Source organism: Athalia rosae, chromosome 1, assembly GCF_917208135.1.
Source record: "Athalia rosae chromosome 1, iyAthRosa1.1, whole genome shotgun sequence".
Classification (NCBI taxonomy): Eukaryota; Metazoa; Arthropoda; class Insecta; order Hymenoptera; family Athaliidae; genus Athalia; species Athalia rosae.
In genome coordinates, this window is record NC_064026.1 from 5343498 (window position 1) to 5622977 (window position 279480).

General features: G+C 41.2%; 19 protein-coding genes and 1 long non-coding RNA gene across 41 annotated transcripts; 13 read left to right on the forward strand and 7 right to left on the reverse strand.

The window, feature by feature from the left end:
• Window positions 1-956: 956 nt before the first annotated feature.
• LOC105684160 (proclotting enzyme) lies at window positions 957-4008 on the forward strand. Of its 2 annotated transcripts, none has more exons than XM_048660017.1 (8): window positions 957-1401; window positions 1921-2054; window positions 2128-2264; window positions 2347-2444; window positions 2518-2764; window positions 2828-3099; window positions 3310-3470; window positions 3620-4008. In XM_048660017.1, exons 1-8 carry the CDS (start codon window positions 1281-1283, stop codon window positions 3779-3781), a joined length of 1332 nt encoding a protein of 443 aa, XP_048515974.1. In that variant the 5' UTR covers window positions 957-1280; the 3' UTR covers window positions 3782-4008. The 2 variants fall into 2 exon arrangements, with proteins under 2 accessions (XP_048515974.1, XP_012252741.2); XM_012397318.3 differs by having other exon boundaries at window positions 972-1401; window positions 2855-3099.
• Window positions 4001-110256, reverse strand: LOC105684161 (atrial natriuretic peptide receptor 2). 9 transcript variants are annotated; one of them, XM_048660008.1, is made up of 25 exons: window positions 108872-110256; window positions 107991-108161; window positions 104420-104594; window positions 102275-102483; window positions 69233-69628; window positions 68830-68865; window positions 60935-61049; window positions 58323-58657; window positions 56001-56092; window positions 55049-55187; window positions 54866-54947; window positions 48875-49007; window positions 48069-48146; window positions 47155-47232; window positions 46535-46633; window positions 44873-45119; window positions 44162-44320; window positions 32515-32591; window positions 32180-32271; window positions 17859-18008; window positions 13410-13602; window positions 10016-10190; window positions 8570-8668; window positions 7713-7804; window positions 4001-6786 (listed from the first exon to the last, which is right to left on the reverse strand). In XM_048660008.1, the coding sequence occupies exons 1-25, from the start codon at window positions 109092-109094 to the stop codon at window positions 6424-6426; spliced, it is 4008 nt and encodes a 1335-aa protein (XP_048515965.1). In that variant the 5' UTR covers window positions 109095-110256; the 3' UTR covers window positions 4001-6423. The 9 variants fall into 9 exon arrangements, with proteins under 9 accessions (XP_048515965.1, XP_048515964.1, XP_048515966.1 ...); XM_048660007.1 differs by having other exon boundaries at window positions 46535-46639; XM_048660009.1 differs by lacking the exon at window positions 68830-68865 and having other exon boundaries at window positions 46535-46639.
• LOC125502196 lies at window positions 99200-103452 on the forward strand. The gene is made up of 2 exons (XR_007280040.1): window positions 99200-100780; window positions 100857-103452. It is a non-coding gene; the product is annotated as an uncharacterized LOC125502196 (long non-coding RNA).
• A 609-nt stretch (window positions 110257-110865) lies between the features above and the next one.
• Window positions 110866-113754, forward strand: LOC105684109 (DNA-directed primase/polymerase protein-like). Of its 2 annotated transcripts, XM_012397232.3 has the most exons (4): window positions 110866-111819; window positions 111898-112305; window positions 112390-113198; window positions 113285-113754. In XM_012397232.3, the coding sequence occupies exons 2-4, from the start codon at window positions 111940-111942 to the stop codon at window positions 113583-113585; spliced, it is 1476 nt and encodes a 491-aa protein (XP_012252655.2). In that variant the 5' UTR covers window positions 110866-111819; window positions 111898-111939; the 3' UTR covers window positions 113586-113754. The 2 variants fall into 2 exon arrangements, with proteins under 2 accessions (XP_012252655.2, XP_048515973.1); XM_048660016.1 differs by having other exon boundaries at window positions 110866-112305.
• Window positions 113651-117192, reverse strand: LOC105684108 (stAR-related lipid transfer protein 7, mitochondrial). Its single transcript, XM_012397231.3, has 6 exons — window positions 116443-117192; window positions 116225-116379; window positions 115669-115943; window positions 115470-115597; window positions 115242-115381; window positions 113651-115149 (listed from the first exon to the last, which is right to left on the reverse strand). The coding sequence occupies exons 1-6, from the start codon at window positions 116826-116828 to the stop codon at window positions 114761-114763; spliced, it is 1473 nt and encodes a 490-aa protein (XP_012252654.2). The 5' UTR covers window positions 116829-117192; the 3' UTR covers window positions 113651-114760.
• A 280-nt stretch (window positions 117193-117472) lies between these two features.
• Window positions 117473-118535, reverse strand: LOC105684094 (hypertrehalosaemic prohormone-like). Its single transcript, XM_012397208.2, has 3 exons — window positions 118386-118535; window positions 117688-117892; window positions 117473-117614 (listed from the first exon to the last, which is right to left on the reverse strand). Coding segments are annotated over exons 1-3 (252 nt in total). The 5' UTR covers window positions 118388-118535; the 3' UTR covers window positions 117473-117569.
• A 4387-nt stretch (window positions 118536-122922) lies between these two features.
• On the reverse strand, window positions 122923-165368 carry LOC105684107 (DE-cadherin). Of its 2 annotated transcripts, none has more exons than XM_012397230.3 (11): window positions 164719-165368; window positions 130831-130904; window positions 129648-129786; window positions 129265-129503; window positions 128319-128507; window positions 127937-128223; window positions 127573-127843; window positions 124941-127484; window positions 124513-124852; window positions 124261-124422; window positions 122923-124168 (listed from the first exon to the last, which is right to left on the reverse strand). In XM_012397230.3, exons 1-11 carry the CDS (start codon window positions 164957-164959, stop codon window positions 124026-124028), a joined length of 4629 nt encoding a protein of 1542 aa, XP_012252653.2. In that variant the 5' UTR covers window positions 164960-165368; the 3' UTR covers window positions 122923-124025. The 2 variants fall into 2 exon arrangements, with proteins under 2 accessions (XP_012252653.2, XP_048515963.1); XM_048660006.1 differs by lacking the exon at window positions 164719-165368 and adding an exon at window positions 131028-131074.
• Window positions 165369-174364: 8996 nt separating this feature from the next.
• On the forward strand, window positions 174365-179165 carry LOC105684106 (zinc finger protein 761-like). Its single transcript, XM_025746550.2, has 3 exons — window positions 174365-174656; window positions 174748-174873; window positions 174968-179165. Exons 1-3 carry the CDS (start codon window positions 174504-174506, stop codon window positions 176561-176563), a joined length of 1875 nt encoding a protein of 624 aa, XP_025602335.2. The 5' UTR covers window positions 174365-174503; the 3' UTR covers window positions 176564-179165.
• A 1450-nt stretch (window positions 179166-180615) lies between these two features.
• On the reverse strand, window positions 180616-183877 carry LOC105684101 (rab GTPase-binding effector protein 1). 2 transcript variants are annotated; one of them, XM_012397220.3, is made up of 8 exons: window positions 183736-183877; window positions 183443-183559; window positions 182927-183357; window positions 182158-182657; window positions 181780-182061; window positions 181432-181651; window positions 181260-181370; window positions 180616-181176 (listed from the first exon to the last, which is right to left on the reverse strand). In XM_012397220.3, exons 1-8 carry the CDS (start codon window positions 183779-183781, stop codon window positions 181009-181011), a joined length of 1875 nt encoding a protein of 624 aa, XP_012252643.2. In that variant the 5' UTR covers window positions 183782-183877; the 3' UTR covers window positions 180616-181008. The 2 variants fall into 2 exon arrangements, with proteins under 2 accessions (XP_012252643.2, XP_012252641.2); XM_012397218.3 differs by having other exon boundaries at window positions 182915-183357.
• A 370-nt stretch (window positions 183878-184247) lies between these two features.
• LOC105684105 (ubiquitin-conjugating enzyme E2 W) lies at window positions 184248-186844 on the forward strand. 3 transcript variants are annotated; one of them, XM_012397226.3, is made up of 5 exons: window positions 184248-184389; window positions 184755-184868; window positions 185129-185479; window positions 185983-186058; window positions 186271-186844. In XM_012397226.3, the coding sequence occupies exons 2-5, from the start codon at window positions 184842-184844 to the stop codon at window positions 186282-186284; spliced, it is 468 nt and encodes a 155-aa protein (XP_012252649.1). In that variant the 5' UTR covers window positions 184248-184389; window positions 184755-184841; the 3' UTR covers window positions 186285-186844. The 3 variants fall into 3 exon arrangements, with proteins under 3 accessions (XP_012252649.1, XP_012252650.1, XP_020706895.1); XM_012397227.3 differs by lacking the exon at window positions 184755-184868 and having other exon boundaries at window positions 184250-184389; XM_020851236.2 differs by lacking the exon at window positions 184755-184868 and having other exon boundaries at window positions 184286-184423.
• A 360-nt stretch (window positions 186845-187204) lies between these two features.
• Window positions 187205-189605, forward strand: LOC105684103 (actin-related protein 2/3 complex subunit 1A-A). Its single transcript, XM_012397223.3, has 7 exons — window positions 187205-187392; window positions 187531-187654; window positions 187981-188241; window positions 188376-188666; window positions 188737-188915; window positions 189001-189270; window positions 189396-189605. Exons 2-7 carry the CDS (start codon window positions 187588-187590, stop codon window positions 189432-189434), a joined length of 1107 nt encoding a protein of 368 aa, XP_012252646.2. The 5' UTR covers window positions 187205-187392; window positions 187531-187587; the 3' UTR covers window positions 189435-189605.
• LOC105684104 (cyclin-dependent kinase 7) lies at window positions 188547-191693 on the reverse strand. Of its 2 annotated transcripts, XM_020851234.2 has the most exons (6): window positions 191447-191693; window positions 191304-191363; window positions 191123-191231; window positions 190609-191054; window positions 190104-190463; window positions 188547-188692 (listed from the first exon to the last, which is right to left on the reverse strand). In XM_020851234.2, the coding sequence occupies exons 1-5, from the start codon at window positions 191507-191509 to the stop codon at window positions 190116-190118; spliced, it is 1026 nt and encodes a 341-aa protein (XP_020706893.2). In that variant the 5' UTR covers window positions 191510-191693; the 3' UTR covers window positions 188547-188692; window positions 190104-190115. The 2 variants fall into 2 exon arrangements, with proteins under 2 accessions (XP_020706893.2, XP_012252647.2); XM_012397224.3 differs by lacking the exon at window positions 188547-188692 and having other exon boundaries at window positions 189596-190463.
• Window positions 191694-191830: 137 nt separating this feature from the next.
• LOC105684102 (T-complex protein 1 subunit gamma) lies at window positions 191831-194346 on the forward strand. The gene is made up of 4 exons (XM_012397222.3): window positions 191831-191990; window positions 192085-192146; window positions 192513-193650; window positions 193742-194346. The coding sequence occupies exons 1-4, from the start codon at window positions 191954-191956 to the stop codon at window positions 194155-194157; spliced, it is 1653 nt and encodes a 550-aa protein (XP_012252645.1). The 5' UTR covers window positions 191831-191953; the 3' UTR covers window positions 194158-194346.
• A 157-nt stretch (window positions 194347-194503) lies between these two features.
• Window positions 194504-205195, forward strand: LOC105684110 (death-associated protein kinase 1-like). 3 transcript variants are annotated; one of them, XM_012397233.3, is made up of 21 exons: window positions 194504-194662; window positions 194790-194987; window positions 195386-195464; window positions 196213-196325; window positions 196478-196638; window positions 196775-196895; window positions 197143-197443; window positions 197682-197730; window positions 198173-198289; window positions 198357-198629; window positions 198714-198896; window positions 199009-199123; window positions 199255-199446; window positions 199530-199771; window positions 200650-200739; window positions 200957-201121; window positions 201283-201501; window positions 201601-201780; window positions 201886-202179; window positions 202328-202650; window positions 202846-205195. In XM_012397233.3, the coding sequence occupies exons 2-21, from the start codon at window positions 194945-194947 to the stop codon at window positions 203006-203008; spliced, it is 3423 nt and encodes a 1140-aa protein (XP_012252656.2). In that variant the 5' UTR covers window positions 194504-194662; window positions 194790-194944; the 3' UTR covers window positions 203009-205195. The 3 variants fall into 3 exon arrangements, with proteins under 3 accessions (XP_012252656.2, XP_012252657.2, XP_048513410.1); XM_048657453.1 differs by lacking the exon at window positions 194504-194662 and adding an exon at window positions 194729-194745 and having other exon boundaries at window positions 194807-194987; XM_012397234.3 differs by lacking the exon at window positions 200650-200739.
• A 763-nt stretch (window positions 205196-205958) lies between these two features.
• Window positions 205959-208472, forward strand: LOC105684097 (tropomyosin-2-like). Of its 2 annotated transcripts, none has more exons than XM_012397213.3 (7): window positions 205959-206102; window positions 206479-206783; window positions 206885-207018; window positions 207112-207300; window positions 207369-207444; window positions 207566-207698; window positions 207826-208471. In XM_012397213.3, the coding sequence occupies exons 2-7, from the start codon at window positions 206544-206546 to the stop codon at window positions 207906-207908; spliced, it is 855 nt and encodes a 284-aa protein (XP_012252636.1). In that variant the 5' UTR covers window positions 205959-206102; window positions 206479-206543; the 3' UTR covers window positions 207909-208471. The 2 variants fall into 2 exon arrangements, with proteins under 2 accessions (XP_012252636.1, XP_012252637.1); XM_012397214.3 differs by lacking the exon at window positions 205959-206102 and adding an exon at window positions 206142-206294 and having other exon boundaries at window positions 207826-208472.
• A 230-nt stretch (window positions 208473-208702) lies between these two features.
• LOC105684098 (tropomyosin-2-like) lies at window positions 208703-211098 on the forward strand. Its single transcript, XM_012397215.3, has 7 exons — window positions 208703-209172; window positions 209406-209663; window positions 209756-209889; window positions 210005-210193; window positions 210276-210351; window positions 210466-210598; window positions 210701-211098. The coding sequence occupies exons 2-7, from the start codon at window positions 209424-209426 to the stop codon at window positions 210781-210783; spliced, it is 855 nt and encodes a 284-aa protein (XP_012252638.2). The 5' UTR covers window positions 208703-209172; window positions 209406-209423; the 3' UTR covers window positions 210784-211098.
• A 3919-nt stretch (window positions 211099-215017) lies between these two features.
• Window positions 215018-269422, reverse strand: LOC105684095 (furin-like protease 2). 3 transcript variants are annotated; one of them, XM_012397210.3, is made up of 17 exons: window positions 268702-269421; window positions 267316-267853; window positions 222407-222511; window positions 221839-222039; window positions 221202-221496; window positions 220955-221127; window positions 220217-220882; window positions 219906-220122; window positions 219400-219479; window positions 219080-219306; window positions 218571-218758; window positions 218221-218469; window positions 217635-218106; window positions 217337-217536; window positions 216933-217214; window positions 216615-216823; window positions 215018-216477 (listed from the first exon to the last, which is right to left on the reverse strand). In XM_012397210.3, the coding sequence occupies exons 2-17, from the start codon at window positions 267502-267504 to the stop codon at window positions 216370-216372; spliced, it is 3861 nt and encodes a 1286-aa protein (XP_012252633.2). In that variant the 5' UTR covers window positions 267505-267853; window positions 268702-269421; the 3' UTR covers window positions 215018-216369. The 3 variants fall into 3 exon arrangements, with proteins under 3 accessions (XP_012252633.2, XP_012252632.2, XP_048513394.1); XM_012397209.3 differs by having other exon boundaries at window positions 219080-219479; window positions 268702-269422; XM_048657437.1 differs by lacking the exons at window positions 267316-267853; window positions 268702-269421 and adding an exon at window positions 265876-265917 and having other exon boundaries at window positions 219080-219479.
• On the forward strand, window positions 231140-233369 carry LOC105684100 (cytochrome b5-like). The gene is made up of 4 exons (XM_012397217.3): window positions 231140-231801; window positions 232057-232185; window positions 232307-232344; window positions 232595-233369. Exons 1-4 carry the CDS (start codon window positions 231688-231690, stop codon window positions 232674-232676), a joined length of 363 nt encoding a protein of 120 aa, XP_012252640.2. The 5' UTR covers window positions 231140-231687; the 3' UTR covers window positions 232677-233369.
• Window positions 269423-269660: 238 nt separating the features above from the next.
• Window positions 269661-270941, forward strand: LOC105684099 (40S ribosomal protein S17). Its single transcript, XM_012397216.3, has 3 exons — window positions 269661-269818; window positions 270057-270208; window positions 270632-270941. Exons 1-3 carry the CDS (start codon window positions 269816-269818, stop codon window positions 270870-270872), a joined length of 396 nt encoding a protein of 131 aa, XP_012252639.1. The 5' UTR covers window positions 269661-269815; the 3' UTR covers window positions 270873-270941.
• Window positions 270942-271084: 143 nt separating this feature from the next.
• On the forward strand, window positions 271085-278234 carry LOC105684096 (ubiquitin carboxyl-terminal hydrolase 3-like). 2 transcript variants are annotated; one of them, XM_048657484.1, is made up of 7 exons: window positions 271085-271833; window positions 272454-273173; window positions 274532-274679; window positions 274899-275652; window positions 275873-276115; window positions 276212-276405; window positions 276840-278234. In XM_048657484.1, the coding sequence occupies exons 2-7, from the start codon at window positions 273086-273088 to the stop codon at window positions 277000-277002; spliced, it is 1590 nt and encodes a 529-aa protein (XP_048513441.1). In that variant the 5' UTR covers window positions 271085-271833; window positions 272454-273085; the 3' UTR covers window positions 277003-278234. The 2 variants fall into 2 exon arrangements, with proteins under 2 accessions (XP_048513441.1, XP_012252635.1); XM_012397212.3 differs by having other exon boundaries at window positions 272543-273173.
• The last annotated feature ends 1246 nt before the right edge of the window (window positions 278235-279480 follow it).

The following is a 279480-nucleotide window of genomic DNA, read 5'->3' on the forward strand; positions in this document are numbered from 1 at the left end:
CGGTCGCCAACACCTCGACCGCGTATATAAATACATCAAGAGTCGGTTGGTTGAATATTTTAGCAATTTACCTCCGGGCGTACAGGAGGTCGTGACACAACCTGTAATCAGGGAACTCAATTCTAATTGGTTTCGCGGCCGAAGTATGCCGCGGTGCCGAATCCGACGTTGATTTTCACCGGGCAAGGGGATAAAGAAAGATGGAGCGGTACCCAGGGGATGACACACTTCGAAAACTGCATTCGCGAATGCCTCGTGACGAGCGTCGGAGCCCCGGACTCGACGCCGCATGAAAACCCATCGACGATGAGAAGTTGTTGCACCGACGCTCGTAACCTGCGGAGAAAATCGGAGAGAACGGCGAGATAAGAAAAGAGAAGAGAAGAGAAGAGAAGAGAAGGCTTCCTTCGGGGTCCCTTAAATGGAAGTGCCCCCGGGCTGCCCCCAATCCGATCTCTCCTTGCATGAGTACCTCATACACGCCTTGCCGCGATGCGATGCCGACTATTTCCATTCCAGACGACTTGTAAATAAGCTTGAATATCTCGCGGACGTACCTCGCGATCATCCCGCCAACTGCGAAATACATCCTGCGAACACCTTGCAACGATAATTTCTTTTTTTTCTCTCCATTCCCTCAGAAGAGATACACCGCACACGCCACACCCACCTTTGACGATGAGTAGCTACAGATTCGAGTTTCCACGAGGCTCGACTCCTACGATTACCGGGGTGTTCGGGAACTGACGTCCTCTCGGAGTCGTCGTGGAACGTTACTCATAACCGTTCGAGAGCGAGATCGCCTAATGTTAGTTAATTTTTAATAAAATATGAAGGGGGGTCAATCGGGTCGGGGAGAGGTACTGACCACCACCGTTACTCGACGCCTCGTATTGCTCGTGCTTTACGATCTTCAATTACCTCGAGTATTTACGGCGTGCGGGTAATCCTCTCTCAAATCGAGAACGAAGGTGTTGAAGATCCGAGTCGAGGAGACGTAACTAACTCTCTTTACTCTACCGGGCGAAGGAGGTCTGATCTTTGAACGCCTGGAGTTCCGCTGTCGGAGTTTCGTTCCTGTGCGAAGTAGTAGGTAGATCACAGGCGCTACTATATAAGCTGTGCTCTTGGGAATTCGGTAGTGTTGTCTGGAGGCTACAACCGTGGCTGGTGTTTCAAATAGATTCACTCTCGGGATTTCAAGTGAATTCAATCAGAGGTCGAGATATTCGGTGGTATATTAATGAGGAACCGACTCGTTTTCCCGATACCGCGCAATAATGTTCCACGCCGATAAATACCGACCCTTGAAAATCGAGCTCGTCACCCTCCCGTTTGTGGTACTGACAGTTCTGGCGAACTCTCATCCTCTCGAGGCGGAATACCGGGACCAGATAATCAGTGAGTAAAATTATCAGTCTCGTTATAAATGGGAGAATTCCGAAATCCGGTCGCAATTAGGGTGCGGTGAGAAACTGGCGAATTCACAAAGCGCTGCGGAGAATATTTTTCCGCGCCCCGTTGGCTCGAAATTAACGATGTCAAGTACGCAGAGAAATACCGTACTTTACGCGGCTTTGAATTCGGCCAATACCTGAATATACATGCCGCGTGGAAAGCGGGATCGAGGATTGCGTAGGCGACGTGGATCTGCAGCCAGTAGTGAAAGTACCATCTCTCTCGATCGGGTCGTCACCGGAGAAACCAGAAGTCAAAGTCTGCCTACGATTATGTTAAGTGATTCTTTACTCTTGACTCCGATTCTTCGTCCATTCACTTCAGGTCGCGGTCTCTACGGGAATTTGTTTGTCTTAGAACAACATTTCCAACTCATCGAAGAAATATCGAAAAAGGATCCATCGTTTTTCTCTCTAATCAAAAGTTTTTTACGTACAAAATGCAAAAATCATTTCACCGTAGATCCGAAGGGCTTGGCCAGTCTGGAATGGGGAACGAGACTTCAGGGATTGGAGAACCTCCAGCGACTTCCGGAAGACCTGGAAATTCCACAATTGAGAGGAAAGCGATTAACGCCCGCAGCCGACGAACAAAAAGTAAAATATTTCTAATCCTTCTAATTTTTCTTCACTTGAATCGTCGCTATTTGTTTGTTTTTTTTCTATGAAGTTTAGCAAGAGCTACCAAGCATGTGCAGCACCCGGTGACAAAAACGGGCACTGCCGACACCTGAGAGCCTGCGTTTTGGAAGAATTCAGAACGGACATCGTGAGATTCATGGATTACTTTTGCGTAATCGAACAAACGTTGGTTAATTATCTCATTGTCAATCGAATTAGAAAAATGTAATACTTTTCTTTATGACAACGAGTGAAACTTTTAATGCAGATACGTTGGCGTTTGCTGTCCCGACCGCGCTGAAATTTTAAGGACTAATTTCTCGAATCGCGAAGATACCGTCGCCGGACCCCTACCGGCTATCGCAAGTCAGTAAAAATCTCTTCTGTTTCAATCGGTAAAATCATATTTAAAACACTCGCCTGTTGCGATTCTCCAAAGCTGACGAATCGGAAAAAGAGTCCAAAAATTCGACTTCGGAAGCGACCAGATCGGCCGGAGAACCGCGGGGTCCTCGGGGTTGCGGTGTGAGTACCAAATCGAGAATGCGAATAGTCGGCGGTCGGCCGGCTGATCCTCAGGAATGGCCCTGGATAGCGGCGCTTCTTCGAGAACATTCGACTCACTACTGCGGGGGTGTTCTGGTGACGGATCGTCACGTTCTAACCGCAGCGCACTGCGTCTATCAGTGAGTTTATCATGCAAATCAAAATCCTATGTAATACCCGAATCGATCGACGACTCATCCAAGATTCTCCCGCACCGCCCCACCGCGCAGGTACAAAACCAGAGAGATCAAGGTCAGACTCGGCGAATACGATTTCCGGCAGTCGGACGAAACGAGAGCGCTCGATTTCCGGGTCTCTGAAATCCGCCAACACCTTGGCTTCGACCCTGCTACCTACGAGCACGACATCGCGGTGATCAAAATCCACCGACCGACTCCCTTCAACAATTACGTATGGCCGATCTGCCTCCCTCCGGTGGGATTGACCTTCGAAAATAAAAGCGCCATCGTTACCGGTCAGTAGAACTGGAAATTTTCATCCCTCTAATTTTCTTCCCCTCCGTACGTCGTTTTATTATTCGAATTTGCATATCTCGCGCGGTCTAATTACCCCGGCGGATTCCGCGTCCCCGATGTGGAATGATTTCCCACAAATTAAATGAAATTTATTTAAATTGGATTCACATAATTTCACCTTATTAATGAGCCCATGACGCACGTTCCAGGTTGGGGTACTCAATATTTTGGCGGACCGGCTAGCGCCGTGCTGATGGAAGTCGCGGTGCCGATTTGGCCGCAAAAAAAATGCGTCCGCAGCTTCAATCAGAGGATACCCGAAACCTCGATGTGCGCTGCCGCCTACGACGGCGGTCGTGATTCCTGTCAGGTGATTTTTAAATTGAGGATTTATAAACGCAACTGGGTTACTCTCGTTGAATGCAGAGCGAGAGACCAGGGGAGCATTATTAATTTAATGGCGGTTCGGGTCGTCGGAAGGGCGAATTTAACGATAACACTTTGACATTTATATTTCAGGGTGACTCCGGCGGCCCTTTGCTCCATCAGTTGGGAAACGGGAGGTGGGTAAACGTCGGTATCGTGTCCTGGGGCATCCGATGCGGAGAACCTGGTCACCCCGGTATTTATACGCGTGTCAACAGCTACCTGGACTGGATATTTGCAAACGCTATATTTTAACAACGATTTACAAAGAGGGAATAATTTTCCCTCCTTTCGAGTTACACCATACGTACGTTGATGTATACTATACATATGCCAAAGTTTTCGGAGTATAAAGTTTTTTTCCAGCAGGATGCATGACGGGTCGCTAACATGAATCGAATTTATGTTTCACCGCCGTTTCTTTTTTTTATCTGGTAAACTGCGCATGAGGTACGAGCGATATCTGCAAAGGCGTCTGAAAACAATTTCAACTTTATTACGAGGTGCAATATCGTTGGTATACACAATTTTAAAATAATCAAATGACACAAATATAATTTCGTTCGGCGTTACGCGTTATAATGTGTATTTTGACGTCAATATTTCTTTTCAAAGTTCATTCATCGGTCGTCAGTCATTCACCCGCTGGATCGATTCGCGCGTCAATTTTCACCCCAATTTTCCATTCCCTCTCTCGTCCTGCTATTCATCTTTCACTCTTTCTTCTACTTTTTCTCCGCTGTATACCCGTTGGAAAGAAAAAAATTCGAACAAGTGAAAAAAATAAAATAAAATATTCCTCAAAGTCTCGCACTCGCCGAAGGCCCAGCCTCGACTCTCTAGACTCTACACATCGATCTGTGATAGGTTTAATAGCTCCATTTTATACACACATACATACATGTTCGTATATATATATGTGTATAATTTTTTTCTTATCATTACAACTACTCATAAATCTTCTATAACATACCATATGTCGTCATATCTTCGAATACGTAATACTATAATATTACAATCCAAAATTTACCTCTGACAGTCTGTGACCTTGAAACGATTGGGTGGAATACAAAGAACATCATCTGAACTGACAAAAATAACAGTTTTCGATGTAACATTCAGTTACGAAGAAATTAAAAGAAAATTCATCATGTCCTATAATTTCTGATATAGACGTACACATCTCTGATCCCAGGCTATCAAAGGTCCTTCGATAATATATATATATATATATAGATATATATATATATATAATTTTTCATTAATTTTTGTTAACGTTAAATTGTGAATTGTGCTTAAAACTAGTAATGTCATACGTAACTGCTTTCCGCTGGCCGCTCAAAGGCCCCGAAATAGGCCGGACCGTTTATCTTACTCGTAGCAATATAATGAACGACTGACTACATCCAATGGGGGGTGCATTCGTGTAATAACAATAATGGTAATAATAATAATAATAATAATAATAATGATAACAGTAACAATAATTATTTTAGTGGTGAAAAATGAATCTGGATATGAAATATTAAGGCTAGATAAGAATCCCCGGGTGCGAAGACCTTGTTACGGGACTTATACCGGGTTTAAAAAAATAAATTATAAAAATACGATTGGTATAATACTGAGTGACGGGATTGAAATCCCGCCATATTTATATAATTATATACATATATGTATATATACGTTATATTCAAATATATAAGTACATATATATACATATATACATATACTTCGCTGCGAAGTACTCGTTAATCGTCCGCAGTATCTATAGGTACACGTATTACATCCCTATATAATTTCAAGGATAAAAAATTAGCCTCCCGAGATTAGATTATAGATTAAATAAAATTCTTTGATTTTCGTTCCATCACCTAGTTCTCGTAACGACGATCAATACATGAAAGAAAACTTTGCTTTATACACTGGGTTTTTATTTTGTCTTTTTACTTTTAGCTTCCGTAGCGTATTATTAATTCTTCTCTATAGTCTCACTGGCTTTTTTCCTCTTTTATATTTTCCACCTCTCCGGACGGGGGTGTAGGCTGTACGGTAGTGCTTTGAAATTTAGTATTCTAAAAAGACCAACTCCGCGCAGACTCGGAGGGATGCTTTATTAAAAGAGTACGTCATTCTCTTTAAGTGTACTTCCGGCGCGAGTCAAGGTCTGAATTATTTTTCTCGAAATACACGAGAATCGCGAAAAAAATTGATATTCATAACCGCGTTCGACCTCCACCCCGCCATCATTGCGCTTGAAATTCTGTAATATTGACGCGAGTTTATTTATCATACAACTAGGATACAATGTCTGGTTATCGTATCCGCGATTATATTTTCTTTATTAGTCCCTAATCGTTATAGCTATGCTATTAAATGGTAACATTGATTCCGCGATACCTTGTACAAAGAGATCACTTCCTAGCGATTTACGAAGAGGATCTCACCGCAAGTCATTCCTCATTTCATCCCCTATTGGAACATCTTCACCACAGGGTAGTATACTTTGTTCTTTCGTCAATTTATCCCTTGTAACAAAATTATTCATTTCCTTCCTCGAGTTCTGAACCTTCTCTCCATTTCTCTCTCTCTCTCTCTGGCCTCCCCTCTTCTCGTCCTAATCAAAATCTCGCAGCCTTCCATCCGGTCGTAAAATAGCTTCTGGCTGGATTATATCGGTAAACGACGTAGGTACGAACTAACGTATCAGGGGAATTGTTCCCCAGGTCTGATCCCCTTCTTCCTAATCGCTAATTTCGGCAACATTGGTTCCATGTAATACCTGGTCGCCCGTGCAACAGAGCGCGTTTTAATCTCTAGTTTTGGGTGCGTTATGGTTCAAGGAATTTGGGAAAGGAAGGATCGGGCGAGGGTTGAGTCAAGGATCGAACTAAAAAGAGCTAAACGCGTGGGTGAGCTCCACCGGCTGCTGGAAGTAGAAGCGGAGCCCCAGGGCCGGAATCAGCGTGATTCGGAACGCTGTCGAGGTTGATACGCGTCGAAAGCGGAGAATGTGTCGAGGCTCCGTTCAAGGCACCCTCGTTCGCTCGGTGTAGGGGTGACGGAGAAACGAGGCTCAGAGGTGCCCCGTTTCCCGTTAGTCCAACCGCTGTGCGGTTTTGATTCTGCATTTGATGTTGATGCTGATGAGCGATCGCCGGCACTTGATTCGCCGTTGCGTTGGGCCTCGTCTGCACGTTATTGTTGTTCGTAGACTTGGATTTTTCACCCTGAAGCCAGTAGGTCACCATGGTTCCCTTACCCTGCGCCGAAAAAAGTTCATAGGATTCACTGAATTTGATGCGTTACGAGTGCCAATATCATTGTTATTAATAAAGTTATATTGCCGTCATTACGAGAGAACACAGAGCGGGATTTTAGCGGGGTGGGGGAAATTTTCGGAAATTTCATTACAGATCTTTCGCCGAAGGGGATAAATCGAGGAGAAATATTCGATAACCTTCGCTTACAGGTAGGAATGGTTAGGTTATCAGAGTTTTGATTTCCTTACTCTTTGCCAAGTTCCCTACGTGAACACGTAATCGAGAGAGTTCGAGGATCGTTTGTATAGAAATTTAAGACGATTATTTCTTACCGAAGCGGTGATACGATAACGGAAAATTTCTGCGTGGCCAAGATGAAAAGTTTTCAAACTTCCCGATAATTCCGTTGAACGGAATATAATAAACAAGTTTTACTTTATTCAATGATCGCGTATATATTCACGGAAAACCGTTAATAACTCGAAATTCGGTCCCACGGGATCGATGGAAAAAGTTTTCGTGTATACAAATTTTTTAGTCAACAAAATCTAACTCGCCGGGTGGATTTCGCCGTTTTCCGAGCTTTCAACTCGCATTTTAATCTAAATAATGATCTCCCATTTGGGGATTCTCGTTTCGAGTATAATAACTGTGAAAAATTTTCGGAGTCGACGCCAGGGAAGAAGAAAGGAATAAAACAAAAAGAGGAAAAATACGGGGTGAAAGAAATGCAAGGGGAAAAAACTTCATCTGGAGACTACTTCTACGGCGCACTCGTTAAAATAAGTGTAACTCCCGTCAGGTGAGAATAATTAAGGCGATAAATATGCGGGAGAAGGATTAAAAGCGGGAAGAGGGTAATTAAAATTTTCTAATTGCGAGTGAAAATGGGAGACAATTAGAAGAGGATTAATCGAAACACCGACCTTCATCGTGACCTCTCCTCTGCACTCCAAATCAAACGTTCCGAAGGTATCCAAGATCTCCTTGGTCTGGGGGCTAACGTGAATCTTGAGAGCTGTAATGAAAAATTTTCGTTACAGCAACGTGTAAATACTGAAAATTCATCCACGCCCGTTAGAACGAAATTGTTACGCGATTTTAGTTTCACTCGAACAGGGTGAACGTACTGTTGACTTAGGATACCCGGTAAATTTGTTAAAAGCGGGAATTCGCGCTGGAATTTCGCCTCGGCAAACATGCCGATGAGGTAAAGCTAACGAAAGTTGTTACACGCACGCGATTCGTAACAAGCAAATAGCGATTCTAGCTTGCAATTAGCCACACAAAGGTTGTGCGAGGTGTAGGTATCACGTTCCCGTAGACTAAACTGCTCCCTTAAACGATTATTTGAACAACGTGTCCGTTTCATTTTCGAAATCACTTACCACCGGTCGACCGAAAAGGCGATAATTAAGATCAAACGTGATATCTTTTTTGCCGTTGTAACGAGGCGATGAATTTTCAGAAAAATTGCAGCGACGGAACGCGCGCCAGAATATTTATTGAAAATGTCGTACGTCACGCGAGTATAGTAGAGCGCGTCGTGGGTACAATGGGGGAATATTCATTTTGTCGAATAAAAAAATAAGCATCTGGTCATTCGGTCAAGTGGTTGCAACCCTATTGTGCCGGAGAACGAGACTGCGGAGGTTGAAAAGAGTGACGTTGAAACTAGGGGCGTGGGAGTTTCGAGTCAAACCGGGGGCGTCTCCTGAGTGGGCCGAAAAAAGCGATGTCTCATCCTTTCTGTTTTTTCCAAAGGATAAATAGAATTTATTACCTTGGCCATTGCTTTCCATTCTAGAAGCTGTATTCACCGTGTCTCCGAAGAGGCAGTACCTCGGCATTTTCAGTCCGACAACCCCAGCCACGCAGGGTCCTGAAAATGAGTACATTTTTTCAAATTTGTTCGGCGTAAAAGAAAAAAGTTGTGGGCAAATAACGAAGAAAGAAAATGTCGAAAAAAATATGCAAGAAATAAAATTTTCGGTATCCTCAGCATCGACGAGTTTTCTCCAGATTTTCTTCCAAATTTTAACGTGCTTCCCGAAATCGATGGGGAAACAGGGTCTTTAATTTCGGCGCAGAAACTGATTCAAAAATCATCCGAAACGTGAGGAAACTTCGACAGCCCTTCGCCCGAGAGGGATCATGTCACAAGGACGGCTGAGGAATATTAAAAATCAAAAGATCGTGACAAAAAAAGTATCCGTAAAAGAAGAAGAAGAAGAAGAAGAAGAAGGAGGAGGAATAAAAACGGACCATCCTTGCCCTTTGTCACGGATGACTTTGAGCCAACGTCAAGACCTAACCTTGCGAAATATCTTGGTGAAAAAAGATAAGCCTTCGAGGCTTTCCGAGTTCATGAAGCTGCTAAACTATTTCCCCTGCACGACTTTTACCGACAAACTTTCCGACGACGTCGTACCAGCCGTCCCCAAACGCGGCCCTGATACGTCGCTATCTTGAAAAATTCGCGGCAATTTGGCAAAAAGTAGAAAAAGATTGATGAAACCAGAGTCACCGCGAGAAAGACCATTAGCTAGGTGATATTAATTGGCGATACCGAGCCGCGTCTGGCTTTAACCCAGCTAAACTTGAAGCCCGCACTTTTTGCGGAGAAGCAAATTGCTGCGAATTTTTCCGATATTTCTACCTCGGCTGCAAGGTGCAGTTGATAAAAACTTCTCGTTTGAGGTATGCGGAGTGGTCGAAAACAAAAACTTTCAACCCTGTCCGTCCATCGTGTAATTTTCAATCAATTTTAATCCGCTCGAGGACCCAAAAATTTCGCGAAGATTCTCGCGCAATTAATTATCAATTGTAGCTTCATTTCGCGAAATGATTTTCCGCGAAAGTTATGGCGGCTCTAATTTAGTTCGGCATGTCTCCTCATCCGAGGCTGTATTTCGAGTCAATGGATGCGACTCATTTTATCTACCGGTCTGAGATTCACGGAGATTAACCATGAAACTGTCGGAGGCAACAATCCGGGCGATCCTTTACCTACGTCGAACAAAACCCACATTAGTATCGCCTTCTAGGTCGTCGCACGTGACGAGGTAACCAAGCACATAAGTCGATCGTGACGGAGCTTTCCTTTCCGATCTTATCCACCGTTCCATATATAGGATTCAAATTGAGGGAGTCATTTGTCTTTTTTTTTTTTTTCTTTGCGTTCTATCTGTCCGTTTTTTTTGTTTTTTTTCGGGAAGTTTCTTCTTACCGGAGTGCATTCCGATGCGTAGTTTCAGTTGTTCGTTCGGCCTGTGGCGGATGCTGAACGTCATCACGGTGTCCCTGAGCGCGAGACTCATTCTTGCTATTTCTCTCGCGTGATTGGTACCATTCCTCACCGGGAGTCCCGAAACTACCATGTACGCATCGCCGATGGTTTCAACCTGCGGACACACCCAATCGATCGAGTTAATTAACGCTCCTTTTAACCGGGACAGAAAATTCGGCAAATTATATCGGCGCCAAACCGGGGAGGGCGTAAGACCGCCCTTCGCGGCTACCTTGACCGAAATGAAGGAAGGGAGGATAAAAGAATGAAAAAATATTATCATAAAGGGGCGACGATCGTGGCGACGATAAGAATTTACAGCGAAATATTCCGTCACGCGATGCACGCGACCACTGTCACACCAAATGCATGCATGCATGTATAATTTATGCATCGAAGCTGCGGAGAGTGGGAAAAAAGTGAGGATGGACGTACACGAGTCGTGGATAAGGAAATTAATTTTTGGTTAATCAGAGATGTGCGAGGGTCGCATCTGAGAGAGAGTTCTGACGTTGCCTCCTGTGACTCGTAATTTTTTTCAGTTGAGCCAATACCATTTCGTCGGATTAGAAATCGAGATTTTCACGTTTCCCTTACGACGCGCGTAGCGCCTTTTCGGTCGCGTGGAATTTCGTAGCAGCTGCGCAGCTCTATAGTAGTTTCGAAATCCCGAAAGGGCTGAATAAAATATAAGGAAATAATAGGAGCGACGAGTAGTAAGGTGTACGTGCTAAATTTCGGAGTGTTTTATAGCATCGGGTAATTTCATCTGTTAAAAGTACCGCCGCGCGTCGTAACAAGCGCTCAAGTCCACGAATATGGCGTATGCATAATGTATCCTGCACGTACCGACCGTGGCTAGGTACACACGTGAAATGGATACGTGTGTGCGCGCGGAGGTCCAACGTATACGTTGGTACACATAACTTGAATTTATGAAATATCGCGAGGATAACGCTAGTGCCGCATAACTCGGGGTTTTCAATTTTTAAAACCACTTCATTTTATCCAGGAATTGAATTTTCGAAACGTGAAAAGACCCCGGCTCCCGCAGGCCGAGTAATTCACGTCACTTGATTTCGATGGATAAGTGAGCGAGTCACTGATAATAAAATATTAATTTCACTCCAAGCGGCTGTGAGGCGACAAGGGAACAAGTGTTCGTACCAGCGAAGGATCAATGCGAGATTCATGAACTATGAATTTCAGCAGCGGAGGCATTCGCTCGGTGTCATCGCGCCCGGAAATTCCGGAAAACCCGAAGCCGAGATTGATTTCGTTAAAAGACGCGTTCAATTTAATCGCCCCCCGCGTTGTCGGCTCGGTCTGACGAGTATTTTTTCTTCAATTTAGCCATGACACCGCAGCGGGTGGGTTACTTAAAATTCAATTCTCTGAAGTGGGCGGCGGAGGGGAAAAAAGGCCTTTTCCAAGGCTTCACGCGGTCTTTCCCGACGTTTCGAATCTTTTTCTCCGCTGTAGAACTTCCGCGTTTTCATCCCACGGGATGGTGACGTGCAGAGATTGCTTCGTAGCTCCGCGTCGCATCGACACCCAATCAACCCCTCCTACATTAGCGTACTCTCTATATCTCTCTCTCTCTCTCTATACTCAGTTTTCTCAATATAAGTGGTGGAATATTTTATCGTATAAAGCAAAAGCGAAGAAACAAGGATAAGATACACTCGAGACGATCGCAAGCTCGACGGACTGTATAACTTAGAGCTGCCGTGGAAGAGAGCGCGTTACAATAAGAATAAGGGATCAAAGAGATCCACTCGGTATCGCAATCCAATTTCGCGACCTCGGAATCCAGGGTACTTTTATCTTTTTCCTCGCGGAGAAATTGTTGAAAAATAAAAACTAAAGAACAAAACAAACATCTCAAGTGGTGCACATTTCATCTTAAATTGCTAACAACGATGCAACGGTGTTAAAATAAAGTGAGTTTATAACACACATTACATACGATAAAACGTTACACCTCGTTTCTTGCCCCCTCCCGCCGCCATTCGGAGCTTTCAAGCTACGCAAAGATTTGTTGTACACAAACTCGTTTTAACTCTCGTTAGAATCCCAGGGGTTGCTAACCGGGGTCTATGAAAAATAAAAATTTCCGTCCTCCTCGATCGTTTGACGGCGGCAGCGTAGGAGAAAAACTGCGGTGGCAACGTTAGCACGGTGCAGCTCCACGTGACGGGGTAAAGCAGGCAATTCCCGATGCGGTATTCGCCAACGCGGCAAACGCTGCGCTCCCAGAGCTTCGGGACGAGCAATTTGGGTTTTGTTTTTTGGAATAAAATAACATCAAACGTGAGAAATTTGTCGAAGCAACGGCGGAAAGGGGCGGTTCAACGCTTTCAATCGATATCCTTGAATAACGCGTATTAAAAGCTCTACGTGTGGGCATGAAGGAAAAGAAGAAAAAATCGAGAATTGTTTAGAGAAAGTTTATTTCGCGATATACCGAATCGGGGTTCACTCCGAAAGCTCTCTCTTATTTTTTCCTTAGCTCTTCAACGTGGATGAATTTGTTTGAAATTACCTCGAACCACGACGCAGGATCTTGTACGTAAGTCGATAATTACTGTTAAGAATTTTCTTCACCCTTCGTGTTCCACTTACGTATGAACGGTCCCGGGTATATCGTTTCTGGAAGACTCGATCCTTCCGCTTGTTTGTAAACATTTTAGTAACGCATGAACAAATGCCTAGTGAATACGTCCATGCGAATACCAGCCTAACGGAGTTGCCCCGTTATTAAGATTCGCCCAATTCACGTGGGCGACTCATTCGCGGCGCTTATGAACTTACAATTAATTCACCTCGTTGTGGTTGCCGTTGCATAACATCATATGACGGAGCGAATATCGAAAAGTATATCGAAAGTTGCCAACTCCGAGTTTGCCGACGAGTGTATTTTTTATCCCTTTTCAAGAAGGGAAAAAAATGAGGAAAATGTCTACTACTCGCGGGGGTGAGCGGAGTGTCCGGAATTATCTAGGGTGGAAAAAGTACAGTTCGAGTGAAGCGGAAAACCAGCGAACTCGAAGAAATGGACGTGAGCCAAAGAGGTGTTGCGGAAATAGGAGCGAATGTAGTCTTGGGAGAGAAACATCTGTACCGAGCGGCGCGAAACAAGGTTTGGTTGGCTCCAACTTTAAACAAGAACTGGCATTTCGAAACCTAATATATCCACCGAGGTAAACTTTTCCGGCGTATACATATTCACACGGGTTTTGTATACGTACAGGTGCAGGTACGAGATGTAGCGACAAACGAGGACGGGATCTTCGAATGAGAAAATAAAAAATTGAAAGAAATTTTCATCCACCTTATAGACATCAAAATTTTCGATGATGGAGTCGAAGCACGTGTAAAGGTCGTTGAGTAGGTCGACCACCTGGAGCGGCGTGCTCTCCGCGGAGAGACTCGTAAACCCGACGATATCACTGAAGTATATGGTGACTTGGTCGTAGGTTTCAGCGATGACGCTCTGGCCTAGTATCAACTGCGAAGCGACTGACCTGAAATAGTGAAGAAAAAAAAACAAGTGTATAAAATAATAACATCGCAGACGAGAAGAGGTAGGGGAGAGGGTGAAGCCTACCGGAGGAAATTGGCGTATATTCCACGCAATCGAAGAGAATCGTAGAAAACCCGGAGAACGACCCCATTTACCGCACCGAGCCCTCCCTCCTCCTGCCCCTGAATCACCCTTAACTCAAATAACGAATAACGGTCCCATATTCACCATCTCGGATCACGTATGGGATAAAGTATCTCCGCTCGAATCCTGGATAGTAGGTGGAAAAGCGCGCGGAACGGTGAACTATCTTTTCTCGCGGGTATAAAATTGTAAAGTACGAGGTCCTTGTCCTCCGCCTCTCTCGCGCGCTATCATTTTTACTTTTATTTCGAAAAGTTTTCTCGCGCCAAGAGTATACGTATGTATTTCACCGGAAATATCCGCCTACCGGGGTTTAAGTCCGTTCCAATTTATTCCCGGTCGATAGATCCGAGTTTGATTCCGCCCCCTCCTTATAAACCAGCTGCCTTGTTAGATCGTGGAACTCTCGCTCGCTATTCCTCAAATAGGCCATCCGTCCGATTCGGAGGAGCAATTCCCACCGACTGTCAATCTTTCCTCTCATTTTCGACTCGGCTATCCCTCCCACCACCCCTCACCCTATACATGTATACCCGGTGGAGGAAGAGGAGGTGCCACACGTCGAGTTCACTACGAGAAGAATATTTCAAAGACTCGGGTTACTTCGTTTCCGAAACGGAGATCAACCTCCACGGACGTCACACTGACCCGCAGGACTATCCCTTTCATCTTTGCTCGCTAGCTCTTGTTAAATTCAACGATCGATCTCGAAAGTCGGGCTTTTTTCTACCTTATCTTCTCCTCCTTTCTTATCCCTCCTCATACCGTTCATTGATGAGCTTTTCGGTTCTGAGAATTTCCCTGCAGCTAATTCTGGCTCCAAAGCGTATTCGAGGTAGCTTAATCCCAAACAGTAAAATGAAAGTTGGTCTTAAGGATTAAGAAGCAAACTTCGTGCCGCGGGGGAACTCCTGTCCTCCTTTGATTACACCGTTTTCCGGTAAAGAGGAATTGATTTGAAAACCGTCCGTTTCGAAAATCGGCAACAAAAAACGAAAGCGCCGGACGTACGATGAGGAGTAATATCAACGTTATTACAGAGTTGAGTAAACCGATTTGCAGCGGGGTACGGAAAGAAAGAGGAATTTCGTACGAAGTTCGAAAATATTTTCCCGCTGGGGGATTTAAGTCCGGCGAAATCTACGCGTCACTTCAAATTCCCGGCGAGGACATTTCCTCCCGCAAAGAGAAATTAATCCCGAAAGTACCGGACCGCGTCCTTTCGCGGCGTTTCACATCCGTCTCTTCCCAAGCTTGACGAAATACGAAATCCCATTAAATTCAAAAGCGTAACGACGTCCTGCAGGACTCGCTCCTATTTCGTCGATCTACCGTGAACGAGACAAAGGTATAGGTATTGTATTTTCAGCGCTGCTCGTATCGCGTTTCGTTTTTCTTTTACCCGGCCCTTGCGTCCGTACGCAGTTCCGAAATCACCCAGTATTTTGATATCTGCTTCCGAATCGTATTTTTTTTTTTTTTTTTTCTTTTATATATAAAATAAACATTCGGACGAATAAATACGGTTAGATAAACGACCGTGTACATGCGATGTAGATTCAGCAGCGACGGAATATAATTGGCGAAGTAGAGTTAGAAATGAAATATCACGTCGTTTTTTGATATCCAGTTATTCCTTTTCTTTTTCTCCTTCAGTTCCATGATACTTTTTTCGCTCGTGAATAATTTTCAAAATTCCACCGATCGCTCGCACGAGTATTAATCCATGGCGACGATAATTATGTAGAGTAATGGATAGAAAGTCGGGTAATCGCTCGATTACCGAACCATTCACGTCGTGGATTTAAATTTCGCAATTAAATTCAGTTCGAGGAAGCGCACGTCGGATAATGAATAACATTCGAGTGATTTTAAGTGAAGTGAATCGTACGAAATGACGAGAAGGCGGACGATTCGCCTCTAAAACAAGCCGAGAGCGGAGCGGAACGAATCACTTTCAAAAGCTATTCGCTGCATATCGTCCCCGCGGATCCGACCTAATTTTATGTATCATTCGCGTCCCTCCGACGTACGTTTCGTTTTCTTCGATTCATGTTTTATTCAACGTCCGACGATCGGTGTTTACGCTGCTCGATGCACATTCGCGTTGTATTCGGTCCGCGCGAGTCGCGCGCGTCATCCCGAGTCTTCCTTTTTCTCCGCTTTTACTTATCTTATCTCTCCTTTATTCTATCGTCTCTTATTTCCACCGTATACAACGTCAGTACTCCGGACGACCACTTTCCGCGAACTTTGAATAAATCCATATCGCTGTTCGCCACCCGTTGCTTAATATTCTATAGAGATTTCCAATTTATCCGCCCGAAAACTTCCATCCTTCAAACCTTCATTTTCGAGCTCCTCTTCGTTCCCGTCGAACGCCGACGGCATCGCAAAAATCATTTGGTATTACGTCTACGCGTCGAATAAGTATACCTATACGAATATACCGGCGATAATACACGCAACGGGTGTCCCATTCGATCGATACATTCCCGACAACTATCCGCGGAATTAGTGCTGAGCCAGCGGAAACATCTTCGCGTGAAACTTGCGATTTCCATTACGTAAAAGAATGGTACATGCGACTCGCGATATCGCGCTGAGTTATTCCGCAGGTTATACAATCTCGTTATTCAGCGTTCGCTGGCGGAATCCTTCCTTCGCCATCGTTTGATATCTCTCGAACGAATTTATCTCGGATAATAATTTTTCCGCCCCCTCGGTCCGCTTATTCAAAGTTCGATATACGGCAGCCGTGACGGGAAGCTGTCCAAATCGCAATTAGCGAAAGGATTTTCGAGCTTTATTGTTATATTGGAAGAAAAGCTGAGCTTCGCATCGTTATTGACATACCGTCGTTCTTTTTCTCAGCTCGAAAATATCCGCGAGGAACAAGGCGTCCGTTGTAAAAAAAATGGTCATTTCGCGAGGGTTGGCACACAGGCGGTTCGCATCGAACGCTGGAAAAGACGCGCCTCTCTTCCCTTTGTGTTCGGGCTCTCTGGTACCGGAAAGCCCCTAAAATTTTCCTCGAGCTGCGAAACGCGCGGACGCGTGAGTCTCGATTTTATCGACGCCGTTCAACTTCTCGCTGGTGCGTGAACGCGAATTTTCCTTCAAATTTTTCGGATGAATTATTACCCGACTTCTCGGAACCAATGCCATTGAAAATAATTTTTTGTGCCCCCTGTAGCGCGTACGTACGCACGGTACGTACACCGCGCCCATATTGTGTACCTTTGTATTCGAATCGACCGAATTCCAGCGAGACCTCTGTATACGGATTTTCGGTTGATGTTATACATTTTTTTCGTTCCAGGAATTCGCAACATCTTTTGAATTTCGCCAACTCCAATTCCATACCCGGCAACTCACGGACGGTCCGAGAATTCGGTCTCGAAAGAAAATTACACCGGGGGGCTTTTGCCTCGACGGAAAATAAGCGAAAAATTCTGAAAATTCTTCGCGATGCTTTCAAAGCTCGTTCGTTCCTGAGTGAAAATCCAACAGGTCTGAAAAGAAGCCCGTCCGATCGGATCGTTCGCGACGATTAACTGGCCAGTTTCGACGAACGGGGGTTGGAGGGGGGGGGACGGCAAATAAGGCTGAATAAATTTTTAGCGACACTTTTCACGCCCGCGCAATTTCTGAAATTGGAAATGTCGAGTAATTCGCTGGATTAACAAGCTGCTGTGGGGTCGTTCGATCCGATACACATATATCCGGAGTAACTCAATACTCGCAGGGATTCGAAAAGGTCGTATCTGATATGCGCGGCAATCGTAGGAACAGAAGCACGGAAGAAAATGTACGCGCCGACTGATCAGCTTCGAATTTCAAAGGTAAAGTTAGCCTTGTTCCCAGTGAGATGAAGTAGTTGTAAGTGGAGACAGTTGCTCCGTCTCGGCGATGGGGGGGAGCGGAGAAGTCGACGATATTCAAACCGGCGTTCGTTTCATATCTCAATAGCCGCGAGCTTTACGAATCATTTTCTCCGACTCACAGTAGAGGGTATCGCGCGATCTGCGATGCGTCAGTGAGATATAATCTTGAGTGAAAGACAATAGAGGACTTGGCACTCCCAAAGGTCGTGCGCTTTCGCTTACTTACTTTGGTAGAAGTTGGTAGAGTAGTTCCTCGCATTTACGCTTCTCCTCGAAGTAGTCGGCTGTGCGCTCTTCGACCAAAGTTTCCAAATTATTGGCATACTGTTCCATTCTCGAGAGAAGATTGTCTAAGATGTTGCTGCTCTCGTAATCTCTGAAACAAAATTATCGTGCCAATCAACCGGTGTATCGTCGGTAAGAAAAAAAAAAAAAAAAAAAACCAAAAATATGAAGGAAAAAAAAAGGAACAAATTACAAATGAAACGAGTGAAAGAGAAAACGTGGGTAAATAACAAGCCGACCGAAATAGTTACGACTAAGATAAAATTAAGCTCGTTTCACATTTCAACGAGCAGCTCCTACGCAGATAAGACGAGTTTGTCTCGATAACGGTACGGACCACGCAAAAAGGGAGAGGATGAAAAAAAAACGAAGGAGAAAAGCACAAGGAAATGTCAAATGTCAAGCAGGGTTTGTTGCCCTCGACCGAAAGGCGTAAGAGGTGTCATTACGCCGAATATGCGATGCGTATAATATTTATGATGTCCGCGGAAACATGTGATGTGCGTAAGAGAATACTTTACGACACGGCCTATGATGTCATTTTTATTCTCCTTTTTTTTTTTTTTTTTGGTCGAACACTCCAGAGGTGGGAAAGTAAGGAGAACTGCTTTTCAGTCTTTCCACAGTTCGGCTTCAGCCGCAACTTTATCGGTTTACGAGGTGTGTTCGGAAAACCGTGAAACTTTTTCCAACAAAACCAATCAACGATCGCGCCGTGGGACGGGGCGAAGGACGAAAAATTTGAGACAGCTGTATCGCGGAGGCAGCTTTTTCACTCCGCTCCTGTATCTTCGGAGTTGGTTTCCAACTATTTTTGCCAGTCTAGCAACTACTCGCCGCTCTATATCTCTTCTCGTCTATTTCTCGACCATCCTCCGCACCTGTGTCTCCGGGGAATCAACGGAGGTAACGGGGGTCAAGATCGTTCCGTACAGCATCCGTGGAAGGAGTAGGTAGCCGTGACTTTTCTTATAAAATATTTTCCGAGCAATCCAAACGAGACAGGGTAAGTGGCTGAAGTACAAATTTCGAATATATCGCGCAAGCTACGGAAAGTTGGAGAGAATTTTTCAACGCGACCCGAGCGTCGCGACGCTACGAATGATCCGGTGAGCCGGAACTCGGGGATGCTCGTAAAAAGGGCTTTACGGGCTTTTCCGCGAGTCCGAGGCTTTGGACGCTCTTAATGGCGCGTTAATATTGCTTTACCTTCGAAATAAAATGCTGCGAGAAAAATAGCGTTCGAAGGTTTTGATTTCTGGACGGAGAAAGAATAAACTGGCGGCCTCACGTACGTGTTGGAAAAATGAAAGAGGTGAAATAGAGAGAAAATAATAGAGAATAGAAAATTCCGAAAAAGCGGAATGATGTAGTCAAAGACGGAAATCTAGTGCCTCGGGGTTTCGCTAGCTCACTTCACAACTGTAGTTCGCGCATATTCTCCGTTCCGTTGATGCATGTAGGAAGCATTCTAGTTTCGAAATTAGAGCACATACGTATGATGCACATACGTGCATATATACTTACGACGATGTACGGTCCACGATGAGTTTGTTCTACGTGGCATGTAAAGCTGAATAATAAAAGTGAGAAATGTTGTGACAAAGAATAAATAAAATAGAATTAGGAACTTAACGAACAACACAGCAACGTACGAGTGATAAGTGAGGGAAAAATATTTCTCCATCTATATTTTCCTTTGTCAGTCTCTCTGTTCTGCTTTTCTGATATCGGGATCACGATTTTATTCGCTCTGTTTTATCACGCCAAAGATCTCGTCATACTGCTGCACGCAATTGATGTGGTTACGAATCAACGCGAATTCTGCACAATCAGCTATTTGGATTTCTGAACTCAGAATACGTGCGAATAGCATAGAAAAAAATTCTTGATCCAAGGAATATACCTTTGCTATTTTCAATTTTTACACCAATAGTGAAGTATTTTAAAAATCGACTGTTATGAGACTTTTATTGCGTATTTTGACCCCTGAAGCACGAATTCGTCGGTCAAATTGAGCTACGAATTTTTCTCATCGAGATATCTCAATTTTTCTGGTCCAAAAGGTGAAAAATTGGCGATAACTTGGATAATTTCATAGATAGATGAATTTGGCTTCCGGATTTGGATTCCTGAGATCAAAATACTTGAGAGAAGTGTCATACGATCAATTTTTAAAATACTTCATTTTCGGCCCAAAAATCGAAAAAATCCAAAGGGGTACCCCTTGGAATTTTGTCGATTTTGGGTCAAAAAAAAATATTTTTTTTTATATGCTATTCTGATGTATTTTGACCCCAGGAACCCGAATCTGAAAGCCAAATTGATCTATCTACAAAATTGATCGAGTTATCGCCAATTTTTCACTTTTTGGACCAGAAGAATCGGGATATCTCTATGGGAAAAATTCGTAGCTCAATTTACTTAACGGAATCGTGTTCCTGAGGTCAAAATACACAAGAAAAGTGCCATACGATCAATTTTTAAAAATAAAAATTTTTGGCCAAATTTTGAGATTTTTCCAAGGGGTACCCCTTACGATTTTTTCAAATTTTGGCCAAAAATTTTTATTTTTTAAAATTGATCGTATGGCACTTTTCTTATGTAATTTGACCTCAGGAACACGAATCCGTTGTCCAAATTGAGCTACGATTTTTTCCCTTCGAGATATCCTCAAATTTATGCCAAAAATCGCGAAAAATCGCGAAAATATTGGGATAACTCGGTCATTTTCGCAGATAGATCAATTTTTCTTTCGGATTCGGATTCCTGAGCTCAAATTACATAAAGATAGACCAAAAAATCAATTTTTTATTTTTGACCCCAAAAAGCTGAAAATTGGCGATAACTCAATTAATTTCATAGATAGATCAATTTTTCTTTCAGATTTGGATTTCTAAGGTCAAAATACGTTAGAAAAGTGTCCTATGATCGATTTTAAAGAATAAAAATTTTTGGCCAAAATTTGAGATTTTTCCAAGGGGTACGATTTTTTTCAAATTTTAACCAACAATTTTTATTTTTAAAAATCGATCGTATGACACTTTTCTCATGTATTTTGACCCCAGAAACACGAATCCGTTGAGTAAATTGAACTAGGAATTTTTCCTATCGAGACTTTTTCCGCTCTGAAAAGCGAATAATTGGCGATAACTCGATCAATTTTATAGTTAGACCAATTCGGTAGCCAGATTCGGATTGCTGAGGTCAAAATACATAAGAATACACACTACGAATCTGAATAAAAGAACTTGTTGATTTTCAACCCGAAAATCCACATTTTTGTTTCGTAATTTGTCGATGCATTTTAATCTTCCAATTTCTAAAGACGGGGCGCGTGCGTATATGAAATACGTCAGTGCAATCCACATCTATCAACTCCGTTCGTATGCCAAATTACCTTTGTTTCCACGTTGGCGAGAGACGCCAGAACAGTGGGCGCGTATCGCCTGACTGAAACACGTCTGACCAAACTTTGCATTACTACTTGCGATCCGCGGATGACGTCTCGCTTGACTCCAACCAGGCGCTAACGTACTCTCGGGTTTCTTTAACCGTAAAAAGTGGTTACAGTATTTTTCCGTGCCAGTAGGATAGTATTTTTTTGTTCTCTTCTTGCCGCAGCTAATTACATCGAATATCAAGGGTATCTTGTTAAGTAGTAAGAGCGGGCCTCGGAGTATTTGATGAAGCGTCCGGAGTCAGAGTTGTGAACTTTTCCCTGCTCCTTGAGGATAAAATAACAACATCGAGCCACCGTGTAATTTCAACTTTTGAAAATGAAAAAGACAAGAATTTCTGCCAGCGCACCCTCCGGTGACCAACAACCGACGTAATTATGTTGCAACTGCAGATCTCGTCGAGTTGTACGATATACCTAGGAGGAATGAGTGTACGTACGTGAGGAACTGTTATACAATCTTATTCATAAGTCCCCGCGGGGAGATTGAGAAAACTTTGCGGAATTTCAGATGCGAACAAATGGAGAAAAGAAGAAAAAAAAGAAAATGAAAATTTCATACATTACGTCGTAAGTGGATCGAGGGATCGACGGAAATTCGCTTCGTCGTTGGACCCATTTTCTGACCGTACGTCGGACGACCGAATACATCGGCGGAGCGTTGTAAAATGGATTCGCGCGATTGAACGGAATGCGATTTGCGGTATGTTTAATATTCCGCGTATGACGTAGTCCCGGGACTCGATAATCTATGACCGCATATCCGATACCGGCATCACCGCTGCTCGATCAAAGCGATGCCAAATATCATTTCAATGTGCCCGCATGTTCGCCAGAATTCGATCAACGGGAATCCGCTCAAACCGAAACATCAGCTACGACATAAGAGAACTTCGCGAACATCGCGGTACTGCGATAATGTTCGTTCAGTCTACGATAATATACGCTGGAAAAAATCACTTTTTGTAAAACAGCCTGCGGGCTCAGGTAGCAAAAATTAAAACGCCTCACCCCAACGCAGAGTAAAGTTTTACTGCGCACACACGTACGGAGTATATCTCGTCGATTTCGAGGAAACCGAAAGCTTGATGCGTTTCATTTTCCAAGCTCACTCAGATGTATCAGCGCAGGTGGTCATAGGTACGAAATCGCGACGTTTTAGCGTCTTGTAGGGCCAACCAGGACCCTCAAAAGAGAGAGGAGAGAATGCAAGAGAGGAGAAGTTTCTACGCTCTCAGCTACCTTCCAAGGTGGGAAATAGATGCGCGACTATATCCTCGCCGCTGAATGCCCCCTTGAGATTCGCACTCGGAAGAAAGGAAGCGTGGAAAACGTTGAAATATATAAGACACGGTCCTTTATTTCAACGTTATTGCGACGCAGCTGCTATATCGCGTCGTTGATTCTTTTATTATCACACATCGCCCTTCGTTCGATACCATCGATGATTATAATAGGGGACATTTTGTAAATTGCATTATTCTGCCTTTTTTCACCTCGCGCTTCGGTGGAGATAGTCACAGGCGGGTATTTTAGCAAATCACGTAACAATTCGCAGTAAGTTAATTAATCGTTAGCAACGGCAGTTCGTGGGTTTTAGTTAATTGGTCGTAAAATTAATGAACATTAATTTCTGCCGGTAAATTTGAGGGCGGCGCGCATCGTCGTTGTTTCGTAATTACCTGCGTATTTCTGTAGGATAATAATTATCAGGTAATTCGAAACGAGTTAATTGACAACGCGAATGACAACGAGTACAATAATTTAAGCGGCCCTGTCATTAACTCCGAAATATGAGGCACCGACGTTTCGCTCTATTTTATTTTCCATTTCATCCACCTCACTTTTCACGTCTATCGTACCGCCGGAATCCGCTGGACCGGTAAAACATCGCGAAGCTACGGGAAGTGTTTCCCTCGGGATCACGTTAGGTGAGAGACCAGTGGCGGAGCGCGGTGGAAGTCCGAGTCCGCCTTGTCCATCCCCTGGGAAATATTACGGGAAATGTTCTGTATCCGCGAGAAACGAGAAGAATAGAAAAGGGGGGCAGACGATAACATGCGAGATAATAATTGGCCTGGAAAAGCGGTTCCGCGAGGTGCTTTACGTCTCCGCGAAGGGTTCCCGCGAAACGGTACAGAGTACGCGTTTCGATAACTTTACAATTTCCGATCTTACTTCGTAACTTGACGAAAAGAAAAAAAAAAAAAAAAAAAGAACAGAAAACTGGGTAAATAAAGTATCCGGAATGTTTCAGGTGCGCGACGGTAGCTTGAAAACGCGCTCGATCTGAAAATTGAATGGAAAACTTCACTCCGTTCCAACTTCTCTGATAACAGTGACGAGGGAAAGCTATCGAGCTTCGGAGGGGCTCGATACTATTTCCAATATAAACATCGGAGCGCGGAACCTCGAGTGTCCTGGAATAATACGAGCTCCGCGAGCTTGCGTTCTAAATATCACATACGAACGCGACACGTTTTCCGCGACGTAGTCACGCCGATAAATGGATGTTTGTTCGTCTGTTATGATAGTTTTTTTTCTTCCTTTCTTCCTTTTTGTTTTTGAATGAACCCAGTTTATCTTTTTTCAAAATCAACCTACGAGTTTTAATCGAGTGAATGTACGAACGTACGAGAGTCGTTTATTTCGTTATTTTCTTTGACTTTTCGAGTAGCCAGACGGTCGTACGAAAACGTTCACCCGGTCGGCTTTTGGCGAGCCAACCTTACACCGATTTACGGTCTCCGTTCCATCATTATTTACGGGAGGCCTCGACTTAAATGGAAATCCAATACGGACAGGTTTGAGTGCCTCTTGCATCGGGGTCCTTTTAGCCTACGTGGTACGCACGTTGGACTACACCGTCTTCCACTCCAGGGCCCGAAGCTCAGCCCGAAGCTCAGCCCGATCGCGAACCCCCAAACCCCCGAAATCTGCCTACTCTCATTTCGCAAACTCGCCCCGAGCTATTTTCGGTCAAAGTCTACGCCGGTACACCCCGTGTACAGGGTGCAGACCTTTGCCGAGATGAAAGTGACCCCTCAGATCATATCCCCGCGTGCGTCGAGAGTCGGAAAATACTATAACAAGATTTCACAAACATTGCAATTTGGTAACACCCAGTTTTGAAACCGGCAGCCGGGAAAAAACCTACAACTTTTTCTCGTGAATTACTCGCGCGAAGAATTATGTTCAGTTTTTTTCTGCTCTCCGGAAGACTAACGTTCTTCCTCCTCTCCTTCCCATCATTTATTCATCCGGGATGCGGTCGGCTATCTCCGATCCCTACGTATTCTCCTTGTTACGTACCGCTGAAATTTCGACAAACTGGAACTGGCGTACGCGCGAACAACGCTACGATAATCCAACGACAAAGTCGAACGGCGGCGCGAGCGTTAATCCTCGCAAAAGCTAGCGGCTAGGATCCGTCGGTAGGTGACCTTTCCCTAATATCCTTCCAGGATTTTGGATCCCAAGAGGACCGACCCTCGACCTCCGTCCTATGATTAGCGGGATACCCCGAACAGCGGGGGTTAGAACGCCGCGTGGTTTATGTCCGTAGCGCGGGCATACGTGGACACTAATTATCGTGCGACGCATAACATGAACCAGAGTATGTCGAGAGTAGCTGTACAGCATGATTAAGAGCGGGGATAAAATTCGATCGATTAACCGGACTGAAATTGCGCCAATTAATTAGGACCGCCCGGCGCGTAACGAGTTCGAGATTCGTTTCGTTCGTTGATTTCTCCCGGGCCTCGGTGCTCGGCCGTAAAACTCGCTGAGCTCCTTTGGAAGAAAGTAGAAATAAAAGGGGGACGGGGGAAAGAAACCGATAATAAGAGTTCGGGCTGAGGGATCGTTAATAAAGGATCAATTTCGCGATACGATTTCCACAAATCCCACGATAAAAAGACGTCGCGATACCGAGTCGCGGTTGTTGCTTACCGTAGTCTGGTGGAGAATGTTTTTTTGTGAGAAAAAAAAATGTCCATGAATATATAAATTACAACGAGTCGGAAAATTAGTGAAATTTTATCTACCGCGAAGATACCTCTGTCGAGAAATGCCCTTTTATAATTTTCTCGAAACTTTCACGGATGAGAAAATATTCCGATTTCATGTGCCAGCGAAACGTGGAGTCGCAGCTGGATTGTGACATTTAAAAACATTTTCACATTTTTCGTCGCGATAAGTCGAGTGGTAACAAGTATTACTCAACGAACGAAAATCGGTATTCGAGTCTCGCGTTTCTCTCTGCGAGAATTTCAGAAGTTTCTAAAACTCCCGACTCGTTCGTTAGCCAAATTTCGCAGTACTCGAATACCCGTTTAGTCGAAGCCCCGCTATATCAATTCGCGAATACACCTCAAAATAAACTATACGGAGAAATGAACGTGATTCGGAAGTCTCGCGTGTTCCGAATGCCATCGGGTATAAGGTACGTACGCACGTACAATACGTACACCGAATACACCTACCACCTAAGAAAAGGACGAAGATGAATAAGGGCGGAAGAGAGGAGCGTAACGCTCGATTGCCCGTGTGCGTACGACGATCGATGTCGGCGAGACTACCGTCGACTCGACTCCGGATAAATTCGGTATTTTTATCACAATTCGTACAGCAGCCCCCCCCCCCCCCCCCCGCCGCTGAGTGTCACTCGTCATTTTTCTGCATGACGTGTACAAATTTTTCTGAGAAAATTTTCAAGTGTGCGGAGAGAAATTTAGGGGCGCGATGAGTGCAACTCGGTTGTAAGTCGTGGAAGGGTAGGGGGAGGGGTGGGTCGGGTCTGTGTTGTTGTATAACCAGCGAGGCAGCTGCTACCATAAAAGAAGAGACGGTCGTAACGTCAGGTACCATAGAGCTTTCAGGTCACCGTTGAATGCTTTTCCCTCAGGCTAGACGACGTCTCGACTCGGTCGCGTCGTAGAGTGAAATTCGCAAAAGCCGGTTTGACAGTTACGTGCAAATGAAATAGAAGCGACCAGCCAGCCAGCCAGCTCGCTATACCTAGGCGAACCTTTCACGAATCATGGCAGCATTAAATGCCATATTGATTGCCGCGATTCCAACGACTCTGGAACAATGGACCGAGGGAGTCTGAAGTGTACGCGCGTATCTAGCTGCTACCCTGTAGGTACACGTATCTCCGGTTATACCGCCCGCGCCTCTGTTATATCGCAGGGATGGATACCTCGGCCCACGGTATCCAAACAGCGAGAAAAGAGACGTTCGATTCAAAGCTGTCAATCGCAGATTCGTGTGCGAGATAAATAAAAAATTTTTCACTTTCGTACGAACGATCTGTCAACAGAGTCGATAAATAAATTTTGAGACTTGTACGAATAACCGAAACACTCGAGCCCGAACTTTGAGAAAAAAAAAAAAAATGTTCATCCCTTCTAATTCTCATCCGATCGATTCGGTTATTTTTTCGAGACGATTAAACGAGGAACAAAGTAGGTGGTGGACCGCTCTAACGGCCGGGGTGATCGTCCGATAGAACGAGAAAGTGCATTTCGGACCGCAACTTCTGAAGCAATCGGGATATTGCACCGGGACCAGAATACCGCGGCAAGTATCTAGCGGAATACGAGAATAAAGAGAAGTGTACGACACGCTTGGGATTATCTTATCGCTGACCTGAGCCACCGCGTGCCCGGTGGGCTACCGCGTACCGGGAAACTGAGGAAACTCTAATTGGTAGACATCAAAGAACTTGTATGGATGTGCCCCACGCCAGGTGCCCACGCCGCACTTTTGCCGCTCGATATATCCTCGGATAACGCTCTCACTTTTTAGTTACACGGGATACAGTGAAATAACACGGTAACACGGAGTACGGCACGTTGTCCGTGCACGGAATGCAAATCGGTGCAAGAATTTCGGTGTTTGCATTGTCTAATTCGCTTACGCGGTAGACAAACGATAATTTCACTGCAGTATCGCGCCCGACTATACACGGAACACGGTAGAGTTGTTTCACAGCAAATATAACGGTTATGCCGTTACAACGAGCGACTCGATGTGAACTTATACAACTGCACGTTCCCGGTGCGGCGATGGTTCGCCCTTGCGATATCCGTAGTTTCGTTGTACATCCACTCGCGTAAGTGTCCGTATATCCGAGTAAATCCGGCCCTATGTTGCAAACTGGATCGGCGCGAGAGCGCGCCTGAGGATTGGCTTTGCGTGAAAGTTGAGCCGCAGTAAAGCAATTAGTTTGCGAATTGATCGGATCACTTTACACCTAACTCCGAGGCCTCCGAGGTGGTGTTTTAAGAGAAATGTGACCGCGTAACGGAGACTCGGGAGGAAACGTGAACTTCCTTTTGAAATTAAAAAAAATAAAAATAAAATGAAAAAAAATGAAAAAAAAAAACAACACGAGGAGGAAGAAAAAGAACATCCGCGACGAACAAACGCCGCGCAATTAACAATTTCAATTGTAAATCTGTCTCATTGTTTCGTAGCGGGGCGAGCTGTACGGCTGTATTGAATTATGAAACGCGAAGTGAGAACGACTAATTACCGAGCGAAGGTGTGGAGCGGACGAGTAGGTGGTTCCTGAACGTTTGTAGCCGCGTGTCTAGCTGTCGGACGAAGGAAAAGAAAAGAAAGATAATTGGAAAGACGAAAGAAAGAGAGAAAGAAGAATCGCAAGCGTGTATTCCAGACCACCCCCTCCCGGTCGTGGGATGAAAAGGGAAAGCGGAATATAGGGAGTAGGTAACGCTCAGGTATACGGTCGTGTACCGTACACGCCTCGCGGAAAACATTGATTTTTCACCGTTGGAAATATTACTCGTCCCATTACCGGGGGAATTCACGCGCGCAAGATCGTTGTCTCTAACAACGTTTCGAACGCACTGCATATCTCTTTACCGTAAAATGAAGAGCTAACAGGGTTGACGACGGGGCGTCTGAACACCCTTGGAAATTCGTCACCGACGAACATCGTCGGGTTCTCCCGTCAAAGTCACGGGGGAAATATTCCACCCCCCGTATATCGCTCGAAAACGAACGAGTAAACGGGCGTGAAAAATTTTGTCGAACGCGTTTCGATTAGCGATCGTAACGGCGACGTCCGGGGCGTATATTTCGTTGGATTTCCCGAATCTCGCGATATCGTCGCATCAGCGGGGGTTCCACGCCTGATCCCGACAGACACGGGGGGGGGGGCTGTCTGGCCAAGTAACGCGGCACGTGCTCATCGGACACGAGGAGAGAAGGAATCGGAACGATTTCAGTCTCCGTCGCGTACGAGCGGATTTTGACGCGAGAAATGCAATAGACGAGCCGGACAACGAGCGGATCAGGTAAACAAGCCCGCCGGCGTACACGGTATCTGTTCATTTCCTGCGGGGATTCGGAATCTGCACATCGCGTATGTATATAGGAATCCATACGCGACTCGGTAAAATGTGCAACGCAGTTAGGTTCGATCATCGCCGATGGATTGCAGGCGACCCAATTTCAATTGAATACCGTACGGCAAAACCAGCAATCAAAGTTGTACGAGGGAAAATATAGGTACGAACACCCGGTCGCCACACATACATATATGTGTATAACTGCGCTGGAGATATAAAATTTTATTCGAAAATCGAACATCGCGGTTAACCCGATGGACCTTGGCGCCCTAGTTTTCGCCGCTGATTAGGTGAGCGGCAGCATTAAGCAAAGCGATTAAATTAGCTTGACAAATTTCAGAAGAGCCCTGCAAGGGACGTAAACTGGAATCTGGGCGGGGCTGCAGCAGACGCCGTGAGATAGCGAAGTGAATTATGAGAAATATGAAAAAATATTAGCAGGGGAAACGCGGTTGTCCAAAAATGTGGAAAAAACTTTAGAAGGGGTGAAAAATATGTTTAAAAATTCGTACCGTATACATTCTTCATTTTTCGTGCCGCTCGAGGGATTCGAGCGAACGCGTGAGAAACTCGCATCAAAGGTCATAATCGCGATGAGAGGCGCGATCTCATTAAAATATTATTTTTAGGGACGACCGACGACGAGTTTAGCGAGTGTCGAAAGGTGCGTGTTACACGCCTGTCATAAAAACGCATTCAACTTTCCATCAGATCAGATTTGAATAGCTCGCCGTTTAAAGCGCGATAAATGAAATGGTATCGTGCACTCGAGGTGCGTACGAGACAATCGCTTATTAACGACTCGCAATTTTTCTCTCCTTCTTTCGCGCGAGTCCAATTTTCTTCGTGGATATAAATCGGAAGAGAGAGAGAGAGAGAGACGACTCGTCGAACAAGCGGTGATGATGATAATTGAGCATTGTGCGCAGGTTGACATGGGTGAGAAGCACCCTTAAGGTTTTACCGAGCGACGATGTCTAGTTTTATTTCATTCGACGCCAAGAGCTCCGGCGTTTACGTAAAATCGGTAAAATGATTAAACAATTAGCGTGATTTTGCCCTCTCGGGAAAAGTCGAATCTCGCGGTTGCGACAACTAATTCAACCGCTTATTGTTAATTTCGACAAGTCTCGTTGTCAGACGTGACGAGGACAATAATTTGACTCCAAAGTCACCCTGAAGGACCCGTATATACGCGAGTATACGCCTACATACCTACAGGCGCCCGAACTGTATTGTCGAGAAAAAAAATTCAAGTTTCATCCCTCTTTTTGCCTCTTTCCTCGCGCGAATTGAAAGGAAGGCGAGAATCAAGGACGCAATGAAAATGAAAATTTCGCGCCCCTAAAATTAATTTCTTTTTCTTCCAATAGTTGTTCTCTCCGTGCAACTGGAGTTGGTACAGATGATTGATAATTGATTTCCGACACCTCTGGGCATTGTGCCTACCGAATGTAATTGTTGGGGGACACGTTCGTTAGGAAAACAGTTACACGTAGCTGCGGGGTCCGTACACAACCTCCGCTACGCCGCGCCGCGAAGAGCCAATCAAGTTAATGTAATCGCCCCAGATACTCTACCTCGTATATGTACCCAACTCGCGGTGCTCTTCCCTTCTATGAGGTCCTATTATTTCCGTCGCCATGACGTAATTAGTCCTACTAGATACCCCTACACTGCGATTCCAAAATTGCCTTTTATTCGCTACACACCCCGCGCGTCTATAGTATATCTACGCTAATAAATACATCTATAGGTACGTGCCTAAATTCGTGCACGCAGCAGAACAGAGCTGGCACAAAATCAATCGAGAAATAAATCCATAGCCAATAACGGTGAAAATTGCAGGTAAATCGGAGGAGCAATTTTTAGCTTTCTCTATTTTCTGATAAAGAGAAAAAGAAATAAAACAAATAAAAGAAATAAAAGAGAGGAAAAAATGATCGTTTTGTCAGCGATGTTCGAGAGTGAACGATTCCGGCTATATTCATTTCCTATAAAAAGCTGGCGATCCGACTCCCATCGGGTATCGTGCCCCGACGTTATTTCGGCGTCATTTATTTACTTTTTATTAGTTCTTTGTTACGGTTATTTGGGTGGCCATCTATTAACACTTGCCCTCCACGTCCATATAAAGACGTATATTTATCGGGCGCGATTTCTGGGTACCTCGATTCCGGCGGAGCTCATATTTATGGATATGCTTGTAACAATATATTTATGAGGACGATTTCTCTTCGAGCGTACACACACACATAATATGTCCATAAAAGTGAGAGAGGAAAGAAAGCGACGGGGTCGAAGATCGACCACCCAACCACCCCACCCCGGCGTTGTATTTCTGTATCCAACTGAAACTAAACCGCCATTTTACTCGTCCGCGCGGAACACACGGTGTAGGTACCATGTAATCCGAGCGAAAGGATTCGAGATTCGGAAATTCCGTATTGCCGGTTAACCAAAAACCAACCAGATGGATATTGTACGATAACAATAACGGCCTCCGCAAAGGAGTTATCGTTCGCCTAACCACCAACGGCAAGAAAATGCTGCGCGATAACAACGGCAAACTCCAAACTTTGCTTCAGCAGCTAGAAGCCGTGTAAAGAAAGTTACGCGGATGGCAAACAACTTAAACTCGACTGTATTATTGCCTATTGTTAAGGGGGGGAAAACTGGAATGAAAGGAAGCTCGTATTAAGTTTCAACCACAAGAGAATAATAACGTTCTAATTATACTTCAATTAAGCGGATATAGTTTCTATTTTTGTTATACGTATACCTATTTCAAACGTGTACTCCAGTCTCGTTTTACCGAATAAACAATTCGAACGCGGAGTTACGTTAAATTGTACTCCACGTTACCGTGTCGAAAAAAAATCCACCCTCGCTTCGCTTCGCTGTATTGAAGAGAGAATAAAAAAATAAAAAAATAAAAAAATAAAAAAATAAAAAAACTGGTGGAAGAAGGAAAGAAAGAATTTTTTTTCGAACGCTCGCTGCCTCGATTGGAACCCCGGCAGCACTCGGCGAACAAATGCGCAAAGTATTTTAATCAACGTGTGCGGTTACACCGCACACGTTGAATTCTTTGTTTTTTTTTTCAACGGCAAAGTACATATCATACCTACTAACTTTATACACACGTATACGTAGTAATGGATACGCCGCGAACACACTCGCGAGGATGTAATATATCGATTTGGAAAATAAATACCTCGTTGTTGATGAAAGGGTGAAGTTTAATTGGGAGAGTCGTGGGAAATAGAAAAAATAGAAACGAGAGAGACTGAAAAACCTCAACATTTGGCCGGTGGTCCCGTCAGCCGTGGACCGCGCGGACGACGAGCTTCGTAAGCTCCGTTTCAGATTTATTCTGTACAAGGAGAAGTGGTTGTAATAAAAAAAAAATCTACTCACTTGTTGATCTTACGAATCGTCTGCTTTAACGCCGGAAAGTCTGGCCTGTCCGCTGCATCTTGCGCCCAGCAACGTCGCATCAACGTGGCCACCTGAAACGGACGTTGACGAATTATAAGACCGGCTCCTTCGGGCGCGCACACGCGCGCTCGACGTACAACGTTGCGGAAGGGAACTTAATCGACGGTTCGTAATTATCCGGATGTATACCGCAAGAAATTTTTAATTACTTAGCGCGTGTAATTATTTATAGACGGTAAATTAATATCCGCAGAAATATTCGCGACGCGAATATACAGCGATACAATATAATAGGTTTGCGTGTAAGGGTTCACCTCTTCCTCGACAGCTGCTTCGTCGATAAGAGGTCGCAGTGGAGATCCGCCGCCCCTTCGGACGCCTTCGACGATCTCTGTAACAGATAAAAATAAGGAAATGTAACGACGAGATAATATCGCTCGAGCGACGGACGGCCCAAAGGAGACGAAGAGACAAATTATACAGTCGTGGCTATTACGCTAGCTTTTCCTACGCCGGGGATATATCTCCGAGCTTTTATAGGCTGTCGCTATAATGACGAGGGTCAGCCGGATTATCCCAGTTATATATATATATATGTGTACACGTACATTCGGAAAGGAATACCTATATATATTTGTATCTGGCAAAGGTTTCCTAGATTTTAAAGTAAAATATTTGCATCGAATCGATCGATTTTTCTTCTTTAAATAATTGGTTACGACGGAGGTAAGGTACGACGGAGGGAGAACGAGAGAAAAAAAAAGACGAACGAAAGGAGAAAAGAATTTCCATCGAAATCTGGGTTCATTATTCGAAAAAAAAAAACCGTGTGTGCACTGCACCGCTCGCGTGGCTATATATTTATAATTTATATACACGCGTGTACGTGATAAACGGGAGGCGGCCACAGCCTCGAGTGAGCGTTGTATACAAGGGTATTGTTATTTAAATAATTCGCGCGCCGGAAGCGTTCCGGGCGTCTTTACAAAATTACATCCAACAGCCGGTCGGTGTCGCGGAGTTTATTAAAGGGAAAATGTGTCGGGGAAAAGGTGGAAAGCACGGTGACGTATAAGCGACCGAAATAACCCTTCGGGGCTTTCGGTCGACGGGAAAACTCACGGCCCTATCTGCTATAGGCATAACGATACTTTCTCATTTCACCTGCGCGTACATTATATATGTATATAACTAGATGTATTCGTATTCGTTTTCCGCGGTTCTCCTCGGGTCACGTACGGATACCAGCAACACGTCGCGACTAGCTATACGTGTGCCACATATGTGGCCGGTTGTTTCACTGGTACCGAAATTCGCGAGTCATAAATATTTAAACGGAGGCCAGAACTCGCCCCGGGCAAAGGGCGACCAAATCCTATACGTCGGTGACCAACATTTATGTGAAAATACGTGAAATTACATAATGCGGAGCCGCTGGGTACTGCAGTGTGTTGATTTTACACGATCTCATTGTACCGTTCCGAAAAATATTCCTCTTCACAATGTCGGTGATGATTAAGAAAACGAACGAAGAGTAAATCGGGTGAAAAAAAATTATTTAATTTTTAGGAGAATGAGAATTATGATTTATTTTTTCAGTCTTATTTCCTTTTTTTTTTTTTAAGTAAATTATATTACAAGCCTCTTGTAATAAAATTGGCAGGATAAAATGGGTACGGAGCAACGAAGAGAAGAAAAAAAAAATCTCTCGTTTAGCATGAACCTTAATCAGGGTACGGTAGAAAAAAAGAAAAACTGAAAAGAGGAGAGAAAAAAAGAAACTTTTTCGTACGGTTTTTAATAAGGCTTAGGAATACAAATTTAGGCGGCACAGCGGGTAAACGATGTACAAAAGATATACATATATGATGTATGAAAGAAACAGAGTCGGTAGAATGTTATTCATGTATTTTTCAATGAGTTGAAATTTGACGTTCTGGCTCGACCCGTGTTCTAACTACGCGAGAAATTTACTTCTCGGTAATTCCTCTTCTACATGACTACATTAGCAGCCCTTCTTAGGGTCGAACGAGGGTGAGGTTAGTCGTAAAGGTTTACGCTTTGAAAATTTAACCTTCGTTGACCACGTTCTCACAACAGGGTTGGATAGTAGCTCTTCTGGGAAGACCGCAGGTGTTGTATTACGTGTACGACGATACACGTATAGTATACAACGTAATACGCCTTACGCCGTAATTCGATAGTCGAAACATTGGGAAAAGGAGATAAAAGTTGTACGATAAAAGAAGGACGAGTTTTACGACACGTAAATACTAATCGTAAGAGGTTCCCGGCTCCGCCCTTCGAATTCCCCCGAAGTTCGCGAAAATCGAGTGATTCCTTATTTACGTTTACCGCGCTCATCCCTCTTCTACCTCGTGGGAAAACAGTGGTCCTTCCGCGTGACGTAATACATCCTTCGCCCGTTTCTCGCTCGGCGATTTATTTCAGTGAAATAAGTCCGCGCTGTCGGACCCGCCACGCCGCGCAACGCCGCGCAACGCCGGACGACGAACGACCCGTACTACTGTATTCCGAGGGGCCGACCAGCGCGCGACTTGCACCACTTGCCTCCCATAACGAGAAGAAGAAGAAGAAGAAAAAGTCTATTCCATTTTCCTCGAGGAAATTATTAATAAAAAATTCATATTCGTTACTCGGTAATAGCCATAATGTCCGGGGAAGTAATTCAAGGTTAATTGATTGCGATTAATTAGGTATCATTAAATTTATAGATTTTTTTCTTAATTTTTTTTTTTTTTCTTTTTTTTTGTTTTCTTTTTTGCATAACCGCGGGGGAGGCTCGTTTGTCCCGTCGTATCGACGACGTTGTCACGGGCGTCTCGGTGAGATCTTAACTTTTAACGAGGTGCCGCAATTGGGAGGAGTAATGACTCAATTAAGGCGAAATAGGTAAAGTCTAACGAGTTGTACCGACATCGAGGAACGGTCGTGATTTCAGCGAAGAGAAAACAGAATATAAATAAAGAAATAAATTATTACGCCCGATTGAAATCCGAGAGGCGACAAAGACGGGACATTCGTGGTTTTTTCATGCGACTGAAAACGAACGTCGGGCGCAGGTGATGTTTCAAGGTTTTATTATACATTCGTTTTCCTACCGACACTCGGGGGGTGGAAGACTGAAAGACAATGATGTAAATGAGATAACTGTCAACGAACAACGGGCTTCAAAGTTTCCACAATATCTTTAGAGACGACGTGGACGTCGCGCGAACGTCACGAATAACTTTTCCTTCAAAAACCTCCCTCGCATCGAGCTCTGGTCACGTGCTGCCCAGCTTAAAAGGAAATAAGGAGAGATATTTTTTTCCACATTATTTCGAGGCACGACGTGCCGCACGACGTCGCGTCAGTTGAGGTTGGATCCGATGTTCGTGTTGTTCGGGTCAAAGATGAATTTTTTCCTTCACTTTTCCTTCATCCACTTTTTCCGTACATCCGAACCGCTTTCGCCGATTCTTCAAGGACGTCGTACACCGGGTGGCTCACGGACTAGTGCCAAGATACGGATCGGCCTGTTCTCCACGAAGGTCACGGGTAGAAAAAAAAAAAAGGAGAAAGGGAGGTGAAAATATTACAGAGAGAAAATGAGATAAAGGGGAACCATCTCTCGGGGGTGGAAGGACGGCGGACGAGGGAAAAGAGCGGAGAAGACGATCCTGCCGGACGACAAAAGGCGGGAGAACAAAGAGTGGAAATAAAAGGCGAGCTTTCAAAGTTCGGAATATTCTGGACGATCATCTTCTGCTACCGAAATTTTCACTCCAGATTCCCAGTAGCGTCCGGATCAATTAATTGGTTATCGTATACGATATATTCGTTCATGAATTCGGATGTAAAATGTCGCGAGGTTTTCCAACCTCGTTTCCTATTCCTTTGCAAGTTTTTCGATCATCGGAATGCCGAAGGGATGTTAATAATACGTCTATATTATATTATTCGGTTATCCCGGAAATTCTTGGGACAGAATTCGCCTCGAGCGGTCACACCATTCTCGCAGAAAATTATTTGGGATGGCGAAAAATTATTTTCTTAATTAAGAATTGAATCCGGGATATCTTTGGGGACCTTACTGTGTCTGTAGACGTCCTCGAGGTAGGCGCTGCAAGATTCGCAATTCAGCGTGCAGTGAGGTCTTCGGACCTCGAGGAGCGGACTGACCGCTCTTCGGGGACTCGCTCCTCTCTCAGGACTCGCGCCTGGACCAGAAAGGGTAGGAAGAGCCAGACTGCTGGAGCTACTCGAAGAAGCGCTTCTCTCCGCCATCCCGTTTCGCAGAATCCCACGTCGCGTTTGCTCACTACAGTTTATACTTAGAAATACATCACACGTGATACCCGATTTTTTATTTTCACTTCACGCCGAACGATATACTAGTTGGATATTTCGATTGCTGGAATTTGTTTTTTTTTTTCTCTTCATAAAAGCAAGCAATTGGCTGAAGAATCAATACCAATCGCGCACCTTGCAGAAAATTATATCGCGCGAGGATGAGATGAGAAAACGTGAATAAAGATATCAAGTGTGTATAATTAGAAAATGAATTGGGGATCAGAGTATCGCCAAGAAGCGAGTCGTTAGTCGAAAAATAAAAAGATAAAGAAGAGCGGAGGGAATCGAGGAACTCCCTTCGGATGACCCAACCCCTAACTCGAATATTCGAATATTCCTTCTCGGTAATGAAAAGTAGTAAGGGTTTTGCGAGCACCGGTCACATTTTAGAGCTGAAAATGGAATTAATGCGAGGTAATAATTTGCAAAGAAGTAACAAATGACACCCGGGGGGTCACGAGGGTACACAATATCTTAGGCGGGTCCAGCTTCCGCGTTCGCATGCGGGGCGGAAATTACAATTGCGTAGAGAATCGGTGGGAGCAAAAGTAACGTAGGTGGTGGTACCTGATCATTATTCACCGTACGACCCAGAGCCGAAGGAATTTCGAAATCCTAAAATTCAGGAATTCGATTAACATATTCCAGTTTCCATCGTTAATGGATGTACGAATGGAACGCATGTCGCGAATTCAAGTTCGCCCGCGCGACAAAGAGATAAAAAATCGAAAAAAAAAAAAAAGGAAGAAAAACAAATGTACAATTCCATTGGCCAGGATAATGCTGCGATGAATGACGGGATAACACATAGGTGGATAATATTCGAAAGAATATTGCGCGCAGAAGGCAGAAGGTAGCTGCGGGCTTTTTCCGAGCTTTAAATAATGATGAAAAAATAAGTTTTACAGTAGCCCGAGGAGCGAAGAGATCGTAAGTCTTATTTTACCCGGTCGACGTCTTCGCTAAGATTTTATGCATGGACGTCTTTCTCGTGGGGATTCTGTTTCCCCCGGAGCTCACGCGATACGTCTTGATATACGTATGTATGTATGTATAATCCGCGCACACGCACGCACACATATCCGAGAGAAGAGCCTCGGCACGTTGCTCGTGTACGTAAGCGGCATACGAATCTATTCTGCGATGTGTGCCGAGGTGATACGGACGCTAAGTCTTCAGGTGAAACTCGAGGCGCCGTGTCAACAGCGGGCGTGTGTTATTATACTTTGTGCCCACGCCGAAATCATTTTAGACGAAACGAATCTGACACTTTTCTCTTGTTCCTTTTTTCTTTTTTCTCTCCCCGGCTCACGCATGTACATGGGTATATCTGATTCGTTAGAGTTCGTTTTACTCCGATCGGCATGCAAAAGGGATGCGGCTAGTTGAATAAATCGCCAGCGAAAATAACGGGCGGAGCAGAAGGTGATTTTATTCGCGAATCCCTGGAATTTGTGTGCACGCAATATGTACAGGTATATTTCGTCCGTTTAGGGTCGAACGATTCCTCACCGCCTAACTGGAAGATCAATATTCACATGGGAATCGAAGCTGGAGGCGGTTAGGAGGTATCTCGAATGGTTTTCAGATCGTGCGGTGGACGTTCAGGTGTAGCAGGGTAAACATTTCTTGTTCCATTTGCTCGTACGGTTGTATATCGTGACCCCTCCGAAAAGAAAAATCGTTTCACGTTACGCAAAAAAACCAGAAAAAAAAAACAAAAGGGAAACAAGAAAAATGATCATTGATTTCGAGTGACAAAAAAGTCCAAGCGACCCTCGTGCGACTGAAAAATATAAAATACTCGAATCGATTCAAATTTTCTGAATAGTTCGAGTCGCGAGGTAACAGATTTGTGAAAAATGACGCGTGTTCCTGGTTTTTCTCGCCCGTCATTTGGCCCCGCAAAAATTTGCAACAGCAGCAAAATTCCATCAGGGATTGATCGACACATCCGTCACGTATGAAAGTTAATTACCCTCGACGGCAGAATATAAACGAGGTAAATATCCGCTGAATTATTCGTTCCGCAGATTATCTAAATTCCAAAACACCGGCAGTTTGCACGTACATATAACGATACCCCGTTCCTCCAAACGACGATAAATAATTCATCGTGGTTGTCTTGAGAGAGAGAGAGAGAGAGAGAAAAAATAAAATACATTTTCCACGGATTCAATGAATGAAGGTACATGTCGGTCGATGGAACTAATAATAATAATTATTATGGTAAACGGTAACCGCGCATTTCATCAGCTGTATGCATTCGCGAAGTAACAATTCCGTAATAAAAAAAAAAAAATTAAATTAAAAACAAAACTAACTGCAAGCGTTTTGTTATTCTCTCCGTTACTTCGTGACGTCATTCGTTCCCTTAACGACCATGGGGTCTACCGACGGACTGCACCCGTTACACTTCCGGCGGTTATACGACGAATCGGTGACGTCACGACGCAAAATCGTATAGGTGGTACTCGCAACATCACCTCCACTTTCCAATTTTATCCTCGCGGAACGACATTAGAAAGTTTGACGAGCCGTTAACCGGAAAAATCAATTTGACGTGAAAAGAAAATTGCCGTCATTCCCCGTACGGATGTTGTTATGAAAAAATTTCCGTGAACATCATCGGACTCGATCCACACGAGGTAATGTGAAAATAAGAAAAACGGAAAAAAAAAATAGAACAAGGAGGTAGAAAATGAAGATGACGGCGTGTTGAAATACGTGGGAAACTGACGATCGTTTACGGGGGAATTTTCCGCGTCGCAAGACGTCGGGTAGTGCGGTTTTCAATTTCTTCTAGCGCAGACAATTCGGAGGTCGTAACCCGGGATTGACAGTTCGATCAACCTTACCGAAAATCGGAGGGGTGCTTTCTTCCCGTCGATGTGGTATACGAACGATATAACTTTTTTGCGAACCTATTCTCAGACGAACTTGGAAAAAGGTATTACCTACACAGGCTCGCCTGTTCCAAAGGCAGCCTTTGCACCCTAAATAACCACCCCGTTGGCCCACACCTACCGTTCCATCCACTTCAATCTTTCTCAGACGTCAGCTAGTAGGACACGAGACGACGGAAGGCGGCTAGATTACTTGTAGAAGAATGCCACGGTCTACATCGGGTCTTACCCATTTAAGATGTGGGTATGAGGCGAGCACCGGCAAACTTGGCGACTACTACCGCATTCTTACAGGGTTATAATTCACCCGACTTCCGCACGTCCTACAGGAAGACGTTATACGATGCGGGGTGAACGGGTCACGGGTCAGCGAACCTTACTCAGAACCTTATCCATCCCCGTAGATGAAGGATCGGGATCATTTATTTACTCGAAAATTATCCACGCCGCAAGTTTCATTAGAAGGATAATTAAACCTGTTTTCCGCGGCTTCGTAGTGTTTGCCCAACGATTTTGTACGATCAAATAGTAAAACGGAAATGGTGAAGGGGAAATTCAATCGGGCCGTGAATAAATGACCGCGAGTGATCGGGGGTGAATTTTAGCGTGTCACCTAATTCATGCGTTCATGAATCCAACGAAAACATCACACACTGCACACGATCGGATCTCAGGGATATGATGCATACGAAGATAAGCTTGTTTTCTGCACGATTGGTGTTTTTTTTTTTTTTTTCTATTTATCTATCGGAGGGAACGAAAGGGGAGACAAAGAAAAAAAAATTACAGTAGCTTGATGAAAGTTGAATTTGAGTAACGAATGAACGGCGTGATAATAATACGGTTCTAACATCGATGGTTAAAAATCACGAGTTCACGTGTTGGTGTATATATCAACGCGGCAAGGACCCCGTGCGTCTCTGGTCGTGTGAGAGCCTCGACTGAGCTTTCATCCCTCAATTTTATCCACAACTCCGATGCGAATGCCGCCCCGCGACCTGCGACCGCGTGAAATGTCGTCGATACCCACAGTGTTGGTCGGTAAAAGCTCAACCGGAAGTTGAAACACCCCGGAGTAACCCGCTGCGGGGGTTGAAAGCCTCCCGGGGGTTGAAAAGCTCGCAAGTTCTCAAACGGTGGCGCACGCTCTACCTTACCAACGCAAAGCGGAAAAGCTCCGGACATACTCGACGCGAGCTTCACGGAGCTTTTCTGACCGATGAAACTCAATTTATCGACTGTGAATAACGATGGCGCGTAAATTCTACCTTAGGCTAATTCGTGAATCGATTCGAAAATCATCTATGAACTTGATCTGAATGTTTTCTATTCTAGCAGTAACGATAAATGTAGTTCAAATGAATTTGACTCTAATTTTAGTTATTTTTAGACCGTAAATGTGTTTCGGCAGAACTTTCCGCTCGTGATCATTACGAACAATGAATACAATTATTGTTACGGCTGGGGAAATGGGCGCTGAACTTTTTCCGGGATTTTGATCCACGTACGAATCGAACGATAATGAAATTCACGGTTAATTGGTCGTCGGTTGATACAATGGGGAATCCTAATGGCGAGGGTCAAATGTACAGTTGTCATAACATAACTACGTTGATCGTAGACCCGTTAATTAGGGAGACATGATTCGCGGATTGATAATTACGGTTGACTAAGTTACGGAACATTCTGACCTCGTGAATCGGACAGAGTTACCATGACAACGAGCGTCATAATATCGCGGCCGTTGCAAATCCGGAACCAACCGAGCACGGTGTGAATCCGATGGGTTTAGAGTAAGTTGAAAGAAAAAAAAAAAAAAAAAAAACGGAAAGAAATGGAAAAAATAATAGCATGGGGTGAGCTGACATCGCGAGAAGAAGGAGGAAGTCGTATTGAAATAAGTCGTTTAAAATTCTCCGAGGCCGCGAGACTCACCTCGAATTTGAAATTTTGATGGCCCCATAATTCCGGCATAGGAATATGCTAATGAAAATTAAAGAGTAGGTAAACGCGGACGAAGTGAATGAGCAAACTGAGAATATACCTGTTATTTTAAAGGGCGCGGAAAAATTCAATTATCTTTTATTACTCCTCTTCGGTATTTCCGTTTGCTTTTTTCCCCTCCTATGTTCCTTTCTTACGAAAACGTATACGAGCCAGTGCGTGGAAATAAATCAAGCGGCCACGATTTCTCTCGCAAAGTGTGACTAACTTTTCATTTTTACAGCCGCACAATAAAATATTGCGCGAAACAAAGAAACTTCGGAGAGAGGGGTAAATATATATAAGTGGACGGGGATATGAATCTTGGGAGAAGCTGGAAATTTCGAAATAACGAACTCGATGCGATGCAGATCGGAGCACGCGCATTCCCGGGTGGAGCGTTATACGTTAATTAGATACGCCGAGTATTTTCATTCCCGATCCCGTCGACGGTCTCCGTCATTTTCCACTTGCGTAACCACTCGCTGCAGTCATTCGAGAAGAAAGCAAAAAAGACAGCGGCTGATAGAGAGACAGGTGGCCGTAAAACATCCTTGATCGTAGCTCCCTATCGCTAAATCGGGAACAAGAAACTTATATACTTTTGCCCAAGAAACGAGTAGCTGTCGCGTAAAGTTTCGCATAAAAATACACAGTAAAAGAAACCGTCGAGTACTTTTATTATTTCGTTTTATTTTTATGCATTGTTTCTTTATTTCTTTTTCTTTTTTAATCAGCTAATTATAATCGAGGGTTGTGTAACGATAACTTTTAATTACGCCACCGTGAAATCGGAGAAATATAGATACATACCTAATACTTTTCCCGAGAGAAATTAGAATAGGTTACATAAATGAAAATGATTCATCTAATTTTTTTATCTCAACCCGACGATTAATTATCATCATACACGTAGAAAAGTTTACGCGACGACACGCAAAAGCGTTAGTAAAAAAAGGTAGGTTGGTAGGTAGGTATGGAGCTACAGAATAATCCACGCGCTTTGCGTTTCCATGGATAATTCCGCAAACATTCGTCGTTGAGCTTATGGCCCGAGGGATGTGGAGAAAAAAAAAAAAACGGTGTAACAGCCCCGAATATAGGAGGGATCAGATGCAAAAAAATTCCCACTAGGTAGTTCCTGTTATTCGCAGTTACAGTTAACCCTAACGACCTAATTTCGCTGAAATTTGTTCACGGGCGATTTCACCACCGCGACAAAATACAAAACGAGTGACTTGGTCCGATCGTAAATTACGCGAATAGTTTAACAGGGTTTTTATTCGCGTTGGGTATTTCTCATCGCACCGAATTTTTCTACACCACCTCGCACTGTCGTCCGTTATTCTCGGTGGTGAAAATTTCGTTCGGGTTCGACACAACGCGAGTCTCCGGACGTGTGTATCGCAGCCAATCTTGCCAACGTCATCCATAGCGACTACGTTGTTAATCCGCTTTCCCTTTGAACCGGTGTAATTACCATTCACAATGTAAATTACATTACGCGCCTACGCCGATGAAAAAATATCTAAATCAATTGAAAAATAAAGTACGCGATGTGTGCTACACATGTGTCAATGTCAAATGCGTAGCGTACGTCTAAGTAAACCTGGTAAACGCGCGAATATCCGACCTTTATTTTTCATGAATATTTTCTCGACAGCCAACGATGAATTTCCAAGAAATTACCGAACTCCGCTTCGGCCCTTTGACCCAACGGAATGACCGCGCGAAATACCGTCGATTTTACGCTCGCATAGATGGCACCGTCTGGCTAATATCAGTGCGGCAAGAAAGTGTTCCTTCTTAAATCCCGAGGGAGAAATGTTTCCCGGTTTATGCAAGGCAAACACCCTTCTCTTCCTCTACCTTTCGCTCCGACCCCGCCGGGTCAAAACTTGCTACCGCAAGGGAAGAGCGCGGCCGGAATTCCGTATATAGTAGTAAACCAACCGAACTGGGGATACCGCAACCATATTTCTTAACCGCGTACGACCACGTTCGCTAAAATTTATGCGAACCACCCTCTGCAACGGGAAATTATAAAACCCCCCGACGTTTCAACCACTTTCGAATTAGAACGTCACAATCGCTGGATACGTTCGAACTGCCGTACGATCTCTCGAAACGATCGTGAAAAATAAGGGGACATTGATCGTTTTTCGAAAAAAAAAAAAAAAACAAGAAGCGTGAATAGCAAATGAATAGATCATTCGCTCGAAGCGAAATAGAAATCATCCCGAGGGACGACGAAGGAGAGGAAATCGGTACACGGAGAGTGGGTTGGGAAGAGATGATCTCTGTGGGAGCAAAGCAACCCCGCCTACTACAAATGGTCTGCAATTTAAAGCACAAAACGGCTGCTCAGCGACATAAAAAATATGGCGTTGTAAGCCCCGCGTAACCCTCCTCGCCCTCGCAACCCGGTCGAGCTTCTTCGGTCATACTATTACGAGGTCGTCGCGCGGTCGTTGAATAAGACGAGTGCACGGGGGTGAAATTCACACGGTTATCTCTCGCCCGGATTTGAAAATAAATGGAGTCAAGGTATCGCCGAGGGGGATCAAAGTCGAGTCGAAATCGAGAAGTTCGTACGCCGACCTAGCGAGCGATCCGTCGCGAAAGTTTTTCGAATTTTCGGCTACTTTGAACGATCAATTGGCGCGTCTTCGAAATCCGATTGGTTTGAAAATTTTCCATCTAATAATCCACTCACCTTTGGGCGGGGTGTCGTTGTCGTCTCCCAGGTAGAAAGGCCCTTGACGTACGACGATCTCGTGAACGATAATGGCGAAGCTGTAGACGTCACCTTTTTGCGTTCCCTCCGGGGGACGTCGATCCAGCCGCAGAAGTTCCGGCGCCGTCCAAAGCTGCTCTGTATCGAGGTGGTAAAAAATTAATCAGCATTTCTCGACTCTCGTCACCGCAGTGAATAATATCGCCATCGAGCGAGGCCGACGGTTTCGCCAAATCCCGACAAGAGCAGCTCGCACGCGCCTAATTTCTGGCGCGAATAATTACGAGAAATTAAAAGCGCTAATCTACTATGCAAACTCTTCCCGGGTTTCGTAAATCCGCGGACGAGGAAAAGCCTCGTACAAAAAAGTCCTGTGCGGACCGAAAATAAAAAAGAGCACTCAATTACCGCTCACACTCCACTTAATCGAACGCTCCGGGGAAAATTTTTAAACTCCCATACCTGATACTAATAAGCGCGATGTCAACGCTTCGAGAAACGAAAAAAAGAGTACACGGTGTATACGTAACGATCGATTTTTTCGATTCCTTCGCGTCGGAAAAAATAATTATCCTTTGTCAACATGAACGCGGATGTAAAAACGGTACGACATTTCTGTGTACGTATAATTTAATGAAAAATTTATTCTATTTTATATTTGAAATAATTTTTAGATGATTGATTAATTACTTCTCCACGATGCGTAGCTGTCCCTATCTTCGTCTAGGTCCGTTGGTGTCGGTCTCCGTAGTTCGTGGAGTCCGAAATCTGCGATTTTTAGTACAAATCTCGAGTCAACGACGCAGTTGGTGGACTTCAGATTTCCGTGGCTCCTCAATTCGGAAGCGTGTAGATACGCCATGCCCCGAACAATGTCGTGGATGAGCGAACCCCGGAAAACTCGGTCCAGTTTTATTTGATCATTTTCTAAAATATCCTGAAATAAAGATCCGCAGGATATGAATATTCGATATGGACTTATGCATTGAAATCCCCGGGCTGCCGATGCACATGCGGAGAATCAGACACAACAAGCAGATGAGAAGAGGAAATGGTACAGATCAAGCGGAAAGTTATCTTACAAGTCGGATGCTTGAAAATCATATTCGCTCGGTTCGTCATTCATTTTATTCTCCCGAGTTGCCGTGGCGATTCGCTAACAAGTCCCTCGAGCAATCAGCAAGAGAAACATTTGTCCATTTATACATTTACATAAACACAACGAAACGTGATTCAAAATAAGAATACCTAGTATTCCGATCTCATTTATCACCCGCATTTCAGTTGCACTTCCAAATTGGTTAACTAAAGCAGGTTAGCAACTAGACGAAACTCGATAATCGTGTCGCGCTGCAGAGATACGAGGATGAGAGAGAAATAAGGCGAAGAAAACGGGGTTCTTAACTCGTCATAAAATTCCCGATAAACTCAATTTTACGAGCTCCGCGAGCTCTGTCTTCTTTGAGCAATAATAAGAGCGTGACCTGTAGCGGCAAGGAGCCAGGCGCGGCGAGATCGAATAAAAGAGACGAATTTCGTGAATTTTTTCTTTTTTTCCCCCCCATTTTTTTCGTCAATCTACGGTACAAGACTTTCCATTCCGCTGTTCGAGTCAACCGTGATGACGAAAATGCTTCTACAGCGATCATGGTTGACCGAAGATTTATCTGGCGGTGATTGCCGAAAAGAGAATCGTCGATCGTTGTTCCACGGAAACAAAATTTACTCGCCCGACCTCGTGTCTTTGTAAATTTGTTTCGCTCCCCTCCTTTTTTTCACGTGTAGAAAAAACAACTACAGCATATATCTCGGTCCACTAAACCAGAAAATTTGTAAAGAAAAGACGGAGGCGAAGAGCGAAACCCCCCGAAGGGTATAAGACGCTCGGTAAAATGGTGCTAGACGAGAAAACAACAAAGGATCGGGGGATGAAGGAAAAAAAATTGAGAAAACTGTTGCGCACCCTCTGATCTTTCATTTCTTACGTCTCCGCTACATCCTCGTCGTCTCTCCAGTTTGTTAAACTTTATTTAATATTCTTCTGATTTAATTGTGTCTCGAGAAATTTGTTGATTTTCAATTTTCTTACACGACTTTTTTTCAAACGTTACGAGGGGACGTTATTATCGCAGATATGACGTTATGCAGATATACGTCGGAGCAATTAAGCCAATTACGATATCGAGTGCAATCCGCATCGCGGTGCCGCTGAAAAGCTTCGAAGCTACGGCATTTATTACCAGCATTCCTCAAACTTCACGGTTATCACAGAGCGCAGATATCGTGGAAATTATTATCGGTGAAAGAGAGAACAAGTGAATGGCGTTAATTTTTCTCGATGAATTTTCTGACCTGAAGTGACCCCTTCGGACAGTATTCGGTGAGCAGACAACAGTGCGGCGGGTCAACGCAAGCTCCGTAGAACCTCACCAGGTGATCGTGTTGCAGGTCCTTCATCTGCAACAGTCAGATACCACCACTCATATGAATAGAAACCATTGATCGCATGCAAATGATGCAGATGTGGGTGCAACGCAACTATTTCACTACACGCGCGTTACGCCCCGGAGAGAAAAGTTTCAGATTTCTATTCTCCTCCGTATCTCCGTATCCGATATTATTCTTCCCTCATATGCGCACGGACGATATTCCGTTTGGTTTTTATTTTTCTCTGATTATTTCTTACGGTGGAGTTTCGATCAGATTTGTATTTCCGAAGCGATTTTTACGACATTTGTCGCTGACAACCAACTACCGTTAGGTTGGATTGATTTCGAATATTTTTATATTACCGTTCGAGTGTATCCGGTTACATGATATGTGAGAAAGAATTGTTAAATGTCTCGTTAGTTTTATCCCAGGGAAAAAGGTAATGAGTGAATACAATTTTTAGTAAATGTTTTCGAATTGAATTTTTTTTTTTTTTGTTTGGTGAGAAAAAAATTCAATCGCTTATTAGATTCGGCACTCACCCTTTTCAACTCCAACAGGAGCGGTCTCGAGATTTCTACCTTGCTTCTGGGGATCAGCTTTATAGCGACTTTGGAATTCTGTAACAAATTATGGAATTTTATTACAAATTTGGATACTCAAAAAATTGTTCGATCTATCGATATGAAATAAAGTCATCGAAATTATATCTCCTCGTTCGCTCCTGCACTACCATTATTTTAAAATGATCGATTTGGTCGGAATACCATTCGAAGGTGCATAGGAGCAGAGCTGCCGCCTACGCTAGAGCAATTTTAATATCGCAAATTAATTTTGCCCAGAAGATGAGCAAAAAAAAAAAAAAAAAAGAAACCCCGCAAATGCGAAGTGCATTGCTGCTGCTACGGCAACGCTAATTTTAAGAAGCGGAAAATCAGAAGAAATTAAAACTCCGGTAGTGCAGGAGCAGCCTGGAAGATGCGAGCGAGAAAACTATAAGTTGAGACAACTTGGCGTTTGCGGTGAATCCTTGGAAACTAATTTTCCCGGCGTTCATTCGGAACCTCTTCCAGCTCGTAATTCACAGCACTTTCAAAGACTACCCGCGATATTACGTCTGGTAGCGACCGGAAAAAATGGCGAGTATAATTAATATCCTCAAATTCCACCCGGATTGAAAAATCGTTTCAAAACCATGCCGATGCCTGGGAACGTACGGAGAGGATTGTTCGAACCATCGAAATTTAATTGCAACACAGATCACATTTTTCTATATCTTTTGCCGTTTCCTCGTCATCCGATAATGAGCTGGATATTCTTTTCCCGAAAAAAATTGGGAAAAAGAAGAGTATCCAAAAAGGGATATTTCGTATGCAGCGAGCGCAAACGGTAACCTACACGGAGAATGAACGTCGAGTGGTTTATTTTAATGAAAGGTAAATGGTGAAGTGGAAACCTTGTATATTCCAGTGGGTACGTAGATTTGTCTGTCTACTCCACCGGCCATACTTATGTTGTCCTCCGAGTACATAGTCTGAAAAATAGAATTGAAAAATCTACGTTAGTAGAGTCTCAGCTAGAAATGCAACGAGGTAAGAACGCTAGCCGGCCTTATCGGAATTTCGCTCCGCCGTGCACTCGGTGGAGAAATCAAATTATCACCGCTTCCAGCGTTTGCATGAGGCCACTTCAAATCCCGGGAATTTCACGACGAACAAAGACAGAAACGCGGCATAAAAATCCCAGCTGAATTCCGCACCGGCGATGTGTAAATATTTCTTATCCCTTACAACAAACCGTAAGGTGAGAACGGATCGAATCGGGAAGGAAATATTCGCCAGTCGGATCGGGCTTCGCGCGGAAATCGATAGCGGGTGAATTTTAAAAATTATTTCCGAAGGACTAACGCAGTCACGTGATCTTCCTTCCGAGGTATTATATTTCGCCGAAACAACCTGGATAAGCTCCTGAATTTTATCTTCCGTCTGGTCATTTCGCGGAGCAATTTTAACCCGAAAATAATAAAAGAAAACACGCGATAAAGGCAATATTTCAAAGCGCAAAAAGCGCGGTAAAAGCTGAGAACCTTGACTCGTCTCGAGGTTCATTTATCCCCGGTAATTCCCTCGTAAAGCTCCGCCAACTTCGGGCTTACAGGTAAAATCCTACAATGGAAAACCTCGAAAGGGATCCGACAATATTTTTTCGACCTCCGTGTTCGAAATCGTTTCGATTTTTTGACGACCCTTAATATAAACTCACGAGCTGGCTTCCTCGGTGTTTATTGGGCAGGGAGTAAGTCGATCCTCTGGTCTTGGCATGCGGCATCACCAGGATATCGTGCCAGTGTACTTTCCACGTCATAGATGCTATTTCTGCTTCGAGTTTGAAGTGCCTGTAGCAAAAAAAAAAAACAAATAAACGCTCCATTAGTACGATTATCTTGACCACGTAATTCGTCGGTCTGGCTCCCGTACTTTGCGGTCCGCACGTGACCGTTCGGGGATGTGGGATGCGAATGGAAAGGTCGATCGGAGATCGATCGGGTCCGTGGAATTAATTGTGACCCCCGAAATTAATATTTGCATTACTTCGCAAAATTAACAGTGCTCGTCTCTCGACGTCCGGAATTTCCCTCATAAATTTCTCGTCCGTCCGATCGCCAAATTTCCCTCTAGTTTATTTTTTTCCGTCTTCTTCTCCTTGGCGTTTTGTTCGGGCGGGGGCGCGTAAATATCGATTCGAGTCGATCGAGGGTGGAAGGCCGCCGAATTTGCCGGTGGCTCGACGCAATTTTCGAGATCAGAGCCTCCTAACCTAGTAGGTAAGTGAATTTGAATAGAGAAAAGGTCGTCGTATTACGCGGCTGGTTGAGTCTCGGACTCGACGGTATGGATTTCCGCGAACATGATACCGTTGCGTGCATATTTTTCGTCACGAAGGGCGGCGATGCTATTCGTGAATAATTGGAACGCGATGCCTCGCCTCGAGTTCGGGTTTCTCTCCTTGTTCGTCATCCCGTTTCCCTAAAATACAATTTTTATTCATTCCTCTTCCGAACCACCAGCCCGGTAATAATATCTCCGCGTTATTATTCCCTACCTACGTCTGATAAATTTTTTTGACATACAGAATTGAAAGTCGCCGCCTAAAGAGACAACACAATGAGATATTCAACTTCACTCGAGCCGTGATTTCTTTCACGATACAATTCGGTCGTGCTCATGAGAAAAATATCAGTTGTATGAAAATTAGATACTCGAACGAATTCAATGTGACTGATAATTATAATTTAACGAAATTACAAGTATCGCGATTCCTGTCTTACCTCAAAGAAAAAATAAAAAAAGAGAAAGAATTCGTTCGCGATTGCCCCGCGGCTTCGCTCGAGTTGGCCGATTAAACTTTTCAAAGTCTCGTCAATTTTGCTCTTGATACAGGATCGAGTTTTCGGGGCGGAAAAGATAAATGATTCGATGTGACCGAAAATTTTCACGGGCACGGGATCCGTTATCTGCTTATAATCTCTACCGGAAGACCATAAGTCCAACACTGAGAACGCACAAAGTTGGACGTTGTTAGCAGTTTTCCAAGTTTCTTCCAGTCGAGTCCCGAGTCGAAATGGGACTTTGTCGGCGGTGTTGCGAGAGTATGGAAAAGAATACATTAAGTCGTCGAGTGGTATCTCGTATCTAACATACCTATGTATAGCTTTCAAGTTAAACGAATGAAGTCTGTAGCTGCCAGGCACCGACTCGCAAGCTTTTAGCTCGCGGTGGTAGCTTTACCGGGTGCTTTATCTATTCGCAGCGAGGACGAAGGGAATTCGATGAAATAAAAGGTGTGTTTTTCTCCCTACAGTTTCACGAGCGTGTTGCAGCCTTTTCGTCCTTTTTCGTTTTTCTTCTACGATCCCTTTTCCCCCTCCCCCCTCGTAGATAACTTTCTCGCTGTGTCGGCTACTCCGTGCAACAACCTTCACGCGAGACGTCTTACCGAGTACGTCGCTACGACAAAGGAATGCTTGTAGTCTAATCTCGAGCGGGTACGTGTGACGGATACAGTAACTGATCCAGGACGAGGACTGTGAGGTTCGGGGGTGAGGTTTCCAGGAGCCCGAGGGATCTGCGAAATTCCCTCCGTGGGCTGCCGTTACAACATCTATCTCCGGCGGGATAATTCACCTCACAATGGACTCACAACCCGGGCTGTACACGTTAACTACGCATAGTTCGGCGTGAAATTGAGCTGCCTGTTTTCTACAATAAACCATATCTATGGGCACGCCTTTACTCACGGCTCGAGTACGAACCCTACAGCTTTGTCCTCGCTTCCTCCCCCCTCCTTGTTCGTACAATTGCTCGAATCTAGAAGCACTTGCCTCGCTGAAACGCGGCTGAGAAAATTGACGGTGAGCCCAAGCCCGGCCGTGACTCGCGACGAAGAGGGATCGTTTGATACCTCGTTGAAACGAGGCACCGGAGCCGGCTGATTTTTTTTTCAAACACGTCAAACGTGCGAAACCGCGATGTGCCGAACAACGGTCAGCGAGGACTGTGAGGAGCTTTGCGGTTTCACCGGATCAAGTCAACCGCTGAACGAGAGTGCTCGGCGGTGGTCAGCGAGATCATGTAACAATGATGGAACACGTCCGGCTGATGTTTCGGACGTTCAAGATGATCCGAAACTCTGATTTTCTGAGCCTGGGGTCGTAGATTTTTTCTCTTTTGTCATTCTTGCCACGATTCGCGGCACGGTTATTGGCTCTTTCGATGGGGTGATTTGCGACCGATTTGCCGAGAGCGATTAACGGTGATTCCCAATCGCGAATTTCGTTCGGGTTAGAAGGAAATTGAATCTGGTGTTCTCTGAAAATTGGGAAACAATAATCACCCTGTTTCCATTAATGAGATCACACGCTCGTCGGTCATGAATTTTAATTAATGGCTCGCGAATGACGCGGCAAACAACGATCGGGGATGAAAAGCTTTTTTGCAGCGATTGATCGATCGATCGATTTCTAAAATCAATTTTCGCACCATCGCCGTAATTCTAACTAGAGAATTCAAAGGGTTCGTGAAAAGCGAGAGGACCGAGGGTACGAAATTCCACGGATGAAAACGAAAAAGAAAAAAACCAAGAGATATATAAATTTAAAAAAAAGTCCAAGGGATTTGATCGGGTTTCGGTAATTTCACGAGAGATTTGAGCGATATCATAAACCAGAATTGAAAGGCAGATGTAAGCCTTCGCCGGAGAAATACGAATGGAAAAAAAAAAAAGAGAAGAGAAAATGAGTATTACACACTCAAGGTATAAAAGCACCTCCAGTTACAGTCAGATCTATTCCTGAACTCATTGCCACATCTTGAAGATTCTCTACCATCAGCATTTCTAAGGTATTATTATACCTTAAGTACCGGAAACTGTCTGAAGGTTGCATCTCCGCTGCACTTTGCTGCCAGTGCCGCTTACTGCACACCGACTGGCAGGCTATAAAATCGATCAAGTTTATCCGGATTACTTTCCTTTTCTTTTCTTTTCTTCTTTTTTTTTTTTTATTTCACCGTGCAAATCAGCTTCTATCCTTCGCGTCCACTTCGGATTGTCGAGGATCTAAATTGATTTCCGAATCGTCATTGACTTCGAAAGTGAGAAATGAGGGCTACTCAAACTCCGTCACCGTATATCTTTTTCAGACTTAAGACGTCGCCGCCGCGCCGCGGTGACAATAAGAGCGTAGGTCGATTCACCCTTACATTTTTTTCGAGCGAAACTAGCGAGAGAGTCTTCCTCGGGCCCGGTGTGAGTTCGGATTATTCATCACCGCAGGTGAAGTGTGAGGTTCTGAATTTTCATCGCCTTTCAAAGGTGTGACGGCTTCAATGTGCTTCTTTGAACTTGGCGCGGTAAAGATGTACGACGAAAGAAGATGAGATAAGGAAAGGAAGGTAAAAGCCTACTAAGGTTATCCGTTCCCGCTCCGCGAGAAAAGCACGTAGTATCAAACGTGTGCTGCGAAAACGAACTTACACCGTGAAAAATTCAATTCCAGGGATGCGCGACCTGCGAGCAAAGTCACAATCGTTCAATTCGTATTACGAATAAGTCTGACGTCGAACGGCAGGTGAGACGAGCCTCATAATGGAACCGTTCGCCAATTTTAGCAGCGCGACCGATGGCCATCTCAGTGTAACGTACGAGTGATCAGAAGTCCACGGATCAAATAACCAGGGGCTTTAGCCTCCGAAACATCTCGACTATGGACCAAAAATTAAAAATTTCTCTTGCTCGGTATTCCGATGTATTTTGATATCACACGAGTAGGAATTCGTCGATCAAATTTTCCCCTTTTATAACTCGAAAAATCGCCATAGGATATTAACGACCAGCTCGATTCCATTTGAACGTAAATTTTTATTTTATTTTTTTTCTTTATTTGCTTGTCTTTCTTTCCGACGATAAATTGATTTACGAGAAATTTTTCTTTCGTTCTTTTCATATCAACGGTGACTCGCGTGAAAAGAAAATATGTGAAAACGAATTCCTATACATCTTCCATTCACTGCAAACGTATTATAACCGCTGGACAAAAGTCTTGACCAACCCTAGTCACGTACATTATATTATATTTGCTATAGAAACACAACAGGCGTAAAACCCGTTCTTGGCGCAAATACCCTTATCTATACAGCAATAAAGTGCTGAACCTGCTGAAACTGCTAGAACTGCACGGGGCAATGTAATCGAACAATTTGAGAATAAAAAAAAAAAAGAAAGATATATAATCACCCATTCGTTGTAGAAAAATTATTCGAAATTCTGATAAAGCCTTCGAGAATAATTTGCTCGTATACTTTTCATCCTGAGAGTGGTCGGGGGATGGGAGGAGCGTAGAGTAGGGTAGAGAAAGTAACGTGAAGTGGATTCCTTTTAAGTGGAAAATTCATTTTCACCTTGTTTGAGAAAAAGCAAAAAGAAACTGAACTAAAAAAAAAAAAATTGGGAAGTTTAAAAAAAGGTAGTAGAATAGAAAAAAAAGGATTGAGTAAAAAAGTAGCTTTTATCTCCACCCCCGACCGTTCCCTGAAACAAGACGTCGTTGTTTCCCCAGAGTACGATGTGTATAGGTATACATACATATATGTACGGATGGTACAGTGCGGCCCACCTATACAGAGATAACCCATTAAATTGTCACCTGCAGAAATGGCCCTAAAATTCGGAATCATGATAAAAGCTCACTAAAAGAAAACGGAGAGAAATGATTCCAGCTGGTCGTTATCAACGTTATTCATGATTGATATTCAGGATGAGATCACATCCCTGACTGCTGTGAGCATTAAAAAATTATTTGATTACCTTTTACCACATCGAACGACAATTATTTCATCATTTTCGTCGTCAAATCAATTCTTTCCATTGTGATACGACGTAAAGGGATCCGGTGATGCGATTCGTGTACTACGGGAATACAATTCAGACACATGCAAACAAGTTTCAACTCAATTAAATATGGGGATGTAATTGGGCATGTTTGGTTAACCAATTTGATTTTCCAACCCCCTCCCACACACATACACACCCCATTGCACTTCATCCCATCGCATCACATACCTGTACCACCCTTACCCCGTTTTTCCCTACAGCTGCTACTGATATTCCTGCCGCGGTCAGGATCCCTAACGGACCCGATGATTTCCCACGAGTATTTCTATCGCTACATGAAAAGACAGATGCAGACGCCAGGCGCCGAGGATCCTCAACGCTTTGGGCCGCACGAGTCCTCGGAGCATTGGCAAAGGTTAAAAACCCCGGCATCACAATGTCGTTATACTGCAAAGCTATACACCTCAGCGTATACGTGCGACGTACAATACATATATAGGTGAGTGGCACGTGTGCGAAGTGGAGATCCGAGATTGAGGGTGAATTTCGTAGCCGCTCCGGAGGACAACGGAGTGACGTGCTACTGGACCTCCGATTTTTTTTCCCCCCTTCTGTTTGAATTCATTTATTTATTTATTTATTTTTACCTTTTTTTACGCCTGTACTCGCAAACGAACGGAAGGAAGGAAATGGTGTTGAAAATTTTATTCAGTATACACACAATTCTTCAAGTTCAGGACAGGCGACATGGTTTTTCATCGATCCTAAAAAGCCAGAGTTCCCAGGGAACCGAGTGGAGAAAAAGCAAGGAAAAAAAAAAGTACTAAATCTGAAAAAAGAGAGGAGAAAAAAAAAATAACTCACCGGTATATGAAAACCGAGGCGACCACCAGACCCACGACGATCGAACTCAGGACTATCGATAGAATCGCGTATCCCGGTAGAGCTTTTTTTGGAAAAAAACATAGAAATATTTTTAATTTTTCACTAAGGTTGAATCAAGATCGTTAATAATCTGTACGATTAAGAGCGACGCGAGGTACTCACAGTTATCGGGGCAAAGCGTCCCGTCAAAACCACAGGTGGGTGTGTCGGGCGGAGGTTCTTGACGTCCACCTGACCAGTGAATTGGTCTGCCAGCAACGTATTCCAGGGTTTGGTTCGCTCCGTAGTAATTAGCCACGATCTAGAACGAACGGGTTTAAAAAGAATTTTTTTTAGTTTCTTCGAGTTTTTTCATTTCATTTTTTTCCTCTCTGCCGTCCTCCTCGTACAAGTTCCAAGGTGCGCGACGCTGCAGTTATAAATAGCTTTCCGTCTGAAAATTGCCCGGTCGCACGTGAGAAACGTGATGAACGTTCCTAAAGTCGATCTAGCAATTTTCTGAAAATCTTCTACTTTACCGCGGTTTAATTCCTGCCCGACCCACGCGAACGTGCCCACATATATTCCTTCGACTATTACTCTCACGTTTTGATTTTCGTTCTGGTTTTTTTTTCCCCCTCTTATCCTTCTATTTTCAAAAACGAATCCATCGTCCAACTGCCTCTACGGCTGTACTCACAATGCGACTCGAAAACGCGACGAAAATTTCATCCTTAATATCAATTTCGATTTCGATAGCGACAATCGACTCGGAAACTTTGGAGGTACAGCGCGGAGAACTTAAAAAATTGGTGGCGTGAGGAGTTTAATTAAAGTTGAAAAGTATGCCGCGAAGAACGCGACAAATTAGTCTCTAACGGTGGTGGCAGTAACGGTGCCGTTGCCGCCGCTACTTTCGAACGTCACACGGAATAAGGGCGATCGTGTCAACCCTCGAAAACGAAGAGGGCAAACGACACTCGTGGGAAACAATCGCGCGAACACTCCCTTAATTACAACGGTGAATTGATCGCCGGCAAAAATCTCATCGGCCTAATTGACGGAGTAAGGAAAAAAGGAAAATTTTTAATATACGTACACGTTAATTAGACAAATATAATGTTTAAACACGTACCTCGAATTTCAATGTCGCAGGATTCATATCCAGGAGCGAATAGTCCGCTATTCTATCACCGTTTTCGTCGATGTTAACGTCACCTGTAATTCCTGCAATGATTATGGGACGACGCCGTTAATCGTTATCGTACAAGGCAGAGTGGTTCGTTTATACGGGGAGTCATTATAATCACCCGAAATTGATTAGAAAATGATTATCATCGCTCGACGCAATATGCGGTCGTTCTCTCATTAGATCACAAGAGGCCCGTTTATACGCGCGCTATTCGAAACTTGAATAAAAAGAAATTAACGTAAAACGGAAGTGAGAATTTCGAGAGTATAACGCACACGACGTCGTCACACCGATGACGGAATTTCCGTAATCAAATTTACCAACGAAAATGTTTTATTTATATTCGTATAAAGGAAACAATCTCACGCGGTATCCAAATCCGAATCTCTCCCGTTCACCGTACCACGCGGTTGTATGGAAATGAAATATATGTGAAAAATTTAAATTGCGAAAATTTTCTTGCTCTGAAAAAAGGCGGGAATAAGGAAAAAGTTTTCCATTTGCTCAAGAGAGCTGCCATAAACTCGAAAAAGTTTGATTCAGTTCTTCTTCGGTGTATCGCGGAGTTGCGACGGAACAGCTCGTGCGCGACCGAGACTCGGTAGAAACAATTTTTGTTCTTTTTTTTTTCCCTTATCGAAGCACATCTCTTCATCTCCAACGTCGTTTCGATGTATAACGAAATATTTTAAACTTCGAAAAATTTGACATAAAATGTCGCGCATCTCGCGATAAATGCGCTTCCTAAAATGAAGAACATAAAATACCCGAGCACCTTGTATCATAATTTTTTTAACCGGGCTGATATAAAGCGCGATATCCATTTTCACATCGCGAGTGATCGGCACCCGTGTAGCCGCTCATAATTTTGATCCCAAAAAAAAAAAATAAAAAACCTAATGTACTTTTCCCCAAAACTTTACGAATTAGAGACCCATTGTAAAACATCAGCGTAATCCTTTCGCTTCGAAATTATGATCGTTAAAAAAAAAAGAGAAAAAAAATTACAACAAATCCATATTAACGTGAGGTCTAGACTGTGCTTTTTTTAGTTTTATAATGTAATCCGTGAATTAATGCAGATCGATACAACACCTCGCTATGCCTACCGTGAAATAATTAACAGCGATAACGATGGCTTATGTCAAGAAAAACCAAAATCTAAAACCGAAACACGGGAGGCGAAAAGCTCGCGAGACGAGCATCTCGCATGCGATGCGATAGAGAAAAACTAATTTTTTGAAACGATACGACAGAATATTACGCCTCTTTTATTTTCATACCGCGAAGAGAAAAATGAGCTGTGACTATGAAATATTCATCAAGATTAATTTGAGGAAAACGGTAATCGGCAGAATTAAGTCTCGACCGAGTCGAATGATATTCAAGAGGAGAATATCCTGACTGATATTCACTTGAACCGATAAATTAGACCGAGTCTTCGTCGCGCCACTGGATAGGCCGATAATTTCGTCATCGTGAAGAGGAGCCGGAGAAGAATAATAATTAAGACGCAGTACAGCGGAGCAAGGGGGGCCCCCGGAGAGACGATATTAATAATTGAATATTTTAATGAAGTATAATATTGCGGACAATATTCTTTCGGCTTTGACTACTGTTAGATGAATACGAGGGTGAAAACAAAAAATAAAATGAAATAAGATATTTCGTCGCTAGAAGTGAGATTTAATTAATTTTGGAACCCCGCACTTTATATTTTTCAAAAGATACTTCAAGTCCCTTCGCCATCGAATTACGCTCGATGTTTCAACTAATTTGTAACGGCTTAGAATCCACAAATTAAAGAACTTTTGGAATACGACGACATTAATTCCCGAGGCATAAATTAGCCCCGAAGAATAAAGGAGAAAAAGGAAAAAAAAAGTAAGAAAAAAAAAAAAGAAATGCAAAAAAAAGTTAACTTTTAAAAAGCTTCTCTCGATCCTTTATTCCCTCCACGGTAATAAAATTTACACGTATTGGGTGGATGGAGTGAAAAAAGAAGGAAGAAAGAAAAAACTTCCAATAAACTAAAAGCCGAACTCGAAAGAAAGACAAGTTGGGAAAAAAAAGTCCTCGCGTCGTCTGTGTACAATCGAAAAGAGCAAACAATCTCACTAACAAAAAAGTACACGTTTATCCACAGTGATAGAGGCGTGTGTCAAAAAGGGAAAAAAAAAAAAAAAGAAAAACTCCCGAGAGCCGTCAACGCGCAGAAAAACTAAGAAAAAAAAAAAAGAATGTATAATGATATGAAAAACTTACCCCTGAAACTTTTCCCCCACATCCTCCGCGTTAAATTACCACCGTCCAGGTTAACCTCGCCCGGTTTGTCTGGCAAACTTTCGTTCAATGCTAAAGCGTAGAGAAGAACCGCATCGTAGAATGCCGTGACGAATGTCGATACCGAACTGTTGCCGAATGTAAAATTGTACCTGCTCTGCGCAAGAGATTTTACTTCCCTCGAGAAATTTAGGTACTCCAGATTATCTGGTGTTCGAGCGGTCACCGTTAATAGTGCTTGGTAGGCCTTTTTCGCCTTCTCGTTCCTCACCTCCGTGTCACCTTCGACCCTCCACGGCTCCTCGCTGTTATTGTCGCTGAGAAAACAAAGATAACACGAATGAATAATATTTTGCCGTTGATTCGCTCGAATTGTTCGATAATTATTGGACGATGGAAAAATTATGATTCGAGTGTATTTGAGGAATTTGAGGAATTTTTTTTGTTCCAGATGCTCGGCAACGTAAATGACATAGTTCATTTTGTACAATAAGTTTACTTTGCGGAATTTATATTCGCACAGACGACCCTTTGTACGTTTCATTTGTCAAACTAGGAGCGAAGAATGCAGCGAGAAATATTTTAAAAATTTGCGACAAATTGCACGTATCGAGGAACAACGCAATAGATGCACCCGTGTGAGAGCACGAAGGGAAATATTAAAGCTGGAAATTGCGCGAACTAGATTTACATGGAACGGACTGACCCCTGGAAAAGGTCCGCGCACTCGTAACGTAGACAGATGACATTCCTACGTTATAAATTTGAAGCGGAATGCGAACTTTCACTTATGACACAGACGCGACGATGGACGGAGTCCACCGAGTTACGACGTGCGAAGGGGGAAAGAAAATTTCAAAGAGTTCGGGTGAAGAAACTTCGGTTTTTTGTCATCGGAGTCAAGGAGGCGCCCCAGATGACGTAAAATTTCGAACGTCGAGAGGAACCAGAAAAAAAATTCACACATCATTTATTGGAGAGTTTCAGATTGAATCTGGGGGTGACATTCACAACATCGATAATTCAGGGGGTGGGCAGAGGCGGTAGCCATCGAATTGGAATCGCGATTGCTCCACTCGCCTGTAGTACACGCGAGGCAGACGTGCATGTTGTTCACGTCATTTGCGGAGAAGCGTCAATGTCCCATCGATTCCAGACCTCGATGGAACCGAATGCCCTCGGTTGAAATTTTCTACTGCACCGCGTTTGACCGAGCGACATGTGTTTCCGAGAGATATCGATTTTGTCGTTCCGAGGTAACTACCCTAATTAGACGAACTTGAGAGCACCTCCGTGAGAATTTTGGCTTCTCTGTGAGCTTTGAAACAGGTTTTAAAAACCTGAATAAAAAAATTTGAAAATTAAATACTTCCTCGAGGTTTCGTACGAGGCTAAATCGACTGTAATCGCATCACTCGGGCGTAGGTTTTTTGACCCGCTCTGTACCTCGTCTGTAAAAAAAGAGGCGCGTTTTGCATCCCCCGACGATATTACAGAATGATCGATAGGCCGGCGCTACGGTTGGGCAGCTTGGTTTTTCCTCGTAATTTTGCCCAGCTATTCTGTCTCGAGTGATCTCCTATTTTTGCGTCACCTTTGTACTTCCTTATTCCGTCACGGGATTAATTTCCCCCGAGTTGAATGTATAAGTTCACAAAGCGGTGGATATACGGTGTGGGTTATATCCGGTTGTTCCGGATTCGGCTTTAAAATTGATTTACCAAATCCGCGTCCTCGCGTATCGCGTATCGCTTGGGGGAAGCGCCGCCTAATCGGCTTCGTATACCTGGTGGAATTGACGGGGCCAGGGAAGAACGAGAGCTCCGTGTGTCACTCGCACAATTCGACGCTCGAGGGTAAAGGACCGGTGGATCAAGGGCAGCGAAGAGCGACGAGAACATCCGCGACGAAATCAACGCCGATCGCCTGCCGCTGCAGGCCCTTTCTCGATTCGTTGTAGTAGCCGATCGAATTTTCACGCACTCACCGCGATCCTCCCAATTTTTATGAACAATTCGATTGAAAAGCGTTTTTTTTTTCCTTCGGCATTCGAGCACCGCACGCTGTTCATCAACCGCTCCAAGTGTGTCGCGGAACGTCAACGACAACCCAACTGCAGAACGCAAGCTAATGCTTTGTTGGTACAGACTGTAACTAGTCAGCGTGTAGAATGTAGAGCAGTTTGTTGTTGGCTTTAGGAGGTATTCTCCAGGCAAATATCGAGAGCTACTTCGACACGAGGACAAATATCGGCGACGCTCGCAGAATTCCAATTCAAACGGGGATGCAGAAAATTGATCGAGGTATAGGAGAGCTCACTTTTTTTTCACCCCGTACAGAGACAGTGAGTAACGCCTGAATCTCACTTGGGTATGTTAGCGCGTAACGTCGGCATCGAGCGTTTTATCAATTTTTGAAACATTTTTCAGAAGGTATCGATATTCTAATTCAAGAAATATTCGAACGTACGTGGCATCTGTTCGCGAACGAGGAACGTAGATCGATTAAATTCGATTTAATAAATTGGATTGTGAGAATGAGACGGTTAGGATTCCGTTCCCTTGATCGATTCGAACGGGAGAACGAACGCTTACCTTGAGGATAGCTCGATGGAGAAAAACACGTATTCTCCCGAGTCCACCATTCCCAGCTCCTCGGCGGCGAGTAGAATCTCTCGAATCGTCGTGGCATTCGCGCACATAACGACAACTGAAAAATAGAAAAATGGAAAAAAAAGGGTTATTAGTGTCAAGCGGTCGGCCATTTTTCATTCCTTCGCAAATAGGATGACGCTGACGATTTTCGGTCTATCGATTGCGTTACGTTTCGGCGATAAAATTGAAACCGAGTAAAATTCTCTTTTCATTTCATATCGCTTGCATTCTTCTCATTTTCATTTCCGAAACTCTGACAACCGCATCCCTGCAACAGCAGTTCGACTTTGAAGTCTAATAATCACAGTTTCCGCAACGTTGAAACTTTCAAAGTTATGCCAAAATGACGCGATAAAATTAATTAGCCAAGAACGCCCGCTCCACATCTGCCGGGATGATTTCCGTCACATAATTTCGCTCGCGCCAGCACATCGCTCGTGTCTACTGCGGAGCTTTATCTATTCTTTTCTTCCTTCTACATAAATGTACACCTAATTATTTACCGACGTGAACATACACGCATATACCGGGGGACCTTTTTCGAAGGAAGATTCGCTCGCGTTTAAAAAAAATATCCATTCCATAAATCCAAAAAATTTCTTTCGAACTCCACGATGCCCGAAGGCCAACACGCGAGACACAAAAATGGTTTCGAAAGCCCTCGGTCAATAAGCACTTACCGGATTACCACCCCTATTGACCTAATGCACGTACCCTTCACCCTTGAGGTACACAACTACCTGAATTTATCCTGAATCTAGGCTCGACCTACATCAGATATAACCGACGCCTGTACAACACCGTCTCGCTGCACGTCACGCGCAGCTGAATCTGTAGATATTCCAGCCATAGCTGAGCTTTCGTATACGTGCGCAAGAGAAACCTAACGTTGAAAGAACCGCATGACGTAAAGCTCCCAAGAGAAGCTGCAGAAAAGCTTGCAAACAGTGAATGTGTACATGAAAAATGCCAACATCAACAGCGAGGAAAGCTCAACTGCGCAGGAGGGACGTTGAATGACTAGCTTTTATGTACACGTACATATGTGCAGATAAACGTGAATAAGGTTGGCGACGGAGTTCACAATTCGACCTTCAGAGGTTAGGAGCTTCGCGGACGATATCCGGGGAAATACGAACCGAAAACGACGCGTACGGATATAAGAAATGAGAAGTGAAATTGAAGCCCACCGAGCGGGACGCGAGTGCCTTATACCTATACGGGGCGAAACGGGGCTATCGGGCCCTCGGGGAGAAGGGTCAGAGTCCGAGGAATTCCTCGGGTGCAGTTTACCCTCTCGCGAGGGCGAAGAGAGAGACGAAAAATAAATTAAGGTAAAACAATGCCTGGTATGGACGGAAGATCCGGCTTTGAATTTGAATCGAGCTTCGTACCGCGGCCTCGTTTCGCCTCCTAATTTTCCTTCGTTCGCAGATTTTTCCGCGACGCAGCTTTTCCGGGACTTTCATGCCGATCGACTCCGCGCAAAATTCCCCCGCAGCGGTTGATAAGCCGCGGCGAAATAATGTCCGTCGTTTTCACGCTGTTCAAAGAGTCGAAAGAATACAAAGCGTATACTTAAAAATTTTCAAGTTTACTCGGAAAACGCAACAGTTGTGTACATTACCGACCCATTATCATCCCCCTTTCCGAAACGGGGTCGGTCGTCGAAATGGAAGAGACGAATTCGTTCGAAGTATCGAATCGAGGGAACAATTACCGCTGGCGAAATTATGGAAGGAAATATCCCGGGGGTGATTGTCTCCGTAACAAAGCGAGAAAATATTATATACTTGGGACGAAAATCTGTCCGAAACAAAAAGGGGACTTGACGGAAAATTTTACCCCATTTTACAGGTGCGATATTTCCACGACGTAACTGCGGAGCACCGCCTTCGGGGGTAACTCGGTAACGTCATGAGTTACGAGGATATCTTTACCCGTCCGTTTCGTTTGCAGAACGAACCCGTCCCGACTCGAGTTTGCGGTTTTCATCCCCTTTTCATTCGATGCTAAGTACATCACTTCCATTTTCGTGTACCTCTACACGTATCTTCGTTAATGCCGGAGTCATAGAACGCGAGTAGACCCTCCCTCGGAGCGAGTTCGATTCATCGGTGTTACGGTATAAGCACACTTGTACATAGAACGAATCGTTCGAAGATGCGAAATGTGACATCGTTCCCGGGGGCAGCTTTCCGAAAGAGGAGAGGAAATTCGGCGGAGTTCGACGAGCGGAAAACGCATCCGTCGGCGGACAATGTGTGTTTTGACTTTCGAAGAAACGGTGAAAAAAAATTGGCAAGAAAAATACACGAAGCGTATTTTCACCGGGAAAATTCGCAGCCTCGTACGACTAACTTAGCAATTTACACCCCCGACTGTTACTTATTTACTCTCTCGCCGCAGACGCCAGTCTGCGGGGTAAAAAGAAAGAAACAAAAAAAAAAAACAAACAAAGTAAAGAAAAAAAAGAAAACAGGAGATGTATAAAAATCGTCGGTATGTGCAGCTGCTGGCGAGAGCGAGTTACGAGGATTCGCACATGACACCGGCGACGGGTAGTGCTTTAAAATCCGCAAAAAAAGGAAAATAACTGACTCGTTTCGGTGCGGTGGAGATTTTATAGAAGGCCGTAACCGCACCGGCTAGGATACACCGCATTGAATGGAAGGGTTTTCGTCGTTGCCGCGGAGGCATAACCATGTTGTCTTGTTCCCGAGGGCGGGGAATGTGTAGTAACTTCATAACACCTCGCTGTATACAGATATGGGTGACGGCATATCGTACGAAAAAATCATCACCCCTTAGGGCCCCCGAATTGCGGATGAAGAATAAAAAAAAAAAAAAAAAAGAGTGAAAAAAACTAGAGGAAAAGGTAGAGCGACGGGCGAGAGGGAAATGATTTTGTCGAAAATTTTCTTTCGGCGTCTGATCGTCTGTGGGTAATATTATTTTATAACGCTGAAATTCTTGTCTCCGGATCAGGTGATTCCAAAGAGCTTCTATGCAAAGACGTAATAAAAGTTGTTCGACAATTTTAAAGACCCGGCGGTACCTACACGGGATTGATTCCATCGACGATGTCGAAGAAAAAAAAAAAAAAAAAAAAATGAAAAAAAAAAAACATTACAGAGTAAAACGTAGTAATAAAAGAATTTGTAAGCAACGGAGTTTACGTCCCGTTACTGAAATTTATTTCCCCCGTTTTTTTTTTTACAATCCCACAAATTTTCATTTCACGAGCATTGGATGTCATCTCGGGCTAGAATAAAATAACCGACGATTATTGCTCCTCGAAAAAGAGAATAGAAAAAAATCGAAGGAACGGTACATTAGTAACGAGAACATACGAATGAATGAAATTCTACATCCCACGCTTCGGTACAATCCTTTTCCGGTTATTTATTATTTATTACTTTGTTCTTTTTTCTGTCTGTTTTCTTTATCATTCGATACGCAATATCGACGACAAACAGGTCCTCGGAGACCCTTTTCAACCCTACTTATATACCTACCTACCGTAGGTGAGTTGGACCGTTATGTTCGGAACTGCCCTTGGAAATTTCATTCCCGGTTTCCGTAATATAGTTATGTACGTATCCGTTCGTCCGTGACAGATTTCCGAGTCCTATACCCACCGTGGGCTGAGCCATTTATTTCCTGGACCTCAGAGAAATTGGAACGACAAGATATCGAGAAGTACCTTTTACCTACACCGAAATTCGCGAGATATTCGAAAGATTGTTTTTCCGACGGACCTTTACTTATGTACGTTCCACAAGAACTTACCGATTGAAATTATATCAAACCCTATTCCCGTTTTCCCCGTCCAAGGGCTGAAACTCTACTTCAAACTGTCCATTCGATCTCTCGACTCGCCCTTCCTTTAAACTTGACTCCTCGGTGCGGAAGGACGGCGAGGAAATATCCGTAGAAGCAGCCCACGGATACCGGGGATGAATTATCCAACTGAAGTAGCAACTCTACCGAAAAATCGTACGCCAATTATAATGGCGCACTTACGTTCGTAGCTACGTACAACGATAGTCTCGTTTGTTAATGACACGAACGTCTGGTCGTGAGTTGCAGTGCAAAAAATTGCGACGTTCAGCGGCGCAATTTTATCGCATTCGTTGCGAGCAATCGAGAAGAATTTTTCTCGAGCATTGAAGAGAGCAGCTCCCGCTCGTTTGACAAGCGACGTTGCAGTTCTGCTATCCATCTTCCGAAGGAGATTTATATACGACGTGCGAAATAGTTGTTCCAAATTCCAGAAATACGCTCGCAAGTTTGGCGCAACGGTAGTCCGCAGTTCGCGATCTGCGGGTCCAGGTTCGACCGTTTACTTGATCTAATTGTGAGTTAAAAAAAACGAAACGACGAAATTTATGACGTCTAAAAACGCGATTTCCGTTTCTGGCTTCATCGCGATCGTATCGGACGCAGGATGACCACCGAAATGAAATTCGGCGTATAATCGTGATGCGTGAGGTGCACGTTGAGAACCATATGAAGCGGCTTCGTTGAAAATTCGCCGATTCTAACTGCGTAGAAACGTTGTAAACGTAATCCTTACGATTTAATTACACCTTGTACCTTATTATTCCGTTTTAATTGGCGGAGGAACGTAAAGTGACGTTGTCGGTCGGCGGACTGACGGAGCGAGGTAGGGTGGAAAACGAGGATGAAGGTGAAATAAGCGATGAAATCAACATCGGCAACGGGTAGGGTGATAATAGATTTAACGATCATGCGTCACGTTTCATTTGGCTAAACACGCTGAATACTCGATCAGAAATTATTATCCGTTTTACGATGAACACACACACAGCGTGCAACGGACGCGAATTTCCCATTATAATTCCTATAGCTTCGGTGCAGACATCGGACAAATTTTAGCTACCTAAAAACAGGCGATCGGACCCAAGGTACGGAAGCTGCCGCGCGATGAAATGTTATTATTGTCGTTATATTTCCAACCGTTATTTCTTTCGAAAGATCGGAGTAAATTTTTTTCTGCAGAATTTTCGCACCTTGCCCCGAGCCTCGACGTTTTTTATCAATCCCAACCGACGCACCGCGGTATCTGATTCGCTCGTGAAGATTAGCTGATCATCGCGCCGTTAAAAAATTGTCTCTCACGGGGGGAAAAAAATTGATATAGAATCTTCGGTATGGGTAAGAGGCGCGGAGGATTCATTTCGCCGTCGGGATGATAAGAAAAATATAAAAAGAGAATTTATCAGGACCGAAAGGAGAAGAGAGAAAAAAAAACGAAAAAAAAGGAAGTGTGGCAGATGAAGTATAATAATACCGTCGAACTTCACAGGTTAGATTATACCGGAAAGTAACGGGCAGCAGGTACGGGTATCATTATATCGTATCTATGGGTAAGTCATGGGGATTGCCGACTGCTAAATATAAATTCAATGGCATGGGCGAGTATATTCCATATTGGAAAAAGAAGAAAACTGTTGCGGAGCTCGATGGACCCCTAGGCGGTTCGGGATGGCTGATTATCACATAGATGGAATCCCGTAATCTATCTCGCTCCGATCTCGCGATCTTCCTATCTTTATATCCACCCCCTTTCCATAGCTTCCCTTTCACTTTCTCAAGTAGGTACTCCAGTTCTTTTCATTTTTTCATACCTTCTCTTTTTTAGTTTTGTATTCTTTGCCTCTCTTTTCCTCTCGGCCGTTAATAGTAGTTTTCCCTGCACCGCGAACAATGCCGCGAAAAAATATTGCGTCTGGTAAAAGCATTTTTTCTTGCCTCACCTCGACTATTTTACTCTCCAGACGTCGTTGGTAAGCCAAATTTCTTCACGCTCACGAGGCAAAGACGGGAACATCGGCTTTACGGAGGAGCGAGAAACCGTATGTGATTAGAGAAAAGGGAATGGGAGGAAAAAAATGCGATCGACGACCCCCGCAAGAATACGAGGGAAGGTACGAAGTGAGAAAGAGGTGTGTCTTTTTCACCCCCGTTAAACATTGAAGAAGTATTCGGGTGCTCGAGCCCCCAAAACTTTCAACGACTCGCTGAATTATTCAATAAACTCTTACCGCAACAAACTATTTATAAAAGCATCGAGTGCGAAGCCACCGACCCCTTAATGTCTCGGGGATATATTCACCCCTTCTTTATGGGACGTTCAAAGTGATTCAAAAATTCGAACCAACCATGTGTTACGTTATTTTATAACGATAATAACTAAAAAAAAAAACTACCCCCCCAAAAATGCCGCAAGTTTGTTCATTTTTTTCCCCTTCTTTTTAGAATCCCTCTTTTTGTATTCGTATATTTACCAATTATTGTAAGTCGGGCGCGCGTTCGTAACCACCACTGTCAATCCCTCCGGCTTATTTACACGTTGATGGGTATTTCACAATTCTAACCAACGCGAATAACAAAAACTGGAAAATTGAAGGTAATGGAAAAAGAGAATAAAACAACGCGGAGTGTTCGAAATTGAAACGTAAAATTGTGACTGAAATTGCGAAGCCCTGTCGGCGTATAATTTTACAACGGCTGTAGTGAGTGAAAAACGAATTGAAAAAAAAAAAAAAATTTAATTCAGTTTTTACAAACCGGGTTACACCTGCGGATATTTGATCCGGAATTGTTTTTTTTTTTTTTTTGCCCTTACTCCCGGTTTCATATTCGGATCTCTGTCGAGTTGCGAATTTTTTCCGTGTGATACCTACGTTACAAATTTGTAAAGAAGTCGGTCCAACTAGTTGAAACATAAGTTGAGATGATTGATTTATAAAACGGACGTATAGTTCGAACTTCAAGAATCGTATGATGGATAGAGTTTCACCCTAACTGTCTTTAATTATTTAAGACACCCGACTTCGACCCGATGAAATTTGATTATCAAGAGATATAACAAATTGGTTTCGGTTCAGCGATGCAGAAATTGAAATTTATTCGAACACGACGACGAGATCTCTGGAGAGTCGTTAATTCGTATACGCGCGTAACAAGTAGTTCTCTCAAAAATTGCAACTAACACCGAAATCCACTTTTCGGTAATTCTCTGAAAATTCGACGACCGAAAAGCTCCTCCCCGTCTCGGGTGTGAGCTAGCTTTTCGAAACTCGCGATCGTTCCATCGAATATTTCGTCGCAACTTTGCGAAAAAGTTGGGCAAAAAAAACCCCATCAATTTCGCCTAACAAAATATCCAAAAGTTTACACAGATAGCGAGATATGCAGACGCTCCCGCCCCGCATGCAATTTCAGAGTTCGCGACGGAGAGAAGATTAAAAAGAAATGCAGGAAGAATAAACATTGCGGAATCGCTGCTCTATTTATATTCCGCAGTGCCTGGAGGGACATTATCGTATTGTATCAGATCTCCAAATAAATTAGGACCTCGTGACGATAATTGCTGATAAAACGGAGTGCAATCTAAAGTGGGGGTTGGGCGAGGGTGGAACGAAATTGTCCGTGCGCTTACCGCGGCTCTATTCTTTGGAATATGGGACAGGGACGCGTGGATCCGAACCGACACCCGGCGGGGCCGCGGCCGGTGTAATTGCATACCGATGGAGAACGAGTGAATAACGCCGCGCATTGTCTGCAGATCCGCATCGGTTGACCTCAAGCGATTCATGCATCGGTTTGCGATACCTATACATATATATTATTTATATACGTATATATATATATATATATACATGGCTCGGATATGTGCACGATTATAACACAGGGTTGAGGTTACAAGTGTGGTAATATCATCCAACAGTTAGGGTATAATAATATAATGGGGTGTAGACAATTAAAGAGCACTATAATAACGACAAGCAGAAATCAAAACTTACCCCAGACCCGGCCGGGGGTTTCTCTAACGTCCGCATCTACGGAAAATAGAATGAAGAGAATTTGAGTTTGAAATTGAATGATTTTAAAAGGAAAATAGATATCACGCGCGGACAACGAAATTCAACATTTCCAAAATTTTCTATTCATTTTTTCGAGATGTATGAGGTTTGGCGAAATTTCAGATGGAATAAGCTTCGACTGGTTTATCGTAACGACGTACGCGCGTCTTATACAGAAGTCCTTCCGCGCGAATGACTCCGGGTTTAATTTAACAAGTGAGTCCGCCCGCGGGTTATAAGGTCCTCATCCGTGATTCAACCCTTGTACATTATATTGTTATACGAAAATGAAGGGATCACAAGGATATTTGGACGGCCATAAGGTAAAGGTGAGAAAACTTACTCCTTGCGTTATCCGAAAGGGAGGCGAGAAGTTGCCTGTATTCCTTAGGGGTTGCCGTTTCCTGGTCGAAACTCTTGTAAACCGAGGTCTGGTTGAGAGCTCTGAAGACTGCGCTAAGGGTGAAGTGACAATCCGATATTCCACGACCGCTGGCCGCGGCGTGATTGTGATACATAAGGCCCGCTACTTTCCATCCGAAGCCCCTTAGAATGTGTCGCAACGCCTCGCCGACCAGTCGATGGGAGCCCATCATCCTGGTAAGGGTTGGATAGTTTTCGTCCTTGTGGCGGAATGCGTCCGCTTGGGCTCCAGCCGTGAGAACGGGGATGCCCCAGGCTCCGGCGTACCTCGCTACCGGCGCGATCACGTAGTCGCAAGAAGGACCCAAAAACGCATCTACGGCCAGACCATTTTTCCTTTTCCTTTTATTTTTCAGTTACCGATTACATGTTTGTTTGTTTGTTTGATTTTTTCTTTTTTGTACCCACTCCGTCGACGCCATTGATTACACTCGATGAAAACGAATGAAAGTAATAGAAAAAGGAAGCGGTAAGAGGATTTTGGGAGCAAAAAAAATTTCGAACTGGATTAAACTCAATCGCAATGAAACAGCCCTACGCGCCACCGATTGACTATTCGACCTAGGAGTTTGGTCAGATCGTTCAGAGGAGGTGATAAAATACTCCATCACATTACATGGGCGACGAACGACTTAACATTTTACTAAAACTCTTCCTTACGCAGCTAAATGTCCCGCTGGATCGGCTGATCGTAAGGTGTAGAGAAAATGGCGGTATTAAACCCCGGAGTGTTGATAAAACTTGGGAATTTAGAACTCTGGGATCGGATAGATAGGGAGAATGTCACGTACGCAACTATAAATTGCTGCTGTCGTTGCTGCATTTACGAAACCGGCATTGGACGCGCGTGCCGCGTTTGATTTCATTCTTCGTTTAAGTTTTTACTCCGTCAAATTGTGACATCATTATCTTTAATACGAATGTTGAGAGTTCTTTTTTTTGTCAATGTACGAATTTTTCTCAAAATTTCAGTTCCATCGTGAAATTCCGATTATTCGTTCCCGAGATATCATGGAAAACGTGTTTGCAGGTTGAACAGCAGGCCGCGCTCGAGCGCTCCTCGATCTTGTTCGTCTGCCTACCGCTTCGTGGCGTACCGCCTCGCATTCTACGCTCCCACCACGCTGAGCTTTCTCGCACCAAAATCCACATTTAAAAAACATTAGGCGAATGCAGTCCGCGCGGAGTTCGGTGGCAAGCTTGGGCTCACCCAATCAAATTCTGTCGCATATTGCAACGCCCATTTTTAACACGTGCTTCGGACATTGAGACCGCCAGCACGTGCCTCTAAATATAAACATAATTTATGGCTTTTTAATAGGTGATGAGGTGTGAAATCACAGTCCTTATTTTTTTTCTTGCTCCCATTGTGAGCAGGTGTCGGACGAGCTGTCAACACCTGATAAAGATCTTGTTCACACCTCGTGATTGATTTATCCCCTACATCCACCTGATCGGCGGTATCCCTTTGCGGTAATTCTGCGAATTCTATGTAACCGCAAACCGTTTAAGAAAGTATACCTATATGTGAAAATGCAGCATATAAATGGAACAGGGTACACCCAGTGAGTTCATTTCTGTCCATGAGGCCATACTGAAGCTTAAGACCTTTAGTACAGAAACAGAGGCACCAAGTGTACATCGAAAAAAAAAAAAAAAAAATTCCAAATAAATTATTTTTCTTTCCTTGCATCGCGTTGTAATGCATTATGGAAGGTGGACTGACAGATTTGTAATAAAAACGGTCGGTCTTTGTAATTTCACACGCATATTCAGAGTTCTTTTTCTGTTAATCTACCAATTTTTCCCATCGAGATATCTCAATTTTTTTACGGCAAAAAGCAAGAAATTGGCGATAACTCGATTAATTTTATAGATGGATTACTCAGATCAAAATACATGAAAATAACATATGAATCCTAGTAAAAAAATGTTGATTTTTTGGCCAAAACTGAAGTATTTCTAAAATCGATCGAAAGACACTTTTCTTACATATTTTGACCCCAGGAATCTAAATCTGAAAGTTAAATTGATCTATCTTTGAAATTGACCGAGTTATCGCAAATTTTCAGCTTTTTGGGGTCAAAAATAAAAAATTGATTTCCAAGTCTATCGTAGAGTAATTTGAGCTCAGGAATCCGAATCCGGAAGAAAAATTGATCTATCTTCGAAAATGACCGAGTTATCCCCATTTTTTCGTGATTTTTGACATAAATTTGAGGATATCTCGAAGGGAAAAAATCGTAGCTCATTTTGGATAACGGATTCGTGTTCCTGAGGTCAAAATACATAAGAAAAGTGCCATACGATCAATTTCAAAAAATAAAAATTTTTGGTCAAAATTTGAAAAAATCGTAAGGGGTACCCCTTGGAAAAATCTCAAAATTTGGCCAAAAATTTTTATTTTTTAAAATTGATCGTATGGCACTTTTCTTATGTATTTTGACCTCAGGAACACGAATCCGTTATCCAAAATGAGCTACGATTTTTTCCCTTCGAGATATCCTCAAATTTATGTCAAAAATCACGAAAAAATGGGGATAACTCGGTCATTTTCGAAGATAGATTAATTTTTCTTCCGGATTCGGATTCCTGAGGTCAGAATACGTAAGAATAGCATATAAAATAAAAAAAAAATTTTTGACCCAAAATCGAGAATTTTCCAAGGGGTACCCCTTTGGATTTCTTCGATTTTTGGGCTAAAAATAAAGTATTTTTATAATTGATTGCAGGACAATTTTCCAACCTAATGTGACCCCAGGAATATGAATCTGTTGAGTAAATTGAGCTATGAATTTTTCCCATTATAGTCAATGCGTTGGTTCAAAATTAATTTTTTTATACATGCAATGTTAAAGTGAAATTCAATTTCTTGATTTAGTGAAGGTTACATGACCGAACAAATAAACTATTCAACGAATTATGGAAATTATATACGCGTTATGTACACGTCAGTATTGAATATTCGCGGTTATTCATCCCACATAAAAATATTCGTACGATTATTCGATTTAGCCATTTTCTAATCACCCCGAACTCCCCATATTATCAAAACTTGACGAATACGGTCGCTCGGCGGTAATTCGAGCTAAATTTTCACACGCCATCCTGCATTATTATACGCTCTAGACGACGCCCGGTCTCATAAATTTTTAATTTACTTATACGCGTCAAATCGATCCGACACCCCGGGATAAACTGACTGGCTGACGTTCCGTTGATTTGCAAAAGGACCAAACGCTCCCGTTTCCGCGTTAGATTTTCACAAACCGTTGAGTAAATTTCGATAGAGTTGATGAGTTGAGTAAATACCTTCGGAATATTCATCAATACTCCCCCATAGGGCAAACAGATCCGCTGTACGGACATCGTATTTCACCTTAGAAATCTGCATAATGACGGTTTGTTTTTCGCGTTAGTCGAAGTAACTCGTGAAACCGCGAGCGTCGACATTTTTTGTAGAAATTTAAAACGAACGGCTGAAATTGAGTCGTAACATAAACGGCGACCTTGGTCTATCTTTGACGTTGGGTTTGACCGACGTGAGTGAGAGAGGGAGAGGAATATCGTGAATTATTATAAAACTCTTCTAATGTAAGTTGTCCGTGGCGAGAATGGTAAAACTGTACGACGTTATGCCATGTGTTACGAAATTCGAGGTTCGTGCTCCAGCGATATTATACGGACGATCGCTGAAGGGGACTACCGTCGAAGTAACTCGAAGCGTCAACGAACTCGGTGTTACGAAGTTTTTTTTTCCAGGGTCACGTACGCGAGATTAACAGCCGAACAGCCGAACAAACGAAGGAACGACAACTTAATTATAATTCATTTATCAAAGTCCGATTTTCAACGAAACGAACAAACGTCGCCCGCAGCGTCTCCGACAACGCAACGCCTACGGAGAAATCTTCGCTACTCTAACATCATAAATCTCCGCAAAACAATCGAAAGGATTTTCACACGCTTCGATAAACGCGCTCCGAACTTCCATCCTCCTCCAAAAATACCATCATCGTTTTCAAATGTAACGTAAAACTTTCCGTTAGTTTTATACATGCATACGTAATGTCGAAAATTCGAAGGAGAACTGAGAAAACATTCACGTAACCACGTCTAGAGACGGGAATCATCCCTCATTTCGGAGGAAAGAGGATCACGGAGGAATTTCAAACGCGAACTTTCTTCGAGCGCTTTTTTTTTTTCTTATCCGTCCGCTAATGCCGTGACCCGAAGCTTTACAAATGACACTCTGCAAGTACGCGATGTATAGGTGGGCGAATTGTTCGTCCATTTTATTTATTTCCCCCGTCTCTCGAGTTGTTCTCCACTTATTTCGTAGGGCTTTTTTTTTCTTCCTCTCCCCTTAGCAAAGCAACAAGTGTTGTTGTACAAACAACACCCACTCGCGTATACTCGTGCAGTGAAGAAAAAAATAAATAAATAAATTTCTAGACAATCGTTAAGGTCGTGCCAACCGACTTCGCGAAGTTAAACACAGGGGGTATTATATGACGTCGTATCGACGGGATGTGGAAAGCGATTTAGTGCGGCACCGGCAGCTGGGGACTTACTCTCGACTACCGCGGCGGAGAGATCGTAAGTCCTAACTAAATCGCGGACCTTTGGCTCGTTCGTCCTTTGGCCTCGCCCACCTTTTATGGTATACATATATTTAACCCTAGGTGCCTAAGGGCGCGGGATTCCGAACACGCGCCAACCACTCAAAGTTATATAGAAGTCTTCGAAAGTCGGGTCTGCTTTATTATTTACACCGTGGAAACGTGTTTCGCTTTTCGTTCAGACGCCGAAAATGCGACGCCGTTCTTCCCATTCCCTACCGCAACATTTCCTAATAGCTTCTTCTCCTCTCCTTTTTTTTTTTTCTATTCTTCTCTCTCTCTCTCTCTTTTTTTCTTCACGTACGATAATGAGAGACGACAAGCTGCTCGGTGGATTTAGCCGGCAACATTGTCGATTCTTCTTTCGAAGACGGTGATAAAATATTTATGGACGTATGACGAGACGAGCAGAACACGCTGAGCGACGTTTAACCCGAAGTTCCTCGTTCCGCTGACGGTTTACTGTGGGAGCCGCCGATGCCGCGAACACCTTTTGCTCATAATTTAAGCCAAAGATTACCGTTAACCGTCTTTTTATTAACCGGTACCGGGTTATTCGCACGGTAAGTTTGAAAATTTCCTTACCCCCGGGGCTCCGGCGAATCGTAACTCGGCGGGAAACGAAGCAAATGAAGAAACGTCGTACGACGATTACCGCGGCTCCTTCCTGCCCGGACTTATCTCATCCTACCGATAAAATTAGATTGAGACACTAAAAAAAGAAAATTAAATATTTTCTACTCCTGATATAACTTCCTCTGGGGAGGAGGGGGGATTTTTTTCCCCAAGAGACTTTTGCCTGCTAAATTCAAAATACCCGCTGCAACGCGTTTCGGTCGTTAAAACCCGCACGTTTCCAGCTGGAAATAAATTGCCGGTAAACTATTTCCGGTCAACTATATACGGTACGGATGAAATTCTATTTTTGGCCCGGGATTAGAGAGAAAAAAAAAAAAAAAAAAAGAAGAGAAAATGAATATTCGCAGGGTGATTGAATTTTTCTGCAGACTTGCGCTATAGTAAGAGTGAAACGTGATATGGCTAAAAATGAAGCAGGTGCGATCGCACCTCTTGAACAAAAAAAAAAAAAAAAAAACTAATGTTCGCGGGAATCGAGAAGAAAAAAAAGATGTAGAGATGGAAACGGCACCTAGCTGCAAGTGGCGCCGATTGATAAAAGTACACGTGCGAAAATAACGGGAGAGAATCTCTGACGAATAGGTCAATAAAAACTGGGGAAGAGAAACCAAAAAAAGACGGAAAACTTTCTCGGCGAGAACAAAAGTCGGCGGCGTGTAACTGCGGACAATTTATCGGTGATGAATAATTTCCCCCGTAATAATTTCGGTGAACCGCGAGAGGTTGTAATAAAAAAAGAAACAAAGTCCTTTCGGCGGGTCAAGCACCGTTGAATTTTAACGATACGAGGACATGAAAAAAGTTCCTCCTCGAACAGAGGGTTCGCAAATTTAATGACCCCCTGGACTAGAACGTCGATAAAATTACCGCGATTCCGAAGGGTTGACAAATTTTTTTTTGTCGCACGCGTGGACGTCAAATTTCGATGCGTAAATTTGACGGAAACTTTATTTCCTTCGACTCTTCAACTCCCGCTATATTCCTTTCTTTTTTCTCATGTCCCGTGAAGTTCAACGTGCTCAAAAATGAGGCTGTCGGTTGAGATCGTGAATTCTTGTTTCTAAACTTATCGAGATAATCACCACGTGAGGCGGCACAAGTTCAAGTTGCTTACGCAGAATCGTTTGGTGAAAGTCGCACTTCAACCTCGGTCTATAATGATGTTTAATGTATTCATCTTCGTACAAAAGCTGTGGTCGGTTCGGAGCTACTTTCGGCTATCGAATTTTCTGGTGTAAAGTATTTATCGCATAAATTAATTACCTACGTTCGTATATATAGGTACATTGTACGATTAATGTATGCATTTCTGCAACCGCGATATGAGATGCAAATTTCAAATTCATACAACATATAAAGCAGCGATGCGAGATATTATCATCGGGAATAATATCGGATAAAGAGATTATGTCACGCCTGTACGCGTGGTATGACTAATTGCCCTTTTGACTTCCAAAATTCAAATTGACTAGGGCTTATATGCTTGTTGACACAGCTGCGAATAAATCAACAACTTGAGAATCAGAAACTAACGTCATATATACCTCCGCGCAGACGTCAGACCGCGGTCTAATCAAATTTCTACAATCGTACCGACACCCGCGTTGCCTGCCCGACGAGAAAAACTCACTCGGTAAAAGTATTCGCTTCAGAATTTATTAATCCTGTCAACAAGATTTCAGAAATGTTTTTTGTTTCATTCCCTTCCACGTTATTCGTAAGGTGGTGGGCCACTAACCCCAACTTCGATCCCCCGTAAAATCCACAAGCGCGATTTTAATTTCGTGCTCCATTTCCCCAAAATGTATAGGTACGGGGATTCATCCTGGGGGTATAAGCGCTCGGTTTTTGGAAGAGGGGCGAGGACGCCTTCGGAACTTGGTAGCATACTGCGCGCGCGCGGTGATTGACGCCCGGAAATGATAGAAGAACTTGCTTCCCTCTCAGTTTGTCGCCCCGCGAACAATAACGCCCAAGTTTAAAGTCCCTGTAAAGTCTGTTAAACTTTGAAGCTTTCAACCTGTACCTCAAAAGTCGATGGATTCGAAGTGCGCGAAAAATCCTCGTTGTTACGTACGAAAATTTTCGGTTTAAATAATTGCGGACCCACCTCCGCGAATCGTCCCCTTCTGCAATTGCAGATCCGGAAAGGACCTCGGCGAAAAAAAAATTCAATCAGAAAGACGCCGTAATTCCGAATGGCCTCGAATAAACGTAATACTATACATCCTCGAATGTTCAATTGAAATAGCGAAATCAAGATTTTCGCCCGATTGCAGCACGTAGCAGAGTAATTCAGCCCCGGCGTTATTTCTTACGTACAAGCGAATCGAAGTTGCAGAAAGATAATGTATCCCTTATACTTTTTCATAAAATTTGAAAACTGAAATCTCATCTTTCACGTCATAATTTCTTTCACACGTATCACGAGAAGATCTGAAAAAAAAAGAAAAAATAGTAGGAAAAACCACGCGAAGGGTAGTCGGTTAGTTCTCTCTGCGTTAAGTTCAGTTTAGTTCGTATGTATAGTTTGTTTAAAGTTCTGCCGTTGCAGGGCGTTTTATCTTTTCCGGCAAGCCATTTTTCTTCGTTGGCTAAAAGGAACGTGAGATACGCTGTGCTACACGATTTCACGGGAGAATATCAAGCCCGTAAGGGAATTTTCTTGGGTATCTCAGTACCTCGTCCCGCACTCGAAAGCTCCCAGTTGGTCATTTGGGATTCCCCTGACTCGGATACACGTACGTATATGTATACGTTATACTTGTTCGAGGATCTCGGCTCTGCAGGACCGAAGCTAAAAACGTCGCGGACGCACGAATGGTGCTACTTTATTATACTATCTGAAAATCCTATACCTAACTTCATTTTGGGGAACAACCTCATCCGGGGATCGCTGTGGACGTAGTCCTCGCCGCGGTACCGGAAAACCCTCGGAATGATAAACAATAATAACAATGACGATGGTAATAATAATAATAAAACGGTAGTTATATTCCACCCCGCTCCGTTCGAATTTCACAGCCACGCGTTCCGGCGTACGTGTTATACATTATTCGCGCACATGGTATGTTTCATTCGCTGACGTGACTGTTAACGTATAACTTCACCGAGTTTCCGTATTGCGACCATCGTCACTCGCGGCGAAATTAGTTATTTAACATAGCCAACGACGACGTTACTTCCTTTGAAAAGTTTCTCATCTCTGTATACCCAGCCGGATTATACTCGCAGCTTCACCCTTCACCCACCGTGTTGCCGTATTCACTTACTTACATTAGTTACCCACTACGTACGGATTCGGAATTAGGTCGGTGTTTGTTGAAGCGATGGGATCGGTTCACCTGCGTGATCATTTTAACGGAATTGGTTTCAGCCACTCAAAATTTCGGCTCTCGTAACATAATTATTGTAACGAAACACCTTCTTCTGTGCGAAAACGAAGAATTCGGCGTCTCGTAAAAATGGCGACCTTGTTGAAAAAAAGAAACAAGAATAAAAAAGAAAAACTCCATTTTCCGAGACGACTGGCTCTTGATTTATCGTGCAGCTACACTCGAGTCGCGACCCTTGGAAAAACGAGAATACGACGTATTGTACCTTCCTCGGGGTGGTCTAGCACAAGAGGAGAACCTCGACATTAAATATCTACTCCGGGCGACAAGGCGAAATTATTCCCCTATTTTTTATTTATTTTCTCTCTCTTTTGTTGCCGTTGTTGGAAAGCTTGAGGTCAGGGGCGACCCCGAAAAGCCCTCGAATGGGATTTCTTCAACTATTTGTTATGTACTTAACCAGGATTTCCAAAGCATCGTATAAGTACTCGGCTCGGACCCGGGGAAGGCCGTTCCGAAGCGGGGGAAATAAGATCAAATCCTACGTGGACGGAATGCAGATTTTTTTTGGAAATACAAAAATTCAGATTCACCCGGCTCGCCGCGCCGTCCCCCCGACCTTTTTTAAAAATGATATTCATAACATCGCGCGGGCGCATCGATCGCCGGGCACGTGGAAACGATCGCATCCGGTATGTGTCGTTATCTATATTTTACGAGTCTAGGCATCGCACGCGTGGAATAATGAAAATAACTGAGATTGTGCGTCGAGAGACGCGAGTTTCCATGTTTCGAAATGCAGCTCCGAAGCGGCAACAACTACGAAGAATACAAGCGCAGATGTAGAGAAATACCTTATCCAGAAAAGAAAATCAGATTTACAAGACAGCGAGAGAGCTTTCTCGTCCAATCCGTAACAATACGGTTACCCAGAGGCGTGATTTCGATTCCCATAGCTTGACTTCCGGTTACTTTTTCTCCTCTTATTTTTTGTTGCATTTCGATTCCCTCCCTCCCCCCCCCCCCCCCCCCGGCCGCCCTCCTTTTTTCACCCCTCATATCGCTTGTTACACGATATAATGTATTCGGAATAAGGTGATTCGGAGAAGCGATTCGATTCTTTGCTCTACGAAGGGCTCTGTTCCGGGAGCCCGTCGGAAAGAAAACGAACTGAAACGAATCAACAATCTCTTCCGTCTCCGTATTCAAAGAAGTGGGTAGTCCACCGTCTACTCGTATACATATACCCGCTGCAAGCTATTCCATTCGACTTATTTTTTCACTCGAATTCTCTTTCGACTTTATTCACAGAAAATGGGCACCGACTAATCAAAGCCCGCAGACAACGCGGGGAGGAGAAGGAAAAAGAGAGAGAGAAAAAAAAAAAAGACTAAGGAAATCGGTAGCTATAAGTGGATACGTGACTAGAAGCCACGAGAATTTATGGGGTTCGTTTATTCCTTCGATTTTATCTGAAATCGAAAGATTCGAAATTGCGGATAAAAAGTGAAATTCCACAGGTACCCGTCGCAATACCACCTGTCCGTTCGAGTATCGACTGAGACATCAAAGTTTCGAGTGCTCCATAAATTATTCCGCAAATATATTTTATCCGTAAGAAATAAAGTCCAATTCACCTGATCCGATCTTCCTGCTAATTTTGCTAATTAGTGCAAGTTACTCGATTGAAATGAAAAACAAATATCACCGTGACAATTTTGCTTAATAATGTTTGTTCGCAAATATTGTCTACGTTCCCGAGTCCCCCAGCGCTGATTAGGGGGGAGGGGAATAATTGTAATTTGTTGAAACAGGAAGTAATTAGAGTCGGTACATCTAGTTGGAGTGTATACGAGTAGGCGGAGGCTGCAGTGATTGGGAATTAGGTACCTGGCTCCTCAGATATCCTCTGCTCGCAATAAGGATCCGCGTCATCAAACGTTACCGCAGAGGGGCTCGCCGTACAGCAATTAGTGTGAAAGCAAAGTATACAACCAAACTGAGCACCGACCGTCGTCAAAGTCAGTGGGTCAACAATAAACGCGCAACAAGTTGAGCCACCGTCACCGTGGCTAGATTTTCACCAAAGCTCGAACTTCGCCTTTTCTCTCCGCGCGGCACACGCTACACGCCGCGCTAACTAAAACCACATCTTAATAACCTTCCAGATTTACCCTTGCAAAAATGTGAAACACGAAAAGACAAAGAACTTTTTTTTCGAATGAATCGTCTTTTATCACTGTGCATACGATACCACATTCGTTACCTGGATAGTAAACGATTTACCTCCGCTAATTTACGTTGTCAGTAGCGACGCGAGTGCAGGTAATTCGCGAGCTCGCGATCGAGTTATCTGCGATAAATTTTCACTCTACTTCAATTTTCGGTGGCTTTTTTTTTTTTTTTCTTCGGTTTCCGCATTCTTTTTGTTTTCCGCCTGGCAAAAGTCCACCGAACTACACTGCACGCGGTGGACTACTCCGAGCGTTGAAATTAGTTTTTCTTTTAACGTATGGCTGAATTACACGGAGAGTCGAATCGGATTACTATTTAGAAGAGGAATGCGTGCTCCGCTTAATAAATTTCTTCTCTCGCACTCTCGCGTTGATATAAAATCGCTTATTCACCCGTCGCTGTAATTCGGGTTGTTATCTTTAACGCGTACACACGTATGGCGTCTCGAAAACTTTTCACTCCCTCCACTTTTTATCTATTTATTTTATTCGCTCAGTTTCGTCTTTTTTTCTTTCGTGTATTTCCCGGCTCAAGGATCAGATGAGAAAAGTCATAACGATTTCATTTATTTCTTTCTCGGATATCAAAAAGACAGAATCACGTGTCTGCTCGCGGCGTCATATTCGACTTTTCCGATTCTATAAATTCCCAATTTAAAAACCCATATTTGGACATCGCGTCGGGTCAACATCTAACCTCTAGTATATATGAAAAAGATTGGCGTCAAGAAAATTTTACGCTTGTTTTACAAGAAAATCGAAACTTCGGAAAGTGTTACACGCCGTCTGAAAAGCGACGTAAACGTAGGTTCGACGCCGACGTTGCGTTCTCTGTATTAAATTTTCTTTTCCCTTCCTTTTTTATCGCGATTTATTTATTCATTTTTTTTTTTTTCCCTCTCCTCTCAATTTATACGGCCCACGCGGCGGAGCACATCTCGACAGCTTCACATGTGACGCTTGACGAGTGACCGAACTCACATCTGGCAATAATTAACGTATTTTCCCTCTCCCCTCGTCTTCACGGAGCAATCTCAACGCAGCGATTAACTCGCGTCTATTTTCATCGCGTACAGTTGAAATCTATAAAACCTGTCGAACGAGTAAAACGGTTTTCGATTGATTCGTTTTTATGTAACGTTAAACGGAAAGCCAACGAACGAAAAAATATTAAACAATGCCCGCGTGCAATTTTGTTCGTACGCGCGTGGTACGGAAACATTCCGGATGCGCAGAAACGTGGAACGGCAGCTGTACGATGTTTGGAAATTCTGTAGAACGCGAGGAAAGCTCGACGGTAATCAAAGGATGCATCGATGCGTCGAGAAGGTCGACGCGGTCGTTGCGGCGACAAGAAACTCCCCTAGGATCGCAATACATTATTCACCACTTCATCGGCTTCTCAACTATAACTAGAATTCCAGCATCCCCCTAGTTCCGAGGACCGCGGCGTGCGGCCGCCCGACACATCTCAAATTAATCCTAATAGATATAAACGTCGCTACGAACGCGACGGAATTTCTCCGACAAAAAGATCGATCATATCGCGTAAAGTTTTCAACCCGAGATACGACACGGTGAGAAATTACAACCCCGTAGCTATTCGCGTTGTACGCGAGCTTTGCGCCGCATCAGGGAGAAAACTGTGATACGTGTGCACGCGTACACCCATGCATCTGTAGCGTATGTCTGACGACAAGGAACGTACGTACCTTAAACATTCAAGGTTGGGTAATTGAAAGCACCTTGGAGTGATGCATTGCAGCGGGAAGAGCAGTGGGAAGCGACGTCAACGCGGGGAACGAAATGGCTGCGAAATTGAGACGGAAACCTGAAGTTGCTTTTAGCAGCAATTTTGGGGGTAGCGAATAACCGCCCACTAGATATTCCGCGCGGCGCCGTGCGATTCTACGCTCTCGTCGTATACAATATGCCGCGGGGACAAATTTAGCGTAACCAGATTTCACCAAAATCTACCGAATCACAATGACGGGTATAATCGACTGCGATACGCGCGCACCACCCCGGTGCGTTGAAACGTCATATTTTCGATAAGATCGTGACCACACGCGAGAAGAAAAGGGTTAACTGCGTCCACGGAAAGTGAGGATATAAAAAAAAGAAAAAAAAATGCGATAAAATGAAACCGAGCGAACGGTGACGGTAAATTAACCCCGCCTTGCGACGGAGTAACAATTATTTACCGCGAAGGGGGTAATTAAACGGAATTAAGGGACACTCGATGTCACGACTCTGGTTGAGTGACCGCGTCCACTCGTACTGCAGCTGCAAACGTATGACGTCATTTTTTGATAAAAATAGTCACATTTTTACATCTGTGTATATCTCTATACCGCGTACGTACGTACGTGTGGATGGGTAACCCCGTATAAGCCCCGAAGCTGCGAAGGAACGACGAGGCGAGTCGCGGACCGTTCGAAGTTGTATAATTCCGTAACGTCGAACCGCATAGACACGGGACGGGGATGAGGAGGGCTCGGCATTGCGCGATCCACGAACAGCCAGCAGCCTCTGGATAAAGTGAAATGCGTGCCTGGCGCAAATGAGTTGTAATTAAAATGGTTAACAAACCGCGTGCGGCGTGGCACATCGCGTTATCCCGTACACATGATATACGTAAGCCCCTCTCTTGCTCTTCCAGTGCACGCTCTGACTCTTCGTACCATCTAATTGTACCGCGTTGCGTTCGCAGCTTGTTTTTTTTTTTTTTTTCAATTAATTCGTACGCGGACCGACTTACTACGCGCGAAACGTACACCCTATTTTACTCTCACCTACAAGATTACCTCCCAGTAGCGTGAAAAAAAAAAAAAAAACATACCAGACCTAAAACTTTTCGCACAGATATTCTAGGATCGAATAACGCAACAGGTAATTTTACAAATGGGAAACGGAATGGAGAAAGAGACGAAAAAGGTACGACGGTGTGGATTTTTTTTACACTGCACCGCTACACGTGTGCAGACGTAATGCCCGACCCAAATTCTTGTGTGCTAAAAATTCCCGAATTATCCTTTTTCATTTTCATCTCACAAGTGTGATTCGATCAACGACCCTGGATATAATGCGACGTAACGCTACCGCCGAATTTTTATCTTCGAGTTACAAACGAGAAATATAAAGACGGAAGAAAAAATATATAAAAATTGTCCACTTCCAACGATCTGTTTTCGGCTAACTAGTTGAGTTATTTCGGTCATACGAAGCGGCGGTGAATACGACGCGTCAGCGTTTCCAGCGACGTGTATTTCGCCGCCCCCCTTTACCCACCCCCTGGAAGAATCTCGTTGCAATAAAAAATACCGTAAGAAAAGAGAAGAAGAATAAAGGTCGTAGATACTAGGGTTATGAAAGAAACGGGCGCCCATATAAACCCTCGCGAACGGTGGAAAGTAAGTTGAGCCCGATTCTCGTTTGTAAGATAAGTACGCACGATACAGGGGTAGGGGTGACGGCGTAAGTCGATTTCTTCAGTTGAGTCGAGCCGATTTTCAGTCATCGGAAAGAAAAAAGCACAAGTACAAGTATATAGTAAGCAAAAAAATATCCCAATAATTTGCACCTGTAAGGAATTATTTTGTAATTCCGATAAATGCAGACGGTTGAAAATTTACGTGAATATCGGCTGGAGCGCCACATCGATCATTGGGATCGTCCGGAAGTCTGTGTGTAAAAATAAATAGGTGCCCAATCCAGTTTTCGAAAAACATAAAATTCATGGATCACACAGTTTTCAGCTCAACGTTGACTTTACAGGCCTTCTGAGTCGGAGTAACTGATAAAAAGTGGGAATCAGTTGAGATGGTACAATTTTTCAAATTTTTTATCAATCCATTTCGTTTTATCGCAGAGCTTTTTTCCCCTCAAGGCGAATCTCGAGCGGGTTTTTCGCAGACGGAGTGGGTAGCAGAAATTATATTGATACGGAAGTTCGTCGGACGTGAAATATTATTTTCAATGCTTGACCATCGGGCTGAAATTATTTTTTTCTTTCTCCTCACGTTTCCAACGAAAAAACAAAAAACTCAAAACTCGTTTGCTCAAGTTTTATAACGGCTGCGAGAAATATGAGAAATCATAAGTTTTTGATGCAGCAGCAGGTGGTACATGAGGACGGAATCTAATTTGCCAAATGCACGTCTGAGAACCATCGGTGGTTTCTTCTTTCCTTTTTGCTTTTCTTTTTCGCTTCAACGCACGGCGAATGAATCGAGATTTTAAATTCGTTTTAAATTTAAACATCGTCGCGCAACGATCGCGTATCGTTATACGGGAGTAAAAACAGTTGTATCCACAACTAAAAATACACACATCGTACACACGCCTAATCCTTATACAGACGATACGTATCAGAGTGAAAAACACGACCAAGGCAATTGAAATAATTGTGGTTGTTTCTCCAGCTAGACAATTTCTTTCAATTAATTTTAATCTTCGTTTGAAATTATATCGGAATTGGTCAAATTTCGTGAGAGGCGAACGACAAACCGGGTGACTCTGAGTTTTCAACTCACACCACCATGAATTGTTACATACACGTCGGCTGGTGTAATATTCGGTGAATTAAGTATATGTATACCGTAATAATAACGAAACAACTGGATAATAGGAACGCTTACTCGTTTACTCTCACTTAAAACCTAATTTCGAATAATTAAATTCTGTCCCCCCAAAAACCCAAGTGCTGCTGCGGCTCTTCAGATCAAATTGCATATTTATGAAGAATAAGAAAAAAAAAAAAAAAAGCGAGAAAATTTTTTTCAATTAACAAAAAAAAAAAACGACAGAAAAAAAAAGAAGCTTAATCAAGAAAGTGAAACTCTCCGAAGAATTACAACCACGGGTATAACGCTTGTAACGGAAAAATACTCTTTCCATTTTGGAGGGGGCCACAAAAAAAAAACAAGTAAATAAATAAATAAATAAAAACCAACTGATCGATGAGATGTTAGCGATCTAAAAAAAATGAAATTAGCATGCGGTTAAAGTCTTATAATTATTCATCCATATCCAAAGCGGTTATTCGTAGACTCGTTATGTAATCCCTGAGCAAATGTATAACGAGATCGGAATTATCGGCTGGATCGTTGATTGACGGTCAATCCCTATTTTTAGAAGCACCAATCCCGCTCCTCCTTTCTCTAATTTGAAATCACCCATGAGGTCCCAAGATCGACCGAATCACGGCGACTCGAGTCCGCGTAACACAATCAAGATCGGTGTGAGATCCCCGTGTGTTTTTACCGTTGGAAACGATAATACTCGGCGTGAGATTTAAATAATTCCGTCCTTCGTTACGTATTCGCTCGTCCGACTGTATGAATGATAAATAATAATCGCAGTGAAATATGATCGACCTGCCGTCCTGTTGATGTAGAATTCGAATGCGGCGAGTGGACCAAAGGTACTGGAGCACTGCGAGTCTCTGTGGTCGACCTTGATCGTCCATCCGGGCAAAGGGCCTTTCGACGAGACAACGGCCCTCACGGCCAAACTGACCGCGGGCAGGACTCGCGGCAGGGCCTGTTCGTACCGTGGATCCGACGGGGCGATAACTGCCAACTTGACTACTCCTCCGCCTCGGTTTCCACCGCTATGTATCAGCACGGATTCGATCACAGTCACGTTGCTTGATAAAAATATTAGAAAAAATAGACGATGATAACAACATCGAGTTCGTACTGAATATTTCTTAGACGAACGAGGACAATTTGCCGAACTTGACTCGCCCACGTCCTCCTCTTCGCCTGAAGCACGGACAAATCGGATTGTCATCGCGTTCGAGTAACGGTACACGATATATCTGGTTCTTTTTTTGTATCTATCTATGTTTATATATATATATCGACGAGGAGAGAATACGATAGTAGATTATCTGTACCGATGAAAGTGAAATTTTATTTTTTAGTTTTCAATGAACGATAGACGATGTTTAGTTGATTATTCGTGAAACGTACGATTGCTTTGAGGTTTTTTTATTATTTTTTTTTATGTGAAAAAACGTGCCGATATTTATTACGCTCTTGTAACATAAGTACTATTCCTTCAGCTTCAGTTTTTTCATTTTTGGTTTTACAGACACTTGGTATGGTTCATTTGATGTACATTATTAGAAAGATGTGTTAGGTGATTGATCGAATTTATAAAAATGTTGATTTTCAAGCGCACATATTCCCCGAAATTTTTTTTCTCAATTTCATTAATATCAATTTTTTTGGTTTCTTATTTTATATTTAGTTGTATTACTATTTCATAGAGGTGTATAGGTTCGAATTTACAGTTACACACTTTTTATACGTTGTCTTTTTTTGTTTTACCGATATGAACTTTTAGAAAAACATAAATCACAGATCACCGGCAGTCCATTTGCGTTAAATACACGTACGTACGTACGAACTTATAATTTTTCAATTTTGTTCAATTTTTTTTATTCTTTTCCAAAAAAACAAAAACACGTTACCCCTCGCAGCAGCTACATATCATATGCGTCTGCACAAAGAGAAATCGAATTGGAAACGCATTTATTTTATATTCTCTGAGAAAAATTGTGTACAGGTATTATGTACGGATGTATGTACACGATACCCTATTTATTGAAATGTGTAAATAAGGTATGTTTCGGGTAAACATTTGTTCATACGCATGTGTACAGACCCTTGCTGAGAACATAATATGTTTGCCGTATCGATTCTCCTATGCATACGTATTTTTGATGTTGTACAGGTACGATAAATAATATCCTTGGAAAGAAGAATTGTTTCGAGTTTGTCGAGTCAATTCACGTCCGACCGTGCAACAGAAACCACGCGAAACAATTCATCAACCATTAGCCGTTACATCCCCGCGCGGCTCAAACATCGGAATTCATTCATTTTTCACGACTCGAGGCATCCATCTCTGAGGCTTATAGCTGTCGGAGACTGAATATTTCATTTTTTATAATAAAAAACTAAAAATTTTATTTAAACAATTAATAAAAACGATGTGTTCTTTCTAAAACGACACCTGGACATCGAACAAGGAGTAGAATAACAGGGGTGTAATCGCCGCGCTTACGATTCTTGGATCGCCGCGTAATCGTTTAGTCCTCCTATTTTTATCTATTTATTTTTTTTTTCTTCTTTTTTTTATTATCGCCCAAATTTTCGCGGTGAGTCTACAGTGAACCGCGTGCGAAAATTATCGCAATTTGAATTCCGATGAAATCAACTCGAATTCGTGAAAATATCACCTCCGACTTCAAGCGCGTCGAATATTTACCCAGGAAATTTGCGGCGAATATTTTTACACCTTTATATAGGTCGAGGAATTACAGCGGGAGAAATAAAACGACACCAAAAAATATTAGCTCGGGATAAGGGGGCGAGTTATTTTCTCTCTCTCTCTCTTCAATACACTTTCGACTCTTTTTTTTTTCACTACCCCGCGGACGACGTTTCTTTCAATCCATCTCGCGAATAAACACAACGCATCTCGATATAAATCGGCGATGTGGCCAGGTATGAGATTTTCTTTAGTACCATCGATTTCCGGCCTCCGCAGTCCTCGAAAAAGCTGCGGAGGAATAAAAGCTCGAATGGAGCGCGACGTAGGTACTACTACCCACCGCCCGCTCCTTGCTTGTTTAAGATTTCCCGAACATTGGGGGTGAAAAAATTCCACCTGAATTTTCGAGCGTGACTAAAACAATCTCGGTATATACATCCAACGTTTTCGCAGGAACCAGATATTACACGAAACGGATCTATAGATATCGCTCAAATCACCCGTTACACCCGTAATAACAGTGGGGTTGGAAAAATAGTTAGTTAGCGAGAAAATTAGAATTTTTTTTCAATTCGCACGCGATCCGAGAACAAAAAAATCAGTATCTGCGTGTGCACCTATTTTTGGATCTTGCGTAGATAATCGTGATCACGTATTTTCTTAACGTATATACATACATTATACGTATCTACACATCTGTTCGATATCTGCAACTGTAAACGTGGTGAGAAAAAAAAAAAAAAAAAAAATTCCATCTGTGGTCAATCATGAGACTTCTTTATGGGTAATATACGTTGGGCGTAGTTAAATGCGTCTTGCGAAACTTGGTGTGACTAAAGCTGAGCTTTTGTAAGTCGAAGGTATCGAAGTAAGTACAGTGAGTAAAGAGGTCGGAGGTAGAGTGAGGATAAAAGCACATCCCGAGAAATGACCTCCCCGGGAGTTATGTGCCGCGTGTAATGGTCCGGTCAAAATTCGCGGCGGGACCAAAACTCCAACGCCCCGCACAACAACCCACCCGCCTGGACAACAAAACCTCAATCTTAACCCCGGAATATCCTGCAGTAAATGTTACCATTAGCGTTTCTCGGATTACAGGTGTATTAAAACAGCTGTCCCTAAGCTATAATACGCTTTAACGAATTAATCTCGTCACTCCGTACATCAACCTCGAGGATTAAATTAGTATAATAAGTTCAGAGGGATGATTCTCTTTTCTTTTAGCTTTTTTTTTTTTCTCCCCCGTTGTTTCGACAAAACTCGAGAGAATTATTTTTCAAAATTATCCACGGTACACGTACGTGATTCTCGTTAACGATCCTCAGTTATCTACCGCACAGTGATTTTTTGTGATTCCTCCGGACGATGATTTTTGTTTTCTTGTATTATATTCTTGTATTCCGATAAATTTTTTCAGTTTCAATAAAATTTCGCACCACTTGTATCTGGAGCAGTAAAATTTCATCGTGCAGTTTCGGAATATTAAAAATTCTATCACATTCGCCCAGACGTCCTGATTTACCAAAAAAATTCCAAAAAAATTCGCGCGATGCACTTTTCCTCGTTGGAAAATACTCGGTACGAAAACTATCGAGACAATTACGTTTGTTCACAAAATCACTGTTTCGAGGCTGAAAATTCACGCCGATAAAACCGCAACGGTCACTTCGAGTTCTCGCCATCAGCTGCGTTTAACCCGTTCATTTCAATCGCGCCCGTTAATTCGTCCAAGTTTTATCTTTGGTGATATCCCATTTGCACGTAGCGTGATGAGCAACTTTACTAAGTTTGTCATATATAAAAGGAAGTCACATCATTCTGGGCTTACGGACGCGGCGCGGTTGAGTTGAAACTGAGACGCGGGAATCTGAGCGCGAAGTTTCAGTCGTATTCCTCCGTACGCGGCGCCTCTCACTTCTCGCTCTCCCCTGTCTCTCTCTCTCCTCTCCCGCAATTCGCCTCTTCCTCTCTCTCTCCCTTTTTCTCTTCTTCCCTCTCTTGATCTCTTCGCCCGTACGCACACGCTGGACGCATGCGCTCGAATTAGCGCGGTCATTCACTTGCACTCCAAATGATACTTGCGATCCTTCCATTATTTACCTAGACGCGAGGATCGGGTCCGAAAGCTCGACATTTTCCCCAAAAGTCAACCCTTATTAGAAAGGGAACCCGAAAAAAGATGCAAAGAAAGTAAGGCGGGTCCGAGAAAGCGAAAGAGGCAAACAACTCCCATGGTGGGCGATGTTTGTCGGATTAATCGAGCTTTCACGGGGGTTGAGATCGGGAGATTGTCCGAGTAAAAAAGGAGGAGAAAAAGAAGGAAACTTAGATGACCGAAAAGTTACTTAAGGAAGTCAAACCCTTATATCATCTCCATAGGGACCACGCGAGCATCGCGAAGTGGACCCTGAAAAAGCACAAACTTTTTCGACTAATTGGTATTCAGATGTACTTACGTCCCGCAACCCTTGGGAATTCGTTGCTTGTTCTTTTTTTTTTTTTTCTTCAGACTTGTGTAATGGATTCGAGAAAAGATGGGGCCCCATTCACCGTTGACAGATTCAGAGTGTAAAACTTGAATCCGACGCGAGTAACGCGGGTCGGTTAATCCTCGCGGAATCAATAGGAAAAAACGGCGTGAGAAATCCCGCGGATAGACTCCAAACTATAAACTTTGAGCTTTTCTTTCTGAAGGGAGAACGGACTTCTCCGCATCCATCAGATTCAAATCTTGATTTACGGGGTTGTCGGACAGTGAAAGCTCGAGCTTTCGGCATCAATTTTCTGTTGAGCTTTCGGAATTTTCAGGTTCGAATTTCACGGAAGCTTGCAGCGCGTAAATCGCAACGCTTTTATCTATGGTTGGTCTCCGTGCTTTCGCGCTGCTCGGGGGCTGCGAAAGTTCGAGCTTGCACGCTCTGACCTACCGTCGATAAAACGTAGCCTTCGGTCGTACGCTATGGAACAGGACTCTGTAAATAAAAGCTCGAATGCTTAGCTACAGCCGATTCAAACGCAAGCTCTATTGATCCGAAAAAGTTTATCGACCAACGGAAGCTGTGAAGCTGAACCGACTCGACCGAACTTTTTCTCTCCTACGGATAAAATAAATCCTTCAACGGAGCTCCGTTGATCCGTAAGAATTTGCGAGAAAGGTAGCAAGGACTCGAATATTAGATAATGACTCCAGCAGTCTATAAAGTATTTGATAACGAGTCGAGATATACGAGATAAGACGCGAAAATATATCAGATACGTGAACTATATATAGACATGTAAGATACGAGGGAATAACAAATTATTCTCTAATTACGTGTCACCTTTAAGACGCGTCAGCCTCATTGTTACAACAGTTTTGCAATAAATTACCATTCTTGAGTTCCTGAATTAAATAAAGTGGACTCAAGTCAGAGAAATTATTATCGAAAGTCTGCAGTCAGCCTGGAATCGTTTTTTTTCTTTACCTGGTTGCTTTTTAGAAAATTTTCAAGTATCCGAGAAAACAAAGCGGTAGGTCGATTCCGTCGGTCTCTTCAGCAACGAGAATAAAATGACCGGAAAAAAATGTTAAGTTCCGCCTTGACGATGATTCGATTTATAAGATGCTTTCCCATTCCTTCCGCTCAGTGAACGGAGATGTGGAAAATATTTGCGATGCTTTCAACGGCCATGAAAATAATTAATCGACCAGCCAACCTAATCGCCTCGAACAAGGGCAAAATAATTTAGTATTATAATTGGCGATAAACTGCAATACGCTACGGGCAATGAAAAAACTACGATGATATCGTTGCATAACTAAATAACTGCCAGTCTGTCGTACCCTGCACGTTACTGATAACGTCTGTCTAACTCTAACGCATAACCGAAGTCAGTCCGACCAAACTTTTTACCTCCAGGTTCTTCTTCTTCTAACGAACCTCCGTAATTGCAACTGCTGCGAAAATTATCTTCGTATTTTTGTCATCCTTATACGTTTTCGGATTTCAGTTCCCGGTTCCGACACACCTGGAGTGATCGAACAGTCGTGAGAAAATAATTCGGGATAAATTTGGGGTGAGTAATGACCCGTCAATTGTATCGCCAAAACGCTTGACCGATGCGCGTAATGATGATGCAGTCCTCCATGCGTGTGTATATTAATTACACGTACATACGAATATCAATCACGATGGCGGACGAACGTGAGTTCGACGATGTGTTATAGATAGAAACCCAGAGGGTGTAAATCAGCGCTGGAAATACGTCTGTTTGGACATGTGTGAAATAAAGGACGAGAGGCGTTTACTAAATTCACGAAGCAATTATACATCGCTCGATCTTGATCCGCTTCTCGGAGCCTAATTAAATGTCCATTTCTGCCCCGAAGTATAAGTTATCATTGCGCGTGACGTGACCGCGATTCGTAAAAACGGGAAAACAGATAAATGCGAAAGACTAAATTCTCGAGATATCTGATTCATATGTTACGTAGAGCCACGTCGATTGGATCGATTTTTTGGGATGAGGGTGAAAACTATTCTCCGAATACCGATTCGAATTGAGATTGGTGATATTTGTTGGAACGTTCGAATCAAACACCCGTGGCGTGTCGCTACACACGAATAGGTATAACGAGTAAGCGGAGATTATCACCGTTCAAAGATCATACTATTTAACTGAGGTTAAATTACACAACCTCGCGTCCTAATGCCCTCCCACATCGGCTCTGAGTATTGAGTTCTAACTCTGGAGCTACACCATCGCAAATTGCGTTAGTCGAACACGCCCACGTATCCCGGAACTTTCCAGGTATCGGCGCCGCTTGATACGGAGCACCTGATTTTCTCGAAATTTCCCACGAAATTATCTTACCGCCCCGTTTATCTCCGCTTTAAAATATTACCCTCTACGTGTACGCTGCCTGTCACGTCTCGTTGATCCCGTGGGCAAATAGTTGATGAAGAACGAAACGATTAGCCACCACTTTCATCGTTATCAACTTGTCCCCTTTTTTTCTTACTCCCTCGGTTCTCCGGAAACGAATGTTACACACGGACGACCGGACGGAGATTAGGGCGTATCTTGCAACCTTCGGCTGAAAGGAAAGTCGAACTTTCAAACGCCGAACAAGTAAGTTGAAGGTCCAGCTACCCCAAATTTTCGTAATTCGCGGGTAGGAAACGGAAGTTACCGTTCGAAATACCCGATCAGCTACTAAACTTTGATACAAAGAAGAATGTGAAGAAAAAAATAAATAAATGATCATCCCCTCGGTCTCTCCCGTTCATCGCTATTCCCCTCAGCTCCCGATAGGTGGAGATGGAATGCGCGGAATTCGAATCTCTGATCAATTTCTTCCTCCCTCTAATCCCTCCCGTTGTCATTCCTCGATCATGACGAGGTACGCGGTATTAGCTGACGATGAGAAGAAATCTTTGCGTTATAGACAAAAAAAAAGAAATTATGAGTAAGAACGAGGATCGATGGCGGGAGTACACTCCCTGACACCTCTAACCACCCCTCGGGTCTATTGTTTCTGAGAAGAGTGAGGAAAAAAAAAAAAGGAAGAGAGGAGTTTCTGCGGGATATGATGGAAAATAGAGGAGAGCGGTTGTACGTCGTGGTCTGACAGAATGTAACAGCCTGGCTGCAGTAATGAAATTGTAATAAGATCGTCGTCTGCAGGTTTCTACTCCGAGAGGCGTTCGTTCCTGTCCCAAGCATTCTTTGCGTCACATCAAAAACAGTGAAACTCGTAAGGGAACATGGAGGAAGGTCTGTTTGAACCCTTCCGTTCTGACGGGATTTGAATAATGGGTATTTTTTTTGTGATTCCATTTCGTCCAACGAATTCAAATTTAATAATGTAACGAGTGTTTTTCACGTCAGCTGAGAAGGGCAGCCGCGGTTCCTTGGAGCGGCAAAAACACTTTGAAGGAAGTAACGACGGTTCGCTCAACCCGTCGAGAGCTTCTTCGACGAATAACAACGATAATTGTAACTCCGACCGAAAATTTATTTCCAACTTAATTGCCAACGAAAATAACAACAATCGGGGTAGGGACACACGCTGCCTCGCGGCACCGAAAATTCAAGCGCTCGAATTAAAATTCAACAATTTGAACAAACCGAATTATGCGCACCAGATGCCGGAGCGTCATTAGCTCCGAAAACAAACGATCCCTAATGCACTAGTTGCCCAAATAATCGGATTCGATCGAATTCCGAATCGAGATAGTTGGAGATCGAGGAGGACTCGTATCTACAACGAAAAACTACCTCGAGTTCTGAATCGAAGAATAAAAAATTCATATCAGTGGAAATAATTTTACCGCACGTTTGAAAACGTTTCGAACACGGAAGTCAAACTCTCTTCTCCATTATGGTATTTTCAAATTATCGGTATCACTCTAAATTATCTTCCAAAGTAAACAATCCTAGGTAAAAAATGAGCTCTATATATGTATATATATATATATGTATATACCGGAGATCCGCGATACGGAAGACCCAGTGACACGTACATAAGCCCCGGTGGGTACAAAGAATGGTCGACTGTTTATGAAGTCAATTCACGATGTAAATCTGTCGTACGTTTGATACGCCTGCAGCGATACGAGTCCCATATTGGAACCTTGATATGTGTTGTCTGCCGTACTAGAACCATCCGTACATACATTACATAGTATATAGGTATATAAAATATACGTATTTACGATACGCGACCAAGTTTTTCATCTGCCTCCGCGAGTACCGCGGAAATCGACTTCCGTGACTTCGGAAAATCACGACTGCGGGTGAAGCTGATGTACTTCAGATATATGGGTAATAATCATGATGGTAATAATGGAAATAATGATGATAATAATAAAAATAGCAATAATACCCGTGAGCGAATACACCACCTCTGTGCTTCTATTTCTATTTTATTAGACTTATAGCATTGCATTGGATTTTATTTGCAGTTTGAATTTGTATCCCGTAATTTGTTTTCAGTTTCGCATCATTACATTTCATACGAATGTTGAGAGTTTTTTTTTTTGTCAATCTACAAATTTTTCTCATCAAGATATCTCAATTTTTCTGCTCCAAAAAGCAAAAAAATTCGTAGTAACTCAATCAATTGTATGGATGGATCAATTCAGCTTGTAAATTCGGATGCCTGAGATTGAGGGTACGTGAGAATTGCATAAAAAACTCAATTTTGAGCTTGAAGAAACTATTTTGACGTTTTGAGGGGTCTCAGAAACCATCTTCAGACCACTTATATCAACGCCAAACGTCTAAATTTTCAAAAGCTACGGCACTTAAACAAAACCCATGATTGACCACGAAAATAAGTCACGAAGATTTCGATTCCATCGTGAAATTCCGGACATTCTTTTCGGAGATATGATAGAAAACGCGATTGCAGGTTAAATAGCCCGAGATTTCATATTTTAGCGGGCTGGACTCGAGCGCTCTCTATCTCGTTCGTCTTTCTATCGCTTCGCGGCGTACCACCTCGCGTCCTACGCTCCCACCACGCTGAGCTTTCTCGCACCAAAATCCATATGTAAAAATCATTGGGCAAATGCAGTCCGCGCGGAGTTCGGTGGCAAGCTTCGGCTCACCCAATCAAATTCCGTCGCATATTGCGACGCCCTTTTTTAACACGTGCGTCGGACACTTTGACCGCCGGCACGTGCCTCTGAATATAAACATAATTTATGGCTTTTTAATAGGTGATGAGGTGTGAAATCACAGTCCTTATTTTTTTCTTGCTCCCATTGTGAGCAGGTGTCGGACGAGCTGTCAACACCAGATAAAGATCTTGTTCACACCTCGTAATTGATTTATCCCCTACATCCACCTGATCGGCGGCATCCCTTTGCGGTAATTCTGCGAATTCTATGTAACCGCAAACCGTTTAAGAAAGTATATATGTGAAAATGCAGCATTTAAATGGATCAGGGTACACCCAGCGAGTTCATTTCTGTCCATGAGGCCATACCGAAGCTTAAGACCTTTAGTACAGAAACAGAGGCACCGATTGTACATAAAAAAAAAAAAAAAAAATTCCAAATAAATTTTTCTTCCCTTGCATCGCATTGTAATGCATTATAGAAAATGGACTGACAGATTTGTGATAAAAACGGTCGATTTTGTAATTTCACACGCATATTCAGAGTCCTTTTTTTGTTAATCTACCAATTTTTCCCATCGAGATATCTCAATTTTTCTTCGCCAAAAAGCAAAAAATTGGCGATAACTCAATTAATTTTATAGATACATTACTCCGATCAAAATACATGTAAATAACATATGAACCCTAGTAAAAAAATGTTGATTTTTTAGCCAAAACTAAAGTATTTCTAAAATCGATCGAAAGACACTTTTCTTACGTATTTTGACCCCAGGAATCCAAATCTGAAAGAAAAATTGATCCATCTCTAAAATTGACCGAGTTATCGCTAATTTTCAGCTTTTTGGGGTCAAAAATAAAAAATTGATTTTTTAGTCTATATTGATGTAATTTGAGCTCAGGAATCCGAATCCGGAAGAAAAGTTGATCTATCTGAAAAAATGACCGAGTTATCCCCATTTTTTCGCGATTTTTGGCATAAATTTGAGGATATCTCGAAGGGAAAAAATCGTAGCTCAATTTGGACAACGGATTCGTGTTCCTGGGATCAAAATACATAAGAAAAGTGCCATACGATCAATTTTAAAAAATAAAAATTTTTGGCCAAATTTTGAGATTTTTCCAAGGGGTACCCCTTACGATTTTTTCAAATTTTGGCAAAAAATTTTTATTTTTTAAAATTGATCGTATGGCACTTTTCTAATGTATTTTGACCTCAGGAACACGAATCCGTTGAGTAAATTGAGCTACGAATTTTTCTAATCGAGATATCTCAATTTTTATGCTTCAAAAAGTACAAAATTGGCGAAAACTCGATCAATTTCATAGATACACCGATTTGGCTCTCGATTTCGGATTCCTGAGATCAAAATATTCAAGAATATCTTAGAAAACCCCAAAAAAATTTCAAATCACAGTCTCAAGTTTGAGAAAAATCTAAGGCTATAAGCTTGGCGTTCTTTCGAGTTGGCAATTTTCGATTTCATTTAAAAACCATAAATCGGAGCATTTGGCTGATATATTTGGAAACTTGAATATTGAACCCGCCGTAGTCAGCAATCGAAACGCTTGTCTCGTTTCATCTCGCGTTTCGAGTTTTGATTAGTCATCAATACTCTTTAGAATGAGGATTTTTCATACGATTCGTCTAGCGCCTTTTATCTTCCAATTTTCCACGCACATTATTCTCTTTCTCGTATTTTTATCATATAACGCTTTTCTTCACCCATATCTGTCGGATTCCAAAAAAAAATCCTGCTGTGCAAACAAATTTCCCTGTAACTAATATCAAACAACATCCCAAAACTTTATAAATACGGTTAACGTGGTTCTATGGAAGAGTTAATTACTCTGGTTAACATCTAATTAAGTAAAAACATTTTCCATTATGAGCGAATCCGTACTCGGAAGAGTTCCTCCGTGTTGTTGATATTATAATAAAGCTAAAATATTACGTGAAAAATATTATCAATTTTCGAAGCCGTCGAAAGACTCTCAGTTTCTATCGCCCATTTAAGATACGTATCTAAAGCAATCTTCAATCATCCGTTTGTAACCTATTGTTGAATAATCTCTTTTGCGAAACTCGACACCGGATTCGCGGTACCAAGAAAAAAAACCTATCCCAATCTGCGAGAACTTTACTACTTCACAGCTTTTTTATCTCACCCCCTCATTCGGTTTTTTTTTTTTTTTTTTTTTTCTTTCAACGCTATCAGCCATGTATCTCACGACTCGAGGAGCTGTAGTCAGCAGTCAGCTCCGCTTTTTGGTAACGTTTGAAGTTCTACAGTCGAGATTACGAGACCAGTGTAAACCGCGTTGTACGACCAAAAATGAGAAGAATTTATTATTTTTATTTTATTTAATTTTTTTCTGCTTCCAAAACGAGAGGGAGAAACGTTAGGAGAAAAGAAAGGAACAAGAAAAAAAAGAGACAACTTTATCTCTGGTGATTTAACCTAACAGATTACCCTCGCGTGAGGGGTGCAAAGCGCGGAGCGTCAAATCTTTTTTACTCATTCTATTTTATTTTACTTTAATTTTTTTTTACAACTTTGCTTTTTCTGTAGTCAGTTCTGACTCTAATCCCTCGGGTTTCGGATGTTCTTTCTCGCGGGCGAAAAGCTTCGCACAGCTCATGACGTGTATATATTGAGTTTGAACACATTTTTCACGCGTGTTTCTACGCTTCTTACAGAACGTTGTTTAATCCAATCGCGGCTCTCTGGTTTCCAAATATTCGAAAATGATGAAAAACAAAAATATACACACGGGTGTACATGGAAAGAAAACGAAGAATATTTCAGACGGTCAAGGATTCTGTAACAAACCATCGGCCGAAAATCGTTGATTACTCTATCTCCGCACGATCTGGTACATCGATTTCGTTGCCCAATCGATCGAAAAATCTTCGATTGTAACGATAACGATAAAAAAAAAAAAAAAAAAAAATGATATCGATGTAGTAATATCGGCGTGTTCGGCGCGAACATTTTTTATCAATATATATCTGTGTACTGTGACCCTGAAATGAGACTCCAGGTAAGAAACTGGCACGCTGCACATCGCGTCTATATTTGAAAGTATATATCTGGCAATAAGTTATCATCCAGTCGTTTAGATACATAGCAGAGGTGGGCCGATAAGTTTACAACATAGCAACTGACCCGCAACGTTTTCACGTTCGACCGATTAAATCTGTGAATCGGTATTTTTAGAAATCCTCATAACTGTGGACACTAAATGACGTGAGTTATTTCTATCAAACTGCTCTCCGAACTGTTCTGAGCTTTCGCGTAGAAGCGACGAAAAGAACGATATAAAACTATGACGTTAGAAACTCCGTAATCACAAAATTCATTTTAATGGCGTTAATAAAATTTTAAAACGCTGATAATTTTCAAGGTAATGGTGTGAGGCGCGCGGGTTTTAAGGTCAGAAACCCGTTAACCGAGGGTGAAACGTAATTCCCAGTTCTACAGTGGTGAGAAACTGGTATCGCTAAAGGTCTCGCCGGGCTCCGGCTGTACGAAGGTTGCGGTATTCAACGCCCCGATTCATCTGGATCACGTATTAGGACGGCAGATGGCGAAGATCCTGCGCGGGAATGAAGGTCGACGGTCACCGGGAGCTTTCATCTATTTTTTCCCTCCATCGCCCTCTTCTTTCTCTCTTTTTTGCATTGAAAAAGCTACAGGGGAGCGTTGAGTTACTTGGGCGCAACGATAGAGATGGGATGAAACAAATGAAATTGAGACAGTGGCGCAAATCGGCCGATCGAAGCTCAAATGACTTTGCGCGGAACGGGGGATGAGATGAGAGAAACGGATCGTTGCAACGAACCCGCGACAATGTCTCTGACCATGAACAAAGCGAAACGGACGACTCGTATGCGCTTATTGCGAGTTCAAAGTTAATCGATACACGGCGAACAAGCAGCTCGACGAATACATCTGATATTCGTTATAACTCGTCAGACCCCCCGGGCGAATAGGTGAGGTGTGCAAAATTTTCGCGTTAAATTGGCCGTTCAGGAAGTAATTTGTAGCTCCGGTTGTTGGAAACTATTCGCAGAAATAATCCGACCAGCCCGACAATTGTGAAAATTAGAGGCGATACGTAGATCAGAAGCCAAGTATCGAGATTGAGTAGGTTCGTTTTCGTCAGGAGGATTTTCTCTTTCCGCAATTTTTCGTGCACGAAAAAGCGAAAAGTTCGTGTTTCTCGATGACGGACAACATCCGTTTAATTTCACCGAACCTCCGGAAAACCCAGAGCCCACGGAACGAGGGGTATCATTTTGAGGGGTTATTTGAATAAAGTTATCGGCAGCCGGGTTGCGTCTTTTCCTGATCTCATCGTTGGATCGGAGCTGGGGCGCGGGTCGGTTCGAGATAGAGACTTGGATCGGATTTGAGTGAAGGGTTCTGTAAATTTGAATTAACCTCGAGTTTCGTTGTAAATCAACAGCCCACCATATCGAGATTCATGCAACTCATCCCCGCGGTGCCAAATATTTGCTCTCTGCTTATCGGGACATATCGTTGCTTCGCCGTTCTACGTTTCACGTCCTTCGTCAGGGGCGAATCGCACGCAGTTAATTTGCAAAAAAAAAAAAGTAGCGATTTCAATTTACGGTGACTCGTGAATTCGAGTGAATCCCGGAAATTCTGCGATACATCAAACGGGACATCCGCAATTTTTGGAGATCGCCGTGACACGCATTTCATTTGGTACCGTGAAGAACATTCCGCGAGCCACGTGCAGCTATGAGGATACGACTATATTGGCATTCGGTGATTAAACAAAGCTCTATTATACTTCGAATCCAAGACGAATGGCGGATACGGGGGACTGACCAGGCAATACATAACGTATCGAGAATGGCGGGAATTGGTCCAATTTCAATGCCCAATTTGGAAAAGCCACGTCAACCTGGTACAGGATTACACGCGGAGTGGGTAGCTTGTATACGTGAGAATGTTGTGACGAGGATGTATGAAGCAGTAATTATTTCCACGATATTGTCTGGGCTGGTTGCGTAATAATGGGAAATCCAGGCGATCGCCTACGCGGAATCTCCGTTCGGTGTACAATGGGATTACCATGAAATCGTTACGGAGGTAGATCAATGACGGCAAAGGGGATTTAAAAATTCAGGGAAACCTTTTCCAAACTAAAAAAAGGTCTTGCGAAATTTAATCACACATCGGGTCGGGCGATCACTTTTGTTGCTCGAAAAGTGTGTTGCGCACCTTTTAACCGAAATGAGAAATCGGCTGGGTGTTATTCCATCCGAGTCTGGGGTAAGAGTCAGCCCGCGGAAATAACCCTTGGGACGAGCAGCTGGCAGAATGGTAAACGAGATCAATTCGCGTGTTACCGAAAGAGAAATTACTAGGCGTCAATAAAGTCGATGGGGCTGAGGGAAAAAATGCGAATACCGTCATCGTTTAGCGAAATTAATAGCTCGGCATATACCTGGAATAATAATTTCCACGCATTTGAAATGAGAAAAAAATTCGTCGACAATACCACGATGTTCGGCGGGTGAAATTTCGTGAAAAAAAAAACACCCACCCCTCCGAATTCACGCAGTTATATTCCAGATCCGAAATGATGACACGGTGTTTCTGAGGGATCTGAAACGTATATACCAGCTCTATTATTTGATGAGAGTGGCGAAAATGTGTCGCGGGAATCGCGGGTTGTTTCTGCATCCACGCCCGACATTTCCACAAGGTAATCTTTTCGGGCGACGGCTGTGATCCGTGAGATAACACTTTGAAGTCAAATACATACCAACAAATATTTTCAGCCTTGAGCCTCTCCCGAAGAGCGAAGAGCAGTGGGAGGAATGACGGAAAAGGGAATATAAGAGAGGGTGTAGACGTAGCTGCGAAACGGCGAGAAATATACCCACCGGGGGATGAAAATCAAGCCGAGCTGTCGCGGATCTTCCGACCGACGTATCGCGATCCCGGCGAAAACCCGACTTCGCTTCGCCCTGCACTTCCATCCGGTGCGATACGAATGTCCGACGTAGAAAAGACCCAATAAGAATCGGACGAAATTTTCGCGACGAAATGGACACCGAAAATCCATTCTCCCGCGAGAAGAACGCGACACGGTGTAGTCGTTGACATACACAGTTTTCAAAACATTCCGAGATTCGTTCACCGGCGGCGAATTTATGATCCGAATTATAATCCCGGCAAATCCGACGGCTTATCGCGCTGCTAATTGTAACTCGCAGGTTCCGTAAGATCCTTCCTTATACCACGGTCCTAGGATTATGCGGGTTAATCCATTAAAGTTTGGACACGACTCGCCCGGAGAAATTTCAGCCTCTCGTTTACAGAAGCGTGACCATGGGTACGTGGGAATTGGTTTGCGCGGTGATATCACATCGAAAATAACGTGTCTTCCTTCGGCGAAAATTTATTACCCTTTACGGTAGATCTTTCGCATCTCCTGAATAGAACAGCCGACCGCGTGATACGATATAAGCTGCTCAACTGAATATTTATAAAGGATCGCTCTGAATCCTTACCACTTTCTTACAAGAAAGAACCGAGTTCTCTTTGCTAGCCATTCTCCAAGTGTATTGATTGAATGTAATCTATGGAAGCGAAAAAAGAAGTGCCATTAGAAAATGCCTCGCTTCTTGTACGGCTACCGCCGTTCGTATAATAGCTCCTGCGTCCTGATTGGATTTTTCATATTTTTTACCTTTGCTGAACAATTTTTACTCTCCCGCGTTTTGCTTTTATATATTTTTTTTTTTCTTCGCCACGATCTTGTCGAAGGGCCGGTTTACATCTCGGTTAAAAAACGCGGGTAAGCCGGTAGAGAAAAAAGCCTCGCCGTACACCGAGGAGAGACAATGGATTCATTTGGGGGACCAGCGGAGACCGCTATTTGTCTCGATCCACTTGACGGGCGTGGTCTCTCCTCGTCCCTTGTACGTACAAGGACGGGTGTGGAATGAAAGAACTCCGATAAAATTTTTTTTTCTCCTCTTTCCCTTCCTACATTCTTCTCCTCTCACCCTCTCTTTCTCGCAAACTTAAACCGCGTGAAATCGCGTTTCCACGAGATATCTATGGAAACTCTGCAGCGGTGTAATCGATGTACACGCTCGAAGGGTTGAAAGGAGTAACGCCAGATAAAAACGCCAGCTTCATCACTCGGGAAATGTTTCAAGTAGGAATACGATGAAGAAATTGGACTCACCGCTGTAGATGTTCCCGACGTGATCGCGTAGCGTTTCGGCGTAATCTTTGGGGGAGGTCGTTTCAGCGTCAAAGGTTCCAAAAGTAAAATCCTGTCGTCGTTTGACGAATTCCACCATGGACTTCATCATCAACTGGCAAGTGTGCCTTCCGGCGACTTGAGTCTGCCCGTTCGTTGCGTAGAGAAGATGCACCTTCTGCCATTTGTTTCTGAAATAATGAAATGAGAAAAATAAAGAATGATATGAATTTTTTTGATTTTTCATTTATGCCAGCATTTCGTTTCTTTTAATTGGTCGTATATGTAACCGAATAACGAGGGACGAAATTTTTCCTTTTTTTGTTGCCTTTGCCAAAATTTCATCCCCCGATACTCCGACGTCGCGACGCTCTCGATTGTTCTCAAACGTAGCCAACGGCTCGCGAAACAATCAGCTCAACAAGATTATCATCAGCGCTGTTTGCAATAAGTAAAAGCAAATAAAAGAATCAAGTGTTATATACGTACGCTCTAGATTCCCCCGGCTGATTATTTTCTTTCTTTTTGCGGAAAACGAGAAAAAAAAAGCACAAGCAAAACTTGAAAAAAATAAATAAATAAATATGACACGTAATATATATTATTCGGTGAAATTGTTTTTAATCTAATCTTGCATTCTTATCAGCTGCGTGTCTACACGTACGTGCTAATCTTTATTTTTAACGTATATTTATAGACAATAGACATACGGAGCATTCCACGTGAAACGGCCCCTTTTTCTCAAAATACTTTTTTCAACTTGACGAAACTTTTTCGACGTCATGAGGGGTCTCAAAAATCATACTCGGATCACCTGTTACCACATTTACCGAAAGTTTAGTTTTTTTTTTCTACTAATATTTAACAGTGTAATAGACGAGAACGTCGTAGATCGGAATTGTTACCACGAATGGTAACCGTTTGACGTGGAATGCCCCATACATATAAAACTCGTATGTATTTAGATCAGAACCACATTCACCGAATCCATTATTTCCGTACTTGAAGTGAACGACGTTTACGATATACGTCATCGGGATTGGTTCATTGAAATAACACTTTATCAGATAACGGGATTCATAAGTCAGTCAGCCGGCAAATAGCTTCTGAAAAATGGGAAGGCCTCGACACGAACGAAATACAAACCTACAATGACAAAATGATACGGAGTGATTCCGCATGTGCAATTGCATAATGTTCCAAAAATAACAATATCCTTGATTCACTACCAAATACCGGAAAACAACACCCGCTTTTTCCGAGGTATTATACTACAGCAGAGTAAAGGGATTCAACCCTCTTTATATATTCATCGGCTTCTCCTGGATCAAAGGGATATTTTATTTTTGAACAAAAAAATGAATAAGAATAAAAAACTTTTAAATATACACAAATAATATATTTGTTCCTCCTTTGGAGTCTTCTTGGATTTTTCTACTTCGAGTCTACCGGATTCCGGAAATTAATCGAATATTTTTAGGCTCACAGGTGACCAAAGGGAAAAGGGAGACGGTGGTACAAGAACGACGCGATGGAGCGTCGTAACAAATTAATCATTATAACGTCGCGGGTGATACGAGGCGCGGCAGTTTCGCGTAGTTCAAACGAATATCGTATGACCTTTTAATCCGAACTGCTTCACATTTTCGTTATTATTTCAGAAGACTCCTTTGAACCGACGCGAATTGTCGATCGCATGGAAAAGTAAGGTACGCATGAACGACGAGGTTCGAAGAACTTATATTCGTTGTATTTTTTAGAAAATATGGAAATAACAGAACAGGTAGTGGGAAATGACTCAGCACAACTACTTGTGGTGCAATCTTAGAAAAAGTCTTGTATCTTAAAACAGACGATCGATAGTGTGCGAGTTGTTCATTCTGAAGTGACTGGTAATTCATGATAAACCTACTCACACTCTGTAGTTACAATCTGCACCTTTAGTATGTGCTGCTCAGGGAGATTTATTTCATTCAAAACATCGACGCAATCAGTTTTGATATATTTTGTCACCGTCATGACTCCTCATTACCCACGGAATGGCGGATATTCAATTGATAGCGAAGTAAAAATGAAAAATAACTCAATTTCTACCCGCGATCGGATATCTCCGCACGAATTACTCACTTGTCCATGATGGCGATGAAGAAATAGGCGAGATCTCTGAATGCTAAATTTCCTATTCTCAAAGTCATGTAATACTCGTCGATGCATTCCTTCTTTTTTTGAGTGAAATCGAAGGTGAAACCCCCGGTGGTAATTACCGGGGCACCCAGGAACTTTGCCACCCTTCCAACCACCGCTGGAAACAAAGAGAAATTATGTTATTTTTTTCCATTTTATATGCAAAGTAGCTTATATACTTTTTTTTCACTCTAATTCTGATTGTGTAAATTGCGACACGACCCTAAGGTACTCAAAAAAAAAAAAAAAAAAATGCGCACGTGAAACGCGTGGAAACGTCATGGCTCTTCTGTTTGCCAAAAAAAGGGTTCGCAATTCGCTTCACTCACCTTGGGCACCAGGGCCATATGGGTTTCGCGTGTATTTTGATCGTTGAATGAGTATTGATCTTTTACCGTGGAATTTACGTCCACTCGAATTCTGGAGGGTGAGACGAAATCTCGGAAAACGAGAGCGACGGCGGACTTGATGCAAATCGACAGCGAACCGTATGAAAATCTTTGTTATCTTCCGACATTCTGAATTCAGTAGTAATCCATTTACTCGGAAATCTGTTAATTCGTCATTTTCACAAACCAGCGCGCCCCTGTCTGCTCCCTCTAATTTCTCTTGAAGTGCGGAACTAGAGTATTGTCGATTTGGAATAGCTATAGAAAGGCAAATGGAAAGTTGCACGGGGGAGAGATGCGTCGGCGCGTATGACTTACTCAAAATTTCATTAACTAATTTCAATGCTCCCACTATATCTGTAGGTATTTAACAAAATCCCGTGTTTGTAAGCCTCTAAAACTGATTCAGCTTTCTCATCTTCTTCGTACAGATTTAATTATTTTAACGACAGTCGTACACCTGTAGAATTTCCAACTGAGGAGATGATGAAAATTTGAAAAAAAAAATTGAAAACAAATTAAAAATTAGCCAATTATAATTCTCTCGATTCGTGACCGAACAATAAAATTACTGTCTTCTCCCTCCGTCTCTCCTCTCATTGAGCTTCGCCCCACGAATCGAAATGCGGGGTGATATATTTACGACAGGATCAGTTTTACTCGGTTAGACATTTGTAGAGCAGCCTGAGCATATGATTTCGAAAGCGGCGTCTCTCTCTCTCTCTCTCTCTCTCTCTGAACAATATATTATTTGCTCAACACCCTGCCTACATATGTTATCACATTCGTCATAACGGATCTCGCGATTTATCGGACGAAAAATTTCCGCGGCAATTAGTTTCGAGTGTTATTTTTATTTTCTTATTTTTATTTTTATTTTTTTTTTTACAGGCGGCGCGAGCTGATTTTACGACAAAGCTTTCAACGGAATATCGACTCGTGTTGCCGCTCGATTTCCACCCTTTCGAGAGCAAGAATAACATTAACATGTATTCGATATCCGGACACACATAGCGCAAGCTCCTCGAGGGTCCAAAAGTTAGCCGGACTCGATGATTGCTTTCATAGGGGCTGCTGAGTCCGTGCATAATCACATTTACATCAATACTCGGTGAGTGATACGGTTTCGAAAAATTTTGGTATACGTTTTCCATTGACGTATTGAAATTTTTACGAAGTTCATGCATACATATTCCACGCTGGATGAAATTTGTTTGAATAAAAGAAAAATATAAAGCCGACCGATTCGGTGAACACTTTTCAAAGGTATTGGATTTGCACGGTGAACGTAAGTGAATTTGACCTTAGGGTTGGAGGTGTATTTTTTTCATCGGAAAACTTTGACCATTTCGATAAAATTTCCCCGGAGAACTTGTTGAATACCTGAATTCTTTCTATCTGCAGTAAAAATCGTCCACCCCGCTCGCGGGTAACTTCGATTTCATTTGCGGTTTCACTTTCGTCGAGGTGACGGGAGGAATGGAAAGGCAGGGATTCGAGGGAAAGTGTGATTGCCACTCAACATGCCTCTGTTGATGCGGAAGAGGGAGTAGGGGGAGGAGAAAATTGAGATAGGAGAGTTGAGAAGTTGGAAGCGCAGAGAGAGATGTGCGAATATTGCTGATGAGCAAACGCTGAATCTAAAATATCGCGGCTAAGGCGCCGCGACGGAAACACCTCAGTCCCGACGCAATTAGGCCTATTTTTTGCATTCTCCCCAGAGGACGTCAACGTGCAATTTCACTTTGATCAAACTGGCAACGCGATAAATTAAAATTTGCAATGTAGAACAAAATGAAATTCTCATTCTCTATGGCAAATTAAATTCTGACGGATTTGGAAATTAATATCACAGATTTTTGCGAGAGAGAGAGAGAAAAGAAAATTTACACCCTCCGTGAATATTCTCTGGTGAGTCGAGTACGCGAATCCACCTTGACATTTCGGTAGCAGATATTCTCTGACTTGTGTCATCGGCAACTTGAAAGTACAAAACCTTCATATATTCAACCCTGTCGCAGGGGATGACCGTGATAAATAATCGGTCGAAAGACTGCCTAAAACTTGGCAAAAGCAAAAAGTTTCGAAAGAAGTCCCAACTTCTTATCGAACGACAATTCTATATCGTTAGAATGATAACGAAATTCTTTCAGCGACTATCTATATTCAGACATTTAATGTCAGCTGCGATCTCAGAGACTCCTAACTCTTAGCTTCCGTAAATTTATTTATACCTCTACGCAGTGTCAATTTTCATTCACAAAGATATACCGGGCGAGGAGGGGAAAAAAATTAAAATTAAAATAGCGACGGTGGAAAAATTTTCAACACATTGTTAACCTGCACCCCGATAGGCGTCGGTAGAGCCTCAACGATTATTTACAAGCTGCCTAATTATTCTTCGTACTTTTATTTTTGATAATTTTTCTACCTCGATATTTTAGTTTTTCTTCGTTCCTATTTTAACGACCAGATGATGATAATGTATGGTTTGCATGCAGTAGCGGTGATGTAGAAATTTTTCATCGCGTATATATTATAACAGGGAGCCGTTATAACTGCTCATCAATTTACCACTTTGACAGCTAACGTGTATAATATGTATCTGGACACATAATACATCAGGTGTTCGATTATTAAAAAGCAAATTTATTTACAAAATATTTGGCGACCGACATAATATTACACCTGGTAAAATTTATTAGACCCCAAATTTGGATTTAGTAGAAGAAAATTAAAAATCGCCGTCCCAGAAATTTTTCAAACATTCGAAAATATTCACATCCCTCGGGTTCATCGGGTGTATGGAAAAATATTGAGAAGCTTTATTTCCATCAGATCAAAATTCGTTATTCATCTTTTGAGCTTCCAAATATAACCAAGCATTTCATTCCTTATTTGAAAGGTTTCTGCCTACGCGCCCCCTCCAATGCCTACGTATTATAGCGAAATCTATGAAACGATAATTTTCGATAAATTACCGACAAAAGCCGTCGAAATAACATGACTTTCAATCAGAAACACGCTCCATATATCCATGTAGATTGAATCAAACCACCGACCGCAGAATCTTGAACTTATTACTCAGCTCGAACTTACATTGGTGAACACAAATAAACACTCACCAATGCTATAGTCGCACGCTGGTCCCAGAAATAGGTGAACACAGTTCGAATAGCTGTCGAAAGCTCCAATCTGCGCGTAAGTGGCATCGCAGTGATCGTCCTGTGGCAAAAAGGTGAGATTCAACCAGGAAGGCAGAAGCCCTCGAGCCCTGGCGTCGTAGACGGCTAAATCTGTAGAGAAATTTTTACTCATTTTTTGATGAAAAAAAAAATTTATGAAAATAAATTATGAATGAAAATTTCCTTTCGCAAATCACATTCAAAGGTGAAAGATAATTCTTGTGTGTCTATCGAATCTCTTTTCGTCTAACGAAGTTTAAACTTCAAACCTTATTTTCGTCCCTCGAGAATTTTTCACTGATTAAACTTACGCCGGGTTGCTTCTTCTGATTTTTCTTTCTCGTTTGTTATTTTGTTTTTTTTTTTCTTTTTATGACAACTGCATGTACAAACTTTGTAACCCCGAACAGATTCAATTTCAATTTTGGCGATTCGGAAAAAGACGACAGAAGAATGAAAGAGACGAGGGAGTACAATGGAATCTCAGGCTCCTTTTTTTTCTTTGTTCATCGAAAGCTTCAATTGTTCGGTTATTATTATATCGCTCGGGAAATTGTTATTGAATATTTTCAAATATTCTCCCTCAGCAATACATATTTCGTGAGTAAAGGAACTCTTATTTTTGTTGTACCTGTGTGTATATGTTACAAGCCAGAAACATCAAACGTGATTTCCCTACTTCAAGAATTGAATCTTTCTACTCTTATAATGAAAATTGCCTCCAGTGTATCAAATGGTACGATAAATTTCAAAGAGAATATTTCGCTCTCTGCAGTATTCCATATTCTTCAAAATTGTCATATGGTTTGATCAATTCTTACCCAGTACAGGCAGCACCTTAGGCAGCGAAATTTCGTATCTTGAATCAGCTGGGAGGAGAACCGCAATCCTCAATTCACACGTTTCAACGCCCTGTCGACTGGTCGTGCAGAGAAACTCGCAATCACGGGGCAGTTGGGGCTCGCGACATCCGGCGGAAGCTTCCATCTGGATTAACGCGATAAACGAAAACAGAATTCTTACTACGATACAGACTACCCCCATGAGTATTTAATGGGTTCTTGAACACCCCTTTTGCTTTGACCCAGCAACGGGCTAGAGAGCTGCAGATATTGTACGTCGTGGTTAGAGTTCACCTCTCGTTCATTATAACAAGAACAAAGACGCCATCGTTTTGTTCTCTGTTCTATCTCTTCTCTCTTCCTCCTTGATTTTCATTCAATCCTCGTCAAAACTCGACGACTGTCGAGGGATGATAAAGGGTGTATTTTCAGCGATTATCACACCAGCTGTTTGAACAGCGCAGCATCCAGTCCTCATACTCTTCCCGGATATACGATATTGCTTCTCGCCGCCGTACTTGTTTAATGTGAAAAATCTGATGGCGAGTTTATCGTGTACATCGTCTTTGTACGGTATCACATTTTGTTGCCACACAGGATTTACTGCGCGCTCCAACGAACTAACTGGGTAAGATAAAGTGTTTACGGGGTCGGGGTTTACAACTGCAGTTGGTTGAAAGTAGGAAAGTTTTGTGGTTCAGATTGTTTACTCGAGTCTTTCTTGTGATAGTGGAGTATAGAGTTTGCAGTGAATCAGTAACAGCGGCAGTAGCGGATTTGTGGTTTGATATTGTTTAGGGAAAAGCGACGTACGGGGGTCGTAAAAGATCGTAAATTTGATTATAAAACGTATTTGTAATGGTTTACACCGCGTGAATGTGAAACGCGATGAAAAGTGGATTTATTTTAAAACCAAACGGCACGAAGAATAAAACAAGAAAAGGGTCATCTACGGCACTTTTTTTTCGGTAATTCAAACCACAGATCGAGAAAAAAACATCTACGACCCGAATGTGATCCCCACTTTTCAAACTTCAAAAATAGACTCGCGCCGATGTATCATTCGAGCTTTATGTAAATTTCACCACTCAGAAGATCGTTCTCATAAGATTGGCTCACAGACACGTTCCAACGATCTTGGACCAATTTCCTTCACTCGAACCTTTTAACGCACTACAACAACACCCGATGATACTGTTTCGAACAGTTGACACTGTGATTAATTATCACCCATATTTATCACTAGGGTTTAAAGTCCTGGTTTCTCGTGCAGGTACATATTAAACGATTATACGACACGTATACAAGTCCGAAGCGGTATTTCCAACCAACCCCAGGCATAAATACGCACGAGACACGTATCACCAATTCTATATCACCTGGATTGATACGCTATCGGGACATCGCCCTCCCGGCACCCCGAGATCCCCCAACTTTACCTACCACCTCGTCAAACATTCTGGAACACTGACGGCGTGAGTGCTCGAACGTTGATCAACCAACTGACCGATTCTTCCAGTTACACGCTCTTACGTACACAAATACGCGTAATATGTTATGAGCGTTTACGCATACGTCTACGTTTGTGTTTGCCTCCTGTACACGCGGTACATTCTACATCATATTATTGGCCGTAATGACGTCCCATAGATGAAACATAAACTCAGCCTACTCTGATATCGGCAGGTATGTACACCAATGTAAATACCGTATAAATGCTCCGAGAAAGCTACATTATTCAGCTGGTAATGTGCGATGAGAGCCTCGGGAAGACCGGTGGATTCTATGAAAGGGCGAAGTGAAATACGTGCGGGATAATTTTTCACCTGCAAAGTCCACTCTGATTTTTACAGTCTATCGATCTCCGGTGAATGATAATATTCGGAGGAATATCTCGACGGTGAAACGACCCGTCCCCGACAGCCCTATTGCGGACGAACGAATCGCTCCAACTGAGAAGACCGCAGGTATCGGATGATCGCCAAACCAATCTAGGTCCGAAGCGCTTCCGTCTTCGCGCACGTGTGCAACAAGTGTCTGTGCAAACGAATACCGCAAATCCCAAGCTTGATGATCGTGGCAAAGGTTTACCGAGTTTTTGTGTTTACCACCCGCAGCCTGATCTTCGGGTTCGGCGCTCTGCAGCATCCAGCATCAATTATCTCTAAAAATCTTTCCTTCTGCCTGTTTGCGGAAAAACCCGGTGAATTTCGATCTGGAATAAGGAATATTATGAGCCCAACAACAATTTCTCTGATGAAAAATTAAAGTTTGTTCGCATGGGTGTCTAATCGTGCGATTTTCACCACTAATTGCTTCAAAATTATAAACTAGCTCATGGTTTAGACGCTCGTATGCCTAAGCTGTTGTTCGCATGCTTGCGTTACGTAGTTGCAATCATTTTATCAAAAAATTTACGTTCATAGGCGAACTTTGACATTGTTTTGATTTGATATCAGCTATACAATCTAGCGACTCGAAGCGTCTGGCTAGATCTATAAGCTGAACGAACTACACCAAACGATGATCTAATACAACCAACTTATTTTTCATCTGACGGGCTTCCATACAAACTTATCGAGCCCTTGAATCACATAATTCATTTCTCATAATCAATTACGCGAGATAGCAACTCACAATCAGTTCAATAATGGCATTATGCCGCTCATTGTTGCTTCGAACAGCGCCATATTCAAATTTGAATCTTAACATGGCGATCAACAGGTGTCAAAGCAGTTCATAAAAAATACACAGAGATGCCGACACAAGCTTGAAGAGCTTTAAAAATGCAAGGGCCTCAAGCTAGTGGCGCCTCTTCCTTTTATAATGAACAATGAAAAAAATCACGTTGTACGCGCCCCCGTTTGCATGCACATTGGCATGCACATTGCATTCTACAACGAATTCAGACTTGCAATAATACGTTAGTAAGTTGGTTGTTCGTGTTTTGACGTGCCAAAGTAAAAGTAATCGCAAAAAATCATCGTGAAATGATTTTTTCACAGCAATTTATCCTGGTTTATCTTAAAGGTATCAATGATCTGTAAATGAACGGTTTTATATTTGCTGGAAATTACTTTGTGAATATGAGCGAGATCGAGAAGACCTCTTTCTACGGAACGAGCTTGACGGAACAACATGCAAAACATGAATTAAAAGTCAACAAATATACTCCCATCAATAGAGCTGAGCTCGAACCGAAAAGAAGGCGACTTTTAGGACCTTCGGAATTTTGGGGGGAATATCATACGCAACGAGAGGCACTTGATGTAGCTTTCCAACGAAGTTCGAGCTCTTTGCATGTTTTTGTTTACCAAAACTCTTTGGGATTTCGCAAATTTATTGTTTCACATCCGGAAATTTACTGGCAAATGGACAAATATAAACCTCCTGAGGAAAGATGCTCCTACGAGGTTTGATGGTTTACAATTAGTTACTCTGAAGTAGATTCCTCACTGTGTTGAATTGATAATATAGAGCTTATTGTTATTCAACAGGTGATACCTGATGGTGCACCCTGCCACTTATATTTCGACTTGGAATTTGAAACTGATTTAAATCAGTTGAAAAATGGCGCAAGGATGACAAAGACTTTGATAGATATTTTTTGTGCATACATTGCAGAACACTGGGATCTTCCATGTAAAAGATCAAACGTATTGAGCTTAGATTCTACTACAGATGTTAAATTTAGTCGGCATTTAGTATTTCGGTTGAAGAATGTTATGTTTAAGAATAATAAACACGTGGGAAGGTTTGTTAAAACCGTATGCGCTAACATTAGACAGAGTTTGTTTGTCGATATCCATAGTTCTTCGGTTAACAACATATTGAAAAATTTTTCAAAAGAAGATGTAGAAGAATTATTTGTTGACACCAAAAAAGGAAGAAAGCTATTTGTAGATGGAGGTGTTTATACAAGGAACAGACATTTTCGACTTTACAAATCAACAAAGTGGGGAAAAAACTCTCATCTTACCGAAAGTTCCGATTCAGAGTATATCCCAAGCACAAAATACAGGGATAAAGAACTAGGAACATTTCTGGACTCTTTAATATCTTTCCTCCCTGATAATCGAAATCTAAGTTTGCTGGAATATCAAGATAACGGCTCTGTGGACACCACTGAGTATTCAAAAGAATGTTTAAGCCAGCAAATTCAAACTCAATTGTCCCTGAAAAGTGCAGAATCATTGTACCCCCAAATCGACAAATTCATATTAGATATTGTAGCTCCTGGAAAAATACGGGATATAAAAGTTGTGATGAATAATCAGAAACTAATGTACAATATCGCTGATTATAGGTGAGGAATACCCCACCATAGAAATCTACAAAATTGTGAGCACAAGTCAAGTAATTATATTCTGAACTGGGCTTCCCTTGTTACAGATACTGTGCAAACATAGGAAGACAACACAAAAGTAATGGAATATATTGGGTGGTCGATTTACAAAAAAAAATAGCATTCCAAAAATGCTGGGATCCCGATTGTGCTGGCTTCAAATCAATACCAAAGCAATTACCTCTGGAAGTTCATTTTCAAATTAATGATGAAATGGATTCCCTCCTATCTTCTATGCCTGAACCTGAGGTCTGCCCTGTGACTACGAATAACCCAAGCCCTGACATTGAAGATGATGACTTGGATTTCGAGTTGCTGAATATTCAAATAAATCAATCTAAAAACTAATAGTATACTGTAGAAAAATATTTTGGCAATCCGAATTTGTACATAGTATTCCACAATCAGTGATGAACGGATATTTGACCATGCTTTATTTTGTTATCAACATCTACGAGATTTACATATGTTATATTTAATCTTATGTATTGATTAAAATCATTCTATTTTTCTAGTATGACATGCGTTACTGTGTGACATTGGTTTTCACCACCTTTGGCATTAAGGGAACGATGCGCTATGCAATCGATTTATTATTTTACAAATTCATTTTAAATTCAATGGGTGGGCGCAGCGCATCATTTTTCCGTAATTTACGTTTTCACACGTTCAATTTAATTATTTGCCATTTTTCTCCACATTCGGTTAATCTAAAATAGATGGTCGACGACGTAAAATACACACAGCATGCGAAAAATCGAATTGATTCAAAATTTTTGAAATCTACAATCCATTACACTCATCAAAACGCTCACCAATCGACAAGCAAAATACCTAGATGATAAAGCGCTGCTAAAGTTATTCCAATCTATTCCAGAAGAGCACTGGTTTAATGAGATCAGGTTCTAAGAATACTTGATACTAATAATACATTTCAGATTGAAATACGTTATTCCACATTTTGATATATTACACGTTACTTTCCACATGTGAGTAGAGTAACACCTGCTACTAAATGACTTCTACAGGGAGTGGGATTACTAGACAAATAACTCTCTAATGTTAGATTTGAAAACATTGTCACTCGACGTGAGATTTGTTTTGACTGTAAGAATATCTCCAGAGATTGGAAGAAACGGAATTTAGTCCGAATGATCGATGATTTGGCAGTGTGTTAAACTTGCTAGCATGGCATTGAAAAATTGTTCTATTATTGCACCGAAATCAATCCTAAAATCTTCAACGATCAGAAATATTTCACACTCTATTTGGGTAGATTCTAAGTGGGCAGGTAAAAAACATGTCTCATGACCAGCGCCAAGGTCAATTTTCAGTTAGGATATTCCAAATATTTCTGGATCAGCTGGTGATCACATAAAGTCAACATCAGTTGAGAAATATGAGGATATTCTGAAGAATCTGAGAAGATTGTGGTAAATTTGTTCCAAGCCGGAGGGCCTCAAATCTCAGTTTCTTAAAACTAATATGTTCTAAGCAAAATCTCTATCATCTACCTTGGTGTGTCACGCAAACAGTCGTGATGGCAAAAAGTAATACAGGAAGCCACGTTCTTCATCCGGAGTTGGACCTAATACAGATTCTTTTTTATCTTCCACCTTATTTTTCTCATTTTCCAAATTTTTGTCAACATCATCATTATCATCTCGCTCTCCAGGTTTTGGACCATCATCCTCCCCATCGCTTATCTTGCCCTTCTTATTTGAAGACTCCGTATCCTCTCTGATACTCGATTCTTGCCCATCAATATGTGATAATGAGTCATCGGAAGATTCCAGACTCACAGGATCCTCTTCTTCCCCTACAGCTGCTGCGGCGGCCTCTGCACTAACTGATTTTCGGCTCCGATAATCTGTAGTTGCTTTCCGCATGCGACACAAAAAATCTGGAACTCCTTTACAAATACCATGCAATTTTAACGGATAAAGAAGTGAAGTGGGAGTTTGGAGGAATAAACTCATCATGTCTTTCATCCTGACTACTCACCACTCATTGCTACCCAAGTTGTTACAGCCGATGGTATGTTTACACCAGGGTCATCAAAATATGTTAATACAAACTCAATACCAGGCTCGTCAAACTTGGTGTAAGGTTTAATGACCATGTATGACCAGTACGCCGTCACTCTGGAAAAATTATATGGTTGGAATAATGTAAGAATTGAAACTGCTTTCACTGACTGATTTTTCGATTTTGACGAAACATTCAAGATACCTGTGTGTATCAGGCCGCAGTGGAGCATTGGGATGTTCTGTTCCTTTGCTAACAATTATTATGAGGCCTTCTTCTTTGTCAATTACCCATTTCCGCTGGAATACATAATCCCTGTTTGCAAATAATCGCTGTAACAGAGATTAGTTTAATAGCTGAGGCACATAAATGTACAAACAAATACTGCAGACAAAAAACTCACTGGCCAAATCATTTCCCAGTAAATAATGTCGCTGCGATGATTTGGAGAAAATTCGGTTCTAGGATCAGTATCAATAACTTCTAGATGTCTTGCTGTTGGATCCCATTCTTTTCGGTACTCAACATCAACTTGAACCTTCAAAAAGTCTTCAGCGGACACATCCGAAAATGAGCCATAAACTTTGTATGCATACAACCCTCTGCTTCGTGGTTCTTCTTTCCGCCATACCAACATATCTTGCCTCTCAATGAAAGGCTGCCAATGCTCGCCCGTACCTGAAAACCAAATTTCATGAATCTGTGGAATTGGAAGTCACAAATCAACACTTATTTCAACCTCGTAGATATTCCAGAGGTTGTATATGTAACTCCCAATTTAAAAAAAAACCAGCAAAACTAACTACTGACCTAGTAGCTTTGATTCGATAGTATTTTTAGAATATACGATTGTGAAATGCAGAGGGCTTTTACACTGACATATTCTACAGAGCTTAAAATCTGTCTTGTTACAGATTTGTTCAATAGATGAATCGGTAGTAATGAAAATAGTGAGAGACCATTTTGTGTAGATGCCAGAGCAGGTTTTACACCATGGCACGTGCAGTACTTCACGCCTTGCTGCGTGACATCAATGACTAGTCGCAAATGACAATTGGCACAAGTTACTGTTTTTTCTTTCAATCGGTATATTTCAGCAAGCTCCAAGGAGTAACTACGGACAGATAAAAAATAGATTAAAGAGATGAGTGAAGCTTCGAATTCTACCAAAACTTACTTCTGTAGTTCAATGTCACTAATTCTGTGATGATCCCAATTATAAACCGACACACCTACAGCCCCCATCAAATACTGTCTAGCATTTTGACTGAGTCGACGTCTCCACATGTTCACAAATGATTTCAGAGCCACTTCATCCCAAATTCTTGTATAGAGATGAAATATTTGGAGGGTCCTTCGAACTCGTTGAGCGACAATGCATTCAAATTGTCTAGCGCAGGATTTGGCGACTTGAGCACTCTGTTGTCTGAACCATATTTTTATCCAACGTTCACCCCATCTTTTTCCAATATAACTTTTCGAATAACTAGCATTATTTCGTGCGTGTATAACAGTGGGGTTATATCGTCGAACGACAGCATGGGACACGTGCAAGCAATGCATTATTGCTACGTTTTTTAATGAATCTTCGACAATGATTCGGCGCTAATTGAACCCGCAGATCATTTTCCTTTTACTTCGTTAGATTTATAGAGTTTTTATGGCACCGAACATAGGTTTTAAAGGACTATCGGACTTGGAAGGAAGATACCTGATGTTCCGTATTAATATCAATACATGAATGACATTGTCTTTGAAGCCTTCTCAAAAGTTAAATGTTTGAATTTATAGGTCAAGAACAATAGGAAGATGCTATCACGTTGACATATATTTGATAACTACACTCTCATATCGGTATATTTAAAAGGACACACGACTACTGCGTGTTTAACAAAAATAATTACCCACACTAACCGCAAGTGTTATTTAACACAGAATTAACATATGGTCATCGTAAAGCAGCGCCACGTGGGAGAAGAACGTCGTTCAGTCGGACTACGCTCAACCAAATACCAATCCTTGCCAAGAACCCTCGGATTCCGAAATTCTAATCGACAATTTCAAACCAAAGAAAATTGCTTTGGTCTTTGAATTTCGATACTAAAAACTGCATAGATCCGAAATTATTTTCAGAATAATTAGCGCGAAATGGTAGATAATTGAAAATTGTATTTGTGGGACTCGGGTCTGATGTTACATAACATCAATTTTCATATCACATCGAAGCTTTATTCAAATAATGATTCGTTCATACAACATCAATTTAGCGAATTTTACATCTTCCAATATTAAACTTGATTTAATTCATTTGGCGAATTTCTGACAATCCAAGATCCTCTGAGCTTCATTCTGAAAAACACAATAGTTTCCCAGCACACCCAGATAATATTTCTTAGACTTCACTCCAAATATATGTATATACCTGTATCAGATTATAAACAGCGATAAGTTGATTCAACGAAGGTTTTCCCTGGGATGAGCACATCGCACTACCACCTCCCGTTTGAGGGATTTGGCTTCTTTTACCCCATCCCGTAGAAAAATTCAGTTGTGCCTCAGTTCCAAGGGCCAGGATCAGACAAATAGCAACCACCACCACGAAACATCCAGATTGGATCCTGAAGAACCTACAACAACTTCCAAAACAGTCAATGTTGGATCCTTCTATACTTATGCTGATACTTCGATATGTTTTTAAAATCAACCGGAACGAAAGACATCACGAACAACTCGGTTTTGTATTCCCTGAACACGAAAATATCATCCAATTCATGGTACCGCACATTCGCTTTCGAACAAAAATAAAACCGTACAATTTATTCAACGACCCTCCCTCGATACAGTTGCCGTGTTATAACAGAGCGAGGATCAAATTCATTTGTAAATATCTCCTGGGATTCAGTTTCAAAAAATTGACATGTAACGCGGTGTTTTTTTCATTCATTTTATTCTTTTAAATATCCTGGAACTGCGTCTCTATAATTACCAACCCTTTTGAAACGAAATGTACGTAACGTGTGAACGAAAGTTTTAACAATATGCGTAAAACGCACCCACAAAACTGCAAATTACAGCCACAATCCGAGTAAAATAAATTGCTTATTGTTTATCCAAACTCACATTCTAAACTCGGAACTGCCGTAGGACGTTGCGGTCTATTAAATGTACGACGATACAGATACCGTGATAAGACCGCGATTGAGATTGAACCGGACCTGGCCGGGATTTTATACCCCTCTCTTCGTTCCTCGCAACCCCTCGGAACTCTGACTTCTTCCAGCTTCCATTGCCCCTCTCCTTCTGTTATATTCTTTAAAAATCTTCAGCATCTCTCTTCGCCAGAGCTTACAAGTCGGTGGAGGATACTTTGCGCTATAGATTAACCGATAAGGTTCTGTATAATCAGGCAGAGAAAATTAATTAATAAAAAAATACACTACGATGAATATTGATATCCGAATAAAAAAATTGGATTCAACTGGAATTCGAAGTTTTCCGTTATTTCGATTTTATTTCTGCAATCTTTTCATACGTAAATTTGATAAGACGATGATCCATTCGAAATTTCGAAGAACCTTTTTTTTTTACTATATGCTCATCAACTTTTCGACTTACAGTATTTCGAAAATATACACTGGTAACTTTTTAGAAAAAATATTTGTATCCACTTTCGACTTTTTAATTTGTTCCGTTGCCCAGATCTAATTTTTTATGTAATGAAATAATGATAAAATGAAGATCAGCAAAAACCAAAAAATGGTTCGGAATAATGTTATCGGGAAAAAAGAGGAGACTGAATAAACCAAAAGGGGATGAAAAATAAAGTACCAAAAAAGAAAGAAGGATCTAGAGAATATAAAGGGCGAAGAAGACGGAGAGGACAAACAATAACGGCCTGTTTGTACGGAGACTAAATTAAACCATCGGAAGAAAGTGGGCAGTCAGTGAAGTGCTTTAAAGAATAATTCGAGTATTCATAATGCAGCAACAACATTCGGAGTCCAAAGCCCGATATCCTATCGTTACTAGTTCATTCTGTGCTAGAGCTTCGGTCTAAACAGAAGAGATTTATGCTCTAAGAACTGTGTAAGAAAAAAGAAGTTTTACGAAATTTTAAAACTACCTCAATCCAATCAACTGTATTGTAAATATAATTAGATCTAAATTTTTGTTGGATTCCACTTGATTTTATGTGGCATTTTTTGTCTCAGGTATGCGATCAACCGACGTTAAGATCGGTTGGCAAGACTTTCGCAACTTTTTAGTCGGAATATCGGGAGCAGTTACCTATTATTTTAATTAGCAAAATGGTATGAGAAGGCGGTTGGGTCATCTTAATAAGGCTTCTTCGTAATTTATTGTCGACGACTTCGCAGCAGGAAGCGAAGCCCTCAGGCTCATTTGGAACAAATGATTAATCAATTCAGTTTTCAATCTTAATTCACTGACGTATACTGTTTCACTCCTTCAAATCTCTCCTCCCCTCAAAATGGGGGAAAAAATTATTCACTCATTGTCAGACACCATGCAAAGAAATGAATAATTGGAAGATAGCTGCAACAAGTATGTAATTTTGGAATGCATATAACCCGTATGGCAATAGATTTTCAAAGCTTTCATTGAATTTTATTTATTATTATTTCAATATTTACACATACAATACACGTTCGGGTGTATAAAGATATATAGCTTATATAAATTTGAAATGATGGGAAGTAAAAAATTGTACACAAGATACATCATATGGGATGAAACCACGGTTGACTGGATAAGCCACGACATCGGAGTCAAAAGTTCTTTATTTTATATCTTAAATATACGAATTGATCGCACAACACGAGGATATAACTTTACGCAACGTGTCGCACAAACCCTTATATTATTGCTGCTATTAAGAGGACGACGTACAACGATAGAGTATCTGTTTATTGTTAGCTTAACTTATAAATTGTATAAATCGATGAGAGGAAGGGGGATGGGGGGAGCCGCCGAGAATGGGGTGAGAAGAAATCATCCCTAAATGTTTTAACGCGAAATGTGCAATAATTCATTACAGATAATCAATTAATTAATTATATGCCGTGTGTACGAATGATGTAAAATAGGCCTATGCGAAAGTTTTTCGATATACCCTTCCAAATAATTTTTATTGATATACACTCGCCGCCCATCGAAATCTGTTTTCAAATTGGAAGGACGACATTTTACTGTTGTGAATAATTCTCATTTTATTATTATAGTCTCATACTTTTCGTTTCGCAGGATTTTTTCTTTTTCTTTTGACCTGCATACGACTATACTATATAATATAATATATATATTTATATTTACTCTATTTTGTTCACTATATCACTACCGGGCAGTTTTTGCGAGTCATTACTTTAAATATTTGTTAGCGATTATAATTATTGTATTCTAGATATATACTGATCGTGGTCTCTTTCGTATTGCATATACCGACATAGGCATATTCGAATCGATCTGTGTAGAATGTTTGTAAAAAAATTATACATCAATGTCCCGTACAATTAGGATACACATTTTTTATAATTGATATATCTGATGTGCAGATGTTAATATTTGATAAGCTCTGAAACTTCGATTCGAAGTCAAACAAACTAAAACGTCAGTAGACTTATACATTCCTCGTTTAATTTTGCTGCTTTCGATTTTTCATCAAAATGTTCTTTTCCATTGGTTTATATAATATGTGTACCAGCCTTTCATATTATAATATATGTATAAAGGATACATATAGTCACTGCAACCATTCTGCAACAAATCGTCATTCAATCATTTGGAATATGGCAAGTGACATCCATTCTTAAATTTTGAGATCACGCGCTTTTTATTTTTTTTTTTTTTTTCTGTATATTGCAACACTTATAATCAATGATTTCTTTTATAATTATTCATACGAAGGTGCTTCTAATCATCGTTTTCCCTGTATACTGAAAATGAGCTAATAATAAGGAAAAAGTCATAAATATAATAGACAACCGTACATAGTAAAATATTTCAGCCGCTAGAAAATAATATAGTTCGCGTTTACTGACTTTACAAGGGAAAAAATAAAAATGATAATTTCAATAACAATAATATTAATAATTATAATTATAATAATATCAACATTAATAATAATCATAATTTATAACGATCGATTACGCTGACGAACTTCGCAGCAAAGAATGTACATTTACTATGAAATATAAAATAAAATAAAAACGTATTGATTTGGTAAATAAAAAATAATAAAACAATATACGGAAGTATATTGTGAAATAATGAAATGTCATCTTATTCTCTCTATGGTTCGGTCATTTTTTCCATTTTTTGTTTCTTAGAAGCACCTTTTAGCATTAGTGCACGCGCAGTATTCGTATAACGTAACTGCTTAATTGTACAAAATGCCTCAAAATAATTAAATTTTTTGTTCTGTTTATAGAATTGTTTCTATGACATGATATATTATTTTTTGATGTATGTTATTTATGGTTTGCAAATATTAAACTTTAGGTTTTCTCTTCTCTCGTTTATGGGTGTATATAAATTACGAAATTGATGACGTTTTATATTACCGTGACATCACTTGGCTCTGTTTTATTTTCACGCTTTATTTATTTCATTTTTACTCACGTTCATTACTAAATAGAAAATACGCGTGGTGACAATTTCAACGAATAATGATTAGGTGGGAATTGATTTTGAAATACAATGCATGTTATACTAAATACTAATTATTATAGCTACGAACGATAAAAGAATGGCGTGCTATGGCACTGTCCCTTCTCTAATGTAAACTCGGCTAGTTAGTCGTTATTAATTAACGTCCGACTTTGAAGCAGAATTAAGATATACTATATGACTACGTTGTATCGCCGTAATCTGTAATTTATTTTGTAGGTATAATGAAATAATAAGGTAATTCTTCAATGATAATATTTCAATTATAAAAAAATAATTAATATATACCGGAACATAAATTGTTCATTGTTATTATAATGTTGAATCTTTCATCCCTGCGTAAATAATATGTCGATTATCATGCTGGTCAAAACTATACACATGTATTACGGTATTTCACCTCTGTTATTTTACCCGCTTTCTGTATTTCATTTATTTATCTCAGCTTCACACTCTCTATTTCATCTTTCTCTCTCTCTCTCTCTCTCTCTCACTATATTTCCTATATCTGAATATTAAAATATATAAATTAAATATATGTATGTATGTAGTATACAGTATGTAATAGGTATGTGTCTTGTAGATATACATATATAGATATATATATATATATATATATATATATATACATACCATGTATGAACGAATGTATAAAAATTGACGTGGGATGTTTTTTTTTCTTTCAACTAATGGAAATACAATGATTCGGGCCTTAATATAATATAAACATATACCTATATAGCTATCGGATCAAAGAAAATAATTTCGATTACTTTGTTACATTTTTTTCGTTATAAATCACGGCTTCTTATATTACTATTAACTATTTTATGACAGTTTAATATTGGAAACTGATTCGACTCTAGGCCTTGATGTGAGTTTAGCGAAAATGATAATAAACAGGTATCGATGAGGGAAATATTATGAATGGAGCTACATAATAAAAGTTATCACATGCGTTTTTCGTCGTGTCTAATTGTAACAAAAAATGTGAAACGTAATTAAGACGATACTGAAGAATCTAAAATACTTGTAACATTTCTTTAAAAAGTTATACCCCAACAACGATTTCTGCATCCTGGACGAATGGAAATACTTTTTCAAAATACCTTATCTGCATGTTCCCAAAGCCAGCGAGTTCTAAGTCAGTCTGATAGCATTCGTTGCTATTAGGCAATGTTAAAAAAATATTAACAAAATATGTAATAGCTCTTCGTTTCATTTTTAATCTCACACCTGCTAATCATTAATGAATAAACAAATAAAAAATATTTTGAATTTTCCACAGCTATTTTTTGCTTGCAATAATTGCTCGTAGTTGATATTTAATTCTCTTTTTATCTTTCTGTTTTTCCTCTCAGCAATTTTTATATCATACTATATATATAAATATAATATATTACATGACGCTATTTATCACCATACAAATAGGGTCTGTACTGATACGAGATTATTTTCAAATAATTAAGTCATTCGTATTCACTTTAAATGATTTTATCTCTCAATAGTCGACAATTAGATGATACGTTCTATTAACTTAGATGATTCAGGCATATTAAAATAATAATAGTGATATTTCGCACATGTCTAAGTCATCGAGGGGTTGTGAATTTTCGTATCACCTTTATGCAATCTTGAAACATTCCAAAGTCCATCGGAACGTTCCAAGATTCGAGTCATTAGATTGATTCAAAATAAATACTAGTTGATTAAATTTAACACCGAGTCCGGGCCCAGTGCGCTATATGGAATAATGTATTCATATCAGCACTCTGCGGAATGATATTTCATTCTCAAGTCTTTTTCGTGTTAACATTTGTTAGAAATTACTACAGTTCTTTGGTGTTGCATCAAGTTATGAAACTGAATACAAACCGAAATCGTTTTTCCGTTAAGCCACAATATTTCGCCTAAGCTTTTAAGTACAGTATTGTAATGCGGCGTTTTATATTTCGTTTTTTTTTTTTTCAATTTGATTATCATTTTTTGTTTCAACTTTAATATAAATGTTCTTTCAGGAAATGTCTATATCAGGGAAATCTAAGAACTACTCACAGTTCTGAAAGTCTTTTTAAATTAACACCAGCTCTCGCTCTCGCGTTCCCCAACGCCATCACTATCTTCATCACTTGGCTCCTCACCGTACATATCAGCCAATTTCCAAAACTTTTGGCCAAAGTTCGACAAATGATTGAACTTCAAGTCGCCGTCGTCGGTACCTACGCACAAATTTTTGTCGTGATCAATTTATTGTAAGAGATTCGCAAATGTGGACAACAGAACATGTCAAAATGTAGTGAATCACACTTACATGAAGCGAGAGACGACAGAGATCCTTCTGAATTACCCTTGCCTTCGTACGCGTAATGTCTCACATCGTCGAACGCATTCGTCTCAGGATCCTTATCGCAACTTTCTTTTTTACCATCTAAGAACCCACAAATATCTGGTACTTCATCTGCCGTATCTGGAGCTACAAATAATACACGAATGATTACATACATATCAAATTTCAAACAGATCGTACCATTAGCTAGAGGAACTTGGCAATTAGGAATATTACCTCTTCCTTCCAGTCCAACAGGCGCCATTTTCGAGTCTATGGGTGGCGCGTCGTACATGGCTCTAAGGACATTCAAGTCATATCCTGTATCAACCTCGCCACCACCTTCATCTTCGTAGTTAATGATATTTTCTCTAATGTCGTCCATATCTTTATACAAGTCGTCTGTTTTTCTTCTGTGTACCACCACGGCCAGCAACAAGATCAGTAATATCGCTACACAAACTAGAATAGCCACCAAAAAGTTTGTGTCTATTCCAAACGATACCGCTTTAGCCATACCATGATCACAACTGGGATCTGCATTGTGGGATAAGGCTGGCATTCCCAAGTTGTAAGTCTGTAATTAAAATATGAGAAATAAAGATCAGAATTTTTGCCGTTAAACATATTATCCCACGTCGATGTAAAACTTAAGGAAAACTCACATTTCCATTGATAGTCATGTTACGTATACATCCGGCGAATCCCTTGTCAGTCGGCTTATGATCCCAATGTAAAGCATTAGCTAGATGGGGAAGATTTGTGAGTGCGCCGCCAATTTGTAAGGGACTATTAACGTTGAGAAATTCATTGGGTCCTTGCGGAGCCGTCAAGCTCATACATGCGGACATCTGGCAGTTGTCAACTTTCATTTCTATCGCAGTCTTTGTCCATAAAACATCGATTCTGTGGCTCTTTCCATCTGTCAATTTTATTTGCTTCTGATCCAATCTTATTGTACCAGTACCATAGTCAACAAACAATACTGCATATCCGTCTTGCAATTCTAACGCCATAAAATCTTGGATTCCCAAATTAGGATTGTAGCTCATTGGTCCGAAGTAAAAGACTAGCCCATTCTCAACCTGGGGTATTATTTCCAATCCTAAATGTGAGTCATCGCAAGCTTGACCTGGAGGTGGCATGATAGCCCATCCATCACCGTGAAAACCGATTCCCAATAGTTCGCATCTCGGACCCTCAAGACCTGGTGGACACTCACACCTTTCCGCCAACGGTGTTCCACCGTTCAAACAAACGATGGGTTCGGCAACGTGACAAGTACATTGAGGATCGACTACTGCTCTGACTCCAACGAAAGACGTAGTATTTGTATAAACAGCGTAGGGAACGGAACTCGCGTTCAGATAGCTTCTGCACGAGTTATTGCAGTGAACTCTTTCGAACAAACATTCGTCAATATTGACCAGTAAAATATCAGCGTCTAATTCCTGTTTTATTTCGTCAATATGCTGAGAAGTAATCGTGTTCAATTTTTCTGGTGCATAATAGGGACTGCCATGCGCTGAAAATCTGACATCCAACAGACTCATGTTGTTGTGATGTGGCGAATGTAAGACCGTGAATACGTCGACGTTTTCTACAGCGGTGTTCAACATTGCTGCCAATTGAACCTGGAACATTTCTTTTTTGCTAACACCCGAATCCCCGGGTGCAACGAACTCCTCTGCACTAATGCCAGAAAATCGAACGGACCCCGATTTCATAACGGCTTCTTCGGGTATTTCTTTGACGGTCACATTTACGTAGGCGTTGACTTGATGCCGAGGAACCAAGGCGCTCTGCTCAGTCACGACAAACTTCAGGACAAAAGTATCGTTTGGCGTACCTTCCAGCATCGTGATCATTCCAGTGCTCGGGTTGAGGCGAAAACTTTCTTCAGTTGAAGCCCATGCAAAATGTTTATCAGGCAAATCCCAATCGTCTGGATCGTTGACGTAGACTCTTCCGATTTCCGTATCCGGCGCGTTCCCTTTGTAATTGTATACGAATATAGAACTTGAACCTTCTTCCATTGCGTTATCGTTGCGATCTCCAATAATGACAGTCAGTATGGATATATCCGTCATTGGCGGAACGCCTCTGTCAGTGATAGCTATCGGTATTTGATAAGATTTTTTTGTTTCCCTATCGAAAGTTACTTGAGCGTAAAGATCAGATCCGTCTATGGAGAATTTGGATTTGATTTCCTCATCCGCGTTCGCGCTGATTTTGAAAGTAAACGGTGGTCCATTCTCATCCGAATCCCAATCTTTTGCCGTCAACTTTGTTATTTTACCCGGCGGTTGGTTTTCGTACCAAACAACGGGATACGGCATGTCCAAGAATGGCGCGTTGTCATTTATGTCTATCAAAGTAATATTTACCAAAACCGTTTTTCGCAGACCTGTAGGTCCGCCGTCTTCGTCTCTCGCCATGACAATTACCAACCAAATTGGATACCCTTCAGGTGGATCTCGATCAAGCGGCTTTTTCAGAGTCAAGCAACCCGTTTTATCGATCCCTAGTAGAGGTTTTTGTTCCTCTTTAACTATAAAATAAGCGATATGCTGATCCTCGTTTCTGTCCTTGATATCGGGATCATATGCGGAAACTGTCGTTATGCATCCTTTAACTAAACTCTCCTCTTCGATTGTAGGATTCCTGTTAAATTCATTGAAAACCGGCGGATTATCGTTGACATTGTCAATGAAAATTATGACCTGGGCCGTGTCATTGTATAGACCGTCAAAAGCGCGAACGGTCAAATTATATTCCGTGATAGTTTCGTAGTCGAGTTCAGACTTGACTCTGATTTTTCCCGTACTAGGTTCAATGTCAAAACTGTCTCTGGTATTTCCACCTATTATACTGTAAGTAACAGGACTAGCGGTATCAGAATCCACAGCTTTTACTTCAGTCACAAGTGCGTTGATATTCGCATCTTCCGCAACAGAATTCGCCGTGTAAACCTGTTGGGTAAAGTGCGGAGCGTTGTCATTTTTGTCAGCGACTCCGATTCGGAACACCTGTTGACCTTTATTGTGTTCGCCGGTTTTAAACAACGCGCTCGGGGAATTGTCTACCGCGATGACCTTCACGTTGTAGGTGTCTTCGACCTCTCTGTCGAAAGTTCTCAGAGTTGTTATATTTCCTGTATGTTTATCAATAGCGAAATGCGTCCTCCAACTATCCAGTTCGTAGGTGACCTGAAACATTTGTCGTAAATTTTAGTGATTTATTTCGATAATTGGTAACAAATTCTTTCATCTACAAAGTCCGAAATTATTCGATTACCTGATTGTGAGCGGAGGTACCGTCAGCGTCGATGGCTCGGACTTGCATGACTGGAACTCCAGGGGGTTCGTTTTCCAAGACGCTGCCTTTCTCTATCTCACGAAATACCGGAATGTTGTCGTTGACATCGAGAACTTCGATATTGATTACAGTCTCAGCAGCCAATTGATATTTATTCAGTACACGAACAATGAGAGTATATTCTGTATTACTCTCATAGTCGAGATGTTTAGCCAGTTTAATATCAGCGATATCCTTGCTTGATTCCAATCTGTAGGGTCATCCGGACAATTGACGTTGATACGTTAATTGATCGAATCTTTTTCAATTACATTTAATAACGATTTATGAAAGCTACATTTACCTGAATGTATTTCCCTTGTTAGTTTGTTCGGTTCTGCCGGTGACTAATTCAAAGACTACACCTGGATTTCCATCGATATTTGAGACAGCTTGTAATCTGACAAGACTCGCGTCGAAATCGCTGTAGTTTTCTTTTAATCGAAGCGGTTCCAGAGATCTGTCTAAAAAGGCAGGTGCTTTCTTGTGAGATTCTACCACCTTTATGTCCAAGTCTATTGTACTAGGCCTTGGAAATTCACCCTGATCTTTAGCCGTTGCAGTAAGGCTAAATTTGTAATCGGGTTCTCTCTGAAAAAGAAAATCCAAAAATCCAAAGGTTCTAGATTACGAAAGTAAATGTCAATTATCTTCCAATATTTGAGCACGGATAATCATGAACTCACATCTATTGTTTTATTGAGAAATATAACACCGGTTCTCCTGTCGATTCTGAAATAAACGTCATCTTCTGGTATTTTAGAAGACAAATTATATTGAACGACAGAATTGTTTCCATCGTCTATGTCTGTGGCAGAAACTCTCATCACTTCTCTTCCAAGGGGTAGATCTTGTGGTACGGACTCCGTGTATGCCTAGAAAAAAAATAATAAAACCGTTCTAAAAAAAGTTCCACCATACCTATATACCGATGCGGCAAAACTTCATGCTATTCTGAATGAATATATAATAATAATAAGTCGTGCTTTTGGTGACTGCAGGTTTCTGCGAAACAAGTATATGTATAACACATGCAATTATATTCAGAAATAATACGGTAATAATCGCGGTATAGTCCTGCATGAAAGAAATAAGTAATAACGTGATAACGTTAACGTGTCGAATAGATTAGGGTTGCTAAACTGCTTTCGCCTCTACTTCAACGAGGTATACGAGTAAAGTTTGATTTGATATGATTTTTAGAATATTATAGGGCGCACAATCATATAATGATCGGGTAATTTCCAAGAGTTTGAAATAATAATCACGTAATACCGAAACACCATCACACATCGATCATTCCACATAAAATTTTCACACATTTCAAATTCGTAACCAACCTTCCATACGAGTCCGCGAAAGACCTAGATTTGAAGAAAAATTCAAGCGACATTCGTTAATTGATTATAATTATAACTCGGGCAGCGGTACATCAGTCGGCGCTTTATGAAAATAAAACTAGATTCCATCGACTTACGTTTGCGTTTGGAAAACGAATCGATCCCTGACAATATCTTTTATCCCCTCATACATACGTCCGTATGTATATGATCATAAATAACGTATACCAGATCGCTGATACAGATCCGTCAATTTTCCATATTTAATAGAATGATCGAACTGATTACTCACCACTTTATCAAACACAGGTGAATTGTCATTGACATCTGTAATTGTGACTTTAAACGTGCAGACGTCATCGAGCTGGGGTCTGCCGTTGTCGGTAGCCAATATGGTAAGGTAAGCTTCTTTTTCTCGCGCCGGTTCATCTCTATCCAATATCTGAGTAGTTATTATCTCACCGGTGATGTTATTGATATCGAATTTTAATTTTTCACCAGGTGCCGTTAAGAAACTGTAGGTAATCGTACCTGCGGGAACGTCGAACAATGAAAATCCAAAGAACGATGAGTGCGTCGAAGCAAACTGACATAAACGCGGGATAATAATATAGGAAAAAAACTAGAACAATAATTTATTCCATTTTCTTTCTCTGTTTTTTTTTTTTAATATACCTCCGGAATCGAGGGGATCCCTGTCCTCTGCATGAACCTGTATAACCTTTGTCCCGGCGGGTTCTTCCTCTTTGACGACAGGTGCGTAATTCGAACAATTCGAAAATACCGGCTTGTGATTATGGTTGTCGTACTGTCTCTGCAACAAAGAGCATCATCGATGAATAAAAACAATTTGTTTCCATCGTATAATCGTGTTTGTTCGTTTTGTTGCAAAAGGAAAAAGAACTATAATCGTGTGACGGGTGGTATGAACCTCACGATTGAGGGATAAAAGGTGAATAAAATTCCATACATCCGTTTTTCCTGTACACATTTTTTTCCCCCCACTTTTCTCACTCCGTATCGCGTACACTCGCTAAAACGCGCTCACTTACACGTTTACAGATAATTTACGTCAAAGCAATTATTGCAAAATGTTGCAGAATTTTAGCCAGCCGTTCGAAATTGAATTTTCACATTCCAATTCGCGATACGTGTCGCATTACTCCTATACGTACACCCGTGTAAGTTGAAGCACATTCTCGCACATAATACACCGTGTACGTGTAGTAAAGTATACGTGACACAGAGGAAAGAACGAATTGAAGCGAGTGGAAGAGAAAAAGAAATGAACTAAAAACGATACGGTAAGTGTTCGCCGTGCACCGTACGTTTGACGTGCAATATGCAAGCAGTGGCAAATATTTTATCGGTCGTAGCGCACGTGGTGAATCATCCGTGCGAAGTAACGGACTTAAAATCTCCGTCGACAAATTGGCTGAAACTGTTTAGAATTATTTTAGCGAGCGCACCTAGTGGGACCGAACGGGACAGGGCTACGTAGACTGCTACGGTGGAATAATTCATGAGAAGAGCGAATTATTATTTAAAGACTATTTAGGAATTGAATCGCTGCACAGTCGCGGCGCAATTATTGAATCATGGTTACGCGGTTAAGTGCTGCGGAAACAATAAAAAATAGCCAGTTTACGTGAATTAGGTCCCGGATGCGAATATGAATCATTTATTAATACGTTCCGGATCGTTCCGGATATTTGCGTGAGTCCGAACTATATGAATATGAATAAAATTAAAACGATCATATCTGTTTGTCGCGCGGTAAAAACCCACGCGTTTCCACGCCGGGGGTGGGTCGGAATTATTATTTTATGACAATGATAAAACTAATGTCTCAACTTACCATAAGCTCCTCCTCGCTGAGATAGGGTGCTCTGGGGTCCAGGTGTCTCGAATGTCTCAATTTAAGGGCGTTACCTGTAACAATAGGAGATAAAAAAATTAAGAAAAATTGAACGGATAATACGATAAATCTGAAGGGACGTTACATTTCGACTCCGGTTAACAGCTAGATTCGGAGATTTATTTAAATAAACCTACCCGTTGAATCGCGGCTCATTCGATCCTTGAATAATTCATCCAAAGACCCCTTTAGAAGGGCTACTCAAAGTGGAATTAAATGACAATCAAATGGGTCCGAAAGGGACGCCTGCCTAGGTCCGACGCTACAACCAACCCGAGTATTTTATAACTCGATAACAACTAACGAGATCACAGTCATCGTCCTCCTCCTCCTCCGCTGCCCCTACCCACTCCCTGTTCCTCTCTCAACATTTCAAACGTCCCACAATGAGGAAAAGGACTGAAATAGGCACAAGGGATTGCAACCATGGGGGTGGTATACGGACGAATCGCTACCGCGCGTTTATTGAGTTTACCTACATTAGAATCGGGTCATTGTCTGCGTGGGCAAAGAGACGTACGTGTTATAGGTATATACGCGGTAGGAAGTGCTCAACGTGAGGGCATCGAATAATGGCTGAAAGTGGAAGAGCCGGCGAACGGGGCAGACCCCCCCCCACTATACCACTATACACCAGGGTGTAAAACGTCAAGTTGTAAATTTTCCGATAAAATTTATTTAATAGTTTTGAGGATCATTTCAAGGTGACGGGGTCAGGTGTCCCCGGGTTTCGGGTGCCCTATTCGGAAAGGGAAACGTTCGTATTTTACCCCCGCAGGATTTGGTGTACGTACGGTATACGAACGTGAACGTTACCGTGACGATAATGGTTAAGTGTAAGCCGACACGCATCTCGCATAGACTGCAGTATAAGTCGGTATTCGGTGCGTACGATACACAGAACGCCCCAAATAGTGTGTCGCGGGTCAGGAACAAGGAGGGGTAAGAAGGAAGAAAAAAAAATAAATAAACGAAAAAAAATATGTCGAGAACAAGGGCTGGTTTTCCCTCGTCGTCGGAGTCGCATTATGCGTCATAAATGAATTCCGTATCGTGTATCGGTAATCGAAGGAAGGAGGCCCCGTAGGCTGGAGGAGCAAGTATACTATATAAGCGAGCGAGTCGAACTACACGTACGGAGAGAGGGGGAGGAAATGGGAAGAGGAATAGATTCGGCTTCGGGACCCCTTAAGCTTGCGTTTGCCTCTCCCTAACTCAATTAAACCAACTTGCTGCTAACAGTTGAAGGACATTCACGAGTCTTAGTCTCCGTGACTCAGTCTTACAGCTCGGGGGAGGAGTCGTCGGTTTCCCCCACAGTAATCGGAAGTTGGGGATAGTTTGTTTCTAATGCACCGCAGCGACCGACCGATCTGAATTACACGTTTTATAGGCGTGTAATAAGATCCATTTAAGGTATAGAATCGCTGTATCAGCTAATCCTGTGTCGCGAGTCGTTTTGCGCATTGTTTATCGATACAAGATATGGACACAACCGTGAACTATGTATATGAAAGCAAAAATTAACTTCGACATACAGAGAGAGAGAGAATTGCGTACGAACGGGGATCACGCGGATGTATTAGTTGATTGGGGAAGAAGTGATTATCCACGAGGGTGTTATAAAATGAAGTCGTCTGCAGATCATTAACGTGCTCGTTACTGTATTACACTTAGTTTGAAATTATCCTTTGCACCTCGTGTAACGCGGCAGGCTTACCAAATGCAATTTCATAGACTGCAGTACGTCCCGCTTTGGCTAAAACTTGAGAAAATCCGCGATTAACGACGTAAACTTTATCACTCGAAAATCAACGTGTACGTTTCGAACTGCAGTCGAGTGAAGCTTCGAAAGAGGAGGAAAAAAAACGAGAACTCGGTTACATCGATTTCAGGATACTTTACGTCGATTTATAATTCCGATGCAAATACACGCGGTAAACGGATAATAATTATACATCCTCCTCGTTACACCTGCACGGCCGACCCGCGTTTCGTCCAAACATAAAAACCGTAGTTCGATAACTGCCGTAGAAATTGTTTCGGTAATCCAATCGGACTGTAACGATATTCATCCGACACCTCCGAGCGGGTGGAACGGCGAATCGCTGTAACTCCTGCAATTTACCAAAAACAAAAACAAAAACGGGACAAAAAAAAAAATAAATAAATAAATAACTCAGAGAACAAAACCCGGGTTCATTTGATTCGATCTGAAACTCCATTGAAAAAAAAAAGTAAACCAAAAAAGCTCGCTGTCGTATAAAATATCACATAATACGTTCATGCGTGTGGGTAGACAATAATATATTATATTATATCATATCCGTTCATAGAACATGATTTTCGAGCAATTCTTACAGCAATTCGAACAATCGCGGTGGAATAACAAAAACGGTTTATAACGATGGTTACAATTCAGTTTTTCCTTTTGACATGATTTATATTTTTTTCGCTCTCGTACTTATAATTCTTTCACTGTTCTTGCCCCGCGGGAATTTTACGAGGTTCTCCGGATTTTCTTGAAAGCTGCAAAAATAACACAGCGGAGGTCTGAGCGCGTCGTTATGGTGCACGTTGAAAGCGAGGAGGGGAAAAAAAAAAAAAAAAAAGGTCAAGCCAAAAAACCAAAACCCGTCGAAGCGACGACGACTTGCTCTATTCACTGTTTCGTCGTCACCTCGCCTCGCCTCGCCTCGGTTAGCCCGAGTTCCGCTCATTTTTATACGGCTCTCAGTCCGCGTTTCTCGCCGGCTCGGTTGCACAGCGGTTTTGTCGTAAAGTTCGCCACGGTTTTTCCACACACGCAAAATTTCGACGCCCTGAATCCGTGAACGTACGCGAAACTTACCGCACCGACGCGAGGGGGGGGCTCGGTACACACCGAGAAAAATCAGCAGACCCGAAATCCGAGAACAAGGGACACGAAATGTGTTAACTGACAATGAAACGAAATCGAGGGGCGCATCGGTACGGCCCTGAATCGTTGCCGATGCCGTCCGACTGACCAAACAACTCACACGCAAAAGAGTTAGAAGGTATGCGTGTATTTCCGTAGCTGGAGTCGCGTTGATATGAAAACTGGTCCCGATTCGATCACATTTACAACGCATCTCTCCCACCTGGGTGTTAAAAAATGATAACGATAACGGACGCCGCGCGAGCGTCGACCGACGACGAAGTTAAACCGATATCCACGATACACGGGTAAAAAGATAAACTTTTACGAAATCAACGCGAAAACGACATATTGAGATTCAAAGGACACGCTTCGATCATTATTTAACGCGGACGCGGAGTTCGATAATTTCCGCTAACGCGGTGACGGTTGGCTACTTCTCCTCGCACGCGAAATGCGAATCGCGTGTGCGGAATATGCGATTTTTCGAGATCAATTCATTTTGACGCAAAAAAAAAAAAATCGTCCGAGCTTCGGTTGAAGCGGTAAAAGATTCGAGTTTTTCGAAAGCAGCCCGACACCTACTCCCGAATTAATTTGTCAAACGGGTGTCCTCCTCGGTCCCCCGCGACCTCGGTTGGAAACTATTTTTCGATACGACGTTTCCTAAATAATGATCGTAGCTTCCCTCGTCCGAAGCGGGACACCCTGTACATTCTCAAGTTATACGTATAACAGAGGTGTGGGAGATTTCTGGTCGGTTATTCCTCGAGCAGACGGGTATACGTATCGTACGTACACACGTACGATACGACTACGTCATGGACGAGGAATGCGCCGTCTCGCGTTAACACTTTGTTGAGTTTAAACACTTTTGCATGTATTTCCGAGTTGACTTTCTTTCCGTTGTAACTGCGAGTGCACGGAGAGCGGAGAGGAGATATGGAAAATAGGAATAATAACGTACGATCTCCATAAACGGGAGTTGCCCACATGGAGCGATATTCCTCGAACGGGCGTAACGACGATCGAAGAGAAAAATAGAGAAAAATATCAAAAAAAAAAAAGAAAGAAAGCACGCTGAAACTATTTCGGAATAATTTACGGTACAACAGTCCATATATCGAACGGCGTTCAGTTTCGCTTGGTTTGATTTGATTGATCCAATCGTTCATGTTAAATTCAACGATTCATTGGCTGACTGACTGCCACAGAGCTTTTAATATAACAAGGGCGAACAAAAGCACTGTGGGAAATAATTTTCCGATACACGTATACACCTCCCACGTACACCCGTGTACACGGGATTATCAATTTGACCGTCGATTATTACAGTCATATGCAAAAGAATGACGTCTATTCATACAGCCGCAATCATCATTAGGGCAATCATCGTCATGTAGTTTTACGTACGCGCCTATAGTGTATGGATAGCGGCTAGATGGAGTTCTGAAAATAGCTTCGACGAACGTTTACGGAACCTAGACGCTGTATGAATGTAAGTACATACTAGAAAAGCACACGGATCAGAGATACCACGGCTGAATTTAGCTCGGCTTAGGTACACCGAAGATACCCCCGTACGTAGACTCCCGATACTCCATGGCTTCTGTGCGGTGGAAGAAGACCATCCCTCGACGAGGATAAAAAATTATTCGATGAAAACAAGGCCCTCCCCAGTGGGGAATAGGTGAATTATTCTAAGGCGAGAATTACAACGAGGAATAGGATTCGAATGCATGCAGACGGTTAAAAGTTGAGCTTTAAAGCTCGGATAACTTGGCGGTATTTGAAAACGGATCAAACGCTCGTGAGAATAATGTCTCCGTACGGATCCTCTCGCGAACGAAAATAAAAATGTACGAAGAAAAACTGGGAGAATAATTGGGGGGAAAAAGTTTGCGAAAATTCGGGATAAAGCAATCGAAAAATAAGATGTAAAATTTTCCTGAGAAAAGTGAAATGGGAGAGTAGAAAAAATTTGGTGGATAGTTGGATATAAAGTTTGAAAAAGTCCATCGAGAGGTTCGGGCGTACGTTTGTACGGGGTGTGGTGATGACGTGGGTGTAGATGATTGTGCATTGAAGCGCGGAAGCTCGGGAGCTTGCAACAGCGGTGCAGGCGGCGGCATTGGGCCGTAAAACGTAGCGTATACAGTAGGTACACGGTTGCGTATATACATATAAAACGTCTATAACCCATGCAAGTTAGCGTGCGCAGCATCTAGTTCGCGTGTACGTATAGGTACCGTACCGCGCGTACATACAGACAATCTGGGGGCTAATTTTAAAGGCCATTTTCTACAATTTCACGCCACGGTAATATCTATTTTTATCTATGGGGCAGATGCGGCAGAATTTCAATTCTATTTTAAGAAGTGTGTGTACTGTGGTACGTGCATTTGCCATCCGCGTATAGACATATACTTATACGTCTATACGAAAAGGCGGATACACACGTCCGAATAACGGGACAAGTATGTTTTTGCCATGAAAATATATATTGACGGGTGTAATTTTATACGATGTACAAACGCGCCCGCGTTTTATCCGCGTGGTAGGGACAATGGTCCGCGAAATCAAGGGCGCGCGTGTGAACCGTTGATAGGACGGGATGAGCTAGGAAGGCGTGATAAATTCCGGATGAAACGAACCAGACGTACGGACATGTATTTAACGTATTAAAATGGGATGTCAGACACGTAAAAAATAATAACGGAATTCCGGGTTCCGGGATTTCGATCCGGTGTCGATCAAGCGAAAGCCTGACAACATCCCCGTGTAGAAAAACCTATACCTACACATCTAGTTATACGTCCGCCCGTATAACACACGACAAACTGGGTAATTCACCCTGGAGAACAAGAGGCGCTATTAAATATCCAAAAGCCTCCTCGGGCAGGGCCGAATTGACGCCGGCAGTCAGTTCGGCAGCTCTCAATTCTCCCGCCGACCTCCGCCTTATCAATTAGTGTCACGACTAATTTATTCAAGCTGGAGGTACCGACACGTATACCTCCTACAGGATATACGTAGGGATATAATACCTACGCGTATAGGTATACCTATACGGATACCCGATCGCTACGATAACGCGCGCAGACGGGTGGGCGCGGTGCCGAAATAGAGAAGCTATATCTCCGCACAGGGCATGCTAGTTTTAACTGAAATTAATTTCACCTCATAGCAAAAGGAACAGCTTTTCATTTATTCCATTCCATTTTCTCTGCTTTTTTTCCCTATTTTCTTTTACCTCGCACACAGCTGTGGATCTGTTACGCGTTGTATGCATACAACTGTGTTACATATAATTTATTCCCCCATACTCGCGCGTATAGGTATACGTACGTATACGTTTTGTGTCGGCGCGGTAAAAATTTGACGGTCATGAAAATGAAAAAAAAATAAATACAAAAAAGGTAAAAAATAAATTTCCGGGCATACATCAGGAGGTAGGACCTATATATATACGCTAGTGCAAACCGTATATTACACACGGTGGTAGCGGGCATAGGTATGGGAAACTCCACAAATAAACATAACGCGACGCGAGGTGTAGGCGCGGTTATTTGCTTTACGGAAACATACGCGTGTACATATACGTATGTATTATACACGCGGTATACGTACGTATCCAAATGTATATAATTCGTGATATTTGACACGTTGACGTCCCGTTGTTATAATTGTAAAAAGAAAAAAAAAAAAAAAACGAAGGACGTGATGACAATTCGTTGTCCAAATATTAGGAATAGGTGCTTTTCGTCCGGGAATATTAAACGGAGAAAACGGAAAATTATTATCCGATTCGATCGTCGTCGATTTGAATAATTGATTAAAAAGAAGATGATGAAAATCCGGATGTCCACCGCGTAAATAAAAGAGAATTAGTGTTTAAAAGGTAGGCATCGCCTCGTCATTTCCGTTCCGCAGAAGTAAAGTCCGGTTTTTAGAAAGTGCGTCCGAGGTATTTACCCGCAAACGTACTGCATGTACGATCGTAGTAAAAACAGGTGAAATTACAACGAATATTAAGAACGAACTACGTTATCATCCAGTCAGAATTACAATATCCGCTTCCCGACTGTGCAAATAAAGAATAAAAAGTAACAAGAAAATTACACCGAACAGCGCGCAAGGTTGGAAACAAAACGGAAACTTCTGTCTGTCAGTTACAACGAACGTACATACCTGTACACGGAGAGTGCATCATATAAGCTACGAAATTCTCAGGTAGAAATTCCGACAGTCGGAGTAAGTCGGTAATTCTGCAAGTGTATAACTCACTCGTCAGTAAAACCATCGGTCGTTCGATGTTGGGGGGGGGGGGGAGGGGGGAATAAGTGAACGCGAGGGGGGGTGAGTGAGGGGTGCGGGGGCAACGTTATCGATTTTTCTCTTTAACCTGACTAAGTCCAACCTGACCTAACACAATCCTCATATGCTGTTCCGTACTAACCTGACATATCCACTCTAACCTACCACCACAATACACGATAGGTATATGTGATACCTACTCTACGGATATACATACGGGTGTACCCAGATATACGTGTAAAACGAATAAACGGTGAGGTCTACAGCTATAAGTCAACTTAGCGGGCGTGGGCGACACCGACCCCCACATATCTAGGACACACATAAGGCAAAAGCCAACCAGCTAACGAATCAAGGCAGAAACGCGCTCGGCAGCAGCAGCAACAGAAATGTTTGTATACATACACGTATACCGCGCTCGGTTTATCGTCTAGGGCGATCGCAAATGTCATAAACTACGTTCGTATTTACCTGCCAGTTGATAAATATATATATGTATGTATATGTACATCAGATACGCCGTAGGGACGAGATGCACTATCTCAAACGGTGGAGAAACGAGCGGAAACGAGCCGGACATTTTAGCTATTCGATTAACGATGAAATGAAATTAACAGAGAAAAATATAAAACGAAACAAAATTTATGGCGTTGGGGTGGAATTATCGCGACCGCGTGATCGCGCGTGAAGGGGGGAAGGGGGCGGGGAGGGAGGGGAGGGGAGTTAGGTAAAACGGTATAATACAATCACGGAATAGTTCCGGTAGCGAAATGGGACGTTTTCCGGGCATGTGCCTCGTGCTTAAATCGCGTCGCGCTGCATCGCCCGACTTTGAAGAGGGGTCAGGAGGTCTGAATGAAATTGTGGGGTACGCGTTAGGCGGGGGGGGAGGTGTGGGGTGTGGGGTGTTGGTAGTCGTCGCGTGGCGTGAGAGTAACCCGATGCAGGAATTTTGTTCACTTCTACGTTCGGCGTGGCGTACGGCACCCCGAGGGAGTTTTCCCCGCTGTAAAAGGGCGCGGGAGGAGTAACGGGAGCAGCGGCAGCTAAATAAATGATCGGGAAAGCTATTTCGCTGTTTCTTAGAGACCCCGCAGCAAACGACACCCTCGACGCTCCCCCCCTCCGTCGCCCCGACGTCCGTCATCAGGCGCCCCTTTAGTTGTCGCTGGAAAAGTAGTTAAGCTCCCGCCCTATTTTTTGGTCGTAGTTTGCCCCGCGCTGAAAGTCTTAGTTTCTAATCTTTTCCGGCGCGGGACGAACAGTTCGGAGCGTCGCGACGCTACTCGAAACAACGCGGAGAGGAGGGAAAATAACGTCGTCATACATTTCGTGGCGCCAAAACTCCGGGAAAATTCGATTCTATATTTAGTGTCCCAAATAAGCAGCTTTAACGACAAGTTCAAACGGTCATCTCACCTCTCTGTCTCTCTCTCTCTCTCGCTCTCGCTTATAATTTCAACCGTCGCGTCACTGCGGCCGACGTCTCTTTTCACGGTTTCAAACACTCTGTGAAACGAAGTCAAAAACGACAAAAAAAAAAAATCATATGTCATTAGAGTCGTTTTCTTATTTTTTCACTTCACCATTTTCCTACATTCTTATATGCTCATCGACAGTCGGATGCCATCGCTCAAATATGTCCGCACTTGTCCGGTAATAATGAGAACGAATATTACAATGTGGGACACGGATATTATCAGAGTCGATATATTTCATAGACGCCTCGTCCCACTAATAACATTGCTTATGTATACCGCGAAGGGTATACGCGTATACGGGGTTTAATAATTAATGATAATTGCGTACCTTCTACTACTATTGTACACTTGTTAGTTGTATACGAATAAGCGGGGGTGTTGAAATCCCATTACACGCGAGTTCTCCTTTTTTTTTTTTTTCCATTACGAGTGATAAGATCGCGTGTGGAAACGTGCGTACGTCGTCACTTTAACTTTTAAATTTCCGACTACGTGTATATAGACATTAATAATTTTCCGCCCTGATGCTTCGAGATACAAAGCAGGGTAGGATCGAAGAATTGAAAAACAGAAAAAAATGAAACTACTGTACTTCCAACAACGAATTTCTATTTTATTGTTAGACCCACGTATGCGACATAGGTAACATAGGTATAGGTACGCCTACGGGGCGCGAAAAAAATCATACAAGCAAATTACCCACCGATTTAGACGTGTAATAAAGTTTTTTACACACACGAGCTTACGTTGCATTAGAGAAGAAAAATGAAAGAAACGAAAAAAAAAAGGGAAATCCAGCCAAATAACACCCCACAACGCGTAGGGGGGAAAAAAATAAAGTAGATATACCTTGTATATTAAGTCGCAGCCTATACGTTACGGGGTAGGTATACACGTATAATATACCTATGCAAAAACCCATCGTGGTTGGAAAATGTTTATCGCGTGGATCATAAATTTCGTATATCTTTATACTTGAATAAACGCGGCGTCGCGTAAAAATATCAAAAAAAAAAAAAAAAAAACAAGAACAAAATGAATCGAAAAAATGATAAACAAAAAAAAAAAGCCGCGGCAAACGATTGCGTATACGTCCCTGACGATACCCACGTGCATACAGGTATGCGAGTGTACATAAAAATGTGTTGGTAACGGGGTGGATCGGGGGGAGGGGGGGGGGGGGGGGGGGGGGCGACGACGGTATATCCTCAAAAAATAATTAACAACGGCAAGGGACAGCGACGCTTGTACATTATACCGCGCGGAGATGGAAGATTGTCAACGTTTCGGAAAAGGGGTGTCTCGCGGGGTATTATACTCATTCCCCACAGCCGAGTCATGATCGCCGGTTCAAAGGTCACGACACGGCACAACGCTCAAGCACAATGACACTTTTGGTCCTCAGCACCGGGTCACGGGCGACTTCGTCGTCGTCGTCGTCGCGTCGACGTCGTCCAAAGAACGATGAAGAAAAGAAGTTAATATATATATAAAATTAGAAACAAAAATCCAAAAATAAAAAGTGAACCAAGAGCAGCACTCTCCCCTGTCGCTGCGAAGTGGGCCGAACACCCGCGGTTTTTGGTATATCCGCGCGTTCTCGTCCCCGATGAAAACTTCGGGATTTTATCGGGATACGCGCGCGTATACCTGTACGTATCTGTATACAAAAACGATTATATCCGATCGTCCTTACAAGAAATTTTATCCTTCATGGGTGTACATAATAGGGATCATGTAAGGTAAAAATATGTTTAAAAAATTACGTAACGTAGTTTTTTTTTTTTTTTTTTTTCCTTTTGTAAAATTCAATCCCTACCGGATAACATTTACGTTGTATACTTAGGGACACCTATAATATCTGCATAGTGTTCCCACGGAGAGCCATATGGTCCATTTTTACTCGCTGTTTAAATATGGTAGGTACCGTAGCGTAGTCTATACCGTACACGTGATACGTATAGTATAGGGAATGCATCAACGGTATTTTATTGGGTGATTTTTGACGCCCTGATCGTAAAGTGTGATCCGAACTCACGAAAGCCATATGCAGTAAGGTGTATTCGCTACACATATACACGTACGGAAGTATGGTATCAAGAACGGCTATGTAATTTTCGCTACGAGCGACGGCGGTATTTGGGCTGTTTCGGTACAGCAGAAACGGGGCACGAAAAATCCCGGACTTTCCGAAGCAGGTAGTTCTAGTTTTTCGTTTGTTTTTATGACGAAAAATAGAACGAAAATGTAACACAATAAATGTAGGCAGACGTATGCATTCGATAAAATTGCACACGGGAAAATACGACGTACGCGTTCTACGCTGCATCGAAAACCAAAAACTAGCATAGCGCCATATTTATTATACGTAGAGGTATATCGAACGTCGGCCCATATCTATAACCGCTAACTGCAGCACATGAAATTTTGCTGCACCGAGACTTTCCTCATGCGGGTATATTGGACTAGCTAGGTTGAGATAAAGGGTAGGGGTGGCTGCAAATACACCCGACATAAGTATACCCTCAGGCGAGCTTTTTCGCTGTACAATGAAATCTACTGTAATTCTATTACACCAAACCAATTGCACAAATAATACAATTCCAAATTAGAAGAGCGAAGAAAAAAAAAATAATAATTTCACCTCCGTGCGGATGTTTACCATTTCGCGAGTACATACGTTGTATAAAAAAATGATTGAACCAACATACGTTGCAATATTTTTCACGGTAAATCGTTGCTGCGATTCTCATTCTTTGTAAGTCCGCAGCAAACGCAAAAATGCTCATCGAACGAATGGGTCGAAAAAAGCAAAAATTAAAAAAGCAAAAGTTTCATCGATAAAAATTTCCACCTCCGAGGATTAATCGTATCAGAGTCGCGGCGACGTTATACTTTTAATCGAAGTACGCGAAATACATGGAGAAATGGAAAGTAAGGGCGAAGTAGGAAGAACTTTTCTGCTCAGTAGGTAATTATGCGTGAAAGGGAGGTAGCGCGGAGGTGACGAGATAACAGGGTAGTCGATCGCGTATAGGTGAACATCTTCCTCGGGGAGTAAACCCGACGGTGTTTTGCGGCGTCGTGTCCATCGACGTCACAGCATCGGCTGCATTAGACCAAGATAGTCGGTCGGTTCCGGAGATAATTAGAAGCCTGGCTTTCCGCGGCACGGAAACTGACTTCTCGCGTTATAGTTATAGCGGTACACGGTGTACCGATGTGCATCAACCAGCGGGCACCGCTCCCGCCGGCGCTGCCCTTATATTACCGCTTTTCGTGTCCAGTTTCATCAGGACTTTCAAAGGAAGATCCTTCGATCACCCCGCCGCCGCCGCCGCCGCCGCCGCGGCCGCGACTCGCCACTCCCAGCAACGACGTATATATTCATTACTACGGCAAAAGTAGAAAATGCATCGACTCGCGGTGCGGGTAATTCGACGCCGATAGGTACGTACGCGAGGCGAACGAACGAGGCAAAAAAAAAAAAAAAAAAGAGGTGAAATTGGAATAATTAACCGTTGTTGTAATGCAAAGGATCTCACGGTAAATTTTGTATTTCTTCTCACCCCTCGATCACCCCTGTTATTACGGAGCGTTCATTTAATTACAATTAAACTTTCGGATGGATTTTCATTTCGAACCGCGTTACGCGGGTCCGCATTACCCGGGTTATATAAATAAATAAGAATTTCTAATTTCCCAAAGTACTTCGGGCGCCCTTTCATCAGGCGCGGGCTAAATCGTCGGTAAGAAATGTTGTTTACACGTTTTGAATTCGCCCAACCCGATGCAATGAAGTTGGAATAGAAATTAGTCAGTTTCGTTTAACTCGCCCAGTTCCGCCGTATATAGGTACGCCCGCCCGCCCGCACGGGTTCAATGGTACAAATGGATGAAAATACTCCGAGTTACCGTTACGGGATTTCGAAGCTATTTTTCTATAGTTCCCGACCATTTCCCCCTATTCGGATGTACGTGTTTCGTTTCTCGTTCGCGAAGCGTTATGTGCGCGAAATAAAATAAATAATTTCAACCCCTAGCGAATAAATGCAGGGTAGGTAAATATAACCAATTCCAAGTTGGGAGAAACTAGAAACTTTATATATCCTAGAAAGAGGAAGAGCCGAATAGTGTTAAGAAAAAAAGGGGAGTAAGAGTTGGTTGAGAAAACTGAGTGATCGATAGCCGCGCTAATGAGTGACCGACATAAATTTCCACTCGGAAAAGAATACGGAGTCAAGAGACAGGAAGCCTTCTATCTTCTATGTACATCGTTGTAGGTGGTGCAGGGGATAGGTGGTTCAAGGTATAGTAAGGTATAAGATGCTTCCCCCCGATCCCATCGCGGCAATTAAAGGGCTCCACCGACGTTTGTATCAGCGTTCGCACGTCGCTATTATAATTGAAGGGAAACAACCACGCCCGGAATCTAGACGGTATAAACCTAATAGGTGTAATATATATATATATATATATTAACGAACGCTCCAGAGTTATAAATTTTTATCAGAGACTGACAACGACACGCGGAGCCGGGTAGCGGCCAATATACTTCTATATACATATATGTATACGTACTCTACATAAATTGCGTAACACACCGGTTATTAGTTTACACCGACTCTCAAGGACTCTAATCGATAACGGGAATAATGCAATAAAACGGCGACAAAGAAAAGCGAAGAAAGGAAAAACTTCCTCGACACAAAACGCGTGAAAAACGCTCATTCAAATTTTCCCTCCCTCCTCAACACCGTGGATATACTTATGACTCTTTCTCCGTCGGGTTTATCGTAAAAACGGGGGGAAACGATGAAAGTCAAGTTATCGGCTCGCGACTGAACTCGCGCCACTTATCAGCCCCATGGTAGTCGGCTATTGTTCATTTCCGTCATTGTCCCGATTAGATCCCCGGCGACATCCCCCTCGATCCCACGCGACACATCGTTACCAACCACACTCTGGCGCCTGTATACTTCCGATACAGATATTCTCCTGCCCTATATAAACGCCTCTAGGTATATCCTACACCTCCCACACACATTTGTTTATACGAACATCCACCTGTCACGCACACATCGTTCTCAGACACGTGCCTCGAAAGTTCAGCTGACTGGATGAAAACTGCCCCTGCAAAGATCGGATGTACGTACGTATCGAGAGCATATCGTATCCGAGACACCGATTATATACGGTGAAAATTCACGGACGTATATTCGTACGCTCAAATCCGCTTCGTATCGTTTCGTCGTTGGTTCGCTCACTTAGCCAGTAGCTCGAATTGTTTGGTTTCCCACCAGGGTAGAGCTTCCTTCCCTTCCTTTCGAACTACGGTGAAGGAGGCGGAAGAGGAAAAATAGGGTGAGGAAAAAGAAGAGGCGGTTTCACCCGCACCACGCGCGTTGATCCAAGTCGAGCCGAGCCAAGTCGAGCAGCAGCAGCAGCGGCAGCAGCAGTGGCAGTAAAAGACTTGAAGAGCGCTTAATCGAACTTATCGGAAAATACGTACAGAAACACCTAACTCGGCTCTGCCGGCGGTAGCTGCGCGGCTTTTTCTCTCCTCTCTAGTTTATATCGCGTTGATCTTGTGTTGGGTTCGCATTCGAGTTTCGCGCGATCGTTCCACATACCTAAATTTCAACGAAACGCCGCACGCGAGTCCAATCTTCCTTGGTCGAATTAAAAAAACGAAGGAAAAAATATAGGCGAATGAAAATCACGCGTTCTTTCGCGTTCGACCGCTGTGAAGTACTGAAACGGCGCGTTAGGATTTTCAAAATATTTCATTTCTTCCCCTCGATTTTATTCTCCGCTTATTTTTCTTCACCCCAACGTCCGTCAAACATAAGCCTGCACTTTATGCCGATCGTGGGTTACACAGCAGCTGGGATCGTAGTCGTTTTGGGTCGTTTCACTCGGCACCACTTCTTCTCGGACCTCGGGCAAAAGGCGCACGAAATTGACACTTGCTCGTTTAGCGGGGGACCGAAACGACGACCTCTAGAGTGTGGCGAAGTGCGTGTGCATGCAGGTCGAAAGAGGAATGTCGCCGTCTAGCATGTATATTATGTAGTTACGTCCTTTTCTTTTTCCTGTACGCGAACCGATACAGATCGATAATAGGGACTGCACCCTTACTTCCTTACTTGCAGAGGGATAGAAATTTCGCCTCCATCCATCCATCCGTCCATTCGTCCGTCGTCCCCTTCGCCACTTGCGAGCAAACGCACACAATTCGTGCTCGCCGCACGCACGAATCGTGCGCTCGGCTCGTGAGCCGCTGCATCGGCAGGAGAAAAGCAGCGAACGCGCGCGCGTATATACCACTGTGGCATTGTCGGACCGGTATGACTCACGTACCGGGAATCCACTTTGTTCTATTGCCAAAGGGAGTCCCGCTGACTTGGGGAGGATGTACAACACAGGGTGTTGCGGGGTTTGGGCACCTACGTACCTACATTATACGCCTGTGTAGATATACCGTACCACGCGTGCTATATGGATACAGAAAAAGGGGAAAAGAGAAAAAGGGTCCCTCTCCCAGCAAACTAGGGGGATGCTGCGCGAATTCATTCTATATCCTCCCTAACTACTCTACCTACTCGACGCCATTTCTCACCGACTAATAAAATAGAAATGAAAAAAACATCCAATTGGCAAACTCCTGTAACGCGGATTTATGCAGTGCTTTGGTTGCTGTTATTACTGTTATTGGCGTTATTGTTATCATTATTCTAGCAATTAGTGCTCCTATGTGTTACACGTCGTATCTAATCTACTGCAAAAATGGGAAATTGATGTCCGATGAATCTAGAAGCGTGAAGTAGAACGGGTGGACAAACCACCAGATTTGGATTTCGGGGATCGAAAGACAAGAATACACCAAAATGCTGCGAAGCAAGAACGATTTTAGAGTCGAAGACCAGAAAAAAAAATTTCACAGTATTGAGATATTTTCTAACGTATTTCGAGCCTAAGAATCCGAATCTGCTGACTAAATTGATATATCTATCGCAATAATCGAGTTATGATCAATTTTTCGATTTCTGGAGCAAAAAAACTGCGATATCTCGATTAGAAAAAATCGTAGATCAATTTACTCAACGGATTCGTGTTCCTGGGGTCAAAATACCTAAGAAAAGTGCCATACGATCGATTTTTAAAAATAAAAATTTTGGCCAAAATTTGAAAAAATCGTAAGGGGTACCCCTTGGAAAAATCTCAAAATTTGGCCAAAAATTTTTATTTTTTAAAATCGATCGTATGGCACTTTTCTTAAGTATTTTGACCTCAGGAACACGAATCCGTTGAGTAAATTGATCTACGATTTTTTCTAATCGAGATATCTCAATTTTTCTGCTCCAAAAAGTGAAAAATTGGCGATAACTCGAACAATTTTGTAGATAGACCAATTTAACTTGTGAATTCGGATTCCTGAGATCAAATTACACAAGAATAGCATATAAAATAAAATATTTTTTTTTTGACCCAAAATCGAAAATTTTCCAAGGGGTACCCCTTACGATTTTTTCGATTTTTGGCCAAAAATTTTTATTTTTTAAAATCGATCGTATGGCACTTTTCTTATGTATTTTGACCTCAGGAACACGAATCCGTTGAGTAAATGGAGCTACGAATTTTTCTAATCGAGATATCTTTGATTTTTCACTTTTTGGAGTAGAGAAATTGAGATATCTCGAAAGGAAAACTTCGTAGTCCAATTTGACCGATGAATTCGTGTTCCTGGGGTCAAAAAAGTGTCCTGAAATCGATTTTAAAAATACTTGATTTTTGGCCCAAAATTCACCTTCTTTCTGTCGCAGTATTGTGATGTATTTTGATGTATTCGGATCTAAAGAACACAAATCTGTCGACTGAATTCGACGACCACTGAAACCCATCGAGTTATCTCGATTTTTCTGCTCCAAAGAACGAATCATTGTATATAATTCGATGATTTCGACGAACGCAGCAATTAATCCTACGATCAATCTAGTTTGCAGATTCGAAATTTTTCTCAAAATATACAAACGAACAATTGTAATCCAAGTGGCAATGAATGAACGCCAGTTAATGTGAAAAAAATCATAGTTATTAACAAGAACGAATTAAACGCATCACGTATCACATGGAATGGGATAAATTTATATGAATTTTATTTTCGCATTAGACGTCGCTGATTAATAAGAAATATAAATTTCCCATGCAGTTTTATATGTTATGCAAACTTTAAATCAGTAGTGGATTCTACACGGTCTAGTGCATGTCGATTATTCGACGCGGTTTTATTTTACATATATTACAGTTAAATCTGACATACCGTAGTAACATATCACTGGTGTGTATGTAGATATTGTACATGATACGTGCTGAATCTGCAGAGGATGAAGCATGCGAACGATTTTACACGTCGACGCTTCAAAAATTGTTTTTATGATTTTACTCTTTCTTTTGTTGTTCGTTCACACGCGTATACCTGTATCGCAGCTATAATTTTGTTTCGCAAAATTTACGAATCACATACAGAACGGATAAACGAAAAAAAATGGCCCTCGCATTCACACTGACGTACAGGTAGGTATATGTATCGCCAAAAAATGAGTGGTAGGTCAACTACTCTCACGTCACGTACGTTGTACGATAGATATCGGATATAACGCAATTTACATATAAAACCAAAAAACGATAAAAGAATCGACGTAGATTTGCGCCCGTTGAAAACATGCAGTAATCCCTGACCCATCCCAACGCCGGAAACCCGATCGCTGGGTGAGAAGTTCAAGAAAGGGAGAAACGAGATCAAGAGAAACTAGTTTCAACCCTTGCAAGCTCACCGATGGCACAAAAGGAACACCTGTGGAGTAAAACTAATAAAACAACGAAAAGAAATGAAACCTCAGAGAATGTTCCCACTCAACTTTCATACTTCCTCATCAGAATTGCCCAAATACGCGTGCACCGTGTGCACGAAAATAAAAAGAGAAAAAAAAAAAAAAACGACACATAATATTCGACGCGCACATAACTCAGGTGAGGCGAAGTGTGCGCGTTTATGTCGTACAAAGTATATGAAAAATAGGGGAGAGGGTTAGAAGTTCGTGTCACATGCAACTAATATGCAGTGTGAACAACAAGAAGGACGGGGATAAGAAAAAAAAAATAAATAAAACTGGAAATAAAAATGGAAGAACATCAAGATCGGGTTATTGGGTGAACCGCAGGTTGCGTTGGGGTAGTATAATAAGAATACGGTGATCAATTGTCTTTTATCCGGGTTGCATGCAATCATTCGACCATGTAGCGCCATGGCGCAGGGGTTACACCTACGTATACGTACGTTATGACCTTCGTGATAAGGTACTATATTCTATATATAGGTTACACGTATTACGTATAGGTGTCGAATCGTATGCAGCCCGAGGTGGGCGATACGATGCAGCTGTAACTATACCTGAAGGTCTATACGTGTATATATAACCATATCTATATACCGCACGAAGGTAGCTGCAGCTGAAATTGATTTCACCCCTACAATCATTCGCGCGTTCTAATTCGCGCGCTATATATCTATACGCGCGTACGGCTCTCGTGTATTATACTACATGTATGATCCCTGTATATCGTTAGAACTTATAGGCACGAGGTATAATAATTTCTCATGACTCGGTACAGCGGTAGTTCTAGCAGCTGCGCAGTTCAACGAATTTTGCTATAATGTTCCAATGCACACACATATCCGCATTATACCTGTACCCGTAGATGCACCTATTTACCAAGTGCTCATCCCGCATGTGCGAATCGAAATAAAATTTATGTTCCGATATCGACGGCCCTTTGATATCTGCCGCTACAGGTGAACGGTAGTTTGTTACACGCTAAGAATTGTTTGCAATATATTTTTGGAATATCGGGCAGGCGAAAGTTCGCAATAAAATATAACATCTCATGCGACGCGAGGAATCATACAAATTTCTCATTGTCCATCCATATATCCCGAAAAAAGCGCGTCAACATTTTTTTCACTTTTCTTCGATGATTTTCGCGTTCAATTTCATGCAGTAATAAACCACTGGCAAAACTTGGAACGCAGCATCGGTAAACGTGTAGGTAGGTGTACTACACGTACTCGCGTACTTATGTAACTACCTACGGATTTCGCGCAACAAGTTGTTCAACCTCGTGCAGCAGGTAGTAATATGTACGTAGAGCGGCGCATACCTATCTCCTTTTTTTTATTCTCTCAAGCTCAAATTATAGGTTGGCTCGAGTTACACGTATACGGGAGAAAGATGAAAAGTAGAGAAAAGGGAAAAGGATGCCGTCGGTGGTCGCGGTGCAGCGGACCGTACCTACATAAGCGATATGAAGAATGGAAAAAGAGATCGCAGTTGCACAGAACGTGTAGCTACATCAACCCCCCGTGGCTAAAACGAGTCCGGTACTCTAGGGGGTATTTTCCACCACCGCCGCCACTGACTCGGTGTTACGGGGCTGTTTTACAATATTAAATCACGGGCTCTCGCCCCTGTACCTAATATAACTATACACCTATTTAGAATATACATATACGTATATACGTACGCATACGTAGGTACCGCGGCGACGTACATGCAGCACCTACTCCGTGTGTAATTCAAATTCGTTTAATTTGCATGCCCCGCCAACAAAGCAGGAGCGGTATACAAAGCCCGATGCCCCCGCTATCTCATCCCTATCCTCACGACTCTACACGCACAAAATATTTTACGTATACGGACACGCGCGACGCGTGTAATAACTGTACGCGCGCGTACGCCGATGCGGACGGGGGCACACCCCGCGTACGAGGAGTGAATACGACCAAATTTCAATTTTCTCATTTTCCCCAACCCCTCCCCGTCCATCTTATATCCACCTAACTAGCTCTATCACATACCGACTACCCCCCGGCATACATACGTGACTTTAGCCGGCCAAAGTTTATGCAGGATTTATCCCGTATTTAATACAAGTAAGTCCGCTATGGAAATTCATCGGTTGACCGAAAAGAAAGAAAAAAAAAAAAAAAAAATTAGAAACTGTTAACTGAACATTTGATCCAGCTAATTTGCGTTTTTTTTAGCGTCACGTTTGATCGAAAATTCAGTTTTCTCACTTTTCTTTGCTTCTTTTTTAGGGTCCCGTAAATGCGACCCTTCACGTTCTTCACTTTTCTCTTCGTTAAATATATCCGCACCTACGTACATACGTACGATACGATATGCATGTACGACGCGTACATAATACCTGCAGCTATGTAACGTGTTTGCAAAGTTTCGCTCCAGTATCGGCTGCCAATTAACCTTTCAATGAGTAGAACCTCGCGTGAATGCCACTCGTCCGAGCGTACAGAGTATACACACACGTTCTACCTACTATGTACGCAACTATAAATAGGTGTTGGTAGCTATACACGTATCGCACATGTAAGAGTATTATATACATAAACTAAGTTTATATACGTTCCCATTAACGTACACCTTTATATGTATGCGAGGCGCAATTATAAATCCCTCACGCCGATATTTCTCTCCGCCGATTGCGCGTACAAAGTAGCAGTAGCTGCGTTTAAAGATTAGCTTCGGCTCTGGTGTATAAAAGGGTCGATTTTAACTTTCGAGAGTGGATCGAATTTTGATGGGCCGACTTACCGTCGGAGGCCAATGGGTACTTCATCCGGGACACGTGGTGTACGGTGTACATGTACGTACATACATATACACTCGTCACGCATACACGCCGGGTCGTAGGTTAACTTTGCAGGGGTAGCGCGAGTAGAGAGTACGAGTTGCCTGGCTGCAGATCTTTTCAACCCCTCTTGGCATCACCATCAGCAACGGAGAACAGAACGGAATAGAACGGAACGGTGGCGGTACGGAGCCGGAACAAAGGTTTATGCCGTAGTTAGATACGCCTCTGATATTATCGTCGGACCTGCATGCCCTTCAAGTCCGATTTTATACGTGTAACGTATACCTCTGTGTATACATATAAGTATATAACGTGAATTGCACAGTCCGTAGGTACGTTTACTTATATTGCCGAGCGAACGCCGTAAAAACGATCCGTGTATATATGGGTGTATAGTTATCGTCAATCAGGAGCACTCGATAAAATTGAGAAAAAAATTTTATTCCAACTATTAACTCGGATCGTAGATCAATTTTCTCGCGTGGAAGATGCTCGGTGGATGATCTTATGGGATTTGATAAAAACAGCTCATGTGTTATACCTGAATGGAGTTGAAAATCGAAGAAATGGAACGACCAAATTTCAGAGTATATAATTGAATCGAACCTATTCCCGCGATGTGCGAAACATAGATCAGGGGTATGAAATTTTTTTTCGATACAGATATCGATCGAAAAGCCGAAATTCACGTCATACCCGTGGCACTATACACTAGAGCGCGTGGGTGTAACAAAAACAGCATACATGAGCGGGATTTGCATCGAAGAATTTTTTTAATTAATTTTCGTTAGCCGCAAAAAATGTTTCAGTGATATTAATTGAAAAAAAATTAAAAATAAAAAAAAAAAGTCAAATCAAATCAAATCAAAAAAAAAAGAATGGAACGAATGAATTCTAATAACGTTCGTCTGCGGTTACAGCCAATGATCCAATTAGAACGTATTGATTATTCCTTTTGTGTGTAAAATCTAAATGAAAAATCGTCGTTGCATTACCGTTTGAAATATAGTAGTCGTATAGGTAGGTGTGTGTATAAGGCGCGTCGTCGAGGCTGTTCTAATCTCAAGTATGTGATCTGAGTCTGAATTATTTGTTGAATAAAATATCTAATTGTATATTTTTTCCGTTTCCGGTACAAGCGACGCCTTCCGTTAGGAACGTTCGCGTAACAAAGAGACAAAGGGGTTGCCGACATCGGGCCGCATAGCCGGGGAGCAAAATCATACAACTTAAACGCGTACGTCAGAAGCAACTATTACCAAAATTATATTACAGAACTATGCGCGAGGTACGATGTAAGTTTCACGTGAACGTCGTTTATGCGCCTCAACGCGATGAATACGACCCTTAATGTTGTTATTATTGTTGTTATCGTTGTTATTATTATAGGTATACAGGGGTGGTTGATTCGCCGAAATCTGCGGTATCGAAAAGGGCCTCGCGCGTTCCGTTTGCCCGCAAATAATATGGAGCAACTTTGACCGATACGCGAGCGGCAGCTGCAGGATCGGGGGAAAGGCTGTTTGACCTCATCTGCAAGGTGCCCTATAATTCTGTAAACTATTCGTACAACATTCACGACGAACATAATTACGATAGAATTCTCCTAGACGCAATCAATTATTCGTTGGGTTGCGGTACGAAATTCCAAGAGGTATTTAAAACTCATCGACGTTCCGCGAACGTATAAATTGTCGCCATTTGAATGTCGCATTATTTTCATTCGGAGGATCGATGACTTTGACCAACGATGAACGGGTCGTAGCGTACCATACCTGTGTCCACGCGATATATACATACGTATATACGTATTATTTTACGGTTACCGTGAATATACGCGTAGCAAAAAAATTTATCAACCATTTATACAACGTTTGACGAACACCTGGAATTGGATTAATTAATTTTACTGCAACGTACTTTGCGTCTATTAATTTATTTTTTTCTCTCGAATTCGAGTCCCTCTGTCAGCATGTATTAGTAAAACAGTAGCTGTATTGCCTCTACAATTATCGTAATCCCTCGTTATTTGGATCAATGAATAAATAAAGTCATAATTCCTTTACCCTGCGTATGCACGGTGAGTCCAGACACACGCGTATTACAGATAATTTCGCAGCACATCTCACGTACGATGTATTAACGAATATAATCTCATATTCCTCAGCGGAGGTCGCGCGCTCTTGCACTCCTGTACTTGGTGTCTAATGAAACATTCATTGTCTTACGTTACGTATATATACCTATCAGCTAATATCTGATCTAAACGAACGTTGAAATGAATCGACCCAGAAATTCTTCCGACGAAAAATGTGACGGAATTTCCGTTGACGCGTTTAGTCGAATCCAAGTTTGAAAAATCTGTCATTGAAATTTTCGATGTACGTTCAAAAATCGTCGCTACCGGCCGAAATCGTTTCCCCTAAGAAGATGGAAGATGCTGAGTAAAACGCTCACGGAAATGCGCGAGATTCGATTACGCCGCAGCAGTCTTTTTAACTGGTTCTTTTTCTTCTCCCCTCTGAGAAAGGGACTTTTTCCCGTACGGTCGGCGGCCACCGTTGCATTTAGCGGATAACTATATTATATGTTTGCGCAAATATACCACACAGATAGGTGTAAGCGCGCGTTATGTACACCTTCTTTTACGCACACATACTCGCGTTATATGCACATGCACATAAGCGGGCAGATATACATATACATATACATATATGTATGTAAAAATATAAGCGCGGAACGTAAACGTAACTCGAGCACTCGTTACGCTCTATTCTCCCCGTCGTGTCTGCAGCTCGAAGGTTGAAGGAAGCTGGAAACGAGTTGCATCCGCGGCCATCTTTGTGCAGCAAGATAATTTCACCACGCTACTTTTCAAGGATGTCGCGTGCGTAAGAAGAAGAATTTATACGTATGATACGGGCGCGGATATACCCGGCTTAAGGGATTGGGAATCCAAGGGATTTTGGCGAGGGAAATTGTGCGGTATCAAGTTTTGGATTTTTCCCTGGAGAAATATCAAGAAAGTATTCGAAAATATAGAAAATGTCCAAACACCGCAGAGAAAGATCGCGAGCGGTCGGATGCCCGGATGAAGTACAACTCTTTGAAATTACGAGGTACGGAGTAGGGGGAAAAAGAAACATTATACGGCACGATAAAGTCTTCCTAATTAGAAATAATGTAAGAATCTTAGCGCCGAGTTGACGGAGTGGAAAAGAATCAGGTGAGCGCGTATAAGACAAAAAGAAAAAAAAAAAGATCGAGAAAAGAGTGTAGAAAAGTATCGCAAGAAGATTCTGAATCATAACAAGGCGTTTTGCAAAAGCAAAGAGAAAAAAGAAAATTTTACAAGCCATCGTCATGAAACTGAAAAGACGAGCTAATCGAGAAATAATTAGGTGGAGGGGGAGCAATGAAAATATTTCACCGTGTCTTTAACTTCTTGTCGTTGTAATACCTCAAAAACGGAAATTAGGTACCTACCCCGCAGTCGATCGCTTGTATAAAATAAATAAATATATACTACATGGGTATCGTGTACGCGGGTGATCGATAAATTCGAAAGAATTACGTAACACAAAGATAATGGAAAGGGAAAGGGGAAATAAAAAAATTTTCTATCCCGCGCGCGCCCTTTGCATAGAAGTTGCGTGCAGTTGATGCTTTGTTACAATATTATATCTTAATGTATTTAATACGGTCTTCTGTCGTCCCGGGGCAATTCGCTTCTCTTCCTCTATACCGCTCTTGCACTTCTCTATCTCATCGTCCAACGCCCCGGATGGTTCCCATTCTAAATCCAAGTGATTCTCTGGAGGCTAATCAAGTTAGCTCACAATTTACAGTGGCTATAGCGCTGCCGCCCGCCACTACTTCGTTCCACGTTGTACGGACAGCATCTAGCTCGCTACTTACGTTAATGAGTTAGTAGTTAACTTAGCCTATTCCCTTATATCCTCGTGCTACCACTGCTAGTGCCACTATATTTCGTATTACCTGGTTCCCCGATCCACCGAGGATCTATAGCGGGGCTGTATAACGTGCGGGAGTATAGTGTAACAATACAGGTATACACCTATGTACGTGTGTACATCCTGTACATAATAAGAATACATACGATATACATATACGTAGACGGTTTATAGTATAAAATAAATATACGGTTACTTATACCCCGCAGAATAAGAGACACCAATATCCATTACACCGTCCGCTCTACAGACGACGTGGTTGACTCCGGACGAGTCGCGCACGGACCATTAGGGGGTTGAAACTGACGTCCAGTTCGGTTACGTGTGTTGGAAAGATTTTACGACGCAAACCAAAAAGGTAGGAGCGGGATGTTATCGCGTATATGATGCGTACACGTTGCATACGATATATATATATATACATATATAGTCGTACAAACCGATTCCGCGGTTGTACAAACGCGTATAAATTGAATATATATATATATCTGTAACTCGTGTGTAGGTATATTGCAATATTAAATACGGTTCAATTATTTTTTACAAACGCGATATGACGTGCAACATGAATACCCACGTTTTGCTGGCAAGAGCTCGTTATGGCTTGTAATCGCGTACGGATAGCTAAAGTTAATAAATCACTGTGCATGAATCCGCATGGTTATAGGTTGGAAAAATTCTACAGTTTTCACTTCGTTTATACGTACGTACCCTCATGTATTTAAACACACCGCGTACCTGTATAGAAAAAATTACTAGGAAAAAACTTTCCCGTGACTGACTCGACGCTTCGTTAATTATTCGATGCGTATATGAGCTGGAATCGAAAGAATGCGAGCGATCGTTTTGCTCACAATGATCGCGTACATGCACACATGCATACGTATTATACGCCGGGGGGAAAAAAGTGTGGGGGGGGGAGGGGGAAGTGGGACAAAAAGATAGTTTTAATTATTTCAAGATGCGAGATAAAAGCCATCCGGAGTTTGAAAGGAAATCAATAATTGCGCCAACATACGAACGATGCATAAAATCAATGACTTGTACCTACACCCGTACGTACATACACGAGTACGAGTGGTATACACACCTATATCGGCGTTATACGTAGAAACGTTGGGTATAATATCTAAACGTCAAGAATGCATGACGTCATGATAATATATCCAGAGACTGTTAGTCAGTGATGAAGATATTGTCGCACGTGTGAGTGCCCCGCGTACACCTATGGGTGCTGTATACTACCGTAGCGATACCTGAGTCAGCGAGCTGGTATTTCTGAGAAAAGTACGACCGTACAGCAGCTTGCGTCACTGCACGTTTGGTGCTGCTGCTCGTTGCCTTATCAAATCAGTAAAACGTTCTCCGTCTTCGTTTTCTCCTTCCATTTTACTCGGCTCGTTGGGCGTCGGTGTTCTTATCGTTGTCAGTGTGTCACGGTTCCTGTCGCGTTGCGTCGTGCCTTTCATTGTCAACTCTTTTCTGGTCTCTCGTTTGGACCGTGCAGGGGGTAGAGAGAGCCCCGGCTGCACCGAATCTATACATATATATATATAGGTACGAAACCGCGTACGGAAATGTTCTATACCTATCTTCGGTCGAACGGACCCCGCCCACTATAATTACTCAGATCGTCTCACTAGCACACGGCTACACACGGGTGTAGGTGTAACAACGTGAAATGTTCACATTTGACCCAAGAAACGAATTCACTCGAGGTTCACCGACTTTAATGACGAGAGTTTTACGTTAAAACATCGTTAAAACGTAGTTTCCGGGCGTCCTGTTCCCGACTTTTATTTTTCTAATGTCCTTGCTTATTTTCCTATACCAACATCGTACGCCGTTTCATTGTCAGCAAAAATTATCTGCGGCGAAACTTTCGGTTTTAGCGAACGTCCGGTCGGTTGTTCCGCTTCTAATAGATAAAAAAAAACCACTCGAGCATTTTTACCAGTTTCGAAAACTGTATTAGATTTCTAATAAAAGGCAGCGAAAGCTGTTGATTGTCACGACTTTTTAAGGCAGTCAGAAATATTATTTCGAATAACAGAGCCTCTAAAAATGTGACTCCGAAACCCTCTTGTACGATTCCTTCGTCAGACGAACGCTCGTCGTACATACGGACACTCCGTATGCTCGCATCGTGAAAACCGTGACACGTACGCGTATTATACCCGTCGTCCACGTGCTTCCTCTCCGTGTTAATATACGTGTACGTACACACCGTATAGTGCGTGTAATTAGAACCGATGTTTTCGTAACGTTTATCGACCTTGGTATACAGTTGGTATCGCGCTAAGTACTCTCCAGAGTGCATGTATACGTATAAGTAGTTGGTAAGAGATATTCAGGGTATAAGGATTTACCTATGTGTGCATACACAGGCGGTACAAGTACGACTACCTACGTACGTAACTCATAAACATACCCTTCTGTAAACTTTTATTTTCATCTTTCAACGAGAACGAACTACAGCCCGTTCGTTTCGCCGCTGGTGACGTTCGGACGTGAACTTTCGGTGCGGCACGAACGCGAGGGGCGAAGGGGGAGGAACGTACTCTATACACGAAGGAATTTTTGGTCGATCGTTATTGATGTCGTTATCGTCGTTATATTATACCATTGTTAAAAGTGCCTTTATGCCGGGGCATGATCGACTTCGTGTACGACTATTTTTTTCAAAGAACCTCCGCGTAACAGTTGGCACAGTTGAGTCGACCGAAGACACGGGGACGTGGGCTGCAACCGTAACGAATCGTTTCCTATACAAATTTGTATAATATACACTTGTATAAACCGTACGGATACAATGGTCAGTTACAGAACTAGGAAGATATGCTGCTTTTCTTTTAGTGGGCTTAAGGGCGTGACCGACGTAAATTGATTAATTCATCGGTCGATCGACCGTCGCATCGAAATGTAACGTTATCGAATACCGTTGAACTTCGAATCATCTTCGCTACCCACGGAGAAAAAAAAATGAAATTGATGCGAAAGGGGCAGTGCGAGCCGGCGAACGTTGCCCTTGCGTTACACCGCATAACCCGCATATTACACGTTACGTGAAAAGACGCCCAACATAGGTGAACGCGAGAAGTAGGATAGCTCGAGCTGATGCACGATGCGAAGCAAGACCGTGTAAGATATATGTATACGGTTATCGTCGGAGATACGTACATAGCCGTATGCTAGATACATATAGCGTATAGGTACAGTTCTAAAGTGGTGTAACTGGAATAAGCTGACAGATTCTCACAGGCGATGTTGCCAGCAAAGGCAGCCCAGCCGACGAAGGAGACCCGCATTCGGCGGGACTCTCCACCGGCTAAACACTCACACGAGGTGAATCCGATACACGTATAAAAGTTGCACTCCGACCATACAACGAAAACTCGGGGACTCACTTACGCGCTACTCCTGCTATGGGTCCCTCCACAGAACATGCCACTCGCTGCTAGATTATCCACGTAGTATATGCCTCGCGCGTTGCGTTTACTTTGATATAGGTATACGTGTAGCTGATGCGGCTGATGCTGGCCAACGCAATCTCCCACAACACAACGCCGCACGTTTCGAATATTTTACTTTCCATGCACTCCGGGTTTCCTCTCCCTCTTGAGGATTTATCGAGGCGAGATATCGCTCGGATGCTCAGCAGAATCTCTTTCGTTGCAGATGATGTAATTGATCAACTTTTGACCCTGAAGAGCTGACTTACGTAAATTTTAATTCTCCTTTTCTCATTTCACTTAATTGAACGGATCATCATGTTACAACTCATTAGGGGGGGGGGGGGAGTCCGTGGAACGGTTTCTTCGAGTCATTGTCAGGGATTTTACTCGTTCGAGTGCCCCGAGAAAAATCCCATTTTTCCTCGCGTCTTTCGTTTTGAGTGATTTCTCGCAACGAGCGCGGCTAGGTAGGTAGGTACTACACGTCGAATCTGAGCAGCGAAATACATGCACGTGAAAATCCAATTGGTGAGCAAATATATTTATACGTACGGGAAGAAAATATTCAAAAGCGTATTACCATCTCGTCAAACGTTATATTCGTGCGATTGGCACTGCTTCTAGTTTTTCGTGCCACACGCCAAAATACAGTACTTCCTCTGCGTCGCGACTTTATTCGCGAATATGAAAGGGAAAATTTAGTTTTTCCTTGTTCGCGTATCCCCAGAGTTATACACGTGGGGCATACGCGGGACATGTTCGACCAAGGAATACCCGAATAAAATCCGAATACTTTGAACCAGGCACATACGCTGCAGGAATAAATGCGGTGGAGATATCATTTTCCGTATAGGGACGATATTGGTTATTCGTTGCCTCGATGCCATTCACATTGCAAACTTCCGTGCGGAAATTTAGCCACAGATTACAATTTGCGGTACAGCTGTCATGGCTATAAATGGGATTATTGCACCGACAGTAACAATTATCATCGCGCAAGCGTATATACGGTAAAATAAAATAAAAAAAAGAAATTAATTTCAATCACTTGGGCGATGATAATAATGAGAAACGTGTACATAATAGAATTGTCGATTATTCCAAATCCGATAAAAAGCGTATGAATGAACAAACACCAATTCAAGCGGGACACGACCGGTCCTTCATCGCGGAGCTTATGGAGAAGGACGGGGCTAAACGTTGGGGAAAAATTGTACAATATTGTGCGGGGTGGACTACGACTAACAATATGGCCACCTGCGTACGTCGGTGCATTCAGCGGCAGAGTAGCAGCGGCAGCTCTGCCGCTATATAATTCCGATCTTACACCTATACAATACATCTGTACGTACGCACGTGTACGTGAGCAACACACGAATAACGGCTGTACAAAACCTTCCCCGACAGCTGCAGCCGGTATCGCCGGTACTACCGTGGCATATTTCGTCTAGTTATGCACTCCGCCAAGAGTTAGAACACACGTTGATACGAGCGAGTATATCTATTATTGCACAATAAAATATAAGCGCGCGCTTTTGATGAAAATTCATATTAAACCTTCCGCTTTGAAATTTTCTTTTCGCCCCGAACTTGATATTTTCACCGTCATGTACGTACATACCCCCACATCGTATACATTTACATATATGGACACGATCGTCAAATTGTTACACTGCAACATTTTTGCCGTTCAAAAATTCCGTACGCGATAATGTGACGGATGCCTCAGCTATACGGATAATTACACCCCTGTATTATCAATAATGCGTGGTGTTATCCTATAAAACGTAGAGCCACAGTTGCGGTGTATTAATAATACGAAACGTTCTTCGACGCGGGGGTGGAAGAGAGGTGGCCCGTTTATTCGCGACCTTTACGCGCGTGCCGCGCGATTATAAATGATTAAGCAATTATGGAATGAGAATATTACAGGGAGGTTATATAGTTGGCGGGTAGGAATACGCGTATAAAAGCCATGGTGCAGCTACCATATACCGTGCGAAACAAGCATACGAGCAATAAGGGATGTAATTCCGAAAATCCGTTGCGACCGGTGGTGCGGTACCGGTATAGCGTTATTAGAGAAAATTTTCGCTCTTACATTCCGCTTATTATTAAGTTCATGTAGCTCGAAGCCATTGTGAACGAGAAGGAAGGAAATCTGACCGGTTTCTTTATTTAAGAGGACTAAAGTTTTGCCCTCCTCCCACCCTTACAAGACCCTGTATGCGCCACTCGTGGTTCAAGAGATCTAAACACTCGAGGTAAGAGAGAAAAAAAGAAGAAAATTGTACCGGGAAAGAATAAAAAAAAAAAAAATAACCCAAGAGAAAAGGGTACAAAAAAGATATATGAAAAAAAAAATAAATAAATAAAAATAGGGGTAGAAGAAAACCGCGCGCGAGGCCCGCAGCTGATGATCTTTCGGAGAGCGGACTATAGCAAAAGTGTGTAGACCTCCGACGCCAATGGCTGGCTTAACTGCCACGCGAAGCTACCTCTACCTTCCTTCCTACCTAACTACCCACCTACCTACACCTACCAACCACTACCTGCTGAAATGTACGTTGAAAACCTGATTTAAACTTCGCTTTAAGCTCGTTTCATCGTTCTAAGCCGACGACGAACTCGCGAAAACGGACCACCGCCAGGGAGAATTTGGCCCATGCGTTCTCATTTCACGGTAGCAACTGCTGCAGAGCACATTATACGTGCAGGTATACGCTGCGAGGCGTCCGAAAATTCAAAGTTATTCATCAGGACTAGAGGAAAAAAAATTTTTTTCACTGACCAGATCATGAGCTCGTATCGGATTACGCGAAAAACCATGGGATGTATACGAACACCGGGTTGTAATAAAAAATTAGAAAAAAAAAATGAAAAAAACCCATTTACGGATAGTACAGCAGCTGAAGTAGTAATGTTTCATCTCAACATATGTATAACGAGCTGGTTATGTGTACAGGTTATCTGTTAACGTCCAGAATTTCCGATAATTTAAATGACTTCCTAACGAACAAATTTTTCGATCGGACCGTATTTACGTATGTGAGTACGTGTGTATACGTATACGAATGTAGGTGTTCTGTAACTTTGAACGAATGACTGCATCATATATTACGACAAGTATCAAAAAAAAAAAAATATATATATATCAGATAAACATATTATCGGAGTCCCCACGGTCAAATTATACATCCGTAAGTTATCTGAGAAATAATTAAAAACGCGTCTATACGTATGGGCTCGGTTAATGGAATTTTCGAGAACAAGAAAAATCTCTCGCTAGTACGCGTATACGAATATAATATACATTTTTGCATTTTTGTCGTTTAATTAAATCCCGCTTTAATTATATCCACGGCGGTCTCTCTCGCTAAATACGCGAACGACTCGGAAGAATTAAAACAAATATCGCATGCTGCGCTGATGAAAGTTGAGTAAAATATTATTAATAGTTGGCCGAGTTTAATTCCTGTATGTATGATACATACGTCGTCAAATCTGAGTGGCTGCAACAGCAGGAGCAGCAGCAGCAGCAGCAGCAGCAACAGCGGTAATATAGGTCCGGGGAATCCCTAATCACAGCGAGCCAATGAAACAGCAACGCGGTCATAACTTGTTGTTAGAATTGGGGTGGCCGGTTTAATGAACAGCGATCTAATTAGGGAGGCAAACATGAAGAGAGACACATGAAGACATTCCATCCCGCGAGAAAACTGGAGCAAATGGATGTCGGAGAGATTGAGAGACGAAGAGAGCGGTGGAGGGATATTAAGAATAAGAAAAAAAAAAGATGTACGTGCTCCATCATCCGTTTACTTCAATGATCATCAATTGTCGGTGTTTCCTAACGAGCGCAGAGAGACATATGGAAATTGAAGTGTAATGAATACTTGGAAAATCTATAGCTCGACTTAACCAAGAGCAAGAGGCAACGTTGAAACCGTGCTCACGTTACTCGCACACGCCGCGTCTGCTCTTGCTTATTTCTACCTCCTCTCCTCATTCACGTGAAAGGTTTTACGCGTAGGCCATCGTCGGCTGATATCGCGTACTATACGTCGCATGCACATATTAATAAATCCACTATACTACGAAATGTTTTAGCCGCGTCACCGTCGCCTCAGGTTAGTCAGTCGCACTGACACAACGACGTAGAGTACGACGACGGTGATCGGACAAACAGCCGGTGGCAAGAAACCGTTGGTTCTCCGAACAAAATTAATCGATGATGCGATGACGACGACGACGGGAATGAAAAGGAGTATAGAACGTGATTATCGCGGATACGAAGTTCGGATTTCGGGCACCAACATCTCGAGCACCCGATCTCGGATGAAACTTTGTTCGCCCCTGACGCTGAGGTGAGTGAGGTACGAGCCACCACACTACGGCCAATACACCATGTAGGTATAGTTCTTGTACACACCCACAACCGGCGGACGGCGACCTCAACTCCCTTTGTCCCAGCTCTCCGATCTCTCGGGGTTTACCTTATTGTCTTGATTTATTTCTTTCCACGTCCTTCAGGACAGAAATGTCGCTGCTCATCTTACAAGCGTATTTTGTGTATTACGTGTAACGCTCTGAGGAGAGCGCGGTGCCTACTTACTCTTCATCTATAAATACCACAAGTCGACGATATGATTCTTGGGAAAAATTATGACACACGTTGCGATACCTGGTATACGCTGGTATTATAAAACGGAGAATTTTTTTAAATCCCGGAAGAGACACTTGCCTGTTTTCTTGTTCAACTTTTAACATTGGAGATTTCATTCGTCCGGCTTCCACCGCAGCCGACTGACTATAACGCGTTCGTTCTATTCTGGCTCCCTCGTTATGTTAATCCGATATTACCTTTAAAAAACCTATCTGCCAATTAGCATAATCTTAATACGCATTTGTGTACATAGGCATGTATTTTTCGGCGCACACCGGCCAGACAAACAGACGTGTTGAGATTCGGTTTTAGAAAAAAAAAAAAAATTAAATAAAAATAAAGAGAAAGGAAATTAAGAATAACGAGTGTACGACCACGTAATACGAGCGTACGACCGTTCAAACTGGCTGTGAATATTCCATGAGTTTGAAAAGCAACGATATCATCTCCGCCGAAGAACCTTTACACACGAGTAGAGGTCCCCGTTCGTTATGCCCATGCCGTTGTGAAATATGTGTACAATGGGTAGATAGGCTATACCGTAAAACCGGTAGAACGTAGGACGCGCATACGTTTAACCGTCGCAAATAATGCGAGTCTTTAACCTGGGCATTCATATACGTTAATATCCTTACCCCGGGGTAAAATTCAAATTCCTTTTATTATGGCCACCCTCCTTCCGCTCTCTCTTTTTTCCTCCGCCTACCATTATTTTATTTTATCCAACTTTTACTATGCCATAATGCCGCGCGTTTCCCACGTTAAAATAAAAATAAGGAAAAAAAAAAAAAAACTAGTTGCATATATTCTTTCGCTCAGAGCTCTAGGAAAGAGGGAAAGAGAAACGACACGCTTTCCGTTGCCGTTACCGTAGAGCTTTTGTGCAATTGAAAGAAATTTCTGAAAGGCGCGTTCTCGTCGTGTATCATAATCTCGACCGAAAGCTCAAAGATCGTTTGAGCCCATTACCAGTCGGTCTCCTCGATCCAACGATTAAAATAAATCAATTCCACTTGAATTTCTTCTGCGGTTAAAGACCCACTCTGTGCAGCAATGGCAATCAACTCGGGTTGCATTCTGTGCATTACTACCATACTACATCACCGCGTACGAACGTGGTGTACACGTAGTAGAGGAGCACAAAGAGCGCACGACCTGGAGGATGTAGCTGGAAACTTATGGGCCCGTTCTTCTTCAAGGATCTAAAATCTCTTGTATGCACGGAGTCGTTGCGTTGCGATGCGTTCGTAGGATGGAAGCCAAGCGCAAGTTGTGTCTCAGGCTTACGTACACACAAACATAAAAACCGGTACGGTTCACTCACCTAAAGTTCCACAGAGGAACACTAACAATACGAGCACGAGGGGCCTCGCCCGTACGACGGACATCGTAGCCGACGACGATGCTATCCGAGTGTATCGGGCCCCATGTTGCAGAGGTTCTCGGTGTCGTCGTTGCCGTTGCTGCCGCCACTGCTCCTCTTCTTCTTCTTCGTCTTCGTGTCGTTGCATTTTTACTCTTTCACTGTTTAGTCTCACACACCCCGTCATCGTCTCGACGCACATCGCACAACTACTTATCCTTATCTTCTCGATAGCGGGGCAGCTATTTCGAATAGATTTTTTCCGCTCTTCGTCGCACTCGGATCTTCACTCGGATTCGAACTTTACTTCGATACCTTCCACTTGTTTACTCGTTTGCTATGATATCGCGACGCTCCTAAAAGCTGCTCTACGGCTACGGGCCGGCATAATGATGCCCCTGATTTTTTACCGATGAAAAATTCGATGGAACGTTTACCATACACTCAGTTAACACCGACCTATGCGATACTCGATCTACTACCACCCTGTCGTACGCTCTTCCAACGACGGACACTCACCAAGCAGACTTGACTCACTGACTGAAGTGAGAAGTCTCTACTGACGGGTGCCGCACGGCTTCGCTCGCTCGTTCGACTCTACGGTCGTCGTCGGACAGGGCAACGCGTCTCTCCGATTTCCCCCACCACACACGCAGCACACACCGCACGACGACTACTTGTTGAGCGTAACAGGGGCGAAACTATGGAATCCCGGCGCCCGGCGTCGCTGACAAAATTCGAAAATTCTTCGACGCTACGCCGATAAATTATTTCGTTATTTTTTTCCTCTTCAAGCCGAGTAGGAACTCGAGATGTGCGTCTCAGGGACGCGTAACAAGGTGGAAAATTGCCCCTGGTTTTCGTGTCCCTTTTGAATTTTTTTCAGCTAGAATTCATTTCCAAATTAAGCACACCTGAGTTCACAGAGGAAGAGATAGGATCGGAAATCCGGTGAGATGGAGTGCGGAAGATCGATTAGCCTAGGATCTATCTACGCGACGACCGAATGCGCTTCGGCGCGATGTCCTCCGAAGCTGATCGTATACTTTCTATTCGTATACTGTACGTACAATAATGTAGCCGATACAACTGTGACGTGTAAATTGTAAATCGCATGGCACAAGCGAGTTGAGCATGTAATGCTCTGTTGCTCCTTAAAAATGACTCATGCTACGACGGTATAAAAGCTTTGTGGCAAAGACGCTCCACTCGCTCTCCTGATGCTGCAATATCTCTACCATAGGGCATCTGTTGCTCTCGGAGCTCCGGACGGTCTGAAGATCTTCCGGAACAGAGGAGAATACCTTTGGAATCCTGTGGCGTGGGGACTAACGGCGGACTTGGCCGCGATATAAATTCCCCTTCGTTGACAATGTGGGTAGGTATACCTCTGTGTCTCGACCTTGAAATCGAGCGATTCTCGCGAAATGGTGATGTGAGTCATGAGATCGAAACGACCCAGAAAACTCCGTTGAAAATCTACGGACTTCTAAGAGCGTATCTTTGTTTTTTTCTATCCGATTGTTTTCAAAAATTAATCCACAGCGACCGAAACGACGAAAGTGGATATATGTATAACGCGGGTACCGAAAGTCTTTTACAGAAATAAAGTCGAGTTTCGGCTTGTGTGTGGGGATAATAAAAGTTTCGCTTTGCGTGGATTCGTGAACCGGCGCACCGTCCTTCTCTATAATCAGAGAAATTTTGAAACAGCAATTTGCGTACAAAACATAAGGTTCTAATTAGAAGCGTTTAATTATGTTTGCAGAGTACGACGTGACGTTTTTCCATCGATTTCGCCCGGGTGTATAGGATAAAGTTGACGAAGAAACTTGAGTCTCTTGCAGTATAACTTTCCGACACTGAAGACATAATAAGTAGGGTAAGGAGTATAAGAAACGCCTTCAAGTATCTTAATATAACCGTTCGTAGCTCAGCTTTGATGATAAAAGGTATAAATGGAAAATATGTATACAGGTGTATACAACAGAAAATTGTGCTTGTATAGGGGAAACCGGGGCAAGTTGGAGGCTGGGGCAAGATGACGAATTAATTGTTTTTAGAACATTTTGACAGATAGCGCCGGGTAAGTTATCAAAAAGTGTTAAACACTCTTCTACGCAATAATATTTGCGATATAGCTAGCGTGGCAAGGTCATCCGGCTTTTTTACGGAGGCATTGTGGTTTCAGACGTGTGCGAAGTAATATCTGGAGCTCAAGAAAATAGTTGTATACAACTACAGATAAGCAAGATCGGACTTGTGAATTAATACTTTATTTCTATACGCATATAGATCCTAGAGATCATAGAATCTCCGAATTTTCACCAATGTACTTTTTGTGGGGTTCTTTTTTTGCAAATAGTGGCAAATGGGGCAAGATGGTGGGGGCAAGTTGACGGATCGTCCTTATCGAGATCTTTGCATGTTGTTTAGTTAATTGATATTTAGGCTACATACGATTGTGCAGCTCATTGAATAATTCGATAAATAAATAAATGAATAAATTTATTCACGGTTCAATGTTGGCATGTTCTAATGTTGAAGGAGCAGCTCAGCTCGTTTGCGACCAGTGTTAATTATCAGTATATGTATATCTAAGCTAAACTACATAAACTATGCGTATTTGTATTTTCATATCTTTTATGGGTTTAAATAAACTGAAGTATATTTTGACGAAAAAAGTATTTTTTTAGACCCATTAAACCAAAATCTAATATTCGTCAACTTGCCCCGTGGTCGGGGCAAGATGACGAATTTGCAGAATTTCGGAAAAATGGAAATTACATAGTTTGTGAATGATCGAATTCAATGTCAATTTTTTTTTTAATAGCTAACATCTCATACTTTTGAAAAATACCAATAGATTTTGAAATTCGCTTACAATCGATTAAAAAACCGCACTTGAAGCTTAACGTCTCCAACTTGCCCCGGTCTCCCCTACCCCTGAAAATTTTAGTTCCGAGAGGACGGGAGAACGCACACGTTCGATATCATTTAAATAATTCAACAAAGAAAAAAATTGAAACAAAAAGAAAAAAAACTTTGTCAAAAAGAATAAATGAAAAAAAAAACTGTGACAAAAATGAAAAAACGAAGCACAACAGAAAGACCGAATGGCACACACCTACGGAAGGTGAAGGAAAAAAAAACGTAATTGCAACGTGACGTCTCTTCTACCGCTCAACTCGTTAGCTTTATATACAGGCGCACATATTCCGCGACATGTATACACACACATACACATGTCGTGTTGCACTGTACCGGACTCAAAGCCTTCTCTCTGCCGAGGTAGCAGCAGAGGCAGAGGTCCGCTCGGGTACGACTAATTATAAATTCACTTCTCACCTGGAATGACTAACGCTACTGGCCTCTCTTCGCTTAGATGTGTCACTGCTAGAAGCCACTCGCGAAGAGGTGATTTGTAATTAAAAATTTCCTATGAATTTTACCGGCTTTTTTCTCCATGCACGGGTATATGTATGTATAATACGGATATATTGCAGGGTATATACGGTCAAGGGGCTAAATTTTTCAACTCTGCAAAGACACTGGTCGGAATTTGAAACGTTACGGTTGAAATTGCAAATTCCAAACTGCGAGCTGGAGCTCTGACTTTTCCGGCTTTTTCATATATAACTTATACGCTCGTTTATCGATCCTCATCCCGTTCGCGGTGGTACCGAAAATGAAATGAAGTCGGTTGAAATTTTGTTATCACAGTTGAGTCGCTAGACCGAACTAGATTGGCCGAAGTAACAACCCTGTAATAGGTAAATCGGATTCGGACGTCCACAATTAAGTTATCATCGCTCCGTTGTGAAACAGTTGACGATGTGTAAATGTCACACCCGTCTTCTGTGACGTGATGTTAATGGGGCATGATGCGACTGAAAAAACTCCCAATAGGTGTACGGATGTGTGTATAATGCATAACTTTGTTAGCTGCATCATGATCATCAGTCACATTCACGTACAATTATGGAATCACGTAAATGTCGGCTCCTAAATTTATGGTCGTCGCGGCCAGAGAACCGCAATATCGATCCGCTAAGATACACACCGCATAACTGACGTCTCGAATGTCACCGAGATAAGGAATTAATAAACTACCGTGTGCGGTTCGCAACGGTGGCCCATTATAGCGTCCCATATACCTATACGAGGCAAATGCACCTCGAGTCCTTGTGAAATTCATGTGGATAAAACTGGCGATGGGTACTTTTTTCCTTTCACCTACTGGATCCAATTGGAATGGCGCGGGGTGACGTACGACGGTCACTCGATATTCGCTATTATCGCGAATTAGCCGAACATTTGGGGTGCGCGAAATAGGGCTAAATGTTTAGGGCCACCACGATGTTAAACGGCATAATGGTAATGCATGATACACATTATAAACGGAATGGCAATCAAAATGCAATTCAAGGCAGCGTTCGATTCGAAATCGCTTTGAACTCGAAATTACGTCCTGCACAGCGCGGTCAGATCCATTTTCATTTGCATAATACGGTGCGACCACATGCAGTGACAGCTATTTACTGCAGCATTGACGCATCTACGATATAGTATAAAATAGGCTCCCATGAGATCCTCTGGCTGCGTATATATATATATATATATATATATATATATACGCACTAGACCCATACCTATAGACGTATCCGTGCATACTGTACCGATTTCTCGTGTTAATGACATATACCGTACATAAATGTACAGCGTATACGTATATGCAAGCGCGTGAATTTATACATACACACGAATTCCCATACTGACCGCGTTTACAAAGCCATGAATCGGCTTTATCGCGTCAATATACTTACCCATAGATATACATATGTGTACCTTTAACTCTGTGTATTGGCAGGCACATACGCCTATATAGGTATACGCGGACACTACGGTCAGTCGCGTCGAAATGGCACCAGTAAAGCGGGTGACAATAATCTCCTAGCGTGTGAATGAATTTCGTTATAACATGTCCTCGACTGCTCTGGACATCAAACGGAAATGGAAATCGGTATCTATACACCGGTACTATCCAGAAAGTGCACTCGATCAAGTTTTTGCGGTCTTCCATACTCTGTTGTTGGTCATCGGCTCTTCCGAACCGTCTTCCCCGTTCGGAAAAAAATCACGTTATACCCACTTGTATCGTACCTACCCAAATATACATATGCATACATACATACGTACCATACGTCAAGATCGTACAGGTGTATGGACGTGGCACATCACGTTTCGAATGTTACTCCCCCGCTCGTGGAAAGAGAATATGAGATGTTTTTCACCCCTAGAAAAAGGGAAATTCGGTCATGTTGGCGGTAGGAACTTAAAGTCGCCGGAAGTGATAAGTTTCGTCGGCGTTCATGTAGATATATATAGTAATTACGTTTTATTACCTCCACTGATGCGCCCTTGAAGCAACAGATTACGTAAAAAAAAAAAAAAAAAAAAAGAAAAGGTTTCGCGTTAATTACAAGTTCAGCAGAGCTGAACTGCGGTGCCTACCATACGTTGATGGGATGTTTCAGTTGATTGAGATTTAGTACCCGAAATTATTCTACGCCGACGTGTAGGAGTGGCGTACGTCCCTTAAGCGCCGTAAAACTTCCACATACAACATGCCTCTATACCAGTACCTACTCTACAACGTACGTTTATACCTAAGTCAGTCTCTTCGCGTAACATGTGGTCGAGAATGAAAGAAATATTTCCGACGATTTTACGGATTTTCGTTACTTGTTCGTCAAAATTTTCGTTGAGTTTTCTTACTTCAGATTATTACGGAGTTCGCTGCGACTGCATCGTCTTCGCGTGAGTTCAGGTAGACTGAATAGTACAGTTGAGTTGAGATCTTTTTTCTTTTTTAACGCGTAGCTAACTAGCGGTAACAAAATCAGTTAGCTCCTGGAAATTAAAAGAATTCTATTTTCAACTACGAGCCGTGGACGACGACGGGGAATCTTGCGAAGTAGGTGCAAAATGCATGAAGCACCCTTTCGCGCTCTTTGCCTGTTAAAATTTGGGTAAATTTTCGTAATTTCCACTGTTTAATTAGCGGAGGTAAAGAGACGAGAAATTGTCTGCAGGACGTGCAAAATACACAAAGTCAAACTTTACTTTCTTTCGAGCAGCAGCATCTGTGGAAGCAGAAATGGTTATATTACCGTTCTGCGAACCCTCCTATACATTGCTGAATTTCATCCCATTATACACTACCCGCTGTGGATTTGAATAGCGAAACAAAATTTTGAAAAACCACCCGAAATATCAACTCCGTAGAACCAGCATCTTATATTCCGCAAGCGTGGATTAGGTCTGAACCTCTCCAATGCGTTGCTGGGGAGAAATTTAGAGTTTACGAATTTTCGGCAAACTGCAAAGGGTGATTTAGCATAAATCTGCGTTCCAGCGGATACGATATCAGATATGGTGCTCATCGATGTATTAGGTCGGCGTCCTAACGCAATTGAGCCCCGAGGGAATAGTCAAAATCGGACACATTTCGTCCTCACGGGAGTCTCTGACTATACGTATGTCCAGCAGTACTGCTTATTCAGAGTAGAAGTGCAGGAAGCGAATAATCGTTACTACCATAGTAATATTCCCAGGTAATCTATACAACTGAGTTCATATAGCCTCGTTAACTCCAAGCGTAACTCTCCGTCACAATCAGTGACCTTCTTGAATATTCACATCAAATACCGCCGCGCCTGATGCTGCAGAATCACACGTAATTGCGTGAGGGCTGATGAATTCATTGAATTCGGACCGATGTTATTGTTGCTGCTGCTGCCGCTGCTGCCACTGAAGAACCCTTACGACTAGATCGATCATGCACTATAAAGTTATTGACCCTAAATTGTGTGACGTATCAACGCACAAAAATATCAAAATTTATAACCGCCTTATTCATTGAAACGATATATGGTACTAGATGTGCATCAGCAATAAACCACAACATGCCGTGTACGAACATACGTGAGATCCGCATTGCAGGTATATCTGTAGACGTTGGGGGTTATTATTTAATAACTCCAAAACTTGGAAACGAGGCGCACCGAAGCAAAACTCTGTAGTGCTGTGAAACGGGAGTAGGATTATTTCAGTTATATATTCGATACAGCAAATAACGTGCAAATGAAAGGAAAACATCAAATTCACGAACGATATCTGCGTGATGCACCACGTCGATATATCCGAGGCACGGTATTATTCAAATTCATGCAAATTTAATATTGTGTATACCTTGTTATATAGACCAGCGATACCTATACGTGTAATACGATGTTGGTACCCTTATATAGTGTACGCGATTGCTTATGTCTACCATCAGCCATCCACCCACCGTCGATGAGAGAAACCGATAGAGTCAGAGCAGTCCCTCAAGTTTATTTTTACTCTTCGTCTTCTCGTAGTCTTCCTCTATCCGCAGACGGCTGAGGCGGTAGATCCATTTGTCCGTAGAGTCTCGAGCGCAATCTTTCAAAAAAGGGCTAAAAAACGAACGGATAAAAAAATTGAATTAGGAAGTCGTGTCCGAGGAATTTTTGATTCATATTTTTTTTTAGAACTACGCATAATCTAATGATAATATATCATGGAGTTGCAAAGCTGGCGACGAGATAAAGGATCGGAGTCGCGACAAGTTTTTGCATATTAAATATTAACTAATTAGCTTAACGACGTCACGTGTCCGCAGACGTGATATTTCTAACAGTCATTTTTAACACTCATTTGTTAGCTTAAAGTGTCACCGCACCGCCCGCAAGAAAGAAATATCACATAAAGTGCGATGTGCCCTCATAATTTGCTACTCTAGCCCGTTTTTCACCCAGCCATCATCCGAATTTGCATCACTTGCTACCTTGTCAGGTCAAACTTCTCACGCTAATAACAATTATTAGTAGCTTGCATTTTTTATGCAAGGTCAATTTAAAAATACGTGACATATTATGGATTCGTCGTTAGTGTTGGAAAAAAAGATAATGAATTTTCAATACGGCAGCTTTTCTCGAGAAAGCTATCCGATTCCTTATGATTATAACCCCCGGCGGTAGGAGATGAGACGCTTATAGCATGAAACTTTCAGATCAATTTAAATTTGGCAATGCGATATACGGTATAATTACTTGTTGAGATATATATGTATATAATATATCAATTTCAATTTCGTTAGCGCCAACGTTAAACAACGTACGTATAACTATGACCTGTGCGTGTAGCAGCTTATCAAGCTGCTATTTTGATTTTCCGGAGAACCAAATTATGATAGAGATAATGCGCAGGATACGTTGTAATAATTATAATGTTACGCGAACGTTGATATAATTAAAGATATGCTATGCCTGCGCGTGAAATGATATGATAACTATAGGCACACATAAGTATATGTGTATACACATAATTGGTACAATTTAATCATAAATATTACATGTTAGAGAAAAGTAGGGTGACTTTGGACCGCGAATACACCCTTTTGCCCCCATACGTATACATATTTTGTAATATCAGGTATGTACGTACATGGTAGTTTTTCGTTCGAAATGTAGCATGGCTGATTGCAGTTCTTATAGGTGAAAACTTACCTATAAATCGTACGACGGTTTGTCCTTTTTCGATAAATATTGGAGTTCGAAGCAACAATAAAGTGGATTAAATATTTCATTCGGTCAAATTACTTGTACGTCAGTCGCGGGGGACACGTACATGGTACCAGAAAGAAAGCTTTGCGCTTTGTATATTTTATTTTCACGTCATGTCCCGTAGTGTATTTTCTATCTAGATATCGCAAACTGTGATCGACGTACGAAACTTCTCTGTTTTGCCTGCCAGCAAGAGAGCTCTCTTTCTCTCTTTCCTTTTCCCCCTTTTTCTTTTTTCTCTTGCTTCCTCGTCGGACTAAAAGTGAAAATGAAATATTGGATTTTCGCCCCACAATGGTGAAACGAATACATCTGTATTCTTGAGCTCTATTTATTTATTTATCAGCTGATGAAAGGAGATTTGCGTTGACAGGTCGACGCATGGATTCCGGTAATTTTTTAATTCTCTATCCGTTCGTTATATAACGAACGGATTATAGCGGTTAGAGGTATCTCTGTACGCTGAATAAAATAAAAAAAAAACATATCAAAAAACTTCAAAATACCTGCGAAACTGGCGCACGATATATAGTCTTCGTACTAATTAGAACCTGCTGCCTAAATTACACAGATCAAAGTGCGCATAATGCGGTATAATGAAAATTTCATTCATGAATGAGTCAGAAATTATTATAACAACGATATTACTAATAAACTTTTTTGATCTCAGTGCAAAAGTAAAATACGCTTTGAATATTTTTTTCTACACCTTTCGATCCCGCATAAAAATGTCAAATAATATCTGCAAATAATTAAAAAGAGGTCAGATCACAGAACAGAACATATCCTTTATTGTATGTGCGATTGGGTAGGTAGTTGGTCATCAGAATAAAAAATACAGGTAGGCTACAATTTCCCATGGTAATGTTTGAAGCTCATGCTGCTTATTTGCTGTTTAACATTAACAAATTCAATTTAAAACAGGAAATTTGATTACAAATAGAGGGCAGCACCTTACGGAATTCAATTCGTATCGGTCGCCCAGGTGGTGGCTCCCCGCGAACTTTCAGTGGAATGCACTGTGAAATGTGCAACTGTCAGATGTGCAGATGACACTTCATGGTTTGTTTATAAATTATTGGTTGTTCTGGCACAATGTTTATCGTCACCAAGGAAATAGATAGCGAGAATATAAGCAAGTTGTGTCGAACTTGTTTGAGGGAAGACGGTGAAAAAATGGTTTGCCTATTTGTGGGTCCAGCTGGCTCATCGCTCGCTGCTAAACTTAGATCTCTGTCTTGCTTGGAGGTTACAATTACACATTAGCAATCTTGGAATACTCAAATAATTAATTTCCAAGAACAACACTGCTCACGCTCTGTAAAATCAAATATTCCAGGTCTGGCAAGGGGATGGGTTACCTGAAAAAATGTGTGATAGATGTGTAACGAGAGCTGAATCAGCGTTGCTGTACAGAGAACAATGCAGAGCCGCCGATAGAGCTTTGAGGCAAGCTGCTATCAAGGTATTGATAAGTTAGAAATGGAAAGAGAATTCAATTCATTTCTTTCTTAGCGTAGATTGCTTAGTAGACTTCTCATGACAAATCCAATCCATAGGTCTCGGGGTTAACTTCATACACAACTGTATCAGGCTGCAAACTATATCAGCAGAATCAAGGATTTGTACCTATTCAGAACTCTCAGAAAACTTTAAAATGCATTGAGTGTGGTGCTGTGTTTGTGAATTACCAAGAACTATGTGAACACAGCAGGCTACATGTGCCTTCTGTACAGAACACAACACCAGTTCAACACATGCATATAGTTGAGCCCCAGAATAATTATTTCAACATCAACAATTTAAATAGCAATTTGGTTGTTGATGACGTACATGGTGTGCAAATTCCTTCTTTGTTGAGATCAAATTCAATGAATGGTACACCAGTAGATAATGAGGAGCCAAGTCGGGCAGCTTGTGCACTGCATTGCTCCCTATGTAATCACACCTTTACAAACAGGACTCAATTGATAAGCCACAATTTTACTCACAGTTCTGATCACATGGATCTTTCCTCTGGCGATAATACTAATATAGAGGTAAGTGAGGACTCCAATCAAATTGCCCAAAATTTGAGTTATGATAGAACAGTCACTCATGTGGGAGAAGATTCTATTCAGAATTTATCTTTCCCGAGGGAAATTGCGGTCAATGATACAAGAAAACTGAGGAATCTTAATTTCTCAGCAAATAATACCCTGAACGACCTCCAAGAGAACAGAAACCGATCTTTCCAATGCCTTGAGTCAAACGGGATTCAGATTTCTGAAAACCTGGCATTCTCTAAAGTGTCTGAAAACAGTTTAAACCATCAACCAAACGAGTCCGAATTGAATATGACAGATGGCTCAATTGCCAAGGACAAAAAACATAAATGTAGTTTATGCCCTAAATCTTTTGCTCAAAAGTCCAAACTGATGACCCATCAGTTTTCCCACACGGGACAGAGACCCTTCAAGTGTACAATCTGTGAAAAGGCATATGCCTCGAAAAGTAAATTGAATGCCCATGTTAGACTACATACTAAAACAAATGTGCACGTTTGTACAATATGTAGCAAAACTTTTGCATTTGCCTCATATCTAGAAGATCACTTAAAATCACATAAATATGGTACAGGAAAGTTAAATACGTTAAAAGAAAGTACCTTTGACTGTGCCATTTGTGACAAGAAATTCCGTTTCATTAAAAACTTTAAAGCGCACTTGCGGCTCCATACAGGTGAAAATTTAGTTCAGTGCGAGTATTGTGATAAACGATTTAGCCAGAAATACAATTTGAAAGTACATTTAGAGTCTCATAAAGATTTAAAAGCGTATAAATGTGAATTTTGCGAAAAATGTTTCAACCAACATGGTAATTTGGTGGAGCACCTCAGAATTCACAATAAATTAAAGCCATACAAATGCGATTTATGTGGCAAATGTTTCTCTCAATCGAGTCATTTGAGGAATCATAAAATATCCCACAACACTGAAAGAGAACATTCTTGCAGATTGTGTGGTAAAAAGTTCAAGCTGGCCAGTCATTTAAAGAGGCACTTGGACCTGCACACTGGTAGAAAATCCTACAAATGTGCTCAGTGTAACCAAATGTTCTCTCAGTCTTTCAGCTTAAAGAGACATTTGAAGCGGCATGCGGATATTCACATTTGACTTAGTTTAAATTAATTATAGATCAATTTCTATGTTTATTCAATTGATACTGTGATAAGTAGTCTTGATTAGCTTTTTTTACTTCTAATTTTGACATTGCAATCTAGAAATAGCCTGGAATTATTTATTTATTTTATAGACTCTGAAGTTGAAAACACGACCTTTGCCTCTAGATAAGAGTTTTTTGTGCCAAATTCCAGTGATCACTATTATACGCGACGATAGTGTAATATTATTAGTATTAAGTACTAAACAATATTTTACGCTATCAATAATTGCTGTTTCTGCAATCAGCGCTATAAATTCGATCAAGATCAGATAATTCCCCAATTGATCTAAAATTCTGTGAGTAATTAGTGTTGATGTAGTCGTGAAGATATGGAACCTGTCCCTCAGCTGTCCTTCAGTTATTGATAACGGGGGTAAAATGCGGATAATGTACCCATGTGCTAGCCTGCTCAATAATCCAGCATCTTTTAACCTGAGGTAGAGATTCCACCCATCAGAAAACTCTACGTAAATCATATTATTTATGGAAATTCATACATATCATTGTCATATAAGCACGACAGCAGATAATATATTAGCGTCCGCGGCAGATAGGTTTGAAAATATTGCCTAATCCGGTCATGGTGATTTGAGATTCGTGAATTTTTTATACAGAATTGACCAAGGGAAATATACTGCGCAATCTACTTTGCCGCTTATTTGTAAGGGGATTCTTTTTCCGTGGAAATTGCACCGCTATCGTGTCCATGTGTATGGAAAGATGATTCACCATCTGCAAAAGCATGTGTATCGATTTGTTATACCAGCATCTGCCCCTGCTTAGTCAGACACATACACGTCTTTGCACCCGCCGACTATTTCAGAGCGATTGATTTTCATGGGATTAATGAAAGCCCTATGTGCCTTTCCGGGCTGCGGGGAATAGGGGTGAAACCGTTCAGGCAAAATGATGAAATTAAAAAACGAAAATTAAAGTCGTATAGCACTGAAAGACGAGAAACTATCGCCTACCGGTGAAATTTCCGATTCAAGCGAAATGCATATCTGCACCTGACATATTTTTGATGAAAATTCGCCTAGCATTTACTGCCACGAAATTCGTGAAAATTAAAAATTCTCGATAGTTCTATCGGAAAGGTCACAAGATTAAAAGACAAATGATGCGTAAAATGGCATATGCATTGCGGCAATGAAAAAAAAAAAGATAAAGTATCTCAGAAGTTGGGGGTTCGGATGCTGCAGAGCAGATGAGGGATTAAATCTGACGCACCCTTGTTGACGAGGATCCCGGCGAGAAGCCCTCCCCCCGTTATTTCCGAGACAATGTCCCTTGGCAATTTCTCTACTTCCTCCCTCAAGATTTTACCCAAGTTCCCGCAAGTTTTTCCTTCTCAAGTATCTTCAGTGCCTCTAACGCTACCCCCATTGGGCTTCCCCCAAATGTACTTCCATGAAATCCGGTCTTCAGTTCGAGAATGATCGGTGATAAAGAAAAGTATAAGAAAACACCACTATACACTACTATCATTCTTACTTATAACAAGCTCAACCTACAATAAAAATCATGGAAAACTTTTATCGCTTAGCACCGCTAGATATTATCACCTGAAATATATTCCTGGTTATTTCTACGTAATCCCGCAATAAATAATCAATCACTGGAATATATGTTATCATGTGAAATTATTGAGAAAGTTTTTCAACTCATATGATTACTCGGCAATAAATTTGAAAACGTAAATAAAATTAATCTAGGGTACCTGGTCGTCGGCAAGAGCACCAGTAACGGGATACATTCCTCTGGAAAAAGTTTTGCTCGCGATCAGGAAATCAAGTCGTTGAGCTTCGTAATCGACTGCCAATCCGTCCCTATAGTTTTTCCCTGTCCTGTTTGCATCTCACCAACTATCCAGAAGACGTTATACTAGGTACAAGGCTCCCTAACTCCTATTATATAGGTATCCATTTTACGCTTAAATTTGACAGAATTCTATAAGTTGAACAGATATGAACAAACAATATGCTCATCCTCGAGATTTTTGCAGGAGTGCAACTTTTTCAATTTCATCGGATTCGCTAAACTGCTCGCCTGCTCGCTCGCTCGGTTGTAACATACACAAGAATTAATGTCGGTGGATTTTTACAGCGGTAAACGAGTACAGTAGCTACGATAGAACGCCGAGGGTGGTCTGCAAAATGAGAGCATTTTTTTCTCTCTTATTTATGTTTTTCACTGTATTCAGATGAGTATATGTGTATGTATATTGCAAAGACGGTACGTCGAATCTGGAGCCGGGAGATAAAATTTCTATGGGATTTCACGCGCCGTTCAGACAGCGATATTTATACACACCCCTAGGTATAATACTAAAAGTTTCGGAGCTTCGTGGAACGTCATTAATAATAACTTACTGGATTGACAGCTACGAAATTCTCGTATCGTATCTGGAGGAAGTTTAATCGCGAGGGACAGTCGGGACGTGGCCGTACGTCAAGTCAATTTCAAAATCACTTTTAAAACAGGCGCGACTAGCAATACCCCATCGATTTCCACCCTTCCGTACCTATATACACAACACGCCCCTACTCAACTAATACATTTCGGTTAGGTAAATCGGAATAATATACTCCGTGGAACTCGTGCGAATTCCCAATTCTCTATGGGATTATAAAGAATAAGATTTATGAGCATAAGTGACGCAATGTAGGGACGACAACGCAAGTCTCTCCCTGGACCGGTTCCACTATACACGCGTGGATGTAAGGATCCTGCCTCAATTTCAACTCGAGGATGTTGAGATCGTTGTAAGCGACGAAATCAAGAAGTAGCATGTATGGAAATCGCGGAAGATCTACCTCAAAAGTTGCTTTTAGTGAATAAGATCGACGCTTTTCCATCTGGTATTTCTTTAATTCTGTAAGCTTATTGTCTCGTCATCCTGAGAGCCGAATCGCCGCCTCAGCGCTTGCGATTCTTAAAATACAATGAGAAAAAAAAAGGAAAAGCAACTCCAATACGTATCGACATTATTATTGCTCATAAATCGCATAATTTTTTTTGTTTTTTCACCTGTATTCCTCGGTAGGGAACGATTTAAACCGAGAGCTTTCTCAAATTCTCAGCAAGGGCACCCAGGGGTTCTTTATAGAAGGCCCTTGAGGTATGAGCCAACTTTCCTGCCTGATCACGAATAGTTTTTACCACTCTCGGATGACAGTTTCTTTGGTTGACGGTCGCAAACCAGACAAAAAAGTCGAGGTAGTTTTTTCCCTAGATATCCCAGAGGAAGACGCCTTCTCATCGTAATAGAACGACGAAAAGCGATTTGAATTGTCTTTCACCGTAACGTTCATTCCAATCAATGACCTCTCGAGTAGTTAACAAACTCTGAACTTCCGGTGCTTTATGGGTTACCGATGCCACTGTCCGTCCGATTGAAGATTTCATTATTTTTTTCCTTAAACTCACGAAGATTCAGACTAAAACAAAAACAGAAGATCCCATGGGTGTAGTAAATCGATTAAACCTTTGAAACTTGTCTGCGCGAATTTTACGGGGAGAAAAATGAGCAACATTGATGTGATAAATTTGCGAAAATCAAGCTCCGAGTAAGATGAGTCTCAATAAATCTTTGTGATGAAACTTTAATAAACCAAGTTTATATTTATATAATTGCTCAAGAGATAATACTTACTGTTATATTTTATAACATCTCTTCATCAGGAAAGTATCTGTCACAACCGCTACTTTTGCTATTCTCAATGCCGAAACTAGGACAATGCGACAATTCGCCCAGTTGGCATATTTATTGAAACTAAACAACCGAATCGTTTGTTTTATGAGTAACCGTACAGCAGCAAATACCAGCAAAGTGCGTTTAGCAGAATACGCACGTGGAGATTTACTTTTTTCCTTTTTTCGGGAGACCATTGAACGCGCAGAATATCATTACGATATCTTTATCAGCTGTCAAGATATTCAATTATTGGTAAGAGTTGAATGAATCTGCATCATTCTATGGAAGAGTTCATCAAACGGGCTATCGGCTCTTAAACCCAATAATTTATTCAACATATACCTGACATCGTTGATGGGTAACATTTAAATAAGTTAAAAATAATAGGTACTCTAGCGATATTTACATAATTTTTCCACTCCCTCAATGATCATAGAATATTTTCATCTACCTTCCATGTTAATATTTTTAGAATGTCTGAAAATTTATTGAAATAATATGTCATCAACATCAAATAGACCATTATTTGGATTCTATACCACGCGGGTTCTATTTCTGTTTTTTTATGGCTTTCTGGCAGATTTATTTTGCTATTATTGGTTGGAGTCTATTGAGTCCTATTTATGGGTAGACTCATGCACATACCTATTAGATATTGCACGTTTCACCAGATATTACCACATACTTCCCTAGAAATTCCTATTCTGGCAGATGCGGTGCTTCTTGACTAAAGTAGGGAGCTGTATCTCTAACTAGTAAGGTATGGCACACGTCACAAACCCTTGAAGGTCGTTGTTTAGGTCCGCTGTTTACAACGTGCGACAAACAAGTGGAACAAAATATATGGCCACAATGACGGCAATGCATCTGTTGAGGAATAAAGAATATGAATCAGAGTTGAAAAAAAATTCTTCGTTTACATCCCAAAAGTGTCTAATTCAACTGAATACCTTTCTTCTCGTAACTGTAAACCCGGTACGACAATTCGGACATTCGTCGATGTCTTCATCATGCTGCCATCTCACTTCGCTGCCATCTTCTCTTATTCTCTCCAATTGAACCTGAAAATAAAACAGTTTACTCCATATGAATCAGACTAAATCGATGGCACCAAACTTTTACCTGCAACGACTGCGATAGCCTAACAAAGTCCTTTTGTACTTCTTCGCTAGTGTCTAATTCTTGCTGGAGACTAGTTAGCCTTTGTCGAAGCTCCGCGTTCGCCGATTCTACTTCCCGCTTTTCTTTCGTTATACTTTCCAACTGTTCTTCAAGCCTGTTTAGTTTTTCTTTTCGTTCATAAAGCGTCTGATGTTCTCGTTTATAATTTTCAAGTTGTATTCTGTGAAAATGTTTCATTAGCTACAATGTTTAAAATCAACGTGATTACTTCAAGGCGTAATCTATTTCAGCAATTAATATCATTTATGTCGATTCAAAAACACAATATATCGCAAATTGAACACTCACTTAAGTTGTCTGATTTCCTCCGACATAGTAGACTCTGTTTGCAGCCGTGTCTGATTATCATGATCTATTTGATCACGCAGAAGGGTCACTTCGTAACGCAAAGTTTCTTCTTTCTCTTGTGCTACTTCCTCTGCAACTTTAGCGGCGATTAAATCTTCATGCATTTTCAAAAGTGTGACATGTAGCTCTTCAACATTATTTGGCATGTTGATTGATTCACTTTGTAGTTGCAGGGAATGTTTACTGTGTTTTCCTATCAAGTTTTCATTCTCTTTCTGTAAGCTGTAGATACAATAAAGTACAATGTTCTATAAACATTCAAAGTATATTACACCTAATTTTGTGGAAAAAACAAAGAACCATGTCGTTTTATCTTACGCATTGAGATGTCTCTGTACTTCTTCTCTCTCTTGGATCAATCTGCTCAATTCTTCGGTAATACCATGGTGCATTTGAGCCAAAGTTTGCTTTAGATCCGATAGGGCTTGTTGAGAAACTTGAGAAGCAGCAGTGAGCTCAGTTACTTTGATTTTATGCTCTTCTTTTTTTTCATTCCACTTTTCTTCCATTTCCTTACGGAATTCAACCTCCTTAACAAGATCTTCTTTTTGAATTTCTAACAGATGATCCGCATCCGCTAATTGTTTTTCAAAGTCTTTTTCTGCAGCTTGCATCTTTACAAGCTGCGCCTCATAATTGGCACACATATCGCACGAGGCCTCCGCATTTCCTGATTCTATTAGCAGCCTTTTTTGAGCCTGTGTTTCTTTAAATTTTTGTAATTCATCATCAGTTGCTCTTAGTTTTTCTTTCAATGCTTTTATCTCTTCTTCCAATGGTCCGACTAACGAACGCAGCATCTCGGCATCTTCTTGTGCCTATAAAATACGATCACAAAGTTTAGAATGATAATTAATGTCTCAAAAATAGTTGGACAAGCCTTACTTCATCTGTTTTCACCTTGGTTCATAGTTCATTCTTCTATACCAATAGAGATTGAATAACTATCAGATAAGAACGCATTCGGCTATTTTAGTTGCAAGAACACCTCTGGGAATAGAAGGTTGTTGGACGATGGATACTTGTTAAATAAAAACTGGACAATCACACTAATAGGGTTTTGAAGCTTACGTACATATTTGTTTACCTTCCGCAAGCTTTCTTCAACATTATCAGGTCCTAGTGACAAGGAGTCCGCTCCTAGTTGAGAGACTACTTTTCTAGCAAGAGTTTTGGTAACAGTTGACAGAGATATTTGAGGTCCATCAGCTGGTTCTCGAGATATCTGAGAACGCAGCAAGGCATTTTCCACTTCAAGTTTACGAAATGCTGACTGCATTTTACGTAGCTCATCCCCAAGCTGGTTCCGAGAGCAGGATGATTCTTCAACTGTTTCTTGGATCAGTTGCTCTAATGTAGCAATTTCTTCCTGTGCCTTACGTTTTTCAACAAGAATATCATTTTCTACCTTGAGATCAGCTACCGTCAGCTGGCTCTTAGCTTCATCCAATTCGTTTTGTAATCTATGTATCTCATCTTGCAAGCCAATTTTTTCCTCATGCTGCCGTTTTAATTCTTCTGCACAAAAAAGTAGATATTACAGTAAAGAAGTGGTAATAAGTACAAATAGATGTTTTCCAAATTCTTATATGAAATATTTCACCTTCTTTCTGAAGAAATAGTTCTTTCATTTTGCCTCTCTGGATACCAAACTCCTCACGGATTATCATGTTTTCTGTTTCAAGATTCCTTATTTTCAAAATTAACTCCTGGGAGTCACCTAGTTGGAATCATATCATTTTATTTTCACTGAGTAATAAGTTGATTTAATAGTGAAGTAATATGAGGCAATAAATAATAATTAAGTTCTCAGAGCTTAATTTTCTTCAGGATTCATTTACGTTACTAGGATAGTAGTAGCCTAACCTATGTTGTACATGAAATGTATCAACAAACCTTGTTGCTCCTTTACAGCAGGACTTTCCTTTGTATCGGTCTCCATAATCAACAATAATAAATGTTAAACTTGAATCACCAGCAGTGTTAAGACTATACTGATGTCACTGCTAGGTATAGTTTTTCACTATTTGACAAGCACGGGCATAGGTAGGTATTTGAGCATACGTCAGTCGTCAAGTGATCATGTTTAACATTTTGGTGAATATTTCCCTGGATGATTAATAAATTGAGACTCAATATTCCAGAAATGTTTCGGTATAAATTTTTCTTCACCGATACACCACAATTCGCCACAACAAACTGATAATTGGGTCGAGAAAATATAGCCGAAAAAGAATTCACAATCTGAGTCCACCGCCCAGCTGTACACAAAATAGTCTGCATCACAGCTGCATCGCCCGCTAGTCTGCTATCGCATATCTCTAGTGTCAATTTCGAGTACCATTTAATTCTTAAATCTATGTCCAAATAATACCTTGCAAGGGTCTAATCTTTACACTGGTGTAATGATAAATTGTAGTCGAAGAGATTCACTTTTTTCGCTGATCAAGAATCAAACGTTCATTAATATAGTCTTTCAATTTTCACCAATATGAATGGTTATGTTTCAAGTGCTGTTTAACAATAATGGCGGCAATGTCCCCATCGGAGGTGAGTCGGTGTTAAATTTATCGCAAAAATGCAGGTGAATGTCAGCTCATTCTGGTTAGATCTAAGCTTCTAAGCAGTATAAAAATCATATCGTTGTCATCGACTCGTAGGCCATCCATGGCTGATTGGTTGTCCAACCGATACAAGGATTTCGAGTACATTGTCCTGTTGGAGCAATGTGACGTTTCACTTCGTGTCTGTTTATTTATTCTATTTGTTAGATGAATTTTTTTCTGTCTCATTCGTATCCTAATACAATTAGCATGATAATCAGCTCAGAATTGTCGCTTGTAATAATTCTATTTGACCAAATTCTTCGACTCTATATGTAGTAGATGAAATTTTTTTGTCTGTTTATGAGTCAGCCTGAAGAGTCCATACTAAAGACAATAAAAAATTCGGCACAATGAACTGAAATATCAAGATTATATTATTTTCCATGAAGTCAGATTATGTTCAATGGCAACGTCTTTAGTCAGGTCAGTCTCTTCATTTCGACATCTCACATTCTTACAATTATACCCATATTTTCAATCCGTGTTCATAGTGATACAAAATAAACAAATACTGTGTTGGCAAAGAAACCATCTTTTTAATAATTTTCTTGTAAGGACTTTTTGTTCCATATTCTTTCATATCACTTGGAAAGGTTTTTATTTCAATCATCCTTCTGCTTCAGATAATTTTCACAACTTAATTCTGACTGAAATAACAGCAAACCGTATGTGGTTTTTTGCAGCGGAGGTTACAGAAGGAATTGATGTCGTTGATGCGTGAACCACCACCTGGTGTTCATGTGGATGGGGATCAGGCCGGCCAAAACTTAGCCCAGTGGATAATTCACATGGAGGGAGCAAAGGGAACACTTTACGAGGGTGAAAGATTCCAGTTGCAATTTAAATTCAGTTCCAAATATCCATTCGATTCACCTGAAGTCACTTTTATCGGCGGCAACATTCCTGTTCATCCCCATGTTTATAGCAACGGTCATATCTGTTTATCCATATTGACTGATGATTGGTCACCTGCTCTGAGTGTCCAAAGTGTCTGCTTAAGCATAGTTTCTATGCTGAGTAGTTGCAAGGAAAAGGTAACAGTGAAAATATTTTAAATATTTCTAATAATTTGCAGCATCTCAAATTATTGTATTATATGTTTGGAATTTGGGTTTGTAAAAATATACAAATAATCATACTATTAAACACTTATAGTCATTTTTCATGATTGTCAGAATAACTTGGTGGCAAAAGAAAAAAATGATGTGAAATGTCCTAGGGAAATGAAAAAAAAACAAATTTATCTCTACCATTTACAAATTTACATCAAAAGCTCTCTTCAATATGACCGTGTCAAAAGTAGATTTCGAATTATTCTTGAATTCAGATTTTTTTGTACATTTTTTCCTAATGCTTGACGATCTTACATAATCTCATGAACTATTCATGTAATGTATTTGGATTTATTGATTCAGTGACAAAATATTGTTTGAATTCTGTTGAATGGTTCAAAATCTGTGAGTTTAATATTGCCACCATTCTCTACTTGTAGAGAACATGAACTTTATCTTCATTCTACTATTTCTTTAATTTGCAGAAAAGGCCACCTGATAATTCCTTTTACGTAAAAACATGCAATAAAAATCCAAAGAAAACAAAATGGTGGTACCACGGTGAGTTGCTCATCCGCTATGGCAAATTGCGAATCAAATTTTCTAGTTTCAAGCTGCTCTTGCAAATTCTTCAATTGGGTTCGAGACTCATATAGTGCTTTTAATTTGCTATTGAGCAACAGAAGCAATACATCTTCACGCTTCTAGTGCTTAACAGTCACGTTTACTATAATACTTTTACCCTAATTTTTTTTTTGTACAAATTTTAACAGATGATAGTGTCTGATATTTGGACACCCTAATACCTGGATTGATGGATGTACCAAATGAGAGTTGGAGGTCTCCGTATCAGCCAATGAACTACTTGGAATACGCATTAAGAAAACTTGAAAAAAATATCTCCTTTCAAATCGTAGAACTATTCTTATCATGGCGAATAGTAAATTAAGTAAATATAAAACTATAATGTAATACTATAACGATAATAAGAAAAAAACTCAAAAACAAGAATGAAACATTTGTGATTGATTCAGTTATAAATTTTATCATGGCATTTTCTTTAGAAACAAATGTATAACATCAGTTTACGATATCTAGATATAGAATAACTATTTATGTGAAAAGCAAAGAATTCATCAGATATATCTTCCCTTCAAGAAGATATGGCAAAAATATGAGATTGTAGTCAAAGGAGTAGGCATTCAAATTTCAATCTTAGCATAATAGCGTATAGGTTTATAAATTAGCATTAGAAATATCAATTTCTTTTTTGTAAACAGTAAACTAGTATAACATATATCGAGAATCTGAAGTTTAATAAAATATGGAATCGTTCGAAACGTTAAATGTCATTTGTTATTTCTTGGATGTAATACATATTATGTGTCGACATTATTACAACGAATACAAGCCTTTTTTTGTGGAATATACATAGAGATGATAAACTTTTTTTACCGTATATTTGTTGGAGCTACTGCGTTGATATGATATGTCTAGCTGTTGGCACTTATCTCAATGCCTAGGATATGTTCTGTTTTTTTTCCACTCAAAACTGGTAATGAAGCAATTTAATGATATTTAATATTTTTTTGTAATGTTCGGGGACTTTTATTGCGTACTGATCGCAGATGGAGAGTCAAATTCTAACGCAGAGGGAAGAAGTACGAGTGTATACGTACGAGTGTAAACAAGTATCTACCAGATTTTCCGCTAGGTAGCACACACTCTCGGATTCAGTCAGTCTGTATTCGTTGGCTGGTGCTTGAATCGAGCTGTCAAGTGCAATAGATCTTGGTGTGATCTCTAGTAATGTAATATCGCCTCGAACTATTTTTTCTAAAGTTTGGGAATTCGTGTTGACGGCCCAGAGTCCACGAATTTCCAGTATCAACCGGGTAAGCATTTAATTTTGTTCTTTTATCGTTTAATTTGTCGAACCAAATACCGCACTGGCCGCACCCAACCTACCTCCCATAATGATTCATTTGCTGATAAGTTATGACCAGACAATGTGATGAAAACTTATTTTTCAGGACGATATCTTGCCACCATAAAATTTTTCGTAAGAAATTAACGATTTTTCTCTCAATATGACGGAAACGCACAGTTTCGGCGTTAGCCCCATAACCTGCCACGCGTGGAACAAGGATAGAACTCGTAAGTTGTATAATACACAGATAATATTCATGAAAAATTGTTCACTTTTTTAACAATTTGTAATTATTGATATTCTCTACAGTGAATTATTAAGGGTCTAGCCATCGACTGGAAAAGAACAAAAAATGATCAATGTCATTAATCTATGATTCCATACCTTTGTACAAATTGTTTTAGATATGGATTCTAATTTTAGCCGTTTCCATTAACAATAAATTGAGTTACAATGTATGACATTAATCTGACTCTTTATATGATACATGAGCTCATCAAGCTCTAACCAGTGCTTTTTCTTACTTCTAATGCATTGAACAATTTTTCTACAGAACTAGCATTCTCGCCAAACAACAATGAAGTCCATATATATCAAAAGTCTTCGAGTGGGTGGAAACTATTAGATATGTTGAATCAACATGATTTACGAGTCATGGGTATTGATTGGGCTCCCAATACTAATAGAATTGTAACTTGTGCAATGGATCGGAATGCATATGTTTGGACACAAGGAGATGATGGAAAATGGAAACCCACTTTGGTATTACTAAGAATTAATAGAGCCGCTACATGTGTCAAGTGGTCACCGCTAGGTAAAATTCTTAAGTATATCAAATGGTTTATAACATGTATTAAAAAGTTGTATTTAACATGGCACTCCTTTAAAATTTAAATCTTTCATACTTGTTCCAGCATTGATTTATCTGTGGTGTTAATTATTTTTCAGAGAATAAATTTGCAGTTGGTTCTGGTGCAAGATTGATTTCGGTGTGTTACTTTGAAGGCGAAAATGATTGGTGGGTGTCTAAGCATATCAAACGACCGTTACGTTCAACTGTTACTGCGTTAGATTGGCATCCCAATAATTTGCTATTAGTAGCTGGATCGGCGGATTACAAAGTCCGCATTTTCAGCGCATATGTTAAAGATATTGAAGAAGCTCCACAACCTGGTCCTTGGGGCACAAAGTCAAGCTTGGGAACCACGTTGGCTGAATTTCCAAACTCTCCAAACGGAGGTAATTTTAAACCGCTACACTGCAGGCTATGGGAAAATTACAGTGCTATAAATACAATATACCATTACAGGTGGATGGGTTCACTCTGTTGCTTTTAGTCAATGTGGTAATAAAGTGTGTTGGACTGCTCACGATTCGTCCATTTGTGTTGCTGATGCCTCTAAAGGCAACACAGTAACACGTTTGCGCACAGAGCACTTACCATTTCTGAGCTGCATTTGGGTTGGACCAAATTCCATTGTGGCTGCAGTAAGAGGACTGATATATGTTTTATTACTATTTAGAAAACGATTTAGTTATGATTGAACCAAGTCTGATGAAATTAATTTTCAAGGGACACAGCTGTTCTCCAATGCTCTATGCTTTGGATGATAACGGCCAATTGTATTTTGCATCAAAATTGGACAATACTCAAAGAAAAGAAGCCGGTGGACTTTCGGCAATGAGGAAATTCCAATCGCTAGACCGTCAAGCGCGCATTGAAACAACAGATACTGCCCTAGAAAGCATTCACCAGAATGCTATTACCTGTGTACGGAAAATAAAGACAGATAAATTTAGTACAAGTGGCTTGGATGGACAATTAGTCGTCTGGGACCTAAAGGTATTATATTTTGGAAACGTAATTCGGTAGATTCAATCCGTAAAAACTTTCGCATTCAGTTAAAAAGCATTTTGATAGAGATGGAGAATATCAACCGCATGTTAAGACTCTGCTTTTTGTTTCAGTCGCTGGAGAGTTCGATCGCAGGCCTCAAAATTGTCTGAGTTATCATAACTCTATGAGCGTGACAAAGTCGATTTGATATCAAAATTTGGAACAGAATATGTTTTAATTCAAATTTTTTAATAGTATGATGTTAATTATTGATTTAATCTTTTACTCAGAATATTTTTGTTTTCCTAGCTAATGAATTATTAAACAGATGTTTACGCTCAGTTATCATTTATTTTTCTATTCATAGAACAGATTTCAGAGTTTCTACATTGCCAACGTTAGCTTACCAGGTAGCTTTTCAAAATCGGTGTGCATGATATGATAATAAGCTCATAGAATGTAATGGAGAGAACACTTCGAAGTCGTTCATTTTGATTTTCGGTTTCATATACCAGGGACGGTTTCGCGTAATGATAATTCAAAGACACGAACTATCGATTCTCGTAAAAAATTCCGTACGTACAATCTCTTCAAAATACCACAAATATCAGATACAGTAACATAATGTGAACTGACAATATATACAATTAGAAAACTCAATAATTATACTCGAGACTTGTACTAGCATCTCATATATAGTTTTAGGGTTCTCCAGAATCGTAAAAGAAAATTATAAATAATGTTATCGTATCAGAGCATTGTCGCATCTCAAAAATATGCCAAATCAGTATGAAAATAATTATAAATAGTAAATTGAATAACTTATTGAATGGGCCTACCATTGTGCAATGTCAGAACTGCAGTCTTTTCGCAAGTGACGCCCCATCCATGGATTCTAGTAATTTCCTTTTCAGACTAGGTTTTTCCTCCGGTTCTTTTCTAATAGACGTCGGAAGTGGTAATTTGGGTCCAGGTGTTGGCGGTGGTTTATTACTGAAATATGGCATTTGCAGAGCTTGATCACAGGTACACCGTTCCAGCGGATTAACGTTTAGAAGACTTGCAATGAGATCCAATAGGTCATCTCCAGCTGCAGTGAAAATATGCTTCAATGGAGTACCGGGGAATGGCTTGAACTGTATAAAATCAGGCAAGTCGGTCATTCCAGCCCAAGTTTCTTCAGTTGGTGTACCCAATGTCTGTAACAAATACAAATATGTCAATGTTTTATCAAGAGTTGATTGCAATTCGATCACTAGTCTCAGTACACTGAAAATACACAATCCGACTATTTTCAATTCGTCTCGACATATGTTCAGCTGCAGATGAAAAAAAATTATCAACCTGAAATATTCTTGTAAGTTGGTCCAAGTCAGATTCTCCAGGAAGAAATGGTACACGTAATAGCAGCTCTGCTAGGATACAACCAATAGCCCACATATCTACACCAGTGCCATATAATTTGGCCCCATAAAGCAATTCTGGTGCTCGATACCATCTTGTTACAACTTGATGGGTATATACTCGGTTAGGCGAGCCAAAGAATTTAGCCAGCCCAAAATCTCCTATTTTTAAAACGCCGTCACTGTTTACAAGCAAATTATTGGGCTTCAGATCCCTATGAAGTATCCAGTTAAAGTGAAGATACTCCAATCCTTTGAGAGTTTGTATTATATACGATTTTACATTTGCTGATGTTAGTACTATATTGTTATCCTTTATTATCACCTCTAAATCGGTGTCCATAAAATCAAATACCAATGATACATTTGACTTGTGCCCAAATACATCTGTAAAAATTCAATGTTGATTAGTTAAGGTACTAATTTGTAAGAACAGTATTTAAATAAGTACTTGCCTAATAATCCTATGATGTTTTCATGTCTGAGTTCTTGCAGCAGTTTTATTTCTCGCAAAGCAGTTCTGTTAATGCCATCTCTCGCTTCTGCTCGGCTTCCCACTTTAATCTATGGAACGATAGAAAATTATACACCTGAAACACTTACGGAACTATGTGGAATGTAGTGATTGAAGATCACCTTTTTCACAGCTACGATTCCATCCGTTTCAGTATCTCGGGCTTTGTATACAGTAGCAAACTGAAACCAGACCACGTGTTTAGCTCTGATTTGCAAAACTTGGAACTTGTAATGCAATTTTCTGTCGTAAACAATCAACCAACCTGTCCTTCTCCAAGGAAATCAATTTTTTCATATCTTCTCAGCTTATCTGTCATTTTTGACATATCTGACGCACGGAATCTATTGATACTATCGTCGATCTCATTAAACAGTTAGTTCACTTATTTGAAAGGCTGTCAAAATACCGGCGAACCCTTCAACGTCGTGTATACCATTGTGGTCGGTGTCGGTGGAATAAGCCCACCGAAGCACAGGAGGACTGAAGCACTGACTGAGGAACACTGAGGAATGATACGGTTCAGCTTCAAGTCGAGGATTACCGGGATACGAGAAGCGGAATTTCTGGGAGGCTCGACATTTGTCCATCGATGAATTGGGAGTAGATGGCAATAACTGTGTTTTCTGTATAAGCAAAAAAGTTTCCGCATCTGTCAACTTACATATTTTATGGCTCTGTCCATCCATTTCTTCTAGAACAGTCACACAAGGTTCTTCTCCGCCCGTCGAATATCGAAATAGTAAATTGTGAACAGCGTGCGCGGTGCAAAATGTTTGGTCCAGGATCAGCGCCTATTGTTGTTTTAAGTGAGTAGCAAGCAATTGAATCACTGTTATTTTGTTTTGCCAGTTTTCAGAAAGACTCATATTCACCAAATGTCGGTTTCTTGTATTATTGCAGGTCAAAACACAAAGCGAGATGCAGGAAAAAAAGTTCAGCGTGAAAACATCCAAGCCGGCAAGGTATACTTATACGGTCACTCTCATACACTAACACGTGATTCAGAAAATTCTCCTTATACGGTGCTCGCCCCATGGCACACCCACGTGCATTTACCTTTATCAACATTTTGAAGCAATAGACCATAACTAGCCTCAAACTTACTGTAATAATGGTCACAGCCAATCTCCATGTATGCTATTTATCAGGAATGAATAACCCAGGGATTCTTAATGAACCCAGAAGGTTATGTGTGTGTAATCATGCAGTTTATGATCTGTTGCTATGACAATGATTTACAAGAAATTTATTTTTTTGAGATCTATTCAATTTTAAGGATGTTATATTTTTAAGATAGATTGATTAGTGCATATGATTTTTCATGATAGGCGATCGCGGATGTTATCAGAACATGTCTGGGACCCCAAGCTATGCTGAAAATGTTGATGGATCCAATGGGTGGAATTGTGATGACAAATGATGGAAATGCCATCCTACGTGAAATCACTGTTCAACATCCTGCTGGTAAATCCATGATTGAGATTGCAAGAACTCAAGATGAAGAAGTAGGAGATGGTACTACCTCAGTTATTGTATTGGCCGGTGAGATTCTAGCAACCGCTGAGCCATTTTTAGAACAAGGAATGCATCCTACAGTTATAATCAGAGCCTACAGGCAGGCATTAGAAGATATGATTGCTATCCTCAATGAGGAAGTTAGCATCGAATTAGATCGCACTGATAAAAACAAGTTGGCTCAAGTGGTAAAATCATGCGTGGGAACCAAGTTCATTGGCCGCTGGGCAGATCTTGCCTGTGATATCGCACTGGATGCAGTTCATACGATCATGCTTGAAGAAAATGGCAGACGTGAAATAGACATAAAGCGATATGCAAAAGTAGAAAAAATACCTGGCGGCAGTATTGAAGAGAGCACGGTATTAAAGGGTGTCATGGTTAATAAAGACGTTACACACCCGAAAATGAGAAGATACATCAAAAATCCACGAATCATCCTACTGGATTGTCCATTGGAATACAAGAAGGGTGAATCCCAAACAAACGTCGAAATTCTAAAAGACTCAGATTTTACAAGAATATTGGAATTGGAGGAGGAGCATGTCAAAAAAGTCTGTGACGATGTAATTGCGCTGAAACCAGATGTCGTATTCACAGAAAAGGGTGTTTCAGACTTAGCTCAGCACTATTTGTTGAAAGCTGGAATATCAGCTATTCGTAGAATGCGAAAATCCGACAACAATAGAGTTGCTAGAGCTTGTGGAGCAACTGTTGTCAACCGTACTGAAGAAATCCGTGAGGAGGACGTAGGAACTGGAGCTGGACTTTTTGAGATTAAGAAAATTGGTGATGAGTATCACTGCTTCGTCACTGAATGTAAAGACCCAAAAGCCTGCACTATTGTTCTCCGTGGGGCTAGCAAAGATGTTTTGAATGAGACGGAAAGAAATCTGCAAGATGCCTTGCATGTAGCCAAAAATTTGTTGATTGAGCCAAAGCTTGTTCCAGGTAACTATATCTTGATCATTTCAGTCATTAATGCGAGTACATCTTCCTAAGATATACGGATTTGTACATGTTAATAAATTCTTTATTTTAGGTGGTGGTGCTGTAGAAATGGCTGTTTCTCGTCTTCTCACTGAGAAGGCTGCAGCCCTTGCTGGAGTTGAGCAGTGGCCATACAAAGCTGTTGCACAAGCTTTGGAGATTATCCCAAGAACGCTGGCACAGAATTGTGGCGCAAATACTATCCGTACCTTGACTGCATTACGTTCAAAACACGCAACTTCAGGATCTACTTGGGGTATCGATGGTGAGACTGGATTATTAGTAGATATGAGGGAGCGTGGAATATGGGAGCCACTAAGCGTTAAACTGCAGACTTACAAAACCGCTGTCGAGACGGCAATCCTGTTATTGAGGATTGATGATATAGTTTCTGGAAGCAAGAAGAAGGCAGCTGATAACGAGGCACCAAAACCAAGCCAATTGTCAGAGGAATCAATGAAGGATTGATTAATTCTTCTTTTGAAACCAGTTCTATTTTCATTTCTATGTTAAAATAATGCTTAGCTTTAACGAAAAACATTATCAAAACCTAATCGATTTTAATTGCTATCCATTCGTCGTTTATGTATTACTACTACGTCGTTTTACAGCTTCTACGCATTTTCATGTAATAAAAATAAATATTTGAAACAAAAATTACTGTGCCCATTCTTACCCTTGGTATTTTGATATTAATCTGCAATGCAGTGCTTCCTTCCTTCGCCTGTGGAATTTTTTTTTTTTTTAAGAAAGTTCTATGAGGTATTGAGCGATATGGTACGAGTGGGAGCGAAGGCGTAGGTTTGCAGAGATTAATAATACTTCAGTGGGAGCAACATTCATTTTTTCATTCTTTAATCAACGGTATATCCATTTATGTATACGTAGAGAGACGTAGGTCGTGGAATGAGTAATAGCCGACGTACTATGGAAGCGTCTGTTTACGCGTGCTGCGCAGAAATATTTTTAAGGTGTATGTACTTGACTTTCAAAATATATCAGTGTTTATTGGTGTCAATATAAGTCTTTTTGATAATGATGGACACGGCATGAGTGGTAAATACCGAAAATGTAACGAAGGAATATTTTCCATTTAACAGAGTTTATCGTCTGCTAGCAACAAGGTGGCGTCAGGATATCGATTGTGTACGTTGCACTCCTGGCCGGCATGCCGATGAAAGTTATAAAGTTCCTCAGAATTCGTTTGAAAATTGGGGGCTAAGTTATCAAATCCTTTTTTAAAAATGGACCGGAGATGATGCCAGGCACTTCGCGTCACCTGGGAGCCTCCGCTGGCGGTATATTTTTCATCAATTAACTAATTTTTATCTATAACGTATAGGTGTCTTTCGTTTGACAGATGTTTTGATTTTTTGACGTTTCGTATGAATCCACATGTCAAAATTGAGTCACACGCTCCAAATGACTAGGGCATTCTCTATACATAATATAAAATATACATGAAGCAATAGCTGTTTTTATTTAAATGCCGTGTGAGTTATGTTATAACGGTTCTTTCAACTGTAAATACATATTGTTTTTCAACATCGTCATGGCACATTCCATAAAAACTGCAGACAAAATCATTTCGAAAATCAAGCATGCAGTTAAGCACATTGCATTTACTTATTCATTCATTTGACACAAGACATCCTTTTATCATTTTACCTGATGTTACAACTTGTTGTTACAACAGGACCGGAATGGGATACGTTGATGGAGGTTCATCATGAGCCCATTGAAAAAAATTACGAACTGTTAGAAGAGATTGGAAAGTAAGTTTGCTAATTTATTCTGTTCAAGAAATTGAATGATTTAACGATATTATGTTTCACAGTGCTAATTCTGTCAATAATATGTACTGTTTTATAACTTCCTTCAAACTGTCTGTACGGATTCCCTAATGGTCGGATGATTTTTTCGAGAATATACTTGTTTTCTCTGCATCACAAATTCAACTGGTCGGGTCTTACAGTCTTTGTAATGGTAAACGCATGTGTGCACATAGCAGTGTCTATCGCCTCAGGATTCTGACAAAATTCAATCTGAATGATGATTAGTGGTTTTTTGACCATTTCCGGGGTCTTGTATCTCTGAATTAAAATTTGCTATGCTACATATCCAAGTAGAGTCTGAATGAACCTTGAAAAAATTACAAAATTGGATATTAAATACTGTGTTGCACCAAAAGGGTGCTTAAGAGAGGTAAAGGCCTATAGACTATTTCATTATCTTCACAAGTGGATGTGAGCGTTCACAAGACCCAAAAGATAATCAGAATAGATCTTTTTGCAATATTCAAAACCAATTTTCTTAATAATCTGATGTAATAGACACTCTACATTCACAAATGTGTTCAGCATCAGATCAAAACCACAATTTGATTTGCGCTGCCAAACTATGTTGGAAAAAGTAATGAATTGGCTCTTTGTTAAGTTTTCTTTCAAGTATGATATTTATTATCATAATCTCATAATAATTCTTGTCACAATTTGGATAATATTAGAAATTGTTATGTTGCAGAGGCCAATTTGCCGTGGTGAGAAAATGTGTAGAAATAAAGACTAATGCCCTTTTTGCTGCTAAAATTATGAGAAAACGGAGGGTTGCAAGGGGTGTGGCCACAGCAGACATTGGTATACTTCTATTAAAGTTATTCAAACAGTTCCCAATAGAATTTATCTCATAACTGCTGTTTCATCTTATCCAATTATTTAATTGTTTGCACAAGAGTTGTACAAAATATAACATGTAATTTACCAGACCCTTAAATATCTGTAATCTTTAGCACGAGAAGCAGGTCTGCTAGCTCGTTTGAGACATCCTAATATCGTGTCTCTGCATAAAGTGATCGACACAGGTACGACTGTTGTTTTATTGTTGGAATTAATTACCGGTGGTGAACTGTTCCATTGGACCCCATCCAGCGAAGTTGAAGCTACACATGTGGTTTGTTCTTTCGTTGTAATAACTTGACTGCATTATGTATGATAGTATCTTGCTTGCTACAGAATATATTTTGCTAAACCATTCATAATGTACATCCACCAATCTATTATATGTATGTAAAAATATTGCATTTTAGGTACGGCAAGTTTTACTGGCACTGAGCCACTTACATTCCCACCAAGTTGCGCATTTGGATATTAAACCAGAGAATATTCTTTTGTCAACACCCCCTCCGATGCCAAGCATTAAGTTGATAGGTTTGTTCAATTACATTAATGCCATTTTTATCAGCACACATCATCTGTTAATTAACCTAATTACTCTTGGCTGTAGATGAGTAGCTTTAATCCTTCTCACTGCTTATGCTTAATAACAATCCACATAAATATATTTCCATTTAGAAAAGTCCAACTGATTAAAGTAGAAGTTTAGATGTTGAAGACATAAGCTTTGTTTCTTTGTTGCTTTCAATGAACCTCAGTAACATTTATTTTTTATATGCAGACTTGGGACTCTCTCACCGCTTGACTCCTGGTTCTGAACATCGGGCTCTTTTTGGGACTCCTGAATTTGTTGCTCCCGAAATTGTAAATTACGAGCCTTTGAGTCTTGGCACAGACCTCTGGGCAGTCGGAGTATTAACTTACATTCTTTTGAGTGGAGCTTCACCATTTCTGGGTGAAGATAAGCAAGAAACATATGCCAATGTTGCTTCGTGCCAATATCAGTTTGATGATGAATATTTCAGCAACGTTTCTGCCCTCGCAAAGGATTTCATACAATCCTTGTTCGTGAAAGATCCAAAGTAAGTAAACAGTATATGTATGATTTTGTTTCACAGGCGTGTAAAGGTGATACTCATTCCTTTATACGTCCAAGTTACTAAGCATGGGGTTTTGTTTATATCATAACTATTAATCAGTGCGTCAGACTCAAGAGATTTGATTTGAATGATTTTTATATTATTCAACAAGTTTTGAAATTGTTTTTATTTTTTCAAATTTTTCAACAGTTCGAATAAAAAAAGTCTACTTCTTTTCCAGAGAAAGAGGCAATGCAGAATTATGTTTGAAGCACCCCTGGATAACAACGGTGTGTTCCAGAATTCAAGAATATGAAACTGATCATTATTAAAACTATATTTTTTCTTGTCTACTTGTGCAACGTCTTTGCTTGGTTTGACTACTACATATTTCAGCATATTCGAAATCTTAACATTAGCTTTAGTGAGAGATTTCAGTACTTAATAATAACAATAACTATTAGGAATTATTTTTTTTCAATAACTTCAAATCAATCCGGACCATGCTTGGACGATAAGTCAATAGTAGTAGTATTGTAGTAGACTTTGTAAACATTTGGTACCCATAGTCTCAGTCGAAGTCCTCTTTATGACTATTGTTTGGCTGTTCATATATAGCATTTTTGTGGTCAGCAAGAATGTTACTCTTCATACTTCTTCTACTCTTCCATTATTGTTAGTCAGTAGAATACTTGACATAAATAATTAATAATATGATCGTATTTGTATCAGGGCTCTGACGGACCTCAGAGTCTCAGAGGGGCTATAGTTAGTTCTGTCAGACGTGGGTGTGTCGAAGCTGTTTTGCAATTACTAGAGCAAGGGGCTCCACTGGATGCAACCGATTCGGTAACTTGAACTTTAATTCATTCTTTGAGATGGTGTATTGAATATTTAAACGTTGTTCATTATTTAGAAAGAAGACACGCTTTTGCACATAGCTTGTGAAACTGGAGACGAGCCAATGGTCATTTTACTGTTGGATAGTGGAGTAGAATTGGATGCTGCAAATCAAAAGGGTTTGACTCCGCTACATGTGGCAGCTCGATATGGACATATCAATTTAGTAAGGCTGTTATGTCATGCTGGGTGTGATGTAGATAAAACTAACAGGGGAATTCGTGCCGATGTGACGGCAATCAAATATGGGCACCATGAGATTGCAAATCTATTGGATAAGCTCAGAAACGTATGTATGAGTAATTCACAGAGCTCTTGATGTTGAAGTGACAAATATGAGCGGCTTAAGTAACGAACTGATGGTATTCCTTAGCCAGTGCAGAGAGAAAATTACATACGACAACTACAGCCAACTCAGAGGCCAATAGAACGTCTTCACATTCGTTTATTAGGACATTGTGCGTCAGGAAAAACGTCTTTGGTGCGTTCTCTTAAATCTGGATTGTTTAGTTTCGGTTTTTTCCGGAGATCTAGGAGTCAAAACTATACCGCAAAGGTAAGCATTTGAAATACTAAACGCAGAGTGAATTACGTCGATCAATTGTAATACATTTATTTGTAAAAATTCAAACATGGCTTGCTTCAAGAGTTATTTACGTTGCTTTTAGAGAGAACCAAGTATTGAATTAGATGTAACAAGCAAGCACGGATCTTTGAGTTTCGAATACAGCGATAACGAATATGAAGGTACTATGGGAATGGAATGGAGTCGTGGGAACGTAGGTAAGTAAACAAAATAGAAAATCGTTTTGATTTTCATGATTATTGGCAACTGAAATCAATGTTATGGCACTTGAAAAAATAGTAATTTCTAAATGAAGACATGGAGTTACATTCAAAATTGACATACTTAGGAGGTGAATGTGTGTTCTGGGAGTTATGCGGTCGTGAAGAATATTTGACAACGTATCATCATGTTTTGACATACCAACAGCCTGCAGTTCATCTTATAACAATCAGCCTCAGAGAACCATTAACGGTGCAATTACAGCAAGCGAGGTTCTGGCTACGTTACATTTTAGATCGCATTCCACCAACCAATATAGGTTTGTACGGCAATTATATTTCAATGTTTGTGAAAATTCATTGAAAGTATAGTTTCAATGAAATAACGGTTTATTTATTTTAGGATTTGGGGGCAGATGTAGTGATGTCAAAGTGATATTAGTCGGGACTTATGCTCCTGAACCTCCAGCACCCACCTCTAATGGAGTGAGCCTTTTAGCTCCACTTCTGCCATTTTTGAACGAATACACACCAATTTTGGGAGAAGATCCTCAAATGGTTGCATTGGATGCTACCAATCCATCCAGCCCAGGACTCAAGCTTCTACGATCATATTTAAATTCCATCAGAGCGCAGTTCAACGAGGTAAATTAAATATTATCTTCTTCCTACTGGTTCCATATTCAGATAATTTTGGCAAATTTATTGCAAAGAAAAAGATAAGTGTGCACTGTGCTGCTGTTGAATATTAAGACATGTTTCAACAATCTGAGTACAATTCACATGATCCGTTTTATGAAAGCTAAGTAGTTTGGAGCATACTTATCTCTTCAGTACTGGCATTTACTGACCTTATATTTGATCGTCGTTTATCGTGATCTCTATGAATTTCTAAACGTTATTCAAATCTTGGGAAGTACCATTTTCTGCATGATATCATGGCATGAGTTTTCAATCATATATTTTGAAGAAAAGACTTGAGATGAATTGAAATTATTTATGACGTCATCATCTTATAAGTTTGTTGCATAATTGGCTTTTAATTCAGTGTCATTGTTGAAATTGACATGCTGAATACTTCTTCAGGAATCCATTAATAATTCATCTCTATTTGGCATACGTAATATTCCACTTATCTGAATTCAGAATGACAAATAATTTTTCTGCAAATAAGTTTCAGCTACATCTATTAGTTTACAACTATTTCTTGAACAATTTGAAGTACAAGACCGGTAATAATAGCTTTACTTTAGCCTTGAGAAAATTCATTTCATGAAGACGTTGCAATTGTATCAGATCGAGGTGTTAAATATTTCAAATAATTGATGTGATTTCTGTTCTTGATATGTATTAAAAGTTTCACGTCATTCTTTTAATTGATTGTTAACTGAAATATCAATATTTGTAAATCTACAAAGAAAACTCTTTACGACATAAGTACAAGTAAAGAGACTGAATTATTGTTTGTCTGAGTATCCAAAGTTTATTAACTGCAGCTTTAATGCATGCGATGCATGATGTAGGAAGGAGCGGAACCTACGGAAACTTTGCGTCAAGGTCACGAGTCGAGTGCCGCACCCATGTACGCGCCCTTGGCAAACCTTGAATCGCAGGTTGATTATTCTTTCATTTTGAGCTGCCAAATATTTGTATTAGTTTGTGACGTCTTAGATAATTCATATGTCCCGCTATTGAACAAGCATGTTATATGTTGTAGAAAAGCATTTAAATACCAAAAACACAAGCTTATGCCGGTCTATATGCATTTGTGCAATTAGATCTTTGAGTGAATTCCACTAAGAGAATCTAAATATGTGTATAATTTTACAGGGAGCATTAGTGTGGACAGGTTTAGTCGAGGCATGGAGGTGTTACATACAAGCTGTAGAAGATCCACCAGTCATGTCAAGTATGGAAGAGTTGTTGACAGATGTAAGAAAAGTAAATCCATTGGCATCGTTAGATCATTGTAGACAACTTGGACAGCAGCTACAGGTGTGTATCAAATTTTTACAATACTGTTGTCATAAAAATAGAAACAAGCTGGAACCTGATGTGAAAAATGACTCCTGCATTATTGGGAAGCAGTGTGTTTCAGTTACTTGAATTGCAAGATCAAGCATTTTCGTTTAAAAGATTTCCTCTGATTTATGCAGGCCTTGGGAGAATGTGTACTTCTCCCTGATAATTTGGTAGTTTTGAATCCCGAATGGCTTTGGCGCGATGTGATTGGCTGGCAATTAAGTCCAGACCAAAGGGGTCGTTTGGGAGGACGCACTACCGGCGTATATACTATGGACGACTTTCAGGCAAGGTGTCCTTGTCCTGCTGCTCAAGCACTGCAAGCTTTACAAGCTATGAATCTCTGTGTGCCAGTAAGTTTTTCACTTCATGTCTCAAAATTTATTCCGATTCAAACCCTTGTGACATTCCAAATCACAGAAGAGCTTGACGATACATAATTTTGTTTTTAGTGTGAAGTTGATGAAGATGAAGTAGAGTTTGAGCTTCCCTGTTTGAATCTGGTCGAACGATTACCCGGCCTGTGGGAGCCGTGGAAACCTTGTCCTGCCACATTACCACATGCAGGTCTACGTATTTGTCTAGGAGAAGCTTCATTGTATCACTTGTCGCCTATTTTTCCTCATTTGCAGGTAGGAAAAGTCAGAAATTAAATATTTTAACAGTAAGTTTGGGATGTTCGTTTTTTCTAACACATGGCCTGAATGTCTCATTAATTATTATTGGAACTTTTCAAGGCGCAATTGCGTAAAATTACGCAGTCCTGGGATCCTCGTGAATCAGATCTATATCAGTGGTGGCGTGGGTCCAAATTGTGCGCTGGACCCTGCGAAAGCATAGTTACATTGGAAGAAGAAGATCAAGGATATATCGAAGTGAAAGTTCGCGGTCCTCGTGGGACTGGTAGTCAATGTGCTGCTATATTCAATGTCATCCTCGACGCCTTGGATACAAGTGTGGAAATCGTAGCTCCTGGTATGCTATTAGAAAAGCATTGGTTGAGCCCTAGTCAGCTGCGGGACTATGATGAGGTTTGTTAGAATCTTCTATGGTCCATAGTTACAATCATCTTGATATTGGTCTGGTAGCATTTTCATGTTAATAACAAAAAATTTTCAAAGCCGTCGATCAATTGTCAACTCTCTCAATCACCTGAGATTGTTGTTGTTACAATTTCAGATGATACACAGCTGGGAACCAGGAATATTCCTTTCCGCGTTGATGGAAAAAGGTTTAACCGACGCCATGATGAAAAATCCGTTCAATGGTCAGCAAGAGAGTATCTGGGAAATCGTTGGTTTCGGATTATCGTTAAGTGATAGTACAATTCCTGGGCCACGATTACCTGTAAAGCAGATAAGAGCTAGCATACAAAGGCGACTAGCCCAGATGCTAGATCCTCCTGATCCTCACGGCAGAGACTGGTGCCTTCTCGCCGTTAGGCTTGGCCTTGGAGATCGTGTAGCACAATTTGATAGTACGACAGACAGTCCCACTCTACGGTACGTTGGGCGTAATTCAGTTTATTGTTAGTCTGTAGCAGTAGTCTTCAATCATCTTCCTTGATTTGCTAGATTTTTACTTTCCACATGTTAGTCAATGACATCTAATTTGATAACAAATCTTATAATGGTTCAGCTGTAACCAGCAAGCAATGGAATTGTGGCTTTATGGTGTTGTGTTTGTATTTTCCTCAGGTTACTTAACTGCGCAGGCACAGATTGTACTGTTGGATCACTAATTGGACAACTTCGAGCATTGGGTCGTGAAGATGCGGCTAACCTTCTGCTTTCTCATACACCGACGCATTATCTATCCCTTGCAATTGATTCAGAAACTGGCTCCAACTTATCCAGATGACGATTCAATAATCATCAATGCCAAATAAGCACGTTTTAGGGTTCAACAATAGATCTTGTTGAATCTGCGTTCAACAAACTTGCCAAAAATTCACTGTTTCCGCCCATTTTTCTATCTATGCACTACCATCTGGGATTAGGTCATGATAAAATGAGTGCTAGGATGCGAGGATAAGAAGTAAGTGAATGCCATGCAAAAAGTACTGAACTCCCTCAATTTCTGAATAATAAGCGGTACTTAATACATAAAATGTATGATTAGATCGGAATTCTTTGAACATTCAATCATATAACCCAATGGATTTTTTTCGTGTATTAAAATGCAAGATCAGTAATCAGTAGCATATTCAAGAAGAGACTTTTTGTAGTTGAAACTAGTTATTTCTCTTGAATGAATCAAATTCTTGAAGGTACATAATTCTGATCTATGTTAAGTTTATAGAGATATGTTGATTCGTTCAATCTTAAATTTCTGTCTGTCAAGTGCTATGAGCATGATAGTGAGATATGAATTTCTTCTAGATTGAGCTATGCGATCACACGATCTGTTAGGGTTTGAGCACATCTAGCACTCGTTTCTGCCTTATGGCTTTAGTGAGTATTCACTTATTGATGTTGTAAATATTTGCTTGTCGATAGCACCCTCAAGTTATTGCACATTGTTTGTGAAGCGATGTATGTACTTAATTAATATCAGCAGTACCAGTTGCATTGCAGTTGAACAGTACTGTTATACATATTCTACGACTGTAATGCATACGTGATATGATATGTATACTACGAAGAGCAGTACCTGTAATTTTTGAGACTGTTTCTCATTTCTCCAATGTCTTAGACGTTACGTTAATATCGACGAATTTACATGATTTTATTTCAAGGTGAACCTGCTGCTTGAATACACAAACAATTATTACTTTTGAAATAGTGGGTACAGCAGATCCAATAGCACCATAGAGCAAGGCTGATATGGTGTTGAATAATTCCACAAATTCTGCTCTTCAACCACAAATGTTGTTTGTCTCATGATAATGAGAATAAAGTAACAGCAAAGGCCTTTGACTGATTTGTAATAAAAGTACATAAATAGTATAATTAATTTATTGGCACTGATTCGGCTTGCAAACTGATTTCAAATAAGGCTTGTACTTCGGTATGTTTATCGGTACTTTTGTTAGATTTTCTGAGTTAGGTAAAATATATGCTGATTAGACCGTGATAAGCCGTCTCGGTTTCGGATTGACACCAGCGATTTGCTTTCAAGGTATATTTATATCTTGAAACTAACCCAGCCTGGACAAATACATTTATGAGTTCTATTGGAGAGTCAATTCAAGTGAACGATATTAGGCAATGAATTCAGAACGTTATATACATCTTATTTGGTATTGTGCCAAAACATCAAAAGGCTTGAGCTTAATCAAAAAGTCTTTCAGCTTTATCAGGATCTAAGTCTATATATTTTACGTATGCATACCTATGCATCGGTGTGTATTATATGAAGTTAATGTAAGGGACGCACAATCTTTGCCTTATGCTTACTGTGGTATTATTCGTTGTTGCAAAGTGTACTTCATATTTGGGACTATTGTTGTCAACGCCTTTATTACGTGCCATCAAAATTGGTCTGTTCATAATTAATACCACATATTTGTAATTTCTAAAAATTATTTACTTTACTGCAAAGACTATTTATATGTATATTCTGAAGTAAAAATGTGTGACTAAAAGTCAATCGTGAACTAGTCGATACAAGTCATAGGGTTGGTAACGACGCTGCAACTTGAAAATCTACATCTCGAAATTTTATGGCATTACACCTGCGATATCATTTTGGTTTTTTTCTGATGCACACGAAGTAGATATAACAACATAGTATTTCATTATTGACTTTCCACTATATCCCCACATTCATAATAAGGACTTACAATAATAAACAGTAATATTAACAAACATACATAGTAATATGCCTCATCGAACTCGGTAGTAATGTCGAATGTTATTGAATACGTGGTTAATCAGAATGTTTTCTACCATTTTATGAGCCTAAAGTATTGCTTAAAAGCTAACAATATCACAAGAAAAATAACAAACAAAATGACAAGTATGTAGACAAAATAAATTTAACTCAGGATTAAGTTAGAACTATATCTTACGTTATTGGAAGATTTAATAAAGGGCTGGCAAAATACATACCCTTATTTTTAATTGAGAATTACGTTTTTACCTGTTTATATTCCTGCATTGGCAATTATCATTATCTTTACTATTATCATGAGCATTATCATGATCATTATCATTATTACTATCATTACTACTATCATCATCATCATCATCATCATCATTATTATTATGATTATGATTATTATTATTATTATACCGTTATTCACATTTGTATTATTATGACTATTGTTGTGAAATCTGTAAATTTGATTATTGAATAAATATTGTGTTCTGAATCATAAATATGAATGAATATGAATCTTGGTCGAAGTATCTATATCAACCCGAATTCATAGAATTTATCAAACAAAATTAGATCTGTGTTTCAGGATTGAAACGGTGCAATTTAGCGAGTATCTAATCGTTGAATGTCGAAGATTTTGGGAAAATTCAGTTGAAAATTTCCATCCGTGGCAAACGTTCGAGTATAAGTGCAGACTTAATGTGCACATTGGTGGAGGAAATTTTTTCACTCAGCGTGGGAACAAGGGGGGTACGATGATGTATTCTATAATACCTTTATCCTAGATTTTTATCTGTTTCGAAGTGTAATTTGTCGCTGTTTACAATAAGAATTCGACTACGTGATTAAAAGAGTGGTAGGATTCCTTCGGCCTAAAATAGCATGGGGAGGTGGAGATCGCGTTTCGTTTCTTTAGTGCAGCAACGGGGGTTGACCGGCAAAGAGCCTAGAGGAAATCGGGATCACAGCCAAGACGCATAGCAATTATAGAATTGGATTGGATTGGTTTGGATCGCCCGAGGAGCTTTATGCTGTTGCTGCATCTTCGTATAGTTTAGTTTTATTTTAGCTTAGCATCGGAAGGCATCCGGGTGTGTTGCATTCTCTGTCGAGGACCAGCTCCTCGATAAAAGTAAGTTTCGTTGATAATTAAACCCTTTCAGCAGACGCCGCCATTCATTAATTCACTTCATCTTCATTCCCCCCTCTCAGTTACGGATTAACGTCTTATCGCAGCCCTATTAAAAATAATCGTCATTCATTTTTGCCTTGGGGTGAATTTTAGCATTCGAACCGTTTATTAATCAACAAAGACTAAGTTAAGGTTCGTTGATCCCGTTCAGATAAAATTAATCGTTACTTATTTGATAAAAAGCGCGCAAATTCAACCCCCGATAATGATCTGTTTCAAATCGCTCTTCAATCCACGCGCATTGGCATTATTTCGTAAGGTTTCGCGGGAGTTTTATTCAAATTCAACCGATTTATTCGGAAATAAAAATTTTCAGCTACACGCAGGATCGACAAGTGTCATATTTTGGAAAGTGCAAACGCAAACTAAAAGTCAGAAAAAATGGATGCGATCAAAAAGAAAATTGCGGCGCTGAAGCTGGAGATGGAAGTCGCTATGGAGAAGGTCGAGGCAAACGAGAACAAGGCAAAGCAAGAAAATCTACGTGCTGAAACCACCAACGATGAGGTCAGAGATTTAGGAAAACGTCTGGCTCAGTTGGAGCGTGATTATACCGTCAGTAAAGCTAATCTCGAACAATCAACTAAAGCTCTCGAGCAATGCGAAAAGTCGTTTTCAAAGGTACGTATATTTCTAAAAAGTTGAACATTAATTAGTTCACGGCCTGTAGCCGCTATGTTTAAAGATTCGATTCCAATTCATGCGTGTTGTTTTCCGGACAGGCGGAGCAAGATCTCTCCGGACTGACAAGAAGGGTTCAGACGATCGAACAGGACCTTCATAAAAAAGAGGAGACCCGTTTAACAGCTCAAACGAAATTGACACGCGCAACGGAACTCGCTGACGATGCCAAACGGTTAGATCATTTTTTTTTCTCAATCCGTCACTCTGAATAAACAATAAATATCTGAAAATTATAATTTACGCATCATCTTTGCTTTTTCTATAGAATGTGCAAAGTATTGGAAGATAGGAGTAGGCTGGATGAAGAACGCATGGAAAAACTGACATCCGAATTGAAGGACGCGCGGCTATTAGCTGAGGACGCGGACCAAAAGTCAGACGAGATTTCAAAGAAGTTACAGTTCGTTGAGGAAGAATTAGAAGCAGCTGAGGAGAGAGTGAAAACTAGCGAAGCGTCAGTATAACATAAATAAATTTCCATCGATCACTAGGGATAATCGTGATGATATGTATTTTTTTCAGGAAAATCGTGGAACGAGAGGATGAGTTATTCATTGTACAAAACATAGTAAAATCTCTCGAAGTTTCCGAGGAAAAGGTACGCGAAGGTTATTCGAATTTCGATGTCTTTGTGTATATTTGGCTCAAACGAAAGTTATTCGTCCTCGAATTGGCTAATCAATTGGCAAGCTTGCAAATTAAACAATATTACATTTCAGGCTAATCAAAGAGTGGAAGATTTCAAGCTGCAGCTCAAGTCGCTCAAAGCGAAGCTAAAGGGTGCGGATAAACGAGCTCTCACTGCGGAACGAACAGTTAAACAGTTGTTAAAGGACGTTGATATGAAAGAAGGTATCCGCCAAATCCCTTGTACAGAATGATCAAAGTTTGGCCCGCTCCATTGAATTTTACGACGTTCTATACAAATCATGTTCTATCATTCCATCGGTTCGATCTGACATTAAATTTCTCTTTTCAGACGAACTGAGAGGAGAGAAGGAAAAGTACAAGGCTATTTGCGACGACCTGGATTTGACCTTCTCCGAAATGACAGGATATTAATTAATTGAATTATTATTATCTCTATTTTCAAATCTCATGCACATCCTATGTTCTTTGCCAGGCAACACAATGCTTATGTTCCCGCTTGAAATTCGGAGCTAGTTTCATTTATTTATTTATTTTTTAATGCATCGCTCAACGCGATTGATCCGCTTTGACGTAAAAATATCTAATCGAGGCTGATGCTTTTTAAAAATAACCAACAGCTACGCTCATTCTAACAGTAGTTCAAATCATTCATCAAGAATGCAGCTACTAAAACTTTCTGTCTTGCATTTGGCGCAAAGACTTTAATGTCAACGGTAATGTCAAAGGCTATTTTTATTAACAAATGGACTTGTTATGTAATTTGATTGTACTATACAATACCGAGATGTCGATACTTCATGAATTCATTAAATTTATTTTTCAGGAATACCATCCCCCTGACTACGCAAACTATTACTTCGATATACATTTAAATTATTTTTGTTTATATGTTGTTATCAAAGTAATGAATTGTATTACTAAAAATATACACCTATAGATATAAGTATACAAAAATGCGAAGATAAATAAATATAAATAAAAGTCATTGAAGTAGGGGTTTTGCGCGACTTTCTTTTTCTTCTCATATCCTCATAGTTGACGTGAAAATAATCGGGGTATCACTTTTTCTCTTCAATTAAACAAAATTTGGAAGCGATACAGATGATCGAACATTAAAACTATACGACGTCACTACCTTCGTAGTTACATTGAACTCACCATTTCTATGCTACCATACTAACACTTCGTATTAACTAACTAACACTCTTCAATCTGCAACATTTGTTAGCATGACATATAACGAAACAGAACAAAAAGCGTCTAAATATTACTCTACTGGATACATCAGCGAAAAAGTCGACAGAATAATTTCATAAGAACTTCTGAATCACACCGTTGTTGCCGTCAAAAATTAGCCGTAGTGAAAAATTGTCTGTTCAGTATCTTCGATAAGGTAATAAATTCAATACGTGACGAATTGGAAAATTGGATGTGCTCAATGTTTATTTTAGTAGCTGCAAGAATCCACGCGATCGTTAGGACATCTTGGATCTAGGCAAAGTGGGCATTTCGAGGCACCCGAAGAACTTGGAGAATTCCTTTGGTGTCTAAGTAAAGGACTTTACTTCTCTTTCTTGTTGCATTCACGATAGTCTATAAAGCATTGTTCGATTTAATCTGGGAGTGCAGTAACCCATCGACCGTCATTTGGATGATTCAAATACAAAATAACAAGGTAACGTGTTGGTTCGGAATTTTGATAACAGTAAAAGTTGAAAGAAAAAACAACACATCTTAGCAGATTCAGAAAAAATATGTCAATTGATCGTCGATTCACTTTTTACATTCGCATCTTCTTTCGCCTCTTCAACATCATGGAAAACAAAATTTTAAACGGTGTTAAGAAATGATTTGGGGTATGATGCAGGATAATTTATCAAATAATCAATTCTCTATGCATATATCTAGTGAATAAACGGTGGAGCGATGAACGCGATAAAGAAGAGATTGCAGACGTTAAAGGTTGAGAAGGATTTGGCGATGGACAAAGCGGACACCTGCGACCAAAAGGCTAAAGAAGCTAACAGAAAAGAAGAAATGCTTCGGGACGAAGTAAAAGATCTTGCCAAAAAATTACAACAAATGGAGCATGACTACGAGGTGACGACGGCTCAACTAGCAAAATCGAACACGGATCTCGAAGCTACGGAAAAGGCATTCACCCTGGTTGGTGAATTGGAAATATATTCTTTGATATGTTCGCCCGTGAATTTGAATGGAATACATTTTTTTCATTCATTTTTATTTATGCTCACCAGGCTCAATCGGAGTTGGCGATACTAAATCGAAAGATGCAGCAGCGCATGGTGGATTTGGAAAAAACGGAAGAACGAAGATTGATCGCTCAGGCAAAATTGACAAAGGCAACGGAAACAGCGGACGATGCCAATCGGTAGGTCCTACGATTCGACTCACATTTACATATCTATATTACGTGCACTTAATTTGCATACGTGACTATTTCGCAAGTCAGTGTCAAAGATTGGACACTGATAATTTAATTTCAGGATCTGCCAGGTACTGAAAAATCGGAATAAGCTCGATGAAGAACGAATGGATCAGCTGACAACTCAACTCAAAGAAGCTAGAGCGATTGCTGAGGACGCCGATGCTAAATCAGAGGAAATTGCTAGAAAATTAGCCTTCGTAGAGGACGAACTCGAGGCTGCTGAGGAGAGAGTCAAGTCCAGTGAAGCGTTCGTATGAATTGTATTTTATCGATTCGCTTAATTTGCAACATCGGAAATAAATTCATATGTTTAGTTATATTTTTTATAGTAAAATCGTGGAACGGGAAGACGAACTTTTCATCGTAGGGAATATTCTAAAATCTTTGGAGGTGTCCGAAGAGAAGGTATCATTAAATAGACGAATAAAGTTCCAATTTACCTAGTGATCCAATCAGCCTTACTTTTCGCTATCGATGATATTGAAAAACTCTAATTGTTAAATTCGTTACTCGTACCAGGCAAATCAAAGAATTGAAGAATTCAAAGGCCAGCTTAAAGCTCTGAAGGTAAAACTGAAAGAGGCGGAGAAACGAGCGATACATGCTGAAAAAACAGTCAAAGTCTTTTTGAAGGAGATGGATATGCGCGAAGGTCGGTTGATTGTTTCTCATTTTTATTCGTACAAATTTGGAAACTATAGATGAGCCGAGTAGAGAGGGTCGATAAATTTCTTTCCTTTTTTTTTCCGCACAGACGACATTCGCAAGGAGAAAGATAAATGTAAGTTTATCTGCGATGATATGGACGCCACTTTTGCCGAACTCACAGGCTTTTGAAAAATGAGAAAGTCACTTTCTAAGCCCGCACTATATACCATGTCGTGTTTCTTCTTATTTTTTTACTGCTTCCTTTTCCAAAATCAATAATTACTCAAATTATATGACACCCAAAATCCCCTTATTCAAATGCAATTGCTATATAATTTTACGTGAACATGTATCGAATAAAAAGGATATAAACGAGTTGAACGTCAACTTTTTTCCGAAGATGATATGCAATAAAAAAAATGTCTTCTCGTTTTTATTCAACGTACCGAAAATAATCAACTGGAGTAAGAAAACCCCTTTGGGTTGGTATTTGAGCGGGTTATTCTAACGACCCTTCGGGAAGTAAGAGGAAGATATGAGACCGAAGTAGTTCTGAAGTTTTGCCACTTTGACCACTCCTAGAGACATTATGGCCTTAGGCAAGGTAGAATTCGTACGTCGAGACTTGGTGCTTGCTTTTGTCATAGCGATATTGTCCGGAGTTCCCTTGGGAAATTCAACTGTCGTCCCACAATTTCGTTACCTAAACTGACGAAGGCGAGGATAAACCGAAAGCTTCGTCTGCGAATGGTATAATATTTGCACTTACGTGCGTCTAGTCTGCAACAAGACGACAAGTTATAAAAATACTTTCAGCGGGTGAATATCGGTAAAAATATCAACTGAATTTCAAAGACCATGATTTTATTAATTCCTCGTATTTTGTTTGTTAGGACGAGTAATTTTTTACAAAAATATTTCCGATCCCTCCCTACATTGGGATTCCTGGATTAACTGAATGAACGAGGGAATGCTGAAATATTTCGGGATTTTCAGGAATGTTTCATCGCCCTGTCAGTACGAATATAATATTTGTACGCTTGTTTATCAGCTTTTTACGTGTAGCTCACGACTCATGCATTCCGATATTCCCTGATACGATGCCATAAATTAAGTTCCAACTGGCTCTATATTATCATTACTATTTAATCAAATTAATTTGGAATTCCAAAATTGAACAGAACTACTCGAAAAATCTTGACGTCGACGCAAACGTTTCAGTCGCAAGGATCCTAGGAGCGAAATAATATAAGATCAACGGTATTCAACAAAAAAAAAAACTAAATGCTTTATCCGCACCTTCGTTTTTCTGTACCTGCCGTCTGCGAATCGAGATGGGGCATTCTATAATTGAATTTTTTTTTTTCATTTATATTTCGTGCTTGCGTAGAATGAAAATCTTATGTCTGCAGTCTGTTTCGTATCTTCATTTTCTACAAGGAGCACATTCAGCTCGCTCGTAGCTTCGGAGCGTTCTACGGGTTATATGTATAGTTCTTCATCATTGTAAATAGCAATGGCTGTTCACACTAATTGATCATTGCGTTGCGCGTTGACTAATAAATTCCTCGATTTCAAGAGCGATATAATTACGAAGCCCCCTTTGTCTTTGGATGTGACGGAATTCACCTGAGGAACGAAGATGAATTCCTCTATGATGTCGACGAGCATTCCTGAAATCTCTATAACGTCGATGTAATTAGGTATAATTAGTAATACCAGGAGCAGAGAGTTTTCCTTAATTATATTAATAAATATTCATCGATCGGCGAAAAAACGCGACCAACCACATTCCTTTTTTTTTTTTCATAAAGTTGGGCGTCAGAAAAAGTCATGATGAACTTGTGAATGCGGGGAGCATGGGACATCACACGGAAAATGAAAATGTGAGTCGTGGATTTTATTACCTCCTTAATGAAAGAGTTGTGACTTCAGGAGACTGTAGACAAAAAAAAAAAAAAAAAAATAGGTGATGATAGCTCTGCATAATTTGGCGAAGAACTGGAAATATAATAAAAGGCATTCCAGTAACCCATTGGGCTTGGACTAATTATGACTATTGATCAAATTTCTCGATGGACTTGATTAGATAGAAATTCGACAAATTTCGACAAAACAAACAACGCTGATAACAAAATTCCTTTAGATGTTCTCGAGTTCAATGATTTCACTCACAATTAGTCAATAGTTTCAAAAATTGTACCTATTCATGCATTTTAATGACACGGGGTGATGCAAGGTTCAGGATTAGAGGATATTCTTGTATCTAGCGCGTCTAATTTAGGGAATCGAGATTATTTCAACCCGCGGAGCAGTTGGGGTTTCTGTTTAAACGAATTGGGGTAGGTCGAAGGTCGTATCAATTCAGCTATTTCTAATTCGGATAAAAGTATAACAAATCTATCCATCGACCACGCATGTTTCCTAGTGAACGAAAAGCTGGATTTAATAATAGCCTCCAGTAGATATCCATACTATTATTTCTTCCCCTGTATATTCTCAGAATTCAGTATATCGCCTTCATAAATCATCGGCAATTTTGATCGCTGGGGAAAGAAAAAATTACCTCCGTGGCTTCACCACAGCGAAACTGGTGTATTAATATGATTCATCAATTTTGCCCACCCAATTACCATCGAGATTAATACCCTTTCCGTAGACGCTTCGCGTTATAGCTAATGTAGTATAACTTGTATAGGTATACTATTACCTACGATTCGAGTTATTCCACGTAAATCGGATTGCCCACCACTTTTCAGATAGCCCTCGGAGATATAAACTTTTGTGTTGAACAATGTTTTTAATTAGCGAGAACTTCGTCAAGTTATTTGTAAAATTTAGAACTTAAAATCAGAGTTAGCTATAAAGTCTACAGATTTTCAATTTTTGAGTCAATGGAATTGAACCTCTTTCAAATCGTCCTCGCGAATCTTTTTTGATGTATTTTAATTCCGCGATTTGGAACCGAAACCACCCGTTTTGCGAAACGGCCGGCATCTATTCCTCGTTTTTACAGGGATAGGTCTTCAGGGGTCGGATTCGAATTGCTGAGATAAAAATTCGTTCAATTTGATTCTTAAATGAAGGACAGTTGAAAATATTATTTCAAGCGGTGATGAAAACCATTCCTCGCCATGGTAAATATAGACCATGGCAGTAGACCTTTGAGTTCTGGTGAAAAATAAGAAAATCGATGAAGGTGAGACAGGACCAACAATGACAATTATACTGGTTTTCTCTATAAAGTAATAGAAAAAGCTACAGAAATTTCGAGCATAATTGTTGTTTGATCAATAAAATCCTTCCCTCGAGTCGAATTGTAGGTTTAGAAATCCAGTAGATTTTAACGCCGAGTTAAAACAGAAATTGTTGATTCAACAGAAAATTTTATTCGCCGAATTTACCAGGTTTAACCATCTGGTTGAAAAAAAATTTCGTCCAAATTTTTCGGTTGATTCAATAGATAGTTCCGTTGTTTACTTAACAACCAAACATTCTCCGTTTCAGGGAGACAATTTTCTCAGCGTTCGTGTCTGATCTAAAGCTAAACGTATCGCACACAAGGGAAGAATTTTCTTCCAACTTCATCTCGACGTAGGAAACTAAATTAATTTGGCATGTAAGGTTTACTTACCAGAGTTCGCACAAACACGTCGCCTGCTTTACTGATATAGCCCGTAGCCCGCTGACTTCTGAAGGATCAAAATAATAAGTCACGTCGGTCACGAGTCCCCGGAGTTTGAGGACGGTCTCCAATAAATCATAATATTCGAGGTAGAACCTCTACACTATCTGAGGGTAAGGGTATATAAGCACATTTTGTGACAGAGCTGTAGTTGCTCGTCGTTATTTATTACATGACTAGCTGAAAAATAACATGGTAGATAGCTCGAAAATACGGAGGAAAAGTCTGTAAATAATCCAAATAAGTAAATAAAAATAAAACTGATTTATCAAGTGCTTGACACAAAAAATTTTCGACCGACAATGCGACTGGCAAAATGAGTCTATTCGCTGTAGATGTGGATATCAATTGGATCTGTCAATGAGCCCGACAACGGACAACAGAATACCATTTCCGACTTATACTATGCAAGCAATTTATTGTGCGTGACGCGATATTTTTTTTCGTAATGTACGTACGGGTGACCAATGAACAATATTGACATTAATTAGCCAACCCCGGTAGGTTTGCGACGTAGAGAGTCACGCTAACTTCAGCTTAGCTGGATACTTAGTAAGCGGGCAAACAAGCTACAAGTTTTATTAGCATGCGGTCGGTCGAACACGGTGAACAATAAAAAGGATTCGAATGAACTCCAAGTTTTCTTTAGTAATATTAATCACCCAAATAGGAGGTAGAAATGTATTCTGAGAACAAGTCGGCTGAATAGAAGTTTTGATTGTAAATGAAACCCCCGAATTCCGTAATTAATTTATATTCTTATAATTCTTTTCATCATAAAAGTACAATAATAATAATAATATTATATCAAATCATGAGGGGAAATTGAATATTCACGTCATGCGTTGGTTACAGTGTTAAGAATAGTAGATTACAATACAATGTTTTTTATTCGTTTGTATTTTGTTGCTTTTTTTTGTATTTTTTTGTGGTTGTAACCTTCCGTACAGAACACCAAAAATGGTAAAAAATTGGTGTCATGCAAGGAGTTTAGATTGAAAAAGAACAATGGAGAAAAGTAAGGGAATTATTAAACAAAACACGTAGACAATCAAATAATAACAAATAATTACAAAACCTATAAAACGGATGGAGAAGATTCTTATTATAATATGATATTAAAATCACATCGCGTAACTGGGTAATAATGAATTGAGAACACGGGGACAATGTGTAGTTGTATTCGATAAAGTCGCTAATGAATTTCCAAAATGTACTAAAATTTTAGATACCGCGATAACGCTTTTCTATTCACATTTTTTTTTCTTTTTTTGCCACATGTGTCAAACATTTAACGACAATAGTTAAGCTGCGTTAACCGCAGTTAGGTAACTAGGTGTACGGATTTGCAGTAATTCGCGGCCTAGAACGTTTATAAAAACGATTGGATATTTTGATAAGTGGTTTTGATACGCATATTTCTTTACCACCAACCGAAGAGCAAACGCAATATCACGCAATCGTCGCCACTACTTCCTGAGATTCTTCGATGCATCAGTTAATAGTCGGGAGCAATCTTGGAATCTCTTTTCCGGAAAACAGCAAATAAATCGAACGACAGAGGGAAGGGCTAGGGGTTAGAGAGGGACCACTATTCAGGCACTTTTCAACCATTTTATCACTCTTCCGAGGTCCTTCGTTGAGTCCACACTATAGAACAGAACAACACGCACCAATTTCTCATTTTCATAAATCTAAATTTACTATATGCATGCATATTTGTGAATACTCCTGATTACGAATCACAGTCGCACACACCACACCATTTTTCTTCTATTCATTCTTTCATTCATTCTTTCTTTCGTACATTTTGTTCATATTTTAAATATCCAGATCAAGTTACTCGGCTAATTAATCATTACGAACGGTCAATTGGTAAAAATACATCCAGTCGTTCATCTACGATTATAATAGACACGCTCGAATAACTATTATTTAAGCCTCACTCGCTAGATCGCTAGATCCGATCACTATGTATCCCGTCACGCACTGGACAGATAGAGACTTCAAAAGTCTGCAGGTCAGGGCCATGAAACCCTCTCTGGAATACTTCGACAGAGGTCTACTAGCGGCTGTGGTAAACCTTAGACCTAGGTCATCAGCTCGGTGGTGTCATCCGCATCAATGTCGTCTAATGGTTCAACCCGCACAGCGAGTTTTGTGTATCCGAGTGTCGAGTCTCTTCTCCGCGACAAAGCCTGCGGATACATATATAAACTGCTCATGCAGAAAGTACAGGATAATCGCGACAAGATGATCATCGTCGTGAAATTCATGGCTTCATGTCAGAGGGGTATACAACGTTAATGAACATATACAATGGATTGCAACCGACCTGCAGCGCTACGAATATCGCAGCAAACAAGGCGATCGATGCTAAGCAAATGGCAACTGCAACTGCGGTGGCTGCCGTGACCGCTAAAGATGCAGAATCTCTGGATCTACCGATGCTGCTAGAAAGTCCCTGAGCTCCGGAGCCATCACGTGAAAACTCTGTACCGGGAACCCTCCTCTTTCCAGCAGGTGAGCTATTCCTGCAACCCTCTGAATCAAGGATTTGCCAAGTCAGATGAGAAAGTCAAGAAATATGAAACTGAATATCATTCATGGATTTCTCGGATAAGAAACCTGAGAAGAGGAAGGTATTTCTTGCCTGTTTCGGGGTCGCATAAGCAGCAGTCTTGTTCTTCAGGATTAGTGACAGTCGGTGCACAACAAGGAACACATTGGTTGTTGAGTTTGTCCAGGTGCAGTGGAGCTGCACATGCCAAGCAACTGAATTTACCTGGTCCAGTACACCTTTGGCAGCTTGGGTGGCAGGTCTTGCAGAGCTGAGTTAGGGAGTCGTAATATTGAGCTCCGAGACATTCCATGCAAAGCCCTCCCTCCAACATCGAATGTGCGGGACAGGATGTGCACTCGAGCGGCCCTTCACCTGAAACCAAATTGCTCTCAAATTACCAAAAATGAAAATATCCACTGCCAGAATCGAGTGATCTCTGAAGTTTTCGTATTTTTGCGAAACTCGTGAAAATGCACGTAAGTCGAGGCAATCACCTCTGCATGTCTTGCAGTAATGGTGGCATTTCTGACAGCCAAAGTTCGATTTGAAGAAACCTTCTGGGCACTCCGGATGACATTCTCCTGCCGCCAACTGCCACCCCTTCGGACACGTCACGCATTGATCTCTTCTCGGTCCTGAGCAGGTTTTGCAAGAGAGATAACACTTGGCACATTGGCCACGATCACTGTAATACCTGGAATCAAATAGACAGAGCTTCATGACTTCCCGTTCGTGTCAAGAGTGCTGCGAATATTCAGCGATTCCAACATTTTCGAAACATCTGATGCTCACCCCTCAGCGCACGAAGATCTGCACTCGCCACTTTGTAGCTGTAGATTGTCTTGACAAGTGGTGCAGTTCAATCTCGACGCACAGGTCTTACAGGTGTGAAGACAGGGAACGCAGAGTGCCCTGTTCGCGGGTTGCGTAATGGAATAGAACCCATCCTCGCACTGTGAAACACATTTTTTACCTTGAAGAAACAGCGTTTCTTGACAAGTGATGCATGAGTCTCGTGTTGCTCCAGAGCAACTTTCGCAGGTTGAATGACACCGCTTGCAACGTCCACTGTCGAAGTATTCCATACTGTCACACCTCGCGCGAGTCGATGGATAGCAAACACCGCTACTGTCCAAATTCCAATCGGGGCTACAAGTGAAACATCTTGTCGATGAGCAGTCTTGGCAACCCGTGGGGCACAGGATACACTCTCGCCGTTTTTTATCAGCGCTATAGCCAGTTGGGCAGGAAGTACGACAGGCCCCTACGAGAATGTAAATTGTTCCAATTTTATTGAAGGGTAAAATCACAAGGTAGTCTGCATTTCGACAAAACTTCGTTCGTTTTATTTATTCGTAAAATATTTCGGTAATCTCACCTTCGGAGAATTCGAGTCCAGGTCGGCAGCTGATACATTGAGAAGGACCTGTGCCGTTGCATGTTTCGCAGCTGGAATGACAGGGCGCACAGTTGTAGTCCATTGTCTCGTAGGTGTACCGAGGGCACGCGGCGTAACATTTATTTTCATGCATGACCAGGTGATGTTCGCAACTTGTACAGTGATCGGGACGATCTTGGCAGCTAGCGCAGTTCGCCTCACACGGAACGCACGTTCCATTCTCAGCATCTGATAACGAAGTTCGATATTCCGTTTTAATAACGATAACACTGATCGCAGTACGGTTCATTTGGACTTTATCAACCGGAGACGATATGTTTTAAACCTACTCTCGTAATATCCCTCTGGGCACTGTTGGAGACAAACGGCGAGATCCGTTACCCTCAAGTGTGCTGGAGCACAGGAAAGACAAGAGTCTTGTCCTGCGCCAGCGCAAGTCTCGCAGGATTCGTGACAGGGCCAGCAAACTTCACCTTGATTTGGGAAGCTTCTTGGAGGACACCGACTTACGCAGGTGCTGAAACGGCAAGATTCGAGAGTTGAGAAGAACTCGAGGGTGACAAAGTCGAGGGTTATTTTCAAGGGCGCGAGATCGGGCGATTGAAGCACGTTCAAGGGCGTTCCTAAAAGTCGTGTGAACGCGTGGCTGAAAATGTGTGTTCAGTATTCTGCAGCTTCCCGCTTCTGTGCGAGATGATTAGGTAACGACCGAAAAGAGTCCTTCATCGATGTCTTCGTCTCTCAGACTAGAAGTATCCAGCGTTGGAAGTATTCTCCGCAGTACCGAAGCAAGTATAAAATATTTGAATCAAAAAATTCTATTCATTTTGCAACTCACTTGTCAAGTCGGTAGTTTTTGCAGGCGATGCATTGGGTCGGTCCTTCGCCGTAGCAGCCCTGTTGATCGCACTGTGGATCGCAGTTGTGATTAACGAGACGATTGTTATTGGATGTGATATCATTCGACAACTGATTGGTCAAAATGATCGAAGCAGCGGAGCCATCGAGATTGGCAACAGACTCCTCGACGTTCGATGCGGACCCGGTGAACGCTCCCTGATAGTTCTGAAACGCAGAGACGCCAAAGAAGTCGGAATTGTAGAAACCCTGGGACGGGCGGGTTTGTGAGAAGGAAGATAGGGCTGGGTGTGCTTGTACCGGGTTAAACTGCTGCGTCCGAATCCTAATAGGGTTGGTAGCCGTTCCATAAAATATAAGCTGCCATTTCTTCAGGACTCCTGTAACATAGTCAATCGTCGTCTAAGTAATTTAAGGAGGACACGCGATAACGACACCGTACGATGCGATGCAAAAGCCAAGACGTACAAATTTGGAAATAAAGGAAGAGACAGCGGCAGAAAATTGCGAGGAGTAATTTGATTCATGCATTTCCAGGGCAACACAGCTGAAATAGAAAAATGCAATGCCAACAATAAACAACAATGTCACATCGTCTGGTCTCTCGCTGGGTCACAGCGTTGAAGTATTTCTCACGTGGAGGCTTGTGACGACACGTACTCAGCACATATTCACTGGACTTGAAATGGGAAGAAAAACGTACATGCGAGGTAAAAATACAGTTGTAAGCTTGAAACTGAAGAAAAATTCACATCGTGAGCTCAGGCGAGAAAGTAAAAAAAGGAAAAAAACAACAAGGAACTTGCCTGGTGTATTGACGCGCCTATTTCCTGCATTGAGAATCTGTAGGGTCCACCTTCCGTCAGCCTTCTCTCCCCAGAAATGAACACTGAGGAATGGCCAGTCGTCGAAGTTCGCGCTCAGAACATCTCTCGGTCTTTCAAATAGTAAAGTGGACGTTGTACCCATTGGCGAGGTCAGAAGTAGTCGCAAGTTACCTCGAGGGAAAAATCTCAACGAGACCTTGAATAACACGGTTGTTTTTATTGATCTTTTAATCATAATTACCACTGCGATTCGATAGTAAACAATTCACGTATTTATGTAAATAACGTACCTTGCACTGTACATGCTCGAGAAACCGAACTTCGTTCAGTGTTCCGGCACATCCGCTCACGTCCATGTGAACGCTCAGAGTATATCCGGGAGTGGCTTCGATGGATCTCTCCTCGTTGATCTCTTGGGATTTGCATATATGTTGAGGTGGGACATTCGTCCATTGTTCAGCTAGGCTAACCATCGCTCCAGCGTCCATGAGACCATACCCAAACTTGTGCGAAACTTTCCTTTTAACGCCGTTCAGTATCCATCCCGGTTCCTTTTCGAGCGGACCAGATCTGGAGGAAAGGACGACGAGGTACTGCATGTCCCTCCAACCGAGGCTGGGATTCGCTTCTAAAGCTAAAGCCGCGATTCCCGCGGCCAAGGGTGCCGAAGCTGAAGTCCCCGTATGTTCAACGGTGCAGATGTGATCCGGACGGAGTTTTGCGTCCATATCAACCGTCGCGACGCTTTTATCATTTCCGGGTGTCCCTGAGGAATATGTCGACGCCAGCGTCGAACTGCATTCTTCTAAATACCACGGTTTGTAACCACCCTGCGTCGCGCTTGATATGGACAAGGTGAAAATACTGTTTGTGTAACCGTCGCAGTTACAAGAATCTGTGTGCCTTCCCCCGTTTCCCGATGCCCACACAAATATCGAACCCTTCCCACTACGACCCTGCGATAGAATAAAACAGAGAAAAATCAAACACCCCAAACCGGTAATTCCCAAGTGTTGAATAAAACTCACACTTGTAACACCGTAGATGAAAGCGCGTCTGGCTAACGGTCCCGGACCGTCAACGGTCTTTCCATCATCTTCAGGACCCCACGAGGCGCTGTAGATATCGATATGTTCCGGATTCAAACCCAAAGCTCTGGCCTCAACAGCGTCATTCACGGGACCGTCGAGCATTCGGACACCTGATGCAGAAAATTCATTCGGACTTTGAATCACTTCCGATCAGACCGCGAGAGCGTTATCATTTCGTTCTTACCTCCGATGCTCGAGTTATAAGCGACGCCAACTCCGCAATAATTATTGAAAGCGACAGCGGCAACTTCCCCGGCACATCTGGTACCGTGTTTGTTGTCACCGTTATCCCGAGGCATGGGATCCGAATCGTTATCGTTTATATCGGTACTCGCTTCATGGTCGTAGTTCAGAGCTAGATCTGGATGATTCGTCTGGATGCCATCGTCGAGGATTGAAACGACCACTCCTTTGCCGGTATACCCCTTCTGCCATGCCGGACCGATGTTCATATCGTAGCCATCCTTCGCTCCTCCGTTCTGACGAGAAAATTTACATTCATTCTCCCATCGAGCGATACTTTTATTCTACATCGAGTTTTCCCCGAGATGAAAATATGTCGGGTGTGCTTCAGTCCTGAAATTGTCAGGCTCAGCGATTGTTTTTTGGTTCTGTCTTCAAAAGAGCATAATACCATGTACAGTGTCGTTGTCGACGGTTGTTGAGAATGAATCTCGAATAATTTGAGAATTTTTGAGGATGAGGTATGTTGTAAGGTCGCATAACGCTCGCGGTATTGATTGATTGTTCTGAGGTAGCGAGAGTGGGTGGTTCAACAATAAGACGGTGAAAACGGGTCGATCGTAATCGACGATACTAACCAAGTACCACTGCTCCTTGTACAGTGGATCTATGAAAGGGAACTGCAAACCGACTCCGCGATTTTTTTGCTGATGATACTGTTGTTTCTGCCTGGGGTTATAGTCGTCGGAAAATGCTGGGTAATCGCTATAACTGAACAAGGGCGCGCTGAAGTCCCTTTTCTTTCGTTTTTTCTCGTGCTGCTGCTGAAACCAATGTACCTGGAACACCGATCCACCGATTTATTGTTCGGTAGGCATTTCAATTGCGTTTTATTCTTAAATTTGCAATCCTAAGTCATTCAATCGACACTGATCGGCGTCGAGAAATTAGATATAGATAAACTGGGGACAAGTGCGGCGAAATAAATCGGCGAACATATTTAATCGAAACGAGTCTTGATTCAATTATATCGTGGCGACACATATTGATGCTTCTTTTCATCAAACTGATCGTTTGATGGCCTATGCAAGAGATTCGTCTCGCCAGATTTTTATGACCTCTGGCTATCAGACGAATTGCTGAAATAAGATCGATACGACGGTTTGTTTGTCAGCCGATCAATTACATAAATTGTTTATCACTCACCTTCGGTTCGTCATTGAGGGCTTTGTGGTGATGATCACTCGTTGTTACGGATCGTTTGTGAACGTGTTTGTGCGAAAATAGATAGTATCCTTTGAGAGATCCAAGCTGAAACACAAGATGAATCAAAATTAGTTTGCCAAAGTGACAAAGCAGTAGCCTATACATGTCGAAATTCTCTTTGTCGTTGCCCGTGGAATATTATTCGAAGTGAGTTTGACTCAACAACTTTTCCAAACAGCATGTTACGCCAGAGCATCTTTTCAACTGTAATAGCCGACGCGTAAGAAAGTGTAATAAGACGGCCACGTAACACACCATAAAACAACGAGGTCGTAGATCTAATAATAATAACGATATCATTCATAAAGATGGTCAGTAATTAACCGGTGAGATTATGAGGTATTAATCCTGAATCTTCAAGTTTTTGTTAAGAAATTTTCCGAGTAATGAAAAGCAGCGTCAGTGCGGAGTACAGAATTTGCTTCAGCATCATAACTAGGACGACGCGTCTTTTGGATGCTATTCACAGAATGACCTGAAGTCAGATGCATCTTTTTTTTTTCTCTGTGCCGTATGTCGGCCATCACGGAAGCGAGCAGGTGGTTCTAGTTTGCACTAGATGTGACGGTAAAAGAGACATTCAACATTTATTTTGGGATGCAGATCCGACCTGAAGAACCTCAACGTGATAACATCGTACGTAAGAAAGAATAAATAAGTCAATCCATGGTCATTAATTACACTTATCGTCAAAAGAGGAGAAATGTTTCGAAAAATTAAATTGAAAATCTCAGTCGCAAAAATGTCAGGTTCTTCGCACCGGAAGATAGGAAATAAAAAACAAGGCCTCGAATGTAAAATTATCGAAATCCGAATATCTCTAGGTACGTAACTCGTCCTACGAATAATGTGGATGTAGTTATTCAACGTTTACCCCAACGGGATGCTGAGCACGTACTCTAGAAAATTACGTGCTGATTTTTCCTTCGCACGTGCGAGACAAAGGCGAATCAGAAAGCCTCGAGCAACCGCGCTGAAGCTAAACGATGGTTGTAAAGTTTGCGGATTTTGGATTACCTGGATGCAAATGGAAATTTTGGAATTTGCCACGCGCAAAATGCATCGCACGTTTAATTTTTTAGTCAACGTCGTACACGGAAAATTTCCCAAGGCAATTACCGTAAAAATCGATGTTCGTGGGATCACGTGTGTCACACGATGAGAACGGTACCCAGATTTCAGGGACAGCGTGGCCGAGTCAGCCATAAATCGAAATCACCCTTCTCCCGGAAATACTTGGAGCCACATAATCCTAGTTTAGCTGTTATAACGAGATGGTGTACTTATTCAACCATATTCGATCATGAAGCTATCTTATTGTTAGTAAATCTAGAATTTTTCTCATCGAGATATCTCGATTTTTCTGCTCTGAAAAGTAAAAAATTGGCGACGACTCGCCTAATTTCACTTTAAATGAATTTGGCTTTCAGATTTGGATTTCCGAGCTGTTTATATGTGAGATTACTCTTGAAGAATCAAAAAAAAAATCGATTTTTGGGCAAAAAATAAATCATTATTTTAATTGGGTTTAATATGCTTTTCTTACGTATTTTGATCTCAGGAATCCGAATCTGAAAGAAAAATTGATCCATCTCTAAAATTGACCGAGTTATCGCCAATTTTCAGCTTTTTGGGGTCAAAAATAAAAAATTGATTTTTTAGTCTATCCTAATGTAATTTGAGCTCAGGAATCCGAATCCGGAAGAAAAATTGATCTATCTGCAAAAATGACCGAGTTATCCCCATTTTTTCGCGATTTTTGGCATAAATTTGAGGATATCTCGAAGGGAAAAAATCGTAGCTCAATTTGGACAACGGATTCGTGTTCCTGAGGTCAAAATACATAAGAAAAGTGCCATACGATCAATTTTAAAAAATAAAAATTTTTGGCCAAAATTTGAAAAAATCGTAAGGGGTACCCCTTGGAAAAATCTCAAAATTTGGCCAAAAATTTTTATTTTTTAAAATTGATCGTATGGCACTTTTCTTATGTATTGTGACCTCAGGAACACGAATCCGTTGTCCAAATTGAGCGACGAATTTTTCCCATAGAGATATCTCGATTTTTCTGCTCCAAAAAGTGAAAAATTGGCGATAACTCGATCAATTTCATAGATGGAGCAATTTGACCTGTGAATTCGGATTCCTGAGGTCAAAATACATCAGAATAGCATATAAAATAAAATATTTTTTTTTGACCCAAAATCGACAAAATTTCAAGGGGTACCCCTTTGAATTTTTTCGATTTTTGGGCCAAAAATGAAGTATTTTTAACATCGATCGATCTTCTCTGATGTATTTTGACCCCAGGAACACGATTCCGTTGAGCAAATTGAGCTACGAATTTTTTCCATCGAGTTATCCTCGATTTTTCACTTTTTCGATCGATCGATACAATCGTTTTTAATAAGTATACGAAGATAGAATTACATTGGCGAAATACCATAATCTACACAGCAGTTAGGGGCTGATTTCCTTCAGTAAAATTTTGGATCATTATCCGGAGTGTTTGTGCAGAAACGTTACGATGGAGATTTTATTGTTAAAAAAATATTATTGTTTTGTACGGGGGGGGATCACCATCGGGATGCATGTGCGAATCGTAACGTTGTAAATAATGATGTGTAAACGCATTTACGGTTTCCGTAGGTACCGATTGCTCCAGATATTCGAATTGGATACGAGATTAAATTGCTTTTCGATAAATTGCACGTTACACGTAAGTTACCGTCCCGCAGAGTTCGATTTCCGGTAAAATTCACGGTTAACTCAATACCTGATATGATTCTGAAATGGATTTTACCCCAGCGTGGCACACCGATAACGTTCTCCAAAAATATAGAACCATCTGGCCGGCTTTATCGTTTAATTGTTTTCAACATTTCTTTGCCGTCAAAACCAGATACGTACTACACAGCTTCTGATAATTGCAGGGTGGAATTTTCTTCGCGCTGTTGTTCAGGAGTTACCGGGTGTTGAACCAGGTAAATTTCAGTTACAGTTCATTCGTTCTCCGGTTCTCACCCCACCCTACTCCGATGAAAAAGTAGAATGAAAAAAAATTCGCGGACTCGAACTTGGGGTTTTAAGCAATGAAAATGTTCCTACCGTTCCTTTCTTGATTGAGTAGCGAAGCAAGAAAAAAAATACCCGTCGCCAGAATATTCTTGTATAAAAGTTTCAAGTTTCGGACCGTCAATTAAACTTTTTAATGAAAGCTGAGAAACGAAGTGGAGTAATCTGCGAAAAGCATCCAGTAATTTTTCGACGTCAAGATACCAGACTAAAATCTTCTACCAATGGGAATTCTCATGTTTGGATAAATTTGCATTGACTCGACTACTTGAATCGCTGATTCGAAGCCACTTCCGGTGCAAGTGGTTCGGTATGTTTACTCGAAGAATAAGCATTCTTCGAACCGTAAAGTTCTTGCCCCTGTAGATTCGAAGACAATGCTTTCAGACCGTGATTTTTCACCTCACAGTATACTTATATATCTATTCATACGGTAGAACAAAGTTGCCGAGCGTACGTTTATCTTCCAAGGTTAATCAATTTCCTTCGGGATGTGGGATGACTATTGGCTAGGTTAACGGACGATCGATGTAATCTTATGCCGATTACAAACGTGGTGTACGAAATGTTGATTAACTTCCGGTCACGATGAAACGAAATATACAGTAGTTGAAATTCGGAACAATGTCACGGTCTTAGATGGATGAAGTCGGTCCTGCGTTCACTGAACGAAATCTTTCGCAATGATCATTTATCCAAGGGACATAAAACGGGAGTTTCGTTTTGCTGGAAATGGATGGAAAAAAAAGGGAGGAGCAAGAAAAATATTCCGAAGACAGTTTTTTTTTTTTTTCTTTTGTTCACCACGCCTCATGTCTTCGCTAGACTCTTTGGACTTTTACTGCCCTGCATTATTCCTCGGCAATTTCTCCTCTCCATTAATAACGGTCCGAGTCTGACCGTTCTTCGGAGGGAAAAAAATTCACATTTCGTTCATTTGGTACCCAGACGAGAGATCCAATTATTCCGATCATCAATCAGATGGCTCCCGTGCTCGAGGTCGCGAGATTTGAAATTATTACCGTTAACTGACAATAAAACATCCTTTATAACGTAATACGTGTTTGAAAACCTTCCGCACATTTTCTAACCAGCGTCATCGCGGTCTGCACAGTTCTATCGAATGACGAGATCTTTTGTTCTTACGTTATTAACGATGCGGCGCCCTCGTTTATCTCCCTGCAGTGGTTGATGTCATAACAGAGAGACATATGGTGTCTTGGTTCACGAGGATCAACACATGTGTACACTGGATGAAATGTCTGTAGTTTGTGTAGTGAAAAACGATGATCCTCTTACACTTTCGAATGGAAAGTAACGAATCGGGTACCTACCATGTTGGCGATTCAAGTGACTCGCATACGAAATGAGGTAGGTACCGATTATGGCTTCGATATACCATTGGTTTGAATAGCTCAATCAAAAAGACTGACGTCGCCTCGAGATGATAAAGAAAAAAAGGTAGAAATAAAATAAAAATTGGCCGCGGCTCATGCATATTTTATCCGAATCTCAAACAATTTTGCGACCGTGGTGATGCATAAAAAAATTCACTCGATTCAGGTGTGTGAAATTTTTTTTTTTTTTTTTTCTTTTCTCTCTACCAACTCATTCACGTTCGACTGAACTTTGAGGTGCACCTGCGTAGCAAAAATTTCTGTACGTTCGTGGCTGAAAATAAATAAAGAATTTTCCGGGTGATTTGCGAATTTTGAAAAGTTCAAACCGTTTCGATATTTTTCCGCAAATAACGTCCGCAAATGGAAATTGTGAGGTTTGGTGATGGGTCGAGTTACCAAATATAAAATGCCCCGTGTATGCTTGACCGATCTCGGCATGTGATTCAATCGGCAATTCGTGTGGCCCGCGGCTATCAAGATTGTCGAGGCTTGTTGGGGGCAAACGAATATTCAATCGAAAGAACAAAGAGATCGCTGATTGCAATTTTCAATCAATTACATCCTGACATTGGAATGCTTTCTACTCGATTCAGTCCCTACAGAATTTACTTTTGGATTTATATAAGCGCTTGATTTCAATTTACAAAGCCAACTGAGGTTTTATTACTCTTTCATTCCCAATTCTGAGATTGATTCCTGTTTAGTATCATAGCGTATAAATTCGCGAGACTCTAGATCACTAAAATTCGTCGACAAAGTTGTATGCAACTCACGTGTGTCAAAAAACGATAAAACAAAAAGATCTCGGCTCGTAAATTATTGAGAATCGTCGATAGAATCGATAAAATTCTTCATTCTCTGAATGTATTTTCGGTAAATCATGGAAAAAAAGTATAATGTACATCCAAATGTCAGAGGTAAAGAAGAGAGTTCCGACTCTCGATTATTCAAACTCTCCAGGGCTGTTCTTATCGAGCTATCATCGTCACGCGGGTTCCATTTTAAAGTAGCCCTGACTGTGGCGATTAAAATACTCGAATACCAGGGGAAGTTTCAAGTGACTAAAATGTCTGTAGTTTTCTCGACCTTGATCGAAAGGTCAATCATCGATTGAGCATTTACAGATATCAGATATACCGAACATCGATGCTGAAGATAAAATGAAAAATCAAATCAAAACGAAGCGGTTGATTCAGAACTGAGATGTTTTTATTTTTCGCTAGTTGCTGCGGAGAGAGAATCATTCAATCTACAGGGAAGTCGGACGGCAAATAATTTAATCTCTACCATCGATAAGGTGTAAAGTTTTAGTAGCCGACGGTATAAAGCTGACCTTAAGCTACTTTCGAAATTGAACTTTACCCATACCGCATCGGGTCGAGAATATCCTGAGAGAATAAATAGCATTTTTATAGGGTGTAAAGGTGAATGGTTTTGCGAACGGCTCCTGCAGCCAATGCGCTCGAAAATTCGCCTTGTTTTTACGCCGTCGATTTTACAACCAATCGTGAAAATTTTGTTTGTTTCGCGAACCGAGAGCTGACCGAGCGACTCCCAAATTCTCGATCGATCGATCAAAATTCTGGAATGAAATCCCTCAGGGGGATTGTACCGAACGAACATTGGTCTGCAGATATCGCGCTTGTAACGATACGGGGTAACTTTATGCATGAGGTAATTCTATAATCGAGAATCATATGGTATCTACTTAATCGTCGAAGCTAATTGGAAAGCGTGTTAGACTTTATCTGATATTCCTAAACGCCAATTAGTAATCAGGTATTATATACTAATTATTGCTGTATTATGGCACCACTTTATCGCGCCCACCACCAGCTTATACGCACCCATAAACTTTTACGTGGGAACGTTCAAACGGACTAATAGTCAGCGCGTATTCCCATGGCAAATGGGGCGATAAAATAATATATATTATTAATAAAACCGAGCACTGAAACGAGTGAAACCGTAAGAGCAGGCGTATCGGCTACACATCGAACAGGGCTCGACTACATCCATGCACAGGGTGTCCGATTTCAATCGAACATTGCACGAAATTGGAGAATGGGAGTTCATCGGCGAAAAGACAATCGAATGATTGGAAATTAATCGTCGACGATTGAAAAAATTTTCCACCTTGTCAAACTGTACGAATGCAGCGTAAATTGGAAATCCTATGCACAAGGAGGATCGAATCCCCTCCGACGTCCTCGTTAGATGTCCCGTTGGCTGGGCATTAGGCAAATTGATTCTGACCTCCCAGCTTTGATCTGCTGAGTCGTCGGAACCAATTTGGAACCCGGAGGCGTAGAACTAACGGCCTAATTAGCAACCCGTCTGGTGTTTCCGTACATAACAGGAGTGATGATTATACTCAGGCGGTTGAACAGAATCGACAACACCCAGGAGATCCAACCCCACGCCCCGAGCTATTGCGGCAGCGAGTCTGCATTCCCTCCGCGAACCGAGGGAGACAAAGAAAAGGTGAACACAAAAAAGAAATCGAAACATGAAAAATCAGGTGTCCCATTTTTTCAAACCTTTGCAGCTTCGTTCCGAAGTATTTTTCCAGAGGATTAATTATTCTTTTTCCAAATAATTGACTCAGACTTTCCTCAAAATGGAACACCATGTATACATCGAGCAGGTGATGGAAAAAATTATAAGTAAAAACTAATTCAAATAACACGATCGATGAACTCTTCTTTATACTTGACATTCGTATATCTGTGATGTGATGATTTCGCGGAAAATTGATACAGAAGTACAACGCGAGTGCTGCGATAGAATTGTGAATCAATCGACAGCCGTTTCCCAGTAACAATTGCCTTTTATTTTACTGCAAAGTTGTATCAATGTAATAAAGATTCCCATTATCCGTTGAGTCGATCGTCACAACTTTTGAAATTTCTTTTGTCTTTCGTCGATCTGGAAATACAATTGAGACACAATTGGAAAAGAATAGAACAAAAAACCAGACAACGTGTATCACGTTACGACGGTGACTTAACATCGTTGAGGTCAACGCTCTTGAAATCTCCGCGCGCCTCGAATCATTTCCGGTTGATCCTAATTACGGTGACAAATTGTTCGCAACGAGATCAACACATCGCGGATTTTCCGTTCAAAATGCAAAACTAAGTAGACAGAGAAATTGAGCAGCCTTCGAGTTTTATTTGATATAATTAATTGGACATCTGTAAGGCTAGAAGTACGTTATCATATGGGCTTAAATTGTTCGTTAGAAGCAACAGGAAAACGATATTGAAATCCCTGCTAGTCCGACGTCCCCGCGTATCGTCCCGGTCTCCCCTATCATGTTGTATGAGTAGTCGAGTATGTGATTGAATGCACATTCGGTTCCCTGCTCACCGAAATATAAAAAGCGAATCAACCGGTTCTCAGTAATCGCGCGCAATTAGCGTACGTTAAAGCCCGTGGTTATTGCTTAGAATTATTCAGGTCGAGGGAATTCTTTTTCTGTTTTTTTTTTCTTCAGAAGTACTTGATCAATTACCCCCGATGTGCTTTATAAAATTACATTTTACGCACACCGTTGCGTGCGCGAGCATCGAATGTATGTTTAATCGATTACCCACATACGGAGGCGCACGAGATCGTGGACTGCAGTCACATCAAACAGAAATTAATTAATATTTCTTTATCAACGGCAATAACATTTTAAACAAACTAATCGACAACGTGGAACACATGTGTGCAGTCGAGTGTAACCATTCAGTTTCCAAATATATATGTCTCCGCAAGTTTGCACCCACATACAGGGTATTCCCATGACGAATCACCTCGCCAGCTGTGACCCTGACCGCCATTTATAACTTGTCTTTTATTCTCATTATTTTTTATTACGAATAATGGAGATCGAGTCATTTTCTCGATGGATCTCGGTAAGAACAATGCTGACGGTGTTGAGGCTTATTAGACAATTAGGAAATGAAAGGAGAAATTCGAACGATGTCTAGGTGATTTTTAATGGAAGTATTTATATCGCGGTATGAGGCATCTACAAAAACATCACCGCTGATCCAACCCAATTAAATTCCCTCGAATGAAAAACTCGCTGCTCACAGGCTTTTGCTATCGTATGTATGTGAAAATGAGGTCAGAGATGACGAACGACGTTAATCAGCTGATAAGGTGGAAAACCGACGTGTCGAATGAATTTCGTATCAAACTTACGGAGTATCGCACCGCTATCATCTGTAGTAAATTTGTGCGCGTTGGGTAGTTGCAGCTGGAATATTATGCGGTTACCGATTGCATATATATACGTATATACCTGTGAAACAACAACGATGACCTTGCGAGTGCAAAGCCAAGTCGGAGTGAGATTGATAGTTTTATGATGACCGCACATTATAACGAAACGATAGATCAAAAACGAAGCATAGGAGACCAACAGGATCGATTTCATTTACCGAGGGTGACGGATTAGCACCTAAATTGTGTACAGAAGGGTGGTGACTTTGATTATGGATATCTTCGAAACACATCGATACGATGAAAATAAATATATCGCGTCGGAATCGAGTTCGCCGGATGTACTTACATCGACGGGTCGTTACGACTTTTCATACACATGTACGAGGAGAAGGGGAATTCTGTTAGTTAAAGAACTTCGTAATGGAAAGTATCGCCAGTTGAGTCGGTAGTCGGCTGTAAAACGGTTAACCGTCTGACGTTCGAATCGCGAGACTGTTACCTAATTTTATTTTCATCGGCGACGATATGGCGGACGCGGTACAATACAGATTAGAAGAAATAAATAGACATAACGGAAGAGAATCCTGTTGGATCGTTATCGAGGGAAAAGTCTATGACGTTACGAAATACATAGACCAGGTATGACGGGGTATGGGTTGGGATTCGACTAGGCTGATTTTCTTCATTTAAATTTTTCTCTTCCATCGAAACACGCGAATCGAACAGAAATCTAAAGATAACCATTCGCGAGTTGGAAATCAATTAATTGCATTTATCTCTAATTGATGAAGTCTCGCTCAGCGCGGCGGTTATTTTTACCACCGCGCTCACCCGAGGTTCCAAGTTACTCGATAATCTGTGACGCGTTCATATCTCGTGACATTCGTTCCACAGCATCCAGGCGGCGATGAAGCGATTTTAGACGACGCGGGCACGAACGCTACGCAAGATTTTATCGATGTCGGGCACTCCAGCGACGCCAGAGAAATTCTGGAGACTTTGTTCATCGGATATTTACACCCGGTAGATAAATTTTTACCTCTGATATAATAGACGTGAACCCATTGATTTTAAATTGAAAAAATAAAAACAAAAAATTTCGTGCAGCCGATGAGTTTAATTTCTTTTTTTTGTTTCCGTTTAGGATGACGAGGAAAAGAACAACTCGACGTCATGGTTGAGGTGTGTATGAAACTGCTTCGAATAATCCTATTGAATTTATTCAAAATTTCTATAAGAATTCAGCATCCGCCCACTCTTCTCTTTGTCGTTTATTCTCGTAGTTGTTGGAACGCGGTCAATGAATACATGAATATGATTGCATCGAAATTCATTTAGAGGAACACGTGGGGGTCGCTGCCGATCAGCTGATCCGCATGTCCGTATAGTTAACGGGATTCTAATCACTAACAACCAGTTCTGCTTCTTCCAGAATCGCCGCGTACGCTTCGGTTCCAGTAATATTACCCGGTACCCTGATGCTCGCCTTCGTTTTACTGAGCAGAAAAAAATAAGGCGATCAGAAGACGGTCTTCGGAAGAATTAAACATAAATTTCCATCGACGAATAAATGTCCGTAGGCTGATCATTGCCAATTATCGACCATCAATTTTTCATGGGAAAATACGGATTTTAAAACGTTTTTCTTACCCTCGGTTACCTCGCGAAGAGAGTATTGAAAATTGAACGATTCAAGGGGAGAGAGAAAGATATCGAAGAATCGCGTATCTTTCGATTTCCATTGTATCTATATTTAATGGAAAGTTTGGAAGTTTGAAGATACTCAAATGAGGCATGTTCGGCGTTGAAAATAATCGACTTCGTGAAAGTAGGAGCAGGATTGATGAGAGCCCATTGGGATCAACGGGGGCTGAATTTATCTGCAAAGTTTGAACAATGCCTGAGGATCTGCTTTTCAGCCGCAGGTAGAAATTAGATTGAAAAATAAATCCATCATACTTACAGAGCTACGGCGAACTAATGTGAGTTCCTTTTTCAACCTTGGATATAAAAATGGCCGGTGAATTATTAATTTCAACAATAATTCCTTGAATGAGGTGTATTTTTTTCGACGAAGATCCTCGCTTCGCCGCTTAAATTTTGTACGATGCAAAATAAAAAAACCTATCAACTTTCAAATTACCGACTCTAGAACTGGTGAGGATGTATTTGACTATAATAAAAAAATAAATGAATAAAAAAATCAATGCAACAGACAATCCTAACTCTTGTAACGATGAAACTTTCATTAAAAATTGGAGCGGTAGAACGTGTAACTTGTCCTTGTGTGAATAATGTGAGACGGTAGTGTGGTTGCGTTTCTGACGAGGTTTCTGATGAATTAATATACACATTATATGCGTTAACACGTTGTTATTATATTATGAACGTACTCTTCGGTATCTCGCATAAAAAAAAAAAGGTACACGTAAAGGATGTTTTATAATGACATGCCAACGGCATGCTAATATCTTTCGGTCGTGTACTGCACAAGCAGGTGAATTAAACCCACGTTATAAACATACATTTAAAATCCCTCCATCAAAAATTCAAAGTCCGGAGGCACTTTACGCCTTAGCGAGTAAGAGCCTCACCACCTCGCGCGTATACTTATATGGGGCATTCCGTGTCAACTCGAACAGCGTTTAAAAAAATTTTACGTAACGGTAGAGCTTGTAAATCACCCAGTTTTCATTCGATCATTCGTTGACTTCTTTAATTTTTTTTTTCAACGCTGTATTCTCGAAAATTATTCAAGATTGTCACCACATGAATTGGAAAAAGGAAAGAATTTTTCCTATGGAAAAACTGAAAATGAGACTCATGCAGGCTCGTCGAATTGGCATGGAGCGCCCCATATATTGACGTATAATATTGGATAACGTATTATGCTCTCACTTCGGTAGACCCTGCAGCATAAGTTATGCATGCTGCAGGAAATAAATGTCAAGTATATCGTTCGTTCACCTCTTGCTCTTAAAACGTTTCGCAATAAAAATAATTCAAGGATTACCTTATCACCCGGCGAATTCGAATTTCGATGAAGGTGTGTATGGGGCATTTCGTAATGCGTCCGGCTCTCGATCTCACCATTTTATACGTGAGATTTGCAAAAATATGGTCCAAGTATTAATTAGGCTCTTGCACAATTATGATCGTTCGAAACAAATCCAACCGATTGTGAGGAACGAATGAGAAGCAGGTTTTGAATTCGACGGTAAAAAGAATTATGAAAGAAACGGCGTTGCGAAATTTACACGTTCATTTGATTGTTAATTTTTTTTTAGTCTAGGCGTGATTTATAGTATTGTATAACCGTTGAAAATTTTTTTATCTAGTTGCGGGAATCACGTACTTCGAAGTTCTTTTCCCTGTGTAGAATCAGGACGAAGGTCAAAATTGTAAAGCGAAATCTGGAGATCGATTCTACGATAATTCAACGACGTATTTTGGGAGGCGTAATGACTTCTTTTTCTTTTTTTACATAATTTCCATTGAACATAATTCAAAGTTAAACTCGACCTATTTTCCTGATAGGTTAAAAAAATTTTGCTTTCACATTTTTACCTACGGTTGCCGAAATTTTTCACGGTGTGAGTATAATGTTCGACATTATATATACATGTGTATCGGGATATTCATTGAGCCGGTTGATTTGCACTCGATATTTTATGGAAATTTCAAGCTCACCGCAAAATCGGCTCCCGATTATATTATGATTATCACCGTCGTTACTCTCGTTATGTCGAACGGGGGATTACAGGCAGAATATGGATTTTCTAGATCAGCCATCCCCGGGAGTTTGATGGCCCGGCTGTTATAATAAAGGGAGGTAACACGCGTGTGTTGATCGCAGCATGAACCGAGTTTGTAATTTATTTTAAACGTTATTTGCCTAATTGCGTAATTTTCGCTTGATCGACCTGCGTCAAAATGGATTTCCTCAAAATAATAGCTAGTGGTTTATGGAATCGATCGAATGGACGTCGATCAACCACTTCAGGCTTCAACTAGAAAATGAGGTTCGGTTTTTTTCTCTCTTCTACATTCACTCGGATGTAATACGATGTTTCTCGCGTCGCACACCCCCTTGGATTTTGTCTTCTTCTTCTTCGTTTTGAAAAGTGTGAAATGACGAAAAATTTTCCACGGAGAAAACTGTGAGCGTTGAAAATGAATGGGAGGACAGCGATTTATCGGATCTTTAAAACCTCGGGCGAGAGATTTACGAATTTTCGTAACTTTCACTGCGGCTTATATTTCGCCGGTTATAAGCGCGTCCCCAAGGCGAGAAAGTACTAGAATCAGTTGCAGACATTCGCTAATTGACCGTATCTCCTTCGTGAACCGGTGTACCGATTCCGCCGGTGCGAACGGAACGCAAGATTCGGAAAATCTCAAACTCGGAATGTCGAAAGACGATCAAAAGTTGAAAAGATGAATAACAAAACCGTTGGAGTAAAAAAACATTTGCTGTTTTGCAACGGTCGCGAACGCGTCAACGAATTCTGGAAAATTTCTGCGTGAATGTTTCCACATCGCAGTAAACCACGCAGTGTTTCGAAAGCAACGATTTTCGAGGCTACCGATTCACCGAGGCATTTCACCGGCGTGCAATCTGAACAACGCATGGATACGCCAGAGAAAAAAGGAATCGAAATGGGAAAAATCTGTCGTCCTCCGTTTTTCCTCGTTGTTCCATTGCGAACTCTGACAACCGCAGCTCGTTCGTTTCAAATTAATTATTCCCATCGGCATTGTGGATGAAAATGGTCCACTCAGCATGCTGGGGGAAGGAGCGGTTGACGTGCCCGCATGACGTCTGCGTTCACGTCGAGTTGGTATTTACCTTACTCGATTTCACCAAATGGTGTATAACCAAGGATACACGAATTATCACATCGCACAACGTACGTAAAATTACGTAGAAATGAGCGAAGTATGTTACGATAGGCATGAAATCAAAATCACCTTAGATCAGAACACATGCATGGGCGCGTGTACGTGCCAGAGTTTTTATTGTTGTTCAATTACCGTCGGTTTTGTCGAAGGTCCACTTTCAACGTACGTTCATGCTTTCTGATAACGAGTAACGCCGTACCAATATACGTCATGCATCGGTCTTGATCACTTGAGTCGAACGGCGGCTCTGACGCTGGTGATTAATTAATTAGTAGATATGTGTATACGAGGTGAACCGCAACGATTCAAGGCTGGAAAACGCACGCGGAGAAATTGAAGGATCAAAAAAAAAATAAAACAAAGAAGCGAACGCATGTCGCAGCATTCGCGGGCAAACTAGGCCAATTTATGAATCCAAACTAGACGGAATGATCTCACGTACCACTCGATATCGGACGACTCGAATTCTATTTTTTAATATCAAATTCAAGGTTTTCGATATCTGCTTGTACACGTGCTTTATTGTCGCGGACAAAGAAGAGAGATCCGAGTTCGCTATGAAAGGAAACGAAATACGAGCGCTATGCGAAAAATTCTTCAAATTTCTCTCATTGTCAGAATTTAATTGCTCAGCTGTGCGAAGCGGGAATACATTTCGGTTTACGATAGCGTAATAAATTGAAAAAATATCCCACGGTACGTCGGCGCGGATCATCGATAAAAAATATTCTTATACGACGAAAAATACCGTGATTAAAAAATTTCGAGTCGAGTTTGAGTCAAGTCTCATCGTTAGATGTAATTAATTAATGTAGTGTGGATTACCTGCGTTTTCAAGCTCAAGTGGGAATGATCAATTGGCGAGACGAAACCTTGAAATTATAATTTCCCGGAAGAATTAGACATAGAAATAGAAGTTTGAAATTTTTATTCTTACAGAAGAATGATCTAAAGAAAAATCGCATTGCCGTACGCTTAGATTATTTTATTTGTTTCTCATTAGAAGAATATTAAAACTTTTTTTCCCCTTGATACTTCCTATAACTATTCCGAGTGGAGTCGGTAATCACGGACGTTACGTGATCGGTGTAGAATTAAAAATGACAATTAAAAGCGAATTTAATAAAAAAAACAACGAAACAATGATTACCTACTCCGCAGACACGGACCGATAATTAATTCCAAACAATACGCAATCAGAGTCTATCGTAGGTACATAAGACCGCGGAAGCGGATCTGTAGATAACTGTATGTAATTAGTCCTAAATATAATCAACTGCGAAAGGTCGAACGCACGGTAATGGAATATCGGACGTAATTTCTGGGTATTTACTCGATGGCCGATCGATGACTGAGTTCATCAGAGTTTAATCAATGCGATACAAATCAATGTGACGACTGTAATGTATTACAACTCTCTACCTGTTCGAAATTGTTTGCCTACGAGATCTTGGCGGCGAGTCCGCAAAACTTCGGAATCCACGATGGCCAAAGTTTTCGCTGCAACTTGCCAAAAGGTCGACAACGTTCGCGGTTTCTGGAGAAGGAAACGAGAAAAAAAAAAAACATGATCAAGAAATTTTCAAAAATACCGCGTCGAGATTCCGCGATAAAGGGGATCGTGGGAATTTTTCCTTTTATTTCCCCCCCCTCCCCCCCCCTCCCTCCTTCCATATCGAATATCGAATATCGAAACTCGAATATCGAATATCGAATATCGAATATCGAATATCGAATATCGAATATCGAATATCGAATATCGAATATCGAAACTCGAATATCGAATATCGAATATCGAAACTCGAAACTCGAATATCGAATATCGAATATCGAATATCGAATCTCGAATATCGAATATCGAATATCGAATATCGAATATCGAATATCGAATATCGAATATCGAATATCGAATATCGAATATCGAATATCGAATATCGAATATCGAATATCGAATATCGAAACTCGAATATCGAATATCGAATATCGAATATCGAAACTCGAATATCGAATATCGAATATCGAATATCGATTATCGAATATCGAATATCGAATATCGAAACTCGAATATCGAATATCGAATATCGAATATCGAATATCGAAACTCGAATATCGAATATCGAATATCGAAACTCGAATATCGAATATCGAATATCGAATATCGAATATCGAATATCGAATATCGAATATCGAAACTCGAATATCGAATATCGAATATCGAATATCGAATATCGAATATCGAATATCGAATATCGAATATCGAATATCGAATATCGAATATCGAAACTCGAAACTCGAATATCGAATATCGAATATCGAATATCGAATATCGAATATCGAATATCGAAACTCGAATATCGAATATCGAATATCGAATATCGAATATCGAATATCGAATATCGAATATCGAAACTCGAATATCGAATATCGAAACTCGAATATCGAATATCGAATATCGAATATCGAAACTCGAATATCGAATATCGAATATCGAATATCGAATATCGAAACTCGAATATCGAATATCGAATATCGAATATCGAATATCGACGGCGCGGTGCTGTATGGGGTTGATCGACGTCCATGCGATCGATTCGACAAACCGCCAGCTATTATTTTGAGGAAATCCAGTTTGACGCAGGTCGATCAAGCGAAAATTACGAAATTAGGCAAATAACGTTTAAAATAAATTACAAACTCGGTTCATGCTGCGATCAACACACGCGTGTTACCTCCCTTTATTATAACAGCCGGGCCATCAAACTCCCGGGGATGGCTGATCTAGAAAATCCATATTCTGCCTGTAATCCCCCGTTCGACATAACGAGAGTAACGACGGTGATAATCATAATATAATCGGGAGCCGATTTTGCGGTGAGCTTGAAATTTCCATAAAATATCGAGTGTAAATCAACCGGCTCAATGAATATCCCGATACACATGTATATATAATGTCGAATTCAAAACTTGCTTCTCATTCGTTCCTCACAATCGGTTGGATTTGTTTCGAACGATCATAATTGTGCAAGAGCCTAATTAATAGTTGGGCCATATTTTTGCAAATCTCACGTATAAAATAGTGAGATCGAGAGCCGGACGCATTACGAAATGCCCCATACACACCTTCATCGAAATTCGAATTCGCCGGGTGATAAGGTAATCCTTGAATTATTGGTTTCTGGAGAAGGAAACGAGAAAAAAAAAAAAACATGATCAAGAAATTTTCAAAAATACCGCGTCGAGATTCCGCGATGAAGGGGATCGTGGGAATTTTTCCGCGACCAAAATTTTCCACCGAGATCACGATTCGTATTCGGACTATGTCCGCTTTCTTTCGGATGTATACATGAGACACCGTCGTTGAATAACGAGAACATTTGAGCCATTTCCGACCCTGAGAAAAAGTGTTGAGAAAAAACAGCTGTCGCCCAAATAAATGGAGAGGTAATTCTCGTTTTTTTTATACGTCGTAGAAAAAGCATCCCCATGTACGTTTCACGCGGACGGACCGACGTATACTACACGTATATGCATCTATACGTGGACTTGAAAAGTTGCTTTCTCTCGTTATGTAAAATTGGTCGAAGATGTTAAATGTTAAAAAGAGAGGCGATTATTCGTGAGATTCAACGATATTCATACACGCGTACGGACGTTTGCGATCGCTGAAAACAAACCATCGACCGATCATTTCAAGTGTAAGTGCAGTTTTAATTAACCGCCTCGCAGACCTTAATTAATCACAACTGAACATTCCTCTTCGTGATAATGAAAATAGTGGAATAAATATTACGAATTTTTTTTATACTCCACGATTAGCGCGAATACTTGAACTATGCGATCCTGCACCACCTGCAGTTTACAGCCTCGTAGAGAAATTTAATGGTAATAATGACGTGGAATATAAGAGCTTGTGAATATAAACTTTCACGTGGTGCGAGTTGAAGACGTTATAATTTGTTTTTGTTTCTCCTCTTCGTATTTTTATCTTGTTTCGTTTTATTCATTTTTTGTTCTCGCTTATATGTCGAACCGACGTCGAGTACATCGTAATAAAATCATTCGAATCGGGTACATGCAATTTTTTCGCTTTTCTTCGGGGGCATGATTTTTGTGGCGTAGAGCGTTTCATAATTCCGTAATCATTTCATTTCGGAGCACAAAAGTTCAAGGTCGTATTAATTGCGGTCAAGAGATGATTTGGCCCGAAACGCACCGTGCATAAAAGAAGAAAAAAAAACAAAAAACAACCGAGTGAATGAAATAATTATAGTTCGAATGTCGCATCGCCTCGGAGAGAAGTTTGAATAATTTGTTACATCACGAGTATGATAATATCGTTAGACTTTCAAAATCAAGTTCACGGTCGCAACTTTCTGATAAAGATCATCGCGTCGTTTTATATACCTGCGTGTACGAGAACCGTTACACAGCGTACGCATAATTTGAGTTACATGTGTCATTAGCATAACGATTGTAAAAAACCGGGCTCAGAAGTCAAATTTCGGTTCGATGATTCGGGAAAAAATTTCATCCCCTCGATCGCGTAACGCGTTGCAGGGCCGCCGGTATTGTAAAATATTTATGGAATTATTTGCTTGATCGGTCAGTTCGAAAGCTACCGGAGTGAGGTATATATATTAATATAATTCGAATACTTGAACACTTTCGCGTCCACCACCAGCCGCTCCACGCTTGCGTAAAATGGCGATAAGTTTTCGATTGATTCGGTAAAAGTTATCGCGCTGTACAATGATGAATGCAGAGATTCACAGCGCAATGCCACGCTTTTGAATGACTCGTATTCGTGTCGATATATCTGAAAGTCATCGACTGCCACGCAACAAGAGATGATCTTCGCACACTGTGTGACAATTTTCGTATATATTTGCTAACAGTCCCATAAAACCGATCGTTTCATGTATTACATAAAAACAACATTCGATTAAATCATTTAATCGTTCTACAATTAATTATAGATTCCACAAATGACATAATAATGTTCGCCTCGTGCCGTATAAGGTGTTGGCTGTTCAAGTTTCTCGCACTTATAAATATCGCATAAGTGTATTTAACCTTGGAAACCCGACGAAAGTTGAGAAATTATTGAAGGGATGGTTGAAAAATTTTTCTTGCCTCGATAAGAAACTTTATCGTGAAAAACTTTGATATTCCGAGGGGTTGGGTTGCAGTTTGTTCGATTCAACCCCCACGTATACGCGGGTACAGCAAACAGGTAGGCACTCTCCGTGAGGTGTGAAAGAAACTTTTCGCACTCTTCGTTTTATTTATTTTTTTTTGTTGCCTTACGATCGGCATTGCATACCTATAATAATGCATGTCGAGCTATTCAATCATACCGATCCGATTACGTCCGACCCAGCGAATCTCTTTTCTGCAGACGCGAAGGGCCGTGCAACGCGGGTACAAGTTCGATCATCGATTATACATCGAATGAAAAGTAATCCGACATTGTTTCAGTTGCATACGTACCTATCGTACGTTGTACGTGTAGCGGAATCTGCATTGTTCCCGGTACCGCGAGGCGGGCGTTACGGATGAAATCCGATCGATTTATGCAATATCGGTACGTACGTATAACGTATATACCTACCCATTCGCGTACCCCGGCTGATTTTAATCGCGAGGATAATTAAACCCCGATCATGTTTTGAATACTTATTCTCATTTTACACAATTCGTATTGTTACGGGTATCGCGGAACGTTGCGACGCGATACAAAATCGGTAAGTAGACACGTATCGCGTGATTACAGATATGACAGATAACACGTAGAGCCTACGACATCACGGAGTCGCCGCGACGTCCATTGCGTACTTTCTTGACGGATCGGCCAGATCGGTGGAAAATCGAACGTGGGAATATTTGAAGCGGTGGTAACTACAGCGCAGCGTAAATGTGTGGTATAATATTAAATAGGCAAAAACTAGTGAGAATTATTATTTTTTTTCTTTTTTTTCTTCCTAACAAAAAGAAATGAAAACTAACGAACCAGCTCGGTTGTTTCTCAGGGCTACACGTTCGTTACAACCCATGTAAGTAACTTTATCGCGACAGCTATTTTGCACAAGAAATAGGTACTCGGTTTCCGGCCAAAGTTTATAAAATCGTGAGATTTCTAAACTGCTACCAGGAGCTACAGATGCTCCCAATGCAAAAAAAAAAGACCGAGTACCATCAGCTAAAGTGAACATCATTTTTCAAGCCGTACTTCGAAATATCAAGTTTCTCTTCATAGAAATCGTTGCTTAGTTTGCGGGAAATAAACAAAGATTCTCAAAAGTTACTACTATACTAGCTACCGTCGAACATTTGCAGTTGGAAGAAGAATCGAAGTGCAAAATTGGCCTTGAATAAATATGTTAAGGAAAAAAAGCGCAAAGCTTCTTTTACAGGGTCGTCGCGTAAGTTCTCGTTTATAAAAGACACCTTATTATACGGCGTGAAATAACCGCACGAAGTTAAACGGCCGCAACGAACGTTCGTAACCTGCACGTGGAATGAAGAAATCTCCGTGCGGTTAATGAAGAGGAGTGTTATCTCTGGCGATGAAATAAAAATGCGGTCGAGTCGTTCCACGTACGTGAACTAACAATACGAATGATATCGCGATTGAAGAAGCATAACGGGGATGCAGGAAAACATCGACACGTATCGGGGAAAAACCGTGCGGATAGAGCGAATAAAAATTACGAAAGAATTCCGCGCGATGTCTATAAAATGAAGCAAATAACAGATTTGGAACGGGATAAGAAAACTTGTTATTTTCGATGAATTTGGTGGAAAAAAAAAACGTCGAATTTTTTCAAGATCCGGTTTCACGTCATGTTATTGTACGCGTATCCTTGTAGCTGCATTATATACAATCATTTTCCGAGATCACCGCAATCAAGCTGACGAAACACCGATCGGAATTAAATTCATTTAAATAATCAATTGTTTTGCGCGGCTCGGTACGGTCGGTAATTACTGAAACCATTCGAACGAGCCGATATCATCGAGTGTAATTCTTTGAGGCAAGTATAACAGTGCTCGTAGAGATACACTTTCTCCTTTACTTTCCGTCCATTATAAACCAGAGTTCGTAATACGACGTCGGACGTTAACACGAACAACTCAAAGTAGCGCCGCCTCGACGATCGCCACGGGTATAACGCGGACTTGGTTGCTCAAAAGGCATTAATCAAGAAATTATAAATATACGAGTAAGACACGTTTATCATCGCAAGTACGTACAGTATCGGTCGATCTATAATACACACCCGTATGCGTTATGAGTGTGGCTATCGTGGTGCGCACACAACGTTACACTTTCTTACCTGAAAAGTCAACTCGGAATTGGAGCGCTGGATAATTGGTGAGCTGCACCGGGTCGGAGCTCTGACTCCCTCGGCAGAAAAGCGAGCGCCGACTATGGGGCGGAAAAAAAAAAAATATACGCCAAGAAAACCGGGGCGAAGAAAGAAAGGCGTCGGTGTGCTTTTCCATGTTATTTTCGTCGAACGGAGAATTCGGATGGGCCGAAAAACTGAGAGAAACTAAGCGAAACAGGGTGTCGCGAAAGTGCCAAAAAACGCGAAGTGGAATTAACGTTAGCTGTATTCGACCCAGTTCAAAGACCGTTTCGGATCAAAGTCATTGTCGTGTCGAAGCGGGTTTCCATTTTATGGGCTGATATTTCTATCGGGATGCGACGAAGTGGTTGAACCCCGAGTTGGTCGGACTGTAGGCGAGTGTTAGGGAAAATGATAAAGTTGAAAAGTTTGTTATCGCATAGATTTCAGGTAACATTATACACTCTGGAAGAAAGTTTTTATTCTATAACTTTTTGGGGGAAGCATCACGAGTAACAAGTACCATCGTACAACCGACTAAGTATATAGTGGGTGAAGTACGTTGTTGCATACCCATTTAAATTTCATAGACCTTCCGAACGAGTAGAGTTCACGTACGTACGTACCCCCACCTATCCGGCACAATCGCTTGCAACCCGGTTTTTAAAAAGTAGTAAGGTACCCGATTCACGTGTTACACACAGGGTTTTCAAATTCGCCGCACAAAAAGGTATAGGTACGATTTGATATTCATCGAATGAAAACATGATGAAAACAGAAGGGAAGAAGAACAATGATCAAACGCTCCAGTGAAAATCCCGCGTATAAATAATCTACAGGGAACGGAATGAATTCGAGTGAGTTCTTTTCTTGGCCAAGAAAAATTTTTCAATTTCATTCGTTATTCTCATTCACAAGTACGAATGGACAACACCGACGATGAGATGAAAAGAAGAGAGTATAACAATTTTAGAATCGGTATCGTTCCAGACATGGTTCTGAGAAAGAGATTGAAGGTTGACCGAAAGTGGAGTCTATTTTTAAACGGTTTTCCTTCAACGTAGTCGTCTCTTTGCTCCTCGTTCTTAATCAAGTTCAGAAACAACTCGAGCGCGGCAGGCGAGTGAAATTGGGTAAATTCACTCTCCATGTTTCTTCCCCTGATAACCAACGGACGTTATGTTACGACTTCGTTACGACGATTGACGTGATGCAATTCTCGACTGCAGACTCGTCCAACTTTTCCTGCAACATTCTCGTCGTCTGTGTCCTATTCTGACAAAACAACGGTAGAAAAAAAAGCGAGAAAAAAAATAAAAACAATAACGAACGAACCAACAAACAAACAAAGCGTGCGTCTTTTACGCGACGTGTTTTCACGCTTAATAATACGCGTGGACCGGGTGATGCTGTGCACCAGTGAGTCTGCAGAAGGCCGGCCACCATTAGCGCTAATAAGGAGGAACGAAGAACCCTAGCTCTCACCAATTGCCCCGCGTCAGTCATTTTGTTCGACTATAATAGTTAGTAACGTTGTACCTACGTACTACCGTAGATATAACAACTGCGTACCGTTTACTTACATATTCCAACCATCTGTCAGGGTTTGTCACATGGCAGTGCAGTAAATGACCCTCGTTTCCAACGCATTGTATAGCGTATACTTCGTAACGCACATAAGGTATCCACGCGATTTTTCCTCGTCATTTTCGATCGTCGAGTTTCCGGGAAATTGTTCATCACCGTTTTACCAAAATTTTATAATAATTACGGCGATGAAAAGCGAGTATCGCTGATTCGGTCGTTCGTATTGTACGTGGGAGTAATTGGATGATGTAAGAAAGCAAATAGAAAAAAAAAAAAACAGCAGGAATAGCGTTTGCGTAATTAGCTAACCGTCTGCAGCAGCAGCGGCAGCGTTATAATACGAACTATATAATAATGATAATGCGAAGTTGCGCGTTTGGGTTTTGTGACCAACTTTAGTGACTAATCTCGAAACCGAAGTGCACTTCGCGCTCCACTACTTGCAACCGACTAAACTTGTACGTACGTACGTACGTAGGAACAATGGTGTGCGCTCGCGGGTAAATTTCGCATTGAAATTCATGCGGGACTCGACGAAGTTGAAGTTTTCGAAGGTAGAGTAACGCATAGCTTGGATATACATGCATATGTAATAATTCTTGAAGATAATAAGCTATGCTCCGGATAAACGACCGTTAACTCAAATTGAATTATCTTTACAACTGACTGCCGTGAATTGTTACTGAATTGAATTTTTTTTTTTTTCGTCGCTCGTCTCGCGGCCGCGGTCAAGGACGACCTGGAAATTGATCCTGTACCCAAGTATCGACCTCGTAGTCGTAGTTTTCTAGGTAACTAGATACCGAATATGAATGTACGGTCCATTGTGCGATCAATTTACGATCTTGGAACGGAGGTATGTACGTCTGACCTACATCGACACCGTTATTGTCACGAGGAAGGACTCCTCTTTTAAATTAGCAAAAGGTGAGCATTGCAGTTTTAACGGTGTATAAAATCATGCGGAATACATGCGGCAGATAAAAGTAAATGCGGACCGAGAGGTATACATGAGGGGAAAACTTTGTAGGCGATAGGAAACTTGCGGACGATCGTTCGAAAAGTGGCTAGGCGAAGATGGGAAAGTCCTTTGTATTATTCGGGGGGAAAAGTGACTGGGGTTAAAAAATTCCAAGCACGAAGTCCACTCCCACGAAAGAAGGCACTTTCGAAGAAAAAAGTAGAAGAATAAGAAGACGAATAAGAACAAGGATGAAAAAAAGAGGAGCCGTAACCCAACGCGAGGGTATAATATCCGAATCTGCATGGCATGCTTGCAAAGTTATCGTCGCCGTGAGATTAGTTGGTTATCGTATATTTGCGATCCGTTTCAAAGTTAATGATATACAACCGCGAGAGAACTCGTGTTATTAGTTTTCGGTGAATCCAGTTCATACGACGAAGCTAAGAGTTATCGCTTCAGGGTTGCAAGATTATATTAATTTGTACAGTGAATTAATCGAAACACCGCTAATAACATCGCTAAAAAAAAGGAGATAGAATTTTACTACAATCGTCGGATTGCTTTCGTCAAAGATCGCCTTCCGAGAGGTCAAAATCAAAGTGGTCTTTCTGTACTCTGTAAAACTGATGAAAGAAATCACGAGTGAGGATGTTTTTGCATGAAATGAAACGCATTATTTATCTGCAATTTGTTTCTTCCTCCATTGAAACGAGAGAAAGTTCAGATATTCGTATGCGACTTGCATAACCTTTTATGTATGTGTGTTTCTGTACAATTAATTGCACCGATAAGCTGCACGTGCGTACAAGTTACTCTGACCCGAGGAAAATAATTATACAAATATATTCGAGGGGCATTACCATGCTAAATCGCCTCCAATCTCGGGCGGCCCTGACCATTGGACATTGTTTTTTTTTTCTCATCCAAGTCTCGCGATAATTTTATTGCTCACGTAAACAATGCTGCCATGGATCCCTGAATATCTTTCTTCCTCCTGAATCGACAAACTCGGAATTGAAGGCCGATCTATTCGGCATGTAATGTCCCTTACAGATACACACGAATGCTATGCATAACTTTGATACTGGCGAGGAAAGTTCAGTCGTTGACAGTCAGGGTCATGGTTTGTCGACTGCGTCCGCGTGGCTAATCGCCATTTTTCCATCCGCGTAATTTTGCGCGGAACTCTGCAAATTTCTGTCATCGTAAAAAACTGAAAATTTAGAAACACCAAGATCATTGTGGGCAGTTGTTTGACGATCGTTTCGTTCGGTCAAAAAATAATAATCGGTCGTACCGTCAGAAATGGGAGACCCTCCCTGTTTCACTACAACTGCTCGGTAGCGAGGAAGAATTTGGAGGGATGAGAAAATACAAAGCGAATTTTATTTCTCCCGTGGGTAGAAGCGCAGGTGTATTTATAGTGATAAATAGCGTTCCCATTAAATCAGACTGCAATCAGCTGCACCGAGTTGAAAAAAACATTTGTACATAGGTATATGCAACAACGTCGCTATTTCCGCGCTTGTGCCAGATAGTTTGGTGGCCCTAGCTAAATATACGTTCGAGTTGACGAATCCCGATAACGAAGTCATTCGCTTTGTACAGGACGGTCTCTGTTCAGAAGCTGTGAATATCTTCGATGAAACTGTAATTCACGGAAGAAAAGTGGACAGAAAAATTTCATGTTTTAAAAATGACGAGAATTCACGTTCAGAAAAAAAAACAAATTGTGGAGATATGATTTCTGGAATCTTGCGCAAGCGAACATCGAGAATGTCATTGGAATAAGAAGCGGAAAGAAGTTATCAAATAAAGTCGATAAGCAATCCGCATTTTCGAAGAAGTCGCGGAATTGACTTTAAAACTGCGCAAGTTCTAGTTGCATTCCAGTTGCTTCCATTTTTCCACAGGATTTGATTTCATTTCCCGCTGGATTGGGTCCCGATCATCAGATCTGATAATCGATGAGAATCGGTAGACCGCGTGGAAACGTAGGTACCCGCACACTCGCCTACTGTGCAGGAGAAATCCATTACAGGTACGAGAAATTCTGGTCGCAGGCAAGCTGACGCTCTCTTTCTATTTTCGCTCATTAGACATAAAATGTTCTTCAGTAATTACTTATTACGATTAATTTTCAACCGCCTGGATATACGTGCGCCGGGTGTTCAAACTAGAAGTCGCGTGCGACCGAACGAATAAAAAAAATCAGCGATAAACGTGTCGGATAAAATCGAATTGTAAAATTGAAAAGTTGTTGTGAGTCAATTTCCATGATTTGGAAAAAACAGATCATCGTTTTCAACGGACATCGGCCGCGTGTTCGTTCATTGATGAAAAATACAGGACCGACGACGATTCGAGAACGTGAGCGTGGAATTTATCACTCTGTGGTGTAATTACGATGGGTATGAGTACTCACGATGCGTAGAATTTGGGTCTATATCGAAGAAAAGAAGCGAGCAGCGCACAATTTCACTATCTTTCACTCCCGCACTCGACTCACCTGAAAAACACGAGAATAACAAAATGTTAAACAAACATCTCAAACCACCCGCGTAACCTCCTTGCGGAGAACAAAAACTGGGCAAAGAGGCCAGATATGCGATCGACGCGTCGCGCTTTTTAAACTTACAAAAGTTAACGTGCGCGCGGGTAAAAACACACGTGGAGTCGCTTCAAGGTTTTTAAAATTGTATGTAACGCGAGTAAGAGTGTTCCATTAAAAAAATCACCTGTTCACGGCTCGCAACCTTGACCGTTACACATTTTCCAGCGGCATACCGAACGTGTGAATTTTTTAACTGCATCCTCGCAATTCATAGATTTATACCGTATAACGCTGTACGTATACATATATGTATAACGTTGCGATCGAGACGCATACTTGAACATCTACACGTTACGGGAATGTAACACGTGTCGAACATTATACAACTGTAGTACGTAGCAAGTGACGTTCACGCCACAACTTGAGCATCGAATGTGAGATACGTATGGATATAGCTACGCCACGAACACGCGAGGCTTCCGAATCCGGGCGGATGAACAAAGCCAATTATAAGCTAGTATAGGTTGTCTAGGAAGGTTTGAAGAGGTTGATAGCGAAGAGGAGATGATTTTGTTTTGTATCATTTTTATCGTCATCATTATACTTTTCGGGTGCCACGAAATTCGTTTGACGGTACAGAGCAGATACAATACCAGAGAAAATTATTTGAAAAATTTCTACACGAAAAACGTCTAGAAAAAACGTAAGACATTGGGCACACATATTCTTCGCACGAAATGTTCCGCTTTAAAACTATTGTAATACATGTATGTTTAATATTCACATTTATCACTTAGCCGCCCTGTGAGCGAGGCAACTATTTGGGGTTCTCCGAGGGTTCCCTTAAAAGGATCTTAAGCGGATAGGGAGAGTTGCCCCAGCTGGACGTACCCCGAAGCTGATTTCCGAGGGGTTCCTTCGTCCACAGCTAGTACGTGATCATTTTTCACATGAACTTATCTTCCCTCACTGCAGCCACATGTTTGGTGGTACACACGGGGCGTTTTATTCCAAATCACTTGTACGATAACCTGGGTCCACTTTACATTTCTTACTGTTTTTTTGTTACTTCGAAATTGAAGAAATTAATTTTCCATCTTTGTTTATCTGCTTCCTTCTTCTTTCTTTCCATCAGATGGTGTATACCACTTCAAACCCGGCATCGCGTTCATCGCGGAAAAAATTCATGAATTCGACGGTGAGAATTGCATCCTTTATGAGGCAATTTCATATTTTTCCCGAGGAATCTGTTGAGTTTTTTTTTTTTTTTTTTTTTTTGTGCGTCCGGAGGGATGGTCAGGACGCGAGGCTAGAATGATTTGGCACGAAATGCCCGGTATAGACATCCGGAGACGAGAATAATATAGCTTGCCGTTGTACGAAGAGTGCACACGCAGAGGGGGGATATATATGCCACTTGCTTTCCCTCGGGAATCAAGAACCTGGAATATGCGCGCGGCAAGGGTGGATATATTAAATTTGGGGATCTATACCAGACTTCACTACACCGTGCAGTGTGGGAGGTATCGGAGTGCGCATTTTAGCATTTAAAGGGGATGATGCAGCGCCGGCGATGCGGCAGGCGTCGCTGTTAGGGGCGTCGCAAGAAGCTCGTGATATACGGTGGGCGACGAAAAAACCACACGGAAATATTCGAGGGTAATAATAATCGGACGATTTTTCGCCGATTCGGTCCACCGCTTCGCATCCGCTGTTTCACAGCTTTTGGAGATTCGACATCGAGTAACATCGTACTGGATTTCAACTCTCCGTACAGAGATTCGCCATCGGATGTTATGATACGTGGATCGAAAAAAAATATAAAAGCAGGCGATAGAGTGAATAATGAAATGAATAACAGTCGAGGAAACGCAGTTCTCGGATTTCGCCGAGGCCGGTCTCTGAGCTGGAAATGAAAACCGGAATGGTGGAATATAAATAAATAAATAATTCGATCGATCGTCCGGTCCCATGTAATCGCACCTTATGGAACACTCACGCCGAGGATATTCCACTAGACTTTCTCCTAGAGGGCGTGCGGTCTGCATGTGGAAGTAAAAATATGCCCCCTAGAAAGTGAAAACGCGTCGTTTGCCCGTCTTATCCGCGTCTAAAGGTATGAAACCGCTATAGTTATAGCTGAGGTCGGCAACTCGCCGTCACTGGCAAAGTGCGACACATTTCGAACCGATAGTCCGGACAGGGAAACGCATCTGCAACGCAACGATGCGAGCAAAGAACAAAAAACTTATGGTCATTTTTCAAGATCTTTATTCAGAGACGCGCTTGAGTCTCATTCGCTTTCCAAACTGATGCATTCTGCTTTTCTAAGCAGAAAAAAAAAATTAATTAATTAAAGAAAAAAAAAGGAAAATGCAATCGCGCAATTATTGTCAGTTTCGTAACGATTACATACCTACATGGATTATATTAATACGCGATATGCAGCGTCGAGAATTTTTTCTTTTTTTTTTTAATTACTTCATCAAACCGACGTATACATACTATTTACCGATGATGGCAATTTTCACTACGTGTAATTCATTCTCGATGGGCAAGAAAAAATCAAATCTACATTCATTGACGGGTGAATAAAAGCTGAACGCATCTAAGATTCTTCGCACAAACTTTGTTCTAGGTAAAAAAAATTAGGTGAACGATTTTCTTTTATTCGTAAAAGTCGTACACTACTCTTCCAGAATAATTCATCAAATGAGGATTTTTTGAGAATTCGTTAGCGTGACCAGATTTTTTTTTTTTTTCAAGTTATGACCACTTTTTTTTTCTTTGCTCACTCTGTACATACATCTTATGTAACTTTCATCGGTGTCCTTCACTCGTTTGAGGAGCGACAAAAAACACCATAACTCTTCAAGGTAGCCTCTCATTCCTCTGAAGCCTTAGCTCGACGAGCTTCGTGATTGAAGTATGATAACAAAAAATTATACAACATAAACGTAAATATGCGCAAATGAAAAGATAACGGACTTTGTTAATTGGATATTGGATATTGATTATCGACGAATTCCGTGAATCTATTCGAAAAAACTGTTGAAAAATTTACAACGTCGCGTCGTGTGAATGTGTGGTATTATCATACACGTACAGTAACCTACTTTGTGATCTTCGGCCACACGTATGCAGTAACAGCGCAATAAAAAAAAAAAAAAAAAGACAAAGCGAAAGTTAATTATAAGCAAAGCGCTTCCGTGGATACAATTTTGGGTATAATTTGTACTCCCAACTATCGTCGTTCACGTTAACCACTACAATTATAAACATGTTTCTCGATTTGATCGGAAATGTTTTTTTTTCCCAGCGAAATATAAAGCCCATCGAATTCATATCGGTCCGTCAAAGTCACGCGCAAAGTTTGTTTTTTTTTCTTTCATTTTTATCATCGCGAAAGTGAAGCACACTAAATTACAAGTACGGGTAATGGAATGATGAAGTGTTCCTTCCACGCTACCGAAAAAAATTCTCTTTCATACCTCGCCACGAAACACATCTCAAGGATCATCGAGAGCACACGGAAATACGACGGTGGAAAGGGTCCTTTCCGTACCATCGTCGCGAATTTAAAGTGATCGAAAAGTTGGCCCCTCAAGTTGCCCACGACGCGTGTGTGCATATATGATTACATTAGACTCGACTCGACGTAAGTTTAAAATGAATTCAGCACCAACACTATGTAATAAAACGTGAAGTGATAGGAGCGGTTAAAAAGTCTTGCCGTCGACCTCGATGTATATAATTCGCGTGCGGGGGACATTTAAACTGGCGCAATGATCACGTTATGTTATGTCGGTCGTACAACTTTTCATACTTACGTAGGTACGTTCTCGTTCGTTCGTACCTACCTTTGCATTATCATATACACAACGGGACAGTCCCCGTTGCACAATTTTCCCGCTCTTTGTTTGTGACGGGAATTTCAGATCACGCGGAAAAGTTGAAAAGAATCTGCTTATCGAGCGTAGCTGCTTGTGTGGATACTGTATGCTGATTTTCTCTCGTTTGAAACTACGGATAAATTTATTTTTTGTCAAACGAAGCAGACTTTTGGTACAACTAATCAACTGGACAACGTATGCGTCTCTGGGGTGTGTGGCAGACTTCAAAGTTTTTTCATGCCAACGAATCGACGAAACTTCTCCCATGCGGACCGAACGTAGTTTCGGGTTCGGGAATAATGACGCGACTGACAATGACAATTAACAAAAACATCGTGACCACGAGTCCCTCGTGTAATTGCGAAAAATTGTCCCAATTTTTTCAGAGACCGGGAACCACGTACCATCCCGTTTGTCAAGTTTCAGGGTCGATAAATTTGGTGATAAAAATCATTACAGAATAACGAAACTACAAACAATGTAGCTTCGTTCATAATAATAACAGCTTTGTTTTTCCAGCGCGCTGAGAAACGACGTTACTGAAAAATTTTCAGAGGCTCTCTAGAGTCGGTGTACGAAACTGAACAAAATTTATCTCCGGCAATTCCAAATGTCCTCCACGTATATTATTACCTCCGAGAAACTGCTGTTTCAACGTAGGTGGTTATACTTGTGTTACACCGCGTCTTATAAAAATCAAAACGTTCACCGAGTCCGCATAAATATGTCGTAACTTCGCGTTACAGGCGGTAAAAATGCCTTTGACGAGCAGGTGAGGCTAATAATAAAATAAAGTAAGGATTCTTCAATTTTATTTTTCTTCATTTCTGCACAACGCGCTATGTCACTTTCAAAGTACCGAAGATTTATCGTCCACGGATATCAAAATATATAACCGCGCACGTGCCTCGGGATGTGCAAAGAAGTCATTTAGAGAAATCAGTGGTCGGTAAAAACAATATGAAGCAATAATACACCAATAACGAAGACGACGACGATAATGATTCACAGTTTCACGGGTCTCATGCGTTATAATCGCCGCGTTGATCTCCGTGCGTATCTCATAACGCGATATCTTTGAAAAAGTTCAGGACTTGTTACGTAATGACAATATAAAACTCGACTTCGAATGGCTGAAAATCACTCGTGAGAAGTTCAATATTCCCGAGCGGAAATGGCGAGTGGGTGCTATTCGGGATGAAGCAATTACGCCGGAAAGTAAAATATACAAGTATACCGTTCATATTTAACAAGTCGGGAAACATAAAATCTGCCCACGCAACGTCGTATAATTAGAAATCTAATTTCAATATTGTAGCTATAAGTATCGAGGAAGAGGAAGAGGGGGTTTACTATATCGAACGGTTTTAACCTCGGCTGAGTATAGCTGATATCCTACGTAGGGGAAATGAAAAAAAAAAAAAATCAATTACATGGGCGCAGTCGAACAGAAACGAACGTATTGTGAGCCTGCACGTGTGTTAATGGCCTGACCAGGACTCGGTATGCGTTGCAAGAGCAAAGCAACACCGTTGTAAGTGGAAACAAAGGTCCCCCGGTTCACAGGACTTGAAAGTAACGGGGTGTTCCAGAATTAGCCGATAGCGCAAATTGTGCAGCCGGTAGATTTAATGAGGGCAGAAACAAACGAGACTTCTAGACGAAACAAGTCCCAAGAATATTTCTTGCCGGAAAATCTTTGGATCCGAAGTTCGAAGCCAGTCGTGATATTTCTAACTATAGGTTTCATTCATCCGTTCGCTAAACAGGGAGTCAGAAATTTTTCAACATCTTGTTGCAGTTGTTTCCGATTCACCGCCGTCACCCGCTCCCCAACTTTGTGCGAGTTTCAGTTCAATCGCTATGTCCGGAACACCAGGTTTCGATTTATGAGTAAGTTGTGCCGCGAACGGGTAGGTAAGTGAGGTTTACCCACGTATATATCTACGAGTTATAATCTAGAGCGGGTGTTTTTACGAAGTTAACAGACCCGGGGAGCGAACGGGCTGCGAGCGACTTGGAGCTGCTGCACGACGTTTACTTCTCGCTCCGCGTCCACTTTGCTCGGACATTTCATACACACATCCTGCAGCCACCCGCGGGAATGAAATAGACGCATATATCTGGGTCGATCGAATTACAAGGCGGACAAAAAGCTTTATCGCTTTATTGTTAATATTCCCCCAAACTTTCTATAGATCCAATTCATCCGAAAAGACGTTCCACTCGAAAGCCGACCATTTTTCTGTTGCGATTCTGATGGAAATCGCATACTTGTCACACTGAAAGTAAAAGTAAAATTTTGGTGGAAGACCTTGAATTTTTCTACGCCGGAGGCGGACCTCCGCCACGAACTAACGTTCCTATGGCAGATCTGGTATACCTTCACTTCTGAACGGAACAGTCGCGTTCTCCGATTCCGAATCGAACTGTTATCCAATTATTGAACAATCGCGACGTATACTCCCCTGCACGATCACGATAAGTTCATTGCAGCTGAGCTGCATCGGGATATACCGTAATTCAGCGACTCGAAACCTGCAATGGGCACCGGATTACTTCAGGGCAAAATGGTCGCGACGAGGGGCTGAACACGTTGAACGACAAACGTAGAGCCCACTCGTCGGTTTACTCAGCTGATTATAAGACGATCGATAATCTTTCAGCGGTATATTTCAAGGTTTAATCGGACCGAGTTCCAGTTGTATTGTTCCCGTACGCTGCCAACTGATCGATTTCAAAAGCGTTGGTAAGCTGATGTCATCGCGACTACGGGAAATGAAAAAAAGTTGTCCAGATGAAAGTTGCTGAATTCAGAGGAAAAAAATGTCCTCGTTAGTATCAGTGACAAAGAAAGGAGCTGTGGAGTTTTTTCGACAAATTATATTTCACATCTCGTGAGTGCCCCTACCCAATGGTCTCTCGAATTCCTGAGCGTCAGACGCGATCATGTTTCCCCTGAAACTTTTCTGCATCTCTTTCCTTTTACCGTACCCGCGCGCACGTAAAGTCACGAAACAAACGATCGGAGTTCGGAATTTACACTCTACATGCAACGAACGTCGATTCGTTTTCGGTTGTTCGTTCCTATTCCTTTGATATTTTCCACGAGTCCTCTTCACCTCGCGGGTTTCTTTCTACCTCTCGGTAAAATAAGTGTACGAAAAGACTTCCGAGGCATCGAATTCACTCGGGTTTCAAAGTGCATCGACCTCCCGGATGACCTACGGATTAAATTTCAACGACCAACTTCTCTTCCAATTTCTTATAAATGGAACCGACTTGTCTTCCCGACTTGCGAAACGTACGAGCCAAGATCGAAAAACCCGACGAGACGAAAGTATCAAGAGCGTTATCGCTCAATGCCCGAAACGCTACCTCGCGATTCCTCATTTTCCCAACCAAATACCTGCTGCGCTCATATACTGTCTCTGCATGATCCGTGTGATTACGTTACGCGCACGGAGTGTTCGCACGCGTGTGTTCTATCGTAGGCACAAGAAGAGACGGATATACGCGGTGTGAGAATTGAAAAGAGACGGACAAATTCCTTTCCCAAAACCGAACCGTACGGCGGCGTACTTTCCGCCGGGTTATAGCGCGCACCATTGCGGCAAGAAAATAACAGCAACGACGCAGCGGCAGTGCATCGTATGGTGTTGCACTAGCCCCGTTAGCGGTGTACTTACCAACCATGGCGAGGCATGGAAACGAGATATTTTGCCCTAAATAACAGCAACAAACTCAGCTGCGGTTGGCGAACCGCAATGTTTAACCGGTGAATAGAAAACCAGTTTTTTGTGCCTACTTATCTCCACGAGGACAGAGTGAATTTTCATTTTCATCCGCCTTTATATTTTCACTTTTCACCCGTCGATGTCACAGTTTTCGCAGATTTATCGGGGACATTTTAATGTCACCGTGGACGAGACCGACGTTTCGTCGATGCAAAAAATTGTGCGCAATTTCCGATCGAGAAAATAACAATCTCCGCGGGTTCTTCCATTCCGGTCATCGATCCGTCGGATTTACGGACACGAAAAACACTCCGTGTGCTCCAGATCGAAGACGGTGGCGAATGGTTCGCGTGAAATGATTTTACGATCGTCGTGAGTCAGTCGGTAGTCGCGGAGAAACCGAATCAGTATCACCGTTGTATCCGCTGTATCGTAGGGTCCGTTAAATGCAGGGCGTTTGTATAAAAGCGAGAGTTCGATGCCCTTTGCATCTTCAATGAATTGCACTGCCGCAGAGCGAGACGTGATTACCGTCGAGCCTTTAATTGAATAAACATTAAATGACTGCAACTTGTACCGCAGCATATAATCGGCATGTTCAATGAATTTCTCACGACTGTACTTTATGAGAATATAACATGTGACGGAAGGTCAAGTTCGTCGAACCGATGTTACCAATGAAATTGTGCGAATTCAACGGCAATGAGCCAACAATATTCTGGAACACTAGATTAAATATTTTTCGCTACACATTACCGTTATTACCATTATTTTCTTTTTTCAGATTCATGGCCTTACGAGAATTCTTGATCGAAGTAGCAAACGCGGTGGTAGTCTTTCGACTTCGCGAAGCTTCCGGAATTTTTTTTTTTTTCGCATTCCAGAAAATCCGGATCGGATAAATATATATGTATGCCCAGTCCGACAAATGTATTACGGAATCTCGAGTTCCATTTTGGCTTAGAAAGTAACCGGGCGACGTTCCCCGACAAATCGAACCAGATCCAAACGATTTCCGTGCAATCCAAATTGTTCCTGCAACGCGGTATCGCCGGTTACGCAACGCCTTTGGTGCGAGACACCCGATTCTTCTGCCAACGATAAATCGAGAGGACGAATAAAAGGAAAAACGCAGAATCTGGGATGAAGTTTCGTCGCCCAAAATCATCTTTTTATTTTTATTTTTTTTGCTTCAAACGACAACTGCCCGAGAAGAAATGGAGTAGCACCCTGCGATTAGGTACGAGTAAAACGAACTAGAAGGAACCAAAAAAAACAAACTTTCGATACAACGCGACGCAGCGGTTATCTTTGTTAAACAAACTTCGATCGTATGTACGTACGTACGTACGTAAGTTTTGCGCGAGGCGAAGCGCAGCGATGACTGTCGAAGATATAATGAAGAAAGATATATACCCGTGTCAATATAATAACACAACATTATCATGCATGCAAATATTGACTCGATATTACACAGGTGCTGTGCTGTACGGTTGCTCGCGAACGGAGCCGGGGGGATTCCCGGGGCTCGTCGGTAGATATACATCGATAATTCCTAGCGCATCGACCGCCCCCCTCGTCTGTAATTTCTCATTCATGGAATTGAAAATATTTGAACGATACACGACGTCACAGCGTCGACGACGACATCGACGGCATTTTACCCCTTCGTTTTATGTAACGGTGCGGCAAATTGAAGAAGACACCGAGTTACGCTGTTCACCTAATGTGAGGTTTTTGAGCGCATGTGACGTACCATACGTTGAAAGAATTAGGTATCCGCTGCGCGACACCCTGACCTCGTGTGGATGAAATCGAAGGTCGTCGTCTTTCTCGAGAAAAGAGAAGGAAGAGAAACATTTGTATGAATATTCCTAGGACGTCGATGACCTAGTAAGAATGACAAAAAAATCTGGAATACCTTCTCTCACAAAGAATTTTCACTCGATTCGTTGTGATCAATTACGTTACAGATACGTGCATCGACGGTCGAAAAACATTCCGGTTTTGCGAACGGTATTGGGAATATTCGCGTTTTATTTTTTCTTTCTTACTTTTTCTCCGGAATCAGTTAGCCGAGAAACCCATCGTGCTTTATACATATTTTCGGATACCATCGCGCACAACTGAGATTGGTTTAACGCCTCTATTGGAATAAAAACTTAGCATCACCTTTACCGAATTTAGAACGTTGAGGAGGAGACACATTGACCTGGTTTTAACGGTGGGGTAGGATTATAAAGAGCCGTTCGTTACTTCGTTCCCCCGCGCAGAAATCGTGTGCCGCTGCAGCTTTGGCGCACAGCCGAAGCAAGTGTCTGTCAAGTGAAAGCGGATCGCTTGTATAATTTTGCTTCGGGCGTTCATGTAACCACCGGCTATACCGTACATACGTCCGTAGACGACTTTATAGTTCTAGGATAAATTCGAAAAATAAAAATTCCATCGATTCGCGTGACATTTTCTTTGTCCTCTGTTCCGAGACTATTCTTCATCAATCCGCGACTCCGCGTCGCAGTCGGGACTTTGGTTTTGCGGCACAGCCACCATTGTCTATTTTTTTTTTTTTTTTCTTCTGTATCTTCTCGCATAAATAACGTGCGACTGACGGTAAGAACAATGATCAAAAGGAAACTTTTCCACATTAAATAAGTAGGGAGAGGAAACGGAAGACGAGTCAGCAGAAGAAGAGGAAGAAGAAGAAGAAGAACCAATGCTTCTTACGTTTTCTTCATTGTATTCGAGAAAATACATTGGGTTTGTTTAGTCATTTCGTGTATATTTATAGTCTTCCCCGCCGTGAAAAGGTACCGGTCGAACCCACTTTTGTAACGTTATGGTGACATTATTGCGCAAAGTGTTTCTTTGAAAGGCGAAAAAATTGCGGGACTTTGAAAGGCGGTGAGTAATTGAATATTTTTCAGAAAATTGGCGAGTGGGGTTCTTCTTTTTTTTCGTGTGTGTTTTCCCCGTGTTTTGCCGAAAGAGAGAAATAAAATTTCCGACATTTCGCACAAGTGAACCGAAAGACAAACACGTCACGTACCACGTCGCGACGAAAGCAATACACCCGGTGGCCACAGTTAAGCCTTAATACCATGCCATGTACGACTTTTCCACAGGGTTGCGAAAAGTTTGAATTATACACGCGGCTCATTTCAACGTTCCATTATAGGCGTTCCTCTCTACTCGCACATTCGCTATTCCGGTCGATGCGACCGTAGAATGGCCTCAAAGATTCGGCTCTGATAAAAATGGCTTCGCGAAAACGTCTTTGCGAAATGATGGGATTGGATAGATTTCGAAATTGCAAAAAATTTTGGAGTCTCGCGACGAATCACCATCTTCGTTTCAATCGCGTATGGATACGCATGCGAGATAGGTCGTATCTCGCGTCGTGTCGTGTCATCCAACAGTCATTGAGATGTCGCAAAGTCAAGAGCGAAATAGAATCCTGCAGTCGGTACGCGGGGCGTTGTTATAAATAATTTTTGCGGATGTGCGACATCCTGACATCGACGCGGTGTCATCATCTAGATTATTCATCAGTAGTATACGTCGCACGACGCCGTCCGCTGGGATAAGGCATTTTACTCACATTTCTCTGAGTAAACCTGACCACGTTTACGCGGCAGGATATTTCTACGGTTGGCGCGTTATTCTGTGCGGGAAATCTCAACGAGACAATCTCCCGTGTCCTTGGTGTCGTTAACGTGACGTCTACGGCTAGCTCTACCCACCCTGTGTCTAACGAGAGCGTTGCCGTTATGCAAGCAGCTCTTCCTCTTTGCTGCGGTCGAATGTTCCGTATATAGGTGGGATGTTTCTACGTGCGATACAGAGACGAGGTTACATGTTGTATGTTTTACGTGTAATGCAAGTGGAGTCTGCGAGCGACTGGAGCAGGTAGATATACATAGGTATGCATACCACGCGTACGATATGCATGCATATTGCATGGAACGAGCGAAGAGTAACGGTGACGCCGACACCGTATATTTTTGCTTCGACGGTGGGTTTATTTCCTAGCCGACAAAACCCGGCGAAATAGCGCAGGTGAGGAGACCACGGGAAATCGACTCGGTGCACATTTTGTATTTTCCGTTGCGCGATATTTTTGCCTTTCCGCGTTCCATGTCCGCCGGATATTCGACGCGGTATTTTATGCGTTAGATCCGTCATAGCGAAGAACGTTGCCTAGCACCGAAACTTTCACTTTCGAACGAATTGGAAAAAAAAAATCTTTTGTCACCGACGAAGAAGTGGATCGACGAAAATGTTTCGTTTTTGCTTCGTTTAGTCGAATCATACGCCGAACCGCCAGAAAAAAAACGTAATCCCCGAACACTACGAGGAAGAAAATACACATCGAGGTTTATGGTATTTCGTATTGAGTCATCGGATTTATTTTTAACGATTCGATTTCCATGAGAAGAGATAAATTTTTGGGTCAACGTTATGGAACTAATATTCTGACGAGCTGTAACAAATCTATTGCGAAATACCCGCGGAGTCGAACGCGTTGAATCGGTGGAAGAAAGTCCTATGAGGTCATCGCGATTAAAAACTAGAAGTCGATTTTAAATTATTTTTTCGTCATTCGCACAGCGCGACTTCGGTTGCAGAATAAACTCGAACCGCACAGGGCTGGGCATCCGAATTGTGACAAGCTGCTACATAATATGCATCTCGCGAACTAGGTATTGCAAATGGAGAAAAAAAAACGATTAGGTAAAAATTACCGGATTCAGAACGGAGGGGGGGGATTGCGTTATTTGTGAGGGAAAGACGCGGTATCCGCGATGTCGCACACCGTCTGCGGCTCAACTTTTGGTACTGGAACGTGACATTGCTCCTCTGCTATCGTTTGAAAATTGAAAAGCAAATCGAGCCGCGTAGTGTCGCGGTTACGAATAAGACTGCGGGTACTAGAAAATAACGGTGGAAGGGATGAAAGGAAACCTGCGGAATGAACATAAGGTTAACGGTTGGAACTCTTATCTCGAAATGAGCAAAGGTATAACCTGTATACGGATAGAGGTATGAAGAAAACCTTTTAGACTTTTATAGTAAAGGCGCAGGCCCTAGAGGCAGACCAATTTCTTAGACCGTATCGAATACCCCAACCCCTTTATATCCTCCTTTCTTCCAGTCCTAAGATGAAGGACTTTTACGATTTTCTCGAATTCTTTCCAAATGGATTCATTTCGTCATTGACGGAATTTGAATAGATGGCTAGGTATACACATAAGTCTGTACTACGTTACAAAGCTGATGAACTATTGCGCTGGTTAATATAACGTTGAAATGATTATTATTGTCTCATTATGTTCGACCGTCTAATCTGCTTTCTGCGGAGATCGTATACAAAGCTAATTCGTTAAAACTTGTATCAACTGATATAAAAATAGATGAAGTTGAAGTCTTCAATTTCATAGGAACTTTGCTCGATTCATTTGCCGATATCCGAACATTTGAAGATATTTCAACGAAGGAATTTTTCGCTTTGATCCGCTCGGTACACCGTGATGTAATTTTTTGCAATCCTATCCATCGGTCGCGATAAAAGGGATGGAATGCGAACGAAAGACGAAAGCTTCTGAGCGTTGAATTCAGCCTGTGAAATTATACATATTCTGTTTTTCCTTTGATACCCTATGCCAAACCGAGAATATTACGTTATAGGCAGGTATACCGATACACGTTTACGCGCGAGATTCACACGCCTATTTATTTTGATCGTTTTTTCTTAGCGATTCTACGAGCGATAAGAAACCGCGACGCACGTTTCGCCGCGAGATCTGACTCAGAATACAAAATGGTGAATTTCCTCTCACCCTCTTCGAGTTATCGAAGGATCTACAGTACCCGGTGGTTCGAGTTCGCAAACCCTCAAAATTGCTCACCGATGTTATTGTCTGGATATTATTCGCAAGGGCGTCAGCGAATTCATTTCATACATGCGGCGGTTGTTCATTTGCCATCCGAGAGTGCAGAGGCGGTGAAATAGAATTTCGGACTTCATTTCTCAATTATGATTGAAGTGATATCAAATATGTAGATCCGCATGTTATAATATACCGTAGAATCGCGCTTGCTGCGACGTTTTTCTCGACGTTTTCCGCGTAGCCACAAGGTTAATCAATGCGATATAATTAAGCTTCGTATACGGAAAAATTTGATTAAAGACTGTTATAATAGGTACGTATCCATAATGTAATGCTTGAACGAGAAAACCTTGGTGATAAAACTCCGCAATAATAAAACGTACATTTCTTACAATCGAATCAACTCGGAGATCGTCATCTTTGGCGATCGAGTTGAGAAGTTACAGGTATAGTTTGTACTCATATGAAGTGTAAAGGTGTATACGTCTGATAGAAAATTAATCGTCTGGACGACGTCTCTCAGCAATTCTTAGAGGGATCTGATTTAGAATAAACCGCATGAACAAAATTCTGCCGTATAATTTAGGTCAACTTGTAAAAGAATAACGAATTATCCATAGCTGGACGATGTAAGTTTTCTTGGATCGTGTTACACGAAGGAAGAAGGAATTGAGTCTACTCTCACGCTCGACAAGGTCAAAATATCAGAGGAGAACCACGATTACCTACTATTAGTTTACGTAACCACAAGTTACGAGCATACCTTATACATATGCAACGGGCCACGTGTCGAGTATGTGGGGCATTCCAAGTCAAACAGTCCACTTTTTCCGAAATATTTTTTAAACTTGATGGCTCGACAAAACCATGCTCATAACACCTCGCTAAGATCTAGAATATTCTAGAATTTCGAAAAATCGAGGATATCTCGATGGGATTAGTTCGTCACTCAATTTACTCGACGGATTCGTGTTTCTGGGGTCACAAAAATCAAATAAGGAAAGTGTCCTGCGATCAGTTTTAAAAATACTTCATTTTTGGTTCAAAAATCGAAAAAATCCAAAGAGGTACCCCTTGGAAAATTTTCGATTTTGGGTCAAAAAAATAATTTTTTTTTTTTTATGCTATTCTTATGTATTTTGAGCCCAGGAATCCGAATCCGGAAGTCAAATTGGTCTATCTATAAAATTGATCGAGTTATCGCCGATTTTTCGATTTTTGGACCAGAAAAATTGAGATATCTCGAAGGGAAAAAATCGTAGCTCAATTTGGACAACGGATTCGTGTTCCTGAGGTCAAAATACATAAGAAAAATGCCATGCGATCAATTTTAAAAAATAAAAATTTTTTGCCAAATTTTGAGATTTTTCCAAGGGGTACCCCTTACGATTTTTTCAAATTTTGGCCAAAAATTTTTATTTTTAAAAATTGACCATATGGCACTTTTCTTATGTATTTTGACCTCAGGAACACGAATCCGTCGTCCAAATTGAGCTACAATTTTTTCTTCTCGAGATATCCTCAAATTTATGCCAAAAAATGCGAAAAAATGAGGATAACTCGGTCATTTTTCAAGATACATAATTTTTTCTTTCAGATTCGTATTCCTGAGCTCAAATTACATTAAGATAGACTAAAAAATCAATTTTTTATTTTTGACCCCAAAAAGCTGAAAATTGGCGATAACTCGGTCCATTTTAGAGATGGATCAATTTTTCTTTCAGATTTGGATTCCTGGGGTCAAAATACGTAAGAAAAGTGTATTTCGATCGATTTTAGAAATACTTTTGTTTTGGCCCAAAAATCAACATTTTTTTTACTAGGGTTTATATTTTATTTTCATGTATTTTGATCGGAGGAATCCATCTATAAAATTAATCAAGTTATCGCCAATTTTTCGCCTCTTGGAGTAGAAAAATTGAGATATCTCGATGGGAAAAATTGGTAGATTGACAAAAAAAAAACTCTGATTATGCGTGTGAAATTACAAAGACCGACCGTTTTATTACAAATCTATCAGTCTACCTTTTATAATGCATTACAACACGATGTAAAGAAAGAAAAATTTATTTGGAATTTTTTTTTTTTTTTTATGATGTACACTCGGTGCCTCTGTTTCTGTACTCAAAGTCTCAAGCTTCAGTATGGCCACATGGACAGAAATGAACTCGCTGGGTATACCCTGAACCATTTAAATACTGAATTTTTATATATTTACTTCCTTAATCGGTTACATAGAATTCGCAGAAATACCGCAAAGGGATACCGCCGATCAGGTGGATGAAAGGGGTGATTTACGAGGTGTGAACAAGATCTCAATCAGGTGATGACAGCTCGTCCGACACCTGCTAACAATGGGAGCAAGACATAAACAAGAACTGTGATTTCACACCTCATCACCTATTAAAAAGCCATAAATTATGTTTAAATTCTGGCACGTGCCGTCGGTCAAGATGCCCGAAGCACGTGTAAAAATAGGAAGTCCCATTGGCTGATGCGAACTTCTTTTTGATTGGGTGAGCCGGAGCTTAGCACCAAACTCCGCGCGGACTGCATTTGCCCAATGATTTTTACATGTGGATTTTGGTGCGAGAAAGCTCAGCGTGGTGGGAGCGCAAGACGCGAGGCGATACGCCGCGAAGCGGTAGAAAGACGAACGAGATAGAGAGCGCTCGAGTCCAGTCCGCTAAAATATGAAATCTCGGGCTACGTAACCCGCCATCACATTTCCCGTCGTATCTCAAGAACGAATGATCGGAATTTGATGATGCATTGAAATTTTGAATACGTGACTTCGTGGCCATGGATTTTATTCATAAATTAGGTTCGTAGCTGAATTTGATCTACGGATTCGTGTTCCTGAGACCGAAATGCGTTACAAAGTGTCATACGATCGATTTTCAAAATACTTCATTTTCGGCCTATTTTTTCATCGATATTCCGTGCGAAGTCAAACTATTTTTTCGATCGTATGTACCGACGTTAATCGTCGAACTAATTTTCAAATTTGCCTGCATAAGAAGGGCTCGATCGTTCAGAGATTGTCGTGATTGCAGCAAACGCCGATTCCAGCGATCTCCAATCTTGTACTCTCCTCATATATTCTCACCTATAAACTGCGATTGGCAAAATAATTTTTTCACGTCGTAAAAACGTTATTGGTATGAATTTCGAAATATTATTACATATGTACATCTTCCTTGCCTGAAATGTGAATATTGTATAAGGTATGTATGCCCATTACCAAGTTTCGATATATTATGAAATGATGATAAAATGTATCAGACTCATCCTCCTATGGTATATATACCAGCTAGATGGCAAATAAGAAAAAAAACTGTGAAAAAGAGGACTATACTTGGATATAAAAAGTAAAAATTCCAATCCCACACCAGACTTCCTACTTTCCAGCATGTTTCATGCACCTATACTTCATATCAAATACATTCGATTACTGGGAGTGGAGTTAAAAAACACTCGTAAAGGTCTTAGCTTTTAGGCAATTGATCCATAAATAAATAAGAAAGTAACCAGGAAAGCAAATAAACTAATAAATAGGTACGTAATTAAATGAATGAGAAATGAAGATGATGGAGGGATTTTTCCAATGACCATTAACTTTCGCGTTTTTGTATTTCTCTTATCAAAAACAAAAATAACTCAGGACAACGTTTAAAATTTTTTCAACAAAAATGAAAATTTGACAATCAGCGATTAAGAAATACGTCGGATTGTGCGAGCACAATGGCCTTGCAGTATAACCGGAGGCATAATGTGCAGTAAATCACTACCTCAGTCCTCAACAATGATAAGAATTTTTCACAAAAAATACTCACGTCAACTTTGTGATCAAACTGCAGCATCAACAGCTGACACGCAGAATGACGATGACGGAGAGAAAACTTCTACGTATACCTTCCTTTCACGCGCACGTATAATAAAGAATCTTCGTATCTTGTTGCACACGATGGATATACAACAAATATATGCATGCCTTGGCACCGATTCGTCGAGCATGCAGTCACAACAGCAACAGCAACTCTACCTACGTATCGAATGTAATTTTCTTTATACAGCATTTGGGTTTCTGTCGATTATATCAATGGGTTACAAAGCAGTTGTTCACGATGCACAGTTACACTGTACAGGTGACATCGTGTCTGCTCCGAACGGGTGCCCCCACGTAGTTTTCTTCGTAATATTTCTCGAATTGTTTGTTTTACTCACTTTGGTGGGTTTTATCCTTTTAATCCTCAGTCCTCGCTGCCCATGTTACAAGCGCACTACTTATGCTCTCGAACAGGTATGGTATAAGAACTACAAGTATTTAATGGGGCGGCCAACCTGGCGATCGAACGGTCGAGAGGAAAATAAATTTCATATACTGTGGGTACCTACCCAACTCCTATGCCAACCAATTTTCTACCTCAGAAAATTCTAACGGTACTTCATGCGTCGAATACGTCTAAGGAAATTTTCCAGAAAACCACCAGTAAAATGTTGATTATTTAGTAATTTTCTTGTTGTTTTTTGAAAAAAAATTCTACGATTAGTCGTAATTTCATGCCACACATAATTGTTGAAGAAAATTAATGGTAACGATAAATATAATTATAAGGTTGAATATTGTTCGCAAGGAACACGCGACGTACGCGACTGATAAATTGCTGCAAGGTCAAAAAAAAGGTGAAAAATATTGATGTTCACTCCAATGTCAGCAATAGATCAACGATAACGAATTTCTCGTACTTCCCCACAATTTTGAAAAGTGTTTTTGTGTTTTTTTGAACAAATAAACCGTCGTTCCTACACCATCTACCGTAGAAGAGAATGATTTACACAGTTAATATAGTAAATGTGAGAAAAGAAACGGCGTCAATTCTGCTAATAAATGAGATTCGCATTTCATAATCTTCGTGTTATATGCGTAATACGATATGTTATGCTTACAATTTCTATATAATCATCAAATTCATTATGCACGGATAACGTAATCTAGCATGCGGCAATAATAATTCGTACGCAATTTATAATAATTAGATTGATTGATTGCCGTGTCCAGAATGATAGGAACATGACTACGGTTGTAATTTCCAAGGTTTTTAAAAAATATCTTGTCGTTACTTAGGGATCCGTTGAACGGAATTTTCAAATTTCAAACGACTTGCTTACCATCTCGTCATTGGAATTTATTTTGCGAATAGTTCCGAGCATTCTCTTCGAACAATTGACTTTCCACCATAGTAAAAACCATTGAAAATCATGGATTCACTCACCTGTCCGTGATTGTCGAATCCGTGTTTGTCGGCAACTTTAGCGGCGACCTCCGGACCATCTGGGATATGTACGGCGAATTGGTTCATGTAAATTATTGGTGGTCTATTATCGGTCCTTGGTTTAGGTCCAGGAGATGCTGACACAGCCAGTAGAATTCCGAGGCACAAAAAAACAGCGGTAGGATTCATCGTGTGTTTACCAAATTTGAATATATACGTAGATGAAAAAAAATAATAATAATAATAAGGATCTATGTATATCACTGATTTTTTTTCTGCCTTTCGGGTATACGAATATCGCGGTCACTCGTAATTTTCGGACATGAGATATCGGGCCTCCTTATGACCGATTCCGGTTATTGCTTCGGGTTTAAGAAACTTTTTCTTCAAACCAGGTTTACGCGATACTACCGGAGGGACACTGATATACGGTTGCCACTATCTCGACGCTCGATGTGGATCCTTGTTTGATTAACGGTACTGAACGACGATTTGTTTCCTTTTCTTTCATTCAAAAGTATTCCCGGAGACGTACGATCTAGAAATTGAAAGAGAAGAAACTAAGTTAGTTACTTTTTCAATTCTAAATTTCACATTTTCCCTTCCTTTTTTTTTTTTTCAAAAACAGAAACAGCGTTAGGTGACGAAAGAAACTCTTCGTATACGAGACATATCCTAGAATGAAGCGCAGAGTAGGAGGAATCCGACGAACTTCGAAGGTCACGAGTAACATCAGCTGATCATCGTGAGAAACAAAACTCATTCAACTATCCTCAAAGTTATCATCGTCGACAATTCTAACTTAAATTGGAAATGGGAAACGACGTATCATAGCGAAATTATGGGAACAGTTTCCGAGGTCAGTGTTCGAGTTTGGTCACGAGGAGATTTTATTTTGACCACGAGTAACGGTCCCAGTTTCAAGTTTAACGTGTCACTTTGGACCCTGGTATGGATGACTGAAAGTTCGAATGCGAAGATTGATCCGATCAAAATAAAAAAATTCATTTGGTCAGACCTGGTACGATGCAAAATTTTCTTGAGAGTTAAATGTCACTCGTGATCAGCAAATTTCTCGAATATCCAAGCGCGGTCTGATTAAAATAACGTCGAACACGACAGAAGATGAAGAAACGTCGACGGGAAAATGACAGTGACAGCGGTTGTAGTTATTTTATGTCGAGTTAGCGATTACGAAGTTGGGAAGTCGCGGTGACAGACGGGAGACAGAGCAATGAGAATGAAAGGTTAAAACCTCGTTGCGTTATGACGGGTTACAAAGTGTTGGCATGTAATAATATGAAGGAAAATGAAATAGAAAGGCGTGATGATGAAGAGAGGATGGTGATAATAATTTCGCGCGTTACGTGAAAGAATTTCAAGTACCGTGATGATGAACGGGACGAATCTCTTAGCCGTTGTTGGGGGTTGTCAAACGTCGACGAATTTAATATAAATAGGAAAAAATGACGATGATTAGCGGTGTCCCAATCGGAGCCCGGTTATCTATTTTCCGTATTTATCCGTGACATGGTATTCCGACAGGATGTTGAGGTTCTGTTGGTTTTTCACGTTCGAGCCTTCGGGATCATGTGTTGGTTTTATTTTGAAATTTTGCCAAGTATATCACGTGGTAGAAGCCCCCCCGGTTGATATAAAACACAAATTATTAATCACACGCGAGTTTGTAATTGTCAAATTAATATACCGAATTTTAAGAGACCCAGCTACCGATCTCCCCGACCACTTCGAGCCAAGTGTTACACGGCACTGACTGCTCGTACAAACGGCAAGGGGCCGAGGGGCGATAAACAAACGCTTTCTCTCTCTCTATCGCTATCTCTCTTTTCTTCCTTCTCATTCCATTCGATGTCTTCTCTTCATCCCCCCTTAGTTTTCTGCTACTGCCACCACACCAAACACTCCGCGACACTTTGATTCGCATCACTCGGCTCTTCGGCTGTTTACTTTATACAGCTTATCTGTCGATAAGAAGATACGACTCCGAACGCACCGATCTTTCCCTTTGTTTGTTGACGAAATTCTGACAACCTTCACAAATAAATCCGTATAACGTTTTGAGATACCCTACCACCGCGTTGGGGTTGGCAGCGCAACCAACCCGCCATTGCATCGACGTGCATTCTTATCAAGATTATTCTAGAGATTCCCACGGACCCAACGCACTCTTTGGGAAAACGGAATAACTTGCAAGCATGGTAAAATCGAACGGCTATGGTTATCATCGATTGCTCAGGAATGAATAAATAATTTAAAAGACCTACACCTTATTTCGGATCAAAATCCAGCATGTACAAAGTTCAGAGCAATCAAAGTGGTTTAATCGATACCTAATTTGCGAAATTGATTTTACCGATAATGGCCAATTGAAGATACTTCGGACGCGCTGAAATTTAGTTATCAAAGTCTTCACCAGAGCCGGAAACCCTGGACGTTCTCTTTCGGTTGAGCTAGCTCCTTTTCCGGTACACCAGCAATCATGGTGCGTATACGAATTTGACATTTTTGTACCATAATCTGTGTATTATAACCGAATCTGTTACCAATTAAATGATCTGCAAATGTTGAAATGTGTTCAAAGATTAAACGAACGCGATCGAATGAATATTTTGTGCATTCGTATCATCCCACTCTTGAGTGCATTGCAGTTCCCACCTACTAGGTTATGTAGTGAAAAGCGTTTGTTGTTAATGTAACCGAATTCTGGTTTATTATTACAGGGTCGCGTTAGGACGAAGACCGTCAAGAAGGCCGCAAGGGTCATTATTGAGAAATATTACACTCGTCTCACGTTGGATTTCCACACTAACAAAAGGATATGTGAAGAAATCGCCATCATTCCCAGCAAACCCCTGAGGAACAAGATCGCTGGGTACGAGATACCAATAAAAATTCATTCTACATTTATAACTATGGGCTAGTACCCTAACCAACTGTGCTGTGAAATTGTTCTGTGGATAGTGTCCTAATAATATGTCATTCTGTCATCCGGTCTAACATACACCTGATCAAACTTTGATCTCCAAAGCTGCCTAAGTTGTTACGAGTGGTGGACATGTATTTTGCATGCTTTGAAACATTGTGTCGAGTGCTAATGATACTGAATCAGAGTTATTCGTCAATTACCAATTTGGGGCTACACCCAATTAAAAGATGTAACAAATCGCATATCTTAATCAGGCCTTGTCATATGAATTCTGATCTTTCTAAAATAATTACAAATCGTGTTCTGGTTGAATGTTAAAGGTTAGATCAAAATGTGAGCGTTTTACTCTATTGGATGATTTCATTTCAGATTTGTTACACATTTGATGAAGAGACTACGTCACAGCCAGGTGCGAGGTATCTCTATTAAGTTGCAAGAGGAAGAAAGGGAACGCAGAGACAACTACGTACCCGAAGTTTCCGCTTTGGAACATGACATCATCGAGGTCGATCCTGAGACCAAGGAGATGTTGAAAATGCTTGATTTCAGCAACATTTCTGGTCTGCAACTCACACAGCCCGTCACTCATCAGTTTGGCAGGCGTACATAAATACACGACACTCCGTATCTTTGTCAGATTTACTTTTTTACTGAATAAAGATGTAAACTGACACTCCTACTCTTTTGCTCGTTATAAAATCCTTGGAAATAATTCTTTTTCACTGTATCCTTTACTTCATCTGTCTGCTACTATAAATATAACTTGCTGAATTGCTCCAACAGAAAGCCAGATACATTGCACAGGGCTAATCCTGTCATCGTCCCTTGATTATATTTTAACCGATTTGATACTGTGAACCGCTAGTTCTAAAGCATGAGATTTATCAATAGTTTGTCATCTGGGTATATTAAGGACGGGCTAAAAAAATTTCTTCTCGTTTCTGACCTGTTATGGAAAAGGAAATTTTGATTGACTTGAGGTAAAAAAATTTCGATATCTTCGAAATATGGTTTATAAAGAATCCTAAGTTCGAAAGGTACCTCGCCAATTCAGATTTATATTTGGTGTACTACCAAATGGAGGAGGGGGGAGAGACGTTCACGTAATCTAACTATAATCGTGCAGTTATATCACCTTATGGACGAACTTGTCTGATAAGTGAATTTTCGTGGTACGAATGTCAAATTCTTTAAATTAGGAGTGAAATATTGAAAAAAATGCAGAATACGGTACACAATCATCTACGTTGATAGAAGTATGTGTATACATTTGGGGATTTCATACAATTCAAATCGTTTTGAATTGAGAAATTTTTCAGAGAATATTTTGATACAGCAACGTCGTAGGTCTCAACCACATCTGACTTCCGTCAATGTTGTTTATCTTATCTGTATCAGAATCGATGTTCGCGACTGCGTATGGAATCGTTTAGTTCATTTTGCTCAAATCGGATGGTTTGCTAAATGTGAATACATAATTTTCTGTATTATATAACATTCTTGACCAGTCGTCCAAAAATTCCACTCGAACACTATACTTTTACTGCGGCCCGGAGTAGCGTGCTCAAATGGTAGGTAGGCAGCTATTTTATTTTATATTTCATCACCCTCATTTCGTACAAATTTCCTCAATCCGTTTATGCGTGTTCAGTCGGTTTCATAAATGCTCTGGTGTATTTAAATAAAGATTATTTTGTTCGAATCAACTATACAAAAATGGAACGCCGCGGACGCTATTCAAATATATTCCGCGGCTTTGTTGCTCCGATTGACGATCATTTCTTAGAACTACATCCGTGTACGATTTCATGATCCTTATCAAGTATGGATGAAATATTAAGAATGATTTTCATTTTCATACAGCGTCTAATCTATTCCTAAATCTATTTGTGGCTCTTGCAATTTTAAAACACCGTGTCAACAGGCTTGTTATTTCTATCGAGACATTATTCGAGGTTTCTCGAATGAATAACAGTAACACACAATTCTCGACAATTTGATCAACAAAAGCAAATACAATGTATAAAAAAAATAAAGCACGAATAAGATTCCCGAAGAAATAAATGAAAGACAAAACGAAATTCGTTTTCGAGTTGGAAGAATAATTAGAAGTGGTTTGAACCCTAGGTGAAAAATTTACAGTTTTGCTGTAAAAAAATGCCTCATAGCTAATAGTTTCCTTACTCCGCAGATTGACGGACGGATGAAACTGAAATGTAGCATATTCTAACGCAAAAAGTTTCGGTTGGAGGACCAATGCTGTTTCCTTTTATTTACTAGCAAGAGCAGTGCTCTCAGCAGCCCTTTCCACGGATCGTGACCGCGAGAATTGTCGAGGCCGGAGGCGTGTTGTTAGAATCCAGTCACTTCCCTACTGATTACATCCCACAGTTGAGTTGGACCTGCCTGAGGTGAATTATTTGTGTGCCCCGTCCTGAGGCATTCGTTGAAGTTTCGTTTTCCGATTACAAATGAAGGCCAAGGTTTCCCTGTACTCCGTGTAATTGAGATTTTTTCGGATCGGTGTATCTCCCTGATAGTCCATAACCTAACACAACCCTATCCCTTACCTAACCATACCTAACCTTACCAATATTATAAGCAGACGCACGCCTGCGGAATATCGGTGCTAGGCGGTAGACCAATCGAGTCAGTCCGTACTCCGTCGCCGCTGCGTGTTGAGATCACATATTTCAGTCGCGGGCGACAGACCTAGCTATGTGACGAAAGTTAGGAATTATCCGTGTATCTTTGAACGCCACAAGGTCTTCGAACGAGGGTTTAAGGTCCGAGGAAAACGGCAACAAACTATACCCGGAGATAATGGAGTGTCCGCACCTGGCCCAAAGCGTAAGACTTGACGCCAACATCGAGGCGAACTGTACAAAGGATCTGCCATTCCTATGCGCAGGTAGGATTCACTAACTGCTAACGCCAATACTATTCTCCTTCTTTCATATTTTATAGTAAAAATAACTGATCCATCCTATTTTATTTGATCAGAAAATCCCAATATCATCTCTAGAGATTTCACATTAAATTTAACATTCACCGGGCGTCCCGGCGTCTGGTAAATCGGAGCTATGTCCATTATTGCAAAATCAATACACGGCGTTACTAATCAGCTGGTATGAGATCTGTCATTGGACCCAGGAGGAAGCGGAACTGTCTTTTGAATATCTTTTTCTACGATCAACTGCGACATTCGACTGATGATTATTTCACGTTGTTTTCCCTTCAACACAACCGTCTATATTCTTCAAAATAATCGATAAACTTCAAAACAAATTTGAAACTCCTAAAAAGGGCCCATGGAGTTCAATGAGCGAGATCGTTCCGTGATGTAATCGCAATACATAATAAAAGGCGTTCCCTGATTTTCATCTGCTCATTTTTTCAAAATTTGTTTATTTGCTTCAATTAATTCGCAATTTATCACCGCTGATTACTATCGTACGGTTGTTTGGGAAAACATTGTTAAAGGAGCTGCGAACTTTCTGCAAACATTGTTGTCTGAATTGAGTCAATTTTTGAAATCTCCCGCCCGTTATATCAGCCAGAAAAAATTAATTTCATGAATTATATTTTATTGCCATTCCTTTTTATTTGACGCGTTAATCCGCATTCAATTTCTTCGTTCGTCAATAATTTTTGCAGGTCTCACAATCAAACCACTGGAATGCTAATAGTCGCCTTTTTTTGAATGAGGAATTTACTTTGATGCCCCGATTCCGCGCAATGCAATGATATCATCATACTAAATCTTATGAGGATTACTCCGGGTAGATTAATACGCTGAAAAATGCATATATCAGCTGTATCTGTGGGATAGTTTATACGCATTAGAACTCCTATTACACTGACCTCTACATTTTACTGCGTTTTATCAGGTTTATAATAAATAAAACAAAAATATCAATGCTACAAAAATGAGGAAAATATTATGCGAACTTATCGATTACAGCTATTCCATTTCTCAGCGATATAATCAGACAGCAATCAACGGGAAAGAGTATAATTTATTGATAATCATTACACACGCAAATTGTTGGTTGATGTATCAAATTATCTTACCTCTAAATGAGCAACAAATACAAACTTTCGTACTTCCCTGTTTCGGTCTAATAAAAATTTTACTAATCAGTTGTATAAACGGTTGTACCTTGTTTCTATAATTTATCATGTATGGCAATATCAATGATTAAGTATTCATTGATTTATTCTGCCAATAAACGATTATTTATTTATTTTTTTCCGGACATGGAGCAGTATGTGGCACTGAAAAGAGCGCATGGCTTTGTCTACACTGTGGAGCTGTACATTGTGGAAGATTTGTAGCAGGTCATGCTATCCAACACCATGAACAAAATACTCAGCACTGTGTGTGCATTGACTGTGAAAACCTTGTAGTATTCTGGTGAGCATTATCGTTTAGCTTATAAAACACGCTCTAAGTTACCTGACATAATAACAACATGATGTGATACTTTTCTTTCAGAGTTCTACTTGAACTCTGTGGCATTACTATGGATTGTATTAATTCATTCGAACAACCCTAAAGAATGCTGTTAAAGATATAAATTCTAAGTTTGCATATAACTTGTCAATAGCTTCTTTCACAAACTTATTTTTTCAGTTACTCTTGTGATGAGTATGTAGTAAATGACACATTAAATGGGCAGATAGAAAAGATTCGGAGAAATACTTTTCCTAAGAGTATGCATAAAGAAAATGACGACACCTGGAATGAATCCCCAGAAGAAAACGGAACAGACTCAGATGCGTTATGGAAAGCTGAAGTTGTTGTGAGAAATCTCAGACCAAGAACACGAAAAAGATCTCATTTGTTAGATGGTTCTAGTTCAGAGAATAGGCCGGTGGTTAAAAGAAAAGGCTCAAAAGCAACTAAAGAGAAGAAAGTTGTAGGACTAAGAAATTTGGGAAACACTTGTTTCATGAATGTTGTATTACAGTCATTTAACAACATTAGCCACTTTTGTGAATATCTTACGAAAATGCCAAGTCTTGAGGGTGTGGCTTTCAATGAAAATCAGACACATAGAGGAAGGATCGTTGCTCCGGGGCGCGCAAGAGAGCTGAGTGACGCGTTATTGGCAGAAGAATTGAGAAAAGTCCTCTTAAGTTTGAGCCTTGGTGGATCAAACGGCCAGGCAATATCCCCCGAATGTCTGTTCTTGGTCATTTGGAAAGTGGTACCACGTTTTAGGGGTTACCAACAACAGGATGCTCATGAATTTCTCACATACATGTTGGATCGACTTCACACAGAATTATTACAGCTTCTGCCTCGACTAGGGCATGAACCTCTAGGACTCAGGGGGAAGCAAAGTATTGTCACTGCAGTATTTGGTGGAACACTCTTGAGCGTGGTAGGTACTTTTTCTGATAATTTCATTGTGAGAATTATATTTCATATAATATGCAACTCAGATTTTCCACTTTTTATAATCAAGAACAGACGCGTCTCATCATCTCATAGAAGTTGTGACGTGAACATCAAAAACTCTTTGTCTGTGCAAAAATATAGCATCAGCATTTGTAACAATAGTTTGCCACGTTTCTTATATCTAAGTATTTGGACGAATTCAGGTACACTGTATGAACTGTCGTACGGATTCGAAGACACACGAACCATTCCAAGATCTTTCCCTGGATATACCAGACAGATTTCACAGGCGAACGAAGGAACAGGAAGAGACTTGCTGTCTGACGTACAGTTTGGCAAGATTCTTCAAAGTAGAAGAACTTGCTGACAGCGAACTCTATTTCTGTGACAACTGCATGGGGAAACAGCGTTCTACAAAAAGGTTCTGGGTTCACAGGCTGCCCAACGTTAGTACCTAAATAATTTATTCGCAATATTTTTTATGAACAACTATTGGCGAGAAGTATCAGATAATAGTGGCGTTACTTTTTTTTCATTGATAGGTGCTGTGCCTTCATATTAAAAGATTCAGATGGTGTAACTCACAACGTTCCAAGCTCGATACTCAAGTCGAGTTTCCTATGGAATCTTTAGACATGTCAGAATTTACTGTTCGAGGTGTTTCTGGGACAAGAGTGAGTGCTCAGGGTAGTCATCTTTACGACTTGGCTGCCGTCATAGTACATCATGGTTCAGGGTGAGTTAGTCTATCGATCACAAAATTTCCAATTACATATGTATTGAATACCACATGCAAAGTATCCATTTAATCCTGCGTTATCCTCCACTGCGCTCCTCCCTCAGCAGCAGTACATAGAGATGGAGTACAAGTCGCTTTGGGTCCTCGCTTCATAATCTGATATGAAAAACGTCGGACACCCGACTCATACATACTGTATTAGTATGAAATCTTGTGACGACAGTGTTGAGAGAAAACATTGATACTGTCTCTAAAAAACAGGTTCCATTGGATTTTTCGCCCTTTCAAGATTTTTTTTCACGAACCATTGCAGGCATTTTAATTTAACATCATATCGTGAATCTATGATTGTTGAACCCAATATTATATTATCGGAATTGTTGATTAATGTGTCACAAATCCCCCTTGAGAAAGTTGTAATTATGTTTCAGCGCTGGAACAGGACATTACACAGCCTTTGCTGTCCACGATGGACAGTGGTTCCATTTCAATGATAGTTCTGTAAGGCCCACAAGTGCTGAGGCTGTTGCTAAATGTAAGCCTTACATTCTGTTCTACGTTCGGAAGGAGTTCTCAATCCCTCCTCCCTTGTGACGTCTTTTCCCTCACCCTCACCTTTGACTTGACACTCACCCAAACCCTCGTCCTCATCCTCGCCCTCGACCAAGACATCGACTTCTCCCTTGTCTTAGTCCAGGTCTTCATTCACGTTTCATCGTACTCGACAACGATGCAAAGCAAAACTGCTCAGGCCTTTTTATTTTCAAGTGGTACCTAGGTGATAGAGATCATTTGAAATGTGAGTAATAGAAGTAGAAAATAAATTTTAATATTAGTTGTGCTGTTCGATTCACACTAAAACAAAACATAAATTATTTCTTTGCTTTCTCCAAAGCGTCGTTAAACCTAATAAGTAACTAATTAAGTATATGTAAATTGTACGCCTTTATATCGTTTTACCCTTCAGATTCTCTGACCCCTTCAAACGATCGTTTTGGGTTAAAATTATTCCGTAATCCGTTTCAGTTTCGTAGGTAGGCAAGCAAATACTATATTTTTCTAGCTGCCGAAGATATAATAAAGAGTTGCCAATTATTTAAGTGAAGGTAATTCAATGTGATATAGAGAAATGAAGGCATTAAACGTATAGGTGGTCGTAGAAATATATGTATGTGGGTGCTGTAAAAAAAAAAGAACTAACGTCTGATCACGAAATCATTATTATAGCCTTGTATAAGTTTAGAAACGTAAAAGTTCCTTTCATTTTTTTAGTATATTGCTCGCTGGATCTCATGCAATGACTTCAATTCTCTTTTTTGTTTCCGTTATTGCCACGTGCGATTATCAAGTCTCATGTCAGTAACTTGCTCACTGTTAATCATAATTAATCGTTGACTGGACCTGAATTTACTTTCCAAATATTTTCTAGCTGAATTTCAATGTCAAAGTAACACATGGAATGTTTGGCTGAATACAAGTAATGTGAGATTGTGAACTGGCAGTCATGCATTGAGATTGCTATATTCAAGCTCCCTTATCCTCCCTATTGCCCTCATTCCCTCCTCCTGGATACTCGAAACTCTTATGTGATTATTTGAAGACTTATTTTTTTTATAATAATAACGATAAGTTAATATGTAATAAAAAAAAAAAAAAACGTTTTATTGAGGCGATAATAATTAACAAAAATCATTCTTACTCGTACAGAACTCGATGCGAACGAACAAAATTAAGCTGTATTAACGAACACAGGTTGATATGTACGAACGGTCAACTAGTAATAATAGAAATTAAAATTAAAAAGCCAATTAAATCGTAGAATACTATATAATAGTACCAATTATTATCCTTCTACGTCATCTTTTCACTTTTCATACCTCACGTAAAAATATGCATAGCTTTCGAAACCCATATTTTTAGGGCATTTTTGAATGTAAGGGCACTTCCGGAGTTTTGAAAGTTCGAAAATCGTAACGACAACTCACCACTGCATGGAAGTCAAGTGTTTATCATTACACAAAACTGAGTCTTTCAAAACTGCTAATGGTCTTATGATACGATCATAGAATGATACGACTACAAATTGTCGCTCTGCACAGTCTGTGGAGTCGACCATCGACGGCACCCTAAAAAACTAATTTCTTTTTACGTAACTTAGTTACTCATTTCTTTTTACGCAACTCGGTTCGTTGACGTTCCTTCAAGTTATGATTCCTAGAGGCAATGTCACGTTTAAAAGGATTTCGGAAAAGTCGGCAAATTCTAAAACAGCAGCATCCATTTTTTGCAATATAATCTTGACAGTCATTCTCTCTGCTATTCAGCCCCAATTCACTTCCGGTATCTTTCCAAAAATTAGTCGGAACGTTTGTAGATTCTGTGACCATATCCTGGGTTCGGATAAACGGTTCTATGACCCCGTCCGTCACCTTGCAAACCACCTTCTTGGTGTCTCCACCCTCAAAATGCACCAAGGCTGCAGGGTTCGTTTCTATTCGCTCACCACCCCCCTTGGTATCAATTTCAGGAAATTTACGCCTCGCCATAAACATCGAATAACCATCATCGACGTGAGGGTTTTGAGAAGGATTCGATACTTCCGTTTTTCCAACATGAAACTCTTCATCGGAATCGAATTCCTGAATCCAAAGATCATCCTGATCGCAAACTTTCGGAACATCCCCCAAGGGCGAGTGCTCGAAGTTTCTTTTCGGAGTGAAAATTTTCTCCACACTGGACGTTTTCGAATGATCTCTACTTTTTTGAGCCAGCGAAGCCGTCAGAATTCGGGACTCGTTTGAAGATGTCACGCTCGAACTGCCCCCGCCCATAGATTCGCAGTGGCAATTTTTATTTTTGTACAAAATTTCGATCATCTTTTTCTTCGGATTCGAAAATTCTTTCTGTTTGGAACAGCGCAACTTTGATGAGAATTTTTTCACCATCCCCTTCACGTTCGGGAACAAACTTTGGGGCTCTTCTTGATATCTGTAAGACATGTCATTCAACCCGTACGACAGGGGTGGTGAGGCCCTCCAATCTGTCAATCCGTCCAAAAATGGCTTTAAATAA

Coding starts and splice junctions, on each gene's coding strand:
- LOC105684100 (XM_012397217.3), top strand. CDS start 231,688: ATGGCGGACGCGGTACAATACAGATTAGAAGAAATAAATAGACATAAC. Junction 231,802..232,056: donor TTACGAAATACATAGACCAG/GTATGACGGGGT, acceptor TTCGTTCCACAG/CATCCAGGCGGCGATGAAGC. Junction 232,186..232,306: donor TCATCGGATATTTACACCCG/GTAGATAAATTT, acceptor GTTTCCGTTTAG/GATGACGAGGAAAAGAACAA.
- LOC105684094 (XM_012397208.2), bottom strand. Junction 117,615..117,687: donor CTGTTTATAATCTGATACAG/GTATATACATAT, acceptor TGTGTTTTTCAG/AATGAAGCTCAGAGGATCTT.
- LOC105684095 (XM_012397209.3), bottom strand. CDS start 267,504: ATGAATCCTACCGCTGTTTTTTTGTGCCTCGGAATTCTACTGGCTGTG. Junction 218,470..218,570: donor CCCAGAGGGATATTACGAGA/GTAGGTTTAAAA, acceptor CTTCGTTATCAG/ATGCTGAGAATGGAACGTGC. Junction 216,478..216,614: donor CGATATTCGTAGCGCTGCAG/GTCGGTTGCAAT, acceptor ATGTATCCGCAG/GCTTTGTCGCGGAGAAGAGA.
- LOC105684109 (XM_048660016.1), top strand. CDS start 111,940: ATGAACGGTTTTATATTTGCTGGAAATTACTTTGTGAATATGAGCGAG. Junction 112,306..112,389: donor AGGAAAGATGCTCCTACGAG/GTTTGATGGTTT, acceptor GTTATTCAACAG/GTGATACCTGATGGTGCACC. Junction 113,199..113,284: donor TACAATATCGCTGATTATAG/GTGAGGAATACC, acceptor CCCTTGTTACAG/ATACTGTGCAAACATAGGAA.
- LOC105684106 (XM_025746550.2), top strand. CDS start 174,504: ATGTTTATCGTCACCAAGGAAATAGATAGCGAGAATATAAGCAAGTTG. Junction 174,657..174,747: donor GATCTCTGTCTTGCTTGGAG/GTTACAATTACA, acceptor CAAATATTCCAG/GTCTGGCAAGGGGATGGGTT. Junction 174,874..174,967: donor TGAGGCAAGCTGCTATCAAG/GTATTGATAAGT, acceptor TCCAATCCATAG/GTCTCGGGGTTAACTTCATA.
- LOC105684096 (XM_048657484.1), top strand. CDS start 273,086: ATGGAGTGTCCGCACCTGGCCCAAAGCGTAAGACTTGACGCCAACATC. Junction 273,174..274,531: donor TCTGCCATTCCTATGCGCAG/GTAGGATTCACT, acceptor GACATGGAGCAG/TATGTGGCACTGAAAAGAGC. Junction 276,406..276,839: donor ATAGTACATCATGGTTCAGG/GTGAGTTAGTCT, acceptor ATTATGTTTCAG/CGCTGGAACAGGACATTACA.
- LOC105684104 (XM_020851234.2), bottom strand. CDS start 191,509: ATGTCAAAAATGACAGATAAGCTGAGAAGATATGAAAAAATTGATTTC. Junction 191,364..191,446: donor ATTTCCTTGGAGAAGGACAG/GTTGGTTGATTG, acceptor GTCTGGTTTCAG/TTTGCTACTGTATACAAAGC. Junction 191,232..191,303: donor GAATCGTAGCTGTGAAAAAG/GTGATCTTCAAT, acceptor ATCGTTCCATAG/ATTAAAGTGGGAAGCCGAGC.
- LOC105684099 (XM_012397216.3), top strand. Junction 270,209..270,631: donor CTGAGGAACAAGATCGCTGG/GTACGAGATACC, acceptor ATTTCATTTCAG/ATTTGTTACACATTTGATGA.
- LOC105684107 (XM_012397230.3), bottom strand. CDS start 164,959: ATGTGCGTCGAGACGATGACGGGGTGTGTGAGACTAAACAGTGAAAGA. Junction 128,508..129,264: donor CACCTGTGTTTGATAAAGTG/GTGAGTAATCAG, acceptor TTTTTTTTCTAG/GCATACACGGAGTCCGTACC. Junction 128,224..128,318: donor TTCTCAATAAAACAATAGAT/GTGAGTTCATGA, acceptor TTTCTTTTTCAG/AGAGAACCCGATTACAAATT.
- LOC105684108 (XM_012397231.3), bottom strand. CDS start 116,828: ATGCATTGCTTGCACGTGTCCCATGCTGTCGTTCGACGATATAACCCC. Junction 116,380..116,442: donor AGTGACATTGAACTACAGAA/GTAAGTTTTGGT, acceptor ATCTGTCCGTAG/TTACTCCTTGGAGCTTGCTG. Junction 115,150..115,241: donor AACTTGGGTAGCAATGAGTG/GTGAGTAGTCAG, acceptor GTATTTGTAAAG/GAGTTCCAGATTTTTTGTGT.
- LOC105684161 (XM_048660007.1), bottom strand. CDS start 109,094: ATGGGGGTAGTCTGTATCGTAGTAAGAATTCTGTTTTCGTTTATCGCG. Junction 102,484..104,419: donor TTCATCGCCATCATGGACAA/GTGAGTAATTCG, acceptor TCATTATTTCAG/AAACAAATGGCAGAAGGTGC. Junction 13,603..17,858: donor CTCTACCAACTTCTACCAAA/GTAAGTAAGCGA, acceptor TCACTATTTCAG/GTCAGTCGCTTCGCAGTTGA.
- LOC105684101 (XM_012397218.3), bottom strand. CDS start 183,781: ATGGAGACCGATACAAAGGAAAGTCCTGCTGTAAAGGAGCAACAAG. Junction 181,371..181,431: donor GGCTATCGCAGTCGTTGCAG/GTAAAAGTTTGG, acceptor TTTTATTTTCAG/GTTCAATTGGAGAGAATAAG. Junction 181,177..181,259: donor TTACAGTTACGAGAAGAAAG/GTATTCAGTTGA, acceptor ATTCCTCAACAG/ATGCATTGCCGTCATTGTGG.
- LOC105684098 (XM_012397215.3), top strand. CDS start 209,424: ATGAACGCGATAAAGAAGAGATTGCAGACGTTAAAGGTTGAGAAGGAT. Junction 210,352..210,465: donor TGGAGGTGTCCGAAGAGAAG/GTATCATTAAAT, acceptor TACTCGTACCAG/GCAAATCAAAGAATTGAAGA. Junction 210,599..210,700: donor GGAGATGGATATGCGCGAAG/GTCGGTTGATTG, acceptor TTTTCCGCACAG/ACGACATTCGCAAGGAGAAA.
- LOC105684105 (XM_012397226.3), top strand. CDS start 184,842: ATGTTCAATGGCAACGTCTTTAGTCAG. Junction 184,869..185,128: donor ATGGCAACGTCTTTAGTCAG/GTCAGTCTCTTC, acceptor GGTTTTTTGCAG/CGGAGGTTACAGAAGGAATT. Junction 185,480..185,982: donor TGAGTAGTTGCAAGGAAAAG/GTAACAGTGAAA, acceptor TTTAATTTGCAG/AAAAGGCCACCTGATAATTC.
- LOC105684097 (XM_012397213.3), top strand. CDS start 206,544: ATGGATGCGATCAAAAAGAAAATTGCGGCGCTGAAGCTGGAGATGGAA. Junction 207,019..207,111: donor CTCGCTGACGATGCCAAACG/GTTAGATCATTT, acceptor CTTTTTCTATAG/AATGTGCAAAGTATTGGAAG. Junction 207,301..207,368: donor AGAGTGAAAACTAGCGAAGC/GTCAGTATAACA, acceptor TATTTTTTTCAG/GAAAATCGTGGAACGAGAGG.
- LOC105684160 (XM_048660017.1), top strand. CDS start 1,281: ATGTTCCACGCCGATAAATACCGACCCTTGAAAATCGAGCTCGTCACC. Junction 2,765..2,827: donor GCAGCGCACTGCGTCTATCA/GTGAGTTTATCA, acceptor GACTCATCCAAG/ATTCTCCCGCACCGCCCCAC. Junction 3,471..3,619: donor GCGGTCGTGATTCCTGTCAG/GTGATTTTTAAA, acceptor TTTATATTTCAG/GGTGACTCCGGCGGCCCTTT.
- LOC105684103 (XM_012397223.3), top strand. CDS start 187,588: ATGACGGAAACGCACAGTTTCGGCGTTAGCCCCATAACCTGCCACGCG. Junction 187,655..187,980: donor GTGGAACAAGGATAGAACTC/GTAAGTTGTATA, acceptor ATTTTTCTACAG/AACTAGCATTCTCGCCAAAC. Junction 188,916..189,000: donor CAAATTCCATTGTGGCTGCA/GTAAGAGGACTG, acceptor TTAATTTTCAAG/GGACACAGCTGTTCTCCAAT.
- LOC105684110 (XM_012397233.3), top strand. CDS start 194,945: ATGATGCCAGGCACTTCGCGTCACCTGGGAGCCTCCGCTGGCG. Junction 199,124..199,254: donor ATGGAGTCGTGGGAACGTAG/GTAAGTAAACAA, acceptor TGACATACTTAG/GAGGTGAATGTGTGTTCTGG. Junction 200,740..200,956: donor TGGCAAACCTTGAATCGCAG/GTTGATTATTCT, acceptor ATAATTTTACAG/GGAGCATTAGTGTGGACAGG.
- LOC105684102 (XM_012397222.3), top strand. CDS start 191,954: ATGTTTGGTCCAGGATCAGCGCCTATTGTTGTTTTAA. Junction 192,147..192,512: donor AAAACATCCAAGCCGGCAAG/GTATACTTATAC, acceptor TTTTCATGATAG/GCGATCGCGGATGTTATCAG. Junction 193,651..193,741: donor TGAGCCAAAGCTTGTTCCAG/GTAACTATATCT, acceptor TCTTTATTTTAG/GTGGTGGTGCTGTAGAAATG.